General features: G+C 55.3%; 14 protein-coding genes, 1 long non-coding RNA gene and 1 pseudogene across 26 annotated transcripts in view; 9 read left to right on the top strand and 7 right to left on the bottom strand.

Annotated features, from left to right (window-relative positions):
* The window catches only part of Hsd11b1l (hydroxysteroid 11-beta dehydrogenase 1 like), a 3,050-nt gene extending 210 nt beyond the window's left edge, over nucleotides 1–2,840 (top strand). The window contains exons 1-8 of one of the 5 annotated variants that reach the window (XM_048341905.1): nucleotides 1–260; nucleotides 441–518; nucleotides 617–743; nucleotides 1,267–1,378; nucleotides 1,751–1,842; nucleotides 2,119–2,212; nucleotides 2,282–2,447; nucleotides 2,532–2,840. The exon at nucleotides 1–260 is cut by the window's left edge and continues 27 nt beyond it. In XM_048341905.1, coding sequence (XP_048197862.1) covers nucleotides 1,324–1,378; nucleotides 1,751–1,842; nucleotides 2,119–2,212; nucleotides 2,282–2,447; nucleotides 2,532–2,727 — 603 coding nt within the window. In that variant the 5' untranslated portion in view covers nucleotides 1–260; nucleotides 441–518; nucleotides 617–743; nucleotides 1,267–1,323 and the 3' untranslated portion in view covers nucleotides 2,728–2,840. Of the gene's footprint in view, nucleotides 261–440; nucleotides 519–612; nucleotides 744–1,108; nucleotides 1,379–1,750; nucleotides 1,843–2,118; nucleotides 2,213–2,281; nucleotides 2,448–2,531 lie in introns of all 5 variants that reach the window. The other 4 variants (XM_048341906.1, XM_048341903.1, XM_048341904.1 and 1 more) reach the window with 4 other exon arrangements.
* A 1,766-nt stretch (nucleotides 2,841–4,606) lies between these two features.
* Nucleotides 4,607–5,521, top strand: Rpl36 (ribosomal protein L36). Of its 3 annotated transcripts, none has more exons than XM_048341912.1 (4): nucleotides 4,607–4,685; nucleotides 4,855–4,949; nucleotides 5,176–5,310; nucleotides 5,391–5,521. In XM_048341912.1, exons 2-4 carry the CDS (start codon nucleotides 4,857–4,859, stop codon nucleotides 5,478–5,480), a joined length of 318 nt encoding a protein of 105 aa, XP_048197869.1. In that variant the 5' UTR covers nucleotides 4,607–4,685; nucleotides 4,855–4,856; the 3' UTR covers nucleotides 5,481–5,521. The 3 variants fall into 3 exon arrangements, with proteins under 3 accessions (XP_048197869.1, XP_048197871.1, XP_048197870.1); XM_048341914.1 differs by lacking the exon at nucleotides 4,607–4,685 and adding an exon at nucleotides 4,745–4,763; XM_048341913.1 differs by lacking the exon at nucleotides 4,607–4,685 and adding an exon at nucleotides 4,754–4,772.
* Nucleotides 5,522–5,581: 60 nt separating this feature from the next.
* Nucleotides 5,582–23,193, bottom strand: Lonp1 (lon peptidase 1, mitochondrial). Of its 2 annotated transcripts, XM_048341899.1 has the most exons (18): nucleotides 22,744–23,193; nucleotides 20,053–20,141; nucleotides 17,012–17,131; nucleotides 14,242–14,467; nucleotides 13,280–13,341; nucleotides 12,889–13,018; nucleotides 12,551–12,634; nucleotides 11,386–11,606; nucleotides 9,999–10,137; nucleotides 9,226–9,404; nucleotides 7,804–7,891; nucleotides 7,569–7,691; nucleotides 7,345–7,461; nucleotides 6,816–6,956; nucleotides 6,567–6,732; nucleotides 6,261–6,478; nucleotides 5,989–6,153; nucleotides 5,582–5,897 (listed from the first exon to the last, which is right to left on the bottom strand). In XM_048341899.1, the coding sequence occupies exons 1-18, from the start codon at nucleotides 23,170–23,172 to the stop codon at nucleotides 5,715–5,717; spliced, it is 2,880 nt and encodes a 959-aa protein (XP_048197856.1). In that variant the 5' UTR covers nucleotides 23,173–23,193; the 3' UTR covers nucleotides 5,582–5,714. The 2 variants fall into 2 exon arrangements, with proteins under 2 accessions (XP_048197856.1, XP_048197857.1); XM_048341900.1 differs by lacking the exon at nucleotides 22,744–23,193 and having other exon boundaries at nucleotides 17,012–17,195.
* A 1,698-nt stretch (nucleotides 23,194–24,891) lies between these two features.
* Catsperd (cation channel sperm associated auxiliary subunit delta) lies at nucleotides 24,892–59,858 on the top strand. Its single transcript, XM_048340630.1, has 23 exons — nucleotides 24,892–24,983; nucleotides 25,365–25,419; nucleotides 26,864–26,937; nucleotides 28,052–28,124; nucleotides 29,134–29,248; nucleotides 29,349–29,501; nucleotides 29,631–29,698; nucleotides 31,914–32,027; nucleotides 33,088–33,171; nucleotides 36,506–36,656; nucleotides 37,660–37,755; nucleotides 41,220–41,302; nucleotides 41,715–41,891; nucleotides 44,335–44,448; nucleotides 45,184–45,273; nucleotides 45,904–45,962; nucleotides 49,851–49,929; nucleotides 51,914–51,966; nucleotides 53,509–53,583; nucleotides 55,701–55,829; nucleotides 57,173–57,341; nucleotides 58,934–59,091; nucleotides 59,531–59,858. The coding sequence occupies exons 1-23, from the start codon at nucleotides 24,892–24,894 to the stop codon at nucleotides 59,856–59,858; spliced, it is 2,589 nt and encodes an 862-aa protein (XP_048196587.1).
* An 853-nt stretch (nucleotides 59,859–60,711) lies between these two features.
* Nucleotides 60,712–62,455, bottom strand: Prr22 (proline rich 22). Its single transcript, XM_048340629.1, has 3 exons — nucleotides 62,194–62,455; nucleotides 62,045–62,110; nucleotides 60,712–61,805 (listed from the first exon to the last, which is right to left on the bottom strand). The coding sequence occupies exons 1-3, from the start codon at nucleotides 62,306–62,308 to the stop codon at nucleotides 60,712–60,714; spliced, it is 1,275 nt and encodes a 424-aa protein (XP_048196586.1). The 5' UTR covers nucleotides 62,309–62,455.
* A 294-nt stretch (nucleotides 62,456–62,749) lies between these two features.
* On the bottom strand, nucleotides 62,750–68,093 carry Dus3l (dihydrouridine synthase 3 like). Its single transcript, XM_048341896.1, has 13 exons — nucleotides 67,929–68,093; nucleotides 67,047–67,305; nucleotides 65,250–65,759; nucleotides 65,003–65,044; nucleotides 64,773–64,925; nucleotides 64,540–64,656; nucleotides 64,351–64,416; nucleotides 64,148–64,258; nucleotides 63,823–63,919; nucleotides 63,640–63,715; nucleotides 63,171–63,359; nucleotides 62,971–63,099; nucleotides 62,750–62,879 (listed from the first exon to the last, which is right to left on the bottom strand). The coding sequence occupies exons 1-13, from the start codon at nucleotides 68,024–68,026 to the stop codon at nucleotides 62,807–62,809; spliced, it is 1,920 nt and encodes a 639-aa protein (XP_048197853.1). The 5' UTR covers nucleotides 68,027–68,093; the 3' UTR covers nucleotides 62,750–62,806.
* Nucleotides 68,094–79,714: 11,621 nt separating this feature from the next.
* Nrtn (neurturin) lies at nucleotides 79,715–89,037 on the top strand. Its single transcript, XM_048340866.1, has 3 exons — nucleotides 79,715–79,915; nucleotides 86,585–86,760; nucleotides 88,486–89,037. The coding sequence occupies exons 2-3, from the start codon at nucleotides 86,592–86,594 to the stop codon at nucleotides 88,908–88,910; spliced, it is 594 nt and encodes a 197-aa protein (XP_048196823.1). The 5' UTR covers nucleotides 79,715–79,915; nucleotides 86,585–86,591; the 3' UTR covers nucleotides 88,911–89,037.
* A 2,764-nt stretch (nucleotides 89,038–91,801) lies between these two features.
* Fut6 (fucosyltransferase 6) lies at nucleotides 91,802–92,970 on the bottom strand. Of its 2 annotated transcripts, none has more exons than XM_048340864.1 (2): nucleotides 92,840–92,970; nucleotides 91,802–92,800 (listed from the first exon to the last, which is right to left on the bottom strand). In XM_048340864.1, exons 1-2 carry the CDS (start codon nucleotides 92,968–92,970, stop codon nucleotides 91,813–91,815), a joined length of 1,119 nt encoding a protein of 372 aa, XP_048196821.1. In that variant the 3' UTR covers nucleotides 91,802–91,812. The 2 variants fall into 2 exon arrangements, with proteins under 2 accessions (XP_048196821.1, XP_048196822.1); XM_048340865.1 differs by having other exon boundaries at nucleotides 91,802–92,779; nucleotides 92,858–92,970.
* A 4,268-nt stretch (nucleotides 92,971–97,238) lies between these two features.
* LOC125347928 lies at nucleotides 97,239–97,596 on the top strand (annotated as a pseudogene).
* Nucleotides 97,597–115,795: 18,199 nt separating this feature from the next.
* Ndufa11 (NADH:ubiquinone oxidoreductase subunit A11) lies at nucleotides 115,796–119,637 on the bottom strand. The gene is made up of 4 exons (XM_048341895.1): nucleotides 119,458–119,637; nucleotides 116,909–117,001; nucleotides 116,657–116,779; nucleotides 115,796–115,973 (listed from the first exon to the last, which is right to left on the bottom strand). The coding sequence occupies exons 1-4, from the start codon at nucleotides 119,552–119,554 to the stop codon at nucleotides 115,861–115,863; spliced, it is 426 nt and encodes a 141-aa protein (XP_048197852.1). The 5' UTR covers nucleotides 119,555–119,637; the 3' UTR covers nucleotides 115,796–115,860.
* A 1,001-nt stretch (nucleotides 119,638–120,638) lies between these two features.
* On the top strand, nucleotides 120,639–145,069 carry Vmac (vimentin type intermediate filament associated coiled-coil protein). Of its 2 annotated transcripts, XR_007210386.1 has the most exons (5): nucleotides 120,639–120,856; nucleotides 122,011–122,518; nucleotides 134,287–134,292; nucleotides 134,629–134,642; nucleotides 145,060–145,069. XR_007210386.1 is itself a non-coding variant. In XM_048341894.1 (2 exons), the coding sequence occupies exons 1-2, from the start codon at nucleotides 120,666–120,668 to the stop codon at nucleotides 122,327–122,329; spliced, it is 510 nt and encodes a 169-aa protein (XP_048197851.1). In that variant the 5' UTR covers nucleotides 120,639–120,665; the 3' UTR covers nucleotides 122,330–122,907. The 2 variants fall into 2 exon arrangements, 1 of the variants encoding a protein (XP_048197851.1); XM_048341894.1 differs by lacking the exons at nucleotides 134,287–134,292; nucleotides 134,629–134,642; nucleotides 145,060–145,069 and having other exon boundaries at nucleotides 122,011–122,907.
* Nucleotides 125,575–126,541, top strand: Caps (calcyphosine). Its single transcript, XM_048341893.1, has 5 exons — nucleotides 125,575–125,622; nucleotides 125,653–125,791; nucleotides 125,884–126,061; nucleotides 126,153–126,359; nucleotides 126,430–126,541. The coding sequence occupies exons 2-5, from the start codon at nucleotides 125,709–125,711 to the stop codon at nucleotides 126,529–126,531; spliced, it is 570 nt and encodes a 189-aa protein (XP_048197850.1). The 5' UTR covers nucleotides 125,575–125,622; nucleotides 125,653–125,708; the 3' UTR covers nucleotides 126,532–126,541.
* Nucleotides 127,282–174,412, bottom strand: Ranbp3 (RAN binding protein 3). 3 transcript variants are annotated; one of them, XM_048341889.1, is made up of 17 exons: nucleotides 174,297–174,412; nucleotides 157,058–157,113; nucleotides 152,514–152,693; nucleotides 145,141–145,177; nucleotides 144,969–145,055; nucleotides 138,823–138,888; nucleotides 138,345–138,437; nucleotides 137,178–137,305; nucleotides 133,917–134,036; nucleotides 132,041–132,144; nucleotides 131,577–131,655; nucleotides 131,262–131,364; nucleotides 130,750–130,859; nucleotides 129,345–129,465; nucleotides 128,476–128,618; nucleotides 127,975–128,161; nucleotides 127,282–127,874 (listed from the first exon to the last, which is right to left on the bottom strand). In XM_048341889.1, the coding sequence occupies exons 1-17, from the start codon at nucleotides 174,316–174,318 to the stop codon at nucleotides 127,831–127,833; spliced, it is 1,680 nt and encodes a 559-aa protein (XP_048197846.1). In that variant the 5' UTR covers nucleotides 174,319–174,412; the 3' UTR covers nucleotides 127,282–127,830. The 3 variants fall into 3 exon arrangements, with proteins under 3 accessions (XP_048197846.1, XP_048197847.1, XP_048197848.1); XM_048341890.1 differs by lacking the exon at nucleotides 152,514–152,693; XM_048341891.1 differs by lacking the exons at nucleotides 145,141–145,177; nucleotides 152,514–152,693; nucleotides 157,058–157,113; nucleotides 174,297–174,412 and adding an exon at nucleotides 135,093–135,213 and having other exon boundaries at nucleotides 144,969–145,057.
* Nucleotides 174,413–177,165: 2,753 nt separating this feature from the next.
* Nucleotides 177,166–196,003, top strand: LOC125348568. The gene is made up of 3 exons (XR_007210385.1): nucleotides 177,166–177,178; nucleotides 181,148–181,151; nucleotides 195,874–196,003. It is a non-coding gene; the product is annotated as an uncharacterized LOC125348568 (long non-coding RNA).
* Nucleotides 183,823–244,763, bottom strand: Rfx2 (regulatory factor X2). Its single transcript, XM_048341888.1, has 18 exons — nucleotides 244,609–244,763; nucleotides 207,170–207,267; nucleotides 206,381–206,470; nucleotides 204,869–204,939; nucleotides 203,923–204,184; nucleotides 198,486–198,560; nucleotides 195,471–195,652; nucleotides 194,564–194,683; nucleotides 194,102–194,217; nucleotides 193,198–193,316; nucleotides 192,902–193,014; nucleotides 191,695–191,852; nucleotides 190,294–190,391; nucleotides 189,741–189,890; nucleotides 188,294–188,502; nucleotides 186,459–186,612; nucleotides 185,571–185,613; nucleotides 183,823–185,235 (listed from the first exon to the last, which is right to left on the bottom strand). The coding sequence occupies exons 2-18, from the start codon at nucleotides 207,257–207,259 to the stop codon at nucleotides 185,123–185,125; spliced, it is 2,163 nt and encodes a 720-aa protein (XP_048197845.1). The 5' UTR covers nucleotides 207,260–207,267; nucleotides 244,609–244,763; the 3' UTR covers nucleotides 183,823–185,122.
* On the top strand, nucleotides 244,595–267,285 carry LOC125347637 (long-chain-fatty-acid--CoA ligase ACSBG2-like). Its single transcript, XM_048340628.1, has 14 exons — nucleotides 244,595–244,674; nucleotides 249,966–250,066; nucleotides 251,015–251,244; nucleotides 252,180–252,268; nucleotides 256,527–256,647; nucleotides 256,898–256,978; nucleotides 260,079–260,228; nucleotides 261,329–261,505; nucleotides 262,360–262,541; nucleotides 262,662–262,895; nucleotides 264,711–264,928; nucleotides 266,152–266,291; nucleotides 266,421–266,667; nucleotides 267,212–267,285. The coding sequence occupies exons 1-14, from the start codon at nucleotides 244,595–244,597 to the stop codon at nucleotides 267,283–267,285; spliced, it is 2,124 nt and encodes a 707-aa protein (XP_048196585.1).
* The last annotated feature ends 5,909 nt before the right edge of the window (nucleotides 267,286–273,194 follow it).

Genomic DNA, 273,194 nt, shown 5'->3' with positions numbered 1-273,194 from the left:
GCGGGCGTGGTCTGGGCTGGTGGGTGGGAACCTGGCGGAAGCCGTTGCCTGGCAACACCCCAGCGCGTACCTCCGCGACTCTGCCCCTCCTCTGGGGAGGTGGGCTCGGAGTCACGTGACTCAGATCCGACGGTAGGGGGCGCGGCCGGTGGTCGGGCCCGGCGCTTTGGGAAAAGCAGGCCCACTGGGAAGCGTTCGTGTGAGTTCTATTCCGGGACTCCAGCCCCAGAGGACAGCGGGGGAAACCGAGGCACGAGTGGGTGAGTGCGCGGAACCGCGTGCGATAGGTTAAATACTCCTTTGTCCAGAGGGGGAGGACTACAAGGGTTTCCATCCCTCAGTTCCTCCTGCACACCAGCAAGGCTGCTTCAAACTATGCCCCCACCTGCGTGTCCGCCTGTCCGTCCCACCCATCTGTCCATCCATTCACACCCCCACAGGGGCAATGAAGGTACTGCTCTTCACGGGCCTGGGGGCCCTGTTCTTCGCCTACTATTGGGATGACAACTTCGACCCCTGTAAGTTAAGTGTCCACGGGGAGGGAGGAAGGAACCCGGGGATTTTCCAGAATCCCGCCCACCCCTCAGGCTGACTACGCCTGCTCCGGGCCAGCCAGCCTTCAGGGAGCGCGTGTGCTGCTGACTGGGGCCAGTGCCGGTGTTGGTGAGGAGCTGGCCTATCACTACGCCCGCCTGGGCTCACACCTGGTGCTCACCGCCACCACCGAGGCCCTCCTGCAGAAGGTGAGCCACTGCATGTCGCTTTGTGATGGGGCTTGGGAGGTAAATGAGAAGCATGGGCTCCAATCCCTGGGTGGATCCAGGCTTCCTGTGTGACTTCGGGTAGGTCACCTAACTTCTTTGAGTCTGTTTCCTCATTTGCTGGGCACTTGAAAGAACCTTCTTGTAGGCCGGGCAGATGCTCATAATGGTCTTTGGTTATTGGGAATACTGATAGTATTCAAGCCGCTGCTGTTAGGTTTCTCCAACTCAAAAGGTGGGGAGGGGATGGGCATCTTTTAGTCACCTCCTATGCTTGCTTCTCCACAACCAAGAAATCTTGACTGATGTGAACCTCCTGTGTTTTCAATGCTGGCATTTGCTTTAAGCCCTCGCATCCTGGCCCCTGGGCTACTTGAGACTGAAGTTGAATGGGACTCAAGCAGGGCTGGGGCTTGAGGCAGGATCCTTGACATGTCCATCTGGTGGAGGGGAGCCACCTGAGGAGGGAGTAGAGGCCCACGGGCAGCTCTGCCCCTCCCCTCAGGTGGTAGGGAACTGCCGGAACCTGGGCGCACCCAAGGTCTTCTACATCGCAGAAGACATGGCCTCCTCTGATGCTCCCCAGCGCGTGGTGCAGTTTGCCCTGGACAAGCTGGGTGAGGGGCGGGGCCTGGGGTGTGAACCAGCTGGGCAAGGGGCGGGGCCTGGACAAGTTGAGGTGTGGGAGGGAGGAGAGCGGAGCCTGGGATCTAGACTAGCCGGATGAAGGGCAGGGCCTGGAGCCCATGGCCCAGTCACGAGGAGCAGGGACAATCCTGGAGAGTTGTCAGGAGCCGAGCGTCGTTTCAGGGGGTAGAACTGTGGATGTCTACACTGCATAGGGTTGAAATTTTGGGGGACCCAGGGATCTCAAGTTTGGGTGCTGCTTGAGGCAAGACAATCTTCTCAGCTGACCCGCACCAGGGGGGATGGACCAGGGTCGGGGCCCCTCGGGGGTTACCCCGTGCTGACTGATCTTTCTGGGCCAGGTGGGCTGGACTACCTTGTGCTGAACCACGTCGGCAGTGCACCATCCGGCATGCGGGTCCGCAGCTCCCAGACCACGCGCTGGCTCATGCAGGTGCCCCGCCCCACTCGGCATTGGCCCCGCCTCCTGGCTGTTACTGGCCAGGAGCGAGTCTGGGCCTAAGCTTGGCCCCGCCCCCTCCATGCTGGCCCCCACCCCAGGCTGGCCTAGGCTCCGCCTACCCCTGACTTGACCCCTCCCTCCGGCCGAAGCTCACCCCGCAGGCCACACCCCTTGGCCCTGGGCTCCGCCCCGGTCCCGCCCTCTGGGCTTAGGCTCCGCCCCCTGGCTGGGGCCGCCTCCGCCCCTGACGCGCTGTGGTGCTCCCAGGTGAACTTCCTGAGTTACGTGCAGCTGACTGCGCAGGCGCTGCCCAGCCTGACGGACAGCAGGGGCTCCCTGGTGGTGGTGTCCTCCTTGCTTGGTGCGTGCTCGGGGCCCGGGCCGTGCGGGTGCCTGGACGGGGCGGGCGGTTAAACGTCCTTCCTTGCAGGCCGCGTGCCCGCGTCCTTCCCCGCCCCTTACTCGGCGGCCAAGTTCGCGCTCGACGGCTTCTTCGACTCCCTGCGGCGGGAGCTGGACGTGCAGGACGTGGACGTGGCGGTCACCTTGTGCGTCCTGGGCCTCCGCGACCGCGCCTCCGCCGCCGAGGGGGTCAGGTGGGGCCGAGAGGCGCGGGGTCGAGTCGGGGTGGGGCGACACCCAGCCCCACGCGGGCCCCGACGCGCCTCTTCCGTCCCCAGGGGCGTCTCGCGGGCCAGGACGGCCCCGGGGCCCAAGGCGGCCCTGGCTGTGATCCGGGGCGGCGCCACGCGGGCCTCGGGCGTCTTCTACCCGTGGCGGTTCCACCTGCTGTGCCTCCTGCGGGACTGGCTCCCGCGCCCGCCGGCCTGGTTCGTGCGCCCGGACCTCAACGTGTCCACAGCCGCCGCAGCCTGAGCCCCGAGGGCCGGGGCCGGGGCCGCCCAGCCCGCCGCCCTGGCAGTCGCAGACCCGGCGGTCATAGCCTGAGACAGAGACGCAGGCGAGAAGCAGACCCAAGGGAAACCCGGTGAGACACGGGTGCGGGTGTCCGCGCCCCGCGGGGACGTGCAAGCTTCCATCCTGCTTTCCTGGCTGTCGCTAGTGACCTCATCGCCTCCACTTTTAAGATGAGGACACTGAGGCCCAGGGCAGTGATGTGACTCACGCCCGGGTCACGTTACCCTGGAGCCTGCCCCATCTCCCACCCCGGCCTCTAGGCGCTTCTCCAGCCCCAGTTCTGGAACTCTTGCATAGAGTGAGGAGGAGGGTAAGGGAGCTCCCCATTTTACAATAAAAATTCCTGCCTCGCTTCCACCGGCTCCGATTTCTCAGGGAAAGGGCCCAGAGCTACCCAGGTGCAGAAGAATGGAGGGCCTCACCGGCAACCCCAGCGGTGGGTGGAAAGGGGACGCAGCCCCTTCCCAGCCCAAGGGTGCGTCCTATTTGCAATCAAAACCCGGAAGCTCAGAGCTCAAGGGCAGAAAAGGGTTCCTGCACCAGATTGTCCCTCTTGGAAACCCAGTTTGAACTCTTTATCTGAAAACCACCAATGGTTTACAGCTATGGACAGCTGGGCCCCAGTGGCCCAGGCCTGGCCTGTAATGTCAGCTACACCGGAGGCTGAAATCAGAGGATTAAGGTTTGAAGCCAGCTCTGGCAGGAAAGTCCAACTAGCAAAAACCTGGTTGGAGGTGTGGCTCAAGTGGTAGGACCCAGCTATGACTGGAATAGCTGAGCCACAACGCCATGAATTCAAGCCCTAAAATCAGCAAAAGAAGGATTTTTTTTTCAAAGGAGAAATACAACATATTAAACACTATCTTGCTCTGTCCATTGTTCTCAGACTGGAAATAATGGGCCCACTCTGGCACCTCCAAACCGACATTCTTGAAGATAAATGGGATTAAAAGGAAAAAATTTGCAGCCTTTCTCTTTTCACCAGTTCACGTTCCCAACAGCACCTCAAATTATGTCATTAGACACCAGTGGAACAGTGCCAGTTCTTTGCAGAACACTTACACCCCTGTTTGTATTTGCAGAGTTAGGTCATTATTAATTACATTGCACTGATAGGAAAATAAGGGTCCTGGGAAGTTGTTAGTTGCAGGCACAGGGCCAGCCTTTAAGTGTGTGAAGGGATTCGATTTACATTTCTATCCAGCACTACATATTTTTTTTGTGGGGGGGGGAGGGACATGAGGCCCAAACTCGGGGCCTGGGCGCTGCCCATGAGCAATTTTGTTCAAGGCTAGTGCTTCACCACTTGAGCCATGGCTCCACTTGCAGCTTTGGGGTGGTTCATTGGAGATAAGTCTCATGGGCATTGCAGCCCAGGCCTCCGGAGTAGCTAGGATTACAGGCTGAGCCACCGGCGCCCAGTCAGTACTGCATTTCAGGGCCTGGGGCTTCTTAGACGAGCACTTTACCACTTGAACACCTCCCCCAACCTTTCAAAAAATTTTGAACCGAAAGGGTTTTCTGTGCAACTTATTGGGCCAGAACTTGGTGTGCACCCCAGGCCGGCTTCCAATTTGTAATCCTCCTCGTCCGGAGCGCTAAGATTACAGGTCTGCACCACCCTTCTCAGCCCCCATATGGATTCGAATTTAAGAGAATTTAGAGAAGTGCTTAGCGGGGTTAAAACCGAATTCTCAACTCCCACCCCAGCAGCCACGCCCACGCCCACGGCCGAGAGGAGCCCAAGAAGTGGAGCGCCTGTGCGCATGCTCAGACACGTCGTCGAGGCCTCCGGCCACCAGGGGGCGCGCGCGCCGCTCCGGCCTCTCTAGCCCACGTGTCAAGCGCGGAGTAGATATCCCAGAGTTCCGTGCGGCGCCGGCCCTTCCGCCGCAGCAGCCATTGGAGAAGTCCAGGTCGGTTGTTTTATCCGTAGCCGGCATCCGCTGCCATCCGCGGTGCTCACCACTTCAGTCCGTTTGCAGCGCGGCTTGGTGCGGCGAGTACGCCGAAGGGAGCCTGGGAGCGGGGTTCCGGGAGGCGGGGGCCGCGCACGGACTCGATATCTTCTCCCTCTCCCCGCAGCCATGGCTGTGCGCTACCCCATGGCCGTGGGCCTCAACAAGGGGCACAAAGTGACCAAGAACGTGAGCAAGCCAAGGCACAGCCGCCGCCGCGGGGTGAGTGTGCGGGAGCGAGGGTCCGCGGTCCCCCACCCCCAGTGCTTGGGAGCCGCGGCGGGTGGGAACGCGGGCTTCGGGGCTTGAGGATTGGGTAGGAGTTTGCCACAGGTTGGAAGGTGGCGGGGGAGGCGAGGCGTGGCGACGGTACGGAGGCGGCTTCCTCGGGGTGTCCTGTGGGGAAGGGCCGGGCCCGGCCGCCCTGACGGCAGCCCTGGCCCCGCAGCGCCTCACCAAGCACACCAAGTTCGTGCGGGACATGATCCGCGAGGTGTGCGGCTTCGCCCCGTACGAGCGGCGCGCCATGGAGCTGCTCAAGGTGTCCAAGGACAAGCGGGCGCTCAAGTTCATCAAGAAAAGGGTAGGTGGGCGGCGGGCAGTGGGCGGCGGCCGGGGAAGGGCCGGAGCCCGAGCCCGAGCCCACACGCTCCCTCCCCGCAGGTCGGGACGCACATCCGCGCCAAGAGGAAGCGCGAGGAGCTGAGCAGCGTGCTGGCCGCCATGAGGAAGGCCGCCGCCAAGAAGGACTGAGACCCCGCTGGCCCCCAATAAATAAACCTTTGCTCCCCTCATTCGTTCCGCGTGGCGCCTGATTGTGTGCTCGGAGCGGGAGAGACACTCGGCAGACGGGCTGTGTAAAGGCGTCTTTACTCATGATTAAATACAGGGGCCCGGGCGCGCCGCGCCATGATTGGGCGCCGCTCTGTCCCTGGGCTGCAGCCCCGCGGGGGCCGAGGTCAGTGTCCCTCCGGCCGTGGCCGGACATCACCGCTCCACGGCCAGCGCCTCGGCCCGCCGTTCGGGACCGGGGAAGGCGATGCCGAAGACCTGACTGTAGTGCTCCACGAAGTGCACCTCCAGGCCCTCGGTGATGAAGGCTGCCAGATCGTAGAAGTCCTTCTTGTTCTCGGCCGGCAACACGATGCAAGTCACGCCTGCGCGCTTCGCCTGCGAGAAGGCAGGGGTGGGGGTCACTCAGCCTTGCGGGGGGGTGGGGGGGACTTCGCCTCCGCCTCTCGTGCTTCGTCCCACCACTCACCGCGATCGTTTTTTCCTTGATGCCGCCCACAGGCAGAATCTTGCCGGTCAGCGACACCTCACCAGTCATGGCCAGGTTCTGCCGCACTGGCTGCTCCAAGGCCAGGGACAGCAGGGCTGTGACGATGGTGCAGCCTGCGCTGGGGCCGTCCTTGGGGGTGGCGCCCTGGGGGAGAGCAGGGTAATGGGAGGGAAGGAAAGTCAACCTGGGGCGGGCAGGTGGCAGGCAGGGAGCCCCTGAGGGCCTGGGGAGGTGAGGGATGGGAGGGCTACCTCGGGCACGTGCAGGTGTAGGTGCGAGGTCACCAGGAAGTCATTGGCCGGGTGGTGCTGCATGAGGAAGGCGCGGGCGAAGGTGTAGGCGATGCGGGCGCTCTCCTTCATCACCTCTCCCAGCTGGCCCGTGACCTCCAGGCTGCCGTCTTTGTCCCCCTTGCCCTCCCTGTCCAGCGGCCGCCGCAGGGAGGTCTCGATGAACAAGGTGGAGCCGCCTGTGGATGGGTGGGGAGAGCTGGCCTCAGGTGGAGGCTGTGCCTGGGTTCCGGGCCCTGGCGGGGCGCAGGCCGCGCTGCTGCTCACCCATGGCGGTCCAGGCCAGACCCATGACCACGCCCGGTGGCGTCACGTCATACATGCGCTCCACCGTGAACACAGGCTTCCCCACGAAGTCCTGCAGGTTCTCCGGCGTCACCTCCACCGTCTCGGCCTCGCCGCTCACGATCTTGTAGGCCGACTTGCGCAGCACCTGGGCGGGCAGCGGGTGAGGGCCTGGCGGGCGGGCGGGCAGGTGAGGGTGCGGCAGCAGCGGGCAGGCGGGCACGGGCTCACCTTCTCCACCTGCTTCTGCAGGTTGCGCACGCCGCTCTCCCGGCAGTACTGCTTGATGAGCAGCGTCAGCACCTCCGACGACAGCTTGGCCTTGGCCTCATCCAGGCCGCACAGGGCGCGGGCCTGGGGCACCAGGTACCGCTGCAGGAATCGCGGTCTCAGGGCAGCCCGGGGCCCCTCTGGCCTGGCCACCCGCCCCCAGCCTGGCTGGGCAAGCGGGCCTCCCAGCACCCAGCTGCCATGGTGGACCGGCCCGGAGGGCGAGGGACATGGCAGGGAGCTGCCCCGGGCCTGGGGGAAGGTACTCGGCGCCCAGCCCTGGGAACGCTCCAAGCGTCCAGTAGGAAAGCAGGGCTGGGCCAGCTGGGTGAGCAGAGACCTCCACACAGCCAATGAGCATCCAGGGGCGTGGCCGTGTGCGGGGACGGCGGGGCAAGCCCCGCCCCTCTCGGCCTCTCCCGCCTGTTCCACCATGGGAACAGGCCAAGCGAGGCCCAGTGACTTCCACGCCAGCCAGCTCCAGCCTCACCTCCGCAATGGCCAGCTTCTCCTGGGCCACATAGCCCGACACGTTGATCATCTCCATGCGGTCCCTCAGGGGCTCGGGGATGGTCTCGGTGATGTTGGCCGTGCAGATGAACAGTACCTGCGGATCGCAGGCGGAGCTGGAAGCCGGCCAGGCTGCCCCTCCCCGCGGCCCGCCTCCCCCGGAGTGGGCACTGCACACGTGGACACGTGCACAGGGCACGGCACCTTGGACAAGTCCACGGGCACGTCCAGGTAGTGATCCAGGAAGTTGGAGTTCTGCTCGGGGTCCAGCAGCTCCAGCAGTGCCGATGAGGGGTCGCCCTGGTAACCGCGGCCGATCTTGTCCACCTGGGGCAGGTGGAAGGAGGTTGTGTAGCAGCACCCACTCCGACCCGCCCCAAGCAGCCTGACGGGCCAGAAAGTGCCGTTCTGAGCCAGGGAGGCCGGGCCGGGAACGCACCTCATCTATGAGGACCAGGGGGTTCTCCGTCTTGGTCTTTTTCAGACACTGTATGATCTTCCCAGGCATGGCCCCCACGTACGTCCGCCTGCAGGACAGGGTAAGGCTGGCTAGCTCATTCGGGAGCCCACAGACTGCACACCGAGCCTGGCCTGACACCCAGTGGTGCTCCAAGCAGCAGCAATGTCTGGCCCACACAGCACCCCGAAGCCCATCACCTCATGCCTGAGTGCTAGGTCACCCCAAACTCTGGGTCCTGGGAGACCAAGCCTGCCTCCGCAGAAAGAGAAGGGAGAAGTGGCATGAGGACCAGCCCCCCAAAACAAAAAGACACATGGCTCAGAAGTGAGCAGGGACCCACCATGCCTTCCCCCATCAGACAATAAGGAGCTGGGCCCAGCCAGGCGGGCTTCCCAGAGAAGCCTGTCCCTCAGGTGCTTCCTGCCTACAGTGGGTGGGCCCACAGGAGGCAAAGGATTCCACATGGAAGGAGCGCGGGGGTGCACAGGGAGGAGCCATGTGCAAGCTGCTGTGCACAATAGGTGGTCTGCATGCTACATGTGAAGGATGTTTTTTAAGAGCAAAGGTGAGGAGGGAACAAGGCAGGTGTATGGCCAAACAGCCTTTCAGACAGGGCACAGCTCATGCAAAGGCCCCAAGGCAGGTATATACAGGCATCAAGGAGACCCACGTGGTTGAGCAGAGGGAGCAGGGACGGCAGGGAGGAGGACGAGGCAGGAAGGCCAGGCAGGGCCCTGTGGGCTTGGGGAAGGATGCAGGGAGCCAGGAGATGGGGGAAGCTGTGGACAGGAGGGATTTTGGTGTTACGACGCTTTTCACCCAGTTGTCCCCTTCCTGCCCATGTCCCCATTTTGAAACCTAGGCTGACATAAGCATGTGCCCACCAGCTGCTGCCCTGTCCTAGGTCCTCTCCTCCAGCCCTGGACCCAAACCGTCAGAGCCTCAGACCCTGTCGAGTCTCCCTCCCCAGGGCTGCCGGGAAGCCTGCTGGCCTCTCCTGTGCCCTTTCCTGCTCAGGCCCCCTTTGCCTTGGTGATGCTGTGGGCCTGCAAGGCTGTCTGGGTGGGGTTGCATGTGCTTGCTCAAAGAAGGCAGAAATGCTGCCTTTTCAAACTTTTGTGTCCTTTGTCTTGGTTAGTTTGGAGCCAGGGTCTCGCTCTGTAGCATGGGCCAGCCAGGGGCTGCGCTTCTCTAGCCTCCTCTGGGAGCCAGGACGACAGGCGTGCCCAGGGAATGAGTGGGCTCCCAGATGCCAGGCCCGTGTGCACTGTGAGGAGGGGTGCCCAGCCCAGGCCCAGGCCCTGTGGGCCGCAAGCAGGAGGCCTGCAGCAGTGGCCAGGCAGAGCAGAGCTGTTCTAGCAAGCCCGGGGTGAAGATGGAGACCCGGGGGCCAATACCCACCTGTGCCCCTTGATCTCGGCCACGTCAGTCATGCCGCCCACACTGAAGCGGAAGTACTCGCGGTTGAGGGCACGGGCAATGGAGCGGGCGATGCTGGTCTTGCCCACACCTGGGGGGCCATAGAAGCAAAGGATCTTGCCCTGGGTGGAGCCTCGGAGCTGGCTGACAGCAATGAACTCCTGGGGGCAAAGGCAGGCTCAGTGTGCACATTGCTGGATACCCCAAAACCCTAGCTGCCCTTTCTAGAACAGAGCCTGCCTGCAGAGCAGGAGCTTCAGGAGGGATCTGGATGGTTCCCTCGGGCATGGCCTGGGTGGAGCTGTCACTGCCAGCTGTCCCCAATCCCAGGGTCTGCCACCTCCGCCCTCCCACCTAGCCCACTGGTTCCCACCACCTTTAGCCACCCCGCCAGCAGCCAGTGCCGGGGAGTGGGGCAGGCTCACAGCGCTCTCCCACAGCTGGCTCCACCCAGCTCCCACAAACCCACCCAAACCCACCCGTGAGCGCTTCCCCACGCAGGCTCAGCAGCGACATGTGAGCTCACACCACAAGTGGGGCCTCACCATTGCCCCTGGGAGGGGCAGGGCCCCAGAACCCACACCGCGAGCACAGGGTAGGGGTCAGGAAGGGATGACGAGGGTACCACCATGAATTGGGCATCAGTCTCTAGCATAGCACACGGCTCCTGAGCCTTGCAGCCCCCCGCATAGAAGCCACGCAAATTCCCAGGACCAGGAGGCCGAGGCGGAGGCGGGAGGCTGGGGCAGCCTCACCAGGATGCGCTTCTTGACGTCCTCCATGCCGTAGTGGTCCTCCTCCAGCACGGCCTGTGCACGCGCAAGGTCCAGGTTCTCATCACTGTGCTTGCCCCACGGGATGGACGTGAGCCAGTCCAGGTAGTTCCGCGTGACACTGCCAGAGAACGGGGGGGGGGGGGGGGGGCACTCGCTGGGCTACAGGCCACACAGGACACAGGATGCCCCACAGCAGCCTGGGGGCTGTGTCACACAGACATTGGCCCTGTATCCAGTACAAAGGGGGTGACACTGGGGGTGGGGGGGAGGAGAAGAGGGAAAAACTCTTCCAGAACACTGGGGAGCTAGAGGCCAAGCCTGCTGCTAGTTTGGGGCAACTAGTGCACCATTTTGAGCTGGGTACCAACCTGGGGAATCCGGGAAAGGCAGAATGGGAACTACTTCCCTCTAGTGACCCTGTCATTATGCCCTGGGGTCCCTTAGGGACTGCGGCCACCCTGTGCATATTGACACACCAGGAAAAGCCTGCTGAGCCACCAGCTGAGGGAGGGTAGCTGGGGCCTGCGCTCGCACCTCGGTGAGGCACGACTACTGGCAGGCAGAACTCCACAGCCCCCGGCAGGGACCCACTCAGCCCTGGGAGGCAGGGGGCAGTCACAGGCACCCCATGGCCCTGATGGAGGCTGTGTGGGAGAGGAGTGGCCCCCAAAACGTCCACATCCTGACCCCCAGGACCCATATGCCTGCCACCTCACATGGCACCAAGAGCAAATCGAGAGTCTCAGTAGAGATCATCCAGGCCCGGCATCCCCACAGTGCCCTTGTGAGCAGGTGGTAGGGGCGGGGAGACACTGCACTGCTGCTCTATAAAGGGGGGAGGGCCACAGTCAGGGGAGACCAGGCCTCTGGACAGGAACAGGCAGCGCATGGCCCTGGAGGAGCCAGTCCTGCCCCACAGGCACTGGGCTCAGTGATGCTCTGCTGGACTGCAGCACTGTGGGGCACCACCGGTGGGTTTCAGGCATGGGGTGTCTGGGCTGTTGGCAGAACAGTGGAATCTAGCCCACCACCCAATGGGGAGAGCGGAGAAAGAAGACTCCGGGGCCGCTGGACACTTAGCCTGATGGGGTCCTTACTGGGCACCCCTCTGCAGGGCCATCCGGTTCTGGGCCAGGGGCCAAGAGCTGTCTCAGGAGCAGCCAAGCAGTTCTGAGGCAACAGGTGCATGGGTGCAGGACACAGGTGTCTCACGACTCCCACAGGGACTCCACCCCGGGTCCCAGTGTCAGGCATGGAACAGGTGAGATAGGGAGGAAGGCAGGATGCACACACTGGCATGACGTGGCGCGGCACTGACGGGGGACCCTGCGCCTTCCCGTATGATGCAGGGGTGAGGCAGCCGTACTTGAACTCGGAGGAGTGGTTGTCCAGCAGACCCAGCTTGCTCAGCTCCTCGTCCACCACGTCCATCACGTGCTTGGGCACCACCAGCTCCTTGAGCCGCTCACGGAACTTCTCCTCGATAGCATCCTTGTCCTCCTTCTCCAGCCCCAGCTCCTTCTTGATGATCTTCAGCTGCTCCTGCAGCAAGTACTTGCGGTGCGTCTGCTTGATCTTCTCCTCCACCTGGGGCCGGGTGGGGCGGGGCACTCAGAGGGGGCGGGGGCAGGGGTGGGGCATCCAGAGGGGGCGGGGCCAAGAAGGTTGGCATGGACTGCTGAGTGGGGTCAGGAAGGGGCGGGGCAGTCAGGAGGCGGGGCTAGAAGGAGTCATTTGGGGACTGAGTACTCAGCATAGAGGGAGGGGGGAGGGCAGGGGCCAGGCTGTACAGACTCCTCCCTCACCCCTCTCAGGGCTCAGGAGATAAACCTGGGGCCCTAAGGCTCCAGTCCCTCCCTTCTTCCACTACGGCAGCCTGGGGCTTCTGGGGATGAAGGCCAGGGGTGGGGCAGGTAAGTGCTTATCGCTGAGCTGGCCCGTCCCCCTCTACTTAACCCAAAGGAGGAAGTTCCTGTTTTCCAACCTGACCAGGCCTGGCCCCACAGCCTCCCTCAATGCTCAAAATGGTGCTGGTCCAGGCTGCCACCAGCTTTCCTTGGGATGGTTTTGCAATCTACCCTCGATCCACAGTCAAATGTGCTAGGTTGCCCAATTAAAGATGGGATGGAGGGATGAATTTTATCTAAAATAAAGCTAGCCTGGTGTGGTTATTCATATCTGTAATCCCTGCTGCTCTCAGGAGGTCAGATTTGGGAAGGCTGTGGCTTGAGGCTAGCCTCAGCAAAAGCAGTGAGACCTCTTCTCAACCAAGAAGCTTAGCATGGCAGCCTGCGATGCTACCCAGGTACACAGGGGCTGTGGAAGGGTGGTAACCCAAGGCTGGCCCCGGGATGAAGGATCGGGAATCTAACATGGCGCCTGCCTGGCATGCACAAGACCTTCTATTCAAAGCACAGCACCTCGGGCTGAGACAGCGAGCTGGAGCCCAGGAGTTGCAGAGCAGTGGAGGTGAAAAGCAGACATGTCTCCCCACCCACCATCTGTTGAGGGGCCTAGCCGCTCCCGCTCACCTCACGGCCCAGGCGCTGCTGCAGCTTGCTCAGCTCGAACTCCTTCTTCAGGAGGGAGAGGGCCTTGTACAGCCGCTTGGGGATCTGCAGGGCAGGGCGTGGAGTTGTGTCAGGGCTCCCTGCTCCAGGGAGCAGACTGCCAGCTGCACCTCGCACTGGGGTGCCACACATCAGGTTCCACAAATGCACCACACAGAAGGAAGGGCCCAGGGGCCCAGCGGCCTCAGGAGCCTGGGGGCTGGCACTACCCCTTCCAACACCACAGACCCACTCAGACAGGGCACAGGCAGCTAGGCACCCACTACCCACTACCATGTCCAAGCATGGCGGCTACTCACATTAGTCTCCTCCAGCACATCCTGCAGCTCGTGGGACTCGGCTCCAGTGAGCGCAGCCCCCATGTCACTCAGGTAGATGGGGTTGTCCACCACCCTCTGGCCCGCCTGCATCATCTGCAGCACTGACTCTCTGAAACCACCAGCACAATGGGGTCTGGGGCAGGGCCCAGGGCGGGAGAGGCTCCACCCTCCACTGGCTTTGGGCCAGGCACTTGGTCATAGTGGCAGCCCCTCTGCAGTCCTGACACCTGCCCCTTGTTAGACACCTCCCCAGCCAAGGCCAACCCCCCCTTAAGAGCGCCTCTTGCCACCTAATGGCCAAGCCCAAGGGGCAGGAGGGAATAATTTGGCTTCGGGGCAGCTGCAGAAGGACCTGGCATGAGACACTGACCTGTAGAGAGGGTTCAAGGCGATGATGTCCCGGATGGTCTTCACGATCTCAGCGGTCAGGGCCTGGCAAAGACAAGACGGGTGTGGAGTGGGCCAAGTGGGGAGCACGGCGCGGGCCCCTTGACCTACCTGGTGCTCCGCCAGCCTTGGGGGCCAAGCGGGAACCCAGGCAAAGCCAAGCCTGCCTCTGAGGCTGCGGGGCAGTGCCAGCAGGAGCGGACAGGAGGGTGAGGGCGGACTGGTTTCTGCCCTGTATCAGGGTTCTTTTTGATGTGCAGCCTAGGTGGGCCCGTCCTGGCCCGGCCTCCCAGGCCTCTCCTGTGTTTAAATGCTGTCCTGCAGCCCCACTCCCTCCGCCCCAGCTCGGCCTTGTCCTGCCCACTGAGCCTCTACACCAAGGGCTCTCGGCCACCATCTCCAGGAACCTCGGCCTGGATCTGCAAGAGACAGAGGCTCCGCCACAGCCAAGCCAACACCACCCTTGCCTGGCTCTCTGTCACCAGCTTTGGCCAGACTGTGTCCCGGGGGTCTCTTCTCGTCTTAGTGGCTGCGGCTCAGGCGTGGGCCCTTACTTCCCTGCCACGAAGTTTTTGTGAGCACTGCTAACACTGCAGCCATGGGGAACATGAGGAAAATCAAATGAAGTCCACATCCTGGCCTCAGCACCACGGGTCAGCATGCACACGACCCGCCGCAGCAGGGACCTCTGGGGCTGAGGAACCCCATGGACAGGACGTTGACCAGGCCGGTGGCAAAAGCAACCTTGACCTTCCAGCACCCACAGCAGACATCACCAATGGACTCAGAGCAGCCCCAAAGGCCTTTTGGGCCTCTGGTCCCCTAAGAGGATGAGCTCAAAGCTGCCACTGGGCCTGGCCCATGTCTCCCAGCTACTCAGAAGGCTGTGGAGTGGAGCCCGGGAGGAGGGAGAGGATGGGGGAGGGGGCACGGTGCAGCACGCACCTTCACCTCCTCCGTGACCTGGAAGTCTTCATGGACCACGTTCTCAACTTCTACCATGAGCACCTCGTTGAGGGCGTCGGCGGGCTCAGCAGCCACCTCCAGCTGCAGCTTGGCGACAGGGTCCTCCTCTGCCTCCTTCTTGCCACGCTTGGCCTTCCTACGCTTCTGCTTGTTGCCCCCCTCGGGCTCCTCGGGCTCCACGTCCAGCTGTCTGTTGATACGAATCCTGGAGAGGAGTAGGGAGTCAGCAGGCCCCTCTTGTGGGCCCCTGCTGGTCCCCTTGCTGGAGCCAGCCAGAACCCTGCCTTCACTGTGTCCCAGGACACCCTCCTGGAACATTCTGGGAAGAGCTGGGGAGTGCCAAGGCTGCCCTGCCCTCGGCCTTCAGCTCATCACCCAGAGCCTCCTCCCTGCAGGCCCCTAACCACCATGCAGGAACCTCTGTACCTCGGCAGGGGATCTGGGCCTACACATCCCTACCCCTCCGTTTTTGGGTGACTCTGGGCTTTGAAAAGGCCTGAGCTTGCATCCTCAGCCTTTTTAGTTACTTTCTGCCCAGGCCTGGCCTTGGACCACAATTCTGCCGATTACCTCCCTGGCAGCTGCGATGACAGCTAGGCATCACCACGCCTGGCTGGCTGGTATAGACAAGAGTCTTGCTTTCTGTCTGGGGTAGCCTTGAATCACAGTCCTCCCAATCTCAAACTCCCCAGTAGCCTAGACTTATAAGCATAAGCCACTACACTTGGGTTTTGTTTCTGCGGTAGGATCTCACTTCTTACACAGCCCAGGCTGGCCTACCATGAGCAATTCTACCTCAGCTTCTAGAGTGCTAGGATGAGTGGCAGGCGCCACCGTGCCAGGTCACCCCTGTCCGTGTCCAGCTACCATGGGGACTCAGCACGAAGCCTCACTGCTTATACTTGAGCCTCCCTACTCATGACGCTGGCTGGACAAAGTGAGCCCTGTGCCAGACAATCCTGGCAGCCTGGACACAGTAGCCAAGCACACAAACACACACACGCAAACACACACACGCACACACATGCGCGCGCGCGCACACACACACACACACACACACACACACACACACACACACGGTGCCTTCCTCACAGGTGGCCTGGAAACTGCCCAGGACCCTACTCGGCCTGGCTCACTGCTTCCTGACAGTCAACAAGACCCCCAGGGAAAAGGAAGCAGGGAGTGGGCTGGAGAGGTGACCTGGAGGCCTGTCACTCCTGAGTGGGGGAGGGTGGGCCGGGCAGTGGCCCAGGGTCCAGGGAGCACTGGCCTCATGGCTGGCCGAGAATGCCACAATCTGTGGCAGCTCCACTCCATGCACATACACATACAATCAGAGGGTGTGAGGAGGCTGTGCTCCAGCTCAGATGACCCAGGAAGCCAGATACAATGTAAGCGCTGTCAGCAGCCATGACACTGTATCCTTTAGAAAACAGTAAGAAAAAAGTCTGGGGGCTGGGAATATGGCCTAATGGCAAGAGTGCTCGCCTCATATACATGAAGCCCTGGGTTCGATTCCTCAGCACCACATATATAGAAAATGGCCAGAAGTGGTGCTGTGGCTCAAGTGGCAGAGTGCTAGCCTTGAGCAAAAAGAAGCCAGGGACAGTGCTCAGGCCTGAGTCCAAGGCCTAGTTCTGGCCAAAAAGAAAGAAAAAAGTCTGCATTCTTCACAACCTTTCTTTCCTGGTATTCCCATGTGGCTGGGCAGTGAGGATGGAGCCAGTGGGCACTCCCAGGGCCACTGTCTTTTTCCAGACAGGATCTGGCTAGGAGCTCACAACTATGAACTCAGACTGGCCTTGGACCCCAGATTTTCTGCTTTAGTCTCCAGAATGCTAGGGTACAGGTGTGTCCCACAAGTGATCCCACTGGCTCTGAATCGGGCCTCTCTGGGCTGTGACTTCTCCAGGACAGGATAGGGAGGGGGGAGGGGGACCCTCACGTCTACCCTGGCCCACTGAAAGCAGATGGGGCAGGCCTGGCAGCAGGGGGCTAGGCACAGCCTCCAGGGGTCTCATAGCCAACGCACACCTGGACCACTTCCTGAGTGGGTTCTGGGTCCTTCTAGCTGACCCAAGACTGAGGACCTGTAAGCTGTTTTTTGTCATTTTTTGTTTTGTTTTATTTGCTTTTTGCCAGTCCTGGGCTTGGACTCACAGCCTGAGCACTGTCCCTGGCTTCTTTTTGCTCAAGGCTAGCACTCTACCACTTGAACCAGAGCACCACTTCTGGTTCTTTCTGTTTATGTGGTGCTGAGGAATTGAACCCAGGGCTTCATGCATGCTAGGCAAGCACTCTACCACTAAGCCACATTCCCAGCCCCCCTGTAAGCTGTTTGACAGAGGCCTCCAGATGCAACAGAACCCAACCAGGGGCTTGCCAGAACCTGACTGTCCTACTGAGCTGGGAGGCACCCCGTGCAACCATCCTGGACAGAGCTGGAGTCCAGAGCTGCCCCTTAAACCTCCTGTCAGCCATGGGCTGCTTGCAGTTACAAACTACATGGACAGTCCCCCAAAACCAAACATCGCACATTGCAACATTGTCATCAGGAACCAACTGAATGTTCAGTGTTGCTGGTACATGGCCACCCACTGCAGATGGCACCTGAGACCATCTGCCACTTTCTGAGGAAGATCCGCCAGTGTCAGCGAGGACCCCACGGAGCTGACCAACAAGGGGGCTTGCTGAGGGGACCCAGGGCTCTACAGGGCTGCTTCCTGTCATCCTGTGGGCTCTCACACACCTTCTGTGGCCCGTGACGATCATGCGCAGCTTGTCCCCGAGGTCCTGCATCTCGTGGATCTGGGCGAACGTGCCCGTGTGGTAGACCTCGTCCAGGCTTTCCACCACGTCAGACTCATTGCTGAGGGAGACCAACATAAGGGCGCGTTGGTGCGCCATGCTCATGCGCGGAGGAATGTCCCGGGCTGAGGGGGAGGAGGGAGAGAGAAGAAACGCCCCTACAGGCCACTACCAGAACCACAGAACAGCCTCTCCCAGGCTTCCACGAGTGTGCCGGGCACTCCGCACCTCAGGGACAGCACGCAGGTGGCTGCTGTCGCCACAGGAAGGGCTTCCACTCTGCTCGGGGTGCCCACTGGGAACAGCCACACTTGTGACTTGGCAGTTGGATGGTGTCTACCTGAAGTGAAGGGAATGTACTGGCCTGGCCCACTCTGCTATGACATGGTCTCTAAGGGGTCTCCCAACAATGTGTGGACCCTGTACACAGCACAGGGTGAAACCCAAGGCCATGTGCCAGCAAGCCCCACTGGGTCCAGTGCAGATGCTTAATGCCAAATCCTTCACCCAGCACTTGCCTCTGCCTTTATGTCAAGAGGAAAAAGGCACAACTCTCCCTGCTTCTATTCAATTTTGTGCTGGAATCCCTAGCCATAGCAATAAGACAAGAAGAGGGAATTAAAGGGATCCATATTGGAAAAGAAGAAATCAAACTATCCCTATTCGCAGATGACATGATCTTATACCTGAAAGACCCAAAAAATTCTGCCCCCAAACTTCTAGAACTAATAAACCATTTTGGAAAAGTAGCAGGTTACAAAACCAATCCACAAAAATCAGCAGCTTTTCTGTATACCAGCAATGTACAAGCAGAAAAGGAATTATGGAAACAATACCATTCACAATAGCTAAAAAAAAAAGGATAAAGTACCTAGGGATTAACCTAACCAAAGATGTAAATGACCTATTTAATGAGAACTATAAAAATCTAAAAAGAGAAATCAAAGAGGACACCAGGAGATGGGAAGACCTCCCATGCTCAAGGGTAGGCAGAATCAATATAGTGAAAATGGCCATATTGCCCAAAATGTTATATACAAATTCAACACAATCCCCATCAAAGTCCCAGCTACATTCTTCATTGAAATAGAGAAAACAATCCATAAATTCAAATGGAACAACCAAAGACCTAGAATAGCCAAAGCAATTCTAGGCAAAAGAAGCAGCGCAGGAGGTATCACAATACCAGACTTCAAGCTCTATTATAGAGCCATCATAACAAAAACAGCCTGGTACTGGCATAAAAACAGACCTGAAGATCAATGGAATAGGATACAAGACTCAGAAATAAATCCACATACTTACAGTCAGCTGATATTTGACAAAGGAGCTAAGGACATACAATGGAAAAAACATAGCCTCTTCAACTACTGGTGCTGGGAAAACTGGACAGCCACATGAAGAAAACTCAGAGTGGACCCTAGCCTATCACCATGCACCAAGATCAACTCAAAATGGATTAAAGACCTCAACATCAGACCTGAAACCCTGAAACTACTGAAGGACAGAATAGGAGAGACACTAGAACTTATAGGCACAGGCAGGAACTTCCTGAACAGAGTCCCAGGGGCACACAACAGATAGGAGAGAGACTCGACAAATGGGACTACTACAAAATAAAAAGTTTCTGCACAGCTAAAGACATAGCCACTAAACTAGAAAGACAGCCAACCATATGGGAAAAGATCTTCACTAGCACATCAACAAAGGCCTAATATCTGTCATCTACAGAGAACTCAAAAAACTAACCCACTCCAAACCCAGTAAACCAATTATTAAATGGGCAAAGGAGCTAAAGAGAGACTTCACAGGAGAAGAAATAAGAATGGCAAAGAAACATATGAGGAAATGTTCAACATCCCTGGCAGTAAAGGAAATGCAAATAAAAATAACCCTGAGATACCATTCCACTCGAGTTAGAACAGCCTATACTCTGAACTCAGGCAACAACAAATGCTGAAGAGGATGAGGAGAAAGAGGAACCCTTCTCCACTGATGGTGGGAGTGTTAACTAGTACTACCACTCTGGAGAAGAGAATGGAAGTTCCTCAAAAAACTCAGCCGAGACATATGTATGACCCAGCCATACCACTCCTAGGCATCTATCCTGACCAACAGGATCCAGGATACCACAAAGACATCTGCACATCCATGTTTACTGCTGCACAATTCACAACAGCCAAAATATGGAAACAACCCAGACTTCCCATTACAGATGAATGGATCCAAAAAAATGTGGTACCTGTGCACAATGGAATACTACATAGCAATTAGAAATGATAAAATAATGGCATCACAGGAAAATGGTCAGATGTTGGACAAATAATGTTGAACAAGACAAGGGTAGAACACAGAACAAAGGCGCATGGTGTCCCTGATATGTGGTTGTTGTTGGGGGAGGTGGGGATCATGTCTGTAAAATGACAAACTTCTTTTCAAATGGTATTTCCACATGTTATGGTCAGCGACTTTGAAGTATGTCTCTAAAACCAAACAATTACTAAATAAACATAAAAAGGTTTAGGATATCAGAGGATCCCAATAGCTCAACAGCTATGTACATATGATTATATAAGATGAGGCTAAGCAAAATGAACTCCAAAAGATGGAAACAGGAGGATTCTATTGTTGTTGTTATGTTTAATGTTCTAGGTGAATTTCCTGTGGCATACCCCCTGTGGTCACAATATATGATTTTGGTACACTGGATATTTTATATATGCTTATCTGAGCTAGGGAAGGGAAAGAAAAATGAGGGAGGGTTAACAAATAAGACAAAAAGTGTTCTCACTATCTTATTATGTAACTGTACCCCCTGTGTACATCACTTTGTCAATAAAATTTAATTTAAAAAAAAACAAAAAGAAGGAGTTCCTCCTAAAAAAAAAAAAAAGAGGAAAAGGGCATAAACAACTGGAGGGGCCATGGTGAGGAAGGATGGCTTCGAAAGAGGAGGGCCAGATGGAGGGCAATGACACTTACTTGTCATCTCTCTTTAGGAAAACGCCGACATAGGGCTGGGCTAGACGAACTTTCCTTCTCAGCAGCTCAACCAGCTTCTTATTTTTAACCTAGCATGACAATGATGCCAAAGTGAGACACAGTCCATATATGGCTTCTAGGTACACTGTACAATTACTCTCCGGCAATGTAGTGTGACCCAGGACACTAGGAAAGGGCAACAGGGACGAAGTGATAGGAATAATATAAACTAGATGGGTCCTTGAGTGTCTATTCCGCCTTCAATGCACAGAAATGGCCTGAGTTAAAAAAAAAAAAAGTAATGGAACCAGGTACAAAGTCAATTTCTGTGGCAAAACATCTTAGTTTGAAAATCAAAACTATGCTTTTTTTTTAATTACAGTCAGGACAAAGCTGTGTTTGGTGATGGTGCCTACATACATTCCTAGCACTTGGCAGGGTAGGGTAGAATCTTGAGTCCCAGGCCAGGCTGGGATACCCCAAACTAAACTTTCGTTTCAAAAACAAAGGTTACCCAACATGAGCTGTGTGAAACTCAAAAACACAGGTGCCCCACAAGTTTCTAAGTTCCTCAATCTTTGTGGGACTGTTTCATAATGACACCCATGAGCAACTCCCTGACCTTCAACCCCCACCGCCATGGTACATTCTCTGTCATTTCAAAAGCAGGTTCAAGGATACTGTCTTCAAGAAGGCCAAAGATTCCTTTCAAGCCTGAGTTGAGTTGCAGGCCAGGGCTGAAACTGTGGCTGGCAGAGATTTGTGAACCTTCAGTGCTGTGCCAATTCCTGAGGCATGGGGACTAGGCCTGGCCACCTGCCCTTCAATCAAGCTCCCAGGTGAAGGTGACACTGGCTCTGGGGACCACCTGAGAACCAATGTTTTACTCTACTTGGGGTCCAGGATTTCCTGACACAACATGAGACACAGCCACAGAGGCCACCAATTAGGACAGAAGCAAGTTAGCTAGATGGCACCAATTACAGACTAAGTGGAGTTAGTTAGGATAGAGCAAGTTAGCTACATGGCACCAATTACAAAGTGGAGCTTTGCTATGAGGACCAAAGCAGTGGTTCCTAATGCGTCCTCTGCCAACTGCTGACAAATGCATCCGGAAACTGTCTCTCCTCTTCCCCCCACCTTGGCAGGGCCTCTTTCTTATTTACTAACACCAAGAGCAAATCAGAAACGACCATGTGCCAGTCTATTATTATGCACAGCAACTTGGGTGACAACCCAGGCTAGCTGTGTGGCTAGTTGTGACCCATGTGGCAGATAGAGCGCTTAGAAGAATCATTTCTTTGCTCAGGTGCTGCAAGGGGCATCTGTCACTTAGCAAGGCTTAGGGGGCCAAACCAGGTGATCAGTACTGACCCCAGGAGCCTGCGAAGGTACAAGGGACACTGGGCATGGAGTCAATGATAGGGACAAAGGCAGCAGGGAAAAGTTCTGAAATATCACCAAGGACTTCCATTAACCCTGACCGCGAACTCTTTTATGAAGAACATCTTGGATAAGTAATAACTTCCTTCAGTAGTTAGCAGCTTATAGCTTAAACAAGTGAGTGCCAGGCACAATACTGCAAATGCTTTCCACATAGTACTGCCTACAACTCCCACAACACCTTTTTCAGATGAGCAAACTTGTTGAGAAAGTTGGAGCCCCAAGATGACCCATGGAGATCGACTCAACACCAAAGGTGAGCAGCTCAGACACACACAGAACTGAGGGGGCAGAGGAACCCCCTCTCTTCTGCTCTTTCCCTTCCTGGGGATCCCTGAGACTGATCTGGCAGACTGGAATGTGTGGTGAAAGGCTTGGGGGAAGGATGTGGAGGCTGATTCATCCTATGACCTTGCTTATATAGCTGATAACCTTTCTCCTTCATGAGCTTGAGTTTCCACAGGCATTTGAAAACAAACGGGAGAGGGATGTGAGGGGGGAGGGCATTCAGATGCAAGCCACTGGGAAAGCTCATCGCTTTCTTTCTGTTACATCACCCTACCATCTCTACCTCCTCACGGTTCTTACTGTGAAAGCCTCTTATTGGTTTATTGTCTCTTCTACCAGAATTTTGGTTCTACTGGGCCCGTGGCACTGTTTGACTTGTTGGTGTTGCCAGAGCCTGCCACGGGGCACAGGTCCACTACACCGTTGAATAAAACTTGTTCTCTCCCCCACCCCCCACCGGCCTCCAGTACATTTCCAGCCGTTAATCCCGGCTGCAATCTGTGATCCACTAGAATGTAAGCCAGCCATTTTTATATCCGCAGCGTCTACAACTGTGGCTGACACAGGGGACGCAGAAAAGACATTTGTTTAACGGGAGAACTAATCTACTTCCAACTAGGCTCTCCAGCTGCTGCCCAAGAGACTGCTGCCGCAAAACTTTTTCCAAGATTTGCAAAAGTAAATAAAAATAGGAGACAGAAACACTGCTGGTCCCTCCCAGATTTCAATCAACAGGATATCCCTAAGCTCTTTGGGTTCCACCGGGTTCTTCTCTCGTCTGCGGGAACTGTAAGGGGCGGAACCAGCGCGGAGAGGACTGCAAACCCCACACCAGGCTTTTGAGAATCACGTGTATGGAAACGATTAGAGGCACGAGGGCGCTCGGCGACCCCCTCGGCCCACCCCTGCTGCCTGCCCACACAGGTGGAAAGGCAAGGCCGAGGCGGGGGCTCTCGTTACCTCGACGATCTTGATAAAGCGCGGGAACACCGGGTTGCGGGTGATGGCGATGAGCGGCAGGTGCGGGAACACGTCCGGGATCGTCATGGGCGTGAGTGCCGTTATGACCGGCCCTTCCCCGCTGCCTGAGCCGCCCCCCGTGCCCCCAGACCCTTCCTCCGCGCCACCGTCGGAGGCGTCCTCGCCGCCCGAGAAAGACCCGAGGCCGCGGCTGCTCGCCTCCCAAAGCGCTCGCCACTGGCCCGCGGCCGCCGGGCTTCGGCTCCAAAGCGCCCAAGGAGGCGAGGCGTCGCAGGGCTGCCGGCCTCTGGGTAACCAAGCTCCGGCCGCGGACGGGACCCGCCTCCCGGTAGCGGCCAGCAGTGGCCGCCGCAGGGCCCAACAGCGGGCTGCGCCCCACAGCCGCACGTAACCTGTGCTCGCCGCCATGGCCCAGCCATACTGGCGGCGCACAGAGCTTGCGTCATTTCCGCTCCCCTGGGCTGTTGCGCACGTGACGCCAGGCGCGTGGTCCAAGGCCGAACTCTCCGGGGCGGGGCTCGGGGGGCGGGGCTATGGTGGGGCGTGGTTAGCGCGGGCGCGGCTGAGGGCGTGGCCACCGCGGAACCTATAGGGCGGAGTTTCCGTTTAAATATGTGGATCCTGGGATTTGAACCCAAGGCCTCCGTCTTACTAGGCTGGAACTTCACCCTCCTGAACCTTCTGCTTCCCACCAAGGGCGTTTCAGGCTTCTTCTGGCTACCTAGAAGATTGTGGGTATTCACCAGCGCCCCAAGATATTGAAACTCCTTGTTGTAACAGCTAACCGGCACTAAATAAATAAATGTTAAATAAGTGAATGAATGAAATGAATGATAGGAAAGTAAAAAGAAGAGTGCAAACAAAGATGAGTGATGGTCCGTGCTTATTTGTATGTCTGAAAATAGAACAATGAAATTCCTGAACTTTGTTTTAAGAAGCAAGAATAAGCCAGGCGACAGTGGTTGGCGCCTGTAATCCAAGGTAATCAGAAGGCTGAGAGTTGAGGAGCGGTTCCAAACCAGACCAAGAAGATAAATCCGATAGACTCTTTAACCACCAAAAAGCCAGAAGTGGAGATGTAGTTCAAATGGTAGCCAGCCTTGAGCACAAAAAGCAAAGAGAGAATGTCAAGTCCAGAAAGCAAAAGAAGGGGTGACACTGTCAAAGGAGAGAGAGAGAGAGAGAGAGAGGAAAAAGAAAGAGAGAGAAAGAAAGAAATGTACTCATTACCTGACTTATGAAGTAATAACCCCTCTGGACAACACCTTGATAATAGCAATACAATTTTTTAAATGTGAAGTCTTTTTTTTTTTTGCCAGTCCTGGGGCTTGAACTCAGGTCCTGAGCACTGTCCCTGGCTTCTTTTTGCTCAAGGCTAGCACTCTACCACTTGAGCCACAGCTCTACTTCTGGCCATTTTCTATATATGTGGTGCTGAGGAATTGAACCCAGGGCTTCAATGTATATGAGACGAGAACTCTTGCCACTAGGCCATATTCCCAGCCCAAATGTGAAGTCTTTTGTTTATTTGTTTTGTTTTTGTTGCCAGTCCTGGGGCGTGGACTCAGGTCCTGAGCACTGTCCCTGGCTTCTTTTTGCTCAAGGCTAGCACTCTGCCACTTGAGCCACAGCGCCACTTCTGGCTTTTATCTATATATGTGGTGCTGAGGAATCGAACCCAGGGCTTCATGTATACGAGGCGAGCACCCTACCACTAGGCCATATTCCCAGCCCCAAATGTGAAGTCTTTTGAGTTCAAGCCGCCCTCCCCACAAAAGCAGGATTAGGATGGAGATGATTGGTATGTAATGTGGAAATGTCACGGAGAAGCCCCTCTTGTACACCTAAGGAATCCTTCAAGCGCAACCTTTCAGAACTTGGTAGCAGCCTCATGCACACACCCAGGCACAGGGGTGACATGACATGCGCATGCCCAGTGGCTGGGGTGCGGGGATGGTGGAGTTGGGGTTTCCAAGGAGAAGGTGTGCACATGCCCAGAGTTCAAGCAGCGTGCCACGATCTGCCTAGTGCGCATGCCCAGGCTGAGGCTCGTTGGTGCGCATGCTCGGACTTGGCCCGCGCAGGCGCATCCTCTGTGCAGCGGTTGAAAAGTGCTGGTGGGCCGAGATGTCGGTGTGGTCGCTGACGGTGATGGTGACAGTGGCAGCGGCAGCAGTTCTGAGGCTGTGGCCGCTGGCCAGAGCTCAAGCTCTGTGCCGGTGGGGCCACCTTTCTGGAGCTGGTCTGCGGCTGGGATTTGACAGGGCCCTCCTCCCCTCCTGCTCGAGGCCTACCCCTCACCATCACCCCCTCCCCGCCCTGGTTCACCCCCAGGCCGCCTCCCTGCCCCTACCCTCCCACCCCCCCTGGCCTGGTCCCCCCAGGCCGCCTCCCTAACCCACCCCACCCTCCCACCCCTCACTGGGTCACCCCCTCCCCGCCCTGGCACCTCCCCCCCCCACAGGCCCACCCCCCTGTTCTTCACCCTAGGCTTTGCCCTGTTGTCCTATGACAGTGAGCCAGGATGAAAGCAGTACATACACACACTCACATACACACACACACACAGGCGCACAACAAATGTCTTCTTGTCCCTCCAGTGTTCGCACAGTGAGGACAGGAAAAGTGTTTAATGTTATCCAGCAAGTTGAAGGGGTATGTGGCTCCCTCTCCCACTCTTCCTGCACCCCATCTAATCTGCACTGGAAGTTTCCTTTTTTTTTTTTTTTTTTTTCTTGTGGTTCATAGGGCTTCAACTCAGGGCCTGAGCACTGTCCCTGGGCTCTTCAGCTAAGGCTAGCGCTCTACCACATGAGCCACAGCGGCCACTTCTGGTTTTCTAGTGGTTCAGTTGCAGATAAGAGTCTCATGGACTTTCCTGCCTGGGCTGGCTTTGAACTGCAATCCTCAGATCTCAGCCTCCTGAGTAGCTAGGATGACAGGCATGAGCCACCGGCACCTGAATATTTTTTTCTTTTTGTGTGTGTGTGTGTGTGTGTGTGTGTGTGTGTGTGTACTCATTCTGGGGCTTGAACTCAGGGCCTAGATGTTGTCCCTGAGCTTTGTCCTCAAGGTTAGCGCTCTACCACTTGAGACACAGCTCCACTTTTTGGTGGCTAATTGGAGATATGAGTCTCACAGACTTTCCTGTCTAGGCTGGCCTTGAGCCACAATCCTCAGATCTCAGCTTCCTGAGTAGTTTGAATGGCTTGAGACACCAACACCCAGTTTATTTTTTCTTTTCTGAATAATGTCCTACACTTTTATCTCCAGGGCCAGTCTTGGATTCTCTTACCTAAGCCATCCCCGCACCCTTCCCCCCCAGCTGTAATTACAGGAGAGACTCAGCACTCAAGCTCCTCCTGCCTCTGCCTCCTACAATTACAGGCGTGTGTCACCATGCCTGGCTACCTTGTGGGGTTTTTTGATGATGTGGGGGCTTAAACTCAGGGTCTAGGCACTGTCCCTTCGGGGTTTTTTTCCCCCTCAAGACTAGTGTTCTACCACTTGAGCCACAGTCTGCTTCTGGCCTTTTGCTGGTTCATTGGAGCTACGAGCTTCACAGACTTTCCTCTCCAGATTGGCTTTGAACTGGAAGCCTTAGATTTGAACCTCCTGACTAGGTAGGATTACAGACGTGAGCCACCAGTACTGGGGCGGGTGCTTTTGGTTTAAAAATAAAACCAAACAAAATAAAGCTTTTTGCTTGGCTGTAGATGCACAGCATACTGTAGACAATCTAAAGACCTTTCAGGAAGCCTTCCCAAGCTACCCTCTTCCCCCCCACCCCCGTGCTTGCATCTGATATCACACTGCATCAAAACTGGAAGAGGAGGCCAGGTAGGGGCACACACGCCTACAGCCACACAACAACTTGGAGGCTAAAGCAAAAGGAAGACTTGAAGCCACGAATCTGAGGTCAGCCTGGTAGCATAGTGAGACTTCTGGCCAAAAACACACAACAGGAAAAAGTTAAGAGTACAAGCTGCCCGTCCTTTGAGATGTTGCCCTTCATATTTCCCATGGCACACAGTAGGAAATGATTTTAGCTGTTACTTGTCACTGTGATTTTATTAAGACCTTGCGATTCTCTTTGTAGGAAGTTCTGCAATTCTCTTCTACAACAGTCTTGATTAGACATCCTTGTGAGAAAAATATAGCAGTGTATCTAGGGTAAGTGACCACTTTTCCTGTCCAGGAAGGCAGGAAAGTCCAGGAGACTCATATCTTCAATTAAGCACCAAAAAAGCTGGAAGTGGAGCTGTGGCTCAAGTGGAAGAACTCTAGCTTTGAGCAAAGATGCTCATCCCTCGAACAGGCACAGAAAAGAAAAAAAACCCACAACAAACAGAATAACCTGTTGATATTGTTTGGGGTTTGTTTGTTTTGCCAGTTCTGGGGCTAAAGTCAGGGCTTGGGCACTGTCCCTGAGCCTCTTTTACTCACAACTAGCACTCTACCATTTGAGCCACAGCGCCACTTCCGGCTTTTTCTGTTCATGTGGTGCTGAAGAATGGAACCCAGGGCTTCATGCATGCTAGGCAAGCACCCTACCACTAAGCCACATTCCCAGCCCCAATATTATTATTATTATTTTGGCAAGTCCTGGGCCTTGGACTCAGGGCCTGAGCACTGTCCCTGGCTTCTTCTTGCTCAAGGCTAGCACTCTGCCACTTGAGCCACAGCACCACTTCTGGCCGTTTTCTGTATATGTGGTGCTGGGGAATCGAACCCAGGGCCTCATGTATACAAGGCAAGCACTCTTGCCACTAGGCCATATCCCCAGCCCCCCAGCCCTAATATTATTTTAAGAAAGGGAAGCAGAATGAGCAAGACATGGAAGGGTGAAGTTGATGGGGACATTGTATGCATGTGTGGAAATGTTACAATGAAACTCTTCTTGTACAACAAATATATGCTAATAAAAAACAAGCCAAGGGCCTGGGAATGTGGCTTGGTGGTAGAGTGCTTGCCTAGCATGAACGAAGCCCTGGTTTCCATTCCTCAGCATCACATAAACAGAAAAGGCCGGAAGTGGTGCTGAGGCTCAAGAGGTAGAATGCTAGCCTTGAGCAAAAAGAAATTCAGGGACAGTACTTAGGCGCTGAGTCCAAGCCCCAGGACTGGCCAAAATAATAATAATAATAATAATAATAATAATAATAATAAACCAAACAGCAGGCTATAAAGATTAACTTAGTCAAAATAATAATATGGAAATGGTCTAAACAGGAACTTTGTTGGAATGGAACACTGGTCCTAATTGAACTAGTCTTGTTTATTTCAGGAAACAGATTTTTTTCACCAGAGATAACTTTGAGAGTAGCCTCCTCCCATTCACCATACCCGAGTGGACAATGGTAAGTTACCTTTGGAAGCTGGCCCAGGGCAGCTCGCAATTAGTAGCACTGGGGAAAAACTTCCTTCAGAAATTTCACACTAGTTTGCTTTTGTTAGCTTAAAGCATATTGGATAGTACACCCCTTGTAAGGCCAAAGGTAATTGGTTCATTCTGTCTCCACTGCCATCCTCCTCCTTTGAGAGAAAGGGAGAAGGATGGTCACTTAGTAGATGTTTTTCCTCACATGGAGGAGTTGCAGGAGACAAGCTGAGCTCTGTGCTGAAAGAAGTATGGCTTTACTCACAGATCAATGTGCCCATATTATTATTCCTTCTCCTCCTGTACTAAGATTTGAACTCAGGGTCCTGTGTTTGCTAGGCAGGTGCTCTACTATATGAGACACACCTCCAGCTCTTTTTACTTTTTTCTAATAAGGTCCGTTTTTGCCCAAGTTACCTGGATCATTTGCCCTTCCTGTATAGCTGGAATCACAGGAGCATGCCACTCTACTTGGCTTTTATTATTTTTTGCTAGTACTGGGGCTTGAACTCAGGGCTTCATGCTCTCCCTCAGCTTTCTTGATCACAGTTGGCGCTCTACCACTTCAACCACACCTCCAGTCTGGGATCATCTTCTCTAGACGGAGATGGATGGGATCAATTACTCTATTTATTTATTTATTTATTGCCCAGGCTTGCTTTGAACTTTATCCCTTGAGTAGCTAAGAATAGAAGCACGAGCTCTCTCCCAGCTTTCTCCTTATTTCTTGGGGCCTAGGTCAGGAGGCCAGACTGACAGGCTGGCCCCCTCCCTGGGCTGCTGTGCACCTGTCAGGGCACTCAACCCTCGGAGGTGCCCGAGGGCAGCCCTGAGGGCCTTCATCTTCCCAGTGTGCCCGTGCCTGGCCCCGGGTGCACGGGCTCCCAGAGCTGCCGTCCCCGCTGCAGTGGGCAGAGCTGTTCTGGGCACGCGCGGTGACAGGTGCCCGGGCACTGCCGTGACCCTGTGGTCTGTGTCCTGGGTTGCAGGGGGCTGCGCCCAGCGTCACCTCGGCACACTTCTCAGGAGGAGCTTTGCTGCTGGTGGCAAATGGAAAGGTCTTCGTGTATAACTACGAGGATTACAAGTGGTTTCAGTCCCAAGGTAGGCACGTCTTCTCCCCGGATTTGCCGTGCGTGTCCCCGGCCCGGGAGAAGAGGTTCCCTCACCTTTTCTTGCCCCTCCCGCCATCACCTCCTTTGAGGGCCACAGGAGAATTGTCCAGCCTCGGATGCACAGACAGACCTGGAGAGCACTCACTGGGGAGCGGCCCGAGCTGGGGCTTCTGTACGCGTGCTAGGAGCAGGGGAGCTCTGCCCCAATCTTGACAGGGCCCTGGAAGTGTTCTCCACGCTAAGTAGGTCTGAGATGGGGACCTGAGCCACAGAGGCTCCCGGGACACGCAGAGCTGCGGTGAGCTGCCCCGTGTTCTGGGGAACCGAGGAGCCCGGAGAATCCACAGGTCTCACTGGTCTTTCCCTTTCAGGAATAAGCCACCCCGTCTCACATCTCAGTGGCGATAACTGCTGCTTTGCTAAAAATGCCTTGTGTGCGGTAAGTCCAGCTAGAACTTTCCACCCCTCCTCCACTCTGAATGCTGACAAGCAGAAATGGACCCAGTATGGTATAAAGTGGCCTTGGGGGCTGGAAGTGTGGCTTAGCGGTAGAGTGCTTGCCTACCATGCATGAAGCCCTGGGTTCGATTCCTCAGAACCACATAAACAGAAAAAGTCAGAAGTGGTGCTGTGGCTCAAGTGGTAGAGTGCTAGCCTTGAGCACAAAGAGACTCAGGGACAGTGCCCAGGCCCTGAGTTCAAGCCCCAAGACTGGCAAAAAAAAAAAAAATCCTGGGCCACATTGGGCGGGGGAGTGTGTCAGAAAGGTGGAAAGGCTCTATGGATGTATAGGTGCTTGAGATGAACTCTGCTTGACAGTCTGTGAATTTCTTTTCTTCCTCTTTATTTTTCTTTGACGGGGTGGTTCTGGGTTTTTGGAGTGGTAGTAGTGGTTCTGGAATTTGAACCCAGGGTTTGGACTGTGCCCTATTTGCATGCTCAGCTGGCACTCCACCACTTGAACCATGCCTCCAGCCAGGTTTTTGGCCAATTATTTTGGAGACAGAGTGTCTCAGACTTTTTTGGCCCAGGCTGGTCTTGAGCCACAATACCCCAGAGCTCAGCTTCCTGGGTAGCTAGGATTGCAGGCAGGAGCCACCAGCTTGGAGCGCCATCTTGCTTTGTGAACATCTCACCTTGACAGCACGGTAGACTGCAGAAAGTTGCAGAAATAATGGAGCCCCTTGGTCCTCCCTTGGTGTCCCCCACGGCGGTACCTCACACACCCAAGCCAGCGGTGAGACCCGGGGGTAGCATGCCCGCGTGTCACAGATCACACTAGTCCTGTGTCACAGTGTCCCACTGCCTGTAGTCGTGACATGGGCCCGGCCCTACAGTCCTGGTTTATTCTGGGGGTGGACACGAAGGATGGAACCCAGAGCCCCGTGTACATTAGGCAATGTTTCTGCCACTGAGGTGCTTCTTCCGCCTTGGTGGTTTGGTTTTGTTTCTTGAGACAAGGTCTCACATGCAGCCCATGCTGGCCTTGACCCCTCCATCCTCCTACCTCAGTCTCCCTAGGGCGGGATCACAGGTGTGGGCCACCATGCCCAAATTGTGCGATGTTTTTTTAGGGTGTGTGTGTGTGTGTGTGTGTGTGTGTGTGTGTGTGTGTGTGTGTGATAAAGCTTAATTTGTAGATGGGGCACAAGAAGACTTCTCAACACCAAGTAATTGTAAAGCCAGAGCCCTTACTGTCTACCTGTCTGTCTCTCTCTGTGTCCTATCACCTGTCCCCTTCTCACAGAATGAAGCCCCTTCTCTGTGGCATGATCAGCTCACCAACATTGGCTCTGTTCATTGAGTAAAATGGGAGTGACTTGAACATGAGCACGGGGTTCACGGCGTGGGCCAGCACCCTGTGCAGCGTGGAGACACCGGGCATGCAGGGGCCTCACCCCAGGGGTGGAGTGGGGGGCTGGGAGGTTTCCGTACACTGCCCAGATGGCACGCAGCTTAAAACTTAGGAGCTGTTTGTTTCTAGACTTTTGCATCCTATAGCTTTGGATTTGGGTGGGTAGAGAAATCACTGAAGCCACCAGAGGTGACATCAGAGCCACTGGACCTAAGTGTCCATCCCGAGTCCCCTCCTAGCCCCACTCATCTCTGTGTAGGATGTAACCAAGGGATTTGCCAGCAAAAGTCCCTAAGGACAAATTCAATTTGTTGGGTGTCCCTTGTTAGTTCTTTTTGTCTGCCAAGTAATATTCCATGATATAGGTATACCACAGTTTGGCTGTTTCCACTATTTAAAAAAAAAAAAACTTAGCAAGAACTTATTGGTCTGGTGACCCCTAGAGGCAGAGAGGGGCACTGGGAACTCGATTGAGGGGTGAGATGACCAGGGAGAAACACAGCAGGTCCAACACTGATGTGGCTAGACACGCAGCCCATCAGTGTAAAGCATGTGCTTCGTGCGTGCCCAGTCCTGGGTTCATCCCAGCAGCAAGAAAGGGCAATGAGGACACAGCTGGTGTGCTGTGGGGTCCTGGGGTCCTGTGTGAGCATCCTTGAGGCCAGCCCAAGGCTCAGAGCCAGGCCCCACCTCTAACCCATGAGAGGGGAAAAGGGACCAGGCGAGAAAAGAGGCCGCTCCAAGCGGTCCCGTGCATGACTGGTGCCGGCCGGCCAGCGCGGATCTGCTGTCTCCCCAGGACATAGGCAACAACATCTTTGCCTACATGCGAGGAGAGAAGCTGGCCGAAACTCACATCTATTTCTCCAATAATGGCGGCTATAGCTTTGACTTGTTCACCATCAACAACAAGGTATGTGCCCTTGGGCGAGAGGGCAGAAGCGCAAGTCCTGCACTGCGGGTGATGCTGGAGACCCCCTGGTGTCCAGGAGTTCAAGGGCAGCCTCAGCAGCAAAGGAGAACCGCATCCGCCCATCCACGGGGAAGCGCGCCCGCTTAGTGCCTGGGGCGCCGAGCAGGGTTCTTGCTTAGCTAAGGATCCTGCAGGCTTGAAGGTTGGGGGCAAATGCCAAGGTGCAGCCTGGGGGAGCCATGCTCACCCCATCCCCTCCGCCACCGTCACCCCGCACACGAGACCACTGCAGTTGGTGAGCAAGGAAGGGTCTGTGACATCAGAACATAACTGTCTTAGGCCACGCGTCTGTGGGGACCAGGGTCTGGTCCTGCGTGGGTTACAGAGCAAGGAGAAACCACTCCCAACCCCAGAGGCTGGGAAGCGAAGGCCCCCACAGGGCAGAGCTGCCCCAAGGCATGCCGAGAGCCTGAGGGAAAGGGAAGGAGGCTCCACCTCACCAGCCTAAAGGCTCACGGGGGCGGGGGGGGGGGGGCGCGCTGGTGTGGTGGTCCCATGAGGAGTGGAGGGCCTGGGTAGAGGAGGGACAGGCCTGTTCCTGCCCTGCCCTCCCCTGCAGGCCTCCTAACGCCAGCAGCTGCCCTAATGGGTTCTGCCGCCCCCCAGAGGCCTTGCGGGTCCCTCCCCCGCCATGACTTGTCAGGCGTTAGGTCTCCCTAACAACAACTGAGCCCAATGGAAGGGGCAGCCCCTCACCTATTGCCCCCCCCCCATCATCTGGGGTTAGGTTCACAGCTCAGCCTGGCTGGGGCACAGGGTCTGGTCCCAAACGCCCTGAAGGACCAGTGTCCAGACACCGCAGAGCTGACCTGCCTCCATTCAACTGTCTGCCCTCGACGCCCTGTGTCCACACTCAGGAAACAAATGTAAAAGCCTCCTTCCTTCTAGCTTGTTGGAGTAGCTGCCCCAGCACTCCAACTAATTCTAATGTCAGTACAACATAGCCAATAAACCCTCATGGTGTTCATTCACATGCACTCTTTTCTTTCTTGTTTCCTAGGCTGCAAAACTTGGAACGTTAGGGGGAGTCTTTTACTTTCACCCCTTGTCACAGATCGGCATTCTTGTTGTTTACAGAAATGTGGTAAGTCAGTTCCTCCAGAGATAGATTGTCAAAAGGATCTTTGGGCACTGCCAGAGTTTTGTTAATACTCTCTTCTTAGCTTTTCATATCTGAAATTAGCTTTTTATTCACCTTTCTGTCCATGTTTCCATCCACCTAACTATGCAGACATCCATTCCACCACTTATTATCCACTGACCCATCCACCACCTATCCATCTACCCACCTATCCAACCATCCGTCCACCCATTCACCCACTTATCCACCCATCCACTCATCCATCATTCACCCACCCACCCACCCATCCATCCACTCATCCATCCATTCACCTGTCCATCTATCCATCCATCCATCCTTCAGTTCATTTATCCTTTTTTTTTTTGTGGCCAGTCCTGGGCCTTGAACTCAGGGCCTGAGTACTGTCCCTGGCTTCCTTTTGCTCAAGGCTAGCACTCTGCCACTTGAGCCACAGCGCCACTTCTGGCCGTTTTCTATATATGTGGTGCTGGGGAATCGAACCCAGGGCTTCATGTATACGAGGCAGGCGCTCTTGCCACTAGGCCATATCCCCAGCCCTCATTTATCCTTTGATCCACCCATCTATCCATATGCATACCCACCCACTCTGCACCCTTCTGCCTTCACTCCTCTGTCCACTAAACACACACACACACACACACACACACACACACACAGAGCAATGTTTACATGGTGTAAACATTTGCGAGACACTGTGATGAGCACCAAGGATAAAATACGAATGTAGTGCATGCATGACAGGACACAGATTCTTTTCAATTGCTCATGTCAAGTACCTCTTTGAATGGGCCTTCTTTCTGAAGGCACACAAAGCCTGTCATTTCAAGGCAGCATGTGGATTCAGTTGAGGAGATGAAGCCAGTGGGAGCCAAGTCAGAAAGAGACTAAGTCACCAGGAGCCAGGTCTTACAAAAATCACAAAAGGGATGAGTGACTGAAGCTTGGAAGCAAGCCACTCGGGACAGCCCCGTTCTGAGATGGGAGGTGGTGGCACAATAAATGGTTACTAGGTGGTAGCCTTGTGGTTGCTGCAGATAAAACCACTAGGGTTCCGATGGGTGACGGGAGCCAGCCTCGTGGTTTGGAGGGTGTCAGAGGGTGCCATGAAATTCTGTGAAGGGTATTGTAGCTTGAGTAGAAGTTCATGAGTGGGCTCGAGTGAAGTGGGAGGTTTGAGGAGCCAGCCAGACAAGTGTCTGCCGCCCGTTTGCTAGTCCCCCTACTGGACTCGGCTCTGTCCTGCCTCCGCCTCCCAGGTGCTCAGGGCCACGGGTGTCTGATGCCAGCTCTGTGCGTTCCAATTCCTAGCCGGACAGAGCCATCCCAGCCCTCCTCCCGGCCTGCCCTGGGTGCATCTGGCTGAGGGTCCTCTCACTGGACCTCTCCCTAGGGAGATGACCCTTAGTGCCACGTGTCTGTCCCCTGGGCCCTCGCCGAGTGCATTCTGGGAGGGGGTACAGGGAGCAGAAACAGAGCACACAGGGAGGCTGGTTGGGGAAGTGTTGGGGGACGAGGGGAGTGGCAGAGGGTGGGTCTGCTCCAGGCACATTGTCTGCATTTATGAAACCACATTAGACAGCCCATGATGCCAACAAAAACATGAAAGAATAATAAGCTTGGGAGCCACTGGGGGAGGGAGGAGAGAAGACGAGGCGCTCTCAGGCTGTCCCTGGCCTGGCCCCGCGGAGCCACAGCGGCTGTGCTCCTGACAGGCTGCCATGGGGGGGTGAGAGCTCGTCGGGGGGAGCTGGGGCTCGGGACTCCCACCCAGCCTCTCAGTGGGGTTCTCCCTCCTTCCCATCCTGGGAAGCGGGCAGTCATTTTGTATTTGGTTTGGTTTTTGGAGGTACTGGGATGTGCACTCGGGCCCTTGAGCTTGCTGGGGAGACACCCTACCACGGGAGCCATGCCTTCAGCCCCTTCTGTATTCATTATTTTCCAAAAAAGGCCTGGGGTTTACCCCTGAGCTGGCCGTTCTGGCTTGAGATGGGTTCTTGCCATCTCTGTGCCCAGGCCTCAGACACTGATCCTCCCAATCTCCTCACCCGAAGTAGCTGGTACTACAGGTGGGAGCCACCACACCCAGCCTCGGTATGAGTGCTTGCAATTCCATCTTTGGGGGTGCTGTCAGAAGGACGCAGGCTCTCCTGGGGTCCCCCGGGATGATCAGGTGATGGGGGACTGTGGGGGAATGTGTGCCTGAAACCAGAGCTAGAGGTTCTAGGCAAGGAATCCAGGTCATGAGCTGGGCATGGTGGTGTACACCCATGACCCCAGCCCACCGGAGGCTGAGGTGGGAGGATCACAAGTGTAAGGCCAGCCCCGGGAAAGGTTGCCAAACTTCATTCTGAAAGGCAGAATGAAAGCTAAGAGGACTGGGCGTGTAGCTCCAGTGGTACAGGTTTCGCCTGGGAAGTACAAGGCCCTGGCTTCCATCCTCAGTATGGAAGCAAAAAGAAAACAGCAACAGAAATGGGAACCCCTCAAATGGGGCCTCTTAGGACAGGAAAAGGTGGCGTCCTCACAGACACACACAGACAGCCTTGCTTTAGAACAACATGGCCTTTTGGGTTTGTTTTTTTCCTTCTTTTTTTGGTGCTGAAGATTGCACCGGTGCCTGGCGAATGCTAAGCAAGCCCCCTCCACCTCCACTCCTCCTTCTGCCTCATGCATGGCAGGCTGGCGCTTGATCACCTGAGCCAGGACTCCAGCCTGCCTTTTTGCTGGTTATTTTGGAGATAGAGTCTCACAGATTGTTTTTTTGTTTTGTTTTGCCCATGGGTTTTGAACCATGACTCTTGTAGATCTCATCCCTCCTGATTAGCTAGGATTACGAGCATGATTCTCTGGAGCCTGACCTTTTTTTTTTTTTTTGAGACAGGCTCTTGGTTCTGCTACATTTGCCTAGGGTGAGATACTCCTGTCTCTCCCTCCCAGATAGCTGGGACTACAGGCATGCACTACAGTCTGCTGTAGAAGTCTAATCTTGGGAAACCCATGCTCTGGAGATAAGCGTTAGTTCCTTCTGTGGGTGACCCAGTCCTCTTGGAATACTGCTACCTTCGGGTTCAAAGCTCAGCACAGGAACCTCAGGAAGTCAACCATATCCAACCCATGGTGGAGGCAATGGGCCTGTCAGAGCTGACTGCTAATGGCATGTCCCTGGCCTCCACTCCATGCCTGGGGCTCCCCCAGTCCTGAGGGCCACAGGCCCCCGGATGAGCCCCCTCTTCAGGGCTCCTGGGGCACAAGGGCCCCAGGGGACAGCTGCTGGCCTTCCGGGGAAGGGAGGATGAAGGCTGCCTCCTTCCCCCAGGCTGCGTTCCACTACCTGGACCACCCACTCAACCGCAGTGTGGGCATGACCTTCCGGTACAAGAGCCCCATGGATGTCCTCCTCACCCCGGGCCTGAGGGGCTTCCTGATCCTCTGGAGCAAGGACAACCTGCTGATGTCCCCCAACTCAGGTGAGGGGAACCAGGCGCTGCCCTCCCCCGCCCCCTTCCTTCCCAGTGGGTCTTCAGGGCTGGGGAGACACACAGGTCCAGGGAGCCCCCAGCAGGGGCCCCCACTCTGGAGCCAGGGCACCTCAGATATTATTTTGGTTGCATGAGGGTACCCGCTAAATGCTGAGCATCCCCCTTTAGACGGGCATTATTCCAGACAGAAAAATCTAGAAGGCTGTGGCCCCTGCCATGGGTCCAGGCCAGGATCCCCCCTTACCAGAGAGCGGGCAGGTGAGGAGCAGAGAGAGCCAGGCACCGGGGGCCCAGCTTGGAGACCCCCAGAGCTGCCCCACTCTCAGCCCGACCCCTAGTGTCAGGGCAGTCTCCAAACATGGGGTCCCCAGTCACAGCTAAAGGCGCGGGGTGCCCACCCCTCCGGGGACCCCTACAGAGAAAGTGCCATTTGTTTTGGCTTATCTTGTACTGTTTATATTGTCGGTGGCTAGGGATGGACCCAGGGCCTCACACACACTAGGCGCCCCACAGCCATTTTATTCCTTATACATGTCATTCCCATGAAAAGTCACAGCCGGGCACTGGTGGCTCACGCCTGTCATCCCAGCTACTCAGGAGGCTGAGACCTGAGGATCACGGTTCAAAGCCAGCCCAGACAGCAAAGTCTTTGAGACCCCTTAACTCCAATGAACTACTCAGCAAAAGCCCAAGTGGCGCTGTGGCTCAAGTGGTAGGGCGCTTACCTTGAGCTTCAAAAGAAGCTTAAGGATAGCATCGAGGAACAGAGTTCAAGCCCCAGGACTGGCCAAATATATATATCTCACTCTGCCTCAGGTATGGGGGTTCATGCTTGTAATCCCAGTGGCTCCAGAGGCGGAGGAGGACAGAGATTGAGGCCAGCCCCGGCTTCATCTCAGAAACAAAATACAAAAATCCCTGCTGGGTTCTGAGCCATGGGCCTGGGCCTCGGTGGGGGAGTCTCAAGGGTCACCGTCCACTGTCCCCCTAGGTCAGCTTGTAAACACCATCCAGCTGCAAGAAGGAGAGGAGGTCGTGTTTCCTTCCATCTTCAAGACCAACATCACCATCCACAACATGGCTGCCAGTGGGTGTTCCTCAGCGCCGCACCACTGGGGGCCACTGGCCGGGGTCCTGTGGCCTGTGACCCGCTGCCTCGTGAAAGGAGCCATCCCTGCATGGGTGGCCAGTTACTCCGGCCAGACACCGCCATCCCCGGGGCTCACCCCTGCAAGCCCTGCCACTCAGGAGCCCAAGGTCTGAGGATTGTGCTTTGAAGCCACCCTAGGCAGAGCAGTGTGTGAGACTCTTTCCTCCAATGAACCAACCCAAACCTGGGAGCGGAGCTGTCGTTCAGGTGGTAGAGCGCCAGCTGTGAGTGTAAAAGCCAAGTGAGCATAAGAGGCACTGAGTTCAAGTCCCAGCAAGGGCACACACAACAAAATTCAGCAGGCAGGAACTCATCATAAGTGGTGTATGTGTCTTTGCTGTCAACTTTAGTCTTCCAAATAAAGACACACACACACACACACACACACACACACACACACACACACAATACTATCCTGGGCAAGAGGATAATTAGAATCATCTCTACAGGGATTCCTCTCTCCCTCCCTTACCTCATTCCTTCCTTCTTTGGTTCCTTCCACATAAATGGCATCATGCTTGTGAGAGTAATCCTACAGTTGGCCTTTTTCAAGCAAATAACACTTCCTATAAACTGTGCCCTCTTAGCAACGTTTTCTTTTTCTTTTCCTTTTTTGTTTCTGTGTATGTATATGCCAGTCCTGGGGCTTGAACTCAGGGCCTGTACTGAGTTCAAGTTGGGCCTCCTTTGCTCAAGGCTAGCACTTGAGCTGTGGCACCACTACAGCTTTCTCTGAATAGTTTATTGGAGATAAGCGTGTCATAGACTTTCCTGTTGGGCCTGGCTTTAAACCTCAATCCTCAGATCTCAGCCTCCAGAGTAGCTAGGATGACAGGTGTGAGCCACCAGCATCCAGCTTATAACCGAAACCTCTTACCTACAGAGCAGCAAGTTTCCATGTCCTATAACCCCAGGCCCGCCAGGCTCTACCTTTATGAATATTGTAGATTCCACATATTAGTGACAAGCATTAGTCACAAGCATTTGTTCGTGACTAGCTGTGTTCACTTACTGTAACAACCTCAAGATTTGTCTCTTTTGTACGTGGCAGGATTTCCTTTCTGAAGGCTAAATAATACTCTGTTATGTGGGCAGACTACATTTTCTTGATCCTTTCATTCCCTCCTGGGCCACTAGTTCTCCACACTAGCTGTTGTGTGCAGTGCTGTGGTGAGCTTGGATGTTGGAAAATGCACATTGAGACCTGAACAAGCCACACAATGGTGGCTCACTCCTGGCCTGTAATCTGAGGAGATTGAGACCTGAGGATCCTGGTTCAAAGCGAGCCCAGACAGGAAAGCCTGTGCGATTCTTATCTCCAGTTAACCACCAAAAAGCTAGAAGTAAAGCTGTGCCTCAAATAGTAAAGTGCTAGTTTTTGAACAAAGAAGTTCAAGGACAGCACCCAGGTCCTGAGTTCAAGCCACAGGACTGGCATAGAAGAAAAGAAAAAAACCTACTGAGTAGCCACTACACATCATCAGGAATGCCAAGATTAACAAAAACAGAAACAATGGGCTGGGGATATGGCGTAGTGGCAAGAGTGCTTCCCTCGTGTACATGAGGGCCCTGGGTTCAATTCCCCAGCACCACATATACAGAAAACGGCCAGAAGTGGTGCTGTGGCTCAAGTGGCAGAGTGCTAGCCTTGAGCAAAAAAGAAGCCAGGGACAGTGCTCGGGCACTGAGTCCAAGGCCCAGGACTGGCCAAAAAAAAGAAACAAAAACAAAAGTCAAGTGATGACAAGATGTGGAGACAGTGGAAGCGATGTGCATTGCTGGTGGGAAATGCAATGGCAGAGCCCTGCACAGCCCTGGGGTCCATCCCGCACTGAACAAAAAACATCATTTAGGGCTGGGAATATGGCCTAGTGGTAAGAGTGCTTACCTCATATACATGAGGCCCTGGGTTCAATTCCCCAGCACCACATATATAGAAAATGGCCAGAAGTGGCACTGTGGCTCAAGTGGCAGAGTTCTAGCCTTGAGCAGAAGGAAGCCAGGGACAGTGCTCAGGCCCTGAGTCTGAGGCCCAGGACTGGCAAAACAAAACAAAAATCATTTAGAAAAGAAAGAAAAATTGGACTGGAAGTGTGTCTTAGCAGTACAGCCCCTGGCTACCAAGTGCTAAGCCTGGAGTTCAAACCCCAGTAGAGTCAGGCACTGGTGGCTCACATCTATAATCATAGCTACTCGGGAGACTGAGAGCTGAGGATCACAATTCAAAGCCAGCCCAGGCAGGAAAGTCTATGAGACTCATCTCCAATAAACTACTCAAAAAAAGCTGAAAGTGGGGCTGGGAATGTGGCCTAGTAGTAGAGTGCTTGCCTAGCATGCATGAAGCCCTGGGTTCGATTCCTCAGCACCACATATTATAGAAAAGCCAGAAGTGGCGCTGTGGCTCAAGTGGTAGAATGCTAGCCTTGAGCACAGAAAGCATAGTGCCCAAGCCCTAAGTTCAAGTCCCAGGAGTGGGGAAAAAAAAATGGGGCTGGGAATGTGGCCTAGTGGCAAAGTGCTCGCCTCCTATACATGAAGCCCTATGTTCGATTCCTCAGCACCACATATATATAGAAAAGGCCAGATGTGGTGCTGTGACTTAAGTTGGCAGAGTGCTAGCCTTGAGCAAAAAGAAGCCAGGGACAGTGCTCAGGCCCTGGGTTCAAGCCCCAGGACTAGCAAAATAAATAAATGAATGGATGAATATTGAATTCCTATACAATCCAGTAGTTCCACTGGGGAATATAGTTACCATGAGAATTGCCCCCATATGGAGCTAAATTTGTATGCCCATCGGAAACAGAAACCAGGCAGTTCCTCAGCCCAGCCACCTGCTCACATCCCAGGCTCAGGATAGGCTGAGGCCCACAGTGAAGTCCCAGAGCTGATGGGCTCCACCTTGGCAGGTTGCCTTATTTGGACACGGTCCAGTCAGTTGGCTGCCTGTGAATGGTTGAAGCTTGGCTGCTTCGGATTGGCTGACACTGTCACAAAAAGACACGTGGGGGGCTGGGGATATGGCCTAGTGGCAAGAGTGCGTGCCTCGTATACATGAGGCCCTGGGTTCGATTCCCCAGCACCACATATACAGAAAATGGCCAGAAGCGGCGCTGTGGCTCAAGTGGCAGAGTGCTAGCCTTGAGCAAGAAGAAGCCAGGGACAGTGCTCAGGCCCTGAGTCCAAGCCTCAGGACTGGCAAAAAAAAAAAAAAAAAGATGTGGACAAGTTTGAGCTTGTTCACATAAGCTAGGTTGTGGCATTCTGTCGCATCTCAGAGTTCCAGCTGTGGCCTCCAGCTCCCGAGGGAGGTTGCAGTGTCACACACTGGGAGGACGTGGGGTTTGGTTTTGCGTTTGGAATGACAGTCATTCCCACTTTTGTGTTTGCTTTGTCTTTCCCAGATGAAAACGAACTGGCAGTGTTAACCCAGGAGAGTAATTTGTTCTATGGGAATCTGGGGTTCCTGTCTACTTCTGTAATCAAAGTAGGTACAAAGCAAAAGCACATCAAGAACCCCTGGGGAAGGAACAAGAGTCTTGCTCTCCCATGCTCAACCCACTCTCTGATGCTGGGTGATGTCATCCAGTCATGAAAAAGGGCAGTAATCTGCCAGGCACTGGTGGCTCACCCCTGTCATCCTAGCTACTCAGGAGGCTGAGATCTGAGGATCGCAGTTCAAAGCCAGCTTGGGCAGGAAAGTCCGTGAGACTCTGATCTCCAATGAACCACCAGAAACTCAGTAGTGTCACTTGTCACTCAATGTGGTAGATCGCTAGCCTTGAGCAAAAGAGCTCAGGGATGGTGCACAGGCCCTGAGTTCAAGACTCACGACCAACAAAAAAAAAAAGTAAAACCTAGAGTGGGTTGATGTCAGAAGTCCTTCCATTCCTTCCTAGTTCGTAGACCAGCCTGTGTGGTCCCCAGAGGCAGCCTTGACCTTCCAGAGCTCAGGGATGCTGGAAATCCTGACCCCGATTCCAGACTCGGAGTCCCCAGCTTTCGATTTCCAGAAGTGCTCCTTGAACATTCAGGCCATTCTCATGGACCCCAACCTCCAAATTGGGAAGTGCAAGGTAGGCAGCCGTTTGTCCTTGTAGACACGTGAGACCCAGCCTGCCCCGGGAGGCACCGCCAGTCGCCCAGCGGCAGGAAGCTGCCCATGGGGACAGCCACAGCACCGGCCACAGCTCACCCGGTGCTCTTGGGAGCCCAGGTTCACAACTAGGTCTGGCAGCCCTGTACCCTGGGCCCTTCCCCATGCAGCCTCCATGACAGTAAGACCAGAAAGGAGACTGCCCTTCCCTCCCTCCCTTCCCCCCCCACCCCGCCCTGAACAAGGGCGTTGGGAGGGTTGGTATGTGCTTTACGCCCGTAGGTTCAGGCGGTGGATATCCAGGATGCTGGTGAGAGGAGGTGGCCCTTGCAAAGGTGGAAGGTGGTCAGATCCTGGGGTGTCAGTCTTGGAAAGGGTTATCATCTCTCTCTCTCTCTCTCTCTCTCTCTCTCTCTCTCTCTCTCTCTCTCTCTCTCTCTCTCTCTCTCTCTCTCTCTCTCTCGGGAGCCCTATGAGCTTGTCCCTTTTGTGCATGTGGTCAACTCCCCTTCCATTCTCCCATGTTGAGATGCTCGGAAGTCCTCATCCTCCCGCCACTGGAACCATAAGCCAAACAAACCCCTTGGTTTTATAAATGACTTAGCCCCCAGTATTTAGTTATAGCAGCAGAGAACAAAGTGAACTGTTAACCAGTACATCCAGGTACTGGAGGCTCACACTTCTAATCCTAGCTACTCAGGATGCTCAGATGTGAGAAGCATGGTTCAAAGCCAGCCTGGACAATAAAGCCATGTGACTCTTATCTCTGATTAACCACCAAAAAGCTACAAGTGGATCTGTGGCTCAAGTGGTAGAGAAACAGCCTTGAGCAAAAAAGCTCAGGGACAGTGCCCAGGCCAAAAAAAAAAAAAAAAAAAGTAAACCAACCCTTTTAGTGGTCAGTGGTAGCTCCATACTATCTTTCCTCCCTAAAGTTTTTTTTTTTCTTTTTTCTTTGTCATTCCTGGGCCTTGGACCCAGGGCCTGAGCACTGTCCCTGGCTTCTTCTTGCTCAAGGCTAGCACTCTGCCACTTGAGCCACAGCGCCACTTCTGGCCGTTTTCTATATATGTGGTGCTGGGGAATCGAACCCAGGTCTTCATGAATATAAGGCAAGCACTCTTGCCACTAGGCCACATTCCCAGCCCTCCCTAAAGTTTTAGAGAGGGTGATCTGATTAGCTCAAAGTACCCACCAAGCCACCAGGATCCCCCTGAGGCTAAACTAACTCAGTAAAGAGGGGAACAAAATTTAAAAGAAACACAGAAATGTGTATGTGTGAATTTGGATTCACTGTTTTGCAAGTAATGGAAAATCCAAACCAGATGGTGATTGTTGACCCACATAGCCAAAAAGTCCAAAGGAGATGAAGCTTCAGGTAGGGCTTGATCTAGCAAGCCCCGTCACCACGCCATGGAGGAGCCACTTCCCTTTTTCTCTCCACCCCATATCTCATGTGTTCTCGGTTTCACCTGAAGCTCCATCCAGATGCCTCTAGAAATCTCCAGACTCTCCTGCGGGACCCAGCAAGCCATGAAGCACCTTTCAAATCCTTTTTGCCACAAAGAAAAGAGCTCCTATGGCCCATGATGCCAAGAGACAACCCTGTAATTCATGCTTCTTTCACATGCCACTCAGTTTCCTTTATCTCTTCTGCTTTGTTTTTGTTTTCTGTTGTGTGTGTGTGTGTATTCACGTGTGTGCACACATATGCACACAAGCTCACCAGTCCTGAGGTTTGAACTCAAGGCCTGGGCACTTTTCCTTAACTTTTTGCTCAAGACTGGCATTCTACCACATGGGCCACAGCTCCACTTCCAGCATTTTGGTGCTTAATTGGGGATAAAAGTCTCATGGACTTTCCTAAGGAATAAGTCTGAAAGAAAGGAAAGGGTAAGGGACAGCACTGAGACCCTGAGTTCAAGTCTCAGTACCACACATGCACCCATGTGTGTGCACACACTCATAGAAGGAGAAGAAAATACACTCACAAGGTCAGGCTTAAAGAAACCCAGACATCGAAGTGGATCTGTGGCTCAAGTGGTAGAGCACTAGCTTTGAGCTGAAGAGCTCAGGGACAGTGCCCAGGCCCAGAGATCAAGCCCCACAACCGACAAGAAAGTGGGGGAAGGAGGAAGGAGGGAAGAGAGGGAGGGAGGGAGGGGGGACGGAGGAAGGAAGGAAGGAAGGAAGGAGGAAGGAAGGAAGGAAGGAAGAAGGAAGGAAGGAAGGAAGACACCCAGACAATAATGAATGCCTAGAGATCGAGGAGGACACTGTCTATGGGCAGGGTCCTTGCTGAGCAGACAGGCCCCACATTTGTAACCCCAGACGCCCGTGTCGCCTTCCAAACTTTCCCACTGTGCATGGGCGCAGGGCCTGGAGATTGCAGCCTTCCTGAGCTGGCCTTGCCTCCTGGGCAGGTAGAGCTGCTGGAGGGCAAATTTGACGAGGACCTGTACATCATCGACATGAAAAGCAGCCTGCTCCTGTCAGCCGACTTCATTCCCCGGCCTGGCTCATCCCCCATTCCACTAGTGAGTGAGTCCCCCAACTCGGCTACAGCCTCCACCACAGCCTAACCCAAGTCTGCATCTGGGCCCTGCCCTACCTCCCGATCACCACCAAGGCCTCCCAAAGGCGCCTCATCATCCCCTCCTCAGGCCTGGCCTGCCTCTGCCAGCCTGGCCACTTTCTCTACTTGCTGGGCGGCGTGTGTGCGTGTGCGTGTGTGTGTGTACACGTACACGCACACACGTGCGCATGCACCTGTGCTGGTACTAGGGCGTAGACTCAGGGTCTGGATACTGTTCATGAGCTTTTTCTTTCCAAGCTGGCACTCTACCACTTGAGCCACAGCACCACTTCTGGCTCTTCTGGTAATTATTTGGAGATAAGTCTCACAGGCTTCCTGCCCAGGCTGCCTTCAAACTTTCTTTCCTTCTTTCCTTTCCCCCTCCCCCTCCTCCCCCTTCCTCCTCCCACCTTGGGTTCTCACTTCTTCCTCCTGATGGAAGGCAGAGCCCCCCTCCTGCATACCCGGGAGCATTGCGCGCGGAGCCCCACCCAGCCCCGTGTGGATCTTCGCGGCTGAGGAGCAGGCCAAAAGGCCTGCGTCTCCCTCCTGGGGCCGTAGCTCTCCAGTCCTCCAGGCCCAGGCGTGGGGCTGCCTGCGGCTCTCCCCCGCCCCGGGGTCCTGGCTGGGGCAGGTGCACGGGGCCGGGGATCCTGGCGGTGCGGCAGCCTGCTTCTCTCCTGCCTCGCGCCTGCAGGTGATGGTGAGCAACCCCCACTCTCTGGGGCTGCACGCAACCATAACCGAGGTCGGGAACACTCTGGATGGGCACACCAAGTACAAGCTGGTGGGTGAGGGCAGCCCGCAGACCCCGCCCACACGGAGGCCCCGCCCCCGAGACCCCGCCCCACGGAGACACACCCCCCCCCCGCCTCCACGCAGATGCCGGCTCCCAGGAGTCCACATTCTCTGTGGCCGGCTGTGTCCCCAGCAGAGTCCACATCCTCCCCGGCCCCGCCCTCCCCTCCCCGGCCCCGCCCTCCCCTCCCCGGCCCCGCCCTCCCCTCCCAGGCCCCGCCCTCCCCTCCCAGGCCCCACCCTGCTGTCACTCCAGGAGCCAAAGGAACCCCCAACAGGGGTTGGGGTGGCAATTGGCCTCTGAGGAGGCGTGGAGGGCGTGAGCAGACACGTTGGAGGTGCAGGGTGGCCCTGTCCCCCTGTCCACTGGGGTCCCTGCACCTCGGCAGGGCTCTAGGAGCTAGGACGGGTCATAGTCTAGCCAGACACGGGGCCTGCAGGACAAACGCTTTTGGCCGCCCTTGTGGCAACACCGGGGAGTCAGGGGAGAGGCCAGAGGCCCTGGCTTCCTGGGAGGCACCATGAGGAAGGGGGCGTGGGGAGGGCTTCTGGGCGCTGTCCCAAGCTGAGCCCACCCCATCCTGCTTCAAGTGCCCCCCCCCCCCGCCCTGTTCCTTAGGACATTGAACTGGAGCAGCAGCAGCACTCGGGCAAGACGGACCCCAGGTTTACCTCCAGGTGAGCTGGTATGTGAAAAACGACACTTCCTCTAGCAAATTAAAGGTAGACGTATCAGAGGTGAGCCCCGCCCTAAGGGATTGCAGAAGGGGCTCCACACACTGTTCCCAGGACAGGACGGCACCGCACAGCCCGTCCCCATGCTGGAATATCACTCAGCCATGAAAAGGGATGTTTTGGTAGTGCAGCGTGGAGAGACACAGCAGACGCAGGTGGTGACACACCACGGGACCCACTGACTGCAGCTCCCCAGAGACCGGAAGTGGATGGGGACGCGGGCTGGGAGGAGAAAGGAGGTAGGGCTGAATGGAGACAGAGCTTCAGTGTGGAAAGTTCTGGAGATGGGGGAGGGGGAGGGCTACACAGCAGCATTAACACCTCCATGAGGCTGAACTGGGGCCTGGGGCTTGAACACAGAGCCTGGGCGCTGGCCCTGAGCTCTTCAGCCCAAGGCCAGTGCTCTACCACTTGAGCCGCAGCGCCACTTCCCGTTTTCTGAGTGGTTTATTGGAGAAAAGGGAATCTCGGACTTTCCTGCCGGGGCTTGAGTAGCTAGGATGACAGGCGTGAGCCGCTGGTGCTGGGCAGGAGTGTTGTTATAGCTACTGGCTGCCTTAAAAAAACAACAACAACAAAAAAACCCAACCTCTTTGGTTCTTTTAAAAGAACTTTTGTGGCACTAAGGTTTGAACTCAGGGCCTTGCTGTGGGTAGACTGGTGCTCTCTACCTCCTGAGCCGGAGCTACTGCAGAGCCACGCCCCTGGAGGAGCCACGCCCCCAGAGAGTGGAACCACGCCCCTGGATGCGCCACGCCCCCAGAGAGTGGAGCCACGCCCCAGGGCGGAGTCACGTTCCCAGTGTGGATCCACGCCCCCAGAGCAGAGCCATGCCCCCAGAGGAGCCACGCCCCAGGCGGAGCCGCGCCCATGGATGAGCCACATCCCCGAGTGTGGAGCCACGCCCCCAGAGCAAAGCCACGCCCCCGGAAGAGCCACGCCCCCAGAGTGGAGCCACACTCCTGGGCGGAGCCACGTTCCCAGTGCGGATTCACGCCCCCAGAGCGGAGCCACTGGAGGGCCACGCCCCCAGAGAGTGAAGCCACACCCCCAAAGAGTGGCGCCATGCCCCCAGAGAGTGGAGCCTTGGGGGCCCCCCTCGGAGCCACGCCCCAGGAGGGCCACGCCCCCTCGGAGCCACGCCCCTGCCCTGTTTTGCCTTGTTTCTGCAGGCAATCCTCTAAGGGACTGGTATGTGCCAGCGCGCAGATGGTCGAGCCGAGGACTCCCTCAGTAACTGTTCTTCCCCCCCTGCGGCCTCCCCCCCCCCCCGCAGCCCCTCAGCCCTTCCTGAAGGCCTGGGACCACAGGTGGGAGCCACCACGCCTGGCTTTGTCCAGGGACCGCCCTCTGGGGTGAGGGTTTGGGAACTCAGGCAGGCAAAGCTGGCCCGTGGGGCCGTGTGGAAGGCAGGAGTCATGCTGGCCACCAGCCCCCGAGGGTCATCTTGGCCAGTGCTCCATCGTCCCTGAGGAGGACCCCTGAGGGACAGAGGTCACCATGGAGCAGGGGTCAGCCCCGCTTCCCGGCTGGCAAACGGCGTTCGTTATTCCACCCTCCGTCAGGCCGCCGCTGCCTCCCCCAGTCCAACGTGGCCAAGGAAGGCCTGCAGCTCCCCGGCTCGCATCTCCGTTCGTGAAAATCCCACCCGCGTCCGTGCCCACCAGAGTCCTTGCCGAGGGCCCAGCCATGGCCATGGCATGGAGAGAGGGGGACTGGAAGGAAAAGTGTCTTTAGGAAAAAAAAGCAACAGCACTAGAGGGCGCTGGTGATCCGTGCCTATAATTCTAAAATGTCAGGCTCCCAAGATGCCAGGATCCCGGTTCAAAACCAGCCTGGGCAGGAAAAGCCCACGAGACTCCTATCAACTAGCAAAAAGCTAGAAATGGGGCTGTGGCTCAAGTGAGAGAGCACTAGCCTTGAGTGAAACAACTCAGGGACAGTGCCCAGGCCCTGAGTTCAAGCCCCAGGACCCTCACAAACACATGCAATGTGTGCATGCACGCACATGCATGCAGGTGCACACACACACAGAGACACACCCACACCATTATAACTCACTTATGAGCTAAGGTACAGGTCTGTCATGGAGCTGGGATTAGGAAGCCTTGGGCCCCCAGCACCATACACAGAGCAGAAGAGAGGGTGGGAATGAGAGGAAGAAGAGGAAAAAATACTCATAAATAGCCTCAAGTTTCCGTTTAATATGGTGACTAGAAAATTGTACGTGTGTGTGTGAAATTTACACACTAAGCAATTTTACTAGGAGAACCATGGATAGTGAGACATGAAGTACATATTTAAGGGGAACAGAAGACTATGGAGAAAAAATGCTGAGAAGGGCCTGGATCACACCAACCTGACGTTTGCTGACTACAAGGTGAAAAGACAAATGATAGGTTCGCATATTTCCCCAGAAGACACAACACATAAAGCCTACATCCAGGGCTGGGAATATGGCTTAGTGGTACAGTGCTGGCCTAGCATGCACAAAGCCCTGGGTTTGATTCCTCAGCACCACAGTAACAGAAAAAGCTGGAAGTGGTGCTGTGGCTCAAGAAGTAGAGTGAAGCCAGGGACAGTGCTCAGGCCCTGAATCCAAGCCCCAGGACTGGCAAAACAAGCAAAAAAAACCAAAATCCTGCAGCCTGACAATAAAACAGAGGCCAAGTTGGGGGGGGGGGGGGTTGCTCACACCTGTAATTCCAGGTACTCAGGAGGTTGAGATCTGAGGATCACAGTTCAAAGCCAGCCCAGGCAGGAGATTCCACAATAATCTTATCTCGGGCTGGGGATATGGCCTAGTGGCAAGAGTGCCTGCCTCATATACATGAGGCCCTGGGTTCGATTCCCCAGCACCACATATACAGAAAATGGCCAGAAGTGGCGCTGTGGCTCAAGTGGCAGAGTGCTAGCCTTGAGCAAAAAGGAAGCCAGGGACAGTGCTTAGGCCCTGAGTCCAAGGCCCAGGACTGGCCAAAAAAAAAAAAAAAAAAAGAATCTTATCTCCATATAACTACCAGGAAACTAGGAGTGGCACTATGGCTCAAAGTGGTAGAGTGCTAGCCTTGAGCAAAAGAACTCAGGGACAGCACCCAGGCCCTGAGCTCAAGCCCCATGACTAACAACAGAGAGAAGAAGAAGAAGAAGAAGAAGAAGAAGAAGAAGAAGAAGAAGAAGAAGAAGAAGAAGAAGAAGAAGAAGAGCTAGGCATCAGTGGCTCATGCCTGTAATCCCAGCTACTCAGGAGGCTGGGATCTGAGAATCACTGTCCAAAGCCAGCATAGGCAGAAAAGTCCCTGTGAGACTCTTACCTCCAATAAACTACTCGAAAAAGCTGCAAGTGGCACTGTATATCAAGTGGCAGAGCTAGCCTTGAGCACAAAGAGGTTCAGGGACAGTGCTCAGGTCCTAAGTTCAAGCCCCAGGACCAGAATTTAAAAAAAAGAGTAAAAAGAGAAGAAATATACTTGTCATGGATGGATGGATGATGAATAAATGGATGGGTGGATGGATAGATGGGTGGATGGATGGATGATGGACAAGTGGATGGATGGGTGGATGGATGATGGATGGATGGATGGTAGATGATGAATGGATGATGGGTGGAAGGATGGATGGATGGGTGGGTGGATGATGGATGGATGGTAGATGATGAATGAGTGATGGGTGGGTGGATAGTGGGTGGATGGATGGGTGGGTGGATGACGGATGGATGGTGGATGGATGTTGGATGGATGGTGGATGGAGGATAGATTGGGTGATGTATGGAGGTTACTAGGTCTCATTGCACAGTGCTCTCTCCTAATACAGACTCACGCTGTCTTGCAGCATCAAGCGGCCCACCCTATCTACCTTAACCGTGGACATGGCCAACAAGGACATTTCCTGTGTGGACATGAAGCCACTGGTAGGTCCCAGGCCTCCTCTCACCACGTTCTGCAGTGGAGCAATGGGTCCCAAGGGCTGGCTGGGCCTTGCTTCAAGATCTACATAGAAGTGATGGTGTCCTGGCCTGCCATCTTGATTCCCCAAGAGCTGGCTGGCTCTTGTGCCTGGCCATCCACCAGGAGGCACTGTTCCTTACTGGTCACCCCCAGAGCTCTGCAGGCAGGCTCAGTCAGCCGCACTGCCCAGTGCTCCAAAGAGAGGAAAGCAGGCACGGGAACACGCATACTCACGGCTCACCATGCACGGTGGCTGGAGGGTGGAAAGAAGGCCAGCGTGCACGGACGGGAGCATACGTACACACAGTGGAATAGTATTCAGCCATAAAAAAGTATCAAGGCACGCACACACACATACACACACACACACACACACACACACACACACACACACACCACGGACAGACAACAATATTGTGCTTGGTGACAGAGCAGACATGCAATGTGTGACATTACTCATAGCAAATGTCCAGATCCACAGACATCAGGAGAGGAGGAGGGGGGGAGGGGAGGGGGAGGGGGAGGGAGTTGTTTCATTCAGGGAAGATGGAAAGTTTTGGAAGTGGGTAGTAGGAATGACCACACGGACCCGGGGAGAGGGGGAGTGCTCATGCCACAAGACTACTCATTTGAAATCACTAAAGTGGACTTAGTGGTAGAGTGCTTGCCTACCATGCATGAGGCTCTGGGTTCGATTCCTTAGTACCACATAAACAGAAAAAGCCAGAAGTGGCGCTGTGGCTCAAGTGGTAGAGTGCTAGCCTTGAGCAAAAGAAGCTCAGGGATAGTGCTCAGGCCTTGAGTTCAAGCCCCAGGACTGAGAGACAGAAATAGCTTAAGTGCTAAACCTACCTTGCTTATGTTTTATCATACTTGAATTTTAGCAGGTCAATTTGATGTAGACTTCATCATGAATTTTCAAATTGAGTATGAATCTTGCATTCTGCTCAACAATAGATAGTTGTTTGTCTTATTATAAAATTGATCCAAAATAAATAAAATTGTTCCAGATGGGTGCTGACAGCTCACGCCTGTCATCCTAGCTGCTCAGGAGTGTGAGATTTGAGGATCACAGTTCAAAACCAGACTGGGCAGGAAAGTCTGTGAGACTCCAATTAACCGCCAGAAAACCTGAAGTGGCATTGGGTTCAAGTGGTAGAGTGCTAGCTTTGAGCAAAAAAGCTCAGGGACAGCACCCAGATCCTGAATTCAAGCTCCATGACTGCCAAAAAAAAAAAAAATTGTTTCAGATTCCCAGGGTCCTTTTTTTTTTTTTTTTCTTTTTCTTTTTTAGTGGTCTGAGGCTTGAACTCAGGATCTGGGCTCTGTTCCCTCAGCTATTTCACTCAGGGCTGGCACTCTACCCCTAAGACACAGCTCTACTTCTGTGTTTTTAGTGGTTCATTGGCGATAAGAGAATCAAGGACTTCCCGGCCCACAGTGGCTTCAAACCGCGATCCTCAGATCTCAGCCTCCTGAGTAGATGGGCTTGCAGGTGGGAGCCACCACTTGGCTCCCAGAGTCCCTTTGTGCTAAGGCCTTCCACGCCTGTAGACTGCTCTAATGGGGCCACACACCCTGGTTTGCCAAAGGCAGGGCCTGCGGCTGCCAGGCACATTTCCATATCCCCAAGAGTCTCCCTCTGCCCCCCCCCCCCCGACTCTGTTTGTGTCCCTCTCTTTTCCTCCCTCCACGCTGCCCACCTGCCCCCTCCTTCCTTGGTCCATGAGAGTTGGAACTAGGCTCTTGTGGGCTTCCCTCCTCCCCCGCCAGAAGGTGCTGGTTGCATGCATGCCGGGGCGGGGTTAAGGGCTCCTAGAACCCCACCTGTGCAGGCCCCACTGTGCAGCACTGTGGCCACGCCAGGCCTCGGGGAGCGCATCTTTTGTGGGTGCCCCTGTGGCTGTGTTGTGGGGCCACACTGATTGTCTGTCTGTCTGTCTGCAGTCGACGCTCATCTCCATAGGCTGTGATCTGAGGAAAAAGATCGTGGTGCAGAAGTGAGTGGTGGGAACAGCTTGCCGCTGGGGACGAGTGCCGGACGGGCGACGTTAAGATTCTTATTCCAGGGGTCCCACGTCTGCCCGGTAACCCCTTAAACAGTCAGTGCGCAGGGCTGGGTGGCGAGTGCTTGCCTGCCCAGTTTGCTGGAGGTCCTGGGCTCACCCGAGCACCTGGAAAATGTAGATAATGAGGGCGGCCAGGGCTGCCTCAGTTTCCCACCTGCTGCTTCCAGAAAGTGGAGCCTGAGAACCCAACAGAGAATTAAAACAATGCAACAAGGGTGGTGGGTGTGGGATGGACTCCTGAGTCTGAGGGAGGAGCAGGATGGGGGGAGAGGGTGAACTCAGTCACCCCAGCCCCATAGAGGACGGACCCCAGGACACACCACACCCACCCTGTCATTTACGAGTGGGAACGTTTTCCATATTGTGAACCTAGCCTCTGCAATCACAGGCCCCAGCATACGGTGTGTGTGGTGGGGGGGGGCACTTCCTCCTGATGGACATTGTGCACACCAGGAAACCCTGACTCAGTTTCCCCCGCCAAGCTGAGGATACTTTACTGGAGGATTCCAGCCTTCTCAAATCAGGGCTCCCCGACACCCCCAAAGCTTTGGCTGCTGTGATGCTTTACCGGGGCCTGCCAGGAGAGGGCACCTCCCACTGTCACCTGGGAAGCCCTCGGGGCAGGGAAGGGGGGGCTGGAGCAGTCAGCCTCGCAAAAATGATGCAAAGGAAGCACAATGTAGCAGCTGCCACCCGGGCGCTTGGCACGGGTCCCCCCGGCGCGGAGGGGGAGGCTGAGGATGAGGAAAGCCAGCTTGGGCCACGCACCAAAACCCTGTATCAGAAACAGAAAAAAAGCAATTATCAACATGGGTTCTTCACTGGTAACAAAAGTGTCCAATTAATGGATTAATGGAGGTGTTATCAGTGCAGGAAGCCAGGCCTGCTGCAAGTACAGAACTAATCTACAATGAAAACTGTATTCAAGCCAGGCGCCCCGTGGCTCACGCGTGTAATGCTAGGATTACTCAAGAGGCTCAGATCTGAGGACCACAGTTCAAAGCCAGCCCAGCAGGAAAGTCTGTGAAATGACTCTCATCTCCAATGAACCGGCAGAGAACCGGAAGTGGCGCTGTGGCTCAAGTGGTAGAGCTCTAGCCTTGAGCTGAGGAGCTCAGGGACAGTGCCTAGGTCCCAAATTCAAACCCTACAACCAACCCCATCCCCCCCCCAAACCAAAACAAAACCCAGAAGTGGAGGTATAGCTCCAGTGGTTGAGCACCAGCCTTAAGCAACAAAGCTACATGAGAGTGTGAGGGCCTGTGTTCAAGCCCAGTACTGGCACAAGAAAATAGGAAGACTGGGAATCCTGTACTGGCCATGTGTGGAGCCTCAACTCCCTTCCCCTCCCCCATCCCCTCCCCCTTCCCCTTTCCTTCTCAACCCCCTCCCCTCTCAGAGCAGCCGGGAGGGCTGGGGTCCCCATCACCCTCCACTCCATTCGTGTGGCCAGGCTGCTCTTCTTTCTTTCAGCAAAGTCTCTGCCTGCTCCAAGGGCATCCTAGACGCAGTAGAACTGCAGAGGAACTACACCTACGTGATCGAAAAGTGAGCCAGCGACCGACCGCCAGGGCCCTCTCCAGACCCCTCCCCCAGGGCTCCCTCCCCCAAGACCCCTTCCCCCAGGCCTCCGCCCCAGCCCAGGACAGCACTTTCCCCGAAGGAGGATGTGAGGGGTAGGAAGGCACCCAGAGCATCTGCCTTGAGGGAGGAGAGGCAGGGATGGGCTCTGAGGCGCCTGCCTGCCGTCCCAGCCCCTGGGAGGTGGAGGCAGGAAGACCTGAAGTTCCAGGCCAGCCTGGGATGAGCAGCACTGGGGAGCCCGCACCAGCCCGGCCACCCACTGGATGCCTTACCTGGGGGAGGGACTGCACTGGCCTTGCAGCCTGCTGCTACTGCAGCTGCTGACGCCGGCCGTGCGTGCTCAGCGCGTGCGGGGTGTGCAAGGTGTGCGCTGGGTGTGCGCAGTGTGTGCAGCACGGCGGGCTCCCAGCTCCCACGTCTCCTGGCTGAGGCCTGAATGGAGGCAGAGACCTGATGTCCAGACTCCAGTCCTGCCCACAGTCCTGCCTGAGAGGGGCCCTTGGCTCCTTTTTGGTTTTGCATATTGAGATGGGGGTCCACTGGGTAGTGAGGGCCGGCCTGGCACGGGCCAACCTCCAGCCTCGCCTTCCAAGTGCTGAGATGGCAGGTGTGAGCACAGTGCCCAGCTGCCTTCCCTTCAGTGAGTGTGTGTGTGTGTGTGTGTGTGTGTGTGTGTGTGTGTCCTGGCCTTGAACGCATGGCCTGGGCGCTATCCCTGGCCTTTTTCACTCAAAGCTACTGCTTTACCACTGAGGCCATAGCTGCTCTTCTGCCTTTTTTTTGGTGATTAGTTTGAGATAGTCTCACAGACTTTCCTGCCCAGGCTGGCTTCAAGCTGAAATCCTCAGATCTCAGCCTCCAGAGTAGTTGGGATGACAGGCGTGAGCCACCAGTGCCTGGCTATATGTGTGTGTAGGTGTGTGGTGCTGGGGTTTGAACTCAGGACCTCACCTCTGCTAGGCACAGACTCTACCACTTGGGCCGCACCCTCAGCCTTGTAAGTGTTTTGTGATTGTTTGTTTGAATGAGAGTAACTATGAAGTCCATGGACTCTGAGTTAAGCCAGTTTCCAGCCATTTTGTGGGTGGGCTTTGTCCCATCAGTTGCTGGCCTGAATAGAGCAAACACCAGTCTGCCCCCTCCCTCCCCAGGCACCCTGGGCTCTGCCAGGCCTGTGGGGTGGATTGAAGCCATTCCCACGCCTGTCTGTCCACCCTTCTGTCTGTCCTTACACTTGTAGTCATCCCTTAGTGCCCCAGGGAAATGGATTCTAGAGTTCATGGTTCCCGGATCTCCCATCACACACACAGCAAAACTCCGGGTGGCTCGGGTCCCTCGGACATGGTGGCATGCAGGTGTCCAGCCACAGGCCCGGCACATCGGTGCGTGTCCCTGGGTGTGTGTGGACCGTCACAAGACACGCACCACACGCCGCCTCCCTGCAGAACCCTGTCATGCCACGGCTGCGTGCCACGGCTGGTCTTGAGGAAGGCGCCTCAGGAGGGTGGTTGTGAAAATAAAAGAGCCCGGCGCTGGTGGCCCACGCCTGCAGACTCAGGAGTCTGAGATCTGAAGATCCCAGTTCAAAGCCAGCCCAGGCAAGAAAGTCTGTGGGACTTTCAACTCCAATTAACCATCAAATAAAACAGCACCACTTCTGGCTTTTTCTGTGTATGTGGTGCTGAGGAATCGATCCCAGGGCTTCATTCGTGCTAGGCATGCACTCTACCACTAAGCCACATTCCCAGCCCTCCATAAGACTCCTATAGCCAATAAACATCTCAGAAAAAGCTGATTGGCACTGTGGCTCAAGTGGTAGAGTGCTAGCCTTGAACACAAAGAGGCTCAGAGACAGTGCCCAGGCACTGAGTTCAAGCCTCAGGACTGACAAAAAGAAATCATAATAATTATAAAATAAAACACTTCACAGAAACAGCCAAATCACACTGGAGCAAATGCCCAGACACCATTGCCCAGCCAGCTGGTCTCACAAGTCACCCAGCAGACCCGGCTCCCCCCACCAAGGGGGCACTGGAGCCGGGGCACCCCTCCCACCTCCATCCCTGCTCTGTCTTCCCAAGGGAGTCCTATGACCCCAACTTCCTGGGTCACAAGGCCACCAACGACCTGTTCGTGACCTACCCGTACAAGGAGCTAGGCTGCCCCCGTCTCGTCTACTTCAATGCCCCGTGGAAGCCCGTGGTGGAACTGTGAGCCCCCCTCAGGATGTGGCCCTGCCCCCCCACCCCCTCCCACTCCCCCATTTCCCCCCATGGCTTCCCCCAAGGCCTCCATGTGGGCAGGGCTGGTTTTGCCCAGTTTCCTATGCCCGGCCCCCTGGGCATCTCTCTCAGCTCAGATGGACACCGGGGGCCAGTCCTGCGAGGTTGGGGTGCCTTTCTGATCCTGTTTCTCCTTTAGGACATTTCAGTGCCCGGTCCCCAAATACAGTCACATAGATGCTTAGAGCTATGACATCGGGATTTAGGGGACTGATTCTCCCCAGCCCCACACCACCAGGTGTGTGGTACCTGTGTGTAGGGAGGAGGCCGGCAAACAGGAGTGTGTCAGGTGGGCTTGGCTGTGAGAGGAAGTGCAGACACGAGACACCCCAGCCTCAGGAAGCTGGCTTGTCCTCCAGCAGCACAGCACCCTTCCCCCCACCGCCCGACACATGTACTACACGCACACCTGCACATGCACACACAGCACCCATGCGTGCGCCCCCCTGCAATCCCCATGCAGCAGGACGAGGGGGAGACCATGGAATCCCAGGCACACAGGGGTGGTGTGAGCCGTGGCTAGCGCTCCAACACTTTGAGCCACAGCTCCACTTCCGGTAGAGCTCAGGGACAGCACCCGGCCCCCCGAGTTCAAACCCCATGACCAGCCACACCAAACCAAGATATACACTGCAGTCCAGCCTGTCTGTTTTCTCTCTCCTCTGTCTCCTCTCTCCCCCTCCTTGGCAGCGTCAGGGCTTTGAAGTCAGAGCCCTCTACCACTTGAACAGCACCTCTAGGGTTTTTGTTTTGCTTTGGTGTTAGTTATTTTTCAGGTAGGCCTGAATGCTGTCCCTGAGCTTCTTTTTGCTCAAGGCTAGCACTCTACCTCATGAGCCACAGCGCCAATTCCCGCTTTTTTTCTGTGTATGTGGCGCTGAGGAATGGAACCCAGGGCTTCATGCATGCTAGGCAAGCACTCTACCACTGAACCACATTCCCAGCCTGAGTCTCAGGTTTGTTGCTTGAGGCCGGCCTCCTTCCACCATTCTCCTACCTATGCCTCCTGAGTAGCCGAGATACAGGCACAGGCCACCATCCCCAGCTTATTGGTTGAGATTGAGTCTTTGTAACTGTTTGCCCAGGCTGGCTTCTAAGGGCAGTTTCCTCCACCACACCCATGGGCCGCCGCTGAGTGTTTTATTGTCCTCACACATTGGGGGGGGGGTGTCCCATCACACCGGGTGGTCCCTGGGTGGCTCCCCCTCTTGGGAAGCGGGGTGGTACCTGCTGGCGCAGCCCCCACGGCCGGCCGCCTCACTGCTCGGCAGGTGGCAGGGGGAGCAGCTACAGGAGGAGGTGAAGGCGGAGTATGTGCTGCTGGAGGTGAACGGGCTCTTCACCTATTCCTACTCACTGACGGCGGGCACCGCGCTCTGCCGCGCGCAGCCACAGAACTGGACCACCGTCAAGCAGGGCTCCACCAGCTGGAACCGAGAGGTGAGGGGCCGGGGGGCAGTGTCCAGCGCCACAAGAGGCTGCAGGGCTCAGGGGATAACACCTGGGGGGCCCCCATTGCAGGGGGGAGATCTTGGGTCCTGTCCCTGAGCTTTTTTTTTTTTTGTCTCTTTCAAAGCTGGCACCACTTGTGCCACAGCTCCACTTCCAGCTTTTTGCTGATTAGTTAATTGGAGATAAGAGTCTCGTGGACTTTCCTGCCCCTGCTGACTTTGAACTATAATCCCCAGATCTCAGCCTCCTGAATAGCTAGGATGACAGGTGTGAGCCACTGGGGTTTTGAACTCACGGCTTCGTGCTGACGAGGCAGGAAGATAGATCTACCACTTCAGCCATTCCCCTGAGCTGGGATGACAGGCAGCAACTGAGAGAGTCTCTAGAATATTTCTGCCCAGGCTGGTCTTGAACTTTTATCCCCTTCCCCCCTACTCCCCCTGCCACAACTCCACCTCCCAAGTAGCCAGAGTGGCAGCCTCAAGCCCCACAAGGGGCTGGCATCTTGGCTCTTTTGTGTGTGTGTGTGTGTGTGTGTCAGTTGTGGGGCTTGAACTCTGTCTGGGCCTGAACACTTGTCACTGAGCTTCTTTTATTCTGCCAGTACTGGGGCTTGGACTCAAGGCCTGAGCACTGTCCCTGGCTTCTTTTTGCTCGAGGCTAGCACTCTACCACTTGAGCCACAGCGCCACTTTTGGCCATTTTCTATATATGTGGTGCTGCGGAATTGAACCCAGGGCCTCATGTATACAAGTCAAGCACTCTTGCCACTACACCATGTTCCCAGACCCCCTGAGCTTCTCTTGCTCAAGGCTAGCGCTCTACCACTTGAGCCACAACACCACTTCTGCTTCTTTTTGGGTAGTTTATTGGAGAAAAGAGTCTCATGGACTTTCCTGCCTAGGTGGGCTTGAACCGTGATCCTCAGGTAACAGTCTCCTGAGTAGCTGGGATGTCAGGCGTGAGCACTGGCCCTGGGCTCATCTTGGCGTTTTACACAAACACCAACCACACTGGATGGGCTCCCTCTGTGAGGGCCTCATTTCCACCTCAGCTCCTACACAGAAGTGAGCGCAGAGCCCCTCGGGCCTGCTCTGGGGACCTTGGGGGAGAGCAGGGTTCAATGCCAAGCATGGGAGGTGGGCGGATCTGACAATCCGGAGCAAACCTGCCAAGGGGCCTGCTGATGGGGGCTGGGCAGCCACCATGGTCCCCCTGGGGGGTGGGGGGGTGGGAGACCAGGGGCCGGCCCAAACCCACCAGCCCAGGGCCCATCACCGGGCTGTGGAGTGAGTGGGGCCGGGGCTGTGGTGTAGGTTGGGCTAGGGCTGTGGCGTGGGCAGGGCCAGGGCTGTGGTATGGGAGGGGCCGTGGAGTGGGCGGGGCCTGGGGCTGTTGAGTGGGCAGGGCCAGGGCTGTGGTGTGGGTGGGGCCGGGGCTGTGGTATGGGTGGGGCTGGGGCTGTGGAGTGGGCGGGCCTGGGACTGTGGTGTAGGGGGTCTGTGGAGTAGGCGGGCCCGGGGCTGTGGAGTGGGCGGGGACTGGGGCAGGGCCAGGCCCAGCTTCATTCCACCCCCTAGAACTATGTCAGCTGCTGGGAGCCCAATGAGGACGCCCCTCTGCTGTGGCCTGACGTGCCCTATCAGATCCTGGGCGGCCCCACCGAGAACGAGATCATTTTCGACCAACGCAATGGCATCTACATCTTCTACCTGTCCATCGTGGACCCCTACTACAGGTGAGCCCTGTGTCCCTACCTGGACACCCCACCCCAGCACCGCCTCCTCCTGCACGCACGCACGCACGCACACGCACAGGCCTCCTCCTGAACCCTCGGGCCCAACCTGAGTGAAGATCCCCAGCCCTGGCTACCTTGAAGGGATGTGGAAGTTCTTGGTGACTTTTATTTTTTGTGACTTGAACTCGTGTGGGCCTGGGTGTTGTCCCTGAGCTTTTTCACCCAAGGCTAGGTAGCACTCTACTAGTTGAGCCACAGCTCCATTTCTGGCTTTCTGGTGGTTCATTGGCGATAAGTGTCCCACAGACTTTACTTCCTGGGCTGGCTTCGAACCGGGATCTTCAGATCTCAGCCTTTGAAGTAGCTGGGATGACGGGCATGGGGCATGAGCCACTGGCTCCTGACCTGGTTTCTGCCTCCCCCCTCCTGCCTCTGGCAGCTACTGCCATCTGGACACCACGTTCAGCATCTATGTGTATGGTGCCTACCCGCTGCCAACGGTGCTGCCCGAGCTCACCATCTTCCTGCTGGTGAGCAGCACGCTGCTTGTGCTCTGGCTGGCCTATGCCATCCCCAAGTTGCTGCACACAGAGACCGGCCTCCAGTTCCTAAGCTTCTGGAGGTGGCTGGGCGCCCTGTGTGTGTCACTCTGCACCTGCTCCTGGTTGGGGCACTTGCTGCGCAGGGTGTGGGGCAAGCAGACCTCTGGGCAAGCAAGCAGCCAGCCTGAACCCCCAGAACTTGGCCAGGACCCTGACTCAAAATAAATGCTGAAGGAACAAAGTGGGGACGCTGTGTGTGATCTTTAGGAAGCACCTGTTTTCTGTTTTGTTGTTCTGCTGGTCCTGGGGCTTGAACTCAGGGCCTGGGTGCTGCCCTTGAGCTTTTGGCTCGAGGCTGGTACTCTCTACTTAAGCCACTTCCGGTTTTCTGGAGGTGATAAGAGCCTTACACACCTTCTTTTTTTTTTTTTTTTTTGCCAGTCCTGGGCCTTGGACTCAGGGCCTGAGCACTGTCCCTGGCTTCTTCTTGCTCAAGGCTAGCACTCTACCACTTGAGCCACAGCGCTACTTCTGGCCATTTTCTGTATATGTGGTACTGGGGAATCGAACCCAGGGCCTCATGTATACGAGGCAAGCTCTCTCGCCACTAGGCCAAATCCTCAGCCCCCTTACACACCTTCTTGCCGGGCTGACTTTGACCTGCAATCCTTAGAACTCAGCCTCATGAGTAGGTAGGATGACAGGCGTGAGCCACAGGCGCCCAGCAAGTGTGGGGTTATCTGTGATGCTCTCGAAGCAGGGCCCCCAGACACCCCAAATTCCTACAGAGGCAGAAGTGACAGGTGTGGCTTCCTGGAGAGGCAGGTTGGGAGGAGGGGAGAGGCAGAGCTCCTGGGCCTGCCTGTGTGCTGTGTGTCCTCAGGCGTTTCCATCTCTCTCTGTGCCCCTTCGATTCACACCATCAGGGGAGGGGTACTCGTCCTCTCCCTGCAGGAGTCCAGGCGGGCGCGGTGGACTGTGACTGGGGTCCGGGAGCACAGGGACGGGCACCCCCCCGCCCCCACGGCACCATCCCTACATGGCAGCGAAAGGGATACGGGTGGAACGCAAATGCGGTTTAATGCGGGGACAGCTCGCGGGGTCTGCCCGGGCCTCGAGGGGCGGCGCTGGCCGCGGCCCCGGCCTGCTTGCTCTTGCCGCCCACCTTGCCCTTCTTGGAGGTGGAGGCGGCCTTCTTCTTGGCCGGCGCCCGTGGGGCTGGGGCCGGGGCCGGGGCGGGGGGCGCAGGCTCCTCGTCCAGCGCCTTGAAGTTGAAGAAGTAGTCGACGTGGGACACGGCGTCCAGGATCTCGGGCACGCTGTAGTCGAAGGACAGCAGCTCGTCGGGCAGGTGCAGCGAGCGGATGTCGCTGCTCGAATCGTCGCCGCCGCCGCCGCCGCCGGGCGCCGCGGGCCCCGGTGCGGAGGGCGGGGGTGCGGCGGGCGCAGGTGCTGCGGGTCCCGCGCGCACCCCGGCGCCGGGCTCCGCGCGCCCCGGCAGGCAGTCGAACAGCCTCATGGCGTCCTCGAGCAGCACCTTGTCGGGCAGCGCCGCGCCCTGGGCCGCCTCGGGGGCCGCGGCCTCGCCGGCTCCCAGCGCCGCCGCCTCCTCGTGCGTGCCCCGGGGCTCGCTGGGCGCCGGGCACCGCGCTCCCGGCCCGGCCAGGCTCTCGCCCGCGGGATCTTTGGCGGGCGCGGCCGCGGAGGCCTCGGGCTCCGGGGGCCACGGGGCTGCCGGGGACCCTGACGTGTGGCCGGCGGCCTTGGGGGCCCTATAGGGTGTGGGCGCCCCGTCGGCGGGCAGGGCGTGGGGTGGAGGTCCTGGCTTCCCCTCCTTGGGGGGTGGCAGCGGTGCCAGGCCCTCCTTGAGGAGCTCCACAAAGCCAGGGGTCCCTCCATCCCCCACGAAGCCCAGGGCCCCGGGCCCCTCGTGGGGGAAGTAGGGCAGGATGTACTGCAGCCCCCCGGGCCCCGGCTGGTAGTGGGGGTCCGGTGGGGGTGGGCCTGGCGTCTTGAGGTAAGATTGGGGCTCCAGCAGGTAGCCATTGGGCATGGCGGGGCCCCCAGCCACTGCCAGCCGGTACAGGGGTGCTTGGCCAAAGTCGGGGGTGGCCCACTCTATTCGGTAGATGCGGGGGTCGAAGAAACAGCCGCAGGGCGCCATCTGGAAGCCTGGGGGTGCGGCGGGAGGCCAGCTGAGTCCCCCACATCCCCAGCAACCCATGGCTTGGCAGCCGGGCCCCCACACCTGGGTTCTGATGGCCCCTCTGGAGCCAGTCCATGTCTTTGGGGTGCATTTGGGCTGTGACAGGCTGAGTCTCTACAGGGCACTTGGGGGAGGGCAGCGCTGGGCTTTGCTCATGGGGACCAGCCCTGGGACCCCCAGACAGGACAGGATGGGGGTGCCATACCTGCTGGGGGGCCTGGGAACACGTCCTTCTCTGGGTTCGGGGGCTGACACGGCAGGTTGGAAGCAGCTGCGGACAAAGGAGCCAGAAGGTGGGGTGCCGAGCCTCTGAGGCCATGCCACAGGGGGCCCCCATTTGTCACCCCTTCCTACCCACAGCCGGCAGCGGCTCAGGCTGGACCCCCAGCGCCTCCGAGCTGCTCAGGGCCCGGGGGCTGACACCTTCCTGGGGGGTGGAGGGAGGGTAGAAGGGTTTGGGGTGCTGCATGGGGGGCAGCACTGGCCCCACAGACCAGGGGGGGCAGCAGGGGTGAGCAGAGACAGCCTGTCTAGAGAACAGGCAGAGTCCTGCTGGGTTCTGTTTGCCCCGTTGCTCTGGGCGGCGGGTTCCAGAGCTGGGCCAGCCACTCGTGGGGTTCCGGGGTGGGGGTGGGCAGAAGGCCAAGGGGGCCTCTCCTCCGTGATGCCCGGGCAGACAATCTGCCCAGGCCGGGAATGGGGTCCCAACAGCGCCCTGGCCACCACCTCCAGGGAGGTGGCTGAGTGCCACAGTCCTCCCATCCCAGTCCCTGCTGCCTGGGGGTTTTCCTGGTGACAGGGAGGGGGTGACTGGCAGGCCACAGGCACTCCTGAAGGACTGGGGGGGGGGCAGGAGTTCAAGGCCACACTGCAAGACCCTGGCTCCAGAAAACCACAAGAAAGGGAGGAATTAAAAGAATAAATTTTATTGTCTTCTGCGTCCATCCTGTCCTGGAGGTGTGGGCAGCTATTTGTAGGCATTGGCCTTGTGCTTCGGCAGGAAGACGAAGTTGGGCGGCACGGGGCCCAGCAGCATCTCGCTGTGGGAGAGAGCACCAGGGGGCCAGGCTAGGACTCTATGTCCCATCCTGGCCCGCCCTGTCACGACCCATCCCCTGCCGCCGGCCATACCTGATGCGAATCCAGTCGGCCGCCTGCTGGCTAGCCATGAGGGTCTCCAGGTAGTCACGGCCCATGTAGTAGGGTGGGCGCTCATTGATCTTCTGGGGGAGCCGCTCCAACAGGCCCACAGGCACGTACCTGCGTGGGACTGTGTGAGGCTGCCGTGACCCAGGTCCACCCCGCCGCCCACAGCCGGGCCCGCACCCCACCTGCACAGAAAGGACAGCCACTCCAGCAGGAAGCGGCGCGTCTTCTCCACGCCCTGCGTGTCAGAGCCCCAGTGCTCCAGGCCGTAGTGGGTGAAGTCCCGCAGGATGTCCAGGCGCTCGGACGACGAGATGTCCCAGTGCCGCTGCTCCTTGATCTCCGTGAACAGCCAGGGCTTCAGCAGGGCACCGCTGCGGGACAGGGGTCAGCTGGGACGGTGCCCCGCCGACAGGCCCAGGTGGGGACAAAGGTTCCCTTCCCCTCAAGGCACAGATCTCTTGGTTTGCGGTTTGTTGAGACCACATTGTGGCATGCAGCTAGCCGGTGTGCCAACCACCCACCCACTGTGGGGCCCTGAGCTCAGGGGGCCCACAATCCTTGGCCTTGGTCCCATTTGGGGCGATGCCACAAAGCCAGGGTGCCAACCACCCACCCACTGTGGGGCCCTGAGCTTAGGGGGCCCCAGCTCACCGGGCGATCATGACCCCCGCGACACCAGTCTGCATGGCACGGTTGGCATCCTCGTAGGACAAGATGTCACCATTTCCTAAGGGACAGAGATGGGGTCATAGGAATGGCAGGCGGAAGTGGGCGTGTGCCAAGCTGTGAGAGCGCCCCTGGAGGGACAAGGTTGAGGCTTCGGGGGACACGTACCGAACAGGGGCATGGGGCTGGCCACCTTGGCGCACTGCTCGATGTACTGCCAGTCGGCCAGCTTGGTGTAGCGCTGCTCCCGCGAGCGGCCGTGGAGCTGGGGGTGAGGCGGTGCAGCGGGGACGGAAGCAAAGACAGAGGCACAGAAAGAAGGGGGCCGGGAGGGACAAGCTGAGAGGGGACAGGCAGGGGGGACAGGCAGGAGGGAGGGTGGGGAGGGCGGTGGGGACAGGCGGGGAGCAGTGGAGGAGAGATGCTGTTAGGAAGGGCGGCCAGGGATCCCCTCCCACACCCGTGGGCCCCTAGGCCGCACCCCAAGCCCCACCGTGACCAATGAGACGCCCCAGTCTCGCATCTCGGGCAGCAGCGAGTGTGCCAGGCTCACGCGCTCCTGGATGCCAGTGCGGATCTTCACAGTGAGTGGCACGTCCAGCACCTGCAGGACACAGGGGCACGTGGGTGTGGGGCCGGCGTGGCGTGGGGCCGGGAGGAGGACGAGGGATGAGGGCACGAGGATGGCGCGGCTACCTGGTTCATGCCGCGGACAATCTGCTGGAACTTGGCCGAGCGGTTCATGAGTGCGCAGCCTCCACCCTGGGGAGACAGAACACGGTGTGCCCCGGGCTGCCTCCTGCCCTCTCCCCCAGCCGGCCCCCAACAACCTCATGCATCAGCGGGAGAGGCGCGCCCCGAGTGGAGAAGTGGAGTCCTCACTACCTTCTTGTATACGAGGTCGATGGGGCAGCCCACGTTGATATCCACGAAGTCCACATCCACAGTGCGGCTGAGGAGCTCTGCGCATTTGGTCATGGTGTCGGGGAAGGCGCCCTCCACCTGTAGGGGGCACCAGGGGGGCCCGGTGACTGCAGGCACACCCTCACAGCCCACAGGGCACAGAGCATGAGGTGCGGGGTGCCCAGGCTCCATCCGGCACTCAGACGATCACCGACCTGCACCCCGAAGATGTCCTCGCATGCATGGCGCTTGAGCAGGGCCCACTCGGACATCTGGCCCTGCAGCAGGTTGGTGCACACAGCCATCTCCCCGCACGTCACATCGGCTCCGAAGCGCTTGCACACACGTCGGAAGGGCAGGTTCCCACACTGGGCGGGACAGGACATGTGGGCCACAGGCTGGCAGGTAGCGCCCAGCCCCCACCCGCCCTTCACCCGTGTCCTACCGTGGTGAGTGGGGCCAGGTACAGCTTGCCGCTGATGTCCAGCTGCCAGGGAAAAGGAGAGTGTGAGGCCCAGCATGGCACAGACTTCCCCGCCCTGTCCATGCCTCCTCACCTCTGCGCCAACCTGACCCCTCGTCACATTCCCCTACATGGACAGCTTCCGTCTAAGTGTCAAAACCCCAGTCCCAGTGCCCCTCGCTTGTGGATCAGGGGAGCTAAGGAGGCAAACCCCACGGGGAGCTCATACCTGCTTCTTCTCACAGGGCCGCAGCCGGACGATATCCTCATCAGTCAAGGGCCCGCAGGTCCGCTCCGGGCTGCTGGGTGGGGTGCCGGCCCCCAGGCCAGCAGGGTCTGGCTGAGCGTTGCAGCTGTTGTTCTCTGGGGCGCTGGGGGCCGAGGTGATGGGGGGTGCGGGGGCAGGCGCGGGCTCCTGGCTGAGCTGCAGCAAGGCCTGCTCGGCGCGCTCAAAGCTGACCTTGCGCTTGCGCAGCTGCTGCTGCAGGGCCTTGTCCAGGCCATTGCGCACGCGCTGGGCATACACCGTGCATGCCACGCCTTCCTCCCGCACCAGGTTCTGGCCCTCGGGCCCCAGGTGCGCACCAGCGAAGCGGCAGGTCACGCCATAGGGACAGCGGCCAAAGGTCTCAAAGAGCACGCAGCGGGGACCCAGGTCAGCCGGCTTGGTCTCCAGGTAGCGGGCCACGTCATGCAGGAAGCGACAGCGGTCACCATAGGAGCAGTGAGCAGCTGGGTCCTGGGGGGGAGGGGTGGGCATGAGAGGCCACGTGGAAACTCTACACCCCTCTCCCAACTGTGACTTTGAGCTACTCAATGACCTCACTATTCCCTGGTCTCCTAATCTGAAAGAGGGAGATAAATCTGTCAAAAGTACATTTAAGGGTTGGGAGGGGATGGCTCAGTGCCAGAGCACCAGCCTAGCAAGCTTGAAACATTTAGGCAGGCTGGGAAGGTGGCCTAGCATACATGAAGCCCTGGGTTCCATTCCTCAGTACCACATAAAGAGAAAAAGCTGGAAGTGGCGCTGTGGCTCAAGTGGTAGATTGCTAGCCTTTAGCAAAAAGCAGCTTAGGGATAGCAGCCAGGCCCAGAGTTCAGGTCCCAGGACTGGGAAAAAGAAATTTAGATTCTTAGCCAGGAGCTGATGGCTCATGCCTACAATCCTAGCTACTCAGAAGCTGAGATCTGAGGATCATAGTACAAAGGCAACCCAAGCAAGAAAGTTCATGATACTATTATTTCCAATAAACTACTCAGAAAAAGCTGAAAGTGGTAATGTGGCTCAAGTGGTAGAGTGCTGGCCTTGAGCAAAAAGCAGCTCATGGACAGTGCCCAGGCCCTGAGTTCAAGTATTAGGACCAACAAAAACAAAACATTTAGGCCCAAAGTGGAGGCTCATTCTTGTAACCTCAGCTACTCACACATGGAAACTGGGAGGACTATGGCTGGAGGGCAGCCAAGGTAACAAATGTACAAAAGTCCATCTCAAACAATAAGCTTGGCATGGCGGTAAATGCCTGACATCCCAGCTATATGTGAATGTAAATAGGAAGACTAGGGTCCAGGCTGGCTTGGTAAAAAAAAATATGAGATTAAAAAAAAAAACAAAAAGGGCTGAAGCATTGTTCAAGTCTTACTGTGCTTGCCTCGAAGCTGGGTATGGTGGTGCATGCCTGCAATCCCAGCTCTGGCGAAGCTAAGGCAGGAGGACCACAAGTTCCAGGCCAGCCTGGGTTACCCAGGGAAACTCTGTCTCAAAAACAAAACAGAACAAAGCAAAACCCACACTACCCTACTGCATTTTACCATTTGTTTCTGTACCATCGAGTCCAGCTATTACAGGTTGAACTCCCACAAACCACAGGCCATCTGCACTTATGGTACAACAGGGTGATCACACAGACTGAGTGCAGACAGAGACCAAGGCTGCAGGTGCCTGTTGTATTCTGAGAGCGAGAATAATCCATGGAGGCACTCTCGGAATACAACAGTGCCCAGCACTGTCCCACATGTCCACGCTCACCTGGATGAGGGCTGGGCAGAATCTGTCTTTGTCGTACTGAGTGGGCTTCACGTGGGGCCGGGCCTTGTTCTGGCCGCGGGCTCTCTTCTGGGACTCGGCTGTGGACTCGGCCTGCCCATCCTCCAGTCGGATCTTCTTGGCCTCAGGCTCAGCCAGGTCACTGCCATCCTCGTGGCCTCCTGCCTCCTTTTCTTGGTGGACCTTCTCCTGCCCTTTGGCTTCCAGAAATCCGTGGAACTCTTCCTTGGTGGTTCGGTATCTGTCAGCAGAGTGATTAGGTTGGAGGGGCTTGCTCAGGGAGACACTTTTCAGAGCACCAGAGAAAGGAGACTGAGAATGGTTGGCTCTGCTTAGAATCGGCCAGCGCTCAGCCTGGGAACACCAGAAAGCCAGGGGGAAGTTCTATTTTGTCCCTGGATCCCTCCTTCTCCCTCACTGCAAGCCTACAAGATTAACACATTAACAAGCCCCGCCCACAACAGGGCAGGAGAAACTACAAAGCCCAGCACACCCTGCGGCAAACGCTTAAAAACGCAGAGCCCTGACAGTCCCTACAACTGAAGGTGCGCATGCGCGCGTCCTGTCCCGCGCGGGGACTACGGTACCCAGCATACACCACGCGCCTCGCCTCACACACCGCTCCCTCCCCCCAGCGTGCGCGCGACCATCCCTCGTGCGTGTGACAGCCGCCAACGTGCACAGCCTCCGCTGCAGCCCGCGGGTCATCCCGCGCACGGGGGAACGGCGAGGACTGAGGGGGCGGACGGCGAGCTTCGCAGTGCGGGCCGCTGCCACACTTCCCGGCATGCACTACCCGAGCCGCGCTACGGGTGCCGGGGAGACCACATAAGCCCCCCCCACCTCCTTGCTCGGGCGACTCACTGAGCTTTAATGGGCGCCACTCCCCGTTCCGACGCGCTGACTCCCGAGTCGCCGTCGCCACCGCTGTCTGTTAGGGCCTCCGCCGCTCCCTCCGCCATCGAAGCGCCTCACGCCGGCTCTGGAGCGTGGCTGGAAGGCCTTCCGGGTCGCGTGTGGAGTCCCAGGCTGTTCGGAAGGAGTGCGCATGCCCAAATTGCTCCAATGAACGGCAGGGCTGGAGTGACGTCACTGGGCGGGGACTTCGTGGGGCGGGGCCTCGCGTTGTATTTAAGCTAGAGGGGGGGGGGACCGGAAGCGCCTAGCATCCTCTGGGGGCTGGCAAAGCGGTTGCGTGTGAGCTGTAATTGCCCTGTAAAAATGTTCTGTTTTTCCTGCAGGGGGGTCTTTAAAAGCGTCAATCCCGCGGGGAGGACTGTGGCTCGCTTAACCTGTTCTGCATTTGATAGTAGCTGCAAGGTTCCAGATGCGGTCGTGGGATCCGCTCACATTGTGTACACATGTTGAAACTCTATGCAGCACCCCATAAACATCCACAGTCAGAACAGGTTAACAAAAAAATTTTTTTAACGTTTAAGGAGCGGGTAACGCTGCCCTGGTTTGATCTCTACAAGCTATGTGAACGCATGAAATTATCACACTGTACTCCATAAATCCATGCAATTGAAACAATTCCTGCCAGGCACGCCTGTAATCCCGGCCAGCAGAATGTGAGTTCCAGGCTCCCATGGACTACAGAGCGTTACCTTGTCCTACCTTCTCCCCACCCCATTAAAATATGTCTTATTTTTGCCAGTCCTGGGACTTGAACTCGGGGCCTGAGCACTGCCTTTGGTTTCCCTTTGCTCAAGGCTAGCACTCTGAGCCACAGCACCACTTCCAGCTTTTTCTGTGCATGTGGTGCTGAGAATGAAACCCAGGGCTTCATGCATGCTAGACAAGCACTTGACCACTAAAATATGTCTTAAAAATGTAAATTCCAAGGTGTGCAACAGTGGCTCATGCCTGTAATCCTAGCTCAGGTGTTAGTGAGCTAGCCTTGAGCAAAAGAAGGTTAGGGAGTTCAAGCTCCGGGACTAGCAAAAAAGGAAATTTCTGCTAGACACGGGTGGGTCATGCCTGTAATCCTAGCTATTCAAGAAGCTGAGATCTAAAAGCTCAATATAGACCTACCCTATGACCCAGCCATACCACTCCTAGGCATCTATCCTAAACAGCAAACCCCAAGATATCAAAAAGACATTTGTACTTCCATGTTTATCGCGGCACAATTCACAATAGCCAAAATATGGAAACAACCCAGATGCCCCTCCACAGACGAATGGATCCAAAAAATATGGTACCTATACACAATGGAATACTACATAGTGATTAGGAATGGTGAAATATTGTTATTCGCAGGGAAATGGTCAGAACTTGAACAAATAATGTTGAGCGAGGCAAGCCTAGAACACAGAAAACAAAGGGGCATGATCTCCCTGATATATGACTGTTACGAAAGGGAGACGGAGGTCTGGGGATATGGCCTAGTGGCAAGAGTGCTTGCCTCGTATACATGAAGCCCTGGGTTCAATTCCCCAGCACCACATATACAGAAAATGGCCAGAAGTGGCGCTGTGGCTCAAGTGGCAGAGTGCTAGCCTTGAGCAAGAAGAGGCCAGGGACAGTGCTCAGACCCTGAGTCCAAGCCCCAGGACTGGCCAAAAAAAAAAAAAAAAAAAAAAGAAAAAAGAAAAGAAGAAAGGGAGATGGAGAGACAGTAGAGACCAAGTCTGTGAAACCAAAAACTGCTTGTCAAATAGTATTTCCCACAGGATTGGGGCAGCGACCCAACAGTATGTAACTAAAACCAAACAATTACTCAACACATAAAGGTCAAAAATTGACCTCTCAGTGGAATACAATAGCTCAAAATCTATGTATGTACGTTCATATAAGACTACTGTCGACATATTGTCTAATATTGACATTGCATTTAAAGCCCTAGGCGAATTTTCTTGGGCGCGGCCACGTGGCTACTGTATATGTTCTTAATACATTGTATATTGTATATATGTCTACCTGACCTAAAGAAGGGAAAGAAAAACAGGGCATAAGATATCACAAGAAATGTTCACACACCCCTACTATGTAACTGTACCCTTTTTGCACAACACCCTGTCCAAAAAATTTGTGTTCAATTAATAAATAAATTAAATTTTTAAAAAATGAAGCTGAGATCTGAGGATCATAGTTCAAAGCCAGCCTAGGCAAGATAGTTTGAGAGTTATCTCCAAAGAACCACCAAAAAGCTGGGAGAGGAGTTGTGGCTCTAGTCACAGAGCACTAGCCTTGTGCACAGAACCTAAGGAGCATCTCCAAGGCCTGAGTTCAAACCTCCAGACCAGCACACACAGGCGAGTACACACACACACACACACACACACACACATACACACACACACACTGATTCCACCTCTTCGGGGCCCACAGGGTAACTGAAGCAAGAGAAAGACTGGGCCTCTCAGCCTCCATTTTCATCTGTCTCTTTTTCTTAGCATCTCTGTCCTAAAATGACCTTGGGTTCTAGGAAGGATAGAACCTATGCATAACATTTATGATAAGGGAGCAAAACTGACCCCCACCCAGCAGAGCCCGACAGGACAGGCCATCCCTAAATGACAACAATCATCTACAAAGGTCAGCCGCACCCTGGAATCTGTTTTTGTTTTTGTTTTTGTTTTTTGCTAGTCCTGGGCCTTGGACTCAGGGCCTGAGCACTGTCCCTGGCTTCTCTTTGCTCAAGGCTAGCACTCTGCCACTTGAGCCACAGCGCCACTTCTGGCCATTTAAAAAAAATATATATGTGGTGCTGGGGAATCAAACCCAGGGCTTCATATATATGAGGCAAGCACTCTTGCCACTAGGCCATATTCCCAGCCCCTGCACTCTGGAATCTGGAAGGAAGCCCCTTTTGGGAAACTTCCTGCTCCCCTAGATTGACAACAGTGATAAGTGGGTCTCCAGAAACCCTCCCAGAACCAAAACTGAGATAACGATCAACTATGCCGCGTGGGCCTGCGCTGTTCCATCACTATGCATGCCTCTCCTCCCTGCCTAGGTCTCTCTTAAACCTAAAGCTCATGTCTGCACCTGAAATATGGAGCAAGTGCTTCCTTTGACTCTTCCTGTTGTGTGTCCAGGTCGTGCAATGAATCTCCTTTCTCTGCCCTTCACCGTCTCCAAACCCCCTGCACTCTGGCTTTACTAGAGTTTGTATTCAGGGCTTCACACTGGCTGGCTAGGGGGCACTCTGCCATGTGAGCCCTGCCCACCTCCTTACCCTGTCCACCTCATAGTTCTGCCCACCATTGTGTGTGTGGGGGGGTGGGTTCTGAGGCTTGGGTGCTACCCCTCATTTTTTTTGCTCAAGGGTAGTGCTCTACCACTTTAGCCATAGCACCACTTCCAGCTTTTGTCTGGTTAACTGGAGATAAGAGTTTCACAGACTTTCTTGAGGCTTCAAACCTCAATCTTCAAATCTTAGCCTCTGAGTAGCTAGGTTTACAGTCATGAGCAATCAATGCTTGGCTTCCATTTTTTCCCCCAAATAGGGTCTAGCATTTATACTTGGGCCCAGGACATTCTATTGGTCCTTTCCATGAAGTTGGGTTGGCAAGCACACACCACCATGCGTAGGTTTTTTATTGACTGAGATGGGGGAATGTCTCACTTTTGCCTAGGCTGGTCTCAAGCTTCAAGCCTCCTGATCTCTACCTCCTGTGTAGCTGATATTATAGGTGTGAATCACCACTGTGGGCTCACTGTTGTGTCTTTATTTATTTTTTTGTAGGTCATGGGGCTTGAACTCAGAGTTTGGGTGTGCTGTGTCTGAGCTCTTTTGATCAATGCTAGTGCTCTACCACTTGATCCACAGCACCACTTCTGGTTTTCTGGTGGCTCATTGCAGATAACAGTCTCACAGACTTTCCTGCCCAGGCTGACTTTGAACTGCGATCCTCAGATCTCAGCCAGCTGAGTAGCTGGGGTGACAGTTGTGAGCCACCAGCACCTGGCTGTGTCTTTAATTTTCATATTGGGATGGGGAAGAGGACACATGAAGCTTCTAGAGTTGGGCCTCTAGCCTAGGACATGGGTTACAAGGAGGCAGGAGGGAACAGTGAATGCCATTTCTGGTGAGTTCATGTTTTAATAGCAGGGTTAAAAAGTCTTGGCCAACAAAGTAATATGTGAGTATACTTGGAAGAAGTAGTAATCATAAGAGAGAAAACACTGCAAGTACAGCCTGTGCAAAGGCCCTGGGGCAGGATGGAGCCTGATGTGTGAGAAAAGCAGAGAAAGCCCAAGGCCCAAGGAGGAGAAGCAGAGAGAGAATGGGTCCTGTAGGGCAGTGATTTGTGGGCCAGAGAGAGAGGACTTGGGCTTCGATCCTGGAGGACATGAGAGCTATAAAGAGCTCTGGGCAAAGGCAGCAGAAACTGGTCCCCCGTGTGCCACAGTCCCTGCAATGCCCCATTGTGCTTTCCAGAGCTCCCTGTTCTTGAGGTCAGCTTAATGCACACAGGGAGCTGAGGAGCCTGGACCAGCTGGATTGACATTGCAGCATCTCCACCTGCCAACCAGGACAATCAGACACCCATGTATCTTGTCCACCTCCTTCTATGGATCTGACTGAAGCCCCTCCATTAGCAGGTCTCGTTCACAGAGAAGCTGTGAACAAACTTCAAGGCCGGGCACCAGTGGCTCATGCCTGTAAGCCTAGCTCCACAGAAGGCTGAGATTTATGGATTGAAGGTCAGAGCCAGCCCAAGCAGTAAAGTTCATGAGACTCTTAGCTCCAATTAAACTATCAAAGAGCCAGAAGTGGAGCTATGGCTCAAGTGGTAGAGCACCCATCTTGAGGAAAAAGAAAACAAAGCAACAAAACCCAAAAGCAAGCCAGGTGCCGGTGCCTCAGGCCTGAAATCCTAGTTACTCAGGAGGCTGAGATCTGAGGATCTCTGTTCAAAGACAGTGGGGCCAGAAAAGTCTCGGGGAGACTCTTACCTCCAATGAACCATTCAAAAAACTGCAGGTGGGGCTGGGAATATGGCCTAGTGGTAGAGTGCTTGCCTCGCATACATGAAGCCCTGGGTTTGATTCCCCAGCACCACATATATAGAAAAGGCCAGAAGTGGCGCTGTGGCTCAAGTGGCAGAATGCTAGCCTTGAGCAAAAAGAAGCCAGGGACAGTGCTCAGGCTCTGCGTCCAAGCCCCAAGACTGGCAAAAAAAAAACAAAAAACAAAAAAACAAAAAAACAAACAAAACAAAACAAAAAACTGCAGGTGGAGCTGTGGCTCAAAGCAGTAAAGTGCTGGCCTTGAGCAAAAAGAGCTCAGGGACAGGGCTGGGGATATGGCCTAGTGGCAAGAGCGCTTGCCTCTTATACATGAGGCCCTGGGTTCAATTCCCCAGCACCACATATACAGAAAATGGCCAGAAGTGGCGCTGTGGCTCAAGTGGCAGAGTGCTAGCCTTGAGCAAAAAGAAGCCAGGGACAGTGCTCAGGCCCTGAGTCCAAGCCCCAGGACTGGTAAAAAAAAAAAAAAAAAAGAGCTCAGGGACAGTGTCCAGGCCCCGAGGTCGAACCCCAGGAGGAGCACAAAATTGAAAAAGAACAAAAAGTAGACCAAGTGTTTCTGCTTGAGGAAAGGGGAGGGAGAAAGATGGGGAAACTGAGTTTGGGAGAGGGAAGACCTTTTCAGGGGAGGGGCAATTCCTTCTCTACCCCAGCTCGCCATCGCCCCCTGCAGGAAAAACTCAGAACGGAGCATCTGAACCCGGCCTCCAGTGGCTTCCCCCTCCTCCTTCGCCCCCTCTCCCGGCCTCTAGGGCTGGGCAGGGGGGCAGCCTCCACGCTGGCCCTTCTCCATTCCTTCCCATAGCCAGTCAGTCCCTGTGGGCCCTCTCTGTTTACCTCCAGGGCCTCCAGTTCACCCCCTTCCCTTTTTTTCTTCCCTCCATGGCTCCCTGTCACTCCTTCCAGAACCAACTCCCCCATCTACCCCAAACAGCACATGGTTCCCTGCTGCCCCAACCCAGCCCCGCTCAGCCTGGCAGCTTCAAACTCACTTCAGACTCCCGGTTGACGCCCCCCTACCTCCTGTCCTTGGCATGCATTCTGTTCCCTCTCCCGAGAACACTGTTCCCTGCTCCCAGCCTCCTTGCTCATTCCACTGCCCACCCCAGTCACCCTGGTCCTCACTCAGAGTGGGCCTGTCGCCCTCCTTTGGGTTCTGTGGCTGAGAGGGTGCAAGTCCAGTTTACTGGGGGCCTCTGTGTCCCCAGCACCCAGCCTCGGGCCTGACACATGCTTCAGTGACTGCCTCTTATCCTGCTTGGGGAAACTGAGGTATGGGGGGGGGCAAGAACGTGCCAAAGGGTCCCTCCTTTGCTAAGGCTGTGGCAATAGGAATCCCAGGAACCCCGGGTGGGCAAGTTATTTCCCTGGGCCTGGACTGGAGACCCCCGCTCACCCCGGGACCAGGTAGCTGCCCCTGCCTGGCACCTGGCCCTCCTTATTTTCTATCTCAGAAATTCTCTCTCTCTCTGTCTCTCTGTCTCTCTCTGTATCTCTCTTTCTCTCTCTCTCCCTCTCTGTCCTGGCACTTGAACTCAGGGCCTGGGTGCTGTCCCTGAGCCTCTTTGTGCTCAAGGCTAGCACTCTACCACTGGAGCCACAGCTTTTCCTGAGAGGCTCATGGGCTTTCCTGCCCAGGTTAGCTTTGAACTGAGATCCTCAGAGTTCAGCCCTCTGCATAGCGAGGATGCTAGGCGCCGGCTTCACCGTGTGTTCTACAGCTGCCGTCCTTTTCCTTGGCATCTCTCTCCTCCTTCACTTGTCCCCCCTCCTTCGTGGCCCCCTCCCCGTGGCCCCCTCCCCATCCCCCCACCCCCTGCCCCCCTCCTCCTGCCCCCTGCCCATAGCCCCTCTCCTTGCCCCCTCCCCGTGCCCCCTCCCCGTGGCTTCTCTCCTCGCGCCCCCCTCCTCGTGCCCTCTCCCCGTGCCCCCTCCGCGTGGCCCCTCTCCTTGCCCTCTCAGCCTGGCAGCAGCCAGGCAGGTGCAGCCTGGGCTCGGTGCCCGCGGCCGCCACTGCCACCCCGGATTTGTGGCTGCGGCTTCTTTATCTGCGGCTGCAGCTGCGCCTTATCAGACTCCGGGGACGGGAGGCCGGGGCCAAGGACGCGACGACAGGGCCGGCGGCGGCGGCGGCGGCGGCGGCGACCACGGGGCCGGGCCGGGCGCGCGCGCACCAGAGGGGCGGGGCCGGGCGCGCGCGCTCGAGGTGGCGCGCGCGCTTGGGGGAAACTCGTGCGACCCGATCCGGCGAGCGCGCGCGGGGCGGGGGGGGGGTGTATGACAGCGCGCGGGCCTGGGGCTCGCCGCCCTCCCGCCCTCCCGGTGCAACCGTGCGGGGCGCCCGTGTGTGCGCGAGCCCTCCCGTGCGCGCGCCTCTGTGTGCGCGCGTCCCTCCCCGTGCGCGCGCCTCTGCGCGCATGCCCCGTCGGGCCCTGCATAAATAAGCACCGCCTCGCCCCGCAGCACAGGTGCGAGCGCCCCTTCCCGCTAGCCACGCCCCCTCGTCGCTGGCCACGCCCCCGCGCGGACCACGCCCACTCTGCCGTCCCGGGTCGCCCTGCCCCCTGCTCAGGTGGCGGTCCTTGATGGGTTTCCCACCTTGCTGACCCGAGAACACCGGGGACGGGGCCTCGACCTGCGACCCCAGGCTGTGAATGGCCCTGCGGGGACCGCCACCGGCCCTGGTTTTACCATCTGCGCCTAGACCGGCAGCTCCTTCCGGCCGCCCCCGGGCCCCCAGGGCCCCATCCCAGCCCGGCGGCCTCCTCCTCGGGCTCCCGGGCCCTGCTCAGGCCCAGCCTGACCCCGCGCCGGCCCCACGCGGGCTGAGGCCTCTGCCTGGAGTGATGGTGACTCTCCGGGCTCCGCAGTGAAGATGCCTGCTGCGGGGGAAGGGGGCTGGTAAGGTGGTCAGCGCCCCTGAGCTGTCCTGGGGCCTCTCCCCGCCTCCCACCCAGGCTCCCACCACCTGGCTGGGCGCGGAACAGGCGTGGCGGCCATTGCACGGGGGAAACTGAGGCTGGGCAGTTAGTTGTGTGGCCGCACCCTGCGCCGTGGGTGGAGGTGGCTAACGCTCAGGCTGACTCAGTTGTGGGGACTAAGTGCATGCCCATCCACCTCCATCCCCACTAGCTGGTCCCTGGGGGTCCTGGGGTGCAGCTCCAGGCCCCCAGACCTGGACCAACTCCGAATACTAAGATGGAAACTTCTCCAGCAGCCAAGTCCAGCCCTGGCCAGCGGCCACCGGCCTCCCAGAGCCTGGGACTGGGTCTCCACCCTAGAACAGAACGCTCCCCTTGGGAGTGGTGGCCTCCTGGAGAGTGCTTGCGCCAGACCCTGGTGGGACAGCAGAGGCAGACTGTTCTAAACCCATCTAGTCCCACATGGCATCCTTTTCCTTGCTGTGTAACCTCAGGCCCATGGTTTGACCTCTCTGATCTGGTTTCACAGTCACCAAGTGGGTGCAGAGTAGGCTGGGGGTGGGGGTGCCCGTTTCCAGGAGCAACCTGAGGAGACATCTCAGTGGAACTAATTCGGACGCAAACACCAGGGAGGGCAGACAGGCAGGCTTGGGGGGGGGTGCCGGGGTTCCAGCCACCTCTGCCAAGACCCAACCCTTCCTCCAACTTCATCCTGGCACCAGCAAGTTCTAACAGACCAAAGGGGTCACTCTGGAGGAGTGGCTTTGTGTTCTGGTGCCTCAGTTTCCTCACATCTACACTTGGGGGCTGCTGTGTGGAGGTAAAAGGTTCAAAGGTCCCAACATACACAAATACCTCTGCCCTGTGTGGCCCAGGGGCGAAAGTCTGGGGCAGAGAGGTTTAAAAATAAAGCACTGAAAATAGCTGTTTCCTGTATGTTGTACCCCTGGTCCCTGCCTCCCAAGCAGTGGGGCTCAGATACAGTCTTGGAAGGGGGTGCATTCTCAGGGCTGGCTGGCCTTCCTGGAGGGTCCCCTGAGTTCCTGGTAGCGCTGGGCCCCAGGTCTAGCTGGGGGGGGGGGTGGAAGGCTCTGGAAGGGGAGGTGTGCCTGTATGCGCCCCAGTTCCCAGCTGTGGTGTGAGTCAGCTGGTGTGACAGGGTATCTGTCTGTCACCATGTGTCTAGGGGGTGACACGGTGTGTGGGTGACTAGGGGTAGAGCGAACTTGTGTTTCTGGTGTGACCACATGGCAGAAGTTCCCAGCATGGGCAGCCAAACTGTGTCCCCAAGTGAGCCCAGGACTCCTCTGCAATCCCAAAATGGGGTCAAAGGGGGGGGGCATGGGTCTTGTGTCCCCCACCTCTGTCTTGGCCCCACCCTCCACCTTGGCTCCACCTCCAGTCCCCTCCAGAGAAAGAGCCCAGAGCCTTTTAAGCAGCCGTTGCTAGGGCAACCATTTTACGAGCGTCCACATGGTGGGCACATGTGTGTGTCCTGCACCCCATGTGTCTGCCTGCCCCACCCCCACGGCCCCAGTCATGGCGGGCGCGGCGCAGGCGTGTGGGGTGAGCAGAGTCGGCCCAGGGGCAGCCAGTGACAGGTTAATGGCCGCCAGCTGCCTGTGTGTGTGCTTGACGCAGAGTGGCTGGGGCCACACATGCCTGCACAGGGTGCTCTGTGACATTCGTGCATTGTGTATTTGTGTGCAAGCTCTGTGTGCTGTGGCCTGGCACTGGCCACAGAAGGTCTAAAGCTGTGGCTGGGAACGCTGTGGAGTGGCTGTATGTGTGTGTGTGTGTGTGTGTGTGTGCCTATAAGGAACCCAGAAACTGGTTGACAAGTGTGTGATCACGTGCCCCTGTCAATCTAAGCAAGCTGCTGTGTGTGTGTGTGGGGGGAGGCTTGTGTAGTGTGCAGGCCAGGCACATTGTGTCAGATTGTGTGCAGGTGTGAGCATGTGGCTGGCATTGATGTCACTTTGGCCTGTGTGACACACTCAGTGTCTGAGTGTGTGTGGGTAGAGGGATAGGGCAGGGGACCTCACTGGGACAAAGGTTTGGGGTCCCCTGACCCACAATCTTCTGCTACTCCCTCTGTCCAGGTCAGGTCTGCCTGTCACTGGGTGTGGGGGCCTGGAAGGAGGCATATGGGGACATTAGCAATGGCAGGCACGTGGACAGGGCTCTGCCCCTTGAGTAAACATACAGTCCCTGTTGATCAGACTCTGTGGGGAAATTGAGGCATGTTTTTTTTTCCCCAACCAGGACCAGAAGCAGCCCACTTAGGAGCTGCTACATCTCTGACCCACGCTCATTTTCATGTCCTCCCACCCCAAAACCCCAAACACACATTTCTTCCCACACCCTGGGAAGTTAACACAAGGTGTGTAAGGTGCTGGGGGGGGGGCCCCAAAGGTGGGTGGCCTAGGGAAATACTTAACCACTTCAAATTTCCAAGACCAGAGAGATGTTAAGTGGTCTGGGATGAGCTGAGAAACAATCAAAGGCCCCAAGAAATCAGGTATCACAGGGCTGGAAAGTTGATTTAATGGTAGAGTGCTTGCCTAGCAGGCATGAAGCCCAGGGTTCAATTCCTCATAAACAGAAAAGGCTGGAAGTGGCACTGTGGCTCAGTGGCAGAGTGCTAGCCTTGATCAGAAAGAAGCCAGGACAGTGCTTAGGCCCTGAGTCCAAGGCCCAGGACTGGCAAAAGAAAAGAAAAAAGAAAAAAAGAATAAACGAAAAGAAAAAGAAATCAAGTATCAGGAGAAACCAGAACACCAGGCTCCAAGAATGCAGGTAGAGACAGGGCAGGGGGCGGGGCGGGGCCTGAACTATCCGACCACGCCCACCAGCAGGCCCCGCCCTAGCTCTCTTCGGACAGGGGCCGCCAGGAGGCGCTGCGGGGCCGCCGCCCCTTGGGCAGGGGGCGCGGCGGGTCCGGCCGCGGGTGGGGATGGCGCTGTCCCCGGTGCCCGGGAGGGGGCGCCTGCGGGACCCCCGGGGGACCGGGGAACCCCTTCCCTTCGGGGCTCGCGGCTGCTGGATAGGGGGCGCTGTGGACAGCGGCGAGGCCGTCAGTTTTAGGGTTCCGCGTGCTCTTAGGGGACACTCAGTTCCCAGGATGTTTTCTCGGGAAAAGGACCTGGGGCTGGAGGCACCTCGGTCCTTTTGGGGGTGAGGACGCGGTGCTGTGGGTTTAGGGGCGTCTCAGGGCTCTGGATTTGCAGAAGAGAGGCAATAAGATTCTCAGAAGGGCGTGGAAGCAGTTTTTGTTTTGGGGGGCTGCTGATTTGGGGGTTTTCCCTGTCGGTCTGTCTTGGGGACCTAGGCTGGCACGGGGTGTGCAGCATTCGGATTCTTGGGGGGCTGTGCGGGAGCGTGGGCAGCGTCGTCGGGGGCAGCACGCGGAGAGGGGGCGCCGTCGGGGTCCCGGGCCCGGGGCGGCGGTGGCCGTCTGGGGGGGGCTCGGCGGCGGCCACCTGCGCTCAGCGCGGCCCCGCGGCGGGGAGGGGCGGGGCGGCTCCCGGCCCGGGAAGCGCGCGCCCCGCCCCGGCCCCGCCCCAGGCCCGCCCCCGGCCCCGCCGACCGAGCCGTCCGCGGCGGGAGCGGCGGGAGAGCGCGCCGTGGAGCCGCTCTGAGCGCCCGGGCCCCGAGCGCCGCCGCCGCCGCCGCCGCCCCGAGACCCCGGCGCCGTCCGTGCGCCCCGCGCGTCCCGCGCCCTCCGAGCACCCCGCCGTCCAGGGCGCCCTCGGCCCCCCGCCGGCCCGGGATGGCCGCTGCCCGCCGCTAGCGAGCCCGGGGGGGCCCCATGGGCCGGGCCGCGCCGCGCACCCCCCGCGGCCGCCTCCTCCGGCCCGGGCCCCCCCGGGCTCCGCGGGCCCAGGCGGCCCAGATGGCGGGCGCGGCGGCAGGGCCAGGGGACGGGTAGCCGCGCGCCCCGAGCAGGTAAGCCGGGCCCGGCGGGGAGACCTGCGCTGTGGGGGGGCAGCGCCCCGCGTCCTGCCCGGGACCCCGTGGGCACCCGCAGCTCTTCAGAGGCGGGGCTCCGGGGCGAGAGGTCCGCGCGAGGGGCGCGGGGGACGCAGGGGAGGCCGGCGAGCCGCGCGCCCCCACCAGCCCCGGGTGGCCCGGCCCGACGGGGCGGTCGCGCTCCACCCCCGAGCCCCCCGCAGGCAGCCGCCCCCAGCGGCGCCGCCGAGCCTCTTTCCCGGTCTCTAAGACGCCCCCCGTGCCCGGTGGTCCGCAGCGGGCCGTGGGACCCCCGCAGCCCCCGGCGGGGGTGCCGTCGCGGCCCAGCTGCGCGCACTGGTAAACATCTGTCAGCCGCGCGCTCCGCTCCGCTCCGCTCCGGCCGGGCGCTGCGCGGCGCCGCGGGGACACCGTGTCCTCGGCGGGGCCCGGCCGAGGCTGCTCCGCTCCGCGCGCCGCCGCCAGAGGGCGCCGGGGGCCCCGCGGGCCCCTCGCAGACTGCGCCGTCCCCCCCCACCCCCACGCCGGCGCCCAGGTGCGGGTCGGGGCTCCGATCCGAGCCCGGGGGGACCGCGCCCGGAACGGGGGGCGCGCGCCCGTTACCCCGGTGGGGGGCGCGGTGGCCTCCCCTCCCCGCCGCCCGCCCTCCCCGCCACCCTCCCCTCCCCGCCGTCTGGGTTCCACCACGTCCTTTGTCTCCCAGTGCCCCTGGCTGGGGACGCGCCGCCGGGGCGGGATCGGCCTGGTGGGGACGGCGGGGGCTCTGCCCCGGGCCCCTGCGGACCCCCTAGCTTCTCATCCCACGGCGACCGAGGGCCCCTGGCGCAGAGCTGGGGTGCCCTCCGAAGCCACCGGCCACGGTCCTCCCTCGGGGCCTGGCGCCCAAGGGATCCAAAGCTTTTCAGGCCGGCTCGGAACAAGAGGGATATTGTTTGGACCTCTATTTGTTTTTAAAATCCATACTTTGGATCATCCCGATGGAGCTGGCTGGTGTCGCGTTCAACCCGGGGACACGGAGCTGGGGGGCCTGGAGTGAGGACCAGGCCCCCAGGAGGCTTGGCGGAGGAAGGGGCGCTGGTGACTCCGGGGCCGTGGAGGCTGGGTAGGAGTGCGCTAAGTGGTAAAGGAGAGGGCAAGGGCGGGTGGCTGCAGTGTGAGCGTAGTTTGGGAATATTGAAGAACACCCTGGTGAGTGGGGTGGGGAGAAGATGCTCTAGGAAGTTGGCAGAGGAGGGAGAGAAAGTTGGGGTGCTGGAGGAGGGACCCCCTGGAGACAGGAAAGGGGTGCACAGAGGATGAGGTGGTTAATGTCTCCATCACCCCAGCCCACCTCGCTTGTCCCCATTTTGTCACTGAACTGGGCTTGGGCCGGGGCTGGACCTCCCTGCCACTAAGCGACAGCTCTGGGCCAGGATGGGGCTGGTGGCTCAGGGGACCCCCTGCTCCCACACCAGCGTGTGAGGGGGCCCTGAGTCCAGAGCGAGCAGGCCTGGGTGCTTTTCTATAAGCAATGTTCCAGAAGGGTGGTGAAGAGAGGGTAACGGATTGCAGACGCCTTCATGTCTAAACCAAGTGAAATCAGACTTTGAAGGAGGCCAGAGGATATCTGACAGGAGCTCCAGCTCGTAACATGGAGACCCCCTCCTCCCTTCCTACAGGGGAGACTGAGGCCCACGGAGAGGGTGGCATTCAGGCTTAACCAAACTCCGTGCAGGGATCCCAAACCACATTTTGAATTTGGGGTACATGGGGGAGGTAACTCAGTCCCCTCTTCCAGGAGGTTAGGCGGGGGTGGGGGGGTGGGGGGAGGCTGTTAGGAGTCTTTCCTGGTACCTGCCTCAGTTTCCCTTTTCATCAGACCGCCAGCTGCCTGGGGCATCCTCTTGAGCTACCCACCAGGCGCAGAGCCAGCGGCTCAGCGCCAGGCCTCATTAGCCTGACCCTGTCAGCCCGCCCGCCCACTGGCCAGGCCTGGAGCCAAACCGGCCTCCCCGTGTGGTCAACGTGGGAATTTTACAGGCCAACCGCAGAGGCGGGCAGCCCAGCCACGCCAGAGCCGCCCAGCCCGGGTGGCAGCTGCAGGAAGGGGAGGCTCCAGGTGCAGCCCCAGCTTCAGGTCCAGGCGCCTGCGTTCCCTCCCCGGGGGACACCTTCCCAGCCCTCTTCCCCTCCCGCCCTCGGGGCCACTCGCGGACCGGTGTGGCTCTCGTTGTTCTGCTGTCACACTTTGTCTCCCTTGGCTGGCTGGCCCTGGGCACTGCCCTGGCTTTCCCCAGGTGCTTTCTGTAGCAGTCGGGGGCAGAACCTGGGCTGACACCGCAGGCTCTCCGCCGACCGTCCCGTCCCTTTCTGCACTGCTTCTGCTGTGCTGTGCGTTTTGGGGAAGCTGCGTGCCTCTCTGGGCCTCTGTTTCTCTTCCGCGGGAACTGCCTGGGAGCCATTGAGAAGCCAACCCTGGTGCTGCCGCTGCCTCAGGGCTTTGCGCCCTCGCTTTGCTTCTCAGGTCCCCGTTTCCCCAGGTGGAGATCAGTGTGGGTGGGCACCACCCACGCTCACACCCCGATGGGCTGTCCTGTGATCAGTTCACTTCCCTTCACACCCTCTGTTTCCCCATCTCGCTACAGCCAGTGCCTAGAAAGGTCTGGGGTGTCCCGGATGCCCCCCTCCCGGGACACCCACCCCTCGGCCTCACGTTGGCAAAGACAAGTGGCATGGATGCGCAGAGAGCAGGGTGGGGGGAGGCGAGGCTGGGCACCCCGCCTGGCCGAGCCCCCCAGACGCGAGGCGCCCCCGCCCCGCCCACACACAGCATCAGAACCAGCTGTGCCAGCCACATGTTCCTGGTTTGCCCCCAGATGTGTGTCGCTACCCCAGCCCCGTCTGTCCCCACGGCAGGGGGGGGTGGGGGGGTGGGCTGGTTTTCCCCGGGAGGGGCGCATTTTTATAGGCTGGAGAACTCCAGTTTTCCTCTGCCACAGTTGTGGAGTGTTTCCAATGGGCCTCTGACACTCCCCCCCCACACACACTCTGCTCCTCAAGCCTCAGTTTCCCCATTAGCAGAACCACTGGGAACCCCTCACAAGCTACATGAGACAGAGCTGAACAGGCTGCCCTAGGATCGGCACCAGCCCCCTGGGCTGTCAGCACCTGTGGGGAAACCGAGGCACGTGTGCTTGAACCCCTCCCAGTTGCCCCTCACTCCCCACCCCCCACAGGATGTCACTGAACTAAACCACCCCTCTTCACATGCGGGAAGGGGGTCCTGGGCTGGCCATGGCACATGTGGGGAAACTGAGGCTGTCCCCCGGCCTCAGCCATCCAGAGGACTGGGTGGTGGGTGTGCGTGAGCTCGCCCATCCGAGGCTCCTTCTCCCTGGGGCAACTGCAGCCCCCCAACCACTCAGATCAGCTCCTCTAGATCCTTCCTGTGGCTCCCTCGGGGCTGGGCTGCTCTCTTCGTGCTCTTGTTGAACATGGGGAAACTGAGTCATGGAAGGGGGAGCACATGCAGGGTACCTCACTGGTACAACACAGGCCAGGTGGCAGCTGCCAGCACCTGCCTCTGTAAACAGAAATCCCCAGAGGACCTCAGCATCTTCTTCCCAGAGAACACAGGCGTGCACGTGGACGCGGGGCTGGCAGGGCTGAGGGCCGCTCTCTGGGACACTCGGGTCTCCTTGGCAGTGGCACTGTGGGGGCTTGGGCTTTGAGGGGTGAATAGGAGTTTGCTCAGCGGGAGCTCGGCTCCAAAATTCTGGCTTTCCTCTAGATTAGAAGAGGTGAATGGGGCCCATGGGGCTGCTTTCGGGCCTCTTCTTCCTCTCTTGTCTGGGAGTGCGTGTGAATGGAGCACAGGCCTCCCCAAGGCCAGGAGTTCTGTCAGAGGGAGAGAGAGAGGTTACTGACGCCCCCTCCCCCAGCCAGGCAGGCCTGGTGGGCAGAGGCCGGGCAGGGTGTGCTGTTTTCCGACTCTCACACTCTTGCCCTGGCTGCCTCTCCGTGGACGGAGAGGGAATGCTGGCCCAGCTGTGGGCCTCAGCCCGCGGGGTCTTCAGCGGGAGGTGGGGGCCTCCTCGCTCTGCTCCCCCGGCTGCTGCCAGGGGTCCCGGGCGCAGAGCCTGTAGGACACAGCCACTCACCACACACCGGCCCCCTCTGGGACTGGCCACACCTGCGCCACTCCCCACGTCACCGCCACAGGTGGGGTCGGTGCCAGGGACAAACCAGTCAGGTGACCCCCAGACAGAAAGGCCATTGTTAGCCAGGCCCATCAGCCACCGCGGGCCCCTCGGCCCCTGCTGGCCGTCCCTCCAGACTCTGGGGTGAGGGGGCGGTCCGCTACCAAGGCTGCCCGGCCATCCTGGGGGCCGCCCCGGCTCCCTCTCCCAGGCCCCCGGGAGGCCCCGGGCAGACCCATGTGATCAGAGATGGAGGCTTGCTGCAGCAGGGTGGGGAAACTGAGGCACGCTGCTCCGAGCAGGGAGCCAGGGGGAGGGCTAGAGAGGTCTGGGGTTCCTCTGCTGGGCTAACGAGGTGACACTGAAAAGACTTCCTTTGTGTGGAGTCTGGGCAGAACATGGGTGCTCACTGTGGGCAAAACAGCTGGCTGTGGACACTAGCAAGTGTCGGGGCTGCCGAGGGCTGCTACCCGCCCGCCACGGCCACAGGGTTCTCCTCGCTGCCCCTCCAATGGGCCAGGCTCCGTCCTGCCGCAGGGCCTTCGCCTAGACCCCCACCCCGCGGACTGCCCTGCCCCTGTCCTCCCGATTGTCCTGACCATGCAGGGGATGCCCTCCGTCACGTTTCTTGTGCTTGAGTCCGGCGCTCTACCACTTGAGCCCTAATTCCACTTCCAGCTTTATTTTTTTTTAATGATTAATCAGAGACCAGAGTCTCACAGACTTTCCTGTGCGGGCTGGCTTCCATGTCAGCCTCCTGAGTAGGCACGGTTACAGGCGTGAGCCACCATGCTTGGCAGGTGTGTCCTCGGGGCCCCCGGCTTGTCCTGGAGGCTCGGTAAATGCCGGATGGGCAAATGCTTCCAGGCGCTGGAGCCGGGCCGGCGCTCCAAACAGGGATCTGAGCCACCCTGCACCCGCTTCTCCGTCTATGCATTCAGCAGGTGTCTAAGCAGTGCGTGCCGTGTGCTGATGGTATCTAATAAATGCTTGTTATGGACCCAGGAAGCCATCCAGCCTGCAGCAAGGTAGGCCACCTCCCTCCAGGTCAGGGAGCTCAGTCCCAGACCTGGGATGGGGCTCAGTGGGAGGCACGGCCTCCACCTCCAGCATGGATTACAGGCCCAGCCCTGGTGGCTCACACCTGTAATCCTAGCTACTCAGGAGGCTAAGGATTGCGGTTCAAAGCCAGCCCAGGCGGGAAAGTCCGTGAGACTCTTCAGTTAACCACTCAAAAACCCAGAAGTGGCGCTGTGGCACAAAGTGGTAGGGCGCTAGCCTTGAGCAAAAGAGCTCAGGGACAGTGCCCAGGCCCCGAGTTCAAGCCGCACGACTGGCAAAACATAAAAACAAAAAACCCATAAGTAAAATAAAATACCATCGATGACAATAATAAAGTGATAATAAACACTAACAATACACAATAACACTGCTGACAGCAGCAAGCCGCCACCCCTGCAGTGCCTCAGGTTCCCCAGCTGTCATCTAGAGGTTCAGCAAGTGCCTCTCTGGGTGCAGCAGCAGGCCCTGCACACAGCGGGCGCTGGGAGCAGGCATCCAGTTACCGATTGGAGGCTGATGGTGCCAGGTGTGTGCACAGGGGGCTGATAGGCCTGCCTCTGCTAATCGCATGCAAATGGATGCAGATCACGCGGGACTGAGGGCCGGGCACGCACCACTCCTCACGCTCCATGCAGCACCTCCCTCGGGGAGCAGTGGGGTTGGGTGAGGTTGCACATCCATTATGAAGCACCAACTGTGTGCAGAACGCAGGACGCCGGCATGCAGCAGCGGCAAGAGTAACCTGAGCCCTCACGGGGGATGTCCAGTGTACTGGCGGGGGGGTGGGGGGAACGCAGAGGGCTTCTTGGAGGAGGCATCCTCCCGCATGAGGTTGGAGGAGAATGGGAGTGGGTAGACTGGGGAGCAGGAGAGGCCCCCGCGGGTGGCCCTGCTCTACTCGCTTCTGGGCATCAGCTCGCTCATCCAGGACAGGCGGGCGGGGGGGGGGGGGGTTCAAGACATAAACCCGAAGGGAACAACAGCCTCCAGTCGCAGTTCCCGCCTCCAGTGCCAGCCCCCTCATCCCTAGGCGCCACCTGCCCGGAGGCCCCCCCCCACCGTGAGGCCCCAGGGCCCTTGCACTATCTGTTCCCTCTGCCTGAAATGCCATTTCTCAGACGCCCATCCAACCCCTCCTGCTTTTCAAGTCCAGACTGTGCCATCGGCTCCCCAGGAAAACACTGGGGGACCCCCCAGATGGGGCGGCTCCCCGCTGGTTGCCCCTGGCACACGGCCCATCGGGCCCTTGGCAGCACGCTCCACACCCGTGTTGAGCGGTTCCCTGATGAATCACTTCTGTGTTGTTATTGATCGCCAAGCATGCCGCGTGGTGTTCAAAGTCGGGGCCCCGCGCCCCACTTGCTGCCGGGGCAGTTGACCGTCCCATCCCGTCCCCTCCGTGCAGGCCGAGGATGCAGCGCTGGAAGGCGGCGGCCCTGGTCTCCATGATCTGCAGCTCCGTGCTGTCCGTGTGGCTGTGTCGAGAGGGTCACCTGCTCGGCCACCGCCTGGGGCCCGCGCTGGCCCCTCTGCGCCGGCCACCCCGCACCCTGGATGCCCGCATCGCCCGCCTGGCCCAGTGTAAGCCGCGCCCGTGTCAGACGCCCTGACATGGGGGCTGTGGGGGCGGGAGCGGACCTGGCAGGGGTGGCTCTGCGCACCGGGTCCCCTGGCTAAGCTGTCTGGGGGAATTAGCCTCCCGGCTGGAGGTGGGGGACAGATGGAGATTAGAAGCAGGCTTGGGACCCAGCAGGGGATGGGGAGAGGGTCGTGGATCTGGCTGCAGCCTGCTGGGGGACATGGACAAGGGGGGAACACGCAGGCCAGGAGAGACAGGGCTGGGAAGTCAGACGTGGGGGGCACACGAGCGACCACCCCGGGGCACGGCGTGCAGGGGCTGGGCACGTTGGCGCCTGCCTTCCCCGCCGGCCCACACAATCCTCCTTTTCTTGTCCTCACAATGGACAAGGGCGGTGGGGGGGGCACCCCCGTTCTCCTCCTGCAAGGCCCAAGGCCTTCCTAGGATACCAGGTCCCCTGCCATCTGGGCTGGGCGGAGCCCCCAAAACCATCATCCCAGGCCTGGGGGCAGAGTGCACAGGGTGGGATGGCAGGCTCTGGGCAGGGCCCTGCATCCGGTCCCCGGAAGGGAGGGGCGGGCCTGGATACCCAGCCTCGAGGGCACATGAGGGGCTCTCTTTTCCGGACCCCTCCCTGCCATCCGGCCTAAAGGACGGGCAGTGCACGCTTCCCACCCCCAGCCACATCCAAGGGGGAGCTGAGCAAGCTGTGCAAGCACGCGGGCTCCCGGCCTGGGGCTGGAACTCAGGGCCTGGGTGCTGTCCTTGAGCTCTTTTTTGCTCAAAGCTGGTGCTCTACTGCTTGAGCCACAGCGCCACTTCCAGCTTTTTGGTGGTTCACTGGATATCAGAGGAGTCTCACAGACTTTCCTGCCCTAAGCTGGCTTGGAACCCCGAGCCTCAGATCTCAGCCTCCTGAGTAGCTGGGATTACAAACCCCAGCACCCAGCTCTGCAAGCTTTTCTGAGAAGATGGAGAAACTGAGGCACAAGGCTAGCACCGCCCTGCCTGAAGTTGCAGGGACAAAAGTGGTAGAGAAAGGGAAACTCAGCACCGGCATCTGTCTGGCTTCTGACACTCTGCGGGGAGCAGACTCCCCCCCAATCCTGGGCCTCCCCCAGTCCTGGGCCTCCCACAAGGCTGCTTTTGTCGGCCCAGGTGCACCAGCCTTGGGGCAGGTGGGGACTCAGCTCGGGGCCCGCTCTCGGCCCTGGCCCTTCTCTACCTGCACAAGCAGCAGGGAGGGGAGGGAGTGGGGGCTTTGGGTGGGGAGGTGGGGGGCCACCTCCAGTGAGGGTGTGCCCCTGCCCTGGTGGCCTTCCTCACTGAGGGGAACAGAGGGCAGGCACTCTCTCCTCGGGACACCCCCCTGCTCCTGACCCTTCCTCCTCCTGACAACCCCTCCTGGCACCCCCTCCTGACCCTCCCTCCTCCTGACACCCCCTCCTGACCCTCCCTCCTCCTGACACCCCCTCCTGATCCTCCCTCCTTCTGACACCCCCTCCTGACCCTCCCTCCTCCTCACATCCCCTCCTGACCCTCCCTCCTGACACCCCCTCCTGGCAACCCCTCCTGACCTTCCCTCCTCCTGACACCCCCTCCTGACCCTCCCTCCTCCTCACATCCCCTCCTGACCCTCCCTCCTGACACCCCCTCCTGGCAACCCCTCCTGGCCCTCCCTCCTCCTGACACCCCCTCCTGACCCCTGCCCCATTCTCTCCCGACAGACCGGGCGCTGCTGCAGGGCGCCCCGGACGCCGTGGAGTTGGGCGAGCTGAGCCCCTGGGCGGGCCGAGTCCCGGGGCCGCGCCGTCGGGCGGGGCCGCGGCGGCGACGTGCGCGCGCCCGCGCGGGGACGCGGCCGTGCGGGCTGCGCCAGCTGGAGGTGCGCGTGAGCGAGCTGGGCCTGGGCTACACCTCGGACGAGACGGTGCTGTTCCACTACTGCGCAGGCGCTTGCGAGGCGGCCGTGCGCGTCTACGACCTGGGGCTGCGGCGCCTGCGCCAGCGGCGGCGCGTGCGGCGGGAGCGCGTGCGCGCGCAGCCCTGCTGCCGCCCGACGGCCTACGAGGACGAGGTCTCCTTCCTGGACGTGCACAGCCGCTACCACACCGTGCACGAGCTGTCGGCACGCGAGTGCGCCTGCGTGTGACTCTACCTCAGACGGTTCGGCCCTGCCCGCCCCGCCCCGACGGCCACGGACTGCGCCTGCGCCCAGGGTGCCGTCCACACCGCGGAACCCGGCGAGGACTGTGCTGCCATAAAGTGTGCGAACTCGAGCCTGTGTGGTGCCTCAGTCCCGGGCAGGGCTGCGGGCGCGGGGTGCGGCCTGCCCGGCGCGGGAGGGAGGGGAAGCGGGTGCAAAGGGGGCTCCACCTAGGGGCGCGGGGTTAAAAAAGGAAAGCGCGGCCCGGCTCCGGGGCTCATCCTCCTCCGTGGACCTGAGGATCGCGGTTCCAAGCCAGCCCGGGCAGCGAGGTCCGTGAGACTCCTATCTCCAAAGAACCAGCAAAACGCTGCAAGTGGTGGAGGGGCGGCCTGGAGCACCGGAGCCCAGGGCCGGCGCCCGGGCCCCGAGTTCGAGTCCCAGGACTGGCACCCACAGGCGCGAGGACGCACGCACGGGAAGCGCCGGATGGCGTCGAGGCCCGCGGGGACCCAGTGTCCCTGCCCCAGCCACCCCTCCCTGCCGGGTGTGTTTCTGGGGGGCCCGGAGGGGGGTGGGGATGGAGACTCTGTGGGGCCCTAGTGGGCCCCGTCCGCTCCCTCCAGGGTGAGGACCCCCCAGCCGCGATCTCCTTTCCCCAGCTAAAAATACACGCGCGCTGCCCGCCGCCCGCGGGGTTGGCCTGGGCGGGCGCCAGCCCCACCGCAGCCCCACCGGGTCCCTTAGGCCCGTAAATGTCCGTGCCGAGCCTCGGGGTGGGGGGGATTTATGACGGGGTCCGGTGGGAGCCTGGGAGAGCGCTGCCTGCGCATGTCACCTTGAAGCTTGGCAGGCCCGGCCGGCTGGAGGGGGGGGGGGGCAGCGCCGGTCCCCGGGGGTGGACACAGCCCGTCCGTCCCCTGCGCCGCACAGCGGAGCTCCCTCTCTCTACCCCCACCCCATCCCACCAGCTGGGGCTCCTAAGCTAGCGCGGGGCTTCCAGGCCCCAGCCTGGGTGGTCTGCTTGGAGAGGCAGGCTGGCTGGGGTCCCCACTGCTCCCCCCCCCCCCCAGCCTCCTGGCTCTGAGGTTTGGGGAGGTGGATCTCCAGCTCAGCCTGGTGTGGGCTGGCTCAGTCTAGGGGTGGCAGGGAGGCCAGCAGCCCCAGACGCTGTAGAAGCCCCAGGGTGTCTTCTCAGAGTCTCAGTTTCCCCACCCGGCCCACCTGAGAGAACCCAGTCCTCAGAGATGGAGCAGGGCACAATGGACCCCAGACTCCCCTGCATCCTCAGGCGGTGGTGGGGTGACAGAGGGACACCAGGCTCCTGGGGCCTTGGCTTCCCAGCTCCTACCCAGCTCCAACATCCCAACCGCAGGGTGCTGGTGCCACCCACCAGAGAGCTGGAAACATAAACAGAGCTGCCCCCGCAGGCCCTCAGGCTGGCTCTCATTTTGCCAGCTTGTGTATGCACATGCACATGTATGCACTCACACACACACACACACCCCACACTGCCCAAGGACTCAGCAGACACAGTCACATGCACCTCTCAGCTCATGGGTTTTTTATGTTTTTAATGTAGGGTTTGAATTCAGGACCTTACCCTTGGGTAGGCAGGTGCTCTACCACGTGAGTGCCATGCTCCCAGACCTGCTTGGCTTGAATTATTTTTCAGCTAGAGGCATTTTCCCCCTGGGACTAACCTGGACAGTGATCCTCCTGCCTAGGCCTCCTGAATAGCCAGGACTGTAGTTGGCAGTCACCATATCTAGCTTATTTGAAGAGATGCAGCCTCCATAACTTTTTGCTCAAGCTGGACTAGAACGTCTATGCTCCTGATCTCTGCCTCCCACATGGGTAAGATTGCTAGTATGAACCAACACAGTCAGCATTTATCTGTTTTGAGTGCTGGGGAGGCTGAGGCAGGAGGATCCTGAGCCCTGAGCAGGCCTGGGGACCCTAGCTCCCACTCCTGGGCTGGTCTCCAACACACGCTCCGGACAGCTCCACACTCTGAGCCCCAGGCCAGGCAAACCAACTGAGTCCCCCACTGACGGCTCACCCGGCACCATGCCCACACCCACCCTCCTTCCCAGGTTCCCCTGCCTCTACCAGGCCCCAAACACCCAGTGACCCCTGCACCTCATGCCCAGCAAGAAGGGGCACAGGACCCAGCTCTGCCTTGTGGTGACCACCTAGGGGACCCCCAGGGGGAGGTGAAAGCCAGAAAACAGCCACAAAACACAACCCACCAACATGAGCCCCAGGCTGGTGAGGGACCATGGCCAGTGAGAAACCCCAGTGGTGAGGCCCTACTAGGTGAGACCCAGGTGGAGACCTGGTATGTGAACCTACAAAACCCCAAAAGATTTTCTCCCTGAGACAGAGGCTAGTGGCTCACGCCTATCATCCTAGCTACTCAAAAGGCTGAGATCTGAGGATCGTGCGTGTTCAAAGCCAGCCAGGGCAGGAAAGTCTGTGAGACTCAACTCTTCAATGAACCACCAGAAAGCCGGGAGTGGTGCTGTGGCTCATCGTGGTAGAGCACTAGCCTTGAGCAAAAGAGTTCAGGGACAGCACCCAGGCCCTCAGTTCAAGCCCCATGATCGACAAAAAAGAAAAGAAAAGAAAAGAATAGGTGGCTGGGCACTAGAGGCTCACACCTGTAACCTAGCTGCTCAGGAAGCTGAGATCTGAAGATGGCAGTTCAAAGCCAGCCTGGACAGGAAGGTTCTTGTGAGACTCTTACCTCCAATGCACCATCAAAAACCGGAAGTGGTGCTGTAGGTAAATGAGGTAGAACACCGGCCTTGAGCAAAAGAACTCAGGGACAGCGCCCAGCCCCAGGACTGGAACAATAAGCATAAAAGATGTGCTCTCCCCCAGGGAGGGAGCCCCCCCCCCAGGGTCACGTGAACCAGGAGGCGATGCTAGGCACCGTCTGGTAGCGGTGGTCCTGTTGCAGCCGCCGGCAGGCCTTGCAGAAGGCCAGGCCCCAGCTGCCCAGGCGCGGCCGCAGCGCCTCGCGCCAGCGGAAGTGACGCAGGTAGCGGGCGGGGTCAGCGTCGAGCATGTGCAGGTGCTGCGCCAGGGCCTCGGGGCTGGCGAAGTCGTCCACGTGGATGAAGGCGTCGGGCGGCAGGAAGCGCTCGTAGTTGTGGCGGGCGGGCCCCAGCACCACGGGCACTGCGGCGGCCAGCAGCGCGTTCTTCCACAGCTTCTCGGTGATGTAGTCCGGGTGCAGCGAGTTCTCGAAGGCCAGGTAGAACTTGTACTGCGCCAGGCGTGCCATCATGGCGCCGCGCGGCAGCGGCCGGTGGCCGGCGCCGAACACGTCCACGCGCAGGTGCGGCTGCAGCCGCCGGAAGTAGCGCACGCGCGCCGAGCCGGGCCGCCAGTTGGACACGGCCCAGGCCGCCAGCCCGCTCTTGGCCGAGACGTTGACCTGGGCCTCGGCCGGCGGGCCCCGCCAGGGCTCCAGCCAGCCGTAGGGCGTGAAGATGTCCGAGTCGAGGCGGTAGGACATGGTGAGGTTGAAGTAGCCGTCCAGCGCCCGCAGCCGCGCGCAGTGGCTCGGCGACTCCATGCTGAACCACACCCAGCGCTGCCCGGCCGGCCGCCGCGGGCTCGGCGGCAGCAGCGCCGCGGGGCTGGCGCTCACCTCGCGGTGGTGGACGATCACGCCGTCCGCGCGTGGGTACGCCGTGCGGTCCGCGGTGATGTGGCAGTCGGCGGTGCCGGGCAGCAGCTCCGAGCAGCGGGGCAGAGCCACGGGGTTGTGGAAGGGCCACGTCCACAGCAAGATCAGCAGGGGCTGGTCGGCTGGGGGGGCCGCGGCGGATCCTGGCCGGGCTGAGCTGCTGGGGGTCGTTGGGACAGGGCCCAGGGGCACGGGCCTGGAGTCATTGGAAGCCCTGGGCAATGCGGGGGCAGGCCTTGACCTAGGGAAGCCGGCAGGGCTGTCCTGTGATATTGAAAAGTAGAAGCAGAACAGAGCCAGGGACATCAGCCCAGGGAGGCACCATCGCCAGGGACATTGCAGCTTGGCCCAGGGCAGCAGCTCCATGGGTTCCAGGAGCTGAGGGAAGAGAGGAAAGGTAGCGACAAACAGTGAAGCCCATCTTTCCAGGCCCCCTTAAAGCACTGTCACCACCCAACCTTACAGGTGACACATTGAGACCAAGTGACAGAGCAGACACAACCATAGCCGGCACCAGTGGCTCATGTCTGTAATCCTAGCTACTCAGGAGGCTGAGATCTGAGGATCACAGGTCAAAGCCAGCCTGGGCAGGAAACTCCAGGCGACTCTTTTTCACCAGTAAACTACTCAGAAAAAGGCAAAAGTGCCACTGCGGCTCAAGTGGCAGAGTGCTATCCTTGAGCACAAAGAGGCCCAGGGACAGTGTCCAGGCCCTGAGTTCAAGCCCCATGACTGACAAAAAAGAAAGACAAAACACAATGGCCTGCAGACTAAGTTCCATGGTAGCATGCGTCTTTTCATAGGGGTCAACAAAACTTAATTCCAATCCCCTGTGTGGTGTGCAGGCACATTCTGTGCCTCCTAGGAGCTCAGGGGTCCTGCTTCTAGAACTTTATTTCTCTGAGTTGCCATTGCTCTGGGTTTGGAGAGCATTAACAGCTGGGGTAGAAGACTGGCTGGTAGTCTTTCCATTCATGCAGCATCCATCCATGCATGAGAGCACACATGCATCCACCCACCCATGCATGCATCCATCCATCAAACCCATTCATGTGTACATCCTCCCGCCCTGCTGTAGACCCACTCTGTGCATTTTCGGACTGCTTTCTCCTCTCTGCCTGCCTGGTGGGGCTGCATTCCATCTGTGCCATTCCATGTGTGGGTAGCACCTGTGGCCATGTTGTCTATGGGGCAAGGTGGGTGAGAACCTGACGGGGCGTGAGTGACAGGAGGGGTGCAGGGCTGGTGGTGACATTTTGGGAGATTTTCAGGAGACAGGCCCTGGGGCAGCAGCCCCAGTCAGAGTGGGGGACAGTCTTCCCCAGCTTGTCACCTGGGCTCTTGGACCAATGACTAAGGTTAACTCAGTGGCCATCAAAATGGTCCTATAGGCTGGGTGCTGGTGGCTCACGCCTGTAATCCTAGCTACTCTAGAGGCTAAAATCTGAGGATCACTGATCAAAGCCAGCCCAGGCAGGAGAGTCTGCGAGACTCTTACCTCCAATGAACCTCTCAGAAAAAGATGGATCAAGTGGTAGAGCACTAGCCATGAGCAAATGAAGCTAGGGGACAGCACCCAGGCTCAGTTCAAGCCCCAGGTCTGACAAAAAAAAAAGAAAAAGAAATTGGTGTGGGCCCTCAACCCTCCCAGGACACAAGCAAGTTGTTCATAGCGCCTCAGAGGACTGAGGGCTGGCCTCACATCCCACTCGGGCTGGGCCCAAACATTTGTTTCCTAGAAAGGGACCAAAAGTTCCAAACCAACCTAGGAAAAATATGGACAGGGGTCAGTCCAGGCCACTCAGTGAGCTCAATGTCAGCCCAGGCCACGCAGTAAGTTCAACGTCAGCCCAGGCCACGCAGTGAGCTCAACGTCAGCCCAGGCCACGCAGTGAGCTCAACGTCAGCCCAGGCCACGCAGTGAGTTCAGTGTCAACCCAGGCCACGCAGTGAGTTCAACGTCAGCCCAGGCCATGCAGTGAGTTCAGTGTCAGCCCAGGCCATGCAGTGAGTTCAAGATCAGCCAAGCCACGCAGTGAGCTCAACGTCAGCCCAGGCCACGCATTGAGTTCAGGGTCAGCCTCAGTTATCAGACTATGTTGGAGGTAGGAGAACCAAACCCGCTGAGGCCTCATCATCTCTTCCTCCCAGGCCAGGTCAGAGAGAATGTGAGGTCAGGAAGGAGCCTGGAGGTCAGAGGGGTGCGAGTGCATCCATACCACGAGCTGGACGAGGTGGGACAGGGGCCCTCTGCTTGGCAAATCCCATAGAAACAGAGGACCTCGCTCCCCGCCCCCCCAGACCCCAGTGGACCCCAGGGCTGTGACAGCCAGTTGTGAGCCGGCCGGAGGCCATTCCCCAAGCCCGGCCTCCCTTCAGCCACCCCAGAGGGCCAGGCCAGGTCCTTGGCACCCGGGGGTGAGGGTCCCATCTGCCCAGGAGGACTTACCCAGGGGCAGCCAGCTGTGCAGGAGGCCAAACCCGGAGGCACTGCTCTCCCTGTGCTGGACTGAAGCAGAGTGGTAGAGGAGGAGGAAGAAGGAAGTGAGTTTCAAGAGCCAACCCCAGGCTTTCTTGTCCCTGATACCTGCCATCAGGTCACTGTGATGCCACCCACTTCGTTAAACTGCCAGATTAGGGAGGAGAGTGTAAAAATGCTCAAGTGCTCTTTGGGTTCTCAGAAGAGGCTGGGTGTCTTTGGTCACACATCCACAAAGGAAGACATTGGGCAGAGCCACTTCTCACAGTGGGCTCCACGGGGTGCCACAGGGACTCCTTGAGCCATCTTCTCGTTTTTCTAAGTTGCAAGGAGGAAAGCCTCCTCAGCAGCGAGAATGACCTGTGCAAAGGCCCTGAGGCAGCCAGTGTCCAGAATTGTTAGAATTAGGGGCAATTCAGCGAGTGGGATCTTCATGAGGTGGAGATGGGCGGGGCTTCCCTCAGCACCAGGAAGGGTTGACTTGGTGCATGTGGACGGGGCCGCCCAAGGCTTGGAGCAGGACTGTCCAAAGCTTGGACAGTCGGCACGCATGTGCACAGGTGCACGAATGAACACTTGGAGATACACCCTGGCACCCTACATCAGGGCACTGGCCCAGAAGCAAGGTTGGGTGTTTTTTTTTTTTTTTTTTAATGCTAGTATGGGAGTTTTGAACTTGGCCTGAGTTCTGTCCTTGAGCATTTTTTTTTCCCACTCAAAATGGTGCTCTACAACTTGAATCACAGCTCCACTTGCTACTTTTTCTTTTAATTTACTTTATTATTTTAGAGGTCATGCACAGCAGGGTTACATTTACTTGCGTTAAGCAATAGAACATTTCCTTTCCTTCAGTGTCATCTCTTCCTTGGTTCTCTCCCCTCCCTCCTTCCCATGTTACTTCCCACTTTTTGCTGGTTAATTGGCGTGGAGAGTTTCATGAACTTCCCGACCTGGGCTGGCTTTGAACTGAGGTGCTCAGCCAGTGGCCCCTGGCTCAGGGCTCAGTTCTGGTGGTACAGGTGGCTGTAAAAGGCCCCAGGGGAACACCTTATTTCCTGAAGTGTGGGGCAGAACATCCTGGAAGATTGGTTTTGTTTATTTTGTCCTTGGGAAAGGACCAGCAGTCTAAGGTCCAGTGGCATCATTGCTTCCTGTTGTACACATGATTTCTGCTGCAGGGGAATGTTGCTTGGCGAATGACAGTGCAGGCGGCGCCTGCCAGGGTCGCTCCCCAAGCCCAGCGTCGTTCCAACAGAGGCCCAGGCGTGAGGCCACACCAGCCCTTCCCCCAGCTCACAGAAGGCAGTCCTAGAACTGCATCCAAACATCCCCCTGGCCAGAAACCCAAAGGATGCTTCCACAAGCACCACTCTAGCCCCAAATATTAAACAGTTTGCCACAAGGGAAATGGAAGCAGGGCCAGACCAATAATCCTAATGATCTGTAATCCTTCTTCAGGGGCAGCTGGGAATGTATAAGACTCACTCCTGCAAGCCTGTCACCCCTATCTTTTAAAAAATTAATTTATTGTTACAGGGGGATTATTATGTTAATGTGATATATAGAGGGATTACAGTTACATGAATCAGGTAATACATTTCCTTTCATTCATTGTTTTCTGTGTCCTCCTCCTGTCCCCGTCCCTCCCTCCCATCTCCACCCACGAGTTGCATAAGTTCACTTTCCTCAATGTCCAGTGCGCTCCACTGCTACACTTTGTCACCCTTTCTCCCTCCAGTTCTGTACTCTCCTCCTTCCCCAAGGTACCATACATAAAAAGAATCATCAAAATACCAAGACTATACACTAAGTAATTAAAAAGACGGGTCTTTTGTTTCTATATCTTGGGGTTTGTTTCAATGCGTATATTGTTTTTAAAAATGCAAAGAGGAGGGCTGGGAATGTGTCCTAGTGGTAAAGTGCTTGCCTCGTATACATGAAGCCCTGGGTTCAATTCCTCAGCACCATATATATAGAAAAAGCCAGAAGTGGCTCTATGGCTCAAGTCACCGAGTGCTAGCCTTGAGCAAAAAAGAAGCCAGGGACAGTGCTCAGGCCCTGAGTTCAAGCCCCAGGACTGGCAACAAAAACAAAACAAAAATACAAAGAAGCCCTTTCTCTCTTCCAGGGCACGTCTCTAAAGGACATCAACAAAATGGTCCAGTGATTGACATACCACCGTAGGCTTTCCTACAACACAGCCTCTAACAAAACCAGGCTGTCCCAAGCCCCTGGCAACATAATTGTTTACCTTTACACCAAAAAAGTCGGGAAAGCACCCAAATCTGCATGTGGTGTGTGCCCAGGCAGACTGGGGGGGGGGGAGGGTTTGTGCTCGGAGACCTAAAGTCCTCATGCAGTTGTCTAAAACAAAAAAATATGTCAGCAGGGCCTGTGGTGGTTCCATGTGTGCCAAATGTGTCCGCGACAGGATCAAGCGCGCTTTCCTTATTGAGGAGCAGAAAATTGTGAAAGTGCTGAAGGCACAAGCACAGAGTCAGATAGCTAAATAAGAAGAGGAAGCTGCTTGTGTGTGCTTAGGATGCAGGATGTCTATAAATTGCTAGTAAAGAAAGAACCTTTTTGATAAATAAAAAGGCTTGCATAATAAAATGACAGAAGGCTTGTTTTCTAAAAAAAAAAATATATATATATATATAAAGAGGCAATTAGACATTGCACTTATGTGATTCTTTCCTAAGAGTAGCCTCCTTTGCTCTCACTGTATGTGCGTATCCAGAATCCTGTGTAATTTGTCATATCCCAGTGTGTTTTAGATCTGATTTCTGTGTATCAGAGAGAACATGTGCTGTTTATCTCTCTCTCTCTGAGCTTGGCTTGCCCCACTTAACATGATTTTAGTTCCATCCATTTCCCTGCGAATGACATTATTGTATTCTTTCTAGTGGCTGTGTAGGAAGTGGCGCTGTGGCTCAAGTGGTAGAGCACTAGCCTGAGCTGAAGAGCTCAGGGACAGTGCCTAGGCCCAGAGTTCAAGCCCCATGACAAAAAACAAAAAACAAACAAAAAAAAAACACCAAAAATCTAATGGCTGTGTACAATTCCATTGTGTATAGATACCACATTTTTGGGATCCACTCATATTGTGAACAGTGTAGCAATGAACATGGATGTGCAGGTGTCCCTGTCATATCCTGGTTCATAATGCTCAGGGTAGATGCCCAGCAGCCGTATGGCTGGGTCATAGGGAAGATCCATGTTTAGCTGTTGTTGTTTTGCCAGTCCTGGGGCTGGAACTCTGGGCCTGGGTGCTGTTGTCCCTGAGCTCTTCAGCTCAAGGCTAGTGCTCTAGTGCTTGAGCCACAGTGCCACTTCTGGTTTTCTGGCGGTTCAGTGGAGATAAGAGTCTTACAGACTTTCCTGCCCAGGCTGGCTTTGAACCTTGATCCTCAGATCTCAGCCTCCTGAGTAGCTAGGATGACAGGCGTGAGCCACCAGCGCCAGGTTTTTTTTTTTACTACTTTCCAGGGTGGTTGTACTAGTCCATATCCCCACCAGTGGTGTGGTAGGGTTCCCTTTCCCTATATCCCTGCCAGCGTTTTTTTTTTTTTTTTTTTTTTTAAATTTGAAGTGTTGGCCAATCTTACTGGAGTAAGATGGAATCTCAGGGTTGTTTTGATTTGCATTTTCTTCTGTGGCCAGGGACGATGAGCATTTCCTCATGTTTTTCTTTGACATTTTTACCTCTTTTTCTGGGAAGTCTCTTCTTGGCTCCCTTGCCCATTTAGTGACTGGTTTATTAGATTTGGCCAGGGTTAGTTCCTTGAGCTCCCCGTATGTATTGGGTATTAGGCCTTTGTCTCATGTATTGTTGGTAAGGATCTTTTCCCAATTGAATGGTTGGCTTTCTAGTTTAGTTACTATGTCCTTAGCTGTGCAGAAACTTATTATTTTGATGTAGTCCCACTTGTGGAGTCTCTCTCCTATCTTTTGGGCCCCTGGGACTCTTTGCAAGATGTTCCTGCCTGTACCTAGAAGTTCTAATGTTTCTCCTACTCTCTTGGAGTAGTTTCACAGTTTTGGTTTTGACTTTACTGCCTTTAGACTGCGATCCTCAGATCCCAACCTCCTGAGTAGCTAGGATTACAGGTGTGAGATACCAGCATCCAGATATTTATAGTTTTTGCTATAAAGAGTTATTACGGGGGCTGGGGATATGGCCTAGTGGCAAGAGCGCTTGCCTCGTATACATGAAGCCCTCGGTTCGATTCCCCAGCACCACATATACGGAAAATGGCCAGAAGTGGTGCTGCGGCTCAAGTGGCAGAGTGCTAGCCTTGAGCAAAAAGAAGCCAGGGACAGTGCTCAGGCCCTGAGTCCAAGGCCCAGGACTGGCAAAAAAAAAAAAAAAAAGTTTTATAGAATTCAGCAATGGATCCATCTGGACCTGGGCTTTTCCTTGTTGGAAGACTTCTAATGACTTCCTCAGTCTTGTTGCATGTGACTGGCTTGTTTAACTGTTTTATATCTTCTTGGTTCCGCTTAGGCAGTTTGCATGTCTCTAGAAATTTGTCCATTTCTGCTAGGTTTTCCTTCTTTTTTGAGTATAGATTTTGAAAGTAGTGCTTTAAAATTGTTTGGATTTCTTGGATGTTTGTTGTAATGTTTCCTGTAGTGTTTCTTATTTTATTGACTTGAATCTCATCTATCTCTTCTTTTCCTCAATCTTGCTAGCGGTCTGTCAATTTAATTACTTTTTCAAAGAACCAACCTTTTGTTTCATTGACTTTATGGATACTCTTTTTGTCTCTTTCATTAATTTTTTCTGTAATCTTTGTTATCTCTCTCCATCTAGTAGTTTGGGGTTTGGCTTGTTCTTGTGTTTCTAGCAGGTTTTTTATTTATTTATTTTTTTTTTGCCAGTCCTGGGCCTTGGACTCAGGGCCTGAGCACTGTCCCTGGCTTCTTTTTTGCTCAAGGCTAACACTCTGCCACTTGAGCCACAGCACCACTTCTGGCTTTTTCTATATATGTGGTGCTAAGGAATCGAACCCAGGGCTTCATGTATACGAGGCAAGCACTCTTGCCACTAGGACATATTCCCAGCCCCTAGAAGTTTTAATTGTATTGTTAGGCTGTGTCTTAAGATGGTTAGTTGCTTTTTTTTTTTTTTGCCAGTCCTGGGGCTTGAATTCAGGGCCTGGGGACTGTCTTTGAGCTACTTTTTTGCTTAAGGCTAACACTCTGCCACTTGAGCCACAGCACCGCTTCCAGCTTTTTCTGTGTATGTGGTACTGAGGAATTGAACCCAGGGCTTCATGCATGCTAGGCAAGCACTCTACCACTAAGCCACATACCTAGCCTGCTAGTTGCTTTTAACAGGCAGACAAATACCTGATGTTTCAATAGAGGGGAGATTCTTGTTTTTGTGCCAGGACCTGGCACTATCACTAAGCTTTTGTGCTTCAGGATAGTATTGTTACCATTTAAACCACACTCCACTTCCAGATTTTTGCTGGTTAATTGTGGACATTAAGAGTCTCACAGAGGGGCTGGGGATATGGCCTAGTGGCAAGAGTGCCTGCCTTGGATACACGAGGCCCTAGGTTCGATTCCCCAGCACCACATATACAGAAAACGGCCAGAAGGGGCGCTGTGGCTCAAGCGGCAGAGTGCTAGCCTTGAGCGGGAAGAAGCCAGGGACAGTGCTCAGGCCCTGAGTCCAAGGCCCAGGACTGGCAAAAAAAAAAAAAAAAAAAAAAGAGTCTCACAGAGCCAGGCACTGGTGTTGCACATCTGTACTCCTAGGTAATCAGGGGGCTGAGATCTGAAGATCTCAGTTCAAAGCCAGCCTGTGCAGGAAAAGTTGATAAGACTTTTATCTCCAATTAACCAGCAGAAAACTGGAAGTGGCTCAGTAGCTCAAAGTGGCAAAGCGCTAGCCTTGGGTGAAAGAGCTCAGGGACACTACCTGGGACCTGAGTTCAAGTCCCACAACCAACCAAAAAAATGTCTCACAGACTCTTGTGTCGCGGCTGGCTTTGAACAGTGATCCTCAGATTTTAGCCTCGAGTAGTTCAGATCACAGGCAAGAACCTCCAGCCCAGTGGTTTGAAGGGTTTTAAACAGAGTTAAAACTTAAAAGCTCCAGGAGCTGGGAATATGGCCTAGTGGTAAAGTGCTCGCCTCGTATAGATGAAGCCGTGGGTTCGATTCCTCAGCACCACATATAGAAAAAAAAAAAAAGCCAGAAGTGGCACTGTGGCTCAAGTGGCAGAGTGCTAGCCTTGAGCAAAAAGAAGCCAGGGACAGTGCTCAGGCCCTGAGTCCATGCCCCAGGACTGGCAACACAAAACAAAACAAAAACTTAAAAGCTTCATGGTCTGGGAATGTTGCTTAGTGACACAGTGCTTGCCTAAGCATGCATGAAACCCTGGGTTCGATTCCTTAGCACCACATACACAGAAAAAACTGGGAGTGGTGCCGTGGCTCAAGTGGTAGAGCACTAAAAGCATTTGAGGAAAAAGAAGACCAGGGACAGAGCCCAGGCCCTGAGTTCAAGCCCCAGGACTGGCAAAAACAAACAAAACACATACACACAGTTAAAAGCTCCAAAGAAGGAAGCAGAGTTAAAGATCACAGTGGATCAAGGTTCGCTGGGCTCTCCTGCCAACTTCAGATAAGCCCCCAAAGGCTCAAGTGGAGTTTCCCTCCGCTCTTGCTCTAGTCGGCCAGAGCCCCTCACACAGCGCCTTTGGCTCTTAGCAACACCCAAGGTCGCAGCTCAGGGAAGTCAGAACCTGCCCACTTCCACCGTGGGTTCCTGTCTCAGGACATGGGACTGAAGAGCACAGAGAACTTGATGCAGCCATGCTCTCCACTGCTGCTCTAGGCATCCATGCACCCACGTTCCAGTCCACCCTCACTTGCCTCTGAGTCTAAGGGGATTTTATAGCCTAAGCCACACTCTGATTAGTTGATCCTATGCAAATGAGGTGTAAGACAACTGCCCAATCAGAGAAGACCTGCTGCAACTGTTGTCTTCAATTAGGTCCATCTCCTGCACCCCACTCCATCCCCAGCTAAGACTGAGGAACTAGCAAGGTGGACAGTCTCCTCTTTTCAGATGGGATTTCTGAAACAGTCTAGCATTTTCTACAGTCTGGTGTCAGCTTGACAAGACAGCAATGCTTTCCACTGCAAGATGTCCTCTGGGATATGGCAGCTTGGGCCCTGACTGATCTACAGAACCTTCTAGCTTTTTCGTTTTCTTTGCTGGTCCTGGGGCTAGAACTCTAGGCCAGGGTGCTGTCCCTGGGCTCCTTTTGTTCAAGGTTAGTGCTCTACCACATGAGCCACATCTCTTCCAGCCTTTTTTGAGTAGTTTTTTGGAGATAAGAGTCTCATAGACTTTCCTGCCCAGGCTGGCGTTGAACTGTGTTCCTCAAATCTCACCTTCTAGCTTTCAAATGGTATTTGCCCCCCTTTCGCAGCCCAGGGCAGCAGACAGCCAGGCACTGGTGGCTCCTGCTTGTAATCTTAGCTACTCAGGAGGCTGAGATCTGAGGATCACTCAGGGACAGTGAGTTTATGCAGCACTGGCACGTGAAATAAATGACTAAACGGAACAGACTCAGTCTGTTAAGCTCTTTCTTGGCTAGTCTGATTTGATAGTGACTTTCTTGTGTGTGTGATGGTACTGGGGTTTTAACTCAGGGCTTATTGTTCTATCTTGGCTTTTTCACTCAAACTTGGTGCTCTAGCACTTGAGCCACAGCTCTGCTTCTGGCGTTTTTTTTTTTTTTTTTTTTTTTTTTTGGCCAGTCCTGGGCCTTGGACTCAGGGCCTGAGCACTGTCCCTGGCTTCTTCCCGCTCAAGGCTAGCACTCTGCCACTTGAGCCACAGCGCCGCTTCTGGCCGTTTTCTGTATATGTATATGTACATGTATATGTACATGTTATGTATATGGTGCTGGGGAATCGAACCTAGGGCCTCTTGTATCCGAGGCAGGCACTCTTGCCACTAGGCTATATCTCCAGCCCTGCTTCTGGCGTTTTGATGGTTCATTGGAGATAAGTGATGAGCCAGGTGCTGGTGGCTCACACCTGTATCCTAGCTCCTCAGGAGGCTGAGATCAGAGGATGGCATTTCAAAGCCAGCCTGGGCAGGAAAGTTCATGAGACTCTTATTTCCAATAAACGACACAGAAAAAGCTGGAAGTGGCACTGTGGCTCATGTGGAGGAGCACTACCCTGGAGCACAAGCTCAAGGACAGTGCCCAGGCCCGGAGTTCAAGCCCCAGGACTGGCAAAAGGTCTTATGGACTTTCCTGTCCAGGCTAGCTTTGAACCATGATGCTCAGATCTCAGCCTCCAGTGTAGCCGGGCAGGCATCGCTGGAGCCAGGGCCAGTCAGCAGTGTTTCAGAAGCTCAGTCACGAGCGGGGCTCTCAGTGGCAAGGGGCCCTGGCCGCGGGCTCCCAGTGGAATCTCTAACTCACATCTGCCCTGCTTCACCAGCCACAGCCCCAGGTGCCCGCAGTGCCACATGCACCACGCTGTGTGCACCCCACATGCACCACGCTGCCTCTCTCTGTGCGCACCCCACATGCACCACGCTGCCTCCCTCTGTGCGCACCCCACATGCACCACGCTGCCTCTCTCTGTGCGCACCCCACATGCACCACGCTGCCTCTCTCTGCGTGCACCCTACATGCACCATGCTGCCTCTCTGTGTGTGTACCGCCACATTATTGCCCCCATCATCTTTTAGGACTCCATGAGCCACCCTGTGTTCCAGGGAGCACCCCAGCCACCGCTATGAGGGTTCCCCTGTCCAGTGAGCCACATCAAAGCCTTTCTTGCCTGGGTGTCTCCTGTGGGGTGGGACAAGGGAGAGAGAGACTGGGCACTCTCCCTTAGCACAAGTGTTACTCCACCACTTGAGCCACCCTTGCATTTCTACCTTTTTCCTGGTTAATTGGGGAGTCTCACAGACTTTCCTGCCCTGCTTGGGGTGGAACCCTGATCTTCCTATCTCGGCGTCCCAATAGTTAGGATTACAGGTGTGAGCCAACAGTGCCTGGCGTGGCTGTTTTAAGGTTTGTGATCCCAGTGTTTCAGGCCTGGGTTGGGACTCGGGTCCTGCTGGTCGCTCAGTGACTCCTAGGGCCAGGGCCTGCACCTCTGGAACCTCGGTCCCACCTCCATGATATGGGCTGCCCCATCAAAGGGAGTGTGCATGGAGAAAGGCTCTGCCATGCAGCCCCACTTCTAGGTACCCAGAGGGGCTGAGTTTTACCTGTCATCCTTGGTTGGGCCCGAAGACCATTCACTGGCATTTCCCAACAGGCTGAGACGGGAGCCAGGAGGTCTCAAACCCGCTGTCTCTCCCGCCTGCCTCCCAGCCCTCTGGCCAGCTGGATTGGGGGGGGTGCTGTCCTTGGGGGGTCCCCACACACCTGCACATGGGCCCCGAGACCTCTGGAGTTCTGGAGCAATAGCTGTCTGTCAGCAGGTTGGAGTGGGGTGTGGGCTGGGGCAGGAGCAGCCAGGCCCAGGGGCTGACAAGATTTTTCCATGGCAACTCCCAACCCTGTTGAGGCCTCCCGCAGCCCACAGAGGCCCACCCCAGCTTCCAGGGCCATGGGGGGCTCTGGGGCTGGGCCACAGGGCAGCACCCCTGCAATGCCTTGCCACAGTGGGCTGAGGCCAGATCCTGGGCTGATCCCTGATCCCGGCCTGATCCCTGATCCTGAGCTGAGTTCCAGTTCTCGACTGAATCCCAATCCTGATTCTTGGTTGGATTCTAACCGGGATGGAACCCGATCCCTGATGGCCCTGATTCCTGGCTGAGCGCCCACCCTTGGCTCTGACCTGACCTGACCTGAGCCCCGATCCTGGACCAAGCCCCGATCTTTGGCCGAGGTCTGATTCTCAACTGAATCACGATCTTGAGTCTTGGTTGAGTTCTAACCTGGGCAGAATCCGAACCCTGACTGGGCCCTGACCCCGGGTTGAGCCCAACCCCAGGCTGGCCTCTGATCATGACTGAGCCTGGGTGCCGGGCTGACCTCTGGTCCTGACCTCTTCCCGAGTCTCTGACCTGGTGGAGCCCAGTCCTTGGCTGAGTGCTGACCCCAGGCTAACATTCTACCCTGAAGTCAAGCCTCAGTCTCATGTGAGCTTGGTCCTGGACTGAGACCCCATCTTTGGCAAGTCCCTGAACCCAAGCTAAACCTTGATCTCAGATTGATCTCTGGCTCTGGTTAGCAGAGTCACCTAACCCTGAACTGAGCCTCTGTCCTAAGCTAAGATCCAATTCCAGCTGAACTCCAATTCTAAATTTGATGTGTGTTTGCCAGTCCTGGGGTTTGAACTCAGGGCTTGGGTGCTGTCTCTTAGCTTCTTCATTCCAGGCCGGCACTTTACCACTTGAGCCACACCTCCACTTTTGGCTTTTTGGTGGTTAGTTGGAGGTGAGAGTCTCACGGGCTTTGCTGCCCAGGCTGGCTTTGAACCACGATCCTCAGATCTCAGCCCCCTGAGTAGTTGAGATAACAGGTGGGAGCCACCAGCACCCAGCTTCAATTCTTGCTTAATGCCAACTGCAGAGAAGAGGGGGAGGCAGCTGGTGGCTAGGCCCCACGGGCAGACGGGGCGCAGTGCAGTTCCACCCACATCACGCGCACACGAGTCCCGGTGGGTGATTGCCGTGACTCCAGGGTGACCGGGCAGGAGTTGCCTGCCCCTCTGACAGGGCAGAAAACAGAGACTGAGGTCAGCCATCCCCACCCGAGCACCAGCACCCAGGGCTCCTGTGGGTCTTGATGTTGATGCCACCCACACCCGCCTGGCCACTTGGGACCACCTGGGCCTGGGCCACACTGCCCTCCTGCTCCTCTTCCTCCTTCCGGGAGTCCCTTCCTTGGGGAGCGGCCATGCCGTCCACCACCTGCTCTGCGGCCAGGCACCCTGCCAGCCTTCCTCATAGTCTACTGTTTGTGGAAGCCTAGCTGGGAAGTGGGGTGCTGTGTCCAGTGCCGGGAGGTGAACAGGTGCTTAGAAGGGGGCAGCACGGTGTGAGAAAGAAAGACGTGAAGATTTCGAGGAACGGAAGGGGAGGCTGGGTGGCCGCTCCCTCCCAGAGGACGAAGCCCCCAGGGCATCTCAGGGCTCTGGGGCTCCTGGACAGCAGGACAGGCAGGACAGCAGCCCTGTAGGTGACTGGCCATGAGGAAATAAGCTTTTCTTCTAACAAAGCCGACATCATCCTGGTAGAAAAGTCACCTCGAGTGAGCGGAACACACTCTTGAGCTAACATCCCTGAGTAAACGGGCCACCCTCTTATCTTGGTTGGGGAGAAGGGTCAGGGATGGGCCAGGGCCGCCTCCCATGCCTGCCTCTGCCCACAGCCCCTGCCCCTCAGACAACCCTGGCATGATGGCGCCTTTGCACGCAGCCAAGGGTGCCTTCAGCGAGATCAGACATCCTGGGCAGGAGGGCAGGGGGTGGGTGCTGGGACTGGATCCTGGGTCACCTGTGGCCAGCCAACGCCCCTGGGAGACAGCCTATGTCACCAGAGGAACCCCACCCCATGTGGAAAGACATCTCCAGCATGCTGTGGGACCCCTGCCCTCTCTGAGCAACACTTGCCAGGCAAGGATACCGGGGCTGGGCCCAGAGTCTAGAATGGGGGACCCCAGGGACATCCCCTCCACCTCTGTATGAGGTAAGGCCACCTTTAGGAAAGAGGCAAGAGCAACTGTGCCACCTGTTTGCCTGTGTTCCTCCCTCCCTCCTTCCCTCCCTCCCTCCCACTTAAGGTTAGTGCCCTGCCCCTTGAGCCACAGCTCCACTTCCAGCTTTTTGGTGGTTGATTGGAGTCGAGACTGTTACGGAGGGCTGGGAATGTGGCCTAGTGGTACAGTGCTTGCCTTGCATGCATGAAGCCCTGGGGAACATTCCTCAACACGACATACACAGAAGAAGTCAGAAGTGGCGCTGTGGCTCAATTGGTAGAGTGCTAGCCTTGAGCAAAAGACGCTCAGGGATAGTGTCCAGGTCCTGAGTTCAAAAAGCCCAGGACTGGCAAAGAAGGAAAATAGAGATTCTTATATAGACTTTCCTGCCGGAGTTGGCTTTAAACTGACTTTGAACCATGATCCCCAGATCTTAGCCTCCTGAGTGGTTAGGGTGACAGGCGTGAGCCACCAGCGCCTGGCTGGTGCCCCTGTTCTTGGGGGACCCTCAGCCCCATCCCTGTGCCTCCCCCTGACCTGGGCTGGCTGGGTGACGGAATTCTAAACTGCTGGAAATTTCATCCCCGAGGCCCCTGGCTGGCGGCCAAGGGGGCGGGGCGGCGGGGTCGGGGACGCCGTGGGCCCTGAGGCCGTGAGAGGCAGCGGGGTTCCGGAGCCCCAGGCAGGGACCCTTGACGGTGAGCAGCACCCCCGAGAGGAGAAGGAGGGCAGCGCCGACGCCACCTCAGAGCAGCCCGCACGGGTCCCCACACCCCGTGCCGCCGGGCCTCCAGCTCCCTGGCCCCTCTGTGCGCAGCCAGGTGCGGGGCAAGGGGGCACCCAGGCCGGGTGCGGGGCGAGGGGCGCGGGTGTCAGGGCGAGAGGACACCCAGGCCGTGTGTAGGGGCGAGGGGCCCGGGTCAGCAGCGGCGGGGCGGAGGGGCTGCGGCCCCGTTCCCTCACCCCCGGCGCCCTCCAACCCACCGCTGCTCCCGCCACCCCCCCCCCCCCCATCCCCAATGTCTTCCTTCCAGAGAACAGCCAGCGTCCCTGGCCTAGAGTGTTCTGGAATGTTCCCAGAAGTCCTCCATGGCAGCCCGCGTCCACCTGCAGAGGTTCTCGGGGAATCGGCCCCGGGGGCTGCGGGTCCCCACGCTCCGCGCCCGGCCCTGGGGGGCCTCCGCCGCGGTGTCGTTGGCGTGAAATGGGGCCACGGAACCCCACTCAGGAGACCTCTGCATGACCCTCTCTGTCAAGTGGCACGGCGAGCGGGGGCCCGTGCTTCTGGGCCTCCTGGGCCTCAGTTTCCCCTCCTGCAGTGTACCCAGGTTCCTTCTCTTTGCAGCTCATCAAACAGGCGCAAGGAGTGTGGGTGTGGGGGGACGCCGAAGGCGGCACGCCGGCCCTCCCCCTACCCGGCCTGGCCCCCCGGCCCCGTATCCCGGCCGTGCTCCCCTGCCCCCCCACCCCAGGTCCCCACCCCGGCCGTCCTCCCCCGGGCCTGGCACCCCGGCCCCCCACCCCGGCCGTCCTCCCCCGGGCCTGGCACCCCGCTTGCAGGGCTTAGGTTTCAGCCGGGGGTGGGCGAAGGGCGGGGGCGGACACGCTTCATTTTCCAGTTTTTAGAAATAAAGGTCGTGGGACCATCTTTGTGGGGTTGGGGGGAGCGGGGCCATTGCAAAACAGGGAGTGGGGAACAATGGCCCGTGGGTGCGGGCGGGCTTGGGCGGGGACCGGGAACAAAGCGGCCTTTCTCCCGCCAGGAGGGGGGCTGGGGGCGCCTGGCGGGGACACCTGGCTGGTTGGGGGGGGGGGAGAGGTGGCGATGCACAGGCTTGGGGGCCTGTTTGGGGGGACTGGTTTTGTCTTTTGAGCTTTCTGAGACACCTGTGCATCCTTCCACAAGCGAATAACGAGAGAAGAAAGAAGAGAGAAAGGAAAAATGGAGAGGGAAGAAAAGGGGGGTAGAGAGAGAAGGGGGGCCCGGGCAACCGGCCCGGCCCGGCCCAGCAGGGAGCACGCCTCATGCAGAAGATGTGCTGGAATTTGTCCCCAGCCGACCATCAGCGTTCTCTAGAGAGCCACAATTTCCCCTCCTGAGACAGCACAGAATATTCCGGAAGCCCTCATTGACAAGTGGGAGCCACCTGCAGCCACTCAGCCTCACAGCCCAGCAGCAGTCTTAGGGTGAACAGCGACACTGAGACAAATAACACTTTGATTAGGAGATGGGCAGACGGAGGATTTCTGGCTTCACACCTTCTCCAAAGCCTCCATGGGTCCCAGCCTCATTGTTGATGCCCCAGGACCTTTGCACACGCTGCCCGCCCCCCTCTTCCCTCTATACCTGCATAGTCCTCAACTGTCAGCCTCTGAAGTGTGGTTTTACCTTAAAGCCTACCCTCCCCCAGTACAACCCCCCCCCCCAGCACCATCCCCCCACAGGGGCCACCGGCATTCAGCAAGGCCACACGTATGTGCTGTGGTCACTCTGCACAGCAGCTCTGCCTGGCCAGGATCTCGGTGTCTCTTTTGTCCTGTGTTCAGCATCAACCGTCTTAAATATTTCCTGAGTGGGGGGGGGCTCAGTGCCTAGACCCCGGATGAGGGATAAATAAACAGTAAAAGGCCACTTGAAAACACTCAGTCTGGTACAGTGGCTCACGCCTGTAATCCCAGCTGCTCAGGAGGCTGAGTTCTGAGGATCACTGTTCAAATCCAGCCTGGGCAGGAAGGTCCACAAGACTCTTTAATTCCAAGTCACATACCTCCCCCCCCCCCCCCACCAAAGCCAGAAGTGGCGCTGTGGCACCAGCCCTAGAGCGCTAGCCTTGAGTGAAAAAGCTCAAGGACAGTGCCCAGGCTCTGAGTTCAAGCCCCAGGATGGGCACAGAAAAGAAAAACAAAAAAACCCTGTCTTGTTGGTTCCCTGCCCCCAAGTTCCGGGTCCCTGCGTGAAGTAGGTGCTCAGGAAACGGGGGTTTGAGGGTTCACAAGGAGGCAACTGTGATGACGGCAGGCCGAGCCAACACCGGGTCCCTGCCCTGGGGGGGGGGGGGGTGGTCCTCCATCGGTGACAGAGCTTGCTTCAGTCCCTGCCCTGGGGCGCCGTGGCAGGCCCTGGGGGGCCAGTGGGTCCTCTGCGGGTGACTGGGCCAGCGGGCTGCGGGCCCTGGGGCGGCAGGCACAGGCAGGCCAGGAATGCTTGGCTTTGGGAATGGATAAACACCCGCGCGGGCTGGGGGCGGGGTGCGCTGAGCCTCCAGCCTGGCGTGGGGATGTGTGCGTGGGGCAGGCGGCCAGCGGTGTCATCAGGACTAAAATTAACCTTGCTTTCCCGCTCAGCCCCTCCCTGCCGCTGTCCCAGCGGCAAACGCTGCTCCTGTGCCTGGCCAGCCCCCCCTCCACACCAGGGGCACCGTACCCCCAGCCCCCATGCCATGCCGGGGAAACAGAGGCCGGGGGAAGGCCCTTGGCCCAGTCTCGCAGCCCCTGGCAGAGCTGGGGGTTTGGCCCTGGAACTCAGGGGCTGTGACATGGCCGAGGGTCAGGATGCCCCCAAAGTGCTGGGACTTACTGGGAAAATTCCCGAGACCCCCCCCCTCACCCCCTCCTCCTGTGACCTGCGAGGGGCCCGATGGCTGGGCCTAGGCAGGGGCAGGTCGAGGGGGTCCTGGGGTAGGAGCACCTGACAGTCGTGCAGGTCGCTGAGTACCCACAGGAGTCCCCTCATCACTTGCCTGAGAGGCGTGGCCTCAACTTCCCCATCATACCTGGACCCCGGTGATGGGGGGCAGGGTGACAGTATGGGGGTGCTCAGCACCTGAGGGAACTGAGGCAGGCAGGGCTGACCTTGAGCTTGAGCTGGGCAATGAGCAGAGTGGCCGTGGAAATCTTGAAATCCAGACTTGGCACCTGGATTTGTGCCTGGGAAATCGGAGGGGCTCTGCGGGGAGCGGCACGGGGAGGGGTCCAGGGGACCTGTGAGGGCAAATGAGGCCCCTGGCTCCTGCGAATTATGGTGGCTGCCAGACAGGGCTGGGCCAGGCTCCCGGGCAGGTGGCCTCCCTGATGGGGGTCAGAGGGGAAAAGCAGCGGGAAGCAGGCCGCCCTGCTTGCTAGCGCCCCCCCCCTCTCTCTCATTTTGGTCAGTCCTGGGGCTTGAACTCTGGGCCTGGGCGCTGTCCCCGAGCTCTTTTGTTCAAGGCTAGTGCTCTACCACTTTGATTCCCAACACCATTTCTGGTTTCCTGGTGGTTCATTGGAGATAAGTCTCATGGACTTTGCTGCCCAGGCTGGCTTTGAACCGGGATCCTCAGATCTCAGCCTCCTGGGTAGCTAGATTACAGGCGAGAGCCCCCAGTGCCAGGCAGCCCAAGCTTTTCTGCTCAAGGCTGGCACTGTCCTGCTTGAGCCACAGCTCCACTTCTGGCTTCTTGCTAGTTAAATGGAGAGGAGTCTCATGACTTTCCTGCCCAGGCCGTCTCCCCGCAGTGGTTCTACCTCTCCCTCCCCTGTCGCCTGCTCATCTGCAGCGGTACGGGCCTCCCAGGCCTCCCTTGGTCACCGCTGTGTCACCAGCGGGCAGCACAGGCCCGGCCCACAGTGGAGTGTGCAGTGAGGCACACGCCTGCCCTCCCTCTCTCCCTCTGCTGCGTGGCCTCAGGGAAGCGCCAGGCCCTTGATGAGCTTTACTTTTCCTCTGTAAAGTCATTTATCTACAGCTCTTGCCTAGCCCAAACTGCTCAGCACTCCGGAGCTGGCTCAGGCAGATCAAAAGGGGATGACAGTGCACACAAATCCCAACCCCCAGCCATGCTGAAGCCCAGAGAGGGCACAGCACGGACTCCTGGCCACTGCCGGGGGAGGTGGCCCGGCCGGCTCTTCCCAAGCTGCTTGGGCGCAGGAGGGGATCCAGCCACCGGGCTCCATGTGCCCAAAGGAGCCGCTGACCTCCGGCCATGCAGAAGCCCATGTGCAACCTTCCTGGCGGCCTGAGACACCCTCTCTCCACGAGTCACCCCAGCTTGCAGAAGTCGAGGCAGGAGAATCAGAGAAGCCTGGGCCAGGCCTGGCCATGAGCCAAACACAAAGCAAGCCAGGGTGCAACAAGGATGCTCTAACAAGGGCAGGCCAGTCATGGGGCAGAATATCATGCTGCCCTTAAAAAAGAGTACTCATAGCCAGGGGCCAGGGGCTCTCGCCTGTCATTCCAGCTACTCCGGAGGCCGAGATTTGAGGATCACAGTTTGAGACCATCCTGGCAGCAAAATCCATGAGATTCTTATTTCCAATTAACCACCAGAAGCTGGAAGTAGAACTCAAATGGTTGAATGAGAAAGCTCAGGGACAGGGCCCAGGCCCTGAGTTTGAGTCCCAGGATCAGTGCATGCACACACATACACACACACTCTCTCACAAGAGCAAAACAGCCCTAGAACCCTGTAAAATACATTTCTGGAATAAAGCTAAAATAAAAGGTCCTGCAAGGCTTCAGGAGTGGGAGGAAGGTTGATTCCCCCAAGCCTCTCCCCCGCCTGACTCGCCTTCAAGGCCCTGGGAGGGGTGGACAGCAGGCTGGCCACCGGCGTTCTAAAAGGGCCCTGGGGTCCCCCTGCCCCTGCAGCTGAGGAGCCGTGTGCAGATGGTGCCCAAACGCCAAGAAGCGGGGTAGGGGTGGTGGTTGGTGGTGGCTGAGGTCCTGGCTCCGGTTCTGGGGCAAGCGGGGTGCTGCCCAGGCTGGCCTGGGACCCAGGGTTCTGGGCCTTGGACAGCCGGGTACCGGTGGCTCACACCTGGCATCGTCGCTACCCAGGAAATTCAGATCCGAGGACTGTAGTCTAGCCTGGGCAGGAAGTCCGGGGACTCATCACCAATTAACCACAGAAGCTAGAGGTGGGGCTGAGGCTCAACTTGTGGAGTGCTAGCCTTATGCTAAAAAGCTCAGGGACAGCGCCTGGGGCCCTGAGTTCAAGTCCCACAACTGACAACAAAAAAGCAGGTGGACTAGGGGGCCTTCAGGCCCTGCAGGAAGCCAGAACTTTGGGTCTTCTCTGAGGGTCTCTGACTGCACACCTGCTTCCCATACTCCTCCTGGGGACAGGGGGCCTTATAGGGCCTGGCTCTGTGCTTAAGTAGCCCGTTGGGGTACCAGCTGGTGCTCATGGCTGGAGACTTCCAGCAGCTTAGGGGAAGATTTCTCCCCTAAAGTCCCAGCTGTGGTGAGCACATGGATTCCCTGCTGTTGCCTGCGCTGCCTCACTGTGCCACCCGGGGGACAGCCCTGGAGTTAACCTTTCCCTATTCCAAGGTCACCCAGTCGTTCTGCCTGCCTCCTTGGCTTCCTGGCTCAGGGGTAGAGCCCACTCTGGCCTGCTTCAGGGCCTTGGCCCTTGCCCTCGTCACCACCCCCCCCCCCCCGCCGGCTGGCATCTTCCAGCTGTGCCCTCTGCAGTGAAGTGTGCAGGGAAACCCCGTCCTCTTGTTTGTCCTCGCGGAGTTCCCGCGATTGCTCCAGCGCAGACCCAGAGCTCCCAAGGAAGTGGGGCACTCACTGGTCTGGTTCTCTGGGGGTGACACCTGGAGCAGCCAAGCGGCTGCTCTGTCAGGACTTGCTAAAATCTAGTATGGTGGGTCAGGTCTGTAATTCCAGCTATTTGGAAGGCAGAAATTAAGTCCATGCTGGCTGGGGCGGGGAGGGGAAGAGGCCCTAAGTAAAAAAGCAAAAAGGGGTCAGGGTGTGGCTCAAGTGTTAAGAGCATCTCCTAGCAAGCCCAAGGGAGTTCAAGCCCTAGGACCACCCAAAAAACTAAAAAAGTTAAATGTGCCAAGGCCTGAGCGCAGGCGCCGGCTCCCGTCACCCGTCCAGTCCCAGGGGAAGGAGGCGGTGGCCCGGGCCGCGGAAGACACTCTGCCCACACAGTGGTGCTGTGGAGAGGAGGGCGACCGGCAGACCCCGAGGTGTTGCGCGCGGAGTGTGGAGCAGGCCGTTGGGGTCGCCTTGGCTGAGCTGGCTTTTCAGAGGTTCACTGGAGGTGTCTTGTGGAATTTTCTGCCTGGGCTGGCTTCAAACTGCGATCCTCAGGTCTCAGCCTCGAGCAGCTGGGATTGCAGGTGTGAGCCGCAGGTCCCACCAGGACTCGGGTTGTGACTGATGAGGTGCAGGCATGGAGGCCTGCGGGGGCCGGGCTGGCCAGGGGCAGGTGAGGGGCGGCAGCTGGACACCACGCAAGGGGTGGTGCAGGGCAGGTGAGGGGCGGCAGGTCAGCCTCCTCAGTGCCCTGCCTGTGAACCCCTGGCCCCGGGGCCTTTCCCCAGGTCACCCCTCCTTTGGGCACTGGGGATGAGGGTTGGGGCCTGGCCGGGTCACACCAAGTCCTGCAGCCTGGTTCGCGAGGCGAGTGTCACTGTGCAGGCCTGGCATCCCACCTCGCAGCACCGAGGACTGAAGGCAGGACGGCACGCGCCAGCCTGGCCCTGCACCTCCCCAGCTCACTACTGTTTTCTGGGGTCACAGAGTGTGGCAGGGCCCGGGGGAGGTGGGGCAGCGTCCTGGACCCAGATCACCAGCTCCTCCTTGGCTGTGAGCCAGGGGCGCTGGTGGTGGTCCTGGGGGCCCCCCCTCCTGGAGTCTGGGAAGGCCCGGGGCATTGGGAGCCGAGGGGCTATGTGTTCTGGACAGGACCCTCCCCAGGGCCACAGCGGGGAGCAGGCTGACGTCACCCCAGAACCTAGTAAATGTTTATGGGCGAGGGGGCCTGAGTGTGGGGCTCTCTGGCGTCCCGGCTCCTCCCACGCGGGGGCCTGGCAGGCCACTTCGGCACTGGCAGCAGGCCCAGGAAGGGCTGGGGAGGGGGGACATTGGGGCCTGCATGGAGGGTCACCCCCGCAGCTTGCAGTGAGGGGGCTGGAGGGAGGCAGTGGGCACTCACGGAGGGTCCCCCCCATAGCACGCAGTGGGGGGCTGGGGAGACAGTGGGCCCGCATGGTCACCCCTGCAGCGTGCAGTGGGGAGGGCTGGGGAGGGGGGACATTGGGGCCTGCATGGAAGGTCACCCCTGCAGCACGCAGTGAGGGGGCTGGAGGGGGGCAGTGGGCACTCACGGAGGGTCCCCCCACAGCACGCAGTGGGGGGCGCTGGGGAGGGGGGATATTAGGGCCTGCATGGAGGGTCCTCCCACAGCACACAGTGAGGGGACAGTGGGCCCGCATGGTTCCCAGCCCCCCCTGCTGTGTGCTGCGGGGGGGGGGGGCAGTGGGCCCACATGGAGGGTCACCCCACAGCGCGCAGTGGGGGGGGGCTGGGGAGGTCACTGCCTGCCTGGGCAGTGCGGGCACACGCGCTTTTCCCTGCTGGCCTGCCGGCCGTGGTGAGGCGCATGCGGGGGAGGCTGCGGCGGGCAGCCAGGCAGGAGCGGCCTCTGCACGGGCTCGGCCCCCCGCTCCTCAGTCCCCGGCCACACGGCGGGGTGGGGAGCCCTAATTTATGACCCTGTGCGGCCTGTTGTGGCTTGCCCAGCTTCCGCCTCGGCTGCCAGGAAGCTCGCTCTGCCCAAGGAGCTGGGGCTGGGCGGCCGCCTCCGCATTCCCGGGCCCCCTAAATCACGGGCCTGACAGCCGGCGGGCCAGGCTCGGTCACGAGGCTCTGCCAGTGTCACCGTGGCGCTCACCTGGCGGGGCTGGGGGTTGGCCAGGAGGGCCTGGCACGCAGGGTGCTCCGCTCCATCGCGCAGGAATTTGGAGGTGCTCTGGGCGTGGGGCCCGGGTGTGTTCCGCACAGCTGTTGGCTTTGGGGGCAGGCCCGGGGCGGAGGGCCATGACCAGGCCTGGGGGTGACTTTCCACTCACGGGTGGGCACTGGCAGGCTCCGTGATGGCTGTGCGCCACAGCCGGCTGTCTCCCGTGGCTGCGTCTGGGCGCCACCAGCCCGCCCGCCGCCCTTGGCCGGCATGGACAGGATGGCAGCGGGCCGCGGGCCTCATTGCCCCCCCCCCAGGGACAGACACGCACTCGTCCACATAGAGTTTATTCGCGGGCAGGCGCCCCTCGCCAGGCCCCCGAGGGCGGCGGCCCGGCTCACACCTTCCTGTCGGCCACCAGCTCCCAGCCCTCCAGCCGGCCCATCTTGAGCAGCGCGGCGGCGACGCCCATACACAAGCAGCCGGTTGCTGCTGTCCCGTAGCTGTGGGCTGAGGAGAGGGAGAGGCAGCGTCAGGCGTGGGCCTGCACAGAGCGCCTCCCACCCCACAATGGCACGGGCTTGGGGGCATGGGGAAACTGAGGTCCTTCCCAGAATTAGTCCAGACTGCTAGGTCCTCCCATGTCCCAGGGTAAGAGGGATCTGTGCAGCCCCAGGCCAAGCTCCAACACCCCAAGGCCCAGGTGCCCCCCCCCCCCCCCGGGCCCTGGGTCTCTGCAAGTGAACGGGTGGGGGTGGGGCGGGGGTAGGGAGGAGCTCTCCTGCACTTGCAGGCCCGGGGGCTGATGGTTTTGGTGAGCAGCAGGGGAACCATGCAGTGGTTGCTGGGAACTGGACCACACTGCTGGGGTGGGGGGGGGGGAGAAGGGGGGACTGTGCTATTGTCTGGGGCTGAGCAAAGCCTGTGCAAAGGCCCTGGGGCAGGACAAGGTCCTACATGGTGTGCTGGAAGAGCAGCCACAGGGGGAGAGTGCAGGGAGGTAGGAAGGGCCAGGGCAGGCATGAGCTATGGCCATGCAGAGTGCACCAGAGTTAGCGTATGGGGCTGCCCCGTGTGGGGACTCTGGGGACCCTCCCCCACATTGCCTGCTCTGCAGTGGGGCGCCTGCCCGGTGCCAGGCCCCCTGTGGCTGGGACAGAGGGGAAACCAGGGGTCCCAAGGAGGCCACTCACTTCGAGCTCCCAGGGTCAGGCCACCGGCGCAGCCTCCGATGAAGTAGTTCAGGGGGTCGTCAGGCTTCTCTCGGACCTGGCTGCTGATGCAGGAGGCGAGCCCGAACATGGCTCCCACGGCGGCTGTGAGAGGATGGGGCGGGCGGGGGCCGAGCCCAGGGTCTCGTGAGGGGCAGGTGGGAACCCCTGGGATGGGGTGTGCACAGCCCTCCCGGGCCCCCCTTGGCGCCGCGCCCGCCTGCCCACACACACCTGCAGTGAAGGTGTAGCGGCCGATCCGGGCCACGTTCTCCATGGAGGTGCTCGCTGACCAGAATATGACACTGTAGCTGCCGGCAGCCAGGCCTAGGAACACAGGGGCTGGTCAGGGCCGTGGCGGGCGCCGCGGGGCAGCGGAGCTGGCCTCGAACCTCGGCCCGCGCAGCAGAGCCAGAGCCTGGCACCCCGCTGGCCCTGGCACGGCGCCACTCCTGTCAAAGCCTCCATTCTCCTGGGGGGCCTCGACCCAATCCTCCCTGGCAGCGGCCAGGCTTTGGGGTGCCAGCGGCTCGTGCTGCCACTCTCGAGCCCTCCTCCTCCTGGAGGCCAGGCCTGGGCGCGTCCCAGCCTCCCCCGCCTGCCGGCCGCCACGCGCTCAGCTTTTCCACCCGCGCCCCCTTGGCCCTGACACTGGCTTTTCCGTCAGTACAAGGGTTGGGTCTGTGCTGGCGCTGAGCCCCGGGCCAGGTGGGTGGTGAGGAGGCTCCTTCCCCTCAGATCCCAGGGACCAGAGGGGCCCAGCGGAGCATCCGGGCAGCCTGTGGGCTGGCCCAGTGCCCCCCTCCAGCCTCTCCAGTCACCCCCTTCTGGCTCCAGGACCCAGGTGCAGCTCAGGCCTGTGAGAGCTGCTGGCCCCCTTCACATCTGGAAGTGGATGACTGTACAGAGGGGAAACTGAGGCTCAGGACAGCAAGAGCGAGCATGAGTGTTCCCTACCTCAAGTTGCTGCTGACCCCGTGGTGGGGTGGGCAGGTTGGAAGGGGATGGGGGCCATCTGCTCAAGTCAACCTGGATCCTCCGTTGTACCCTCCTTCCTATCTTCCTATGCAGTTCCTCTGTGCTCGCTGCCCCGTTCACCCACCCCTGTGGCACAGGCTCATTATGGGATCCAGAGCCTGGCATAGAGCCATCCCCAGGGGACCCTCACGGACATCACCCCGAGCCAGCGAGGCCACTGCTGGCTCAACAGTGAGTGCCCTCACATCCGAGGCACCCCAAGTACTTGGGCATAGTGAGGATCACCCCCACATCCTCATCATCCCAGAGGTCAAGGGAGCGCCCACCCCATCACCTCCCCTGACACCCCCACCACGGTGGCCCGCAGTGTCTCCACTCACACAGACCCCTACCGCCTTGCCCATGCCCAGCCACGCAACTTCCCAGCACCCACCTGCCAGCTGTGCTGCTGCATTAGTTCATTCCTCACTCAGCCCACGGTGTCCGCAGCACTCATTCCAACTCCACTCACTCCATCACTGTGCCATACAACCACTGTGTAGTCCGTGCTCAATCAACCATCCTCCATCCATCCATTCATTCATTCACTCAGCTCTGCACCCACTGTGCATTCACTCATCAGACTCCACCCACTCAGCTGCTGTGCACTCAGTGCTCATTCATTCATTCACTCCACTGGCACCGGCAATGCTCATCCCTCCACTCTCCTACTCAGTCACTGCCCACCCAGGTGCTGGGCTCTCCAGGAAGTGCAGGCTGGCTGCCATGGAGGCTCAGACCCCTCAGGGGAGCCAACTCTGGGCAGCTGCTTCCCTCGAAGGAGCAGCAGGGAATGAGGTGGTGGGGCAGGAAGGGAGCCGGCCCAGGGAAGCCCATGCCTGCCCCAAGTCAAGAACTCTCAGGGCCTCCTCTGCACAGCACCTCTGGCAAGATTCCCACCCCAATCACTGAAAGAGGGCCTCACTGGGCAGTGCCCCGCACAGCCTGCAGACCTTTCCACGTGACTCCACAATGTGCAGAGTCCCCCACACCAACATGGTCTTTGGCCTTGAACCCCTCTCCTCACCGCCCCCCCGAAACCAACCTGAAGGGGCCAGAGGTGTAACTCCATGGCAGAGCACTCCCTAGCGTCTGCCAGGTCCTGGGTTCCAACCCCAGCAACCACACAAAACGTAACAACAAAAAGCAAGCCAGGCGCTTGTGGCTCACACCTGTAATCCTCCCTACTCAGGAGGCTGCGATCTGAGGATCACGGTTGGAAGCCAGCCCAGGCAATAAAGTCTGTGAACCTCTTATCTGCAATTAACCAGCAAAAAGAAGGAAGTGGAGCTGTTAACGCAAGTGGTAGAGCACCAGCCTCGAGCAAGTGCCGGGGCCCTGAGTTCAAGCCTCAGGACCCACCGGTGTAAACAGACTTCATAGGACCGCCCCGCCCAACTTTCAAATGTCGGCAACCCAGATACCCCAAGCGCCCTCAAAGGTGCCCCGCTGCTAGCCTGTCTCACCCCGAGACGTCCCCGCACACTGCAAACGGCATCCCCGACAACCCCGCACCCAGGGGCCACCTCCGCGTCCCCGGGCACCGGCGGCCCCGCGCCCCGACTTCCTGGGCCTGACCAGCCGCACCGCGACCGCCCCACCCCCACCCCCGACTCCGACGCGAGCAGGTGCCGCCCGCGGGGTTCCCGGCGTGAGGGCCCGCGCAGCCCCCTGACACCCCCCCCCCCCGCGACCCCCGTGACCTCCCGGCGCCCGACGGGGCGCCGTTGCCCTCCGGCCGCCCCCGGGGCCCGGCCGGCGCTCACCCGCGCCGGCGCCGAGAGTGGTGGTGATGTAGGCCTTGCGGTGGCACTCGGTGCCGTCGGGGGCGGCCCAGTACTGTCTGAGGAGAGAGCTCGCCATGGCGCGGCCGCCGCCGACCCGCACCGCCGCACGCCCGGCCCGCTGCGCGATCTCAAGGGCGGCCGCCGCGGAGTCTCGCGACACTTCCCGGGCGGCGCGCGCAGCCTCCCGGGAGGGCCGGCTAGCAACAAGCGCGCAACTTTATTGAGCGCCGCGGACACGGACAGGCGTCGCGCGCGGCGCGAGCGCCGGGAACGCGTGCGCCCGGCGTGAGGCGGCAGCACGGGCACCTAGGGACGAAGTGACTCGAGGGGAAAGTGAGGTCTGCCGTGGGCAGCGGCGGCGGGCTTTGCGAGTCCAAGTTGGCGGTCTGCCCATAGGGCTAAGGTCGGCTCGAACGAAGAGCCTGCGACAGGTGCCCCGCCGGACCCCCAACACCGGCTGCGGCTCGAGGCGGGGCTCCACTTGATAGGCCGGAGAGGTGATGATGGGGCGGGGCTTGCCGGCGACGTGGCCACTCGCAGAGCCAGACTCCTCCTGGGGCTCGCCGCATGTCACTATTTGGGGGCGCGGTGAGGATCAGGGGCGGGGTTTGCCGGACGTATATAACCAATCCGAGCGCTGGGATTTTAGCGGGCTTTGGCCTAGGCCGTGTCAAAATTGGCTCCTGACTGAGGGGGCGTGGCCACAGCCAGAGGCATTTCCAAAAGCGAACTTTCAATGGCTAGAGGAGGACCTTCGGGGCGTGGCCTTTTTTAGGACTTCCCTTGTCCGAGCCGTGGCCAATCACGCGATTCCGAGAGGAAAGCCTTCGTTTCTTCTGGGCGTGGTCAGAAGCACTCCTACGCTTTCACCCAATCAGTGAGCAGGGCTAGAGTGTGTTGGCCCACCCGGTTGGTAGAGCAGCATCTGGACCGCCGAACAGGAGCCCAAAGCCAACCTGGGGGGCGTGGCCTGTCTGTCAAGATTGGGACCAATCCTGGAGTGAGGCCGAGCTTCTGGGCGGAGCTCCGCCGTCCCGTACCGGCTGGAGGAAGGCACAACCCAGCCCTGGGGGCGGGGCCAGAGAGGATTGCAGCCAATCGAGCTTGTTCGTTGAGGGGGCGTGGTCCTGGTCCTTACAGGCCGCCCCGGGTGGGGCGTGGCCGGGCCTGGGGCCTGAGCGGGGGCCATGTCTGCACCGCCCGCCCTGCAGATCCGGGAGGCCAACGCACATCTGGCGGCCGTGCACCGGCGCGCGGCGGAACTCGAGGCGCGCCTGGAGGCGGCGGAGCGCACCGTGCGCGCCCAAGCCGAGCGCCTGTCCCGCCACGACCAGCAGCTGCGCACCGCGCTGGAGGAGCTGGGCCGCGCCAAGGACCGGTGAGGCCCGGGGGCGGCCCAGGCGGACTTCCCGGAGGAGGTGGGCGGAGGCGGAGCGGAGACGGGGCCGGGCGGGACCGGGAATTCGCGAGCATTCACGCGAAGGATTGGGAGAAAAGAAAACCCCAAACTCCAAAAAAGTTAAACCGGTTAAGGGGTAAGGGCCAAGTGTGGATGCGGAACTTCAAACATGGCCCATTTTCCCACAAGGGCAAATCTGGTAATGACCGGTGCCAGGGCCGGGGATCAGCCTGAGGCAGGGCAGCCGGTGCCACGGCAGGGTGTTTGTGAAGATCGCCTGTATTCCTGGGTGCGGTGGCTCACACCTGTAATCCCAGACACGTGGGAAGGGGTGAGTGGGAGGATCGGGGTTCCAGGCCAGCCCAAGGTGGGAAGGGGTGAGTGGGAGGATCTGGGTTCCAGGCCAGCCCAGGCAAAGAAGTGAAAGAGATCTCATCTCAACCAATAAGCAAGGCTTAGTGAGAGTCACATCGTTCCTTCCCTTCAAGCAGGATAGGGGTCTCAGGTCCACTCCAGGCAAACAGAGAAGACCCTGAAGATGTGGAACAAAAACAAAAACACCCAGTGGGTAAAGGGCACCCAGCTGGATTTGCATATCCTTATAAAAAGAGATGCTAGCCTGGTGCCCATGGCTCACTCCTGTAGTCCTAGCCACCCAGGAGGCTGAGCTCTGAGAATCGCAGTTCAAACCCAGCCTGGGCAGAAAAGACTCTTATCTCCAATAAACTATTCCAAAAAAAAAAAAGCTGGAAGGGGTGCTGTGGCCCAAGTTGTAGAGTACCAGGCTTGAGCAAAAAGAGGCTCAGGGATAGAGTCCAGGCCCCAAGACCTTCCAAAAAAAAGATGTTAGAAGCTGTGTGGTGGCATGCAAGCAAGCCAAGTGAGAGTTGTGAGGCTGAGAGTTCAAACTCCAGTGCTGACAATAAAACAAAAAGGCACCAATACCAGGGGCCCCACTTACCCCAGTCCCCAGAGGGTCAGTGTCCAAATGCCATCCTGCGGGAAACGGGGAGACACCATTTTTACCAGTGGTGAGGGGGTCATGGAAGCAATGGAGGGGAAGGGGAATTTGCTTGTGACAGGCCTGAGTAGTTGCCCCAGTATCGTGACAGCCCGTCTTGTCTCTCATCCAGGGAGATCTCAGCTCTGCAGGAAAGGCTGCTGGCATGTGAGGCCTCGGTCCACAGCCTCCAGGCCGCCGTGCACCGGCGGGACGAGCTCATCGGGCAGCTGAGGCCTCGGGCTGACCTGCTGCAGGACATCTGTCGCCAGCGGCCACCCTTGACCACACTGCTGGCTGCGCTGGCCCAGGCTGAGCAGCTGGGGCCTGTGCCGGCCGGTGACCCCAGCCACCCGCTTCCCGGAGGACCCGGCCCACCCGTAGTCAACAGTACTGGGGAGGAGGGGGGTGAGGGTTACCTCGAGCCCGCCGTGTTTGGGACCACTGTGTGAGCTGGAGCGCGGGTTGCAGAATGGACAGAGAGAAAGTGCCTTTGGGACTCGCCACTGCCCGGGGTGTCCTGGAAATCACCGCATCCTGCAGGCCATGCTGGGGACACAGCCGTCGTCCTGCCCAAACATGGAAAGAAGCAAAAAGCCAAGTTTTCATTTTTAAAATTGTTTTCTGCAGTGCTGGGGATTGTAAAGACTTAAAAAAAAAAAACACACAAAACAACCGGGAGCCCACGGGCTGAACACAGTTTAGCCCAGACAAGTTAAAACAAACAGTGAAACTTTTCATCCCTCATTGTTGAAAAACTGGCAATGTTTATGTGAACACTGTGGATTTTTTTTTTAGCTTGAGCCTGGGCAGTGTCTTCCTGAATCTGAACCCTGGGTAGTCAGGCTGTGAGACTTGTTGTCCTTCATGTCTTAGGGCTTGGAAGACTGTGAGGGGAGCCCTCTCCACCTCTGTGGACCCAGATGGTACTAAGACCCACGTGGGTTGTGGGTTGAGTTTTTCTTCTATCCCGCTCCTCACTAGCCCTTTGCCTTCTTGTTCCTCCAGAATCATCTTCAATCCTTGGGTTAAAACTCCTTCCTTCCTTCCTTCCTTCCTTCCTTCCTTCCTTCCTTCCTTCCTTCCTTCCTTCCTTCCTTCCTTCCATCATGGGTCTTGAACTCTAGGCCTGGGCACTGTCCCTGAGCTCAGCTCTTCAGCGCAAAGCTAGCGCTCCACCAGTTGAGCCACAGTGCCACTCTGGCTTTCTGAGTAGTTTATTGGAAATAAGAGTCTCACGGATTTTTCTCCCCATGTTGGCTTTGAATTGATGCTCAGACCTCAGACCTCAGCCTCCTGAGTAGCTGGGATTACAGGCGTGAGCCACAAGTGCCAGCTTAACTTTTTCTTTTATTTCAGTCAAAAATGGGTAGCCTACCACTGGTAGCCTCACACCTGTAATCAGAGCTACCCAGGAGGCCCAGATCTGAGGATTGCAGTTCAAAGTCAGTCGTGCCAGGGAAGTCTGTGAGACTCCAATCTCCACTAACCTACCAAAAGAAAACTGAAATGGAGCTGTGGCTCAAGTGGTAGAGTGCTAGCCTTGAGCAAAAAGAAGCTTGGGGACAGCCTATGAGTTCAAGCCCGAGGATGGGCAGGTTAGGGGGAAAGAAGCCTGGGCACTGATGGCTCACGCCTGTCATCCCAGCTCCTCAGGAGGCTGAGATCTGAAGATCACAGTTTGAAGCCAGCCTGGGCAGAAAAATCTGTCCAACTCTTTATTTCCAATAAATACTAAGGGAAAGGGGGAAGTGGTGCTGTGCCTCAAGGGGTAGAGCTCTAGTATTGAGCACAAAGAGGCTCAGGGACAGCACCCAGGTCCTGAGTTCAAGCCCCAGGACTGGATGAAAAGAAAAGGTAGCCTCTTGCCTTATGCTATTTTCCATTGCTTGGGGATAATTTTTAATTTTGGATCTACTTTCCAGAACTCCTTCCCTCAGTTTTCTAGTGGTTCATTGGAGATAGAGTCTCATGGATTTTCCTGCCTGGGCTGGCTTTGAACTGTGATCCTCAGATCTCAGCCTCTTGAGTAGCTGACCACAGGCGTGAGCCACTGCCACCTGGCTAGAGTATCTAATTTTTAATTCTGCATTTCCACACTGTCCTTCCCAGGCCAAGAAATGGAAATAGTTGCAGCTTTGTATCAAGATTTCTGTGCCTTCTTACCCCCCGGCCTGGGTGCAGCTGCACCGGCCCTCACACTCAGGGAACTGTCAGCGGGAACCCTGCAAGGACGGGAAGGAGCCACAGCCATCCTCCTCTTGAGTCAGTGTGTCCGCACAGGGGGCGCGCGGGGACCTGGGTGTCCTCAGGAATAAAATCGGTTGATTCTTAGCCTGGGTTCTTGCTTGTCCTTTCTTCCTGACTTGTGGGCTGGGGAGGTGGCCCGGGGATGGCTTGCTGGTCCTGGCTGCATGGTTAGGCCTGGGGCTCGTGGCCAGTCTGCCCCACCCAGGATTGTCGTAAGCATGGAGTCACCTGAGCACACACACTTGCCCCCCGTTTCGGCACCTGTGCAAACCAAAACAAGCGACGGAAACAGCTTGTATGACTAGAGGGTCACGGTTACTTTGTTTGGTTACTGTTGAGATTATTTTTCCTTGCAGTACCAGAGGTTGAGCTCTGGGCTTCACATTCACGAGGGAGATGTTCTGCCACTTGAGTCACGCCCTTGGTGCTTGGGCCATGCCCCCTACTGCTTGAGCCACACCGCCATCTTCTTTTACTTCCTCGCGGCCCCCCCCCCTGCAGTGCTAGGGTTGAACCCAGGGCCTTGCACAGGCCAGGCAAGCATTCAGCATTGAGCTGCACTCCAGCCTGGCATCTCCTTTTCTATTGTCTTGTGCTGGGGCAGGGGCTTGAACTCAGGGCCTGGGCACTGTCTCTGAGCTTGTTTTGATCAAGGCTGGTGCTCTACCACTTGAGTCACAGCTCTACTTCTGGCTTTTGGTGGTTAATTGGAGAGAAAAGTCTCAGGGACTTTCCTACCCCAGCTGGCTGGCCTTGAAGGGAGATTTCCAGATCTCATCCTCCTGAGTAGCTAGGGTAAAAGGCATGAGCCTGTAATTTGGGGCTTAGCTCTGGCATCTCATTTTTTTGTTTTGTTGGTCATTGGGCTTGAACTCAGGGCCTGGGCACTGTCCCTGGCTTCTTTTTTGCTCAAGGCCAGCACTCTGCCACTTGAGCCACAGTGCCACTTCTGGCTTTTTCTGTGTATGTGGTGCTGAGGAATCGAACCTAGGGCTTCATGTATACAAGGCAAGCGCTCTTGCCACTAGGCCATATCCCCAGCCTCCATAAGACTCATCTCCAATTAGCCAGCAAAAAGCTGGAAGCGGAGCTGTGGCTCAAGTGGCAGAATGCTAGCTTTGAGCATAAAAGCTGTGTGTGCAAGCCCCATGACTGGCTCAAAACGAAAACAAGGCTGTCTGGTTCTGTCACTTAATGGTGACCCCTGTGAGATGTGGTGGCGTCTCAGGGCCCAGGCAGGCCCTGGGCTGCGCCCTGCTGCAGACTGCTCCCCTGGATGGAGTTGAGCTGCAGCTCAGGGCCCAGTGGGAGGGCGAGCCTTGGCCTCCAGCAGTCAGTTTCCAAGCACAGGATGATGATCCAGCCAGGCCCCTCCCCGTCCCTAGGGCCACATCCCGTCCCTTAGCAACGGCCTCTCCAGGCAGAACCAAAACCAACACTAGGCAGAGCCAGCAAGACTCCAGGACAGGCACAGACCAGGTGAGCAGCAAGGGGTGTGTGTGCTGTAGGGTGACCCCACTCTGAGCCTGGCTGCCCGAGTGTGGAGTCCCAGCGAGCCCTCTTCCCTCCAGCCGCCCCAGCATGGACACGGTGGATGGCATCATGGAGAAGCTACGGGCGCAGTGCCTGTCACGAGGGGCCTCAGGCATCCAGGGCCTGGCCAGGTGAGGGGGGACCCCCGTGTTGTCTCCGTTTCTCCTGCCCCCCACCCCCCCGCAGTGGGGATTGCGGCCTCAACAGCCTCCTGTGCCCCTAGGTTTTTCCGCCGCCTGGACAAGGACGGGAGCCGGTCCCTGGATGCCGGGGAGCTCCGGCGGGGCCTGGCTGAGCGGGGCCTGGCGCTGGATGCAGCCGAGGCGGACGCTGTGTGCCAGCGCTGGGACCGAGATGGCAGCGGGACCCTAGACCTGGAGGAGTTTCTGCGTGCGCTGCGGGTGAGGCCACCTAGGGATGTTGGGTGCTGGCTGGGGAGGTGGGACCCCATCTCTGGCTTAGGGTGGGGTGGCCCCCATGCTCTGTCCCCAGCCCCCCATGTCCCAGGCCCGTAAAGCAGTCATCGCTGCTGCCTTCGCCAAGCTGGACCGCAGCGGGGATGGCGTGGTCACAGTGGAGGACCTCCGCGGGGTGTACAGTGGCCGGGCTCACCCCAAGGTGCGGAGTGGGGAATGGACAGAGGACGAGGCCCTCCGCCACTTCCTGGACACCTTTGAGGCCTCTGACAAGGATGGACAGGTGGGTACCCAGGCCCCCCGACACCCCCCCCCACCCCTTCTGGCTGCCCCTTACAGCTGCATCCCCACAGGTCACACTGGAAGAGTTCCAGGACCACTACAGCGGCCTCAGCGCCGCCATGGACACCGACGAGGAGTTTGTGGCCATGATGACGAACGCCTGGAGGCTGTGAGCAGCCCAGTGGGGCGGAGGGCCCAGCATGGCCCAAGTCTGCTGGAGAGGGAGGGGGAGCCGACCCGAGATCCAGATTGGCAAGGTCTGCTAGCTCACTGGCGCAGGACTCCAGGGAGCCGGGCCTTGGGGCGCCTGTTGCTCTCCATGGGTCCCCGGGTGGAAGGGAGAGCTGCTGGGGTGGGTGTAGACGGGGGTGGGCACGCTGGACCTCCGGCCCCTGGCGTGCACAGGAAGTCAGGCTTTAGTTAAAAGTTTTAATGTAGTTCCCAAATACATTTCATATGACAATCTTACATAAATGTTCCAGAACACACGGGCACGGTCTGCTTTTACTTGTCCCTAGCTGGCTAAGGCTTGAAGCAGTGGGACTCTCGGATTGGCCCCCGGTGTCTTCACTGGCCGCTTCTGCCCCCGGGGTGGGACGGAGATTTCCTCTGTGTGTGCTGCACGTGTGGGCACAGCCTGCTGCCCCTCAGCGGGGGGCTGGTTGACACCCCTGGTCTCATGAGGTCCCAGATGGTCACCATGTCTGAGGCTGGGCAAGGAACGGCCGAGGGCAGGGCAGGGTCCTCGCCGGGCGCCTGACGGTGAGCCACATGACACAGATGGGGAGTGGGTGAGGATGCCCCTTGGGACCCTCCTAGGTCTGTGACCTTTCAGACAGGCATTGCAGGTGTAGCCAGTCAGGAGCCCAATGCTGGCCCAGAGGGGCGGGACGCGCAGCCCGGCCGGTGGGGGAAAGGCCAGGCTGCGCAGCACTCAGGAGCATCTTAATCCAAGACACCCAACCAACGCCTTTGAAATGAAAAAAAAAAAAAAAGGTGTAAAATAGAAACCCCAAATCAGAGCATGGGGACTGGGAAATAGAAAGTCGTAAACAGGATGTCCGTGGGCCTGGCGTTTGCCCTCCTGTGAACCAACGGTCCCCAACCCGGCCCCGAGCCACTCCCACGCAGCGGGCCCATGGAGGAGGGGCAGCGCCCGGACGCCCGGGCTGCAACACGCGGTGAAGAACACAGGTGTCAGTCCCAGGGAGAGGCCGTGACAAGTCTTAATGTGCCATTTCAATCAAGGAGGGGCAGGGAACGCTCTTTTTGGCTCATCAATATGATGAGACTCGTGTCCCAAAACCACATCCAGGCAGCTCCTGGGTCTGCTTTTGAACTGACGAGCTGATCCACACAGTGGCCAACCCGGCGGGTGTGGTTCCGGTTCCGGCCTGTGGACGCAGCCTGCAGGGAGGGGCGGGCGGCGGACAGACGGACAAAGCAGCAGGCTCATGGGCTGGCTCCGGCCGCTATGTGCTCCCGGGTGTCTGCCCGTCCCCTTCGTCACCTGCACCTGTAGAGACAGCGGGGTCCCATGAGTCCGAGGGACCTGATGGCCAAGCACCAGAGGGCAGAGGTCAGCCCCCCCCACCCCAAGGCTTGGCCCAGCTCACCAGCTCCGGCGGCCCCCGAGGGAGCCAGCACGTCATCGTCACTGTCGTCCTCTTCCTCGTTGGATGGGGCGGCTCTGGGCTCAGGGGCCGGCACCTTGGCCTCCTGCTCCTGCTCCACACGGCTGCGCAGGGCCAGGATACGATGGTGCAGGGCCGCGTACAACTGACCCGTGTCCTTGGAGCTGGCCTGGGGAGGCAGGCGGTGAGGGCAGGGCCTCCTGCCCAGAGCACCCCACCCACCAGGGTCCCCCTGCCCTCCAGGCCACCCAGGCATCTGGGAGGGGACTTGGGATCGGTGAGGTGGCACAGGTGGAGGTGCCACCCCTGGCTGGGAGAAGGGGGCGGCAGGAGGACCAACGGCTGACTGCGGGAAGACTCAGGGCAGTGGGGCTGAGCCCAGGTGCCAGCAGGACAGCAGGGAGGCCGTGGGAGCTCCCCGAGGGGTGTCTGAGCCTCAGCGGCGGCCATGACCCCAGCTGAGCACACGGAGGGCCAGCTCACCGAGATCAGGAAGACCTTGACGCCCTGGTCCTCGGCGTCCATGGCTGTGATGCGGATGCTCTTCTCGCTGGCCTTGTCCATCTGCATCTGCGCCCACAGCTTGGTGTTGAGGATCAGCCGCAGGCTGCCCTGGGTCCGCATCACTGCAACCAACAGGGTGCTCAGCCGGGCCCCGCAGCCACACCCCTGCACCCCACACCGAGCCTCTGCGGGGCTCCCAGAAGGCCCCGGGTGGGCCAGCTGTGGCCAGTCCCTGGGGCTGGGAGGGCAGATGCGAGGTAGGGCTCACCTTTATCAGCTGGCCAGCAGGTAGAGCACAGTGAAGGAGAAGGGGGCCCAGTGCTCCCCACCGGGGAACCCACCCGGGGGGCCCAAGGACTAGATCTTGCGTTGACAAAATGGCCCTTGCTGGGGGTGCAAGCCCCTACTGCTACCGGCCCTGCTCAGTATGGGAAGTTTCCCCTAAGAAAAGCAGCAGGACATATGTGCTGCCCACAGGGGCAGGGCCAGCGTGGCTCAGGCACAGGCAGCGTGGCGTGGTGGTGGGAGTGTCAGTGTGGGTGGCCAGGTGAGCTATCAGCAGCGGCTAGCCAGTCAGCCGCCAAGGGCAGCAGGTAAGGCACTATGGCCTGTCAACATGCTTTCCAAGGAGAAGGTAAGGACGAGAAGTGGGAGAGGGGACGAGTGGCCAAGGGCAGACCGGCAGCTGGGAAACTGCCCCTCCTTTGCAACGCCATCCCAACAGCAGCAGAAGCAGATGTCAAAGCCTGGCGAGGAGCTGAGCCCCCCAGTACCAGGCAAACACAGAGGCGACATGGCACCCCGCTCTAGCTGGCGGGCGGGCCTCCCTCCCTCCCTCCGCCGCTTACCTAGGCGGGACTGCAGCGTCCCGTCGTCTGCTGACGCCATGTCATTAAGTCTGAGCAGTCCCCGGCCTCGCTCCACCCATGACTGTGACGTCTTATCGAAGACGAACAGCTTACACTGGATCTGCAACACATGGCAGCCTGTGGGTGGCAGTGATCTTGGGGCTCTCGCCATGTAGCACGGCACTCAGGTAGGCCCTCAACTAGTTCCCTATTCCGTCCTTTTGTGTGCAGTAAGCTAGCAGATATAAACCTAGAGCCGAGTGCCTGTGGCTCACGCCAGCCATCCTAGGGACTGAGGAGGCTGAGATAGGAGGATCATGGTCTAAAGCCAGCCCTGGCAGGAGAGTCCACGAGACTCTTATCTCTAGTGAACCACCAGAAAACTGGAAGTGGCTCAAAGTGGTGCTAGCCATGAGTGAAAAAACTCAGGGTCCAGTGCCAGGGCTCAGAGTTCAAGCGCCATGACCAACCAAAAAAAAAAAAAATCACCTTGTATCCTAGGGCCAGACAGAAGCAAAGACTTGGGGAACATTGAATGGGGGCAGAACAAGGGAGCTGCTATAGAATTGGGGAGGCCTCCTAATTGCCCAGCAACGGCTGCCAGACATCAGCCCATGGGAAATGAGATTTCTGTTTTTTTTTTTGGTTTTTTTTTTTTTTGCCAGTCCTGGGGCTTGGACTCAGGGCCTGAGCACTGTCCCTGGCTTCTTTTTGCTCAAGGCTAGCACTCTGCCACTTGAGCCACAGCGCCACTTCTGGCCGTTATCTGTATATGTGGTGCTGGGGAATCGAACTCAGGGCCTCATGTATACGAGGCAAGCTCTCTCGCCACTAGGCCATATCCCCAGCCCTGGGAAATGAGATTTCTAAGCCCGTCAAAATCCTGCACCCGCGTGTTCACGGCTGCATATCAAGGCTGTCAAAAAGGAGACACAATTGGGCACCTGTGGCTCACACCATAATCCCAGCTATGCTTGAGGCTGAGACCTGGAGATATCTGGGCAATAGTCTTTGGAGACCCTAACTCCAGAATAACCAGCAAAAAGCTGGGCTGGAGGCATAGTTCAAGTGGTAGAGCACCAGCTGTGAGCTTGGCAGGAAAGCTGAGCAGAATAGGGCGGCCCTATGTCCAAGCCTTGGTATTGGCACAAAAACAAATGAACAAACTAAGGATTTCAGAAAGTAGGCATACAGCCTGGTCCATCCCACACAGGAGCACGAGGCCAGGGCACTGGAGTGCAGGGCTGCATGGACTCTGCCCAGGGAGAGAAGCAGATGATGAGCAGCTCTGGGGTGGGGCTAGGCCAGTGCTGGGAGGAGACGGGGCGATGCTCGTGGAGGCAGAGCTTGCAGAGTAGCCCATGGTGATGGGTGTGCAAGGCATGGCTCTGTGGCTAGCACTTACCTGTAACACGTTGCTCTCCGCCTCCTCCCCGGTGATGACCTCCACCTTCTCCAGCAAACACTTCCGTGCTGTGGCCTTCGTGTAGGCGGCCGCCGACTCGGCCAGCGACTCTGCAATGTTATTAGTTAAACAAGACTGCCTCCTGCATTTGGCGGAGGTGTGGATGATGTGCTCCCCTGGTGCCCCAGCCCCTGGCAGGCAGGACCCAGGGAAAGAAACCCCAGACACCTGGCCTAGGCTCTGGGAGACCTCTGGGACCCCTGCCCCCCAGCTTTCCTGTCTAGCAGAGGAGAAACAGAGAGGCAGAGGGCGGTTGAAGAGAACTTTCCAGGCCTACTGCTGGAGGAATGTGCCAGCCAAAGGCCCTCACACCAGAGGAGGCCAAACCTCCCACCCCCTGTGGAAACACGGGGCCCCAGGTCTCCCACGAGGCCAGTGCTGCAGGGATCTGATGCCTCTTTGCCCCCATGGGCTCGATGGGGTGCCCACTTCACCCCGAGACTCTGCCATACCTTTCTCAGGGGTGGCCTCCTGGGAGGAGGACTCAGACCCAGACTCGGCGGCCACGTTCTCCCTGCTGGCATCTGAGCTGACTTCATTTAACTTGGGGGGGCTCTACGGGAAACAAGGCAGCCGGGGAGAGGTTGATGTGGGGCCGGGGAAGTTCCCCACAGACCTGGGAGCCTCCCCAGGCTTAAAGCCAAAGGGCTCTGCCTTGTCTACACTGGTCCTGATATACAGGTGACAACACAGTGCTCATGTGCCATGTGTCCCCAGGGGCTGCTGCTACACCCCCAGTGCCTACAACAGCTAGCGGGGCCACTCACCAAAACGCGCTCGCTCATGTTTTGGCCAAACACAAACTTGTTGCTGGAGGCATCGGCACTGTTGGTTGAGTTCTCTAAGCTGAAGAGGAGACACAGTGAGCATGACTCTGGACAAACGCAGAGCCCTGGGATGGCCTTGCACACTCCCTGCCTGGATAGGCCATGTGTGCACACTGCATAGGCATGCGTGACACTCCATGCCTTTTTGAGGAGGGTCACAAGGGCATCCGAGAGGCCCCAACTCCGGGGGAGTCAGAGCCCCACATGCCCAACCCAGGCCCAAGGGCCCCAGGGTTGGTCTTCACAGCTCCACAAAGTGGTGGAGTCCCCACAGGCTCTCCTCGGTGTGACAGGTGTCCCCAAGGGCCAGCGGTGTCTTCCACATACATGTCATGGACAGTCCACTGTAATCCCATCCTCTCAGGTCTGAGGCCTGGGTGAGCCCATGGTAGCTCAGCACGCACCTGGAGCTGATGTACTGGAGGAAGTAGTTGGTGGCGGCTGGCGTTTCTGAGCTGGGCTGCGCGGCGTTGTCCAGGCCACCTGTGTCCGTGTTCTCATTCATCAGCTGGGGACAGAGGAGGCATGGCTGCTCACAACAGGGGTCTGGGCCGCACAGCCCGGTGGGCTGCATGAGCAGCTCTGCGTGCTCAGGGGCGGGGGTCTGCAATCGCTTCCACACTCCACGCTGGGCTTTGAATGGGCAAGACACAGACACAGGCCGTAAAGTACCACGAGCCTCTGCTCCCGGGGACTCCATGACACCCAGGGTGGCACCTCATCCACGCCTCAAACCTGGGATGTGGAGCTGCCACGTCTGGCCTTGTGAGGGGTTACACACGTGGAGGATGCAGCACTTCTGACACCAACCTTGAGACTGTGAAAGCTATCAGTGACTGGTCCCCAGGAGTCCTGTGAGGTGGGTGTCACCTCTACTAACCCCGAGAAAAGAGACCCCAGGTGCAACTCCCAAGCTCCACAAGCCTTGGCAGTCCCTGATGTAGGGGGAGCTCCAACTCTCTTCCCCACAGGGGCTCCCCATGGGTCTCGCTGTTCTGCCTGTAGTCACAGCAGTATCAACACCCTGTCTCTTGGGCCCAATGCTTCTGTTGGATGTCGAGGAAGCAGGAGACTGTGACTAACCCACACAGGACTGTCCAACTGGCAGACTGCTGGTTTTCTGGGACAAGGTCTCAACATGTGGCACAGCTGGCACAGAGCTTACTATCCTCCTGCCCCAGGCTGCAGAGAACTGGGATTACAGGTGGGTACCACCATGCCCTGCCGGCAGACCTGTGTTGGATTTCCTATTTTAGGGTCTCCTGGGCACCGTGGACGCAGGCATCCTAGGCACTTAGGGTGCCCCCACAGACTACATGCCAGGGGACCTGCAGTGACGCTGCAGCCAGGCTCAGGCTGCAGGAGCCATGGGAGAAGCCCGGGTGGGGCAGGCCATCTGGGTAGCTCCGATCCAGAACCCAGGACAGAGGTGCCGCCCCAACTGCCACTGCTTGCCAAGACTCAGTCCAGGATAGGAGGCAGTGTCTCTGCCTTTAGACAAGTAAGGTGGCGGGGCTGGGGATATGGCCTAGTGGCAAGAGCACTTGCCTCGTATACATGAAGCCCTTGGTTCGATTCCCCAGCACCACATATACAGAAAATGGCCAGAAGTGGCGCTGCGGCTCAAGTGGCAGAGTGCTAGCCTTGAGCAAAAAGGAAGCCAGGGACAGTGCTCAGGCCCTGAGTCCAAGGCCCAGGACTGGCAAAAAAAAAAGAAAAGTAAGGTGGCCAAGGCACAAGGCACAGGCTGGTGGTCCAGCCTGGGTGACACCATAAGACCTCAGCCCAAAATACACAGACACGCATAAAGGTGATGGCACTTCTTACGGGGGTGCAATTTTGCCCCAGGAGACCCTGAGTGATGTCTGGGGACATGTGTGGCCGTCAGGATGACAGGGCTTTGTGGGGAGCAGGGCAGCGAAGGATGCCCGCAGGAAATAAGAACGGCCGGGTCCAAATGCTACAGGCATGGGAGCCGGGCATAAGCCAACAGTGACAGGTCAAGGCACCCCGCCCCTCCCTCCCCCCGTTGACTAGGAAAGAAGAGTTCTCTGGGGCTTCTGTGCTCAGTGCCCCTAGGCCCTCCCCATAGAGCCAGACGCCTGGGTGGTGCACTCAGAGGTGGGGGCCCTAAACCATGCCAGTGAGGGATGTGTGGTGAGCTAAGCCAGGAGCAGGGCCGGGTTGGGGCAGGCTGGGCTGCGTGCAGACTGCAGGTGACGCTGTAGCTGCTGGGCATGGAGGGGGTCGAGCAGCACCGCTCCTGGGCCCGGCACATACCTTCACCCTGTCCCTCAGGTTCTGCCCGAACACAAAGGCTTGCTGCGAGGCCCGCTCTCTCCCCTCGCAGCTCTCCTCCCCACAAGCGCCGCCACACTCATTTTCTTGGGGATCTTGCTCCTGTTAACAAAGCAGAGTGCGGTAAGCAAGCACAGGCTGTGTGAGCTGACTGCACACTCCTCAGGTGGCTCCTGGCTTCCAGGGCACAGGCAGGGCTGGGCACGGGACAGATGGCCGCAAGTGTGAGCAACGGTGCTGGCTCCCCACACAGAGAGCACTAGAAGCTTCTGCCCACCCCAGGGAGCTTCGCCTCAATGCCCTTAACCAGGGTGACAGCCTTGGGGACCGCCTAGGGCCATGACCCTCAGAGGCAGGCGTCTTCTCAGCCACTGATGATTCCCGGCTCCCAGTAGGGAGGTCCTTTCTGTCCAGGTGGATGTGATGGAGATGCAACTCGCCCACATACTGCATGAGGACACCAGTCCCAGGCAGGCAGAGGACGGAGTGCCCAGGCTCGTGGGCAGCCAAGGGCCCACCTACCCTGGGCTCTGCCCCTAGCACTGCAAAATGTAGGAAAAAAGAAAAAGAAAAAAGGCAAGGATGGCCAGAGGTCACGGGGGCCTTCCTTTCAGTGGAGATCAGTGTCCACATTTTACTTCATGGACTTCCAACTCTTAACTGTGAACTTTAGGACAGGGCTTTTGTTTCTAAGGTTTTTTTTTTTTTGTCTTTTTTCTTTTCTGGTACTGGGGATCAAACCCAGGACGTTGCACTTGCTAATAAGCAAGCACTTTGTACATCCCAGCCCTTGTTTATAAGGTTTTAAGTAGCTCTTTCATTTGAGATAGTGGAATGTGAACTTGCTAGATGAAAGGCGTAAAGACTGAAAAGGAATGAAGTTGGGGTGAAGAAAGGGTGGGAGGGGCAGGGCATGGGAGCCCCTCGGGCAGCTGGCGTTTCTAGCTGGCAGGGACCGGGACCAGGACCAGCACCAGGGCAGAGCCCAGGGCTGCCCCCACTTGCTGGTCTGCCGTAGTCTGTGTACCACGGCACTCCCTTCAGCCCTGCCAGAGCTCACGTCCTGGCCTAGCCTGTGCCTGCGCAGGAGCGAATATGGCCTTTTAAAATGGCAAACACACCGTGTCCGGCGGGTGCTAGGCAGGAGGGTGCACCGACCTGCCTGCCATGGCGGGCCTGCACCTCCGCCAGCCACGCCCCTGGCCCTCGGCCTTCGAGCTGCTGGCTTCCTGTACACCCTGGCTGGTGCTGTCCCCGGCTGGGCAGAGCTGCAGATAACCTGAGGTGGGGACACAGGCAGTGCGGTGCTGTGAAGAGCAGAAGGCAGCAGAATGTTTCTGCCTGTAAAGCAAGTCTGGTCTACGACCCAGCGGGCTGCTTCCAGAGGCTTTGTTCAGTTACCCTCATCTGTATTCCCTCACCCTCGTGATGGGCAGCAGAGGGGGACAGGGAGTCCCTGTCTCACTTCTGCTAGGGAAAATCCGAGAGCTGCCTTGGTGTGGATGCAGGGCAGCTTGGCCCTGGGCCTCACCTGGCCCCATGGGTAGTGTGGCAACGTGTCACATGCCTGCGACACACACAGGCAAAGGTCTTGCCTGTCTCTTGCCCTGTGACTGGAGCGGGGAAGTGTGGTGAGTACACAGGGTCTGCCTGTGACAGTGTGGGTGTGCGGCACATGGAGTCAGAAGGCCAAGATGTGGCAGAAGGACCCTCACTCATGAGGTGGTCCCGCCTGCTGGCCAAAGCTGGGGGGGGCGGGCGGGGGACACAGCTCTGAGCTGAGGTAGTACGCATGCTGACCCACACCGCTAGGCGGAAGGGGAACTTTAGAGGAGGGGGACCTTAGAAGAAAGTGAACCCAGGCTCCTGGAGGCTGATGGAAGAGACATCAGTGGGTGTGGGGTCCAAATCTAAACTGTCATCTGGCTGGACTCACCACCCCCTCTGGATCTTGGCTCTGGCTCCCTAGAAGCAAGGGCTGTGGCAGTGCTTATCTTTCCACATTTCCTATCGAGCACACTGTGGAAGGGAGGGGGGCTGGGGTGCCTCACAGAGTAACCAGACAGCTGGCTCCCCGCAGGGCACAGCACACGTCTGCAGCAGTGGAGGTGGAGGGGGAAAATAAACATTCCAATCTGGCAGTGTGCATGAGGACACTGCGTGGCTACCACAACTCTGCTATCAGCGCCATCTGTGCCTGCCCTGCAAGCAGGCTTTTGCCAAATGTCCCTTCTAGGACTGCTGGGAAACGCAGGCCCAAGGACTGTATGACCTGGGCTGCCCAGGGCCTGTGCCATGTGGAAGGAGATTCCACTGGCCACCTCTTCACGGGGGTGGGGATGGGGTGGGAGGTGGGGGTGGTGGAGAAAGGGTACCACAGGGCCCCGAAGGCCTAAGGAGGCACTTCTCCATGTAAAACGCACCACTCCCTTCCATGACTGAGGGCTCTTGTGGGGGCACAGGTCAGGCACTGGTGTGGGGTCTTGTTCTCTGATGATGGATGAAGCCCACAGCAGCCTAGCAATCTGGCTATAGGGTAGATGCACTGGCTGCTGGGGCTTGTGCAGTGCGGGAGGGGTCGAACCTTCTACAGCCCCAGTTCACAGAGCAGACCCTTAGTTATTGTGAGCAGCTTCACCTTGTTTGCTCAGCACTATACCCATTATCTGTTGCTGATTATCTGTAGGCTGAGGAGCTGACAGGGGTTCCTTCCTCACACAGTGCTAGGCTGTAAGTCCAGGTGGCAGAGCACCAGCTAGGCTAACCTGGCTGTTTCACGGGGGTAGAAGTGAGTGTCTAGGGTGCCAGTGACCCCACGCCAAGCCAGGAGGCTGGAGGGCATGAAGGGGATGATCCTGCTCTTAAGGAAAACTTACCTCCAAAGAGCTCCCCAGGCAGCCCGGTGCAAGTAACTCACGCCTGCAATCCCAGTTACTCAGGAGGCTGAGAGCTGAGGATTGCAGCTCAAAGCCAGCCTGGGCAGAAAAGTCCATGAGATTCTTAGCTCCAATTAACCAGCAACATGTTAGGCTGGCGGTGTGGCCCAAGTGATAGAGTAACAGCCATGAGCAAGAAAGCCAAGACAAGTGCAAGGACTCGAGTTCATCAAGTCGTGGTTATCAGCAAAAAAGAGTCCTCCCCCTCCCCCCCATATCCTAGCGGGGCCTAACCACAAGATCCTACCAAGAGGAACTCCAGCCCACATGGGGCACCCCCCTGCCCCCAAGCCCAAGACCCACCGACCTCAAGTGCATGCACCTCGTCTGTGGGCTCGGATGGGCTTCTCTGTGCAGGGTTTTCCGGTGGCGATGATGTCGCTGCCCCCATGCAGTCTGCTGGGATGCTGACCCCATTGGTGCCGCTGCTTGGGACTGCAGGAAGGACAGGGGAAGCACCTGGGCAAAAGGCAGGGCCCACTGCTCCCCTCTCCTGCAGTTTGCCTGACACTGGGCCCTGGGCTGGGACCCCCTCCTATGGTATGGCCTAAGATGTAGTCACCTTTATAAGAAAGGGACTTGCAAAGCCACACATTCCTCAATTAAGAATAAAAACAATCCCAACCCAGTTAACTTACAGAAGCAAGGCTTTTATTCCTATCTTTACCAAATGGAACTGTATAGACCAGGGAGGCAGCTCAAGAGAAAAACATGTTTTGTGTGTGTGAGCCCTCATCCCAAAAGAACAAAAAGCCAAAGCAAAAGATTAAAAATAACTGAATTCTCATTGTGTTCAGAAGCATTATTTGCTAGTTAAAAAAATACATCAAGGAACAAATTCTTTGATTTTTTTGTGCAACTAGCATTAATAATGCTTTCCGAATTTCCCTTAAAATCATGGGAGTACATGATGCGCACATGTGCAAATCTGGCCTAGGTTGTTTAGCATGAGAATACAGGTCCTCGTGTAATTAAAACCACTTCAGAGATACCAGGCATTTCCCATGTTGACTTACAAACCTGGAAGCCTCAGAGATAAAAGGTAGGGGGTGGGGAAAGCCTCCACTGTGCGCCTACGGGAATAGCTGCAGGAGTTCTGTGTACAGGTGGAAAGGCCAGTCTCCTTAACATGACCCTCAGGGCAGTGACAGAGGGGTGAACTGGAATATGTAGTAAATGCCTGTGCATGGTAGTGTATATACCTACATCTAATATGCTACAATAGTATACTTGGTGACTAGTGTCACCAGTATGTAGGACAGTATATATCAGCACAACTAGTATAAGGTAATGGAAAAATGAATGGCTCTCAAGACCCCTGGGCGGCCTGCAGTACAAGGTTGAGATCTGTGTGCCTCTGGGCAGGACAGAACTATGGGGTGGCAGGAAAGGCAGCTTCTGTGAAGTGACTGGACAGTCACCCAGGGTTCAGAGGGACTGCAAGGCTCCACTGCTGGGCCGGTTCCTGTCTCACCTGCCTGTGGCAGCACCTTCGGCTGTGGGGCCTGCAGCACGGCCGGGCGGAGCACGCTGCGCTGCTGCTCCTTGGGCTTCTGGCTTGGCAGACCTGGAATGGAGTTGTTTTCCTAAAGTGCTGAGCGCCAGCTAGAACACAGCACCCCTACCCCCAGGACCTGTGCCTGTGCCCACAGGCTATATCCTTCTCTGCAGCTAGACACCGAGGTTGGAGCTGTGTGTGAGGCCCAGGTGGCCTGTGGAACATTGGACCAGAGCCCTGTTATGCTGTCACTCGTCAAGGGACAGGGCTCCAGAGTAAGGGCAGCTGGGCAGTGGGAGGTTCTGCTCTCTGCTTTGGGTCCTCTTTCCAAAGCTGCATGGGGCAGTGGTCCCAGTTCTCCCCACCCCATGGCTGGGCCTAGTGTGCTGTCATCAGGCAGAGCTCAAGAAAGGTGCTGGAAAGCCATGTCCCCCTGCTTGCAGGTGCCACCTACCTGCACTGGGTGCCTGGCCATGGATCAGCGTCGGTGGCTTCAACCGGAACCCACTGCTTTTTTCCTCTATAAGTGGAAGACAAAATAAGAAAAGCAAGCTTGTCTGGGCTGGGTGGTCAACCTGAGGGGGCTGGGGTGGGAGGGCTGTGGGCTGGGAGAAGCAGGGAAGATGGCTGCAAGTGATGGCTCTGTGGCAAAGTGCTGACAACAGGGAATGGGAGAGTGAAGAGATGGTCAGAGCCCTTCTTCCTAGAGGAGGGCTTGTGCCAGGCTGCTGGCCTGGAGAGCCCCAGAGCAAGGTCTTAGGGTCTGCTCACATTCCTAGAAGGCAAGAGTGTGCCCATGAAAAGACCTTGTGGCAGGCCATGGGCTTGCTTGGGCCTGCTGCTCAGGGAGCGCCCTGGCCACAGACACTCAGCTAGAGGGCAGCAGTGCCCAGGACCTCGGGCTCCAGAGTGGTGGTGGGTACAGCTGCTGGAGGCCGCCTTGTTTTTATGCTGTTACTCTAGGGAGGGTACAGAGGGCAAGGCCAGCATGCAAAACCCAACTGTGTTTCTATACATGCCACACAACACTCCAAAAATGAAATGAAGGAAAGAATTCCATCAGGCTGGGGGCAGAGGGGCCCACCTGTCACCCCAACACTCAGGAAGCCAAGGCAGGAGGGTCTCAAATTCCAGGCCAGCCAGGGCTACATTTATATAACTTACAACATAAATAAATGTAAAGGTATCCCAACAGGTCCCACACTGTGTAGCTCATTGGCACAATGCGGATCTGGGGCCTCTTTGGGGTAACAGCCGCACAACTACATTAAGATGTCAACAACAGAGGCTCTCAGTTCTGAGAAAGGTCAAGTCCCACTGCTGATAGGCTGCTGTTCTGGCCACATCTATGCAAGCGCAGCACTCGTGGTGGGGGACCTGCCATCCCTGATGGAGGTGCTGGGTGGCACCCGTGAGGTAGTGGAAGCCACACAGGCCATGAAGGGAGGCAGATGCCCACGTGCAGGAGCAGGACACCATGGGGCAGCCTTTTCAGGAAGTGAATGCTCAGTTCCTTCCAAAATACATATGATGACTGGCAACCTGGAAACAGTTTTTAAGGTTGAAGTCAAACTTCTAATGGATTTAGTTCTGAAGTCTGGGGAAGCTGGCTTCAAGACGCCTTGCTAAAGAGTCTCTCTGGCACCTCCTTTCTGCCTTCAGTGGAGCCTTTCCCTCCGAGGCCCAGAGCAGCATGGCACGGACCAGTCCTGGCACTGGGCCCACACCTTGGCACACTCACAGATGCCAAGGAAATACATGCTGAGAGCATGGCAAGCCGGGGTTCTGATGGCAAACGCACTCCTGAGGGACATAAATGGTGGTGGGAGAGTAGGTGGCCAGTTAAATCTGAGCCCCTGTCCAAGCCCCGGAAAACTAATGAAGTCTCCTGTCGCTCCTCCCAGAAACACACTTTCCTGCAACTCAGGCCAACATAATGTGGCCGGTCTCATGGCAAATGAGCACAGTCCAGGGCCTGGGGCAGAGGCTGCCATGCCTTAGTATGGACTGGAGGAGAAAGAGCCCCAGGGCAGCTTCTGCCTGTCTGGGAAGCATATCTGAGTAGCAGCTGGCTGCCCACTTAAGAGAGCGAGCGCTGCCTGGTGGGAGGCACTTCATTGAGAACATGCCTGGAACTGAACCCAGTCTGCAAAGGGTGGGAAAGCAGGCAGCCTGGGGTGGGGGGCGCTCTCTGTAGGGCTGTGGTGGGCATGGGTGGTCTGCTCAGGGAGGAGTGATGGAACAGTGGAGACAGTGCTTACAGAAAGTACAGCATGAGGCTTCCCGTGGGAGCCAGGCAGTCAGTGGGGGCAGAACTTGGTTCTGGATAGTGGTCTCTACAAAGAACCAGGCTCCACGAGAAATGGAGATTCCAGGAAGATGAGCCTGAAGACTCTGTGGGGTAGGAAGGGAGTGACCTCATGGAAAGAGCTTTTGTGGGCTCAACCATGGCCCATGTGAGCACTACACCAGTAATGGACCATCACCCTCAATAGAAGTCGAAATGCACACTTCTGTAATCAGCGTGCTCCAAGTGGGGAGGAGGGGCCATCAATACACAAAGGGGGCGAGGGGAGAGGAGGACCCAAAGGGGCGAGAATAAAATTTCCTGATACCTCCAAATCTCTCTCCAAAATATTCAAAGGCAGAGTAGTAGTACCACCTTCCCCGTGCGACTGAAGGTTCTTGGCTCTCGCAGGCCAGGCCTGGCCAGCAGGGTACACACAGTGTTCCCATGTGAGCGCTCGCCAACGCACACACCTGGGTCCAATCCAAATGCAAGGACTTATGCAAGACAACGGATGCAGAGGGAATAGGGTGGTGGCTAAGAAGGGGGAGCTCTCTGGCAGTGACCAGGGCAAATCCTCTGCTAGACTCACTAGAGCCACATGCAAGTGGCTCATGCCTGTCATCCTTGCTACTCAGGAGGCTGAGATCTGAAGATCGTGGTTCAAACCCAGCCTGAGCAAGTCCGTGAGCTGCTTATCTCCAATTAACAACCAGGAAACCAGCAGTGGTGCTGTGGATCTAAGTGGTAGAGTGCTAGCCTGAAGTGGAAGAACCGAGGGTCCAGTGCCCAGGCTCTAAGTTCAAGCCCCATATCTGACAGAAAAAGAAAGAACTTTGCGGACTGGGTTCCTCTGAGTTTTCTAAAGAGTGGCAAGGCAGGCAGGTCACGGTGGGACCTTCACTCTGCAAGGTGGCCATGAGCCAGGGCCCTGGGGCCTTCAAGCCAAGGCTGAGTCCAGCCACAGAAAGGTCCTGAGCTTCCCTGCTCCTAATGCTAAAGGAGGAAGGCTGGGAGCAGGGCTACCGTGCAGGCCGCAGCTGACCCTAACAGCCCAGCCAGCCATGCCCTGGGCCCACGCCTCAAAACACCCAGGGTCAAGCCACAGCCAGGCCCCCAGCTGACCTGGCACTCCTGAGGCCCAGCATAAGGGGCTCCCCAGGATGAGGTCAGGGAATGCCACAGAGCAGAATGCTTTAGGGGTGGAAGGAATTGGACTGTTTGAAATGGTGCCACTACATCAATCCTCCAGTTGTAAAAACCCACTAGGCCACTCCTCCCCTTGCTGCGGACACCAGGCCGGGCTATGACTTATCTCGAAATTCTTTTGAAGTTGGCAGTGAATTTATATAAGGCAGGTTGGGTTACAGAATTCAGGCTGTTAAACTGGCTCATTAAATCTTTTATGGGGAATTTCAGCCACGTGGGAGACACTTCAGGAAGCCTTAAAGTTCTCCAGTGAGAGACCAAAAAAGGCAGGCTCCATACTCTCCAGTCTCACAAGCTGTTCCCCCAGTGTTGTAAAACTGGGATTATTACATTTATCTGTATGGATCTGGGCAATATTAACTGGTATGAGATTTAATACAGAGAGAAAGGGTTTGGAGAAACTGTTCCGGGCTGCATAGAGTTACCTTGGAGACTGGAGGGTGCATGGGTGGGAGATCCTTTCTCTTTTTTAAAATTTAAATTAATTTATTTGGTGGTACTAGGGTTGTGTACTTGCTAGGCAGGTACTCAACACTTGAGCCACATCTGTAGCCAGGTTTTGCTCTAGTTATTTTTCAGATAGGTCTTATATTTTTGCCTAGGCTGGCTTCATATAGAGGTACTCCCACCTACAGCTCCTGCATCGCTATGACTATAAATGTACACCATCATATCTAGTTTATTGGATGAGGTCTCACTAACTTTTTGCCTATAAGACTGGTCTTGGACTATAATCCTGTTGGGTCTCTGCTAGTAGATGGAATTATAGGTATGAGTCAGTGCCTGGCTTTTCTGGTTCCTTCCTTCCTTCCTTCCTTCCTTCCTTCCTTCCTTCCTTCCTTCCTTCCTTCCTTCCTTCCTTCCTCCCTCCCTCCCTCCCTCCCTCCCTCCCTCCTTCGCTCCCCTCCCTTTGTATTTGTGCTGGTTATTGAGGCTTAAACTCAGGGCCTCATACTCTCACTTGGCTTTTTTGCTCAAAGCCAGAACTCTACCACTTAAGCCATACCTCCACTTCCAGCTTTCTACTGGTTAACTTAAAAAGTTTTCTGTCCAGGTGGAAAACATCCTCAGACTTCAGTAAAAAAAAAAAAGAGTAAGATTTTTTTTTTTTAATTAGAAATTCCAGCTAAGTGCAGTGACTCATGCCTGCAATACTAGCTACTTGGCACACTGTGGTTCAAGTCATGCAGGGAAACCCACAAGTGGCACGTGCCTATTATCCCAGCTATGGGGGAAGCACAATGGCTGGCACAGTGGCTTGCACCTGTCATCCCCAGTGACATAGTGAGGAGCATAGAGAGATCCTATTTGAAAGCAATCAATGAAAAAAGGGTAAGAGACCTGCCTAGCAAGTGTGAGGGCTTGAATTCAATCCCTAGTATCACCACTGCCACCATTAAAAAAGATGATAAACTTGGTCCTAGCCCTGCTGGAATAACAGACACTCTGGGGTGTTAGGGGATCTCATCGAACATGAGTCCAGTCCTCAGAGCTGCAGACAGAAAAGCCCAGCACTCAGGACCTGAGAATGGGTCCTAACCACGAGTGCCCACCCTGCTGGAGACCCTATCTGCAAGCGGCTCTGCCGTGTGCCAGTAAAGGCTGAGGGCTGCTCAGTGCTGATAGCAGGGGTCTGAGCAGACACCCCCAAGGCACCGAGTGCACCATGGTCAATACTGTGGGCAAGGAGGCACCGGCACTGTGGGTAGGCGGCCGGGCAGGGGGCGCTTCTCCCAGTGGAGGGTGATAGTTTAAGCCCTGGAGTGCCTAGGTGAGATGTGTGAACTCTCCAGATGGAACCAGATGAGACCCTGGTCTCCAGCCCAGCAGCCACAATGAATGACTGGCTGTCCATCCTTCCTAACACACTGGACACCCATGGGGGAGGGTGGGGTACATCAGGGAGGCAGGGCGCCCTATAGCCCCAAGCTTCCTTGTAGGCTACCTCAGCCACTGCTCTTTCACCAGCCAGGTGACCCCCACTTGAGTGTTGAGTTGTCTTTTTAACAAGTGGGTCTTAGGAAGGATGGGAGCTCCCACAGGCTCCCACTGAGCACTCACCAAGCACATGAGTCAGAACCCACCTAAGTGCAGTGGCAGAGCAAGAGCAACATTTCCAAATACTGGGGTCACTTCTGTCCCCCACTGCTGGTGCCTGAGAACTGAGGCTCTCCAAGGAACCTCCAAGGGGAGGTGATTCTCAGGGAACCAAGGAAGGGGCCACCTGCCCTTTGCCATGCCCCTCCCCCTCCTCTTTGCAGTGCCTTCTGGCACTTAGCCAGTGGTGAGGAGCAGAAGGGAAAAGGCCACAAAAAGCAGGAGGCACAAGTCCTGTCATTCCACACACCTGTCCGCATGTGCAGAGCCTTCCAATAAAGGAAGTCAGCACAACCTGGACTATGAACACCCAGGCGGGGCCTCAGCATCTGGTGAGCTGGCAGCAGTTCTGGAACTGTGTGCAGCTATGAGAACGCCAGGGTGCCAGGGGGATGGGTGCCCTGCACACTCCTATCACATGTACATTGCTTTGTGTGCACACACGACTTCACAAACCACGTTCCCCTTTACGCAACATCCTTCACATTCACAAGTTTAAGATGTTTACCTGGCAGGAATGAGTTCCCCAGGGCTACCGGCAGAGATGCATGTAAGTACACATGAGCCTGCCTCCCCACAGCTCCCCATGCAGGGGAGCAAGGAGAGCCTTCTCTACAGTGCTTCTCTGCTGAAGGAGACAGCCTCTCACCCCCAGGGACCCTCCATGTCCTGGCTGGCCTTTCCCCCTGTTCTGAAGCTCCCATGTGCGCACACATGCACACACACAAACACACACGCACACGCCTGTGCACTTGCCTGCACAGTGGCCAGCTGTGATGCGGGGCAACACTGAACAGCTGCACTCCCCCATGGGCCCTCCCAACAGCCAGGCTAGCCCTCTACACATCCCAGAGAGAGGGCGCCTTCTCCAATGGCTTTGGAAGCCACAAGTGCCACTGACTGGATGCAAACACCTGGTGCCATGCCTCTGCCTGGTCCCAGGTGCCCTGGGTGGGTAATAGAGGCCGCCATGAAGCAGTGGAGTGTGGCTAGCCATGCATATTTACCTGACTGCGAAGCAGGGAACTGGGTTAAAGAGGACGTTCTCTCCCGCTTGACAGGAGGGCAGTAATTCCCATCTTCTCGGTCAGAATCTAGAAACAGGAGAAGCAGCATCAGGCTGTTTTTGTTCTTATCACCAAAGGGGGCTCAGGCTCCACCTTCTGGAGATTTCCTTACCTTCTCCCGCTTCAGGACTGGAACCTCCAGCTGACCTCTGCAACAAGAGCACACAGGAGGAGCGGTGAGAGTCCAGACTCTGAGCCCAGGCCTTGTGGAGCCCCCAGCCTATGCTCTGCCCTCTAGGACCTTACCTCATGATCCAAAAATCTCTGTGGAGCCCCTCCATCTGCCCCCCCAGAACCACACATGGGGCGGGGGGGGGATCATGCGCTGGCTGAGGAAGCACTCTCCAAATGGGACTAGTAGGCCACCAGTGTCAGTGCTACTGACCCAGGCCAGTGCAGCCTGCCAAGGGCTGAGGGACTCACACAGTGCTCTCACTACCCAAACCAGCCTCCTGCCCTCATCCTGACACGTTTTTATGGAGCCTTCAGTTACAAGGTGGTCTGTTCTTTCCAAGTGAGAACTCAGAAGCTTAGGGCCAACCTCACCATCAATCTATACAAAGGCAGTTGCCAGTTGGGGGAGGGGTGAGATGTCCCTCCTACCACCACCCTATGCAAGTCCCTGCTCAGGGCCGGGCCTCCCTTCAGACCAGATGTGGGCAGATGCAGGCCACTCCTCCTTGGGGGACTCTTTCAAGAGGAAGACATTTATTTTTTCTGGCAGCACTGGAATTTGAACTCAGGGCTTTGGTTGTCAGATAGGTGCTCTATGCTGACCCCTTTGCACAGTGGTATTTTGAGATAGGGACTCATTTTCTAAACAATTCTGTTACAGTGTCTCCGAGATGCCAGGAGTGTGCCAGGAGTCTACGTGTCAGGGCTCTTGACCTCTGCCTCCTAAGTAGTTAGGATTACAGGCATGGGTCCTTGATACTGGCTGCCAACAAGCTCTCAGGGGTCAAGTTTAGCCAAATGTAGACCACGTGCTTCTATGAGCTACTGGGGATTGAATGAGATGCTGCACATGTGTTTTGCAAACTGCAAGAAGCGAATAAATAAAGCCAAGGCTGATGGGAGCCAGGAGGCCTCCAGAGCAGCCTGCTGGCACGTTTTTCCCATAAAGGGCCAGAGCTATGCTTTTGGGTTGGCAGACCACATTTGGTCTGTGCCATATATTCTTTGCTTTTGTTTTTATAATCCTTTAAAAATGTAAACAGTCTTAGCTCACAGGCCGCACAAAAATAGGCAGTGGGCTGGAGTACACCGTGATGAGAGCCCAGAGAAGGCAGGAGGTCTACTCGGTTACACAGCTTGCGCTGGGAATGTGGCTTAGTGGTAGAGTGCTTGCCTAGCATGCACAAAGCCCTGGGTTCGATTCCTTAGCACCACATAAACAGAAAAAAGCCAGAAGTGGTGCTGTGGCTCGAAGAGGTGGAGTGCTAGCCTTGAGCAAAAAAAAGCCAGGGACAGTGCTCAGGCCCTGAGTCCAAGCCCCAGGATGGGCCAAAGAAAAAAAAAGTCACAGCCAATCTATGACAGGAAAGGAGCCCAACTTGGGACTTTCTTCTGCCTAGTTGGGTCTGTGAGGGGAGCAAGCCTGGGCTTGTGCCTGAGGCCAGTGTTCCCAGTGCCATCTGGAAAGTTTTCAGAACCTGTTGCTGTGAGGAGAGGGTGTTAATGTTATCCACGTGTGTGGATACCAGTGAACAGGAGGCCAGCTAGGACCGTTGGCCAAAACAAAACAAAACAAAATAAAGTCCTGTGCCCAGAAGCCAGTGTTGAGGCTGGGGATGCAAGCATGGGTGCAGTCCACCCTCACTTGCACCTCCCTGAAGTATGTAGAACATAGTCCGTGGATCCTGCTGTGCCACTTCCCGAGTGGGACTCTGGCCAGTTTCTGGGTCCTTCCTTGGATAATGGGATGGGTGGGTGGTATAGGTGTTCAGGGAGACCCTGTGGGTGAGGACAGCACTCCTGACTCAAGGCCAGCTAGTTCCTGCCCCTGGGATCAGACCCCAGGCTGTGAACCTGGTCCAGAGGATGGGATGGGGGGGGGGGGGGGCGGGCGCACACATGGATGGACAGAGACACTCTTACAGCACTTTGAGGCCAGGAACCTGGGGTCATGTCTGATTACTTAGAACAGCTTGGCATCCTCAAGTTCATCCCTTTCTCAGGATATCCACAGGGTATAGTCCCGAGGTACCACACCCCTAACACTGGCAAAGGTGGGGGAGGAATGAACAGAGGCACTGACTGCCCACTCTGGCTATAGAAACCTCAGCTCATTTAGCAGGGGCTTGAGGCCAGGACCCCTGGAAAGCCCAGTCCCCCCTCCCCCGCCCCGCCCATCCCCTGAACTCCCTCCATGCCAGCTCCAAGGGCAGGTCTCCAGTGCCCTCTGGGGCCTGCAGGCTGTCCCAGCACAGTCCAGCCCAGGCCCCACCCCCTAGCTCTAGGCTCTTCCTTTCCTATCTCAACAAGCACTTGGACTGTACCCAAAGCCTTCCATGCTGGACTCCTGGTGCTGGACCTGTTCTTCCTGAATGACTTCTGAAACGTGGAGATGACTGTCCTCTCTTAGATATGACTGATGCTCCTCATACTCCATGTGCCCCAAGGCACAGAAGTAAACAGGTCCTCAGCACACTGCCCCAGGCACAGCTGTCAGAGAGAAGGCTTGTGCCTCAATGTCACAGTAGGTGTGTCACCCACATGAGCTTCCTGAGGCCTGTAATGTCGCCCCCATTGTCTTGACCTTGACAGGTGTCCACATACACTCCACTGTGATGGGAAAACAAGCCTGCATAGCCCCGGTCCTTCAGCTCCTTCAGCACCGAACAGAGCATGCACCTGCTGCTGGCTGTGGCTCGTTCCACTGTCACTCAGGTCCTCCGTTTCCTTCCCTACTTTATTGCTTCCTGAGATTGAGGTAGTGGCCTCAACTGTTCCCCGAATCCACTGGTTCTTCCTTCAGTCTGTTGCTTCCTGCTCTGCATATGAGGGCTCTTTCCACAGCTCCCTATGTCTCCTAAGGCCCCAAGTCTCTGGAAGAGCCTGATGGGTACGACAGTTCCTCCCTGCAGAGCTGAAGACCCCCACCATGCGGGGCTCCTTTCCACACCACCTCCAAACCCAGGTCAGTGCGCTCCAGCCCTGAGGCAGACAGAATGCCCAGTTCCCATGCCCACTGCTGAGCACCCTGCAGCTCAGGCCCCTCATCTGCACCGTGCTGCTGTGCTGGCTTCCTTGCTGCTTTCTGAACACTTCCTTCTCTGTGCTACTCTCAAGGCTGAGCACTGTCCTTCCCCCACGCCCTCACTCCTCAGCCCCTCTACCTCACAGCCCAGAGCCCCATGATCTAGGTGGGAGCACACTTAGTGGGGGGATGGAGAAAGGGGGCCTAGCAGGAAAGACTCAGATGCTCCTCAAATCTGAGCCCCAGGTCTTCTAAGAACCCGTCAGGAATGTGTGGCCTCTCAGTCCTCAGAAAGAGGACACAGAAGGCTCTCCTGGGGAATCTTCTAAATGCTGCTTGAAGCTCTTCTTAAGAAGACTGCTGTTTGCAGTGACTCCTCTCTAGGACTTCAGGGGAAGTGGGAGGGGACAAAAAGCCAGGTCTCATCTGCTGCCTCTAGCCCTGGGCTCCCCAGGTCCTCACTCTGAAGTTAAGGGTCTCTTGGAAAGCCAAGCTTGCTGTCCACCAGCTTGTACTGTCTTCCCCAAGGCAAAAAAGAGTTGGAGGTGCAGCTTCTATCAATCACTTGGGCTGGCCAAGCTGACATCAGCCCCAAAGGCATCTCCATTTCCCCTGGGCCTCTTTGGGTCAAGGTAGTCTCGGGCCAACACTCACCCCAACCCAGAGAGTAGCTTCTTGGGGCCCTGTCTGGAACAAAACCAGGATGCACAGGGGGCTGGCCCCTGAGCGTGCAGCACACCGTGGCAGGGGGCTGTGTATGTGTGGGTGCCTCACTTCTTCCTGCACCTCTCCCCGAGCTTGATGCCCCAGTGCAAGGACAAGGGCTCTGGGACGACACAGCAGGAGCGCTGGGCCAGCAGCATGTGGGAGGCTGTGAGGAAAGCACCTACATTAACAAACCAGGAGCAGGCCAGGGATGCTGACCAAAGCAATACTTCAACCTATTTTTCTGGAAGCAGGATATCAAAGATGAAGAAGGCCAGGCACCACTGGCTCATGCCTGTAATCTTAGCTGTGTGGGAGGCTGAGGTCCAAAGGACTGCAGTTTGAAGACCCTTTCTCAACAAATAGCAGGCCCCAGTGGAGCACACCAATCAACCCAGCTAAGGAAGCCTAGGATGTGCAGGGCTCAGTCTAGGCACATGTCTGGGTAGGAAGTGAGACCCTATCTCAGTAACTGGTGCAAAACCAGCTGGAGGTACTGCTCAGCAGTGGAGCACCTGCTAGCAAGAGTGAGGCCCTGAGATTAAACCCTAATAGTGTAAATGATTTTATAAAAGATGTCCCTAGTGGTCAGCTAGCCAGTGGAGCAGATGCAGAAACCATCCACAGTCCTCTGCTTGATGACCTCCGTGACCCTGGGGAAGGAGCTCAAGTCTGTAAGGTGTGCAGGTCCCTATTGCCAGAAACAAGATGGCAGGAGGATCACTTCAACCAGGATGAGACTATGGATGTGGGCATCTGTTTGCATACTCCATGGTGAGCAAGCTTATTTAGAAGATAGTTTGCCAGGCAAGAGAAGGGATGGAACAGGAAGCTGCTTTCAGAAGCTGACTCTACAGATGGATGACTGACTGGGAGATGTAAAAAGCACATCTTCCTGACCAGGGGAAGGGCTCCTGAGAGCAAGGCCAGAACTGAGAGTCCTTTCTAAAAAATAGTGGCTCCCATTTGGCTTGCTGGGGGCTGGGTGGTCTGTGTGGACTGGTTGGTTGCTGTGGCAAAGCAAGGATGACAACAGGCCTATGTGGGCTACATCAGCATTGTGTTTTGAATCTCAAACAGTGGCTGGGAGGCCTTTCAGAGGCCAATGCTGAAAACACATGGATGGGTTGTCCTCAAAAGTCAAGGGTGGTAAGGGTCAGGCCCATGCAGGAAGCAGTCCAGTCAGAGGGTTCATTCTTGGCCCTTCCAAAGCTCCCTGGTGGGTCTAATAAACACACCCGGCACTCAGCAGTGCTCTGGCCTGGAGCTCCACTCCAGCATGATTCCAGCAGGCTCGAGTTTGCACAGATGGCCCCTTGCTTTTTCCAGATCAGAGAACTTAATCTGTATGTGGTCTGGTCTTCTTCAAGCTGTCTTCTGAGAGCCAGAGGTCTGATATATAGAGACCTTTTCCTGGTACCGAGTCCTCAGGGGCCAGGGCTCTGATGAGGGTGAAAGATGATAAGGGCCCTTACTAAGCAAGCCACTAATGATTAGAGTGAACTCTCAGGGTTAAATGCCTCAGGGACCATGGAACACAGAGTGGCCCAGACATGATGAATAAGACCTGCTAGGTAATGTGTGCTGTTTCCTGAGTGCCAACATGGGGCAGAATAAGATCCAAATTTGTTCTGATTCTGATGAACAGTTTACCAGTGAAAAACCCCAGCCTAGGAAAAAGCAGGATTGGGTTCCATTTGACTTGATTTATGGCTCAATTGACCTAAATAAAGTTTAGTTTGCCTTGAACATGTCCAATCAGTGGAGAGAGGCAATTAATGGGAACTATTTAGCAACCAGCCTGACGTGTCTGCAGAAAGCCCATGGCAGCAGGCCCTGCCTGGCTCAAAGCTGTCACCAAGTAGTGTGACAGTGCTGTTCCCAGGTCTCTGAAGTTATGGTAAAACCAGAGTGTGCATGTGTGCTGGCTGCCTGAACCTTGGCACTGTGCCAGTGATTATTTACAGGTTGCACCCTCTGCCCACAGGCCTGGCTAGTCCCATGGTGATTGAGCTCAGCTGGAGGCTCCCTGCCAGGCTGGAGACTGCTTGCATTTCTCAGGATTAGAGCCTCTGACCAGCTGTCTACAAGGATTGAGAAGCTCAGTTCCATGGACACAGGCTAACCCCAGAGGCCAGGAGTGCACACAGGAACACATCCTGCAGGTGTATCTGAGGTACATAGCCCTGTGTGTTTATGACTGGGTCTACTGACCTAGACTGACCTTGGCTGCTTGCTCTGAAAGCCACCATCTCTGTGGCCCGCAAGGAAGCTCGTCTGTTCTCTGAGGCTGCGCTAACTCAAGTACCTGACTAGGAAGCTATGGAGCTGCTCTGTCAGAACCACAACAGCACCTCCTGATTATTTTTCTGTGTGGGAGCTGCACTCCTGGGCACCTTGTGGCAATCTTTCTCATGGCTTCTACGCCAAACTTTCCTCTGCACTATAATGGTTGGTCTTGTCCCACCAGCATCCACTAGGTCTGTTTCTTCTTTTTCCTTCACACACTGAATTCTCTGAGGAGTTAAAATAGGACTCTGAGCCCACCAGGGCTGGCTGATCAGTGCTCTCTATGAGTTCTGGGTCTGGTGGCTGAGACTGAACCTTGCTCGGTGTGTGCTGGGAGAATGGCTCAGATCTGGGCTCCCCAGTGCAGTACAAAGCCTTGTCGGGGGCTCTCTCCCTGTCACTTGACATCCACAGATGGAGTTTTCAATCCTGAACATAGCACGGTGTTTACCTTCTCCACTTCATCCAATGTGTTAAGCCCAAGAAGCTTTTTCCACTCAGTTTACAGTCTCCACCTCCCAAGTTTGTTTTTATTTTTATTTGGGGGGGGGGGTGGTTACCGGGTTTGAACTCAGAGCCTGGGCTCTGTCCCTGAGCTTTTTCACTCAAAGCTAGCGCTCTATCACTTTGAGCCACAGCACCACTTCCAGTTTTCTGGTGGTTAATTGGAGATAAGAAGCTCAAAGAGTTTTCTGCCTATGCAATCCTCAGATCTCAGCCTCCTGAGTAGCTAGGATAACCAGCACTGGCTCCATCTGTTACCTCTGAGAAGTTCTGTGCCGTAACAGAAGACACAGGGGGCTTTTCTTCTTCCTGCTCCAACTGAACACAGGCCATAGCCTACCCACAGTCCAAACACCCCTAACTTCACCAAACACTCTGGACCAGAAGATCCTGCTCCTGCATATTTGATGAAGCCAGAACTCCCAGGGTCCTAAGATGCTGAACCTGAATGCTTAAATCAGGGGAGAGGAAAGAAATTCAGAAGTTGGGAGACGGGGGTGGAAGCAGTTTGGAAGGTTCCATCCCCTACTTAAGTCTTTGGGCCCCTCATTTCTCTGAGAAAGCAGAGCAGAACTGGTCTCTTGCTATGGGTACAGGTGCCCCCATTTACAATGCCCTGCTGTCGAAGGTGACACCTTCTAACTTTTTGGCAGCACAAATTAAAGGGAGTTGAGGGAAACCCTTGTCTCTCACCACCAGCTGCTTATTATGCTGCCCTAAGGTCTGGACAGAGGGCCCCAGGGGAGGGGAGGGGCAGGTCTGGAAGCCCTCTGGTGCTGTGGACTTACCCCTGCCAGGTCTCGTGGAGCGGGAGGCGGAGGAGTGCTGGCGGAAGTGCTAGCGGGGGCAGGAGGTTCTAGGGCATGCTCGCCAGCTGACTCGGGGTGACCTGTGCCATGGTGGGGGGCCTCAGCCTCCCCCCGAGGCTCCTCTCCTGAATCCGACAAGTCTTTTTGCTCTGCAGAGGACTGGGAGCAAAAAAGACAATTTCCTTCAATGTACATGGAGGCCATGTGGCAAGGCAGGGCGATGGGGGGGGGGGGGAGGCAGGGACGGATCAGAGATGCCAGGAGCATGTGGGAGCATGTGTCCCCCCCCAGTGCCACAGGGGAGAGGGAAGTGGGCTGCTACTATCTGATTGGATTAGGGGGTGGTATCTCAGCTGTGACAGGAAGTTTGGACCCTTGTTTTCAAAACTGCGGGGGTGGCCCGGCATGGAGCTACTCTGCTTCTCTCTGCCTTAAGGGGCAGGAAGTCCTCTTAGGAACCAAGAAAAGAACTTAATTGTGCTACAAACCCTCAGTGCCTCTCCTCAACCATGCTAACTAGGGGAGCTCAAGGACATGGGGATGTGGCCTGGAGCACCTGAAGTGGGGAGCCCCAATCCCAAATTTTGCATCCGTTGTTCTCGCAGTACCTGTCTTCTTGTCCTGCTCATACATGGTATGACAAAGGGCCTCTGGCCTTGATGGGTGCAGGTGTGGGACAAACAGTTGGGCTTCACTGGGCACCAGGGCCTGGCACAGCTACAGGGCTCAGGGTAAGAATAGCACCCAGCATCCTTCTATGTGGGGCTTGGGACTCAGGGGGCTTCCTAGGGCTGAGCGCTCTGGTCACAACTCCAACCGACACTCTGCCCTGACCAAGGGCTCCAATCCCCAAGCCCCCTGTATACCACTGTCCAATCACACAGAGCCGCTGCTCCCACCTGATGACCTTAAACTCTGCAGTCACCCTGTCACCCCACAGATGGGGGTGTGTGTCTAGGGCGTGAAGTATTTGGCATTAAGATAGGGCAATCTTCGAAGTTATCCTAAAACATGCCTCGATGACACAAGACACAGGCACAGGGGTGAGCTGACACCCAGTGTCAAAATCAAGTCTTAAACACATGGAAACAGCATTTCCAGTGACACTGTACTTTCCAATAAGCAATTCCACGACACTTCTGCTGCTGGGGTGCTGTGGAAGGGGCTCCTTGCACTTACTAGTGCTCAAAAGGTGAGGGCAAAGAGCACCTTCCCATACACAAAGCCACCCCTGGGAGGACTTGAACACTCTTCCCATCCCATCTCCATTCAGGGAAGTGCCGTCTGCCCCTGAAATGCACGGAGAGCTTCACAGAGTGCCAAGTGGGCTGTGAGCCCAGCACTCAGGAGGCCACAGAAGGAGGGTAGCAAGTTCCAGGCTTAGCTCAGATCACCAAGGGGGCCTCATCTCAAGAAACATACAACAAAAGGCATGGGCCAATTCTTCTAACAGGAAACAACAGAAGGACCTGGCAACTTGTCCTCAGCCGAGGTTTTGTCACTGGCACCCACAGCAAATGTGATATGCCCGTGGTGTGGTTTCTGCCACTGAGCAAAACCAGAAGCTCCTAGACTGGCAGCTTTACTTTCTGTTGCATGTCTAGTCTTTCATCTTAGTAGTGATTCAGCAGTGCTACAAGGGCACCTTTCTTGGGGACACAGGCTCTTTGTTTTCAGTGCTGGGAATAGAACCCAGGGCCTCATACATGCTCAGAAACAGCTTACCACTGAGCTACAGCCCTGCCCTTTTTGTTTTTGAGCAAAGGTTTCACTGAGCTTGCCTGTGCTGGCCTAGAACTCTTGTCCCCCACCCCCCACCCTCCGCCGCCTCAGGGTGTTACAGGGAACAGGTTCTTTTTGCTTTGAGAATAGGGTCTCTTCTCTCTGCCAGTCCTAGGGCTTGCACTCGGGGCCTGAGCACTGTCCCTGCCTTCCTTTTTGCACTATACCACTTGAGCCACAGCACCATTTTAGATGGGATGACAAGTATGAGCCACTGCACTAGGTTTCAAATCTTCATTTGTGACAGAATATTCTAGCTTCTCCTTCCAGGCCTGCCTTCCCATGTCCCTCTGCAGTAGGAAGCAGAGAGAAAACAAGATAGACACCTGCCACACGGTGTTCACCTGCTGCCTTACTCCAGATACTGCTCAATAGGTGAGAGAGGAAGAAACAATTTGGCCTTGTAGACCCACTGAGGGCTCCCCAACTCTGCCCTTCAGCACCTTTCAGTGACCCTGCCACAGAGGAGTCATGGCCAAGGGGCACTTAACTACCAAGAGCTGAAGGGCAGTTATTTTTAGAAGCCCATTTGGAATTGGCTCTGAGCCAATATTTTAACAAGAACACCTGTCCAGCTCTAAATGACTCAGTGGCCTTTGTAGCAGGTCTTCTGGTTCAGGTTTAAGGACAACCCTTTACATAATATATGTAGACCCCTTTCAAGGACCTCCATGTAAGTCAGACTTGGAAAAAAGCCAAAATCCCTTAGTTATGAAAACTAAACAGACAGAACTAGTGATTTCTTAATTTATTTCTTAGGTGCTGGGGATAGAACCTAGCACCTCACAAAGGCTGGGCAAAAGTGCTCACCACTGTATTACATCCCAACCCTGGATCAAGAGACTTTCACCTGTACATTTTGTTTTGTTTTGCTTTTTTCTCCTTCAATCATGGGACTTGTACTCAGGGCTTAGGTGCTATGACTGAAACTTTTCCGCTCAAAGCTAGTGCTCTAACACTTTGAGCTACAAGCTCCATTTCCTGTTTTCTGGTGGTTAACTGGAGATAAGAGTCTCAAAGACTTTCCTGCCCGGGCTGGCTTCGAACTGAATTCCTCAAAGCTCAGCCTTCTGAGTAGCTAGGATTATAATCGTGAGCCACTAGCACCCAGTGTGTTTTGCTTTTTGTGTGTGTGTGGGGAATAGAACCCCAACACTCTCTCATGCTAAGTGCCTCCCACCATCTGATCTCTGTCACACTGAAATCCTGGGGCCACACAGAGCTGAGATGAAAATAGGCGATGGTGGTAGGCCTTAGTTTGCTGACTGCTGACTTGTTTTAAACTAAAAGTGGTCCAAATGATGGCACCAAAGATTCCAAATTCTAGAAAAGTCCTGAACATCTAAAATAGGTGTTTGTATTTCTACCGCATCCCACTCCTAAGACTTTAATATTATTTCCAAAACTTAGAGCCCCTTCCTATGACTGACCACCCAAAGGACAAACATATAAGAACAAATTAATTAGGTTATGTTGCTTGGGAAGCAGAGAAGGACAGTGCAGTGACATGGGAAACACCACATGGTGGGCCAAAATAGACTGGACCAAGTTTTGCAGGCGCCCTGGTCTTTCTTCAGTGAGAATCAGCAAAAGGCAGTTGAACTGAAGTGACTACATGAAGTTACAAGCTTAGCAGATGTAAGCCCAGGCAGACAGGTACCTGGGGGTGGGGTGGGCAGGGAAGCCACTTCTAACCTTACATGGGCTCTCTCTTTGTCTTTCTTTTTCCAAGCCTCTCCCTTCTTCCTGGCAGACAACTGAGGATTGGCCAGAAAAACTGGGTCATGCAACGAGAAGTTCTGGCTTCTCTTCTCACAACAACGAAGGGAGAGGACACAGGAGCAACAGTGGGACTTCTACGAGCACCTATCACAAGACCAGCAGTAGCTCCACACCTAGAACTCACAGAGCACCAAGTGCAGGAGGCTGCCAAATGCTACCTAGTACCCCTCAACAAGACACAAACACACTTAAAACACATCAACCCATTGCTATGGAGCACGACAATCACCATGGTGACCACTGAAACGTGAGGCCCGCGGCACTGTCCTCACACAAGTTGGCACAAAGCACCCACTGGAGGGCCTGGCTTTTCACTCTCAATGTCCAGGAAGGTAGAAACCACAGGGCTGTATGGGAGCACCACAAGCTGCCAGCTCTGCCCTCAGCACCAAACAAGACACTTCCACCACCAGCAGCTCATGCTAGGACCAGAATGGGGCGGGGGACGATGACCACAAAGACAGATGTTACAGAGGCAATATAAGCAAATGAGTAAAGATGGTAAGCGTGTCCATGTCAAGATCCTTGGTGCATAATCAATCCACCTACAATCTTCATATTCCTTATGGTGCTAGGGTTGGAGCTCACATGTTAAATGTGTACTCTACTACTGAGCTGCACCCAGTCATCTCCTCAGATCCTAATAGGCACTGTATTCCTCTTTAAACATCTCCTAGTTCTTCTCTGCACTGTTTTCCTCCTATCCAGTTCTCGGCCACTGGTTTGACGAATATACACAGCATTTCAGGTATTAGTAAGGGGCTGATCCCTGATAGACACATCCTGTTCTTTAAGTCCTTTCCCCAGAACCCAAAGCCACTGGGCCTTTCCCTCCCAGCTCAAGGCGAAGGCCCAAAGACCCTACTGAGAGCCCAGTGTAGGTCAGCAACCTGTACAATAGGTTCTCTGGGAGACAGCAAGAGACTTAAAACGGTGGGAGAGACATACCGGCCCCTTACCTTTTGTCCTTTATCCTTCTGAAACACAAAGACAGGTGGAGCAATGGCAGGCTTTTCTGCAAAAAGAAAAATTGTTTTTTTTCCCCCAACACTATATTCATGCAGTAAACAAAGCTATATCCATTTGCAATAACTTACAAAAATATGTGCATATATAAATATAACTGCATAGAACTAATGTGCATATAAAATAAGCTGCACAGAACACGAAATGATTTAGAACAACTTCTTCCTAAGGCTGCTGAATGTGACTGTGCCCGGCTGCTGGTAAACACTCAACCCTCGATGTGAGTGCTCAGTCCATCCCCTTTCTCCCTCAAGTCACACCATCAGAAAATACTTTTGGGATTCTCTGGGGACAAGTGTGCAGAGAGGAGAGCAGGAGTTGTGGGCAGCTGCTCAGTGCTGGCTAGACACCAAATCTCTAAGTGCCAGCTCCTGAACTCCAAGGGTGGTGCATTCATTTAGTTCTTATTTTATTGCTTTAATCTGCAGCCTTTGGGCACATGGCTCATGTTCTCTGGAGGTCACTGGGAGGAGCAATGCCAACACTGCCTGGCTTCCCTGTGAGTACAGAGAAAAGAGGATGAGCTGGTAGAGTTGCTAAAAGCCCAGCACCCCTGAACAGCTAGCTGCTGATGCAGAGAGACACACTCTGCACGCTCAGCCACCTAACAGACAAGGCCAGCGCAGCCTATGGGATCCACAAAACCATTCATCCCCTACCCAGGTCCCCAGTCCTTTTCCTAGAGGGGATGGCATAGGTGGGGGACATGCTACCATGCCTCGCCCCCCAGCTTCAGGCCTAAGTCTTCTCCACCATGCAAGATACCAAAGGCACTGCGGCCTGATGGGCACGTGCCACATGCTGTGCCCTGGTGTCTGAGGCTGCAGCCACAGGGTAGGTGGGGCCGGGGCAGGGCCATGCTCAAGATCTGGGGGGCTAGAGAGGAAGGATGGCAATCACTGTTCAGGTGGAAAGAGAAGCCAGGGAAGGGAAAATGAGGGTAGCTGCAGGGAGACTGGGTGAGGGTGAGATTGTCATCCCTGAGAAGAAAGATGGCTGGCTCCATGAGCAGTTTTGAAGGGGCAGCACCAAGACGACCAAAGGGATGGTATCCTGCTCCCCCAAATCCACCGCTAGAGAAGCAGGAGACACTGGCCTTGACAGGTAAGAACCTGCTGGTGGTGACATTACTGCCACTACGGTTGGGAATCGGAGTGTGGTCCACCGTGCACAGCCCCCACTCAGTGAACAACGTGCACAAGACCCTGGTGGCACTCAAGGAGGAGGGGCTCCAAGCAGCTCCCATGCTTCCCTAATTACTGCCTTCCTAGACAAATATGAGTGGAAGAGAGAAGGAACAAGTCTCTGCTAGTCAGGAAAGGACACCAGGCAAATGCCAAGACTGTGCCTTTGGGCACATGGCTCATGTTGTCTGGACGCACCGAGCAGCAGCTTACCTGGTGCCCTGGACACCTTCTGCCACTGCCTCTGTACTCCATAGTCCCCAGTCCCACTCTTGCATTTGGCTCTTCAACTCTGTGATGCCCAGAACAGAGCCAGGGTTCTGGCCAGCTCAATGTCCCCTCAACCGCATCTTCTTTATGGAGCCACTCCACCCTTGGCTCCAGACTGGGCAAGGATGGTACTTGGAGCAGACCTGTCCCAGGCACTGGCACAAGAACATAGCCAGGCCTAGCAGTGGAGCTATGGGAAAGAGGTGCTCTCCCTGTGCTGGGCTGCTGCAGCCAGCCATGAACCGCGGAGGGGGGCCCAGACCAGGGCCTCTCCAGAGGGAAGCAGAGCTGAGCTGGCCCAGCAACAGCTACCCAGACCTTGGTCAAATCTGGAGATGCCGGCTGTTGCCAAAGTCAGTTTGCAATAGAGGCCTGTCCCTGGTCACCAACAGTGTGAAGCCTAAGGGATGTGGTCTAGAACTTGCAGACTCCATTAAGTACATGGTCTATGTGCCTTGCCTTGTGGAAGAAACCTCAGGCTAGCCATGAAGTGAAGCAAAATGACTTTCCTGTTCTTCATAGCATTGACCCAACTTCTGACATAGGTTTACGGCTTGCCTTCCCTCTGAGATGAACTTCACAATTCTGCTTGGATCTCTAGCTGCCTGTGGCATGCTGTGGGGACAAAGGATGATTGGGGGGGGGGGGGGTGTGGCACAAGGAAACCAAATTCGAGGTGTGGACCCAGTGCCAGGCAAGCCAGGAAGAGGCATTACTTGGAATGAGAAAACACCAGCTGACCTGGCGGGCACATGATGTGTGGGTGTGCCATACAGCTGCAGCTATGAGACCTGGCTGTCATGACGCGAAGTGCTGCCGAGGCGATGGAAAGGGGACAGGATGGACATGAGGGAGGGGAGGGCCCATCTGACAGAAGGGCAGGAGCACCGTACATGGCATGCAGCTCAGTGGCAGACTAAGGGAGGCCCTGAAAGCAGCCAGGCAAGTGACAACCAATTTTGTCCTCCATAATTCCCCAGCCAGGGCTGGTCCTGGTCTCTACCCCAGACACTGCTCAGTTTTCCTGGCCTGCTGTGTTCTACCTGGGCATGCCCCACCAGGAAGGCTGAGAGACCAGGCAGCCTCCAAAGAGCTCTGTGTTCCAGCATAATCGATCACCCTCCTCCCCTGCTCTACACAGCAGCTATACAGCCAAATAACTATATACCAATCCCTGTGGTGCAGGGCACCACAGGAGAAATGGAGAACAAAGAAGCTGAGGGGGGTGGGGAGCTGAGGGAAATTACAAGGGATGGGGTATCCCCGCTTGGTCAAGCTGGGAGATGCTGGGCCCAGAATGGTCAATCTGCTAGCAGACAGCACCCACCCTGGGAAAGAACACTACAGCAAGTGGAGTAGCCAGCCTCGCCTGGCTTGCTTCCTTCCTTTGTACCCTCAGAACCAAACAGTTCCACATGTAGCTGTGCTGGACCAATAGTTGTGAGCGAATGGATGGAGGAAATGGCACTGGGCTCTGGCAGGGGCCAATCACCGCCAGAGCACCAGCGACTATGAGAGCCCCAGGTCCCTAGAGAGATACCGCACAGGGAAATACTAATCAGCACAGACCAAACCATCAGGATGTCCACTGAGTGCTTTTCTTGTTATTTGTTTCTTTTGGTCTTGGGCAACACTCTCTGATCAAATCACCTTGTGAAAAAGTAGCCAGCCTGGAGAATGGTTCACCACAGCATATCCAATGTTAAAAGACTGACAAATGGGGCACAGGTGGCCTATACCTGTAATCCTGGCTACTCAGGAGGCTAGATTCGGAGGATGATGGTTTGAAGCCAGCCCAGGCAGAAGAGTCTGCCGGGCTCCATCTAAAAGAAAAAAGCCAGTGAAGTCTTTAGCTCCTATATTTTCTATGGGGAGCACGATATGTTTCTCTCTTTTTAAAAATTTCTTCCTACTTTTAACCCTTATACCAAAATAAATCCTTGTTAAAACTTTAAAGAAACATACACAGCAAAAAGCCCAGATGGAGATGTAGCTCAAATGGCAGAGTGCCATCCAAGCCAGTCAAGTAAGTAAGCCATGTAGGTGAATAGGAGGCCAAGTTCAAGCCATGGTCCTGGCAAAGAAAAAAAGGGGAAAAAAGTGACTGAACAGCAACCATGTGACTGCTTGGGGAGCTTCAGCTCCTGGCACACCGGGCAGCAGGCCACCAGGAGGCTGGCACTGGTCTGTAATGTGGGCTGGGCCTCAGTCTCTCCTTAGATCTCACCTGAGCTCTGGCCACCCAGGTTCTACAGTTTGGGACCTGGAAGGAGCTGGCGCTTCTGTCCATCCTGCACATCCTCTCTAACCTCATCAATGTACTGTCACATGCCAATGGACTCAACTCCTCACCCCATCCTCTGTGGAAGGGATAGTATGGAAATGGCCTGTGTCTCAAGGGGCCCTGGTGTAGAAGTCTGTTCCCAACTCTCCAGGATCCTGCCATATTAGGGTCCTGCCTTCAGACTCCAACTTGTTTCCCCAAGCTCCATGTCTCTCATACTAGTTGTCAGCACTCCCCAAGTGCTTCCAGTGACAGATTTTACTTCTATCACCTCAGTGAGTCCTCTCTCTCTCTCTCTCTCTCTCTCTCTCTCTCTCACACACACACACACACACACTGCCCTAGGTGGCAGAGGGCCTTCCCGACAGGAAGGGAACATCCTCAGAGAGGGTGAATGACCTACCTGCTCTAGTTGGGGTTGGGCCTCAAAGCTGAGGGGGGAGGGCAGCTCTGAAGACCCAGCTCCTAAGCACCAGACACAAAAAGGCCGCACCCACCCCACCCATCTGCTTCCTCCCACCTCTCCTGCTGGCAGGGCTCAGCTGTGGAGTTGACAGCGTCTCTGGAGAAGTGACACTAGGAACGAAGCAGCTGTCAGTTAACACTACAGAAACACCTGTGGAACAGCAGCGTAAGCTGAGGCTAGTGATGAGCTGTGGGGTTGGAGAAAGACTGCTTCTACCTGTTCATGACTAGCAGCCTCCCACAGCAGATTCGCACACAGGGAAATCCTTGACAGCCATGAAAAGAATGAGACATATGCTGCAAGGTGTACACTCCCCAAGCCAGTGGTGATGAGCTATGTGCATTCTGGCCTGGCATTCAGAATGGGTGCTGACAACTCTCTCTCTCCTCTGCCTCCTCCATGACCCACTTCCTCTCTGCTCTGATTTGCAGGGGCCCAGGCATGCCTGTTCTGCCCACAGCCTGTCCTGGAGAGCTTCCGGTGAAAACCACACGGCAGAGAACCTGGGCCACCTATGCATTCATTTCAGGTTGTCACCTCCTAACTGGTGGATGACTCCTATGTCTTCTAGGAAGCTTCCCTGGCTGGAAAGCTACTTAGAATTCTGGACCAAAATGTCAGCATGGTATTTGTGTAAAATTAGGTTTAATCCTAGGCTGAGGTGGCTTAATCTTCTTATCTATGAAAGAAATATGGGCAGCATCTCACCAATGCAAACAACAGTCTATCAATCTGTGGTGACTACTTTACTCTGATGATATTTATCAACCCATCAAGTTGGCTGATTTTCTCAAATTCTCATCAACAGCTGTGGGCTGTAAAGTGAAGGCAGCTGGTGCTGGCATGTCAGCACTATTTGATGAAGATTAGCTCTGACCCCAGACACAGGGTTGCCAGGCGATGCCGCTCTGCTCTCTGTGGGCTGCACACTCAGAGCTCACTGGCCTTGTGTGTGGAAGGTGGGATCTCACACATCACACTGTTTTAGAATGTTCTTCACTCTGCCATTGCGCTTACCTACTGAAACACAAGCCAAGCTCCCGTGCTCTACTCCTGCCAGTGCTTGACTTCCAACTATGAGACGGCAACAAGGGACTCGTCTGTTCAGTGGCCTTTGCTGGGCATGGCCCATTGTATGTCACTGCACCACTGGCCAGGACAAATCAGGAACCAGCCTGAGAGGCCGTGGACACCTGGGTGCTGTGCTCAAGTCACAGAGCTGGCTTACTCACAAGCTGGGTGTCTCACATCCTGAGACTCCAGGAGTGTAGAAACACATTCTGCTTTCATTGTTTCTGTCCTTACTGGCTGGCTTCAGGGGAACCCTCCCACAGCTCCCTTAACCCACAGACGGGAAGACTGTGGACACCTTCCTGTCCACAGAAGCCCTGTAGTGTAGGAAGTGGAGATGACCAAGTCAGCACCTATCCAGAGCTATGGGGAGAAATCCAGGGATACAACTGGTGGCATTTTCCCAGTCCTCCCGCTAGGTGGCGTGGTAGGACACAGCTGAGGTGAAAAAAAAAAAGTTCCAGCAAAAAGTGATGCCCCTCTAAAACCAGTTTGGAAGGAGGTGGTTGCCTTGGTTGGGATCCTGGGGAATTAGATGGCCTTTCTGAGTCATATGAACATCTGTGTAGCCATCAGGAGGGACTTCACCCTGGGAGAAGACCAAAAGGTGGACTTAAACTTTAGGGAGGCTGACACAGTAGGAGCTTGTGTGGCATCAGTGCCCTTCTAATTACACCCAGAAGACTGCAAATCTATGTCTGTCTGTGTCTGTCTCTCTCTCTCTCAAGAGCCGGGTGCCAGTGGCTCATTCCTGTAATCCTAGCAACTCAGAAGGCTGACAATCTGAAGCCAGCCTGGGCAAGAGTTATGGTGGAGGTCACAATGAGGGAGGTGGTAAAAGGCAGTGTAGTGTCTCTAGGAGTCCAAGTAAGGGAGTGGGCTGTGCTGATTTCTAGACTTAAATGGTCCTGGTACAACTGTCCCCGTTTTTACATTAGATTGAACACCCTTGTCCACAGCACTTGGAACCAGGGGTGTTGGGGATTTGGGAATGTTATTTTGGGAGAAGGGCCCAAATCTGTGTTGTTGTTTGTAGTGTGTCAGGTAAACCCAATGCCTAGTGCCCACCAGACATGTGCTCTACCACTGAACCCCATCCTCATGTCCCCAAATCTAAGCAAGGAAGTCCTCCATGTCTCACCAACACAATACAGGGCCTGAAAGAGCCTCTGGCTGTTTTACAATGACTATAGCAAACAGCATTCCAGAGCGCGCTCTGGATTTCAGGCTGTCGGGTGAGGGCTGCTTAGGCCATCCGATGCTATGCACAGCAGGGAGACAGAAGTGACTGGAGGGAACAAGAGGGATTGAGCCTTTGGGAGGTCACTCAGGTGGGTGGGTGGGGAAATAGTGGCTCTTGGAGTCTTGGAGATGAAGCATAGAAGGTGGAACTTGGGTACCTTGGAGACAGACAGGGAAGACAGAGATGGCCACAATGAGGCTGTGAGGATATCTGGTTCCTTTGGTAGTACAGGCCACCAGCTACTGACAAGACCCACAAGTATGGCTGGCCCCTGATGACTCAGACCCTGACCCCTCAGGTCCCTGCAGCCACCACCACCCATGCTGCAAAAGGTGGCCAGTCTCACTGTCATCTTCTGAGAAAGCAGCTTTGCTTATGCTTAACTTCTACAGCGACAGTTGCAACCATAAGTCACAATGAATTCTGGACAAATGACCCCTGCCCAAAGCCCGGGTCTGCATTGTGCCTGGAGAGACTCCAATGATATACTGCCCCATAGTGGCAGGAAAGGCTCTGCCCACATGGATTAGTTTTTGGGAGAACATGGGAGAACTGGCAACAGCAAGCATGGGCTCCTGGTGCGCCTAGCCCTCTTGAATTCAGAACTCCTGTCATTGGATCAAGCCCTCACTGCGGTGAAGGAGATACTGTCCCTCCTTCACAAGAACAGGCCACCTGAGGCCTACTTAGCAACTAAAAAGCCTTGATGGAAAAAGAAGTCAGGAGGATAAGCCCTCCCCTCTAGGTGACAAACACCTATTCCAAGGCAGTTCTATCTACTCCTCACCAGGAGTCACTGCCCCCCCTCCCAAATGGTGCCCATGTTTAGACATCCTTGGTATTGCAATGGGGGAAGGGACCCTGGTAATGGTGTTTATTGGACACATCAAGTAGAGAACAAGGATGCTGGTCGACACTGAGAAAACTGTCTTTTTGATCAAAGTGTGTTGCTTAAAAGTTCCTGCTTTGGCCTGGTGGCTTGACTCTTGTTAAGGAAAAGAGGAACTGCTTTGGGACAAGGAAAGGTTTTTGAAAAATAAGGTCTTAAACTGGTCCCTCCCCCCCTTTTTTTTTAACAAGATGGAATAAAGACACACCTCAGATTGTTCAAGACATAGCTAAGAGTAAGGATATATTTTGAGATTATCTGAGAACCCTTAACCTTACTTCATAGTCATTTATGTAAATACATTTACTCTACTCAAAGTAGCCAACCACAAGCAGACTGTGAACCTGAGCTTAGCCATTTGTTTATTTGTTTTTTGTTGTCAGTCCTGGGGCATGACTCAGCGCCTGAGCACTGTCCCTGGCTTCTTTTTGCTCAAGGCCTAGCTAGCACTCTGCCACTTGAACCACAATGCCACTTCTGGCTTTTTCTATATATGTGGTGCTGAGGAATTGAACCCAGGGCTTCATGTATACGAGGAGAGCACTTTACCACTAGGCCATATTCCCAGCCCGAGCTTAGCCATTTGGAGCCAAGGGGCAGGCTGTCTGCCCTGTGTACTTGCTTCCTAGATTTTTTGGTAGAGTCATGGGGCTTAAACTCAGGGCCTGGGCCCTGTCCCTGAGCTCTTTTGATCAAGATTAGCACTCTACCACTTAGAGCCACAATACCACTTCCACTTCAGTTTTCTGGTGGTTAACTGGAGATAAGAGTCTCACAAAAAAAAAAAAAAAAAAAAAAGAGTCTCACAGATTTTCCTGCCCAGGTTGGCTTTGAACCACGATCCTCAGATCTCAGCCTCCTAACTAGCTAGGATTACAAGGTATGTGAGTGTGAGCCACCAGTGCCTGGTGCTTGCCAGAGTTTTGGCTGATGGAACACCCTTCTGTAGAAGAAGTATATTTGCCTTGCTGAGACAATTCTTTATTTTCCTGTCTACTGCAACGACAATGGTTTTCGGATAGCATATTTATAACAACATCTTGCATGCATGAAATTGTCCCCTGGCTCCAAAGAATGACCCTACCCAAATGCCAACTGTGCCAAAGGCAAAACCTTGCACCAAAAATTTGACAGGTTGGGTGCTGGTGGCTCACCCCGGTAATCCTAGGTACTCAGAAGGCTGAGATCTGAGGATTGCAGTTCAAAGCCATCCTGGGCAGAAGCAGAAAAGTCCGTGAAATTTTTTTTTTTTTTTTTGCCAGTCCTGGGACTTGGACTCAGGGCCTGAGCACTGTCCCTGGCTTCTTTTTGCTCAAGGCTAGCACTCTCTTGAGCCACAGCACCACTTCAGGCATTTTTTCCTGCTTATGTGGTGCTGAGGAATCAAACCCAGGGCTTCATGGAAGCTAGGCAGGCACTATCATTAAGCCATGTTCCCAGCTCCCCCAATTTTTTGGAGGGGCAAAATCTTGAGTTAGATCTCTGCCATGGCGGATACCAGATTACTCCCCAGTGGAGCAGATGGTATAAATATGGTAACCCCCAGCTTCAGCAATAGACTTTCTCTCCCTCCCCACTTGGCACGTGGATTTCACTGTAAGCAGCATCCTAGAAGCGTAGCAGGGCAGGGAACATCTCTTGGGTGTCAATGACTCCTCTAACAAAACTGTTCTCAACCAGAGATGATTCTGTCCCTAAGAGGACATCTAGTTATGTCTGGAGATCTTTTCTCCTTGTCATAACCAAGGGTGGGGGCTGGGGATATGGCCTAGTGGCAAGAGTGCTTGCCTCCTATACATAAAGCCCTGGGTTCAATTCCCCAGCACCATATACAGAAAATGGCCAGAAGTGGCGCTGTGGCTCAAGTGGCAGAGTGCTAGCCCTGAGCAAAAAGAAGCCAGGGACAGTGCTCAGGCCCCGAGTCCAAGCCCAGGTCTGGCCAAAAAAAAAGAATAACCAAGGGTGTAGGGGTGCTGGCATCATCTGGGTAGTAGTCCTAGATGATGCTAAACATGCTACAATGTGCGGGGTGGTTCCCACTAGCCCCAGCGCTTTAACTCAAGAATGACAGCTCCTGATGGCATATATCCGTAATCCCAGAGACTCTGGAGCCTGAGGCAGGAAGAGCTTGTGTTCAAGGTCAAAAAGTCAAAGGAAGAAAGACAACGTCTTAAGAACAAAATAAACAAAAGCGGGGCGGTACGGTTCAAATGGCAACGTACTTTCCTAGTATGCACAGGCCTATAGTTCCATTCCTGGTACCACTAAAAAAATAGACAGCTAATAATAACAGACACATCAGTGAGTCAATTACCTCATGTGTTCTCTCTTCCAGAAGCCTCAGCTTTGCTCTTCCTCCTTCCATTTCACCAAACAGGAGCGTGACTCTTTCTGGGACAAGTAAGTGCACAGCAAGACCCAAACCATGGGCAATAAGGCTTCCAATGGCACCACAAGATGCCAAATGGTGCTTCCTGGCCAGGACCAGATCAAAACTCGCAAGGCTGGAGACAGGGAAACCCATCCCATCTCCTTAGGGGCCTCAAAGAGGCCTCGAGACTCTGCTACCACCAGCCTCAGTGTCCTTCAGGTCCTTTCCTTGCTTGTAAATGAATGAGGGCCCCTCAAGGGTTTTTGGAAATGTAACATAGAGCTACAAAGATGCCCAATATAAGGTGATGCTTAGATTGTAGGACTCAAGCCTAAGGAAAATTCAAAACATGAATTTAGGATAATAATAGTCAGATAGTTAACTTAGACAACCTATTTTTAAGAAAACCAACTGTTTAAAAACCAACAGGGGCCCAGAGTTTGGCCTAGTGGTAGAATGCTTGCACAAATCTGTGGGTTCAATTCCATGGTGCCACATACACAGATAAAGCTGGAAGTGGCGCTGTGACTCAGGTGGTAGAGTGCTAGCCTTGAGGGGGAAAAAAAAAAAGAGCTCAAGGACAGTGCCCTAGGACTGGCAACAACAACAACAACAACAACAACAACAACAACAAACAACTACTGGGAAGAGCAGCAAGCACTTACTCTACACATGGCCGGCCTGCACTGTACAGTACCACTGGAAAGACCACCAGGGGGCAGTCCATCCATGTAAAAAGAGTAAAGAAAAGGAAATAAGGACTTTGTATTAATAAGAAAGAAAGAAAGAAAGAAAGAAAGAAAGAAAGAAAGAAAGAAAGAAAGAAAGAAAGTCACATGCCAGTGACTCAACCAGTAAGCCTAGCTACTCAGGAGGCTGAGCTCTGAGAATCAGGGTTCAAAGCCAGTCCAGGCAGAAAAGTCCATGAGAATCTTATCTCTAATTAATCACCAGAAAACTGGAAGTGGTGCTGTGGCTCAAAGTCAGAGTACTAGCCTTGAGTGAAGAGAGCTCAGGGCCAGTGCCCAGGCCCTGAGTTCAAGCCCCACGACCGCCCCAACCTCCCCCAAAAATCGTTTGAATTTGCAGATCCTGAAAGGTCTTGAGGCTCTCAGAGGCTCCTGGACTGCCTTTCAAAATGGTTGTACCCTGAGGCAAGGACATGGAACCTAGGACACTAGGCTTTTGCATATGTTCTATTTTCTATGTGGGTCTGTTCTCCAGCACAGAGCTGTTGAGAATGGCAGGCCAGAGAGGCTATGAGCCAGTGTGGAAACCCAATGATAACCTAGGCAGAGCTGGCAATGGAAAGTGGGTATGGGATAGGTCCATGAGGCAGTCTCTCTCAGGGCAGCAGCTACTCACTGGCCCTAGCAAATCATGACTGTGCAACAGACTAGCCAAGAGCAGTACCTGTTTTTTAAGAGAAATTAGAAATCTGGATACTCAAAATCTTACCATTTTGAAGTGTTGGTTCCCAGTGAAGAACAAGCCAACAGAAACCTCAATGGGTCAGGTTAAACCCCTCTGCTTGTCCCTCAGGCAAGAATTCCACTCATGCCTTTCTGTGGCTTCCCACACTGGCTATGCATTGTAAAACATCTGTGGAGATGTTGTAAAACATCTACAGCCACCCCAAGATCTCCAGCAACTATCAGAGACAAGACACAGCCAACCTCGGAGCACAGTGGGGACTCAGCCAGTGCTGAGCATCCAGACTGGGAATGGTGGGGTGGAGACTGACCTGACACCTACAGTATAGAGGGGCCAAGATAAGCCCTCCCAGGAGAAGCAAGCAAGGAGTCCTGCTGTGACCATCAGCGCTGTCAGATCCACCAAGACAGCAATGCAAACCCACCACCTCATGCTGGCTTAAGTACCATGGAGAGCTGCCGAGGTTCTGCTCAACCATCACCTGGCACTGCAGTCTCCCTGGCTGTATTCTCCCCTTATACTCTTGCAACCTGCCTGACCTCCCAGCAGCTTCTGCTGGACTATCTAAACATTCTAGGCTGGAATTAAATCTGTGTCCTCTGCATCCCAGTCCTCTTCCTCACCCTGCGGTCCTTCCTCAAGTGCATGCTAAGCTTACCGGGCGGAAGCTCACCCAGTTCCCTCTGCCTGCACTTACCCAAGTCCTCAGAGCACCATCAGCCCCCAGGGAAGGTGCCTGGAGAGTCACCTGGCAGCAACTCATTTCCAGTTCCTTGAGAGGCAGCTTTATACACAGGATCTGTCTACACACAAGCTTTCCAAAGGGTATAAAGGCCTTGCAGCCTCTGAACTGCAGTGAGGCCTCTCAGCCAGCAGGAGCACACCTGTGCTGGAGGAGGCCCAGTACACATACTCCTGACCTCAGGGCACATCTCAGGGTTCTTTTTTGTGTGAGTGTGCCGGCTATGGGGCTTGAACTCAGGGCCTGGACTCTGTTCCTGAGCCTCTCCGTGCCCAAAGCTAGCGCTCTACAACTTGAGCCACAGCACCACGTCCAGCCTTTTCTGAGTATTTTATTGGAGATAAGAATCTCATGGATTTTTCCTGCCTGGGTTGGCTTTGAACAGTGATCCTTAGATCTCAGCCTCCTGAGTAGCTAGGATTACAGGTGTGAGCCACCGGTGCCTGGCTCCAAGATTTGTCTTAAATTCAGGAAAGCCATGCAAACATTCAATTCCCCTCATTTGGGGGAAGGGGGGCAAGGAGAGCTGAGAAATCACTGAGATACAGCTGTATTGTTCACAAAAGCCAAACTACCCCTGGAAATCTTAGTCTGACTACGTCAGCAATCCTCAGCCTGGAGAAATTCTGTCGCCCATAGGCACCAGGCCATGTCTGCCAACATTCTGGCTGTCACAACTGGGGATTGGACAGGGATGTGCTATTTGGATTTAGAATGAAGCTGCTGCAGAGCCTGTAGTGCACAGGGTGACCCCCTGTGTTGCGGAGGTGAGAAAGGAGGCTAGGAAAGGCCACAAACCCCAGCAATGAAAAGACTCAGGAGGACTCAGTGAGCTACATCCCAGCCCTTTTGAAAATTTTCCCACTAAGTAGTCCTGGCTAACCTCAGACTTATAATCTCCCAGACTCAGGCACCGGGGTGGCAGGGAATCCCCACTTTGTACCAGTCTTCATATTGTACCTACCAGGCTTGAGTTGAGGGCCTGGGAGCTGTCTTTGCGTCTCTTTTGCTGTGGGAGTGTCATTTCACTTGAGACATGGTTCCACTCCCAGCTTTTCTTTTTTTAAGTAGTTTCTATTGGAGATAAAAGTCTCATGGACTTTCTTGCCCAGACTGGCTTTGAACCACAATCCTCAGATCTCAGCCTCCTGAGTAGCTGGAGTGAGACATGAACTGACAGTGACCAGCTTCTCTCTCTCTCTGCTAAGCTAAAAATGTCTATACCAGAGCCCTGTAGGGTAAAAAAACCACCATTTAATGAGCGTGTATTACCGAGGCTGAGATGAATATATTCATTCCCCTATTGCTCATAGTAATAGTAATAACCGCAATGCTGGGGTAATAATTCCTATTTCCATTTTATCGCTCAGGAAACAGAGGCCACAAATCACTTGCCAAATCCACAGCAGTCAAAACACACCCCAGTTCTCTATAGGAAAAAGCTGGGCCACCACCACTTTATGCCAGCAAGTCTCACCTAGGGAGCAATCCTGCTCCCTCCAACTCCAATAGCTGGCTATGTGAGAGGCACTTTTGTTGATCAGGGTTTCTGGGGCTAGGGTATTTAGTAAGTTCTAGCATGCCTCTGTAAGAATACCATAATGCAGAGAACAATCCTCCCCAGCTGTCAACAGTGCTATAGTTGAGAACTCTGCTTTAGACTCTTCTGGCCTCTCACCAGCCATGCTGTCTTCAGGCCAGCAAATAATCTGTTATCTTTCCATGTGGAAATCTGGAACACACGATTTCAAATAGTTCTAAAATGCTTGGCTTACTGTATTCCCAACCTCCTCTCCCTTTACCAGAGACAAATTCTGCTTTCAATCCTGAGTCTGTCTACAGCATGGAATAATTCCACAAACAGAGTAAAGAATGAGTTTGGGAGCATCAACAGTGAAATACTATGCAGGGGAGAATATGCCTCTACTCAAGCTAGTCTATCTCTCCTAAGAGACCCATTTCCATTGGAGTTTGAAAGTCATGGTCTACCAAAGGGCAGTAAGGTAAGTGCCGGTAGCTCACACCTGTAATCCTATACTGAAACCCGAGGATCCCGGTTTGAAGCCAGCCCAGGCAGGATAGCCTGTGAGACTCATCTCCAATTAACCACCAAAAGGCCAGAAGTGGAGCTGATGTTCAAGCAGTAGAGTGTTAGCCATAAGCAAAAAAGCTAAAGGACAGTTCCCAGGCCCTGAGTTCAAGCCCCAAGATCAGCACCCCTCTCCCCCTGCACACAGACAGACAGTAAATACATACTAAAAGGGGGGAACAGTAAGAGCTGTTGTCCCCATCTAAGAGATCCCTGTGGCAACAAAAGCAAACAGGATGCAGTCCCAGATGTGTAACTGAAGATGGCTCTTTGCACATTAGCATAGCACACCTCACCAGTCCTACTCAGAACAGTGCTTCTCAAGCCTGACGGAAGAGCAACAGCATTTGTGCTGCCCTCTATATGTCCAGATGCCCAGGGCCAATAAATATCTCACGGGACCACAATTTGTCGGGAGAGGGGCTGGAGCATCTGTGGATTTTACAAAGGCTCCCCAGGTGATTCTGAGGTCAAGCCAGGGCTGACATCCATGCTGAGATGGCTGCAGAGACAGATGAGCCAGAGCAGAGTCAGAGAAGGCATGGCAAAGGAGCTTGGAGGATTCTAGGAGGGTGTTTGTGGCTTGAACAGCAGGAAGGCAAGCACAGCCATGGGGCATGCCGCAAAGCTTAAGAACACACAGGTGAGGAAGCCCATACATCCTAGCAGGTTGTAGCTGCATAAAACAGATATGGAATGATTAAAGGATGGCAGGGGCTGGGTACCAGTGGCTCACATCTGTAATCCTGGCTACTCAGGAGGCAGAAAAGTCTTGGAAACATCTCCAATTAACCAGAAAGATGCTGGACTGGAAGAGTCCAGAAGAGTAAGAAAGCTGACTGAGAGTGTAAGGCCTGACTCAAGCCCTACAACAAGGACACATATTTTAAAAAAGGACAGGGGTACGAGGCATGAAGTCCACTAGGTTTGATCTCCCAGTGTCAGAGACAACTGGGTGAGGGTGGAATTTATTAGTTAAAAACCTTTAAATACTCAACAGTCCACTCCTCTACTAACCCACCCTGCTACACAATTTACCTCTGATATCATGAACACTATGCAAAGAACAGCACTGCAAAACAACAAAGCATAATTGTGTGTTTAAATGCATCCCTCAAAAGGATGCTTACTGACATTCATTCATTCATCCAACTCCTCTGTACCAGACACTCTTCTAGAAGCAGATCTTAGCAATACTGACAAAGCATTCCTGTCCTTACAGAGCTTATGTTTTGGAGGAACAAAATCTAACCTGCTGGGTGGTAAAGTACTGTGGGGGAAAGAGAACAGAGCAAGGGGGTGAACAGGATTTCAAAGCCCTCAATATCAGGTAGCATGAGTAAAGGCCTGGCAGTGAAGGACATGCCAGGGGTGTTGGGCTGTCTGTGCAGAGGCCCAGCAGGAAAAGGCTGTGAGAGGAGGGAGTGCCATTCAAGGAACTCCTGAAAGCCAGGGTGGTGTTAATACCAGAGACTGGTGGGAGAGAAAGGTGGGGAGCCCTGTAGCATGATGCTCCTCTGCCTAAGGATTCTGAAGATGTCAGATGGGTAGGGATGGACAGAAGGGAGGCCAAGCAGAGGCAAGAAATACAAGTTACAGCTATGTACCAGTACTATGTGCCAGTACTTGCTGTGGGGATGAAGGAGAGGAGCCAGAGGTGATTGCAAAGGTTTAAGTTGAGCCATGCAGAGTGGACTTGCTATTTACCCAATGGAGAAAGTCTGTGGGTGTGGAGAGAGAAGCACAAAGCTAGAAGAGCCAAGCAGAAAACCCAAAGGAGATGTCAGGAAAGTCCTGGGTTCAGATATAAACATAGATGTCTGTATAGATTCCTCAAGATCCAGTCTCTCTTCTGTATTCAACTGATCTCCAAGTAGGAAGACGTCGGCCCTCCACAGTCTACTTTATCCTCTAAAAGGCACACAGACCGCCAAAGTTAGGAGGCTCTCAAGACAGCACTCCGGTTTACATTCCTGCTTATTAGTCATGAGCTGCCTTGAGAAAGTAACTTAAAGCGCTCTGACTCAGTTTCCTCATCAAGAGGATGGGGCTTAAGGGAGCTTTTGCTGACTCGTAGGTGGTACCTGGGACCACCCCAAATGCTCCCTGAGGAGTCCTTCCTAGGAGCAAGCGCACATCAGCGTGGTCTGTACGGAGCCCTCGGGTCCCCACTCCAACAGGAGGGTGCATCGCATGCGGGGGGCGGGGGGCCCAGAGCCCGCAGGTACAGCGCTCCCTTGCAGTTATGCTCTGAGAAAAGGGAGGCGGCTAAAAATAGATCTCGGAAGTCCCGAAGTCCCCGAGACCCGACCGAGGCTGGAGACGGGCATCGGCCGGCCTGGGGAGGGGGGGGGGGGGGCTAGCAAGTGCAACCTTGTCAGATACACTCCGGTGGGATGTCAGCGCTCGCCAGGCGGGGATGGCACCGTCTCCCTCGGCCAAGGCAGCCAAAATAAAGGGGGGAGGGGCGGGCGGGCTAAAGCAGTCAGGGCTCCAGGACTGCTAGAATCGGTGGCCAAGTCTTAAATGGGGGAGGGGGAACGGCGACATGTGGCGCCCCGCAGGGCCTGGAAGAGGGGGAACTGGCGGGAACGGGGGGGGGGGCCGGGGGTCGGGTGTTGAGTTTGGGGCGGGGGTGGGAGCGAGCAGATCTCGGGCTTCCTGGGTCTTCGGAGAGGAAGCCACGGGCCCAGGGAGGATGAGGACCTCGCGGGATGAGGGGGGTCCCCGAAGCGAGAGGGCGGGGAGGGCAGCGTGGCGCGCTCGGGCCCAAGAGCAGGCCCGGAGGTCTATTTACATCCGAGGCCGAGGCCGCGCCGCCCACCCCCGTGCAGTCCCAGGACCGGCTTGCGAGGCGGGAGAGCCTCCGGGCTCCGGTCCCTACAGCCTCCCGGCTCCCGAGGTCCCGCCGTGGCAGGAGCGGCGGCTGCGGCGAGCGAGGGGCCAAGACGCCGAGTCCCGCCTGAAGGGACGCGGTGGGGGGTGGCCGCGGGGTCCGCGGGGCCTCTGGAGCGGAGCGGGCGGGGCTCCCGCACGCCGGGACGCCCACCCCCCCGGGCCTGGAGCCCCTAAGCTGCCCACCGCCCGTTCACCAGCCGCCAGCTGGCCCCCCGTCGGCGCCTCCCCTACCTTCGTTCGCCAGGTCCGCCATTTTACTTCCTTAAGCCCTCCCACAAGGCCCCGCGCCGGCCCGGGCTCCCCAGCTTTCTGCCAGAGACTCCCGCGCGTGCGCATTTAAACCAGCCCGACTCTCGGTGAGGCGGACAGCTTGCGCCTGCGCAATGAGCTGCGCGCCGCGAGGAGCTCCGACTCGCGCTCTCAGCGCGCGCTTGCGTACTAACCGTCCTCGACCGCCCCTCCCCCGCCCGCCCCCCAAGCTCTGCCTTCTTTTCCCGCCGGCGGAGGAGGGCGTGGTCCTCTCCGCCTCGCGCGTGCGCGGGAGCCGGTCACTTGTCCCGGCTGTCCGCGAGCGCGGACGGGGTTCCCAGCGGCGGCGGGAGAGGGAGCGGTACGGGACGCTGCACCCCAAGGCCTTCCTCCAGGTAAGCCCCTGGGCTTGCGGGGGCTTCCTACACCTGCCGAGGGGGAGGCCTGGACCTCAGGCCTCGGTGTCCTCGGAATTCAGCACCCGCTTTCTCGAGTCCGCGTGGGGAGTTTGGGGGCGCGAAGCCGTGAGTGTGTGTGTGTGTGTGTGTGTGTGTGTGTGTGTGGCGACCGGGTGTGAGGACGGGGTGCGGCTCTGGGCCTTCACTTCTCCTAGCCGGCAGCACGGGGAAGGAGCCGTACTCCCAGTGTCCCAGGCTCCGAGCTAGGCCTCCAGGTTCCCATCTGCGAAATGGCTGTTTTGCGAGGAAGGCAATTCTAGGATTCGAACCCGGGGCTTCGTGCTTCCTAGGCTCTCCCGCTGGAGCCACGCCCCCAGCTCATTTTGCTTGCTTGCCTGCCTGCCTGCCTTTCTCCTCCCACCCCTTTCTCTCTCCCTCTCCCTCCCGCGAGTCTTCGGGCTTCTTGAAGTCAGGGTCTGGGTGCTGTCCCCCAGTTTTCCTCCGCGCCACAGTTCCACCTCTGACTTTTCTTCGGTGGTTCATTCGAGATAAGAGTGTCGTGGACTTTCCTGCCCCACCTCAGATCTCAGCCTCCTGGGTAGGTAGGATTACAGGCGTGAGCCACCTGTGCCTGGCTTACTTTAGCTATTAAAAAAAAAAAAAAAGTCATGCATTTACAGCTCTCCCCGCCTCCCCCTCCAACCTCCACTGTAGCCCTCTGGATCTCAGCCTCCTGTGTAGCCAGGAAGACAAATACACCATCATGCCCAGCTATTGGTTGTGCAACATTTTACCTGGGATGGTCTCTGTCATCTTCTCAATTTCACCTCCCAGCTAGCTGGGAGTTAATTGTGAGAGCTACTGCACCTTTATGAAGTAATCTTTTTATTGTTGTTTTGTGCTGGTCCTAGGACTTGAACTCAGGACCTGGGCACAGTCCCTGAGATTCAACCTCCCACTGTCCCCCAGGGTAGCTCTCTAGCATATGAAACACAGTTCTATTTCCAACTTTTTTCGTGGTTAATTGGAGGTAAAGAACCTTACTGGCTTTACTGCCTGTGCTGGCTTCAAACCTCCATTCTCAGATCTCAGCCTCTTGAGTAGCTAGGATTATAGGTGTAAGGCACTGGCCTTGGCTTGAAGACATCTTTTTAAAAGTTGAGGGGCCGGGAATGTGGCTTAGCAGCTTATCGGTAGAGTGCTTGCCTTGCATGCATGAAGTCTTGGATTCGATTCCTCAGCACCACATGAACAGAAAAAGCCGGAAGTGGCTCTGTGGCTCATGTGGCAGAGTGCTAGCCTTGAGCAAAAGGAAGCCAAGGACAGTGCTCAGGTCCAGTCCAAGCCCCAGGACTGGCCAAAAGAAAAAAAAAAAGGTAAGTTGGAAATGTTAAATACAAATACTCCCAGGCTCCTCAGGAGTATTGTCTAAATTTAGAATCAATTTTGCATTAAGTCTCTCATTGAGACTCACTGCTCCAGCTGCTTGTGTGTGTCTGTACGGAGAGCTCACCATGCTCACCAGCTTCAGGATCTTTGCACCTTCTTATCCCTCTGCTTGGTGTCTGCTCTGTGTTGCAGGTTCTTGCTGCACTTCTAGCACTGCCCATTTTTCCAGTGTGGTCTACAATTGAGCTTCCAACCTTACAATAGTTATTTTAAATATGCTTACTTGGCTAAGAAGGGAAACAATGATACAAATAATACAATCTCCTGGTGTGTGCCAACTATTAAATTTAAATTTCAGTGTCTATAAATAAAAGTTTTATTTTAAAATAGTGGCTCATTTACATGCATATTATTGAGGACGGGTTTTGAGCTTCAGTAGAGGAGCTGAAGCCTTTAAAAAATGTTGTTTGATTTGGGTCTTGACAAAACATTTACTAATACCTGACCTAGAATAAGTGTGTTATTATTATATATGTGTGTGTGTGTATATATTATATACTGGGGATGGAACCCAAGGCCTTACACATGCTAGGCTATACCCTCAGCCCTTTTGCTTGTACCTTTTTTTTTTTTTTGTTTTGCCAGTCCTGGAGCTTGAACTCAGGGCCTGAGCACTGTCCCTGGCTTCCTTTTGCTCAAGGCTAGCACTTGAGCCCCAGTGCCACTTCTGGCTTTTTCTATATATGTGGTGCTGAGGAATTGAACCCAAGGCTTCATGTATGCGAGGCAAGCTCTCTAACACTAGGCCATATTCCCAGCCCCTTGTGCCTTGTTTTTTAAGACAGTGTGCCAACAACCTTCTCTGAGTTACTCTGGAATCTGAAGTCCTACTGCCTCCATGTTCCTCCAGGTAGCCAGGATTATAGGTATGTGCATCTACGCCCAGGTAGAACATGTGTTGTCTATGTTTATCTGTAAATCCTGCACACTCCTTCCAGGTCCTCATCTTTGTTAGGTAGGCAGGAGAGAGAACTTTATTCTGAACTGCTGCCCAGCCGTGCAAAGCAGAGATTGCATGTGAAAAGAGGCCTGGAGCTGCTCATCCCTCCCCCTTATCTAGGGAAGGGGCATGTGTGTGTGTCTACGCCAGATTGGGGGTGTGACCTCTGACCCTGGGACCCTCCTATGTTCCAATGGGAGTCATTGGGGGGGGGGCAGGATGTGCCCTCAGACAAGGGGGAGGTGACTGCCCCAGGTGTGCCAGTTACCTAGGTAATGCAGGTACTGGGTGGAGACTTAGACAAGAGGGGGTAGTTGCCTGCCTGGATCTTCTAGGCAGACCTTACAGTCTTTACCTCTCCTGTGCTCACTTCTCAACCAACAGGGTGGGGCCAATGTTTATCAACTATTTCTGGGATGGTAGAGAGAGTGTATGTGTGTCCACCTGTATGTCTTGTCAGTTTTACTGATATTTCTATCACTTTCTTAAGTGATGAGCCCTAGTTTGTAGCATCTGCTGATTTCCTTGATGTAAATATTTCATCTTGCTGGGGCCTAGGTTAGATTTTAATACCATTAGAATTGTCACTAGGCCATCTTCATTCTGCCAGCAGGGTAAAGACCCAAGCCACAGGCCTTGTGTGGGAAATCTCCCTTCCCTCCCCCTATTCCCCCCCCCCCCCCAGCTAGAAAGTCAGTGTTCTGACAGCTCTGGCTTGGGCTCTGTGTCCCACATGGTATCTAGCGTGAGCCCCAGTTTTGCCCCCATCATCATCATGATCCAGAAGGGTCTGTCTGGTCACCCGCCATGTGTGGAGCCTTCTCATTCCTAGTGTGTTGGGGTTTTTTTTTGGCAATAGTGGAGTTTGAACTCAGGGCCTGACATTTGCTAGGCAGGCACTCTACTACTTGACTCATGCCCCCTACTGCTGAACCATGCCCTCAGCCTCACAGTGGTATCCTCTTACTTATGCCAGCCTGTGTAGCTGGGATTACAGGCTTGTACCACTGTACCCACCCTTATTGGTTTCATTATACCCAGGCTTTCAAATCTCAGTTTCTATGTATCTTAAAACTGCCTGGCCTTTAATGAACTTAATGCTTTTGTTTTAGATTTAGACTACATAGATACGTTGTATCACCATATAGTCCAGAAAACCATCAAACCCCTGCTTAGGAGTTCAGGGTAAAACAAACACTGGAGCAATGTCATGCTGACATTGTTCCTGATGGCTGCCAGGCCTGGGCTCAGGCTTAGGGCCACCTTTCCTTCCAGATAAGGGAGAGGAGCCGGATCTGAGAGGCATGTTGTCCTTCAGCACAGATTTTCTCTGTGACCCCCAAGAAGGGGAGGGGAGTAAGAGTTAAAAACATGACTCAGCCAGGCACTGGTGGCTCAGGTCTGTAATCCTAGCTACTCAGGAGGCTGAGATCTGAGAATTGCAGTTCAAGGCCAGCCTGGGCAGGAAAGTCTGTGACTCTTAGCTCCCAACTACCCAGAAACGGCTGGATATAGTGCTGTGGCTCAAGTGGTAGAATGCTAGCCTTGAGCACACAGAGGCTCAGGGACAGTGCCCAGACCCTGAGTTCAAGACCCAGGACTGGCAAAAACAAAAAAGCAGGATGACTCAACTGGGGATTGGGGACTCATACCTGTAATCTTAGGTACTCAGGAGGCTGAGATCTAAGGATTATGGTTTGAGGACAACCAGGACAGGAAATCCATGAGATTCTTATCTCCAATTAAGCCCCAAAAAGCCAGAAATGGCACTGAGGCTCAAAGTGGTAGAGCACTAGCCTTGAGCAATTAAAAACTCAGGGACAGTGCCCAGGTCCAGAGTTGAAGCCCCAGGACCAGTGCATACATGTGCACATGCACGCATGCACATGTGCGCACACACACACACACAAGAATGGGTGACAGGAGCCAGGTATCCTTGACATTCTGTGTCCCTGAACTTCATGTGCACCTGTGGCCTGAAGTCATGTTATATGCCAGCATCCTGCACAAGGAAGTACCAGCAGCTTGTCATCACCTGCTAAATATAACCCAAGGGTGGCTTTTCTAGGGCCACTGGAGGGAGCACACCCCTCAGCCCCAAGCAGATCCAATTTCCACTGTTTTTGCAATTCGTGTGTTTGCACACGTGCATGTGCATGTGTACACATGTACATGTGCATTCATGTGTGTGCCGTTCCTGGGGCTTGAATTTAGCTGTCCCTGGGCTCTTTTGCTCAAGGCTAATGCTCTGCCACTTTGAGCCACAGTGCCACTTCCAGTTTTCTGGTAGTTCATTGGAGATTAGATTTTCCTGCCTGGACTGGCTTAGGTTCATGATTCTCAAATCTCAGCCTCCTGAGTAGCTAGGATGACATTTTCTCTGAACTATAATGTTGTTATATTAAGGTGTTGTACAGAGGGTGGCTTGGCAGTTTTTGCTGCAGCAGGGTGGCTGTGACCTCCTCTGTCCCTTACACCTTGACTTTCTAGTCTGTTTGTCTCAGTACATGATTGCTGGCCACCTTCTGTTCTGGCTTCAAAGCATGTCCCCAGGTCTTTGGTGATGATCCATCCGGAAGTGTATGCCTGGCCCACAGTCAGCTGGTCATTGAGTGTGTGGGACAACACTGAAGCTGTGGCTGTCAGGGGCACAACAGGGTGCAGTCTCTAGGGGCTGGACTATGCTGGAAGGGTGTCTTGTTGGTTTGTTAGTACTGGGCTTTGAATGAGGTCCTTGTATGTGTTAGGCAAGTGCTCTTAATGCTGAACCATGCCTCCAGCCCTGTTTTTTGCTGAGGGGTTCTCGTTTCCTTACCTGGACCTGGACATGTCTGATAGACTTCCCCTTGTAGCTAGGATAACAGATGTGCTCCAGGTGCCAATAGCTTGATTGTGTTATCCTAACTACTCAGAAGCTGTGATTTGGAGGGGATCAAAATTCAAAGCGGGGCTGGGGATATAGCCTAGTGGCAAGAGTGCCTGCCTCGGATACACGAGGCCCTAGGTTCGATTCCCCAGCACCACATATACAGAAAACAGCCAGAAGCGGCGCTGTGGCTCAAGTGGCAGAGTGCTAGCCTTGAGTGGGAAGAAGCCAGGGACAGTGCTCAGGCCCTGAGTCCAAGGCCCAGGACTGGCCAAAAAAAAAAAAAAAAAAAAATTCAAAGCAGCCCAGGGCAGTAAAATTTAGTAAACTTCATCTCCACAATAACCAGGACAAAGTACTTGCTTTTCAGTACCCTGTAGCCTTTCTGGGATGCACTGGCACTCTCTGGATCAGCTCCCCATTCTTTTTCCTTGACCGGGCCGTGTGTAGCAGGCACTACATTGTGTGAGGAGCCTACCAGCTGCATTTCCTTGTAAATACATTTGGGTTCTACAGTGGCAGGGTTTCATGGAGGTGGTGTGTGCTCTGGCAGGGTTTCACAGAGGTAGTGTGTGTGTGCTGGAGTGCATGCAGCCTGAAGGGAGGCCACATGGGTTGGCCTGAACATGTGGGATCAGTTAAGACTCCTGGTGTGGGTGCTGTCAGCTGGGTTAGAAGAGGGGAAGGAAGGAAGCAGGTTCCTCTCCTGTGGTGCTGCCTCTTCTCTGTCAAAAGCTTTCTCTTCATTACTTTGTTGCAGTTAAGGAAACAAAAATTCAAGCTTGCAGCTCCTTGGCCGTTGTGTCACGGGAATCCACTAGGGGGCAGTGGAGCACTAGATTAATTCAAAACCTGCCCCAGGCCCCTGGGCCTGGAAACCTGTTTGTTTCTGCCTGAGAAACTCAAGGTTTCTGGCTACACCTGCCTTCCCCGCTCTGAGGATGCAGCTACCCAATGTCCCAGGCCCCACATGCACCCCTTTGCAGGGGCTCTCAGTCCCCAGCAAGCCTGGGGGGGAGGGAGGCTGGAGACAGCCGTGACCTGGCTGCAGAATTGATGGGTACTGAGGGGATGCCATGTGGAGGTCAGTTGCCACCCTTCAAAAACACCAGTGAAGGAGAATTTGCTGGAAAGATATGAAGGTGCTCAGGGGATCAAAAGGAAGAAAGATGGAGATGAGGGGGGTGAGGCTGAGCTTCCTCTTTCTGTGCTTCTGTTCAGTTTACAGCTGGGGTTCTGGGAGCAAGTATGGGGTGGGGCCAGGTAGGTGCTGACCACGTCTCCCTCCATCACGCACTTACCAAGCAAGCAACTTGTTACAGGGCCTCTGGGCATCAGGGTGCTCCTGGGGTGTCCACGAAGAGGCCACCAGTGTGGCCCAGTCCCCACCCCGCAGCCCAGTCCATTCTGCCCCACCCTGTATCTGGCACATAGGCCTCCCCCTTCCTGCTCCAGGTCCCTCCTTCTAGCTGAGCTGTGACTTGAGTTCAAGGCCAACCTGTGGGAAATGCAATAGGACCCTCTCACAAAACAAAACCAAAATACCTGCAAGAATCCACTGATAAAAGAAAAATGCCGGGGGTTGGGAGCATGGCTTAGTGGTAGAGTGCTTGCCTAGCATGCATGAAGCCCTGGGTTTGATTCCTCAGTACCCCATACACAGAAAAAGCCAAAAGTGGCGCGGTGGCTTGCTAGCTAGCCTTGAGCTAAAAGAAGCCAGGGACAGGGCTCAGGCCCTGAGTCCAAGCCCCAGGACTGGCAAAAGAAAGAAAAGAGAAAAGTGGTGGTTAGGCACTGGTGGCTGACAGCTGTAATCCTAGCTATTTGGGATGCAGAGCTCAGAGGATAGCAATTCAAGGCTGGCCAGAGTGAAAAAGTTCAGGACATGCCATCTCAACCAATTTTAAGAAACTGGGCATGGTGGCCTGTCATCCCAGCTACTCTGGAGGCTGAGATCTGGAGGATAGTGGTTCCAGGACAGCCCAGGAGAAAAGTTTCTGAGAACCCATCTCAAAGCTGGATGTGGCGGGGTATGTTTCTCATCGTAGCTAAGGGGAGGTGGGAGTGTGAGACCACAGTCCAAGCCAACCTGGGCAAAACATGAGGCCCTATCTCAAAAATAACTTTGCAATATGGGCTGGGGGTGTGGCTCAAGTAGTGGAGCACCTGCATAGCAAGTGCAAAGCTCTCTCTTCCCATCTTCCTTTCATCTCTCACCCTCACAGCTGAGGGAAATGGACTTGCAAACAGTTGCCATGAGTGGTGGTTTTGGGGGGGTTGAGGGGGACGTAAAAGCTTCTGACAGGGTTGGGAGCCTCTAGGAAGATTCCAGGACAAAATGCCAATTAAGGATTGTGTTTAACTCTATTACAGGGGAATGGCTAAAGAAGATGTGGTATGTTGTATGCCATGGAATATTACACAAACTAAAGAAAAATTAGGTCATGTCATTTGCAGGAAAATGGATGGAACTGGAGAATGTCATGTTGAGTGAGATAGGGCATGGTCAGAAAGCTATCACATTTTTGCTTGTATGTGGAAGCTAGACTTCCAAGACATCCATATATATGGGCATGTGTACACACACACACACACACACGCATGCACTGGAGAGACAGAACACGATTTTACCTGGGGTAGAGGAAGGGGGGAGGGGAAGGGGAGAGGGAAGAAGGGTGGAGGCTGGATAGTTTCCAGATGCAGTGCCATTCTGTGCGAATGGAAGCTGATGATTAATAAGGGGATGGTATATCAAGAAAGAAAAAGCAGTAGAGATAATGTTCTGATAAAAACATATTTTCACATCTGAAATGCCCTGGTGAAAACCAGTGTAATTAGTAAACACACCAAAAAATGCCAGGGAAGTAAAACAGGCTTGGCTGGGGGCTGGGCACTGGCAGCGTGGGGAAGGCTGGGGGCGCATTAGTTGCTTGTTTGCATATATGCCAATAGTCATGAAACTTCTCAGAATTGTTTTGAGGAGGAGGGGTGAGGTTGACGTGGATCCATTGTGTGCATGTGTGGAAATGTTACAGGGAACCCCTCACACCCCGAGCGTGTCTGGGGACGGCAGGGAGGTAGTGCTCAGGACAACCTGGAGCACTGCCCAGTCCCCACACCAGTAGGGACACTGAGGGGAGAAGCCTCGGGGTTGTGTGTAAACTTGGTGCTCACAAAGTCGGCTGTGTGGGTATTCTTATCATCATTCAGATGGTGAAACTGACACCATGCCCATGAGGAGTGGGGTGGGTGGGGGATGGGGCATGGACCTACAGCAGGACCGGGTAGACGGGGAGGATGGGGGTGGTGCCCACCAGTGTCCCCCCACACTGACAGCAGCTTCCTGAGGCAGTGACCGTGACTTCCAGGCACCCAGGCAGTTTTGTCTGGCCATCCTGTCTTCCATGAGGGCTGAGATGGCTATTGGGGCTCTGCCATCATGTCTGCAGCCCTGTGCTCTCCCTGCACACCTGCCTTGGAGTAGGAGGACCAGATAGGGGCCTACCAGGGCTCTCCCAGGGACAAGTAACCTGCGGGCTTCCTCTCCCTTCCAGCCCTCAGAATCCCAGGCTGGGCTGCTGGCCTTGGCTCTGGGCTCTCAGTTAGAGGGCTATCTGAGCCTGTGCCCCAGGAAGGGTGCGGTGTGGCTCCTGAGCCTGGCAAAGGATCGCCTAGGGCAGGCGGGCACTGGCCTGTGGAAGTGGCTCTGGGCATGCATCCTCTGCTTCATATGACTGTGGGCCTGCTCACAGGCCCTCCAAGAAGATGGGCCTCCCAGTAGGGTTCCTGGTCCCACCCACCCCCACAGGCTCCCTGTGGGCTGAACCATTTCTGTGAAGGGAGTCCGGGGAGTTTTGTGGGGGAAGGTCATGGGGGTGTCTGCTTGCTCTGCTTTTGGGGAGGTGTCCATCTGCAGATGGAGACACAGACCCCGGTCTCCTTTTCCTGCCTCCGCTGGCTGGGGACTCCTGGATTGCGGGTGTTCCCTGCTCCCCTGGGGGAGGCTGCTGAGTGGGGTGGGGAGCACCCAGAGGAGCAGCAGAGCCTGTCTGTGGGTCCCCATGGGGAGTAAGTGCTGAGGCTGTGTTGCCATTGCATCCACTGGGCTGGCGGGGGGTGGGGAGGCACACTGGAGCCCCTCCTCTTGCCTCGCACTATTAGACCAGACAAACAGCACAATCATTATGGACTTTTTGTTGGAAAACAAGTGTGCATCCTTCCCTCCCCATTGCACCCTGAGTGAGGGCAGAGGTTTCAAAGGCCACGTGAGTTCCATTTGTACCTTGTGTGTGAATGAGAACAAAACCTTGGGGACTTGATATGCTGCAGTGAACACGTTCCTAAGAAACCTTCTAAGAACAATTACAGCACAAAACTATCAGCAAAACATTTTTCCAAAAAGGGAAACTATTGCATTTCATTAGGCGGCGCCTCTTAGGCTAGAGGCCTGCTCTGTGTGTGGGGACAGAGGTCCTGCGTGGCATAGCTGCCACAGCTGCAGTCCCGGAGTGTCCGTGGCTCAGGGCTGAGCGGGTCCTTGGCATCTGTGTCTCCCTAGAGAAGAGCTGGGACTTGGAAGAGGGCAGGCTGGGACTTGCTGGGCTCAGCACTTCCAAATGGCTTATTAGAGGGGGGTGTTCTGGAAGACTCCATGGGCCCAGCACTGCTGTGGCAGAAGATGGCCGATGACCCTGACCCCCGCCGGCTCCTGGAACAAGGCCGTTCCAGACCCAGCAGTTTGGCAATGAACTTGGACAGAAGCCTGGACACTTGCTGCTGCCGATCACCTCTGGTTTTGATAGTTTAGTCACACGTGGGCCGGGTTTTGTGGCTTCTTGGTTCTCAGGCTGTGGATCTGTCCCATGTCCCAGCCTTGGCATGTGGAGAGGGGGCTCCTGCCTCAGCATACCTGGGCTCATGGGGCCAGGACTCCGCATCCCATCCCGAGGGGACCCCCGGGCCAGTGCGCTCTGCAGCTGCCCACAGGGCAGGGCTTGGCGGGGAGAGGCCGTCCTTCCTCCTGCCTCCCAGCGGCTGAGGGTACCACATATCTCAGCGTAAACATCACATCACTTAGAGGCACAGTGCAGGAGAGGCAGCCAGGGAGTCCTGCTTCCCAGAGGCCGGCCACACCTTCTGGAAGCTCTAGAAGGTGCTAGATGCCCTGCAGCTGGTGGCTGGGGTCGCTGCGCTCTCGCTTCACCATGGGCTCGCCCAGGCTGTGGGCATCCGTGTCAGCCTCGCTGCTGTGCCTGTCACTCATGTCCTCTGTGGGGACCACATGGAGGGACAGAGAAGCCCATGTTCAGATGGGCTGGGACCTGTGGTGGTCTGAACGCCACCTGACCTCAGCTCCTACCGCTCACCCCAGGTCACACACAGACGCCCCAAGGCTGGGCCCGCCTCTGAAGGCTTCTGGACCGCTGGCCTGGGCCTCGCTGCCGAGCCTCCCTCAAGCATCACAAGGATTTGGGCCAATTCCCCAGGCCACCTGCCATCTGCCTGCCTGCTCCTGTGGTCCTAAACCCACCAGGGGCCACCCCAACTTCCACCTGCTGCTCACAGGATGGCGGCCAGGGCAGGGAAGGCTAGGACACACGCACCTTTGTCCAGCAGCGTCAGCGACAGGGAGGCGAAGTCGCTGAACTGTAAGAGAAGCCAGGGTCAGGTGCTGGGGAGGGTGGCCATGGTCTCCGGGGTCTGGGATGTTAGCCCACAGTGCCTTTAGCAGAGGCTCTGGGCCAGCCTGGGGGTGCTGGCTTGCCCGGGGCTCCTGGAGGCGGTGGGTAGCCTGGCCTTGCCATGATGGCGTGGGACAAGCCACATGCTGTCCTGGCCATGTGAGGTCACAAGGCCACCCAGAGCTTCTGGACCGGGTGTGGTCCAGGCTATGCCCTGCCCACAAGCACCAGCCGTGGCGGGTCTGTGGCGGGCACAGTGTACCCAAAGCTGAACAAGAATTGCCTCATTTCTTTCTGGAAGCAACCCCATGCAGCCCAGCAGTTATATCCCCTACGGAGACACCCCCACCCCAAAAAAACGTGCTGAAAAGGGCCACAGAGGCACGCGGCACGCATGCGCACCACAGCCACAGGTGCCCATCTACATGCTGGAGCACTACACAGCCAGGACCAGGAGGAGGCTGTGATCAGGCTGCTGCACGGAGGGTCCCTGAGGCCACAGCGCTTGCTGGGAGCAGCAGACACACAAGGCCCTGTAGTGAGCAGCTCCAGGGATGGGATGGGAAACTTCCGGAAGAGGTGGTTCCAGACACAGGCTGTGGGCTGGCAGGTGGCAGGGAGGAGTGGCTCCTTCCAGATGTGTTAACAGGTGGTGGTGGCTGGATGCTGAGCGCACTAAACACTGTCCCCCACCTCTCAGGGGCGCTAGGAAAAGCCGGCCTGGGATTGCACCTGGGGCCTTGCTTTGGGAGCAGCACCCTGGCTCAGAGGAGGGGAGTGGGAAGCTGAGCCCCTGTGGGGCGCCCTCACCTCTCCCATGACTGCAATGGGCGTCTCCCCCGTGGCCTCGGCGACCCGGTTCTCCACCAGGTAGAACATGTACTCGTCGTAGAGCAGCCGGATGAGGTGGAACGAGCCGAAGCTGGCGGCGCTGCGCAGCGTCAGGTCTCGGATCACCATGGAGCTGGGGGGTGGGTGGGGCACAGAAGCCAGGAGACTCAGGGGACACCCCCAGATACCCAAGCTGCCCTTAGACCTGCCGGCTGTGATGTAGGAGCTGGGGGAGGGGGAGTGCAAAGGTCCAGAGGCATGAGAGCCAGGGGATTGTGAGGAGACGCAGCAGGGACCACCTGGGCCTCTGCTGGAGGGGTTGGCACACTATATAGATGGCTTTTTCAGTGTTGGGGATGGAAGGCAGGACTTGATGCTTGTGCCGCTTGAGCCATGCTCCAGTCCCTCAACTGCACTCTCGGTGGGGTTTGCTTTTGTCGCATTTCAGGTAGAGCCTTGTGCTTTTGCCCAGGGCTGGCCTTGGGCCTTGCCCCCATCCTCCTTCCCACAGCCTCCTAGAGTGGCTGGGACCACAGGCCTGCGACTCCATGCCTGGCCTTTGTTTACAATTCTTGTGAGGTGGATTTCAAGTCCATGCACTGAGCTGGGCGTGGCAGTGGCATATCCTGTGGTGGACTCAACAGTGGTGGACCTTTTTTTGGTGCCTGTACCAGGGCTTGAACTTGGAACCTTGTGTTCTCACAGCTGGCACTCTACCACTTGAGCCACTTCCATCCTGGGCTTTTGGTAGTTAATTGGAGATGGAACCCCAGGCTGGCTTTGAACAGCGATCCTCCAGGTCTCAGCCTCCCAAGTAGCTGGGAGGCTATTGTTGGTAGTGTGGTGGGCGCTCTGCCTATCAGCTGAGGCCGTAGAGAAGTAGGGGTGTGTCTCTCTGCGACACAGGGTCAGCTCCTGCCCGATTCCTGCCTGCCCACTGACCAAGCAGCTTTCACACTCGCAGCCCCACAGCCATGTGAGCATGCTTCTTGAAACAAAACCTCTTTATATTTATACTGTGTTTGCATAGAACTTTACAGATGTATACTGGCTCCATCGGGCCAGCAGGACATGGAACTGTGGCCTCTGCTCTGCTTCCGTCCCCACACCTGCCAGCCCTGAGTAGCCTCCAAGTGCCGTTAGACGGAGGCCATTTCCCATACTCATTGTTGTCTGTCACCGATCATCTGCTGCTCCTGGTTCATGCCTTTGAATTTTTATTTTATTTTATTTTTTTTGGCCAGTCCTGGGCCTTGGACTCAGGGCCTCAGCACTGTGCCTGGCTTCTTTTTGCTCAAGGCTAGCACTCTGCCACTTGAGCCACAGCGCCACTTCTGGCCATTTTCTGTATATGTGGTGCTGGGGAATTGAACCCAGGGCCTCATGTATATGAGGCAAGCACTCTTGCCACTAGGCCATATCCCCAGCCCCCCTTTGAATTTTTTCTGTGTATATTTTGGCACCAAGACTTCAACTCAGAATCTTGAGGACTTTTCTATCCAGGCTGTCATTCAGATCTCAGCCTCCTGAATAGCTAGGATTACAGACATGGGCCATCAGTGCCTGGCAAATGGTGTCTTGTTTTTGTTTTTTTTTGGTAGTACTGGGGATTTGAACTCAAGGCCTCACCCTTGCTAGGCTGATGTTCTACCATTAAGCCACACCTCTCAATGTTTAAAATTTGAAATGTTATCGTTTCCTTGGTGCCTGGGATGGAACTCTGGGCAAGCACTGGCTACTGAGTCACCCAGTCCCTGAGGGCTTTGAGAAACTTCTTTACTATCACCCTGGGAGGGCCACTCCCAGGGACTTACCTGTAGAAGGACCACTTCAGCAGGAACTGGCGGGCAGCCTTGGGGAAGCTGGGGCTACCCACATGTTGCTTGAGCACCTGCGTGACCACGTTGTCCAGCCAGCTGGCCCACTGTTCCAGCGAGCTTTGCTGCTGCAGGGTCAGCTTGAAGTCCTGCTCTAGCCGCTGCACCACGCTCTCCTCGCACTGGCACACCCACGAGGCCTGTTCCTGTGGGAGGGAGGATGGCCTATGAGGCCTGGGCTAGCCCAGGACAGAGCCACAGGGACCCAGTGTTCCCACCTTCTGTGTCCTCCCCCACCTGCCCCAAGCCACATCTCCATGCTGAGGGTGGAACTCAGGGCCTCAGTAATGGCAGGCAAGTGCTCACCAAAAGCCCAAACCCAGCCTTTGTGTATTTGGGGTGTCTGTGTGTGTATCTCTCTCTCTCTCTCTCGTGTGTGTGTGTGTGTGTGTGCACGTGTGCGTGCCTGCCTGTCCTGGGGCTTGATCTCAGGGTCTGGGTGCTGTCCCTGAGCTTTTGTGCTCAAGGCTAGTGCTCTATTAAGCTGAGCCACAGCACCACTTCTGGTTTTATGGTGGTTAATTGGAGATAAGAGTCCCAGGGATTTTCCTGCCCCAGCTGCCTTTGAACCACAATCCTCAGATATCAGCCTATTGAGTATCTTGGATTACAGCATAAGCCCCTAGCATCTGACCCATGTTTCTTTGTTGAGACAAGAATCTTTTTTTTTTTTTTGTCCAGGCTGGCTTAGAGAGCTACCTCTGCTTCCAAGTAGCTGGGATTATAAGTGTGCCTAGCTTGTACTTAGTGGATGAGCAGTGAGCAACTCACAGCTGGAAGGAGGCCTAGACCGGGCCACCCACCTGCTGTGTGCCTGAGCCTCTTCTTTTTTCCTTCCTTTTTTGTGTGTGTGTGTGTGGTACTGGGGTTTGAACTCAGGGTTTTGTGCTTTCCAGGCAGATGTTCTACTTAATGAGCCACACTTCCAGCCCTTTTTGTTTCAGTATAATTCTTTAGGTAGGATTAGGGTCTCATATTATTGCCCAGAGCATTCTGGACTGAGATCCTCACCCCTGAGCCTCCCATGTAGCTGAGATGTCAGGTACAGCCCTCCAGGGTTAGTGGTTTTATTGGCTGGATGGCATTTCATTAGCTTTCTGCACAGGGCTGGCCTCAAACCACTACCCTCCCAATATATATGCCTCCCCCAGTTCTGGGTTTACTGATGTGAGCCACCTCACCATACTTGTCCCTGCTACTTTCTAAGCCCAGAGAAGAGCCATGAAGACGGCCAGGAATGGGGTGTGAGGTCCAAGCTGCTGGGCGCCCCGGGGAAGGGGCAGCGTGGGCTCAGACTTCCTGCCTCCCACAAGGGCGCAGGGCGCAGGCTGGGCGCAAGGGAGCAGGTGCCAGCCTGGCGCGCCCACTCGCCCGCCGAGGTCACCTGCACGTTGGCGAAGTCCACGCGGTTGAGGTCGCTGAGCATCTGGTTGATCTGGGAAGTGTTCTGCAGCACGGCCCGCGCCGCCTGCGCCAGGTGGTTGAGTGACGTGTATCGCCGCAGCGTCTGCGCAAAGGCGCTGACCACGCCCACCTGCGGGCCAGGGAGCGGGGTCAGCCCGGGGTTGCCTAGTGCTCACTGCGGGGGGCCAGGGGCACGGCCTGAGGATGGCTAGCCCTGCCCTTGGAGCCGGAAAACACAAACACCCTGCCTGCCGCCAGAATGCCAGGCATCTTTGTTCCTATACACCCCACATTTTCACGCTTAGAATTCTCATGTGTCTCCAGGGCTCCAAGAACAAGGTGAAGGCAGGGGCTCAAATTGTCTGACAACCACAGCCACATCTGTTGTGTCCTGGCCCCGCCCCGACTCCTGGGGGTGGGGCGGCTGGGGGGAGCAGCCGGCCTCCACACACAGGAAAGGCTGCTGGAATCCATTGGCATCAAGTTCCCCACCTCCCAGCCGTGCTGTCCTCCCCGCCCCCCCCCCCCAATACCTTGGTCTGGATGACCTGCTGCGGGAAGTCGCTCATGGCATTTGTCAACCAGCCTTCCAAACTCTTGGCAAAGTTGCGGATGGCTTGGGTCAGGGTACCTGCAGGCAAGAGCCAGGCCCTGCTGTGCCAAGCATGGCCAGGCAGGCAAAGCCCACCACCCAGGACAAGCCACAGAGGAAGGGCCTGGGAGGGGCAGCAGGAGTAGGGGACGCAGTGAGGAGGCTGAGGAGAAGCAGAGAGCAGTTGCTGTCTGCTGTTAGCACCTGCCCCTCAGCCTCCTGCAGGGCCCTGAAATGAGCTGCAGAGTACTGCCCACCCAGCGTCCACGTGGGAAAGGTGACCCTTCTACACCGTGCCCATGCATGGAAGTAGATTCTGCCAGCCAATTTGTTTTGTGATTGCTGGGGTGTGGCTCAGTGGCCAGCACTTGCCTGAGCATATCCACAGCCCTGAGCTCCCGACCCAACTGCACACACATATACTGACAAAAGTAAATAATGCTGCTGAAAAATAAACGAGACAGTCCGAGGATGCATGTGCAGTCCCGGCCCTCAGGAGGCCAAGGCAGGAGGATGGCAAGATCCAGCAGCCCCGCTCTTTCCTGGTCAGCTGCCGGCATTTCTCACAGGCCAGGCAGCAGTGGGTGAGCCTTGGTGTGGTTTCCTTACCCTCCCTGGGAAAATGAGGACCGCCTGGTGCCAGGTCCAGGCATCTGTGGTCACTGCTGCCAGGGAAGAGGCCCCAGGACACCTTGGGGTACTGGTCAGCCCAGGAGACAATAGTTCCTGTACTCTGCCCTCTGGCACCCATGGGATCTCACAGGGCTGAGAGGCACAGGTGCAGACACTAGGGTCTCCTGAAACTCCACTTGGGAGCAACAGCAGTTGCTGCCCTTGGGGCAGGAGTGGGGTTTGTCTGAAGTTTCTGGGTGGCCTCTCCTCTACCAGCTGCAGCAGCCAGGGCTGTGACCCTGGCCAGTCCTCTTTGGCACAGGAAGTGCCCCTCAGTGCTTACCACGGGACGGGGCAGCAGGTGCTGGCACATCCTTGTGATGGGGGGTTGACAACTCTACATGTCCCTGACAGTGGCTTCCCATGGCAGTGGCTGGGGCCAAGCCAGGCTACTCCAGATGGCTGCTCTTCAGGAGCCTTCCAGAAAGCACCATCCCAGGCCCTGACCCTATATCAATCTTGGCAGAACTCACTAGGGCTCACTAACTTGGACTGTCACCTGGGACCAGAATCAAGGGCACATTCCTAGGCATGGGGCTGCCAGGGGCTCCTAAATGGAGCTTGCACATGGACTTGGGGCACGTGGGGGCCCGCTGGAGGGTGTGCGGCCAGTTGGCGATACGGGAGGGGAAGGCAAAGGGTGAGGGGCAGGCTGTCCGAGGGCCCTTACTGGGGACGGGCCGCAGCACGTCCGGGATAAGGACCTCCACCAGCGCCTGGTAGAGGATGTGGTCGCAGCCCCGCATCCACTTGAGGATGGGGTCACACTTGCACAGTGAGATGAGCTTGTCCTTCGGGAGCATGGCGGCGCTGTCACCCTCATCATCGCTGTGGGCAGAGGGGAGACAGTGGCAGCCGTGAGCTGTGGGCTCCTGGCACTCAGCCCTGCCTGCCCCTTCTCTATGCCGCACTGCTCAGCCCATCCACATCGCCGCTGAGCCCATGGTGACTACATCAGGAGCACTCCACTTGGGATGACATCACAGACACCTCCAAGATCCTCCATTAAAGTCGGATCTGAGCTGGGGGCCAGTGAAGGCTCAGGCCTGTAATCCTAGCTACTCAGGAGGCCGAGGTCCATGGTTTGACGCCAGCTGGGGCAGGAAAGTCCATGAGGCTCTTATCTCCAGCTAACCACCAAAAAGCAGGTAGTGGAGCTGAGGCTCAAGTGGTACAGCACTAGCCTTGAGGAGGAAAAGCTAAGGGACCACACCCAGGCCCTGAGTTCAAGCACCAGGACACATACACACAATTGATGCTGGAAGCTCACACCTGTAATCCCAGTTACTTGGTTGGGTAGGAAGATCAGGAGGATGGAAGTTTGAGACCAGCCTAGGCAAAAAGCAAGAATCATCTCAACCAATAAGCTGAGTGTGATGAAGCATATCTGCCATCCAGGTTTTGCAGGAAGTATAGGTAGAATTGAAGTCCAAGACAGCTCTGGGCAAAAATGTAAGATCTTGTCTGAAAAAAATAACCACAAAGGGCTGGAAGCATGGCTCCAGTGATAGAGCACCAGCTTATTAAGTACCAGGCTCTGAGCTCAACCTCCTGTTTCTTTCTTCACTTCCAAAGAAAGTCTGGTTTGAGCCAGGTAGTCACCTCACCCGTCACCCCCAGTGCTCAGGAGGTTGAGGAATCTGAGTTCTAAGCCAGCCTGAGCCACACATTGAGACATCATCAAATCCCACTCAAAAACTAAATCCAGTGAAACAGACGGGGTGATCAGAAGAAAGGCAAACAGCATGGCGCCTCACAAGTCGCCTGCAGGAATCTAGGAGCTACAGGGAGCTACTCTGGGTCAGGACCTGCGGGCCCAGGGGCAGGCAAGTGGGGCGGTGGCCCCCGCGGGCCTGTGTGGCACAGATAACCATCACCTGGCAGGGAGGGCGGTGGGGCCATCGCTGGGGGATGCCTTGGAGTTCCAGAAGGACAGCCACAGCTTCTCAATGTAGTGGAACTGGAGGTTCATGACGACATCCAGGGTGGCCTGGGAGGAAAAGCCGGGTCACAGACAAAGCCCATCTTCTCAAGTCCTCAGAAGGACGGGGTGGACACACGCCTATCTCCATGCCCTTGGGAACAGCTAGTGACAGCAGGAAGGCAGTGGGTGCAAAGGGGCCCCTGCCATGGCCTGGGGACAGCAGAGCCACACACGAGCGCTCACGGTCACCTCACAATGCCGCCTGTACACCAGCTGTAGGGCCTTGATGTCGCGTGGTGTGACACTCCCCTGGAGGTGCTCGCCATCCAGGTCAGGCACTGGGAACTCCGGGAACACGTGGGAGACATCTGCGGAGGGACATGGGGTCCTGGGGACACAGGGAGCGCTGGCGCAGCCTGGCCCCACAGGGATCATGCACCACCTTTCAGGGATGGTAACGTGGACACAGACACAGCCATGGGCCAGTGTAGGCCCTCCTGCCTCCTCGCCAGTGCCAGTGTGGCAGAGACGGCCCAGGACCGTGTGCCAGGGAGGCCTGCCTCTATGTCCTCAGCTCTCCAGACTGCCAGATCCTGGAGGATCCTGTCCAGGCTCAAGAGCCAGAGCATAGTCGGGCACTGATGGCTCACACCTGTAATCCTGGCTACTCAGGAAGATCACAGTTCAATGTTAGCCAGGGCATAAAACATCCATGAAACTCTTCTCTCCAACTAACTACCAAAAAGCTGGAAATTGTGAAGCTGTGCTTCAAGAGTGCTAGCCTTGAGCAGAAAGCTCAGCACCCAGGCCCTGTGTTTAAACCCCAGGACCAGCACAAAAAAATACTGAAAACAGAACACATGCAGTGCCCAAGCATCTGAGGGCCACCTGCCACCAGCTCCTTCCTGTGCAGTCCCTGGGGGAAGGCTCTGACCTTGGACCCCGTCCTGAGTGCACTCAGGAAACAAGCCAGGCCTCCAGATGCTGAGGGAGATCTAGGAGGAAAACCCCAGGTGGAGCGCAACCCTCGCTCCCTGCTAACGCCTCAGAAGATGTTCCTTCTCGCTGCCTGTATTCACTATTCAAGTGTCCAGTTGGGCAGCCATATTTTTTGGCGCAGCTGCTATGTGTCTGGCCTGAAGCCTGGGCTCACCTATGTACTGCTGGTGGTGCTGGCTCTGGGTGGCCATGGCCTGCTCAGGCGTGCTGTGCAGGCTGCTGTGGGAGCTGCTGTCCCCGAGGCTGTCTGTCTTCTGGGCAGGCCGGTACCTGGGCACGGAATGCATGCACCTCGCTGAGACCCAGCAGGATGCAGTGTGCAGAATTAATTATTTTTGTGCCAGTCCTGGGGCTCGAACTCAAGGCCTGGGCACTGTCCCTGAGCTTTTTTGCTCAAGGCTGGTGCTCTACCACTTGAGCCACAGCTCCACTTCTGGCTTTTTGGTGGTTTGTTGGGGATAAATATGGACTTTCCTGCCCAGGATGGCTTTGAGCCATAATCCTCAGCTCTCAGCCTCCTGAGTGGCTGGGATTCCAGGCATGAGCCACTAGCCCATGTAAGTTTTTAAGGTGGGACCAGGGCCTGTTGAAGGCCCGCTCTGGGGGAGTCACCCACCTGGGCTTCTGGTGTGCCGGCTGCTGCCGCATGGCCATGTACTGCGTGTCCTCCTGCAGCCGGTTGAGCGGGGAGTCGGGCTTCAGCCGGATCCCGCAGTAGTGGTACTTGGAGTTGCCCCTGCAAGGCAGATGCCTTAGGTGGGCTCCCTGTGGGCATCCCGAGCAAGACAGGCCAGCTCGCATGCCCTGGGTGCCGGCCTGGTGCTTGGCACTTCCCAAGTACGTGAGAAGCGTGTCTGGGGAATTTTGCCCACAAAGCCCTGTGTCACCTTTAGTATGATGAAAAGGGCAGCAGAGGAAGTGGCACTATAGCTAAAGTGGCCAGCACCAGCCTTGAGCCAAAAAAAAAGCCAGGCAGGAGTGCGAGGCCTCGAGTTCAAGCCCCAGTACTGGTGTGTTTGCGTGTGTGCATGCACACTGGAGCCCCAAACAAAACCCTGAAAAGTCCCACAGAGAAAAAAAATCGGGGGCATTGTCTATGCCAGCTTTGTTTCCAATTACAATGAAGCAAAGTACCATCTTAGTGTACTGTGGGGACTTGGGATGAAGAGAGCTGAGAATCCCGGTTCAAAGCCAGCCTGGGTGAAACTCATATCCTATTAACCAGGAAAAAAAGGCTAGAAGTGGCTCCAGTGGTAGAGCACAGCCTTAAGGAACCCTCCCCCACAAAAGAAAGGCCAAAAAGGAGTGTGAGGCCCGAGTTCACACCCTAGTACCAGCACAGATGACATTTTTAAAGTGAGTTCTGGCTCTGCCACAGGTAGAGAGGTATTGCAAGAGTGACAGGAAGTTCCGAATGAGAAGAAAAGCTGGTGATGGCTAATTCTGAAGGAGAGAGCATGGCGTGGCCATCCCTACCATCCAGGGACGGCTCTGGGCTCACAGGGCAGGGGGCCATCACCCACCTGGTGCCCAGGCGGCGCGTGCGCAGCCCCATGAATACGGAGCGGATGAGCTTCCCAAAGGAGGCGGCGTTGACCGGGTCCAGCTTGTGCTCCTGGCAGTGGCGCAGGTAGTGGTTGTAGAGGGAGCTCCGCGGCAGGCTCACACCCTCTGCCGTTTCATAGTTGTCCAGCAGCCACTGGAGCTGAGCAGAGACGCCAGCCACAGGTCAGCAGTCAGCCACAGGAGCTCCCCACCAACGCCCTGCCTGCTCTCATTTGCCTCATTTGTGCAGACTGCTTGCACGCGCTCCTGGACTCTGCTGGCCCTTGACATGCCCAGCAGCCCAGAGCCCCTCCATTCTGGACCCCAACCTCCAGTGGTGTCTCTTGTGGACATGCATCCACATGAGCCCATTGCATCAAGAATGTAGGAACGTTCCCGATGTCTGCTTGGATCTGTCCCTCCCGCCTTCCTTCCATACTGGGCTTAAGCTGAAGGCCTCCTCCTTTTGCTTGGCTTTTTCACTCAAGGCTGTGACTCTATCACTTTAGCCACACCTTCACTTTCAGCTTTCTGGAAGTTAGAGATAGAGTCTCAAGGACTTTCCTGAATGGGCTGGCTTTGAACTGTGATCCTCAGAGCTCAGCCTCCTGAACAGCTAGGATGACAGGCATGAGCCACCAGTGCTGGACTGATCTGCACTGTTTGTAAGTCACCATCAGACACGAGCAGAGAATGCTGTTTCCAAGAATCTACGGTCTTGCTCAACATGGTGTACTTCATGGAATGGCTCAGGTTCTTCCTTTTTAAAGGAGCAACCTCTTCCCCAGCCCTCCCCCGCCCAGGGGATCTTGGCTGGTAGGCACAACCCCTGTGGGCACATCTGACGTCTGTCCACATGCCCAGCCCCCTTCCTTCTAGGCTGGCATTGCTTAGCAATGGATGGGATGTGGGAGAGGAATCTCGACATCATTGTACAAGCACTGCAGCAAGTGTGGCACAGGCAGAACGCCTGTACCCTGCCACACACCCCGGTGACATGGCCAATGTCGCCCACCGTTTCATCGCGGGTTGTGTGCTGCGTCTGGAGCCTCATCTGCCGGGCAGTGGCTCTCTCCTGATTGGCTGGGGGGTGGGCTGTAGCCTGTCTGGGATACACACCAGCAGCCTCAGTAGCTCTTCTGAACCCTGGTGCTTGCTCTGGATTGACAACTGTGCTTTCGACACCTCACTTTCCATCCATCCACCCACCCATCACCATCCATCAGCCATTCATCCATCATCCATCCACCCATCCCTCAATAAGAGCCGGCTCATGCCAGCCTTTGATGCAGGTGATGGGCCGGTAACTGTAAGTAATACAAAGAAAGTCTCCTGCTCTCCAGATTGACCCCTGTCTTGGCAGAGACCCCAGGGTCAACATAAAATGTATAGAATGGGTGGTGGAGCTAAGTGCTCGGAGCAGAGCAGGAGGGTTGCTCCTCCCTGAGGGGCTGATGGGAGATCGGCCCACCCTAACAGTACCCAGAGAGGAGGGGGGAAGAGGGGCCTCAGTTCGCAGGGCTCAGCATGGACAACTACAAGCAGAGACTCTCAGGCACTGCCCGGCCTTCCACGGTTGGCCACCAGCTGGAGGCTAGGTGACAGCTGGCCATTTCTGTCTCAGTTTGAAAGACAAATGTGATCTAATCCAAATACCATGCATCCCATTTCCTCCTCGAGTGCAGAGCAACAGCTTGGCTTTCCCTGGCCTCCGTGGGCCACTGAGCAGGGCCAACCAGCCTTGTCAAGCGGCAAGGACACAGCAAGGTCACAGGGCCACAAAGCAGGGTGGGAAGGGCCTGCCGGCCTGCCCCCAGCAAGCTACACTCTTCCTCTTCTGACATTTGCCAACACCAAATCCACTTTGGATTTTGCCCAGTGTGTGTGAGGCTTTCTAGAAAGATCTATGCTTCCCATGCTTCTGAGTTGCCAAGCCTTGGAGCCATGATCAACAACCGTGAGAAGAAGGTGAGGACCCCTCTCCTTTCTAGAACACTCAGCATGGGGAGTGGGGGTGTGGGGGAGGCAGGCCAGGGATGGTGACATGTTAAAAGACCATAAGTGTGTTGGCGGCCGGCGGCAGTGCAGCTCAGTGGCCTGCTGGGCAGTTGACTAGTAGAAGGCAAAGGTCATAAGGTTTCCTACATGGTGGGCAGGAGTGGGGGACCTTCTCCCCCAAGCACACACTGACCCCCATCCCTCCAGGATGTCGCTAGGATGGACAGAGCCCACTTTCCCAGAGGCCAGGCACCAGGGGAGGGGGACTTGGTTTTATTTTGCTTTGAGACCCCAGGGGAAGGAATATTTCTCCTTTGCTTCTGGGGAGCAGCGCTCTGGGGCGCTGGCCACATCGGTGCCCAACCCAATTTCTAGACCTCTCCCATCAGCTTCTGCTCTTAGGATCACAGACTTCCAAATAATGTCCTATTTTGAGCCTTGACCAGCAAGGTCTTGGGGTCAGTTAGGTATGGAGTGCAGGCAGATGGGTGCTTTCTCTCTGATGGAATTCTCGGGAGGGTGCCAAACCCTGGGACCCACTCAGCGGCTACAGCACATTCTGGCTTCCGTAGTTCAAATGTCCAACTCCAGCGCAGCACGGTTGCAACTACCTGTAATCCCAGCATCTAGGAGGACTGAGATCCAGGCCAGCCTGGCTCACATGGTCGTCCAGAAGAACAAGAGAGAAATGCTCGCCACATTGCAGGCATGTGTGGGGCTGGATGGGCAGTGTCTGGAGAAGGGATGTGGGGGTCGGGGCTAAAGAGCCACATGGCTGTCCCAGGCCTGGGCCGTCACCACCTCCTGTAGTCCCTGCTTCCCACTAGAGGCGGGCCAGGCAGGGGAATGAAATCTCCTACCACAGGGCTTTTCCCCGTGGGTGCTGACTGGAGTATGTCCTTCCTGTCCTCTACTTGCGGGCCTCGCCCTTGGCCCTCACCAGCTCTCACTCACTAGGGCAGGGCGAGGTGGGCGCAGGTTGGACGGGCACTTACATGGCTGTTGAGTAAGCCGCTTTTGTGTGGTGTGATTCCTTCGCTTTTTTGGAGGTTTTCAATCGCCATTTCAAGCTAAAGAACATGTGTGCAGCAACAAAACAGAAAGTGGAAAAGGAAAAAAGGAAATCAGATGGTTAGCGTCAGCCAAGATTGTTGTTAATATCCACATAACGATTTGAGCGCCGAAGATAAGTAAGCACGAGGCTGGACACGGTGGGGCCGTGTGTCACATGCAGGAGAGCCAGCAGCTCCTGGGGACACAGTGGCAGAAGGGAGTCCCACCAACAGACTTGGTGTGGCATCTGAAAGGGTTAGTGGGCATGCGCATGGATGTGGGAGGCCCAGACCAACCTGTGGTTGCTATGGAAGCCTGCTCCCAGCATGCAGGAGGCAGAGGCAGGAGGACCACTGAGCTCAGGCTAGCCTGGGCTGCAGAGCGAGCCATCAATGACAACACATGGGCGTGGGATGCTCCTGGGGCTGGGGCAGGACCAGGAGTGGGGTGTGGGCAGGCCAGGTGGAGCAGCTGGCGTGGACGAGGGGGGGGGGCACCGAGGTGGGGCCGAGAGCAGGCAGGTTGTAAGCAGCTCACAGGCTGCCAGCTTCTGGTACCCTTGGGGCAAAGTGGGGCCAGGTGGGCGCCTGCAAGAGGCAGAGACCGAGAGCGGCTGGCTGGAAGTCCCCGCAGGAGCCCTGCCTCTCCCTCACAACCTTCCCCATGGCTCCTCTAATGACTCCTTCATACTATTGCAAGTTTTTAAAGCCTTTCCAAAAAAACACAAAGGAGTTTTTCTGGTTCATTTTCTTTTTTTCTTTTGTAAATTGGCTTATAACAGGCTTCTATGGGGCCTGTGTTTTTAAGAGTTACAGTTGCTGGATGTTGGTGGCTCACACCTGCATCCTAGCACTCAGGAAGCTGGGATCTGAGCATCATGGTTCAAAGCCAGCCCAAGCAGGAAAGTTTGTGAAACCCTAAGATCTCCAATTAACCACCAAAAAGCCGCTCAAGTGGCTAGCCTTGAGCAAAAAACAAAACAAAACAAAACAAAAGCTCAGGAACAGAGAGAGAGAGCTATCAGTATTTCCCATCCCACATTGGAAAAATGATCATCACCCTCCAGTGAACACCAGGACCTCTGCGGGTGAAGGCGAGCAGTGAGCAGGAGGAAGCAGCCCCCGGCTCCGGGGCTGCTTAGAGATGGTCAGCCAGGGCTGCTGGTGTGTTTTGATCTGTTACGTGGAAACCTGGGCAGCCGTGGACGCAGCTGGGAAAGGCCACGGTCTGGCTCAGAGCCCTGTGGATGTCTTTGCTTGCTGCATCACTTGATGACTGCTACTGCCTTAAGGCTTAGCTGAGCCAGGTGAGAGGCTCACGTGGGTACTCCTAACTTGGGAGGTGGGGGTGGGGGCAGAAAGCAGGAGATCCTGGCTCAAGGCCAGCCCAAGCATAGGGGCTCCTGAGACTCCATCCTGACTGGTGTCTGGGTGCAGGGAGGCACATGAGGGACCACCACAGCCCAGCTAGCTTAGGCATTAAGTGAGACCGTACACAAAAACAACCAAGCAAAAAGGGCTGGAGGAGTGGTTGAGGTGGTAGAGCTCCTGCTATCAATCGAGTGGTCCAGTCCAAACCCCAGCAACTGCCCCCCCTCCCCCAGGAAGATGCCACGAGGCAGAAGGTGCCAGCCTGAACGATGCCTCGGTGGCCTGGACCGGTGGAGAGGCCGCGCGGCACTGGGCCCCACACAGGTGAGCTCTGCTGACCAGAGACACCCACTGACAACCGGCAGCAGCCCAGCCTGAGGGGCCGCACCAAGAAAGAGCCCCCCAAAGCCAGCGACCATGTGGCCAGAGGGAAGTTGAGGCATGGTGGGAGGGTGGGGACGCATTCCAGTTCTGAGGACAAGTGGTCTCCCACAGAGAAATGACCAGGGACCAAGCAGATACACAGACATGGCCATGCAGACACAAAGGAGATGAGCGAGCTGGGGCAGAGGAAGGCTGATGTTGAACTTGTGATGCTGAGATGAAGCCAATCGGTTGAATATGCCCACATAGGGAAGCTGCCATGGAGAGCTGAGGGCATGAGAATCGCATCTCATCAGACACAGAGCCTTCCAGTAAGGGGGCAGGGCCCAGATCCAACTACAACGCAACCTCCACCTGATGCAGAAAGCATGGAAACTGCCCAGATGGGATGAAGACAGGAACCCACATATCCCAGAATCTCAACAGAGTTCAAATAAGTATGAGCACAAAGAAACCCATATATATATATATAGAGAGAGAGAGAGAGAGAGAGAGAGAGAGAGTTGTGAAGGCCTCAGGGGAGAGGATTTATGGTGGATGTGGGATCCTAGTATGATTAACAGCTAATTTCTCATTGGAACCCCTGAAGGTCTGAGGACCAGGGAACCCCACCTGTCGGTCTGCACATCAACACGGCTCCCCAAGATGGGCAATAATTTAACCGCCAAGACAATGTCATTATGCCAGAAGCCTTCATTTGGGTGTTCTCTGAAAACACTGTGCTCATGAAAGAGGCCAGACACAGGGGACCCCACAATGTGTGGGCCCTTTCCTGGGCACAGGTGAATCCACAGAGTCAGAGGGCAGACTGCTGCCTGCCGGGAGGGGAGAGCGGCCACGGGGAGCAGCGCAGGGTGGTGAGCGCACGCTGCAGCTGCTCAGAGGCGGAGGCGATGTTGCGTGCATCAATGCACTTAACGTGGTTTAAACAGTAACTCGTTTCCTTCCTCCCTTCCCACCCCCCTCGGTGGTACTGGTGTTGAACTCATACTTGCTAGGCAGGATTCAAACACCACCAGCCCCTTTTGCTCTAGTTATTTGAGATATGATGTTGCCTTCTGCCTGTCTGCCTGCTTCCTTCCCTTCCTCTCTCCCCACCATTTTATTAGTGTAGGTCCTGAGGCTTGAACACAGGGCCTGGACGCCGTCCCAGAGCATTTTCACTCAAAGTTGTGCTCTACCACTTGAGCCACATCTCCACTTCTGGCTTTTTGGTGGTTAACTGGCGTTAAGAGTCTCACAGACTTTCCTGCCCTGGCTGCATTTGAACCATGTTCCTTAGATCTCAGCCTCCTAAGTGGCAGGTGTAAGCCATGGCACCTGGGAAACAGTGGATTCTCTTAACGGGCTATTTACTGCCAGTTGTTTCTGCTACATCTTTTTCCCTTCCTTACAATGCAGGGGATAGAACTCAAGGCCTTGTGGTGGCTACAGGAGAACATGCACTAAATTCCCTGAAAACAGAGTTCCACCCCATACATACATCAGCACAACTGCACACGCACACACGCATACACACACACAACTATGGCCGCTGTACAGCTTCCAGGCATGGTGACATAGACCGAGGTGCTCTGTCCTAGTGAACACGCATGTATGAGGGCACAGCACTCAGCTGACCCATTCAAACGTGGGCCACGACATCACAGGGTGCATCTCAGTGTGTCAGGAGAGCTTGAACCCCACAGTCCTGGGCCAGGCCTGCCATGGAATGGCGAGCTCTCTTCACCATCCCTCGCCCTAGGGGACTTCCACAGTGAGGAGGAGGTACTGGATTTCCTAACACAGTGTTCCCAGTGGGCTGCCAAGGTGTGGCTGTGGCAGTGCCTACCTAACAAGCGGGAGTTCAAACCTAAGTACTGCCAAAAAAGGCCTGCTTAACAGTTGTGATGAGATGGGCGCCAGTGGCTCACTCCTGTCATCCTAGCTATCCAGGAGGTTGAGATCTGAGGACCATGGTTCAAAGCCAGCCTGGGCAGGAAAGTCTGTAAAGCTTTTATCCCCAATGAACCACAAGCTATAAACTTTTCAGAGACAACAGCAGAAAATCATCACAACATGCAGAGGGTTCGAGATGTCACATCAAAAGACTTCAGAAGACACAAAGACACTAATGTTTGCAGATCTCATGTCTGTCCGGGTGTGGTTACAGGATAAAGACTCGTCAAGCTGGGGTACCAGTGGCTCATACCTGCAAACCCAGCTACTCAGGAGGCTGAGATCAGAGGATAGCAGTTCAAAGTCAGCCAGGGAAGGAAAATTTATGAGACTCTTATTGCCAATAAACTACTCAAAAACAAAAACACAGAAATTGAGCCATGGCTCAAATGGTAGGTAGAGTTCTAGCCTTGACCAAAAAAAAAAAAAAAAAAAAAAAACAAGGATTCAAGGACAGCACCCAGGCCCTGAATTTAAATCCCAGGAAAGACACCTCCCCCCCCCGACAAAAAATCCAGCAGTAATAAAATGACCAACCTGGTTAAAGATAAGCACATAACCTATTCTGCCTATCACCGCAGAGCACCCACAAAGTGCAAATACAATACAGAGCCTTGGCCCCACGTGAGGGCTGGAGAGGCGCACATCTCAGCCATACCTGTCAGCGGGGACAAAATAAAAGGCCGACAACACCGAGTGCTGGCGAAGAAGGCAGTGCGGAGACTGTGGCACTGCTGGTGGGAGCCCCACTCAGGAGAGCAGTCTGAGGGGCTCTGATGGTGGCAGCAGGAGGGGGGGCCCCCAGAGGAGGGCCAGTGTCCCTGGGCGGGGCTGAGCTGGGCAGGGCTGTGTGGGCGGGGCTTCACTGGGCTGGGCTGTGTGGGCAGAGCTGGGGTGGGTGGGCGGAGCTGGGGTGGGTGGGCGGAGCTGGGATGGGTGGGGCGGGGGCCACGCTGGGCTGTGTGGGAGGAGCCGGGGTGGGTGGGTGGGAGGAGCCGGGGTGGGTGGGAGGAGCCGGGGTGGGTGGGTGGGTGGGGCTGGTAGGGCACACAGGTTGCTGGGTATGGAATGGTATTCAGGAGCAAGCAGAACCGATTCCAGGTTCCTTCCAGGGGCGATGGAGTCCCTCGGGTACCACTGGCCGAAGGAGCCAGCTCCCAGAGCTTTCGCGTTGTGACAGGCGCAAGTTAAGACCACTGTAGTGACCCACAACAAACTGTCAGCAGCCTGGGCCTGGGGGAGGGGAGCCCCCAGCTGCCAAGAAATACTGTGGGGAGCCTGCAGGGTGTTGTCTCATGTGCAGATCGCAAGGGGGGGTTATAGGAGGCCGCACCCCCAGAGGTCAAGTTCACCCTGTGTTCATTCCTCAAACACAGGTCCATGCAAGCAGAGCAGGTCAGTAACTGTGCAGCTTGTCTGGAGGGCCCTGCCCTATGGTCTGGCTCAGGCCAGTCTTCCCACAGATGGATGGCCGCCATCCCCAGGGCAACAATGGTAATGATGATGACACCACAGTGTTTAGAAGCCACTAAGGACAAACTGAGGTTAGTCCTGTGCCTGTACCTGGTCCCATAGCCTGCTGCGGCTGGCAGGACTTCAAACCAAGGCAGCCACCTACTAAGCAGCCTGCTGCTGCTCTAAGTCTAGCATGGCTCTACCCTGCTGGCCCGAGGGACTTTGTACATACCGTGGCTGGCGAGGACCGGGCAGTGTGGGCCAGGGAGTGTCTTGTGCCGTCCATCCCCCCGTGGATGAGGTAGGCTCCCGTGCTGGACACAATGGGGCTCCCTCCAACATCCATGGTGATGCCCACCATGCTGTGGGAGGGGACAGCTGGCGGGGACGAGGCTGCCACCGTCACCTGGCCACCACCTGGAGCCTCAAAATAAGAGGCTGCGCTGCTGGGGGCATACATCTGAGGCTCGGGGTTGTAGGCATAGGCTGTTCGTCTGTAGGAGAGAGAGACATCACGGTGGATCTTTGCCCAGGACATATGTCAAGCTCAGAGCCGGCACCTGCAGACACGTGGGGTCACAGGCTGACCAGCAGACAGCAAAGGGAGGAGCTCTGCATGGCTGCGTGCTTGCAGTGAGGGGGTGCTTGGAGATGACAGGGCTGTGACACGGGTCTGTTGCAGTGAGGGAAGAGCTGCGCGGAACTGGACACATCCCACATATGCACACACATGTGCACATGCCCTAATTCCTACACTGATGACTGAGTCATCAAAATCAAATGCAAGCCAAGGGCTTCAAGCCTCAAAAGTCACATGGATATACATCATTTTCTCCACAGAGTAGAATATTCTAGAAGTCCTTAGGCTGGGAATGGTGGTATAATTCTAGCCGTTGGAGGCTGAAGCAGGATTGCAAGTTCCAGGCCAGCCTGGGCTATGTAGTGAGACTCTGTCTAAAGCAAAACAAAATAAAGACCCGGAAAGTTCTAGAACTCCTGTAGAAGATGGGTTCTAGCAGCTACGGCAGAGGCTATGAGGAGGCAGGGTGAGGGAAGGGACTTGGTCGATGGTTGTGGGATACTGAGTCTTTAGAAGCGGGAAGCGGGAAGGCCAGAGATCGCAGCCCCCTGGGCAGGCAGAGAAGGCTTTGTGGGAGGGAGGCCTGGGGGACACGTACATGGCTCCATTGGTGTAGACAGCGTCCCCCCCTTCCACATACTGCACCTGCGCCGGGTACACATGCTGCACCTGCAAGGACATAGCGGGCACAGAGGGGCTGCTCTCAGTCCTGCAGCATCAGGCTGGCGCCTCCTGCTGACCTTGTGAACACCAGCCGTCCAGCTCAGCCCCCCACCCCACCCCACCCCAGCCCGTAGAGGAAGGCCTGGTAAAGGCAGCCATGGAAAGATGCTATTTTCCCCCAGGCGTGGTGGCTCACACCTGTCATCCCGGGGGAAAACAGAGAGCGAAAGGACCAAGGTTCTAAGCCGGCTAGGGAAAAAAGTTATCGAGACCCCTTTCCAGTCAGTAACTTGAGCACTGCAGCCCACCTGCCATCCCAGCTCCACAAGAGGGATCGTGCCCCTGGCAAAAAAAATGCAAGAATCTGTCTGGAAAGTAACTATAAAAAAATAGGGGCAGGGCGTGGTGTCAGGAAGAGAGTACCAGCCTGGCAAATGCACAGCCCTGAGTTCACAATCAAACTAAAAGATGCCATATTCCAGCGGCCAGCGATCTGAACCCACAGTTCTGCTGGGATGAGCCCTGGCTGGCAGGGATGTGATGTTGGTGCCCTTAACCTGTGTTTGTGGGTGCAGGATGGCGGATGCTGGGATGAGAGGGTAGAGGGAAACTCCTAGTATCACATACTGATCCTTGGGGTCGCTGGGGAGGGGCCTTGACAGAGACGAGGCCACTCCTGGGAACCTCCATGGGCCTGCCTTGATGGCCCTGCCTCGATGGGCCTGACTAGACTGAAAGCCTCTAGTTCTTGTGCCAGCCCCAAGGTTTTAGGCCTCCAGGAACACCAGTGACCCACTGATGGGCCAGAACAGAAACCTGACAAATCACTGGAGGGCTGAATCTAGCTCAGCCTGTGTTTTGTAAATAAAGTGTGGGGTTCCCCCACCCCCCAGTCCAGGGGCTTGAACTCAGGGCCTGAGCACTGCCCCTGGTTTCTTTTTGCTCAAGGCCAGCACTCTACCACTTGAGCCACAGGGCCATTTCGGGCTTTTTCTGTTTATGTGGTGCTGAGGAATGGCTTTATGCATGCTAGGCAAGCACTCTACCACTAAGCCACATTCCCAGCCCCTAAATAAAGTTTTATTGTCACAACCATGCCTGTTCCTTGAGTGTCCTTCATTATAGCTGCTTTGGCTCAACAACACAGTATTTGTGTCCCATCATTGAGGCCCACGGATCCAATCTGGCCATTCCTAGAGAGAACCCGCTGTAGGCTGGGGAGCCCTGGCTGACCCCGCTGCCCATCTGTGGTGTGTGGGGATCTGGCAGGAGGACCCACACCATGCAATTTGGCGTTCCGTCTCCCCCGGCTGCCCCCATGGAGTGAGCAACCCCGCTGTCTCCACTTTTGCAGCAGAACTCTCTGCAGTCAGTGATGAAACATTCTGTACCTTCCAGAACGCTGTGGGGTAGCAAGGGCAGAGCGCTAGGGAGAGGGTGTTGTTACCTGCTGCGGCACGAGCTGGACTCTGGGCAGGGCAAGGGGCTGCATCGGGGCCCCCTTGGGTGCCGCACCCACGGCCTGGACCAGCACCCTCTGCAAGGAAAGATGGGCAGTTAGGCTTGCAGAGGTTGGCATGGCGCCGGGCATACTCCACCTGCACGATTGCCTCAGCAAGCCCAAAGCAGGGACAGAGGAGGGTCGCAGACAGATGGATGGACAGGTATGCGAATGTGTGCGGCACACTTGGCAGGCCTGGGCAGGACACCTGTCGCCCCACATGCACTGCGCATGCGCTCTGGTGATGGCTCATGTGTCCAGGAGGGGGGAGGGAGGGCAGGGACGCGGAGGAGGACAGCTCTGGGTGAGGGTGGGGGCCCCTGGGCATCCACACCCCGGCTCTTGGTGGTGGTGGAGGTAGTGGCAGCATGGCTTAGCTCTTTTTCTCCCAGGCAGGATGGGTTCGGGACCGAACAGAGCTGGCTTCCTTTCCACCCAAGACCAAGGATTGTGGCCCACGCTCTGCTTTCCGCACAAGGCCGTCTATATAAAGAGGCCTGTCCAAGGAACTAGAGGGCTTCCACTGGAAGGCAGGAAGGGAGCCGTGGCAGTTAGGGTGGTCTTTCCTGGCAGAGCCTCTTTAACAAGGAAATAATGCCGCGTGGGGCGTCATGGAGTCATGGGCTGGGCTGAGACGTGAGCTCAAGCTCTCAAATGGATGCATTTCCTTCCCTGTGAATAGAAGTTTCCAGACCCCTCCCCCAAGCACGCACACAGCGAGGTGAGGCAGGTTACCTGTGGGGACGCTGGCACAGGCTGGGCAGCTGCTGCTGGGCGCAGGCCTACGGATGCCGGGGAATCGGATCCACCCTCCGAGCTCTGCATGCTCAGGTCTGGAGGAGAGAGAGAGGGAGAGGCCGGGGCTGAAGCCAGAAGCACAGAGACACAGCCAAGGTCTCAAAATGGGCTGGCCACAAGGATCTTCCCTCTTCAAAGTCCAAGGGCAAAGACCCTGCAGCTCCACACAGGGGAGGGGAGGAGTAGGTTGCAAACTGTCCCCCAGAAGGAAAGATGGGAGGAACAGAGTGTGCATTTCCAGCAAACCCTACACAGCTGCACTTTGAGGGGCTCCAGCAAATTGTTCATTCATTTACCAGGCAAATAAAAAACTCAAGACATGCTAGCAAGAATTGGTACCCAAATCTCCCCACCTTTGGCACTTTGGCCCTACTGGCATCGGGGGCAGGATGCTTCCTTGATACCAGGTGTGGAGCAGCAGTCCCCTGGCTTCTGCCCCTGGCCCCAACCCACAACAACCACCATCACCCTCAGCTGAGAGCTGCGGGCTTCGGTGCCAAGCAGTGGCCTGGAGAGTGTGCCAGGAAATGGGACGCTTAGCCTTGGCGAGGTAGAAGGGCACAGAAACATTGGCAGTAAGTAAAAAGCACCTTCCATTTGTAGAAATCTGTGGCCAATGACAGGACACGTGGATTTCTCTGCTGTAGGGACAGATACCTTTCAAACAAAGTTAACTGTTCTAGACCAAGCTGGGCTTACCCTTCTAACCCGAGCTACCCAGGAGGCTGAGATCATAGGGGTGTAGTTCAAAGCCTCTCTAAATAGCAAAAGTCCACGGCACCCCTCCATCTTCAATTAACTAGCAAAAAGCTAGGGTGGAGGTATAGCTCAAGTGGTAGAGGGTCAGTGGAACAAGCAAGCTGAGGTCCTGAGTTCAAAGCTCAGAACTTAGAGGAAAAACAATCCTATACTAAAAAGCCACTACAGGTGTGAAGCCTGTCATTTGTCGCAGATACAGGAGGGTGAGGAGTTTGCCAGCCTACACAAATGAGCAAGACTGTCTCAAAATCAAAACACAACAGAAGGCTTGGGTGTAGTATAAGAGAGGAAGGGAGCTGGAGATAAAAGGCCAGTGCTCCACTGCTGAGTTTCAATGGGACCTAACAGTGAAGCTTGATAAGCAAGGGAGAAGTAAACATGCAGACCTAAGGGGAGGCAGCTTTGTGGCTAGGCCTGTGGTCTTCCTGATCGCCTGTCCTGGTCCTAGCTGAGATGTCACCCCCTCCCTGGGGTGGGATCCTCCCAGTCGCAGCTTCTCCCATAGCTGGGGTGCCAGGAACGCGCCACTGGACACAGCTATAGGTCGAGAAGCTTTGTGAGCTTTTCTACCCTGGCTGGCCTCAAACTGAAACCCTCCCATTCTCAGCCTCCCGAAGTATCTGGGATGACAGGCGTGAACCTTTATTATTCTTTTTAGCGTGAAGTGAAGCTGCCAGGAGGGTAAATACAAATTTTTCCATATGGGGGACGTGTCCCCAGACCCATTCTGCCCGAGCTGCACCTTCCGCTCCCGGCGCTCCACGCTAGAGGGCGCCAGAGCCCCGCGGCGGCGGCGGCGGCGGCAGGGCGACGGCGCCCGCGCTCTCTGGCTGCAGGCCAGGCCGGGGTCTCCTTTCCTAGCCTCTCCCCCCCACCCCCGGGGCTGGGGCCGGTGTCTCCCCTCCTACCCCTCCCCCCCGCTGGGGCCGGGCCGTGTCGGTCACTTCGCAGCCAGGAGCGGGGCGGTGGAAGGGGGGAGGCTTCACTGGACAGGACCTCAGAGGCAGCTGGCGGTGTGGCTCTCAGGTGGTGGAGCGCCAGAAAGCCAGGGGAATCCCGGACACCGACGAAAACAAAGTCCCCAGAGGGCAGGGGGAACCGGCTGGACGTTTGCCAGGTCTTGTGCACATGGGAACGATGGCCTTCGACCAAATGTTAGAGGAGTAAAGGAGTGTGGGATGGGGGCAGGGCCCAGGGGACCATGGGGGGGGGATCACTGTGGAGGGGGGGGAATTACTGCGGATCAGGGGGGATCAGTCTGGGGAGCCCCGCCTCAGGGGTGACCACTGCAGGGCGGGCCACAGGGGATCACTGTGGGGGAACATGGGGGGAATCACTGCAGATCATGGGGGATCATTATGGGGGGAATCACTACATATCGTGGGGGTCATGGGGGATCACTGCAGATCATGGGGTGATGGATCAGTGTGAATCACAGTCCAGTGACAAGTGCCGTCCCTGAAACCTCTACAGGGAGGTGATTTTGAGGCCTTTGTCTGGACAGGACCCTAGGCACACAGGGCAGCCTTGGGGCCCTGAGCGGTGAGGGGACAGAGTTCAGGGTGCTGGGGATCCCTGGAAGATAAAGAGAGCCACAAGGGGCCAGCCCCGAACAGAAGTTCCTACATGGAAGTGTTTAGAACAATGTCTCTGGTGAGGGCGCGTTCAAAATCACCAGTGGAATATAGTCAGTCAAGTCAGCGTGGGCAGCCAGTAGAACCTGGACTGAATCTGCCAGGTCACTTATTTTCTTCTAATGAGCGTTTTCTCCCTCAATGGATTTTGACAAAGCCATCAAGGCAACCAGAGAAGGGAAGTCTTCCACATAAAAATGCTGGTGATAAACCTTACCCTACCTCATGCAGCACATCACACTTAAACAGAAAAACTTCTGAGGGGGAAAAAGGGTAGGGGGTGAGCAAAGGGTTTTCTAGACAGGACCCAAAGCAATATGCATAACGAAAAAAACTTGGGGTTGGAGGCATGGCTCCAACCACTGGCACTAGCCAATGAGTAAAAGCATTGGGTACAGAGTTCAGTTCCCAATCTTGAACCTAAAACAGAGGAAAAACAAAACTTGAAAAGTAACATTTGAACCTATGATCACAGAAACCTCTGCTCGTGTAAAGACACATGGAGATGATGGCTGGTGAGCCACAGTCTGGGAGAACATGCAGCTGATAAAGGGCTCTTTACAAGGTGTGTATTGTGCCTACAATTACTAAGATAAACAACCCAATAAGAAAAGGGGGCTGGGAATAAGGCCTAGTGGTAAAGGCTTGCCTCCTATACATGAAGCCTTGGGTTTGATTCCTCAGCACCGCATACATGGAAAAAGCTGGAAGTGGCACAGTGGCTCAAGTGGCAGAGTGCTAACCTTGAGCAAAAAGAAGCCAGGGACAGTGCTCAGGCCTGGAGTTCAGTCCCCAGGACTGGCAAAATAAAAAGAAAAGAAAGAGAATAAAATAGGAGGAAGGTGCCAACAGGCATTTCACAAAGAAAGATACCTGGACGCAACAGAGTACATGAGGCAGCTCTGCCCCTGCTCACGCAAGCCACGCCCCTCACAAGGATGTGCCCCACCCCTGCCAGGAGCCCCTCCCCTCACAGGGACAAGCCTTGCCCCTGTTCACGCAAGCCCGCCCCTCGCATGGACTAGCCCCGCCCCTGCTCACAGGAGTCTCTCCCATGGACTAGCCCCGCCCCTGCTCACAGGAACCTCCTCGCATGGACCAGACCCTCCCCCGTTGCTCACTAGGGAAATAGGAATTATGACTAGAGACGCCCTGTGCACCCCTGGACCAGGTAAGACTGCCAACACCTAGTTGTTGGGATGATGTCCCATTGCCCTACCCGCTGGCTCTGGCTGTGAATCAATTGGCTATACTGGAAACCAGCCAGTTTTCTTAACAGCCTCTCCTACCCTAGCCCCCAATCCCCCTCCATGAGACTGGACAGCACAGGCATGTGTGTCATGGTTTTATTCACAAGAACCCAACGTAGAAACAGCACAGGCTCCTCCTCAGGACTAGACTGCGTAACCCCAAGACACACTAACCGAGGCTGTCCGGAACCAGAACTGGCTCATTAATGTAGTGGGATGGCAGCACCAAAGGACGCTTGGTGACGTTTTCCATCCGTCCAAAGGGCAGGATGTGGGGTTGGCACAGCTTTCACCATGGGGGCTGGTTTTCTGGGGATCTGAGCACGTTCTCTATATTGGGGTGTGGGTCACACAAACCATTTGTCAAAGCCAGCCAGCTGTGATTTGTACATTTGCTGTGTCCAGTAGCAGAGTGGAGGATGGGGATGGTGGGGAAAAGTGCCCAAGGGGAGGGTGATGCCACACGGGGTTCACTTTGTGCGTGTATGGAAGGAACTGTGTATGAGGAAAAGCTAAGCCAACTCACATCACTGCTTCTCACGGCTGGCCCCTCTCCCTACTCTCTGCTAGCGTGTCCAGTCGTGGCTGTCAGAAATGACAAGGAGCAGTGAGTAGTCGGGCCTCAGTCCTGAACTTGAACTTGCGCAGTGACTAGGCTTGTGCACAGAACCTGTGCCCATTTTGTCACATTCCCATGTTTTTCCTTCTCCCCTGATGAGGATGCAGGCAGTCTCCCTCTTCTCTCACCTGCATCCCCTTGGATGGGATTCGAGGATACCTAGGACTGCCAATGAAAAAGAGAAGGGCTGTGGACACAACTTGTCTCCTGCCTGGCAGGCCTGCTCACAGGCCAGAGATATTGTCTGTAAACCAAGCATGTTGGAATTGTCATCTGGCTTGAGATGAGGGTGGGCAGAAATAAAGCAGGAAATGCAGAATCAGCATGCAACTCCCTCAGCTGGCTACACCAGTCTTTGTAATCTTTGAAACTGCATTTGACCTTGAACCTGACCTTTTGGAGTCACTAGTGTGTACTTTAATGAGAGGCAAAGGGCAGGCCTGGGCTAGGGCCTCTGGAATGACTGACTGCCCTGGGCTTTACAAAGAGAAGAGCTCCTTGTTTTCAGGAAAACACTCCCGTTGCTTGGCAACCCACAAGGTCTGAACAGGAAGTGCAGCCATAGGGAGCCCTTCTGGGCCCGGTTCCTGGCCTGTGGGATTCACTGCCACCACCAGCAGTTGCTTTTCTGTTCCTGACCCACACACGCCAGGCGGCGCTGCCTGCTGCCCCTGGTAGCAGGATGGCACGGGTGTTGAGAGCACTTTTTCAGGCTGGGTGATGAGGTTGGAGCTCACCTGCCAATGGCAGGCCAGCTTCTGGTCTGGGGCCTCCCTTGTCCTAACCACTGGCTGCCATGCGCCTCAGAACAGGGTTAGTTTCTCCCCTGTGAATAGAGGGAACATGGAGCCAGTCATGGTGTCATTGTAGTGACCAGGAGAGTCCTGTGGGGCCCTTATCTCAGCACCCTGCAATCTGAGGGCCAGCTTAGGAACCGGGATGCACATCTGAGACCGTCAGGGCTGTGTTTGGGGGTGGCCATCTCCTCTGGCTGGAGGTGGACTCCCACCTCCCCAACGCTGGGTCATTCCCCGGCCTTGGCCAGGTTCCTGGGGTACAAATACAAGGTGCAGACTCCACACCATGTGCCCAGTTATTCTTCTGAGAGGCATCCTGGGCACTGCGGGGGACTGAGCTGTGTCCTTGAGCTCCACCACTCCATGCCAAGAATGACTTGGCACAGCTGTGCCGGGCATGGCCTGGTATTGTGAGTGGACACGTGTTATCTGAGAAGGGTGGACAATGCCCAGTGAAGTGCCAAGGGCAGGAAGAAGGGCGACACAATGGTTTCCAGCCCTCAGACCTTTGCTGGCCCTGTCTTAGAGCCATGGGCTTAAGCTCCAAGCCTGGGTGCTGTCCCTGAGCTCTTTTGCTCAAGGCTGGTGCTCTTCTACTTGAGCCACAGAGCCACTTGTGGCTTTTTGGTGATTCATTTCCTGCCTCTTGAGTAGCTAGAATTATAGGCATGAGCCACCAGTGCCCAGCTCACGTGATTTTTTCTGCCCTCTGTTCCTCTTCTTAGCAGCCAAGCAGCCTAGTTTCTCCCTGGACTGGGGGTGTCCTCCAGTTCCCCACAATGGCTGATCTCCAACACATTCTGTCCCAAAGAGGCAGAGGGAGAAGTGTCAGAGACACAAAGACACAGTCCACATGTGTACCCACACACAAACAAACACACACGGTACGCATGTGTGTCCACACACATACAAACATCTAATGCATACACAGTGCACATGCATACTCACACACAAAACACATGTGCATGCACATGCAGGCACACACTCCGATGTGCACACAGGTGTGTACACACCAGCAAACACACTGACATGGTGAACAGGAGTGGAGCGGTGCCAAGCCCCCCATGCTGGTCTGGTTCTCTCCGCAGACCCCGGCCTCCCCCCACAAGGGGAGCCCCATGCCTTCATCCTCACACATGTGGGAGGGACCCAGACTCAGCGCCTTTCTCTTCCACAGCACCCCTCCTGTCCTTTCTCTTCCACAGCACCCCTCCTGTTCCCACACCTTGCTTCCCGGCCCCCCTTTTGGCATCCACTCTGCCTGCCAGCCCAGCCTCCTTGCCCCCTTCCTCCTCTGCCCCAGGTCCCGATGTCTCCCCCTTTTCCTAGCACCCCGAGGGCCCTTTGCAGCAACAGAGAACAACCAAAACCCCAAACATTTAAATAAAAGGCTGCTGTTCCCCCTTCTAGAAAATTCTAGAGCCATCTGTGTCCTTAAAAGGCCCCATCACTCCAGCCTGCCATCTGCCTCCAGGGTCTGTTCTTCCAGCACCCAGGCAGGTCCACACAGCACCTCTCGCTTTCACCAGACAGGGTCCACGTCCATGGCAACCCCTCCCCCATCAAGATGCCCAGTCTCCATTTGTGCTCATGAGCTCCAGTGGGGGTTGGGCTCCTCCAGCTTCTTCACACCCCTCTCTGGGGACTTCTCGGTCTGTCCTTGGGTCACTGCTCAACCTGGTCCCCACAGGCCACTTCTGGATCATCTGAACTTGACATCTGATGTGGTTACAAACCTGTGTGCCGCGGCCCCTCAGGTGGCGCCTTCCTGCTCCCTGCACCAGCCTTTTCCAGTCCCTGGTCCCTCTTGGTGTGGTGACCAATCACTGGACCCTCAAATGGCCCAGCCATTTGCCACTCCCAGATCTGGGTGCCCCTGGGGTGCCACACAAATCCCAAGGGAACCCCCTGCCCATTAACTTGGCACCCCCTCCCCCTTCCGCAAGCCCCTGGGCTGCTGGGAGTCTGGGCCACAGGCAGTGAGTCAGCCTGCTGTTTCCACCTGACAGAACCTTGTGTCCCCTGATTCTATCCACATGAAACTATTTGGGGAGCCCCTGCCTACACCTGGGGCGGCAATCTGCTCCCAGCCCCAGCCTCTGCCAGCCAACTTCCCTTCACTTCCCCATGATTTGAAGATAGCAATGCTCAGCATTCCCCCAGCTTAAAACAAAACAAAACACACCCAAGCACAGCTACACACACACACAGCGTCGTGCACGCACAGTGCCAATACAGCACTGGGGGCTGGTTCAGGTGGGGCCCTGTGACATCTGGGGTGAGGGTTTCTGGTCCTTTGCAGGTATAGGTCAAAGCCACTCATCCTACTCCAGAAGCCAATAGCAGCCCCCATAGCTATAACCAGGACAAATACCCTCAACACCAGCTAGGCTGCTGTTATTTTTTTAATTTCTGAGTTCACATACATTTGCAGTATGGGGGATTCACAGTGCTGCTTCCACACGTGCCAACTGCACTCTGTACAAACTCACCTCTCCATACACCCCATGCCTCCCCTCCCTCCTCCCCCATTGCTTTAGGCTGTACTCCCATGTAGTCATATAGATACATGGAATGACCCTCCATCCTCAACACCCTCAGTGTCCTCCCCTGATTGCCACCCCCCGTGACCTCCTCCTACCCAGTCCCCCTTTTACATCCATATCCCATTACCCTTATTGTCAGCAGCAGTCTAGAAAGAAGAGCAAAGGGACTGCATGTAATTCAAAACCTGCTGTACAGTGAAAGAAACAATCGCCAGAACAGGGAATGAAAAATCTCCACCAGCTATTCAACACATAGAAGATTCATACCCAGGATATACAAAGAGCACAAACAACTAAACACCTAGAGAACAAATAAGCCAGTTAGGGGCTGGGGATATGGCCTAGTGGCGAGAGAGCTTGCCTTGTATACATGAGGCCCTGGGTTCGATTCCCCAGCACCACATATACAGAAAACGGCCAGAAGTGGCGCTGTGGCTCAAGTGGCAGAGTGCTAGCCTTGAGCAAAAAGGAAGCCAGGGACAGTGCTCAGGCCCTGAGTCCAAGGCCCAGGACTGGCCAAAAAAAAAAAAAGCCAGTTAATAGGTGAGCCAATGGAACAGACAGCTCAGAAGAAATGCAAATGGCAATTAAATACATGAAGATGTCTTCATGTTTAGCTTCTTTAGCCATAAAGGAAACAAAAATCAAAACCACAGTAAGATTCCATCTTACTCCAATCAGAGTGGCAGCCATCAGGACAACCAACAACATATGCTGGTGGTGATCTGCAAAAAAGGAAATGCTCACACACTGTTGATGGGAATGTAAACTAGTGCAACCACTGTGGAAATCAGTGTGGCAGGTTCTCAAAAGGCAAAAAGAGCTGGGTACTGGTGCCTCGTGCCTGTATTGTAAGGGTTGGGGATTCAGTTTCGGCCATGAAGGGGGAAGGGCACAGAGCCCCCAAGACGCTGCCCTTCCCCGCCAGCTCTGGGGTAGTGTGGGAGGAAGTTCCTCCCACCTTCCGGCCTCAACCGGAAGAGAAGCCCCCTGCCCCTGGGAGGCTAACACGTGCGTGCCACCATGATGGGGTTGTCCCACCCACAAAGGAAGTTTCGTGATGTCACTTGATGGACATGGTCCTTAGCCTATGACTGGCCCTTTGGCCAGCCCCCTTTCTTTCCCGCCATTGCCTCTATATAAATGCCTTTCCCTATTAAAGTTTTTGAGATGCATCCCACCACCGCAGCGTGTCCCTGAGGCCTTCTTTCCGCCCCGGTAACATGTGAGGGGACTAGGGGGAGGGGAGGCTTCAGCAACCTTTCCTCAACTTAGCACAAGTCAATGAGAGCACGCCTTTGGCCTTCTGTCGGCAGAAGGCAAGGCCGAGTGCTCTTTCATAGATTTTGGGGTTCACCATTCTCCCCGGAAGATCGGGGAGAAGGGGATCGTTCAGATCCCGACAGTAAGAGTTTATTGGAAAAATAACTAAAGTAGCGGCTATGAAGGTATTTCAGTGGCAAAGTGCTTGCCTAGCATGCATGAAGCCCTGGGTTAGATTCTTGGGTTCGATTCCTTGGCACCACATAAAAAAAGCCAGAAGTGAAGCTGTGGCTCAAGTGGTAGAGGGCTAGCCTTGAGCAAAAGCAGCTCAGGGACAGTACCCAGGCCCTGAGTTCAAGCCCCAGGACTGCCCCACCCAGAAAAAAACTAAAGCAAAAAATGGCTGGAGGTGTGGCTCAAATGGTAGAACACCTGCCTAGTAAAGCTCAAAGCCCTGAGTTCAAACTTCAGCACTGCCAAAAAACCTACAACAAAGAAATCAAGCCTAGATCAGTCACGTGACAGGTGAGGCTGTAACCTCCTCCACTGCCAAACATGATGTGGGCGGAGTACGCGCAAGGGAAAAGTGTCAGCGATCAACTGAGAAGGAAAGTGGCCAGGGAAGCAGGGGAAGGGTGAGCTTACACCCACAGCTGGCCATAACAATTTTGGGGAGCACAGGAGCATTTCTCTGGGAAGGATTATCTTTAAGTACTATCTATGTAGCTACAGGTTCTGTCGCAGGCTGCAGCTTGAGTCCTGGGGTTTTAACCAATGTAGGGTGTCTTTGGGTGGGCGGGGTGACTCCCTTCTGCCCCTAAGCCCTGGTTGCTATTGGGTTGTTTTGGGGTTTTTTTGGGGTTTTTTGCCAGTCCTGGGCCTTGGACTCAGGGCCTGAGCACTGTCCCTGGCCTCTTTTTGCTCAAAGCTAGCACTCTGCCACTTGAGCCACAGCGCCACTTCTGGCCATTTTCTATATATGTGGTGCTGGGGAATTGAACCCAGGGCTTCATGTATACAAGGCAAGCACTCTTGCCACTAGGCCATATCCCCAGCCCCCTGGTTGCTATTGGATGTTACTTGTGTTGTGCACTAGGGCTCCTCACTTTCATCTGTTAGACAACACAGAGGGGATACATAATAAGCTGCAAAAGAAAAGTGGGACACATGTCCACAACTTTCCAAGATGTCACTGAAACACCTGCTTTGCCACAAGCAAGCCCCACGCTTGGGCCTCGAGCTCTGAGAGGAAATGCGCTGCCAGGCCAAGGCACAGTTTAAGGCGCAGGCGGCCCCGGGAGGGCTAAGCTGTTGAGGGACAAGGCGACCTTGTGGTTGCCTGGACAACGATTGGGACTGCACCAGGATGAGAGGGGAGGGTGAAGTCCCCACCCAGGCTGCACTGTGGACAGTTGTCAATTTATAGCCCTGGTGTGGGGGAAGAGGGAAAGCGGGATGTCAGTTCTCCCAAATGGAGCTCTGGGATGTGTTTACCTAAGCAACCAGCCCAGGTAAACAACTAGTGCCCGAGGGTGGGAAGAGGCGACCTGGAGCTGCCAAGTGGCCACTTCAGGGTACTGCCCCGTTAGTGGGCACACATGCCTTCTCTTGATATGCAGAATCCACGAATCCAGCTGTCACTGCAGGTCCTAGCTGCTAAACAGGAATAGCCAGGGATCAGAACCAGGAGGTTCTAGGTTCAGGTGCATCGTGTGTGTGTGTGTGTGCGCGCGCGCGCCGTGTGCCTGTGTGTGCGTGTGCACGAGTGTGCCTTGTATGTCTGTGTGTTTGTGTGCATGTGCGTGTGCCTCTGTGTATGTGTGTGTGTGTGCTATCCAATCTTCAGGTCTGCCCTTCTCATATTTTTGAGCTGAAAGAATGAAGCATGGTGCTGAGAAACAGTGGAGAAGCTGCAGATTTATTAGTGATGGACGGCAGGGGGCTGGCCAAGTAATGACTTTATAAACACGAGGAATTAGATCAGGAAAGAAATTCCACTTAAGACGAAAATAAGTCCCCTGCTGGGCGTGGTGTGGAGCGGAGTCAGCGGGCACAGGTTTGCTTGGCCGGCGCCTCCCGGGTGTGCGTGAGCGTGCTGACAGCACAGCCCAGGCTGTCTTCTGTGGGGACCCCAGGGGACTCCTCCACCTGCCCAGGCCATTCAAACCCACTCATAATCTGATCACAGAAGATGTATGCAGATGTGCAATTAAAACCTGGAGTCCGCAATCCTGGCGCTGTTTGCCCGGCCCTCATTGTTTGCTGAGTAACAACGGTTGCCAGGGACAACGCAGTCCACTCCCGTTTCCAAGTGCCTGTTGCTGGGCAACGGGGAGAATACCTCCCAAACCAAACAATGTCATCCCAAAGCAACCCCCTCTATCTCATATTAACCAGATCTAAAAAGAAAACCTCCCAAATATGTAATCTATTATTTTCAGGAGCCTGAAGAGAAAGGCAAATAATCTCTTCTCTATAGTAACCGAGGGAAAACAGTTTACCATATTTGTCCTGAAATAACAAGACCCAAGAAGGAGCGGCTCCCGCTCAGGGCAGAGCAGCGAGAGGGCACCCCAGGAAGGATTTCAAGCCCTCCTGGGTCCAGGAGGAGAAAGTGCCTTTTTCCCCCATGAGGAAAGAAAGTATTTATCACCACACAGAGTAGGATAGGTCATAATGACAAATGTTTTCTAGGCAAACTAGAAGGAATCATGGTTAACTATTGGAAAAAAAGTGTAACATCAGAGCAGAGAATGCTCAGTTCACAAGACTTTCACAAAACAGGCTCACCCGGGAGCAGTGCAGGGACCACCGTGCCAGGCATGGGGCCCTGGCTCTACACCAAGGATGCTGGCCGTCTCCCATCACCATGCCTCCTTCCCTAACCGGGGATGGGGAGGAAACTGCCAGGCCACGGCAACAGCCTCTGATGGTGGGGCACACGGGCCATCTTGACCCATGGAGGAAAACAAATATGCTTATCTCACAGCCAAAACTGCTAGGTGCTGGTGACTCAGGCCTGTAATGCTAGTTACTCAGGAGGCTGAGGTCTGAAAATTGTGGTTTGAAACCAGCCAGAGCAGAAAAGTCCTTGAGACTCTTTTCTCCAACTAACCACCAAAAAGCCAGAAGTAGAACTGAGGCTCAAGTGGAACAGCACCAACCTTGAGCAAAAAAGGTCAAGAGCAGCACTCATGCTCTGAGTTCAAGCCCTAGGAGTGGCCAGTGTTCTGAGTGCATGCACACGCATGCATGTGCATACACACACACACACACACACACACACACACACACTGATTTGGCTGTATCCAGAGTATGGGGTCCCCTGTTGTGGTCCTGGGGGGCATCTGTCTTGCAAAGGGAAGTGGAGCTCTGCCCAGTGGTCTTAAACATTGCAAGCCTTGCTCTGGGGTCCCTACTGGACTCATCTGAAGGGGGGCTTTCGATGTTGGGCTGTGAGCCCCTCAGCTTCCTATGTATGAGGAAGCTCAGCTTAGGAACCTGAGCTGGGGGCTTCATTGTGCCAAACAAGACATATTTCTGCATCTGATCATATAAAATAATATTTACCAAAATGAACTCCAGGAAATGGAAACATGAGGGGAGTTGTTGCTGCTTTTGTTTTCTCTTCTTTTTGTCTTGTTTGTTCATTCTGTCTCTGGGAGAGTAAGGGGAGCACAGAGACAATGTGACAAAGGGGGAACAAATGCAGCAGTGGTACTCATTGGACACTATGTAGAAAATGAACTCTACAACTTGTGTGTGGGAAAGGGAGGGAAAACTGGGAGAGAGCAAGGGAAGGGGTGACACTGTCCACAAATGAAATCTTTACCTGATTTACGTAATTGTAACCCCTCTGTATATCACCTTTATTATAACAATAAAAAATAAAAAGACAAAACAAACGAAATACATATTTCCTGATACCTGATGCCTATCATAGATGAGGCACTGTCCAGCAGTCAAAGCCGACCAACTCCAGCCTTTGGAGCAGACAATCCAGGATTCTCACACACAGGGAACAAAGTAAGTAATAAAGGATAACAGTGCGACTGTCCAGTGTGACTCATGCCACCAGTTAACCGCCACAGATGCAGTGACGAACAGCTCCCTGGGCTGGGGCACAGACTTGGGACACATACTTGCATAGAAGACACAGATAACATAACTTCCAGGAGAGAGGAGGAAGAGGGGCTGGCCAGCTCTAGCGACACAAACATTTGTCCCCAGGTGCAGGACAGAGAAGGGAGGTGGGTGGCACAGAGGGGTGAGGGTGTGTGCTTGGAGCACCAGACCACGCCTGCTAACTCAGATCTACCACCACCCATCAGAGCGGCCAGTACCCCCTCGGCTCATCCTCAACCTCCATGGGCCCCAGGTCGGGGCCAGAACCCCTCAGCCTTGAGACCACCTCCACATTCTGCCAGACCACTATCCTTCCATTCATGTACCACTCACCTAACTTCCTTTTTTGTTTCTTTTTCCCTTTCTGTTTTGGCAGTACTGGGGGGTTTGAACTCAAGGCCTCACACATGCTAAATAGGTGCTCCACCATTGAGCTACAGTCCAGCCCTTGTGTGGTCATCAGTCTCCAAGGCACAGATGTACTGAGACTGGCAAGGAACTGAAAATGGGGTCAAAGATCCCTTCCTTAGGACCCAGAGGTTTCAAAGGCCACAAAGACAAAATGGGAAATGTGGATCCCACCTGTCACCATCCCCACACCTCAGACCCCACTGTCCAACTCACTGGGGACAACAAAAGGACATTAAACCCCCAGAGCCAAGCTCAATGAATGACAATGAAATGGAAGAAACAAAAACAAGTCTCTTTGGGGCTGGGAACGTGGCTTAGCGGTAGAGTGCTTGCCTTGCATGCAGGAAGCCCTGGGTTTGATTCCTCAGCACCACATAAACCGAAAAGCCAGAAGTGGTGCTATGGCTCAAGAGGTAGAGTGCTGTCCCTGAGCTCTTTTGCTCAAGGTTAGTGCTCTACCACTTGAGCCGCAGCTCCTCTTCCAGTTTTCTGGTGGTTAATTGGAGGTAAGAGTCTCATGAACTGTTCTACCCAGGCTAGATTTGAACCTCGATCCTCAGCTCTTATCCTGAGAGTGGCAGTGAGTGCCTGTCGTCCCTGCTACAGGGGACACACATGGCTGGTGCAGTGGTGCACACCCACCATCCCCAGGGATCCAGGGGAGAACAAGAATGAGACTAAAGTGAGACTCTACCTCAAACATAACCAACGGAGGTCACGTAACCTTGCTCCTCTGGAGGCTGAGATCTGAAGGTCAAGGTGAGCTGCCCAGGAAGAAAAGCCCTCAAGACACTCCACCTCCAACCATCCAGCAAACACACTGGACTGGAGCTCAAGTGGCAGAGCATCTTCTGAGCAAGTGGGAGCAAGTGGACCAGTGGACCCTGATGACAATCCCCATGCCCCAGGGGTGGGGAAGCTTTAAACTAATTTTTTTTGGGGGGGTTGCCAGTCCTGGGCCTTGGACTCAGGGCCTGAGCACTGTCCCGGGCTTCTTCCTGCTCAAGGCTAGCACTCTGCCACTTGAGCCACAGCGCCACTTCTGGCCATTTTCTGTATATGTGGTGCTGGGGAATCGAACCCAGGGCTTCAAGTATACGAGGCAAGCGCTCTTGCCACTAGGCCATATCCCCAGCCCAGCTTTAAACTAATTTAAGTGACTTTGCAGTCACGTCAAATTTGGGGTGAGCTGTCATGTTCCCCAGCCAGCACTTTGCTCCTGTGCAGGGTGGGGAGGGCGTCAGGTCCCCCCGCCCCAGTTTTGTCTTCTCCTGTTTTCAGTCTCCACCTCAGCCAAGTACTCACTCAACTCCAAAACAAAGAGCACCATTAATTTTAGAAAAAGTGAGTAAAATATTCTGAAAAGGTGGTGAGATAAGCAGGTTTTTGTTGTTGGTTGGTTGGTTTTTTTTTTTTTTTTTTTTTTTGCAATGCAATTAGAAGCATCATCAACTGTGGTTTTGTCATTCAAAGCCTTCAGGATCCACTTTCTCTTCTGGCTTCTAGAAGTTTCTAGCTAGCCTAGTCAGTGCTCCAGGTGCCATAACTCTAGAAAGCACTTATTGACATTTCACAAGATAAACCAGAGATTCCCATCAAACAGACTTTGAAAGGATTCAAAGAGGGTCTGGGTAGATAAATTCCTCTAGGGCTTACTACACTAGTATTCTATCCCTTATTAGGGCCCCATTTCTTTGTCATCAAATTCAATGTTTTTACCATGGAAATATCATGATTAAGATTAGCTCAGCAGGTGAAGCGGGGAGTGGGGGGAGGGAAAGCGAGCGAAAAACAAGGGAGCAGGTAACAATGTTTGACAAGAAATGTACTCATTATCTTGCTTATGTAACGATAATCCCTCTGTACATCACTTGTACAGTAATTAAAAAAAAAAAAAAAAAGAAACTAGCTCAGCCATGGACCAGTGGCTCACACCTGTAATCCTAGCAAACTCAGGAGGCTGAGATTTGAGCCTCACGTGGTAGAATGCTAGCCTTGAACAAAAAATCTCAGGGACAGTGCCCAGGCCCTGAAATCAAGCCCCAGGACTGGTACACACACACAAAAAAAAATTAGGTCAAAACTGGGTTCAATGGTGAATGACTAGTTCTGGCTCTAGGGAGGCAGAGGCACGAGGATTTGATACAGGAGGCCTTTCCTGGGCCACAGCTGATGGCAATAACTTGGGTTGGATGCTTCCTCGGGGGCATTGCCGGGGTGGGGGGGGGGAGGGAGGGTCCTGGGAAGGCGCATGCCCAGGAGGGCCGGCCTCCCCCTCCTCCACTAAAGAACTCCAGTGTGGCTTTCACCCATCCTTCTCTATGAGTATCTGTGGCCAACCACAGAGCAACTTCTGCTGCTCAGGGCAGGAACTGGCTTCTTCCACAGCCTGGGCTCCAGGCAGCCTCCCCTCCCTCTGTAGCTAGGCCTTGGTCTGGGTCAGGTGTGGGGCAGCCTGTTACAGCCATGAGTCACTTGCTGAGGGATGACATGGGGCACAGGGGGACAGCTTGGGGCTGGAGGTGGGGGCTCAGGAGCTCCAGGCACCTGGTGCTGGGGAAGTGGGGGCACAGGAGTGTCCCTTCTTCTGCCTGTCCTCTCACCTTCTCACACCAGCACCCCCTTTCTTCCTCCCAACACACACGTATCTTGCCAAGTCAGCTTCCAGGCACAGTGTGGGGCCGTCCTGGAGGGATCACAGCCCACTCTCAAGAGCCTGGGCACTTGTCACTGTCCACTCAACACAGGCCTGACATCTGCCCCAAGTGCCCACGGCAAGGTGGAGAACCAAACCAGGTTCCTGCCTACCTGGGCCAACACATGGGGGACAGACACCAAGGACAGAGACTGTCCACAGAGGCCCCACCGACGACAAGTGTTGTGTGGGGCAGGGGAAGGGCAGGGGTGACAAAGTGACATGGGCAGATGGGATGGGGAGGGCACATGGGGCCACACAGGGTCATCTAGCACAGGAGGCTGGCTAGAAGCGGGGGACACTGGAGGCCCGACGCTGTGTCCCGCAGAATCCTCATGTTGCGGTCTCAGGAAGTGGGGACCCCTGGAAGGAGGCTGTATCCTTAAGAATCCAGAAGCCCTCTGCCTCCTTCCTCGGCAGAAGGACATAGTGAGATGGTCGCCACGTGCAATTCAGAGAGACCTCCTAGAGCCCGTCCTGTGGGTACCTGGGCAGTGAGGGAAGGAGAAAGAAGGCGGCACACAGTGGGCTCTGGCTTCCACTGGAAGGCTGGGCTCAGGGCTGAACAGAGAGCAACTGAACAGAGAGCACTGGGAATGGGTGCAAAAGGCAGGGGGACCCAGAGGAGAAAGGGACCTGGGGGACTGTGCAGGAATGGAGAGCATTGAAGTCACAACCAATGAGATTTTCTGTGGGATTCAAGGGTGAGAGTGGAGGAAGGGAGCCTGGGTGGACCTGAGCCTGCGGTGCAGGAGCTGGCAGGGGGGCCCAGGAGGGTTGGGGTGGACCAGGCACCATGCATGTGGTGCTAAAGGTGCCCATCAGACAACACTCCAGGGCTGCTGGCTGCCTGAAGGACAGACAGATTACTGGCTGCAGACTCTTAACTGGAAGGAATGCGTTATCAAGACCCCATCTCAGTTCCTGTGAGTGGATGGGATCACCTGGAAAATGGTGCTAATAGAGCGAAAAGGAAGGCCCTCCTCACCCTGCACAACAGCTCCTGCCTGTAATCCCAGCTACTCACGTGGAGGTAGGAGGATCTAGATCAGGGGCTGCCCCAGACAAGGCCTTATCTGAAAAATAAACTAAACCAAAAGGACTGAAGACATGGTTCAAGTGGTAGAATACAGAACCCAGTACTAACTATGGAAACAAACAGGAACCTCCTCAGGTTCAGGGTCCTGAGCAGCTGGAGGATCTGATGTCAGAGCCTGTGAAGAGGCTACAGGATAAAGGAGGGCGACAGAGCTGCCGCTGGAGATGCCCATGGATACAGCAGAGGGGCTAAGAGGGGGCGCCTGCACCCCACTTGTGTATCCACTAGCTGAGGGCTGAGTGGCCTCAAGCAGTGACTTCTGCTCCTCATGTCATTTCCTCACCATGGGTGGGGAAGGTGTGGGATTCACAGAGCCCACACAAGGACTGGCACACATGCCCAGCAGTGTCGCTGCTGCGAATCACTGTCAGTGTGCCTAAGTTCCGTCTGCTTTTACCTAAATATCGGAAACGCTCCAACTCCAGTGGCTCAAGCCTGCAATCCCAGTTGTTCGCAGGGCAGAGATCAGGATAGTGAGGTTCGACACCATACTGAGCAAAAAGTTAGAGAGACCCCATCACAACCAACAAGCCTTGAGGTGGTACTTCATGTCCGTCACTACTGGGAGTGGACAGGTAAGGTTCTTGTTGAGGCTGGCCCTAGGCAAAAAGTTGAGATGCTATCTGGAAAAATAACCAGAGGGAGGGGGAGGGGAAGATGGGCCATGTCTGAGTCCAAACCCCAGCAACGGCCCAACATTTAATTAATTAAATGAGTCTCTGGAAAGTACTGTGATTCAAAGCCCCGTAATCTCAATGTGGGCCTCAAGGAGCACCTCCCGTCAGGCTGAGCTCATCCCTGGGCATATATGGAGTTCATCATCTTATCAAATACTTCATCCTTGAGCCCCCCAGCAGCAGAACTAGTCCAATGGGACTAACACAGGCATGATGCGCCAGCCCTCCTGCCCCGCCCCCTCTACCCACAGGGCCCGGATGCACACTGCTTAGTGACAGGCAGAGAGAGAGAGAGAGAGAGAGAGAGAGAAAGAAAGAAAGAAAGAGACACAGAAAGCCAGCAAGTCCCTCAAAGTGGTTTTGGAGCACAGTGTCATTGACACACCTGTAATCCCTCCCCTCAGCACTGGGGAGGCAGAGCCTGGGGGATTGCCAGTTCTAGGTCAGCCTCGGCTACATAGTGAGGCCCTATCTCATAAGTCAAGTCACTCAGCTCCCCCAGGAAAGCTTCTACCCACCTCTGTCGCAGTGTCTGGGGTCTACAGCATGGCCAAGTGGCTTCTAAGGCCCCTTCTCCAAGCCCCCACAGAAAGACGAGCAAGAGTCTCCATGGTGATTAATGAAGGGACTTCAGGCCTCTCAACAAGCCATCTGGGGGTGAAGCTGACCAGGGCAGTGGGTGGAGACCCAGGCAAGGAGGACTGGCCATGGAAGATGAGGAAGAGAACAGGAGATGGCAGGTGCAAAGTCCCTGGGGCAGCGCAGGGGAGGAGCTGGAGAGGTCAGCAGAGCCCTGCCTGGGGCCTGGTCAGACCTCTGGGTTTTATTCCAGCAGCCAAGAGAAGCTTAGGAAGGCTGAACCCCACACACAATGTGGTGTGGCTTTGGCTCTTCACCTCACAGGGAGAAAGCAAAACTCAAACCTAGGAGCTCCCAAGGCATCTATTATTTTCCATTTTTTAATAATTATTATGCTTCCAAAACCTTGCTATGGGCATTGTATGTTTGTATAAATAAGCCAAGTAAGACTGGGCACACCAAACTAACTACTAATCTAACAGTCAAGGTGAAGGCCAGTGATGGCTTCTACACATGATCCATGCAAGTGATTATAAAACCTCAGCACGCAGACACACTTGGGGGGGGTCTATGGCCTCTACAGAACTTCTACCTTGGCAGTCCTGGGGTTTGAACTCAGGGCCTTGTGCCTGCTGGACGGATGAATTACCACTGAGCCACACCCTCACAGGCTTTGCATCCTCACTGCAATGACAGGTACGTACCACCACACGCTGTGCCAAGTTGTTCTGCCTGGGCTGGCTTCACACCATAATCGTTCATTCTCAGTCTCTGAAGTGACCAGGATCCCAAGGCAGAGCCACTGGCTTCTCCTGCTCATTGGTGCCCACACAGAGATGGGCAGGCTTGGGGTGCTGGGGATGCATTTCCCCAAGGGTCTGTGGAGCACGGCAGCTTCCATGCACCACTTCTGTATCTTCTAGAAGTCTTGTCCATTCTTTCATGGAGTTCTCTCTTTTTCAAATATATGAGTTCCTTTTGTTGTTGTTAGCAGTGCTGCGAGTTTGAACTCAGGGCCTTATATTTGCTAGACAGGCACTCTGCCACTTGAGCCACACCTCCAGCCAGTGTTTTGCTTTATTTTTTAAGTAGGGTCTTGCATCTTGGTCTAGGGTGGCTTAGACCATCATCCTCATACCTATGGCCTCTCACATTGCTGGGATCCGAGATAGGTAATCACTACACACAGCTTTCTTGCTGAGAAGAGGTTTTGTTAACATTTTTCTTTTCTTTTTTTCTTGCCAGTCTCAGGCTTGAACTCTGGGCCTAGGCATGGTCCCTGAGCCTCTTTGTGCTCAAGACTAGCATTCTACAGCACTACTTCTGGCTTTTTCTGGTTTATTGGAGATAAGAGTATCATGTACTTTCCTGGCTGGCTGGGTCCAAACTGCAATCCTCAGATTTCCGCCTCCTGAGTAGCTAGGATTGCAGGTGTGAACCATCACAAGCAGCTCTTGTTAATGTTTTTCTTAGACTGGCCTTGAATTGTAATCCTCCTGGCCCCTCCCAGCAGTTGCTAGATTAAAGCTATAGGCACTGGGCATGTCTTCTATCATGTCTTTCTGTATGTGGTAGAAAAGAAGGGCCCAGCTTAGCTGCGATAGGTATGGGGCCCTCAGCCATAGAACGACCAGGCCACTGCGATGGGAACAGGGCCCTCACCCATCAACGGGCTTGCCATGCTGCTAAAGGAAGGAGCAACGCCACACACAGTGAGCTGGTGGGTGATCCACTCTCCCTGTCTACAGAGCGCATGCGTCTTCCAGGTCTGTGTGTAAAGGTGGGCTTCTTTGCAGGCCTCACCCACTATTATGAACACTGAACCTCAGCTCTGGGGCTGTGCCATCCTGGACTGGCCAAACTCACAGGTGTCACACAGCCCTTGTCATTTCAGAGATCATCCTAGACATCTCCAGGAAGTATAGCTGGGAGGGTGGGCATATGACAACTGAGAGCAGCGATGTCACGGGGCTACTGCTCCCCATCCTGGCAGTGGACAGAGAACCCCACCCTACAATGGGCCTGTTAGGAAGTGGGTTCTTCAGAAGGTGATTGAGCCAGAGGGTACAGTCTTGTCCCCTCTGCCACACACTGGCCACTCCTGGGAGTGGCATTGAGCACCTTCCAAGCTCTAGGGTGGTAGGCGTCCTGCACGTCGGAACCCCGAGTGATGTCCTTCCGGTGTCACAGGTAACCCATCCCAAGGCATTTCTGTGATAGCAGCCAGCATGGACTGACATGCCCATCTTCCTGACCCAAGGACTTTGGGCGTTCAGGAGAAGGGAGGTCACAGGAGGTTAGCCCCGTGCTGCCATGCTGCAGGACAGTGACTGGACGGGCTGGCTTGGGACAAAAGGGCGGGAAATGCGGTTGCTAGGTGAGGCTCCACACAGCAAGCATGAACTTGGGGCTGCTGGCACAAACCCGCCCAGAGACTGAGCCTCCCCAGGGGCCCAGGGCATGGCGGCGACAGCAGAGGCTGAGTCAGGCACATAGGCAGAGCAAAGCAAAACAGACCTGGCAGGGAGGAGCTCTGCATGGTGGCCCACCCAGCATGGAGCTGCAGAATGGCTGAGTGCAGGGCACCGTTCTCACCAGTTGTCAGGGGTCACGGGCAGGTAATCTGTCCTGCTTGGAGGCTAGGGCTGAGCTGGACTGGAGGCCATGACTGGGAGAGGATGTCGGTAGTTAGGAAGATGCCAGGCCAGTCTCAGGCAAGGACAGAGTGGGAAGGGATTTCCTGTGGGAACGGAACTCGAATGGCGAGTAGAGCCGGCGAGTGCCCAGGAGAGGCTGGGTGTAGTACCAGTAGTATAGGAGAGCCACACAGCCCACCTGCAAACACCATACCCTTTCCCCTTGCTCTGGCCTGCCTCTGCCACCCTTCAAAATGGAGCAACTACAGCCGAGTGCACACCCGTAATCCAAGCTACTCAGGAGGCTGAGCTCTGAGGATCTTAGCTCAAAAGCCAGCCTGGGCAGGAAGGCCCATGAGACTCTTATCTCCAAATAACCACCAAAAAGTCAGAAGTGGAGCTGTGTGGCTCAAGTAGTAGAACACTAGCCTCAAGCAAAGCAGCTCAGGGACAGCGCCCAGGCCCTAAGTTCCTGAGTTCAAGCCCTAGGACTAGCACCAAAAAGAAACACACACACACACACACACAAAAAACAAAAAAAAAACAAAGGAGGGGGCGTGGAGAGATCAACTACAAAGTTTAAAACTACATATGTGGACTGGAGCACACTTCTAGTGGCAGAGCAAGTGTGAGGTCCTGAGTTCAAATCCCTCCCCAACATAAAAATAGAATTGCACTTGCATCCTTCCCTCCACTGTCCCCTTGCGGGCCTGCACTGACCTAGAAGAGCACTCAGTATGGAGCAACAAGCACCACAGTGCGCCCTGCTTCACTAGAAAGCAGGCACAGTGACTGATGGATGGATTTCTGCATGATGCCCCCTTTCTAAGAACTAAGTCCAGTCAACAAATAGTGACTTTGTGGTGTCCCACAAAGATAGTAACTTTCCTCCAGGGTTTTACAAGGGCAAGGCAGGAAAGGAGATGCTGACCAATCATTTCTTGCATGGCAAAGGGAACCAAGTGTGTCCTCAGATTCTGGGAGCACGCTGTCCTGGTCCCCAAGCAATGCAGGGTGGGACAGGCAGGGGTCACCCGGCACAAAACTGGGTGCAGTAGTTACATAGGGGAGGAGAGAACAGGCAGACAGGCCAGGACCCAGCCCAGTCACATGCCTGATTTACTATTGCTCACAAGTTAAGAATGGTGTTGCCATTTTTATGTGGTTGGAGGAAATCCAAGTCCAAATATTTTGTGACCCAGGCAAATGATAGGAATTTGCATTTCAGCATCCATGAATAAAGTTTTATTGGCACACAGCCCTGGGCCATGCATTCACATATCGCTGTGGCATTCAGCTACAACTGAGAGACTCCCATCACGATGGTGCCCAGCTGGCCCACAGATTCTATAACACTTCTGCTCTGACCCTGAGTTTAGGATGCTGTCCTCCCTTCTCCCTCGGAACCCTGCCATTCTGTGCGCGGCTTTCTTTGCTCAAATTAAGGCAATTTGCAAGAAGGTCCAGGCAGATGATCAGGCTGTCCTCAATCTGCAGGAAGGTCACTCAGTGACCAAACACCTCTCCACACACCTGGACACACTGGCCCAACCTGTCCCCGGCCATTAGGAATGAGCACTTAGTTACTATCGCACACTATCATCGTATGTTATGGCCTGATCGATTTCATTAATAAATACTACAGGCTCTCATGGCTTAGTTGAAGGTCTTCATGGAGGACCATGGGGTTCTGGAACACTATCCCAGCTCCCCACCCCATTCTCACCCTGGTCAGATTAAAGTCTATCTTTGGAGGACAAATGGGACCTTCAATGATGGGGGGGGCGCACAACAGGCCCCAGGACCAAGCCCCAGGGAGTAGCCAGGCCACCCTAACAGTCCTGAGCAGGGGTAGCATGTGACAGATCACTCAGATACGGAGTGATCCATGGGAGGGGATGAGGATGAGGGGAGGGAGAGAGCTTGGGAGGAGGGAAGAGTTGAGTGTGGGCTGCTCAGGCTTCCAGGGAAGGGATGGTGTCCACACATGGCCCATCACCTCCAGTCTCTCCCTCATGGGGAGGCCTGGCTCTCCCCTCTGCACCCAGCCTGTCCTCTCTTGCTCAGGGCTGGGTTGAGGCAGCTGGGCTCAGCAGTAGGACAGACTCCTTGGCACCAGCCCAAAGGACCAAGACACACACTAAGCTTTTTCACCTCTCTTTTCTTTGGTGGTGCTGGGATTTGAACTCAGGACCTTGTGCTTGCTAGATAGGGACTCTTACCACTTGAGCCATGCCTCCAGCCTTTTCTTGCTTTAGTTATACTTTGGTCATCTTCAGACTGTGATTCCCTTCCCTATGCCTCCTGCATAGCTGGGATCACAGGAGGGCACCATCATGCCTAACTTATTAGTTGAGATGGAGTCTTAGTAACTTTTGGCCCAGCCTGGCCTTGGACCTACCTTAAGGTAGAAGACTCACTGAGGAGCTGGGATTACAAGTGCAAGCCACTGTGTCTGACCCAATACTTTCATGTGATTAAGGGCATGCTGGGCATGCCCTTATAAACACTGCTGGCTAATTTTTCACAAGGCTCAGCAGTAATGTGGTTGTTGGGGACACATTCCAAGACCCCCAGGATTCCTTAAACCACAGGTAGTACCCATCCTGGTATGTTCTATGGGTTTCTCTCTCCATGAACACCTGGGTAAAGTTTCATTTATAAATCAGAAACAACTACCATCATAAATAGAACAATGAGTACAATCAATACTAATAAAAATTATAAAGTCCTACAAAATGTTCATTTCTGGAATGTTCCATTGACTACAGCTAGACCACAGGCTCTAGAAGCATGGAAAAGCCAACCTTGGGAATGAGTGTATGGGTGAGTGTGTGGCGTCGTCGTCATGACAACCCTTTATTTCCAAAACCTGACCTTGGGGATCTGACAGCCACTATTTTTAAAGTCTGGCTGAGCTGCTCAGCCCACCTGCTGTACTTGATGGCTGACAAATTGCTCCCTGCCCTTCTGGAAAAATCCTCCTATCCGGTGTGAAGTCCCAGGGGAGGAGGGTGGGAGGAAGCCGGGCTGAGGCATGCTGGGTGGCTGCAATGCTTGGTACAAGAACTGGTGGTGTCGGCCACAGCACTGGGCCAGAGGGACTAGCAAATGGCCCAGTCACGGACAGCGTAGGTCGTTTTGTTAGGAGCTGTGTAATCAGATAACCCACGACACATGGTTTCCAAACTTCCACTGAGAAACCACCAGGTTTCTCATTCTGCTGTGCCAGAATTTGTGTGCATGTATGTGTGCCTGCGCGGATATGTGTGTGTGCCTGCACGTGTGTATGCACGTGTTATGAACAAACCCCAGGGCAAAGGCTCAGGGCTGAGCCCCGCCCCCAGCCTCCACCTCTCTCACTGGTTAACTTTGACTGCAGTAAAGGTGCCGGTGGTGTGGCTCTAGATAAGCCATGCTTGGTGCCCGGGCAGCCCTGGCTTCCATGGCCAGCACTGAGAAGAGCCAAGTGACTCAAGTGGTGGAGTGTCTGCCTGGCAGGCTGCAAGGTCCTGAGTTCAAACCTCAGCACCTTTCCCAGTATGAATCATTTTTTCCTTGTCTAACCAGACACTGGGGTATCTGTTTCAGATACTTTAGAAATGGGGGTGCTCCTGGCCATGGCCCTGCAAAGCGTGCTTGCCTGCTAATGGCACCTCCATGGATTGCAGCCCCTGGCCTCTTCCACCAGGGAGCCACCTGGAGTGCCCCTGCCTCGGGTGCCAGAGCCCACGCTGCTCTTCCTCGTGCAGGGAGACACCACACTGTGGCCGAAGGCCCTGCCCACTGGGGGGCTTACCCCAGCAGCCTACAGGAGGTGGGAGAGGGGGACCCGTAGGCGGCCCTGTCCTCGTCAAGGAGGGTGAGGCAGAGAGCTAGCTTTGGAAATACCTGCACAAGCACAGAACAGGCATATCTGATTCAACTCTGTCCATTCGGTTGGCTGTTCCCATCAAGGGCCGGCTATGTCTGCTGGGCTGACTTGTCCAGGTGGCCCAGCAGCCTCTGGAGCTCTCAGATCTCTCACCCTGTCACCTCCCTTTTCCCAGGAGAATTCCTTCAGTGAGCGGATGACGAACTATTTGCTATTTGTGGACATATGAACTCAGGGCTTCACACTAGCTAAGTAGGTGCTCTGCTGCTTGCACCATGCCTCCAGTCCCCTCTCATCTTGCTGGCCTTATCTTACCTGGCCTGCTATCCTTTTATTTGCTTCCCACTGCTGCTGAGGATGACAGGCTTGAGCCACGGCTCCCAGCCACTGGTTGAGATGGGAGTCTTGTGAGTGTGAGTGTTTGTGCTGCAACTGACCTCAAGCCTCCATCTCCAGACCTTACCTTCCAAGTAGCTAGGACTACAGAACTCTGAGCCACTGTGCCCAGCTCAAAGCCATGTTTTAACAGAACATAATCTTGCAAAGTCCCTAAGTAAAACAAGTGGCCAGTGACACCACGGCAACTGAGTGGAAGAATGAAGCATCTAATATGTTCCACGGTGCACGATGCTCCTGGCAAGGGGACGGGTAGCATGTCCTTTACAAGGGTCCACTCACTGGAACTTTCATGAAAAGACCTTGACTTGCAATTTTGGCTGAGTAAAGGGATGTCAAAACTCACTGTGGGAGTGTTGGTGACAATTTCTGTGGGGATCTGGTAAAGGAAAACACACTGGAGGGCTGGAATAATCTCTGGAACACTGCATGAAAAGCAGGCAGATGTGAGGCAGGTTTCAGGAATGTGCGGTGTTAGAACTGGGCTGCCCAAGTAGGTTGTCTCAAGCCCTGTGGGAAGGGGTGGGAACAGCTCTGGAAGGGGGCGGGGACAGCATTTATCATGCTCCCAGGACTGGTGACAACCCAGGAGAGGAAGTAAGAGGCTATGTCACCAGTACCTGCCTGGGCAGCCTTGCAGGACCAAGTCCTAGTGCTAGGGACACTTCCTGCAACCTTGTCACTCTTGCTGACCCATCATCCTCTACCTCACCTTCTCCCAGGAACATCTGGGGTGGCAGCTAGCTATGAGCAATGGGACAATGGAAAAAAACTTACATGGAAGGTTCTCCAAGGCCTCCAGTCTATACAGGGCCAAATGTTAGTGACCTCAAAGGAAGAAATTGCTAGGTTCTGAGAGAAAACACTGTTCTGTAATGAAAAATTCCCCTGCCAGGTGCCAATGACTCGTGCCTACTCAGCTACTCAGGAGGATAAGATCTGAGGATCGAGGTTCAAAGCCAGCCCAGAAAGAAAGTCTGTGAGACTCTTTTTTTCCAATTAACCACCAAAAAGCCAGAAATGGAGCTATGGCTCGAATATTAGTGGGCTAGCTTTAGCAAAAAACTAAGGCAGTTGGGTACTGGTGGCTCACACCTGCAATCCTAGCTACTCAGGAGGCTGAGATCTGAGGATAGCGATTCAAAGCCAACCCCAGGCAGGAATGTCCGTGAGACTCTTATCTCCAGTTAGCCCACAGAAAACTGGAAATGGTGCTGTGGCTCGAGTGGTAGAATGCTAGCCTTGAGCAAAAAGAACTCAGGGATAGCACACAGGTCCTGAATTCGAGCCCCAGGACTGGTGTGCATGTGCATGCATGCACATACACAGACACACACTGACACACAGAAAAAAAAAATCTTCTCTACCCAGGTGACCGCAGCCAACCTCCTCAGGCTGGACTGAGGGACAGGGGTTTCCCAAAACCTCAAGGGCTAATGCTGTCCTGCTCACCTGATATGGCCCACTTTCCATCTATTGAAAGTATATTTGTAATGTGTGCTTTAACTGTTTGTACTGAAAAGCACCAACTCCTGACTTGGACCCACAGATTAATGAGAAGCAGAAGAGCCTGGCACCCTTACCCCGCTTTGCACATGTCTCTCCCTGAGTCGTCCTCCCTTCAGTCCCTTTGTCATTACCCTGGGCTCCAGGAAACCACCATTGTCATGACAAGGGACCAAAGGGACAGCAGAGCCTTGAGAACCAGGACTGAGTTACTGACCAGCCAGGCTATGCCCATAACTGAAACTTGAACTATGCCCCACTCCTGAGTCTTCCTCTACCTACGCAGAAGGCTCCTGTCTGCCATCTCCCCATGGCATTGGGCCATGTGATAAGGCTCCTCCTCTTCTATCACTGTATCTCTGTTTGGCACAGTCTGCACACCTGACCTTCCTTTCCTAACAAACTTTGTGCTCACTATGTTTCCTGTCTTCACAAATCCATCTCCGGATGCAGGACTCAAAAGTAGAGTCTCATGCTGGGGGTGCCGGTGGCTCACGCCTGTAATCCTAGCTACTCAGGATGCTGAGATCGGAGGATTGAGGTTCAAAGCCAGCCTGGGCAGGAAAGTCTGTAAGGCTTTTATCCCCAATGAACCACCAGAAAACCAGAAGTGGCGCTGTGGCTCAAGTGGTAGAGTGTTAGCCTTAGCTGAAGAGCTCAGGGACAACACCCAGCCCCTGAGTTCAAGCCATACAACAGACAAAAAGAAAAAAAAAAGTGGAGTCTCAGGTCAGGGCTGAGCCCAGAAGGTAGCCACGGTCTGGGGCCTGGGCAGGACACACAGCCAGATGGAAGAAGGTCCCCCTCCAGTGTGGAGGGCTTGGCCACCACTGCTGACCCCAGCCTCCGGCAATCCCTGATGTTCAATCGCTGCCTGCTGATGAACCTTTGGTTCTGCACGTTGAGACTCCCCATTGGCCACAGCCACCATTGGGTACACCCCAGCCCTGCTCTGAGCCCCAATTCCTAGGACACTGCCTAGCAGACTTTCTCCTCCTGGGTGTCACTTCACATGGAAATACATGCACCTGGTGCGGCCGCTGTGGGTCTGAGTACTCTTGCTAGCCATTTTCGATGTTTCTAGAACCCTCACTCTGCTTAATTTTCCATGTGGCAAATACACTTAGTTTAAGCTCCTCAGAGGCAGGATATTTTGAGCCCACAAAAATTCAGAAGCCCCGCAAAAAGCACCCCACAAAAAGAACAAAGTTCTGACTCAGGTAACTTCTTTTGGGAAACCAAGAATTGTTTTTAAAATCGGAAGTTCATTATGTGTTCTGTGGGTCTGGGATTCCATTCTATTTTCCTCCAGGCTGGCTTCGTGTGCGGGAGAGGAACAAAGGAGGCAGGGGCCATGCACCCTGCTTTCCTGGGGTCCCCACTGAGTGGGGAGGAGGGGATGCCTTTCCACGGCTCATGGCTGTCCTGTAAGCTGCTCTGGGCCTTTACATCTCCTCTAGGACAGAAATGGATTAGGGGAAACATGGCAATGTTTCTAAAACATAAAAGGGTTCACTTAAAAATCTATATAATTAGGTGCCAGTGTGACTGTACAAATGCTCCATGGTGTCATGGCAGGCCTGTGACAGTTTTCTGGAAAAACGAGCCCTTAATGAGCCACACTGCTTTTGGCGGGAGGGGCAGGACCTTTTCCCTGCCACTTTTCCAAGTCGCATCCTTGTGGTCTGTACCAGACCTTGTCTTCCTGGTTTCCTCCTCTACCCTCTCAGCCTCTTTCCAGGGGCTCCTCTACCTCAAGCTCCCCCCTCCCCCCTTCCACCCAGCCTCCTCCACTCAGCACAAGTCACAACAGCAAAGCTGTGCAACAGCCTAGTCTCTATGCACGGTGGATGGGCGGACCATGTGACACCAGTCCATCCACAGAATGGAATACGATTGAGTCATGAAAAGGAGGGAGGTCCTGATGCCTGCTACATCACAGAGGGACCCTGAGGACAGGGCCCTCAGCCAGGAAGCATGGTGCGGGGTCAGGGGAGGGGAGCTGGCATTGATGAGGACAGAGTTTCAGTTTGAAAGATGATAGGCTCCAGAGGTGGAGGGTGGGGGGGGCCACAGGGTTATGGGACCTGCTCAACAAGGCTGAGCTGTGCACCCAGAAGTGAAGAAGGTGGGATGTGCATGCTAAGTGGGGTTTGCCACAATTCAATGCACAACAGCCTTCCTCTCCACTTGTTCTCACTTCACTGCTCCTTGATTTTCCTCTCACTTTTGGGGGGCAGTGTTGGGGATGAGCCCTTGGGCAGAGCTCCCTCCAGTCCTTTGCTCCCAGAATTCCTATAGCTCTGCCTTTGGCCTCCTCTTCCACTCTCCGCCACCTTCCTTCTGTGGACTATCCTACACAACACCCTGAGCTTCTGCTGCAGCCTGGACTCCGCACTCCTCCTGTCTCACCCACATCTCCAGCCAGCCTCCCTAGTGTCCCGCTCCACCTGGTACCAGGGATGGGGCAGGCAAGCCACAGGGGCCCAGGTTTTCTGCTGTCCCACCAAAGAACACTATAGGGACTTTTCTCATGAAAAGAAGGCTCCTGTTACAGGTGTCAGCTGGTCCCTGGAGGGGGGTGAGCTGGGGCTCAGTGTGAGAGTTACTTCCCAGAAAGGAGGGTAGCTGACCCTTCCCCCGTGACCCTGGCATGTTGGGGCATGCCCTCCTGTAGCACCACCCAGAGGCCGTGTGAGTCTTTACACCTCCAAAGCTCCTAGTGGAGGCCAACTGAGGATCAGAGTAGAAGCTGGTGGGGCCAGGCACTTCCTGTCTGTCTGCTCCCCCCATAGTGGACGTCCACTCCATGGAACCCTGCACTGAGCAGCCCACATGTCACTTTGCAAGAACCAGGGCACCATGGAAACACCGCAGGGGCACCACCAGCACATCCACTAAAGGCCTGTGTGGCCCCACGCTGCCTGGCCAGCACGGAGAGAGGAGAGCCCTCCTCTAGCCAGGGCTACCCGGAGCTGAGCTGCCGGAGGGTCTGAGAGCACGGCTGCCCCTCCCCACCCAGCTCTGGCAGACAGTGCTCAAAGGGGGCCCTAGGTGACACTCTGCTCTTCTTGTCTGTGGCTCATGCAATAGTTCTTGGCTCAAAGAGGCATCAGAGACTGAGAGATGATGCAGGTCAGAGGCTTGGAAAGCAACTCCTTCAGTAAATAACTGGACAGCTCCACTTGACACCTATGCCTTCTGCTCAACAACCATCAGCCACACAGCCCACTTTCTCTTGCTGGGCCAGGCACAGGGGATCTCCACTCTGTCCTACCTACCCCAGGGCCTTTGTGCATGCTGGCCCCTGCCTGAAAGCTCTTCCCTCTGAACTCTACTGGGCTGGCTCCTTGAGAGTTTTGGTAAATGACAGCAGCCTCTTTAGCACCATACTGTTTTGTTGCCTCTACACCTCAAGTTTGGGTTCTGTTCACATTTTCAGTCTCCTAGTATGAAATTATTCTCTGTTCTGTGTCTCTGTCTCTGTCTCTCTGTATATATGATCTATTTATGATATGATCTATGATATTATCTATCACATCTGGCTTCCTTCATAACAAACAGCACCTAATCACTCCACTGAGCCTTAACACATCAGTTCTCCCTTACTTTTTTGTGGGTTTTAATTCTTTTGTATCTTAACCTGCAAGCTCTGGCAGGTGTAAAGTGATTACCAGTATCCAAAACACAAGTCAATCATCTTCACTGGGAAATCATAGAATTCACAACCATGAAAAATAAGAGTAAGTTGGTGATGGTGGCTCATGTCTGTACTCCTAGCAACTCAGGAGGCTGAGCTCTAAGGACTGCAGTTCAAAACCAGCCTGGGTAAGAAAGTTCATGAGACTCATCTCTCCAATTAACTACCCAAAAAGCTGGTGCTGTAGCTTAAGTGGTAGAGCACTAGCCTTGAGCACAGAAGCTTAGGGATAGAGCCCAGGCCCTACGTTCAAGCCTAGACTTGGTATAAAGAAAAAGAAAAACAGAGTAAGAACCGGGCACCCGTGACTCGTGCCTATGATCCTCGCTGCTCAAGAGGCTGAGATCTGGAGGCCTTTGGTCCCAGACCAGCATGTGCTGGGAAAAGATTCCATCTCCAAAATAACCAACAAAAAGCGGGGCCAGAATCATGGCTTAAATGGTACAGTACCAGTTAAGAACATGCCAGGCCCTGAGTTCAAACCCCAGCACCAAGCAGAAGAAAGAGGACTGGACCAAGCCATCCTGGCCCCAGCAAGTGCATGCATCACGAGGCAGGAATGCACTTTCTAAAGGCAAGTGCGGAGGTGCACCAGGCCTGCATGCATTCCCAGGCAGCAGGGCCGGCTCAGGTCCTGGCACGCCTTGAAGACGAGGCCAGGCTCTGCCTCCAAATGGCAGGCTTCCAGATGTCAACTGTGCTGGCATGCAAGGGCCAGGGCTCACAGAAAAGCGAAACCAGTTTGGGGCATTCATGGGCAAAACGGCGGCTGGATGCAGGGTGCAGGGCTGCACTTGCAGGCCGCTCCCAGCTGCACAGTGACCTGCCTGCACCATCGTCGCGGGTGCCACCCTCTGCCATGGAGTCAGGAGGCCCCCCTCGCCAGACACCTCTATTCTGGACCAGTCAGGAAATCAAAATCAACCCTGCTAATGTCAGGCCACTCACCGCACTTTTGCTCGGGTCCAAGAAGAGTAGCAATGAGTGTTGATGAGCACCTAGTCAGTGCAGAGAGGTTATACAATGGTCTCTTTCACTTTTAGTGGTACTGCAGTTTGAACTCAGGGTTGTGTGCTTGGTAGGCAGGTGCTCACTACTTGACTTACACTCCTGAACTTTATATTATTACTACTATCATTATTAATTTTTCTTTTTCTTGCTTTTTCAGCTATAGTGTCACATTTTTGACCAGTGCCAGCTTCATTTTGGTTTATAGGAGTATACCACCATGCCCAGCTTTTGTGTTGATATGAGGAGGCCTTGCTCAAGTCTTTGCTTTGAGGATTCTGGCCCATCTCCACCCCCCCCCCCAAACCTGAGATGACAGGCATGAGGCACCATGCCTGACCTACAAATTACTCTTAATTTCTACCTATGCTTGCCCAGGGTATGGAGGACTCCATTCATCTGTTTACTTAGCAGATGTTTATGAAGGGCCCACTCAGTGCCAGAACTATCCTGAGCTCTGAAGATGCACAAGCTAAAGAAAACAAAGAACTCTTCCTCCTCCCCAGGCTGACAATCAAATGGAAGGCATGGAGGTGATGAGATAAACACATAAACATACAGTGTGCCTAGGCGATCCTCTGGGCAGGCAGGGCTGCAGAGGCTGGGTGAGGTGGTGGGGAAGCACAGAGGGAAGACTTGCTGAGGGCTTGGGGAAGAGTTATGAATTAGGATTCACTCCAAGGCTCTGGCCTTGCAGTGGGGAGCAGAAACTTGAGATTGGCCCAGGGGAGGGGCAGGCTGCGGAAACAGCAGGCTTAGGGAATCATGGCTTGCCCACAGACCACCTCCCATGTCAGGTGCCAAGCAGAATGCACCTGAAGTAACCAGCAGGCTGTGGAACTGACGCATCTCCAAGCCCAAGGCCAGGCAAGCTTCTCCTCTGCCCTCTCCCCAGTTCCTTAGTGCCTGCGCACACCTTCTCATTCTACTCTTCCTCTCAGGTTTCCTGTCAGTTTTTTCTTGTAACAACACTTCAATGGGCTGGAGGCATGGCTCAAGTGTAGAGGCATGCGCTACATGAGGACAAACTCCAGCCGGGGCACTGTCCCTGAGCCTCTTTTGCTCAAGGAAGGCACTCTACCACCTGAGCAATAGCGCCACTTCCAGCTTTTTTGAGTAGTTTATTGGATATAAGAGTCTCATGGACTTTCTTGCCTGAGCTAGCTTCGAGCAGTGACCCTCAGATCTCAGACTCCTGAGTAGCTACGATTACAGGTGTGAGCCACCAGTGCCTGGCTGTGTTCTTAATGTTCTAATTCCCAACATACATGCCATCATCCACCAACCTGTCTGTCCATCCATCCATCCACTCAGTCATTCATCCACACATCTGTCTAATCACCTGTCCATCCATCCATCCACTGTTTATCCATCCATCTATCCATCAATCCATCACCCACCTGCCCATCCACCCATCTATTCACCCATCCATCTGTCCAGCTACCCATCCATCCATCCATCCACCCACTTATCCACCCACACATCCATCCATCCATCAACCCAAACATTTACTTATCCATACATCCACCTTTCCAACTGCCCATCTATCCATCCACCCATCCACTTGTCTACCTACTTATCCATCCATCCATCCACCATCCATCCATCTGTCCACTCATTCATCCAACCACCCACCCATCCATCTATCCACTCACCCAATTATCCATTCATCTGCCTATTCACCCATCTATCCATCCATCATCTACCAGTTCATCTATCAATCCACCCATCCATCCACCCATCCATCCATCCAACAAGTACATACACTAATGCCAAATATGGCCTGTGGAGGGGGCATGTCATCATTTAAATTCCAGTGATCGAGTCAAGGCCTTTTTAAGCAATATGCAAAACCTCACTCTGAACAGTACTAAAATCCAGAAAACTCTGAACACTGGGGGATTTTTTTTTTGGGGGGACAGACTCTATAGGCAACACAGTGTGACCTGCCTGCCTGTGGTCCCAGGTACAAAGAAGGTAACGGGTAGGAGGTTGAAGTCTGAAACAAGCCCTTGGTAAAAATTCAAGACCCTATGGGCTGGGAATATGGCCTAGTGGCAAGGGTGCTTGCCTTGCATACATGAAGCCCTGAGTTCGATTCCCCAGCACCACATATATAGAAAACGGCCAGAAGTGGTGCTGTGGCTCAAGTGGCAGAGTGCTAGCCTTAGGCAAAAAGAAGCCAGGGACAGTGCTCAGGCCCTGAGTCCAAGCCCAGGACTGGCAAAAAAAAAAAAAAATTAAGACCCTATGGCAAAAATAACAACAGCAAACAGGGTTGGGAGTCCTGCCTAGTAAGTGGGAGGTCATGAGTTCAAACCCAGTGTGAGTATGTGTACAATATAGTTTACAAGTTCAACTATTAGTACTTACTAAATGCCTCACAAGAATCAAACTTTTACTGTGTAGTTAATTAAAGTTAAATTCTTATAGCTATTAACTAACTCATAAGAAACTTGAGATGAGATCTAGGTAAGGACAGGCACCCCAGCTACAACCAGCACATGCATATGGGACACACAGCTTCCTCCTTCCAGAGCGCTAAGATGATAAACACAGCAAGAAGATGGGAAACTCCTCTACAGACACATCTTCAGGTTCCCTGTGCCTCTCTCCAGAAAGCAAAGACCACAGTTTCCAAGTACCTGCCTGTCACTTGAGGTCATTAATAACACTGCCTCTGTCCCATCCTCTGCGAGTCAGCCATTCAAAGAAAGGAACACCATAATCCAGCATTGGTTTGTTGTGGGGTAAATGATTTCAGAATTCCTTCCCCATCCAAATCTGGAAATAAAAAAGCTCCAGCTGGGCACCAGTGGCTCACTCCTGTAATCCTAGTTACTCTGGAGGCTGAGATCTGAGGGTCAGTGCTTGAAGCCAGCCCAGGCTGGCTTATCTCCAATTATCTCCAGTTAATCACCAAAAAGCTGGAAGTTGAAGCTATGGCTCAAGTGGTAGAGTGCTAGCCTTGAGTGAAAAAGCTCAAGGACAGTACTCAGGCCTTGAGTTCAATCCCCAGGACTGGCGCATGCACACACATAGATCGGGTACTAGGCAGCACTGCCCTTCTGTAAAGCCCCTTCCTTCAAGCCTGCCTGAGAAGCCTGTGGATGAAGGAGTGCTGCTGCCTTAGGTGAAGAAATCTCAATCCTTTCCCAGGGGTCTTACTTGTGGGGGTGAGTAGCCACAGAGATTTTGTTTTAGGGTCAAGTTACATCTTCAAACTTGTGTGGAGGAGTCCCACTCATCACTGAGGACCAAGGAGGACCCAGGCAACCCAGCACTTGCTGTCACAGAGCCAGGAACAAAAGATGGTTTCCTTAAGTTTATGATGGTGAGGTGTTGGGTCATTACTATTATCACTGGTCTGTGAATACCTTTACTTCACCTTCCTTTTTAAAAATGGGTTAGGTGTCTGGTGCCTATAGCTCATGCCTGAAATTGTAGCTCCTCAGGAAGCTGAGAGCTGAGGTTCATGGTTCAAAGCCAGTTTGAGTGGGTGGGGGGGAATCTGTGAGACTCACCTCCAATTAAACACCAAAAGCCAGAAGTGGCGCTGTGGCTCAAATGGTAGTGTGCCATTCTTTTTTTTTTTTTTTGCCAGTCCTGGGGCTTGGACTCAGGGCCTGAGCCCTGTCCCTGGCTTCTTCTTGCTCAAGGCTAGCACTCTGCCACTTGAGCCACAGCGCCACTTCTGGCCATTTTCTGTATATGTGGTGCTGGAGAATCGAACCCAGGGCCTCGTGTATATGAGGCAAGCACTCTTGCCACTAGGCCATATCCCCAGCCCCTAGTGTGCCATTCTTGAGCAAAAAAAGCTCAGGGACAGCACCCAGGCCCTGAGTTCAAGCCCCAATACTGGTGTGCACACATGCACACACATACATGTATTTGACACATAGTCTACAAGTTTAAAGGGTATATGTGTGCCATTATTATATTTATGTACAATTATATATTGCATATAGTTACATCTTATATAATCACATATAAACCATCACAACATATTGTACTACATAATTATGTAATAACATCTGTATGTATGATCATTACAGTCACATCATATAAGTGTATTATTACTGCTGGTACTATAATATTTTGCGGGGTGTCAGTTGACCCAGAACACGGCAGGGTCACTGGACGTGCGGGGGAGGGGGGAGCCGGCAGCAGAGAAACTGCCATCAAGTCCTGTCTCACTGTTTGGTGGCCAAAGGACAAAAATAAAGGAGTGTGGGGGATAGGGGGGAGACCAAACTAAAAACACCCTAAGTAGGAATGCGATGTGTAGGGCAGTGCCCCGCACCCGCCCGTCCCCTCCTGTCCCACCGGGCATCTGGGAGGTTAAAATAAGAAGGTGAGCCGCCCCTCACCGCAGTGGCTGCCCCGGCCGAAGGGGGGGGGGGGCGCGGCGGGGACTGGAAATAGCCGCTGGGGTGGGAAAAGCCAGCTTGGCGAATGGAGCGGGAGGCTGCGCCCCGCCCGGCGGCTCGCGGGGTAAACAGGACTCGGGGTGCAGCGAGGGTGCGCGGGTGGGGCGCGGGTCCGCGTGCGCGCGTGGAACCCGGGGGGAGGGGGAGGGAGGGAGAATGGAGGGAGGGAGAATGGAGGGAGGGACTTCCCCGCCCCCAGGCGCGCTCCTGCACACAACACTTCATTATAAGACGGGACACCACACTTCATTAATAGTTCGCCTTCGGTTTTGTTTTTGAGCCCCTTGGAGAGAAACTTTTCTGGCTTCCAGATCAGGCAAAGCCGGGGAACCGCGGGGGCGCCAGAGCGCTTCCAGGAGGGGCGTGGGAGGCACCGGCGGGCGGGGGGGGGGCGGAGGCAGGCTCGGGGGGGGGGGCTGAGAGCGAGAGGAGGGCGCCGAGGAACCCGCGACCCCCCAACGCCGAGGGTTTGGGGCTCCAGGAACTTGGGGATGAGAAGGGGAGGGGACTCTCTTCTCTCCAGGACAACCGCACCGACTTCAGAGAGGGAGAAAGGGGGCTCCAGGGAGGTCCCCCCAGAAAAACTGAGTAAGCCCCGTGGCCAAGAGGACAAAACAGCTTCTGGGACACCCCAAATCTCTTTTTTTTTAACAAAGAGTGAGAAAGGGGGTCCCAGGGTCCCCCTAAAACAGTATGCCCCCCGGTCCATAGAAAAAAGTAGCTCCTAGGACGCCCCAAATCTAGGAATGAGCGGTAAGAACACCAAGAGCGATTCGGAATCCCTCACCGCCCCCGCTCCGGGAGCCTGGGGCTGTCAGCAGAAGGGGCCTCAGGGCAGAAATTGGGGGTGGTGGTGTTCTGGTAGAGGAGATTCCAGGCGCCCCTCCATTCAAGATTTGGGAGCCAAAAGTCGATTCTGAGGCGCCTCCTCCCCCCAAGACGGGGCGTCTAAGGGGACCCCCATTTGGGAAGATAAAAGTAAAGAACACCCACTTCTGGAGACTTCGGAGAGTACGAGGGAGGCTCCTGAGCGCCCCCAATTCGGCGAGAGTGAGCGTAAGCGCCAAGAGGGGTCCCCCGACTCACCCCCAGCCCAGGAAGTTTTCTAACAAGTGAGGCGACGCGTCGGTCCGCAAGCGGGGTTCACCAGGGGAAAGGGGCATCGCCAGAGGGGGTCCCCCAAACTCAACCGAACCGAGAGGCGGGGCGCCCCCTCCGCGGGATGCGGTACCCCGGAGGTTTGGGGTGCTCGGCCGGGTGTGCTCCCCGACCCGCGACGCCCCCCCCCCCCGCCCTCTCCGAGCGGGGTCCCTCACGCCCCGCCCCAGCCGCACCTCGCACTGCCCCGGCCGGGCCGGATGGCGTCGGTCACCTGGAGTTCGGGCCGGGAGTTCGGGCAGAGGCTCCCGCGGCGGCGGCTGCGTGTTGGTCCCCGTTGGTAAGTAACAGTCTCCACGGCTACAGTCTCTATGGCGGCGCTGGCGGCGGCGGCTCCTCCTCCGGCTCCCGCCGCCCGCCCGGCCGCCGGCCTCTAGTCGCCCGCCAGTCCACCCGCCGCGACCAGGGGCGGGGCGCGCACCCTAACGGCCCGCCCACGCCCCGCCTCCAACGGGCGCGGGGAGGGCGGGGCGCGCGGCTGCGCGGCGTCCCAGTGGCTGCGCGAGCTGCCTATCAAGAGGGGGCGTGCCCCATCCGGGAAGAGGGCGAGGCCCGGCCAATCGCCGCACAGCAGGGCGGGGCCTGGCGCGAGGCGCGCGCGGCTCGGAGGAGGTTGGCGGCGGCGGCGGCGGCGCGCGCGGGCAGCGAGACGCGGCGGGGTCTCGAGGAAGTCGGTTTCCCCTAGTCCCCCTGCGGCCTTGGTTACCTTACCAGCACACCCAAGATGGGAATTTGGGGTTTTTGTTTTTGTGGGTTTTTTTTTTTTGTAAAAAAGACATGCTCAGTCATCATCATCACCATCACCTCTAGCACCACTTGATAACTACAGGCAACTTTTTTCTGTTTTATTGAACTTTCCTTTCAACAAGTTTTTTTTTTTTTTGGCCAGTCCTGGGCCTTGGACTCAGGGCCTGAGCACTGTCCCTGGCTTCTTCCCGCCTTGGACTCAGGGCCTGAGCACTGTCCCTGGCTTCTTCCCGCCACAGCGCGGCTTCTGGCCGTTTTCTGTATATGTGGTGCTTGGGAATCGAACCTAGGGCCTCGTGTATCCGAGGCAGGCACTCTTGCCACTAGGCTATATCCCCAGCCCCAACTTTCAACAAGTTTTAAAGGTTGGCAAGTTTGCAGCCTGTGCTCCCATTCTGCCTTCTTATGTTTGTAAATAAAGTTTTATTGGAACCAGGCCCGTGTCCACTTTTGAACAGGCAGCTAGAGGACGGTGGAAAAGCCGGAAGTAGCGCTGTGGTTCAAGTGGTAGAGCGCTAGCCTTGAGCACAGAGAGGCTCAGGGACAGCGCTCAGGCCCTGAGTTCAAGGCCCAGGACCGGCCAAAAAAAAACACAAAAAAACACTTCAACCCAGTAGTGTGGAACCAAATATATTAGAACAAGCCTGACTACTTAATCTCTGTTTTTTGGGGTTTTTTGTAGTGTGGGGGGGGGAGGGAGGGAGGAAAAGAGGGAGAGAAGACAGACAGACAGACCGATCTTCACTTTGGGCTTTTTGGTGACTAATGAAGATAAGAATCTGACGGATTTTCCTGCCCAGGCTAGCTTTGAATGCTAATTCTCAGATCTCAGCCTCCTGAGTAGCCAGGGTTACAGGTGTGAGCCACTGATGTGGGGCACTGACTCCTTCATCTCTGACTGTGCCTTCCCACCAAGCAGTATGACCTCTCCCTGACATGGGAGTCCTGCCGCAATGCAATGTGACATCCCAGGGATGAGGACAAGCACCAACTACATCTTGGCATTTCAGCCTCAGCTGTGAACTGTTTGCTGCTGGTGACAACAATGTCAAACACGAATCCGGCCATATGCTCTGCTATTTTCTCTATTCTGTTCCATTTTCTTTAAAATATAGATCATGGTGTGCTAAATTGATTTCATCCCCTTTCTAGTGGGTGACATTGCATGTCTTCATTGAGAGTATTAAACTGTCTCTTTGTGTGTGTGCGTGCACGCACTGTCCCTTAGATTTTTGTGCTCAGGGCTAGCACTCTACCACTTGAGCCACAGCTACACTCCTGGCCTTTCAGTGGTTACATGGAGATAAGAGTCTCACAAATTTTCCCGCCCCAGCTGGCTTCAAACCCCAATACTCAGATCTCAGCCTCGAGCCACGATCCTCAGATCTTAGCCTTCTGAGTAGCTAGGATGACAGGCATAAGCCACAGGAGCTCCGCTTGGACAGTTATCTCTAAGGCAGTTGTGGAAGGGAACCCAGGACTCGAGCTGTGGAAGGTGAGAGCTTCTTTTACCAGCGTCCTGAGCCAAATGCAGCCTAGCCCAGGTCTCAGCCTCCAGCAAGGACAGCCATCTTCTCCCCTGCCATAAGAAAGGAAGGAAGGAACATTGGATGACACCTGCCCAGAAAGGTCCAGCCTCACCACTGAATGGCCCATGTTGCAGATAATGTCTGAGCCTCAGGCCAAAGGCCATGCTTGGAAGACTGCTGCTGCCAGCCTAAGCACCCCCACCCCTGCCCCGCCCCGCTGTCACCATGCAGCTGTGAATTAAAAAAAAAAAAAAAAAAAAAAAACCATGTTACTGTCTGGCATCAGTGGTTCATGCCTGTCATCCTAAGTACTCAGGAGGCTGAGATCTATGGACTGTAGTTCGAAGCCAGCCCATGTAGGAAAGAAAGTCTGTGAGACTCTGATCTCCAATGAACCACCAAAAGTCCAAAAGTGAAGCTCAAGTGGGAGAGCACCAGCCTTGAACAGCAAAGCTAAGCAAGAGCACAAAGCCCTGAGTTCAAGTCCCAGAGCCAGCACACATATATTAAAGAGTGAGTCCTGGCTGGGCACTGGTGGCTCACGCCTGTAATCCTAGCACTTTAAGAGGCTGAGATCTGAGGATCAAGATTTGAAGCCAGCCTGGGCAGGGAAGTGCATGAGACTTATCTCCAATTAACCAGCAAAAAAAGGCCTGAAGTGGGGCTGTGGCTCAAAGTAGTAGAGCACTAGCCTTGAGCAAAAAGCTCAAGGACAGCACCCAGGCCCTGAGTTCAAGCCCCGGGAATGGCAGAGTGAGAGGGAGAGAAACCAGCCAAACCAAACCACAGGATTTAGCAGGACTTAAGAAAATGAGATGAGGCCAGCAGTGTAAGAAAGCTGCCCCGCCCCCCCCCCGAACTTTCTAGATCCTAAAGAGACTCTTTCTCAGTGACTAGAACTTTTTCCCCATCCCACAGCTGTTTTTCTCTGTTGACAATTAGCAGGCATTGTGAGGTTGCTGGGAGGACATTTCACTTGGCTCTGAGCTGCCTGAGCCCTGTCCTCTTGGGAGAAAAAGAGAAAAGAGAAGCCCCATGGTTCGTGCCCAGGAAGAGTGGATTTGTGTGCAAAGCACCTGAGTGCTCTGGAAATCTTTTATTCTATTTATTTCTTTGTTTGTTTATTTGTGTGTTTGTTTTGTGACTGCCTTCTCTCTTTCTGTCATCACAGTTCTCTGGGACATACAGCCCTTCCCTTGACAAACTGTGGTGACCATGATTAGTCTTCGGTGAGGAAGAATGAAGCCACATAAAGCCCCTTAAAGGGGGGAGGGGCGCTGGAAATGTAGCTCAGTGATGGAGTGCTTGCCTGGCATTCATGAAGTCCTGGATTCGATTCCTCAGTACCATATAAACAACAACAGCAAAAATCAAAAGTAGACCTGTGGCTCAAGCGGTAGAGAGCTAGCTAGCCTTGAGCAAGAAAACTCAGGAACAGTGCCCAGGCCCTGAGTTCAAGCCCCAGGACCAGCGCGCACACACACACACACACACACACACACACAGTGTTGAGATGAATAAATGAATGAGTGAACGAGTGAGCAGTGAATGGAAAGGGACCTGCAATGCCGCATCCCTGAAGTCCTTTTCTCTAGCAGTGGGGGATGGGGAGAAGATGGACAGTACACCCAATGATGTCACAAGGGAAAGGTTCCAGAAGGTTCCAGAAGGTTGCTTGGGGAAGGTTTGTGGAGGGAACAGGCCCGTTTCTTGCCTCCCTTGTCACCAAGAGGGTGATGAGGGCTTCCAGCCAGTTCCCTGTATGTCATCTTTGCAGGAGAAACACCTGAGTGTCCCCATGTCTCAGCCCCTGAAGCCACACCAGGATGACCAAGCACCCTGCCTGTGAAGGCTGGCATGCTGTAGTGTCCCTGTGCCCATCGCAAAAGCAGGTCCGTGTGACTCTCTCTCAGACCCCGGCTTGGCACCAGCCAGGGGGCAGGGGAGGAGGAGGGGAGAGAGCCTCTGTGCCTTTCTGTTTGTGATGGTGGGACTTGAACTCAGGACCTGGGCACCATTCTTGAGCTCTTTCTATCACAGCTAGCACTCTACCACTTTGAGCCACAGCACTACTTTCTGGTTTTCATCACAGATATTCTCATGGACTTTCCTGCCCAAGTTGGCCTTGAACAATGATCCTCAGATCTCAGCCTCCTGTGTAGCTAGATTACAGGTGTGAGCCACCGGTGCCCGGCCCACTGTGCCCTTTGTATTGCAGTTGTATCTATTGGTATTGTTCACTGGGTTGGTGTTGCTTAATTGGAGATAAGGGTCTCTCATACTTGTCTTCCCAGCTTGGCCTCAAACCATAATTCTCTTGATCTCAGCTTCCCAGGTAGCTAAGATTACAGAGATGAACCGGGCACAGTGGCTCATTTCTGTAATCCCAGATAATCAGGAGGTGGAGATAAGAAGCTTTATATTCCAAGACCAACTCTGGGCAAAAGCAGAAGATCTCACTTGAGAACAAATGAAGAAAAAAAAAAAGAACTGGAAATACAGTTTAAGTGGTAGAGTGCTTGCCTCACAAGTCCAAGTCCCTGAGTTCAAAACCCCAGCAAAGCTAAAAATGAATAAAGAAAACAAAAATATGGCAGGATGTGCACAGGTTATGTCTAAATACTAAATCATCTTGTGCAAGGAAGGGGTGTGGCCACCTGAAGACCTTCCTGTTCAGAGGATGCCAAGAGCTTCCTATTTCCAGGATAAATTGACAGGGTAGATAAATGTTGTCTTCTGAGGTGTCTAAATGTTTTTCTTAGAGGAAAAACCTACAGACCTAGTCTTTGTAGTCTAGCCATTCCAGAGTTGTTGTTTCTTCTCCTTCTCCTTCTCTTCTTCATCCTCTCCTCCTCCTAGTCCTCCTCCTCCTCATCTTCTCTTTTTACTGGAAACACAGATTAAATGCCCCCTAAGCTTCCATATCTCTCTCATCTGACATTCAGATTTCCTAGGTCCAGGACAGACATGACTAATGGATTGCAGGATTCCTGGCAGACATGACCAATTGATGGGAGTTGAACCCTTTTTTTTTTTTTTTTTTTTTTTTGGCCAGTCCTGGGCCTTGGACTCAGGGCCCGAGCACCATCCCTGGCTTCTTCCCGCTCAAGGCTAGCACTCTGCCACTTGAGCCACAGCGCCGCTTCTGGCCGTTTTCTGTATATGTGGTGCTGGGAAATCGAACCTAGGGCCTCGTGTATCCGAGACAGGCACTCTTGCCACTAGGCTATATCCCCAGCCCCCCCCCTTTTTTTTTTTTTTGCCTTGCTAAGTTCTCTGCTCTTCTGCCTTGCAGTACAATGAAGAGTGATCCTTACAAATCTGGAAGGGCAGAGGCCCCAGTAACTCAAGAACAGGAGCCCCAGCCCCATAAAACAGATACGAATTTAAATCAAGGTATGTGTGGCCCACAGCATGGAGGAGAGAGAACACTGATTCCTCAAAGGGATCCAAGGTTTCCTTGCCCAGACCCTGTGGGACCTCTTTGAAAACCTCATTTGCATATGGCATCGATTTGCTTATGTCCCCTCATTTGCATAAATGGTATTTGCATATGAACTCTTCTTTTACATGCATAAGCAACAGTGCCCTAATGTACCAATATGAAAATGTGGTTATCAGCGATTACCTGAGGCTGACTGATTTATAACAGCCAAAAAAAAAAAAAAAAAAAAAAGAGGTTCTAGAAGCTCAGAAGTTGAAGGTGGGATTGACCACATCATAACCTGGTGATGTCTCCCACCACAGGAATGCAAGGGAGAGGGACAAGAGGGCACTTGCAAACCAAGTGGGCAGGGCCTCGTTTTGTAACAACCCACCTCACAGTAACTCAAGCCATGAGCCTCCCGATCTCCATCCACCCTGTATCTTGGAGTGGAGGTGGCTCACCACCATGATGCTCAGCTCAGTGTTGGAGAAGGGGGAGGGTGATGATTCTTGTCTGGGCTGACCTGGAACTGTTGATTCTCCCGATCTCTCCCATCCCAGTAACTGGGATTACAGGCATGAGCCATCCCACCCAATCTTCAACTTTCTTATATGCTTGGAAAGTCTTAGAATAAGTTGTTGGAAGGGCTCATGAAAAACTGAAAAGTAGAAGAAGTTTGAGTGGACCAGTGTTGACGGTGCATCAAAACATATCCCTACATTTGCCTCTTATGGTTGTCTTTACATAAGTATCGCTATATAATAGCCAGGCACTGCTGGGTAACAAAGACCCCTTTGCTCGAGTGTTGTGGGAATAACTTAACACTCAGCACCTTAGGTCCAAAAAGACCTCCACTCCACCCCAAAGTTCCAAAATAACTAACACCCCATGTTCCTGTTCTTGGGAACTACTAGCAGGTGCCTCTAGACTGTGGACCACCCACCGTGATGGAGCTGTCCTTCTCAGGCTGTCAAAACACGGGCCGGGCCACGAGATCCCTGTGACCATCCCCACACTGTTTCAAGAGTCAGTCGACCGCTTTGGTGCTTATCCAGCCCTGGCAACAAAGAACAGCAAAAACTGGGACACTCTGAATTTCAGTCAGTATTATGAAGCCTGCCGGAAGGCTGCCAAAGCCTTGATCAAGGTAGGTGGGGGTTTGTCACATTCCAGGATAAATCTCACACATACACACACACATACACACACATGCACACACACAACACATATATGTCCAGTACAAAATCCACAGGCACCAAAACATAGATGTTATTTGGTGAATATTTTTCCTGTGTGGCTGGGAATATGGCCTAGTGGCAAGAGCGCTTGCCTCATATACATGAAAGACCTGGGTTCTATTCCTCAGCACCACATATATAGGAAAGGCCAGAAGCGGCACTGTGGCTCAAGTTGCAGAGTGCTATTCTTGAGCAAAAATAAGCCAGGAACAGTGCTCAGGCCCTGAGTCCAAGCACCAGGACTGGCAAAAAAAAAATTTTTTTTTCTCCCTGTAATCTTTGATCATCAGTTATCCAATTACTCTCTAGGGAGGGAGCAACCTTTGTCGTGTGTGTGTGTGTGTGTGTGTGTGTGTGTGTGTGTGTGTGTGTGCACCCTAGGGTTTAAACTCACATCCTGGGCGCACTGTCCCTGAGCTCTTCTGCTCAAGGCTAGAGCTCCACCACTTTGAGCCACAATGCCACTTCTGGTATTTCACTGGCGATCAGAGTCTCGAGGACTTTTCTTCTGGGCCTGCCTTCAAACTGTGATCCTCACATCTCAGCCTCCTGAGTCACTAGGGTTACAGCTATGAGCCACTGACACCTAGCCCTGAGCTTTTTCACTCAAGGCTTTACCACTTGAGCCACAGCTCTACTTTTGGCTTTTGGGTGGTCATTTGGAGATAAGAGTCTCATGTAGCAGAAACAGATGAGCACCCACAGTCACAGCAACCCACTAGGTTTTAGGTTCAAAGCTGGCTGGCCCCAATGAGCCTGGTCTGTCTCAAACTATGGATGAGATCAAAACTACAGGTGACACAGCCGGGAGCTCCTTCATGACTGTCCTCTTCTGTCCCTCCAGCTGGGCTTGGAGCGATTCCATGGTGTCGGCATCCTGGGCTTCAACTCAGTGGAGTGGTTCACCGCGGCCCTCGGAGCCATCATGGCAGGGTGAGTTGGACAACGTGGTGCATTGTGTGTGATGAGCTGCTGCCTCCTGGGCTGGACGGCGCTGGACTGCCTCAGACACAAGCAGGAATGTCAGGTGGAGCCCTGGGGTCAACAAGCAGGTGTCTGTGGTGCTTGCTTCTGACTGTAGGTCCAGGTATAACAGTTTTTACAGTGGGGATCCAGGATGTGTCTTTCATTCAGCTGCAGAGCTCTGAAATAAGGACGACAGAGACTATCTATGGATGTCTGCTTGTGTGCTGCATCGTGTGCACATGCGCAGTCCTATAAAAGCTCAGACAGGGAACTGCCATGCTGTTCACAGATGAGGAAACTAAGGTGTGGGTGGCCAATGGGCAGCAGAGCCTGCACCCCAAACCAGATTCTTGACAGAGGGGGAGGAAGGCGAAAGAGGGAGAAACAGAGAGACAGAGAAAGACAGACATTGTGGGTAGACTTTCTTATCCTCACTGCTTTGACGTCACATGCTCTGTGTCAAGTCACCATGGGGAGGGGTCAGTCCTGAAACAACCCCTCAAAGAAAAAAAGAGCAGCCGGACACCAGTGGCCCACACTCTTCATCCTGGCTACTCAGGAGGCTGAGATCTAGAGGATAGAGGTTTGAAGCCAGGGCAGGCAGGAACGTTTGAAAGATTCTCATTCTCTCTCTTTTCTTTTCTTGCCAGTCCTGGGGCTCGAACTCATGGACTGGGCACTGTCTCTGAGCTTCTTTTTTTGTTGTTGTTATTGTTGTTGGTAGTGGGGCTTTAGCTCTGGGCTTGGGCACTGTCCCTGAGCCTTCACCTCAAGGCTAGTACTCTAGTGCTTTGAGCCACAGCACCACTTCCAGCTTTTTCTGTTTATGTGGTACTGAGGAATCAAACCCAGGGCTTCATGAATACTAGACAAGCACTCTACCACTTGAGAGATTCTTATCTCCAATTAACCAGCAAAAATCTGGACTGGGGGGTATAGCACTGGTGACAGAGCACCAACTGTGAACAAGAAAGCCCAGTCTGAACTAGGTCCTGAGTTCAAGCCACAATATAGGCAAAAAAGAAGGAAGGAAGGAAGGAAGGAAGGAAGGAAGGAAGGAAGGGAGAGAAGAAGGAAGGAAATAAGAAGGATGGAAGGAAGAAAGGAGGAAAAGGAAAAAGAATCAATAGTCATTTTTGTTTACCTTAGAGTCTCTTCCTCTTGGTAATAAAACAAAATGTGGTCTACCCACACACTTGAATATCACTCAGCCATGAAAAGGGAAGAAGTCTACGGACATTGAGAGGACTGGTCTCTGTGGGTGTCCTGGGCCCTCAAGGGACTGAGCAGCCTCCCTGAACCCCTGCCCATTCCATGCCCGGTCCCCAGACCCAGCCCAGGGTCACCTAAAGGCAGAGCCAGCTCTGATGAGAAACACAAAAATAACACAATCACAATGGTGAATCAAAATGGAAGTTTATTTTTCCCTTGTGTACCTAATCCATGTTCTTTCTTTAAAATAGTTTTGTTTTTAATATTTTAAATGTTTATCTTTAAGTACTTGTACAAAGGGGTTTCAATTGAACATACCAATTTTTTTTTTTGCCAGTCCTGGGCCTTGGACTCAGGGCCTGAGCACTGTCCCTGGCTTCTTGAACTTGCTCAAGGCTAGCACTCTGCCACTTGAGCCACAGGCACCACTTCTGGCCATTTTCTGTATATGTGGTGCTGGGGAATCAAACCCAGAGCCTCATGTATACGAGGCAAGCACTCTTGCCACTAGGCCATATCCCCAGCCCCTGAACATACCAATTTATAAGTACAATGTATCTTGGTCAGTATCTCTCCTTCTATCATTCTCCCTCATCTCTCCAACCTTCCACCCCTCTGCTCTCGTAATCCATTTTCTAGGAAATAACTACAGACATGCATGCATGTACACCCATAGAGGTAGAAATGTATATACATGTGTGTCATAGCATGATCTTTTAAAATTCCACTTATATGATAATTTTGTTATCTAAGGTGCTTCGAATATTCAGTCAGCCTGGGAACTGGTGGCTCACACCTGTTATCCTAGCTACCCAGGAAGCTGATCTGTGGATCCACGCTTGGAAGCCAGCCCAGGCAGGAAAATTTGTGGGACTCTTATTACCAATTAAAACACACAAAAAAGCCCAAAGTGGAGCTGTGAATCAAGTGGTGGGGTGCCAGCTTTGAGCACGAAAGCTCAGAGACAATGCTCAATCCCTGAATTCAAGCCCCAAGACTGGAACACACACACACACACATCCATTGCAACGGAAACGATATTGTGTTGCTTTAACAAGCTGTGGTTTATAACAAGCTGTGGTTTATGTGGCTAGACATTTGAAATATAGTACCCAGGCATGACCAGCAGGGGGCATGATTGTCCCTCATGTCGACCTCGTCACTCGGTTATTTCCACTAGATAACTTTTGTGTATATGTGTGTGTAACCATCCTGGACACTGTCCTGGAGCGCTTCAGCTCAAGGCTAGCACTCTACCACTTTAGCCACAGCTCCATCTCCGGCTTTTTGGTGGTTAACTGGAGATAAGAGTCATGGGCTTTCCTGCCTAGGCTGGCTTTGAACCTCGATCCTCAGATCTCAGCCTCCTGAGTAACTAGGAAGACAGGTTTAAACCACCAGTACCTGGCAGTTGGTTATGTTTTGAATGTGACTATGTTTACGGGAGGTCTGGCCTGAACCTCCATCTTCCTCCAGTCATTGGTGCCTGGCCTCTAGTAGACAATTTGAGAATATCTGACGTGTGTGTGCATGCGTGCGTGTGTGTGTGTATACACTTAGGTTAAGTGGCGTTCTCAGACTCCCACAGTGATTCAGTGAAGACCATGTGGCCCAAACTAAGGTTTATCTGACCCCAGATCATAAATAGTAACAACAGCAACAATAGTAGCAGTAACTGCCTGGAGAGATGGAGAGAAATGACCAAATAACATTAGCCAGGCCCTGATGGCTCACGCCTGTCATCCCAGCTACTCAGGAGGCTGATATCTGAGGAGCACAGTTCAAAGCCAGCCCAGGCAGGAAAGTCGGTGAGACTTTTATCTCCAATGAACCACCAGAAAACTAGAACTGGAATGGGGCTGTGGTTCAAAGTGGTAGAGCACTAGCCTTGAGCAAAAGAGCTCTGGGACAGCACCCAGGCCCTGAGTTCAAGCCCCACATTGACCAAAAAAAAAAAAAGTTAAAAATTGGGAGTTCATGAATGTTGTGAACTTCTGCTGAGCAAAAGAAAGACACCAACAAGCGCATGAATGCCAAAACTTATGTGGGAGAAAATGATCAAACTTGAAGCTGCCAGAGATCTGGTATCTAGACTATACAAACAAATCCTGTAACTGGGAACTAAAAAGACCAAATATTTAAATGGGCGGAAGTGGAAGACTGGGAGAGAAACATCACAGAGAAAAGTAGCCCGTGAGCCCTGGCAAAGATGCTTCCCGTCGTTAGCCATTGGGGAAATAAATGCACCTGTAGACCCTCAGGTTTGGGGGCGGGGCTAAGGAGGTGGGGCGGGGCTTGAGTGGCAGGGGTGTGGCTAGAGGGCTTGGTGTGGCTCAAGCAGTGGAGCCTGGCTCGAATATAGGGGAGCAGGGCTCAAGTGGGGTGGGGCTGGGCTGGAGTGGAGGAGCCGGGCATGTGTTAGGGGTGTCATTGGAATGATCAAGTGGATGGGATCAGGCAGCAGGGGCGTGGCTAGAGTGGTGGGCGTGGTTAGGGAGTTGAGGGTGGGGCTAGACTGGTGGGGCAGAGCTGAAGAACCAGATATGCCTATAAGCGTGGGGGCATGGTTGTAGCAATGGGCGGGGCTTAAGTGCTGGAGGCGTGGTTACAGACGCCAGGGGTGGGGCTGGTGGGGTCGGCGTACCTAGGGAGATGGGCGTGTCTTATAGAAGCTTATAGAAGCACCAGGGGTGTGGCTAGCATGGTGGGCGTGTCCATGCAGCCGTTGTGGCTATGGTGATGAGGCGTGGTTATAAACACCAGGGGTGGGGCTAGCGTGGTGGGCGTCTATGGTGGTGGGCGTGGTGGTGGTGGTGGTGGCCATGGAGCCGGGCTGGAGTGTGAGAGCGCCTGCCTTGCAAGCGAGGAGGGCCTGAGTTCAAACTACAGTACCACGAAAAACATATTTAAACCACCCCAGGCGGCCTTGAGCCCAAACATATCCTCCCTTTCGCTGTTCATGCCGGTGGCACTAAGTCACTGACACGCCGGCGCCTGTGTGCTGCTTCCCCAGGGGCCTCTGCGTCGGCATTTACTCCACCAACTCTTCGGAAGCGTGTCAGTACGTCATCACGCACGCCAAGGTGGACGTCCTGCTCGTGGAGAACGATCTGCAGTTGCGCAAGATCCTCTCGGTGAGGCCTGGGGCGAAGTGAGGGGATGGGGTGTGCCCCGGGAGCAGGTACAGCCCCACTGGTCACAGCGCAGCCTGGCCTAGAGGCTGCCTTCCCCTCCCTGCGGCCGACGTGAGCCACGGGGAGAATCCCGGGGGTCCCCAGACCAAGCTGGCTGTGCTCAGTGGCACAGAGCCATGCTGAGATGATGGAAGAAAAGCTGGCGCTGCGTTAGGGGGACCCCCGAAGCCCAGAGAGAACTCTCTTTTAGATCCCGCAGAACTCGCTGGAGACCCTGAAAGCAATCATCCAGTACAAGGAGCCCATGACCAGCCGCGACAACCTGTACTGTGTAAGCGTGAGGGGCGGCACCCCCTTCTCGGCCTTGTCTTTGTTTGCTTTGTGAACTTTGGAAGGCTGAGAAGTGTTTTCATTTTGGTCCAGTTCATCAGTTGTTTTGACTGTGCCAATACCATGGTTTGAAGTTAGGGCCTTGCTCAGCTTGATTGCTGGCGCTCTTCCACTTGAGCCATGCCTCCAGCCGTGCTTTTTGCTAGTTAGTTAGAGGTGGCATCATGTTGTAAACTTTTCTGCTGTGGATGACTCCCAACTTGTGATCCTCTGGATCTCAGCCTCCTGAGTGGGTAGGGTTAGCATTGATTCCCCTCCCCCTTCCGCCCACCCCTCTGTCTGTGCTTTTGGCATTATATCTTAGAAATCTGTGCCTACTGGACTATGACTAGACAGTTGCGGATGAATATTGGCAGGTACTGGACATGTCCCAGGAGAGACTCCATCTGCACTCTCCTAAGAGTAGGTCATTTAGAAGCTTCCTTTGTTAGAAGGGACCCTGACTATGAGGTTTCTGGGTTTTGCATTTGGGGCGGATGATTCTTTACTTATAATATACCACTTATAATCTACTGTGGGGGCACTGAGCTGCTTCTTTGTCCTCCACCTTCTACAAGACCACAGAGTTCTTCCTGTTGACACAGCAAAAAAGTCTCCAAGCTGGGCATTGTGGTGTCTGCCTGTAATCCCACTACTTGGGAGTTTGAGGCAGGAAGATTGGAAGATTCAGGCCAGACTGGGCTACCCTTACTAAGTGAGACCCTTATTAAGACCACACACATATTAAAAACAACAACAACAACAACAACAACAAACACAAGTTGTTGGGTGCCAGTGGCTCACACCTATAATCCTAGTTACTTAGGAAGATGAGATCTGAGAATCATGGCTCAAAGCCAGCTTGGACAGCAAAGTCCTGGAGGCTCTTCAAAGCCAAACTCAAGTGGTAGAGCACTAGCCTTGAGCACATAAGCTCAGGGACAGCACCCAGGTCCTGCGTTCAAGCCCCAGGACCACCATTTTAATAATTTTTAAAAATCTCCAGTGATTGTTCAGTGTTGCTGGGAGGCTGGAATGGCCTGTTTGAAGACATTAATTTGTAGGGGACACTTCAATGACATAGGAAGGTATTTATTTACAATATATGATAAACCCTGTAGTTTTAAGGTTTGAGAGTTAGATGCCAGTAGCTCATGTCCATAATCCCAGCTCTTCAGGAGGCAGAGATCAGGAGGATCATAGTCGGAGGCAAGCCTGGGCAAAAAATTCAAAAGACCCCCCCCATGTCAACTAACAACTTAGAAATAGTGGTCCACGCCTGTCATCCCAGGTACACAGGAGGAATGGGTAGAAAATCATGTTCCAGGCCAGTCTGATGCACAAGATGATACCCGGAAAAGAACCCAAAAAGGGCTGGATATGAGCCCCCCCCAAATTGTTTAGATAATACATTCATTAGAAGCAAAAGCCAAAGAAGCAGCTCAGCATGGAAACTGGGAATAACTACAGCAAAATAAGACAATCCCTGGGCGTGTGCAAGGTATTTGTAGGCCCAGTGGTGGGGAGGGGGTAGTTCCATGTCTCCAAGAGAGAGGACTGGATCAGGGCAACACGATGTGCAGCCAGCTCCAGTCTAATCACGGATGCTATGGATAGGGGTTCAGCAAAGTGCTAGGAGAGACTCCAGTGCGGGAAGGCTTAGCATATCTCTCAGAGAATGTGCAGGGATGTCCAGAGGAGGCTTTCCATGTCCCCATTCATTGGGGATTCCTGAGCATGAAGATTGAGTGCCAGATTGGAGGTACAGGATGTTGGCCATTTCTGGGGGTTGTGCAGGTGACATCACTGTGTGCCCCTAGAGCTGTTGAGATTCAGTGGTCAAATTCCTCTTTGTCGTCATCGTCGTCCTCCTCTTCCTCCTCTTCCTTTTTATTCTTCTATTCTACTCTTCTATTCTTATTCTTCTATACTAGAAAGTGAACTCAAGGCTTCATTCTTGCCAGGCAGATGCCCTACCATTTGAACCACACCTCTAGCCTCCTTTGGTTATTTTTGGAGGCAGGGTCATCCTGGACTGCAGTCGTTCTACTTATGTTTCCCTGTGTTGTCAGGGATGACAGGCAGGTGCCACCACATCCAGCCATTGTGCTTCTCCTGAGTAACAGGTCTGTGTCACCACACCCAGCCATGGGTTAAGACAGAGACTCTCAAGCTTTTCTGCTTGATCTGAGTTCAGGCTGCAATCTGCCCCTGATCTCTGCCTCCCAAGCAGTTAGAATCACAGGCATGAGCCTGGGATTTCTGCATGTGGCAGTATTCACTGGTGGTAAGAGCACGAGGCTCTGTCTCCCTGCCATATTGAGCTGCATGCTAGCTCCTGGGTTGTTTGCTGTGTGAACTTGGATCGCTATATTTCCACTTCTGAGCCTCAGCTTCCCTGTCTACCAAAGAGATGACACCTACTCTCAGGAAGGTTACTATTGGTTGCACCCTGGCCCCAATTGGCTTAAGCAAAAGAACATAACTTGATGGCTCATGTAACTACAGCTCAGTGCATAGATTTCAGCCATGGTGCAACCAGGAGGTCAAAGACTCTGAGCTTATTTTACTCTCACTTTTTTTTCTTCATGTCTATGTGTGTGCTGCTACTGGAGCCTGAACTCAGTCCCTTAGCTTTTTCACTCAAGGTTGGTGTTCTACCATTTGGGACACAGCTCCACTTTTGGCTTTTTGCTGGTTCATTGGAGATGAGAGTCTCATGGACTTTCCTGCCCAAGCTGACCTCGAACCATGATCCCAGCACTGATTGGACTACTTGAAGTCACGTGTACAGGCCTTATCCAATCACTGTGTTCCCAGGCTGTTGGACCCCCCCCTTGGCTTCAAGCCAATGTGGGAGGGGGGAAGAGAGAGAGAGAGAAAGAGTGAGTGAGTGAGTGTGTGTGTGTGTGTGTGTGTGTGTGTGTGTGTGTGTGAGAGAGAGAGAGAGAGAGAGTCAGCCCATCCAGTTGGCCTGTGAGGAAGAGATGGCGGGCGGGGGGGGGGGGGGGCGGGAGGGGGGCGGGGTTTCCATGTGCTGCGCCTCTGCCCCCACCCCACAGTGGGATGACTTCATGGAGCTCGGCAGCCACGTTTCTGACATGCAGCTGGACCGCATCATCTTGAGCCAGAGGGCCAATCAGTGCGCCGTGCTCATCTACACCTCGGGGACCGTGGGCAAGCCCAAGGGCGTGATGCTCAGCCACGACAACGTGAGCCGCACGGGGGGCACAGGCCACCGGCACTGGGGGTCACAGAGCTGTGGGCCAGCGCTAAATGCAGGGAGCAGCAGGGGTCAGGATTGAGTTTGGGACTTGGGGGGGGGGGGGTTACCTCAGCTCCAAACCTGGCTCTGTGAGGCGGGTGACGGATCATCCCCCAGCGTCATGCTTCCTTGCCGGTGGTGGCTCTGAAAATGAAAGGGACTCATATTTGTGGAGAGCATAGGGCTGTGTTGGACGACATACTGTCATGGAGGGCGGGGAGCACGTTCCCAATCCAGAGGGGCAAAGTGGGTTTGCGAGGTAGGCTCTCTACCACGGAGCCACGCCCTCAGCGCGTGAGCCACGCCCCACGCACAAGCCACGCCCCATACACGGAGCCACGCCCTTACTGCTTGAGCCATGCCCTCCCCCCTCCCAGGCCACACCCCTGCCGCTGGAGCTTTGCCCTTACTGCATTAGCCACGCCCACGGCCGCGTGAGTCACGCCCCTCACACCCAAGCCACGCCCCTTCCGCTGGAGCTTTGGCTCCACTGCTTGAGCCACGCCCACGACCGCTTGAGCCACGCCTCTATCCCCTTTTGCTTTAGCTATAGTTCCAACTGGGTCTTGTGGGGTTTTCTGCCCAGAAAGCAATACTATTATCTATGTCTCCCACAAAGCTGAGGCCACGGAACGTACACCGCCACACTCAATGCTCCAAGAAGGATGCGTGTGTGGGAGAAACTCAGTCCTGCAGTGGCCTCCACACAGCCCTGCCCCCTTCAGACACCCAACCCCACGCAGGTGCCAAGTCCCTTGTAGAGAATGGCCTGGCATTTGCCCGCAACCCTCCGGTAGATCTGACTGAGGAATGAGGTTCAAAGCCAGCCAGGGGCAGGGAAGTCCGTGAGATTTTTCTCTCCCATTAACCACAAAACAAGCAAACTAATAAACCAGAACCAGCGCCGTGGATCAAGTAGTAGAGAGCTAGTCTTGAGGGGGGAAAAGCTAAGGGACAACATCCAAGCCCTGAGTTCAAGGCCCAGAACAGGCTTTTTAAAAGGCCATTGAAGGAGGTTGAGGCTGTTTGGGTTACCTTGTGCTCCAGATCACATGGATGGCTGGAGCAATGGTGAGAGACCTGGGGCTCAACGAGATGTCGGGGAAGCAGGAGATGGTGGTCAGCTACTTGCCCCTCAGCCACATCGCTGCCCAGATGATGGACATCTGGATACCCATCAAGATCGGGGCGCTCACGTTCTTTGCTCAACCAGATGCGCTCAGGGTGAGGCTGAGGGGGGCCCCAGGTCCTCTGTGTCCTCCAAGGTAGCCCTTCCCTCCCTTGAGGGTGGAGCCTTTTCATCCACTAGACAGGTGTTTGGTAGAGCCAAAGAGCTAATGATTTCCCCCCTCTGTTCTTGTCAACTCACTGAATAGCATTGTGAACAGCTGAACACATTTCTTTAGTTTTTAGCATTATCCCAAGGTACAGTTACAGCCATTGTACAATGAATAATCCAAGACTAAATAGAAATGGTATTAAAAGGAAGACGTGCCTGGCACTTGTGTTTCATACTTGTCATCGTAGTTACTGAAGAAGCTGAGATCTGAAAATCATGGTTCAAAGTGAGCCTGGGCAGGAAAGTCTGTGAGACTCTTATCTCCAGTAAGTCACCAAAAAGTCAGAAGTGGAACTGTGGCTCAAGTGGTAGAGTGCTAGCTTTGAGCAAAAAAGCTCAAGGACAGCTAGCTCCTAGGCTCTGAGTTCAAGTCCCAGGACTAGCACACACACACACACACAAAACAAAGAAAGCTCTAAAATTGAGCTTTTAGTAGTAAAGTCTGATATGAACAGACATGATTCCATTTATGGTGCCCATGTTATCCTGCTTGCTAGGAAAACGTGTCTATTTTAATGAAGAAATAATAATGTGATAGAGTTCAAACCCCTAAAATTCTGAGGATTGTTTCCACTTTACCTTCCAAAAAAATATTAATAGTTAAACACTGCCCCATCAAATCCCTACTGAGAACAAAACTTGGACTGCTGGTCCAGTCAGCAAAGAGGAGGCCTCCGCGTGGTCTTTGGGGAGGGAGGCAGGGATGAGAGTGGCCCATCTCCAGCTCTATCCCTTGCAGGGCACCTTGGTGAGCACCTTGCAGGAGGTCAAGCCTACCGCCTTCCTGGGGGTACCCCGAATTTGGGAGAAGATACACGATACAATCAAAGAGAACATTGCAAAGTCCTCGGGCTTGAAGAAAAAGGCGTTTGCTTGGGCGAAACTGATTGGTTTGAAGGTCAACACACAAAGGATGCTGGGGTAGGTGGAGGGGGTGTGGGATGGAGGGGAAGGCTGACCTCTCCTTTTTAGGGGAGTCCCTGGTCTCCTCTCTGCCTCCGGGGGCCGTGGGATCTCCCCTGGCTTTGTTACGACTCACAGGAAGCGGGACATCCCTGTGAACTACCGCATGGCCAAGGCGTTGGTGTTCAGCAAGGTCAAGCACTCCCTGGGCCTGGACCGCTGCCACTCCTTCGTCAGCGGGGCGGCGCCCCTCACCCAGGAGACCTGCGAGTTCTTCCTCAGTCTGGACATCCCCATCTGCGAGTTCTACGGCATGAGCGAGACCTCGGGTCCCCACACCTTCTCCAACAGCAGCAACTACAAGGTTCTCAGGTAGCAGCCTGGGCAGACACTCGCCCAGACCCCGACACCAGGGGATAGGTAGAGATGGGGTGTGTGGGGGCTGCCAGCCTGGCCAAGAGAAATCCCGACTGGGTGTGTGCAGAGGGTTCTGTTATGGTAGGATGAGATCTCACTACTTTTTTTTTCTTCTTTTTTTTGCCCTGGCTGGCCTTGAACCACGATCTTACAGATCTCTGCTACTGAGATTATAGTGAGATGATAGTAAGAGCCGTTGTGATGGAAGTGGTGCTGTGGCTCAAGTGGTAGAGTGCTATCCTTGAGCTGAAGAGCTCAGGGACAGCACCCAGGCAGAGTTCAAGCCCCAGGACTGGCCAAAAAGAAAAAAAAAAAGTGTCAAGCCCCTTGAGCATTGTCTTAATAATCTGTTGTCTCTTCTCTCATCTTGAGTATACATGTGACCTTAGGGCACTTCCTCTCCATGGTCATGTACCTCATACCTGAGCTTTGTGTGTGTATGTGTGGCATTTTTGTTGGCTAATTGGAGGTAAGAGTCTCACAGACTTTCCCATCCGGGCTGACTGAACTGCGATCCTCAGATCTCAGCCTCCCGAGCAGCTTAGGATGACAGGTGTGAGTCACCGGCCCCCAGCCACACCTGGTCTCTTGCTGCCTTTCTCTGAGCTCAGCTCTCCCCAGAGCGCTACACAAATCCTTAGCATACCACTCTGGTTGGCAACTGGGTTTGTTGCAGGGGTGGGAACGTCAGGCCACCAGGGCCCACAAAATCATTTAGTACAAAAGAATCATTGCCCATGGCAGTCTGCCTGTATGGCTAATTTTGCATGGCCCTCAACCGATGTCATACATATGCAGATAGCTCTTGGTATAGAAAAAGGGCTCCCCACCTGGCTTCGCAGACCTCCTGGCCAGGCCATTCCCTGCCATTCCTGCCACCCTGTCTGGCAGCCTGGCTATGTCTCTTCTTTGGGAGACTCTCGGGAAGAAGAACAACCAAAACTTTTTCTTTGCCTATACCACTGCTTGCTTTCCCAAGTCACAGTGTGCTGCTGATACAACTTACTGGACTAGGCCAGGTGCTGGTGGCTCACGCCTGTACTCCTAGCTGCTCAAGAGGCTGAGGTCTGAGGACTGCAGTTCAGAGCCAGCCTGGGCAGGGAAGTCCATGAGACTCCTTTCTCCAATGAAGCACCAGAAAGGTGGGAAGTGGAGATGTGGATCAAGTCGTAGAGCTCTAGCCTTGAACCAAAAGCTGGGCTAGCAGCATTCACTCAAATAAGAGTGTCGGCCATGAGCAAGCATGCCAAGCAAAAGCCAGAAGTGAGGTGGGCACTGGTGGCTCACACCTGTCATGCTGGTTACTCAGGAGGCTGAGATCTGAGGATCATGGCTTGAAGCCAGTCCAAGTCTGTGAGACTCTTATCTCCAATGAATCACAGAAAAAGCCAAAAGTGGCGCTTATGGCTCAAAATGATAAGAGTGCCAACCTTGAGCAAAAGGAGCTCTGGGACAGTGCACAGGCCCAGAATTCAAGCCCCAGGACCTGCAAAAATAAAAATAAATAAAGCCAAAAGTAGAGATGTAACTGAAGTGTTAGAACACCAACCTTGAGTGAAGAAGTTCAGGGACAGCATCCAGGCTCCAAGTTCAAGCCTCAGGTCCAGTACAAAGCAATGACAACAAACATCATAATAATAATAATAAATACTGGACTAGCATTGGGCACAGGTGCCTGCTGGCTCCTGCAGAGGGCCCCCTGAATGGGTGCGGTTGGGCCTGAGCGGATGGTGTCCCCCCAGGCCTCAGCCTCCCTTGCTTCCCCCGCAGCTGCGGCAAGATCCTGAGCGGGTGCAGGAACATGCTGTTCCAGCCCAACAAGGATGGCGTCGGGGAGGTGTGTATGTGGGGCCGGCACGTGTTCATGGGCTACCTGGAGCGGGAGGAGGCCACGGAGGAGGTCATCGATGAGGAGGGCTGGCTGCACTCAGGGGACCTGGGCCGTGTCGACGGCCAGGGTTTCCTGTACATCACTGGCCGCATCAAAGGTACCAGGAGGCCCCGGGGGTCCCCGGAGCCAGGCTCTGCATGGGCTCCCCAGCCACCCACCTTCCATTCCTTGAGAGGCCACTGCGCAGGGCACCCCTCCCCCCGTCAGTGCAATCCAGCCTGAGGCTTCAGGCACAGCCAGCAGTCACCTCTGGATTCCTCAGCACACCAATGTCTATCTCAGGAAAGGGGCTTGGAAAAGACAAGCCAGAGACCTCCATTTCTCCCTGTCACATGATGATAGAGCACTGAGGAGGCTTTTGTTTTGTTTTTTTTTCTTGCCAGTCCTGGGCCTTGAACTCAGGGCCTGAGCACTGTCCTTGGCTTCTTTTTGCTCAAGGCTGGCGCTCTACTACTTGAGCCACAGCACCACTTCTGGCTTTTTCTGTGTATGTGGTGCTGAGGAATGGAACCCAGGGCTTCATGCATGCTAGGTGAGCACTCTACCACTAAGCCATGTTCCCAGCCCGTGGCTGAATGTTTTTGAGATAGGGTCTAATAGGTTGACTTCTAATGGTGACCCGCCTGCCTTCAGCCTCTGCAGTAGCTGGGACTGCAGGCGTGAGGCACTGGTATTGGGCAACTTCACTGAATTTTTTTAAGTCAATTTTAACTGTTTTTGATAAAGGCTTTGTAGATTTTTCTGGATAGATCAAAAACATCTGCAAACAGGGATCATTTAACTTCTTCCTCTTAAATTTGGTTATCTCGTTTCTTTTTGTGGCATAAGTGGCTTCAAGATGTCTAGCCAGCCATATGTCAAGTAATCATTAAAACAAAAAAGAGCCAAGAGCCAGTGGCTCACACCTGTAACACACAGGAGGTGGAGATCAGAGGATGGCTGTTCAAAGCCAGGCCAGGCAGGAAAGTCCACAAGGGTCTTATCTCCAGTGAACAAATAAAAAGCCAGACGTGGAGCTGTGCCTCAAGTGGTAGAGCACCAGCCTTGAGCACAAAAGCTCAGGGATAGCACCTGGGCCTTGAGTGCAAATCCCAGGACTGGCACATGCGCACACACACACACACACACGCACACGTGCACACATGCACGCACGCACACACACGCATGCACGCACACGCAGCACCATTCCAGGGCAGTGCACAGGGCTGAGAGTCTCGGTGGAGTGCCGCCATTGGCTGGGAGATGTAGGGCTGGGATGGGGTGGGGGTGGGGGCTGTACCTCCGCAGCGGGGGCCCAGGATGAGCCAGGTGTGCTTGCAGAAATCCTAATCACGGCCGGTGGCGAAAATGTGCCCCCCATCCCCATCGAGACCCTGGTGAAGGAGAAAATCCCCATCATTAGCAATGCCATGCTGGTGGGCGACGGAGCCAAGTTCCTGAGCTTGCTACTGACGCTCAAGGTGATCCCTGGGACTGGGCCCCACCCAGGCCAAGGTCAACCTCCCCCCCACACACACATGGTGGATTTCCGGGTCCGGGGTGGAGCTGGCCGTGGAGCCTGCGAGGTGACACGGGTGTCCCCCGGGCAGTGTCAGATGGATCAGAAAAGTGGGGAGCCCCTGGACAACCTGAGCTGGGATGCCATCAACTTCTGTCGGAAACTGGGCAGCCAGGCGTCCACAGTGCACGAGATCGTGACCCTGAAAGACCCGCTGGTCTACGAGGCCATCCAGCAGGGCATCGATGCCGTCAACCAGGAGGCCACCTCCAACGCCCAGAGAATCCAGAAGTGGCTCATCCTGGACAAGGACTTCACCATCCAGGGCGGGGAGCTGGGTGAGCGCCACACAGCCCGGCACGGTCCTCCCACTGGGGATCCAGTCCCCACAGGGCCGGCCATGTGCCCTGTCCCAATGGGCTTCAGCTGCTCCCCCCACTCCCACCCCCCCAGCCCTTCTAGGCTCCAGATGCCTCACACAGTGTGAGTACGACCCAGGCTCCCCACAGTCCTGCACAGTGAGGATGCTTCCCAATCCTGCACCCTGGGGGAGGCAGAGCCCCCCCCAACCCCAGCCTGGGGACCACCATGCACAGGGGGAAAGGCTGGGCGCTGGGGGCTCACACCTCTAGCCACTCAGGAGGCTGAGATCTGAGGATCTGGGTTCAAAGCCAGCCCCAGCAGGAAATGTCCATGAGACTCTTATCGACAATGAACCATCAGAAAACAGAAAGTAGTGCTGTGGCTCACGTGCTAGTCTTAAGCTGAGGACAGTTCCCAGACCCTGAGTTCAAGCCCCAGGACCACACACATGCGAAGTGGGAGCAGTCTTGTGTCTCCTCATAACCTGACCACTCTCTCCCTTTCTCCCTTTCTCCGCAGGTCCCACAACCAAAATGAGGAGACATTTCATAATCCAGAAATACAAACTGCAGATTGACACTCTGTACTGTTGATACTGCTGGCTGCACACGCACGTGGCCATCCTGGAGGTGAGACTCGGCCACCGGCCTTGCCAGGCTGGGAGGTGGGGGGTGGGGAAGGGGACAGGTGGCCACAGTGCATGGCAGCAGAGTTGGCACAAGACATGCTCCCTCTCTCTCTCTCTCTCACACACACATACACACACACACATACACACACACAGGGGTGTGGTGGGCTTGGGTGGCCTGTGCCCCGCACACCTGCTGTCCCCACCAGGGCCCAGGTCAAGGGTGATACTTTCTATGGTTGATCCCTCCCCTCCTGCCCCCCAGGAGCAGTGATTACAACTGCAATTTCATTATGGCACAAGGGCCAGAGGCCTTTGGCAAGGAGCCAAGTGTGCTGGCTGCCAACTCTCCCTCCTTTGTCCTTCCCCAGGCATCATGGGTTTGTGGAGTGTGTGTGTGTGTGTGTGTCTGTGTGTGTGTGTCTGTGTGTGTGTGTCTGTGTGTGTGTGTGTGTGTACTGGGATTTGAACTCAGGGCCTGGGTGCTGTTTTTAAGCTTTGTGCTCAAAACTCACTTTCTTTTTTTTTTTTGGCCATTCCTGGGGCTTGGACTCAGGGCACTGAGCACTGTCCCTGGCTTCTTTTTGCTCAAGGCTAGCACTCTGCCACTTGAGCCACAGCGCCACTTCTGGCCATTTTCTGTATATGTGGTGCTGGGGAATGGAACCCAGGGCCTCATGTATAGGAGGTAGGCACTCTTGCCACTAGGCCATATCCCCAGCCCCTCAAAACTCACTTTCTACCACTTGAGCCACAGTTCCACTTCCGCTATTTCTGGTGGTTCATTGGAAGAATCTCATAGACTTTCCTGCCCAGGCTGGCTTCAAACCATAATCCTCACATCTTAGCCTCTTGAACAGCTGGGATTATAGATGTGAGCACCAGTGTCCAGTTAGGGTGGGTTTTTGGAGATTTCAAGACTGGCCGAGTCCACACAGAGTTCATTTGTCTCACGGATGAGCTGGGCCTCTGCCTGTGCTTCGCTGTGGCAGCTGGCTGCTCGGCAGTCTGCTGCTCGGCGTGGTGGGGCTGCCAGAAGGACCACAGCAGGCTCACGGACAGAGGGTGGGAGGGAGGAGAGACCCCATCCTCACCTCCCTCCTGGGCTGGCAGGTGGCTGTCCTTCCAGGCCCCTTCGCCTTCATGGCTCTGTCCCCTTGGCATAAGGACGCCGGTTATACCTTGTCTCCAAATCAGGTCACATGCTGGGGTAGCCAAGCATGGAGGTCTGGGGGGAAATTCACATCAGCCACATTTCCCCATATTCATTTGTGGGTACCTGTTCCGGGGAGGCCTGGTGGCTCTTGCACGCCATTCACCATCCCTCCTCTCCTCTGGCTTGACTCTGATTTCACTCTGTGGCAGAGTGGCAGACCACGTGGACGTGGCCGGTGACGCCGTGGTCTGCAGAAAGACACGCCCATCACAACCCCTGGGCACGGAAAGAAATTAATGTTTAAGCTGCGTGCCAGGGGCTCACACACCTATAATCCCAGCTACTCAGGAGGCTGAGCTCCAGAGGACTGTGGTTCAAAGCCCAGCCCAGTCAGAGAACACCGAGAGACTCTCTCTCTCCTCTCCAATGGATTGGCAAAAAGCCAAACATGGAGGTATGGCTCAAGGGATAGAGTCCCTGCCTTGAGCAAAAAAGTCCAGGGACAGTGCCCAGCCCGTGAGCTCAAGCCTGCAAGATTGGCACAAGAAAAACAAGTTAATTGAGAGGGAAGGATGAGTCAGAGACAGGATTCTGCTGAGGTGCAAGCTGAATACCTACAATGTTATTAAAACAGATTTTCTCAGTTCCCTTTATTTTTATTTATTTATTTTTATTTTCAATCTGATGTACAGAGAGGTTACAGTTTCATACGTTAGGCATTGGATAAATTTCTTTTACTGTTTGTTACCTCCTCCCTCATTCCCCCTCTCCTCCTCCCCCTTTCCCTTCCCCCCCAAGAGTTGTTCAGTTCATTTACACCAAACAGTTTTGCAAGTATTGCTTTTGTAGTCGTTTGTCTTTTTTTACCCTGTGTCTCTCGATTTTGGTATTCCCTTTCAGTTTCCTAGTTCTAATACCAGTATACACAGTTTCCAATGTACTCAGATAAGATACAGAGATAGTGCAGGTACAACCACAGGAAGGTGATACAAGAAGATCATCAATAATAGAAGCTACGGTTTCACATAGCACGTTGATTATTTTTATTTTTTATTGTTATTGTAAAGGTGACGCACAGAGGGGTTACAGTGACATAATCAGGTAAAGAGTACATTTTTTGTTGTTGTTCTTGGTTCTTGGGCTTGTATTCAGGGTCCAGGTGCTGTCTCTGAGCTTTTTTGCTCAAGGTTAGTTCTCCAGCACTTGAGCCATAGTGCCACTTTAGTTTTCTGATAGTCTATTGGAGATAAGAGTCTCACAAGGACTTTTCTGTTCGGGCTGGCTTTGAACCAAAGTCCTCGCATCTCAGCCTCCTGGGTAGTGAGGATTACAGGTGTCAGCCACTGTTTCCTTTTGGTAAACCCTTACTCCACTCGCCAGTTCCCTTTTTATTTTTCTGTCTTGAAATTCTTTTTTAATTTTTATTTTTATTGTCAGGATGATGTACAGAGGGGTTACAGGTACTTGCATGCTTAAGGTGAATACACATACATTTTTCCTCAGACCTGTTATCCCCTTCCTCGTTTTTCTCCCTCCTTCCCTCCCCCCGGCCCCTCACCCCACCCCCTTGCTTTCTTGATTATTTTTTCTTTTCTATTTTTTCAAAAACAACAAACAAAGAATCAGTCAGTTCCTTTTTAAGGACGCTGTATGTTGGGTTGGTGGCTCCCAAGCTCTCTCTGCTCTTCCTGCGTGGGAATATGGGACAAGGCCAGTGCACAATGGTGGACGTGTTCTTTTCTTCACAGAAGACCCCAGGAGACATTAAAAAGAAAAGGCCTTCACAACCTTGAAGCACCAGACCCCCAAACTCACTCGTCTGCCTGGAAGCAACGTGGAAACCTTTCCAATAAATCTTGATAAGGCACCTCTCTCTGGTCCTCTGTTTTTCAGCCGGATTTGAACACTGTGCCACGTCTGGTGTCATGAGGACAGGCTGGGGCTCTAAGGGCAGCAGTGGGTTCAAATTCTGCCCAGCGGTGTGGCAGGATTTTCAGTCTGTATACTTGGCCCCCATCTCACAGGCTGGCCGTGAGAAATCCATTGATATAATGTGTGGAGATCATCACCACTGAGACCCAAAAGCCCTGGGAGGGGCCCAGGGCTGTCATGCCCTCCTTCACTGGGAACAGGTGGGAGTCTTGCTTAATTCCATCTTCAGGACTGAGCTTTACTGTCATGACAGAGTCTAAAATGGCAAAATAGCTGGGCACTGGTGGCTCACACTGGTAATCCTAGCTACTTAGAGGGCTGAGATCTGAGGATCGCAGTTCAAAGCCAACCCAGGCAATGAAGTCTGTGAACCTCTTATCTCCAATTCACCACCAGAAAACTAGAAGTGGCACTGTGGTTCAAAGTGGTAGAGTGCTAGCCTTGAGCTCAGGGACAGTGCCCAGGCCTTGAATTCAAGCCCCATGACTGACATAAAATAAAGATGACAAAATAACTTGGACAAGAGAGATGTTTAGGGCTGGGAGAGTGGCTTAGTGGTAGAGTACTTGCCTAGCATGCATGAAGCCCTGGGTTTGATTCCTCAGTACTACATAAACCAAAAAAGCCGTAAGTGGTACTGTGGCTCAAGTGGTAGAGTGTTAGGTTTGAACAAAAAGAAGCCAGGGACAGTGCCCAGACCCTGAGTTCAAGCTTCAGGACTGGCAGAAAACAAAAAGATGTTTATACAGGAGGTTCATGATGAGCATCTGGCTAAAGTAGATATGGTGCAAGTCATTCTCCACTGCTATGACAAAAGCCCTGGGACAACAAACTTTATTTATTTATTTATTTTCCCAGTCCTGGGCCTTGGACTCAGGGCCTGAGCACTGTCCCTGGCTTCTTTTTGCTCAAGGCTAGCACTCTACCACTTGAGTCACAGTGCCACTTCTGGCCATTTTCTGTATATGTGGTGCTGGGGAATCGAACCCAGGGCTTCAAGTATATGAGGCAAGCGCTCTTGCCACTAGGCCATATCCCCAGCCCGACAACAAACTTTAAAAAGAAAAAAGGTTTGCTTTGGCACACAGCTTCCGAGGTTTCAGTCAGTGGTGGCTGGCCCTCTGGCTTTGCAGCTGTGTGAGGTTCAGCATTGTGGCAGGAGCTTGAAGTAGACGAGGCAGCTTATCCCAGAGACACCAGGGAATAAAATTCAAGAGGAGAAGCCAGGTCTCACCATTCTCCGGGAGGACACGCCCCCAGTAACCTCACCACCTCCCACAAGGCCCTGCCTCCCCAGAGCACCAAGCTGGGACCAAGCCTTGAAACATTAAATTTTGAGGACACTCAGGATCCAACCTAGCCAGGCACTGGCGGCTCATGCCCATAATTCTACACACTCAGAAAGCTGAGATCTGAAGATCACAGTTCAAAGCCAGCCGAGGCAGAAAAGTCCCTGGGAGACTCTTACATTTCCAACAAACTAATTTTAAAAGCCAGACATGGAACTGTGCCTCAAGATGGTAGAGCACTAGCCTTGAGCACAAAGAGGCTCAGGGATAGTGCCCAGGCTCTGAGTTCAAGCCCCAAGATCAGCAAAACAAACAAAAACAACCAATAGCTACCCACTGTGTGGGTCTCTGATAATTATTTTTTTCTTGTCATTCATGGGGCTTGAACTCAGGGCCTGAGCAATGTCCCTGAGCTGCTTTTGCTCAAGGCTAGTGCTCTACCACTTGAGCCACAGCGCCACTTCCAGCTTCTTCTGTGTATGTGGTGCTGAGGAATCGAACCCAGGGCTTCATGCATGCTAGGCGAGCATTCTACCGCTAAGTCACACTCCCAGCCCCCGTAGTGCGTATTTTTTTGAGCTATGATGTGTCTTTCCGTCAGAGCATAACTCTCCCATCCTATGCTTCCTACTGCAGCTGGGGCAGCAGGAAATACCACTACACTCAGTTTTTCCTACTGAGCTGGAGTCTTGTTCTTATCCGCCTGGTCTGGCCTAGAACTGTGGTCTACCTGACCTCAGCCTCCCAGGCAACTGGAACAACAGGTGTGCACCATCAAACCCAGTTACTGGTTAAGATGGGGGGGAGGGGGAGTCTCATGAACTTTCACTCCCCTCACCTCATTGGCTTCAAACTATAATCATCCCAATTTCCATCTTGAGAATTAGCTAGGATGACAGGATTGAGCCAGAGTGCCTTGCTCATACTATATTCTTAAAATCAGCAAGCTATATTTAAATATATTAAAATATTAATGCATTTAAATACATACACAAAAGTATTTTCATCTTTTTTATTATATGGTACTGAGGAATGGAACCCAGGGCCTCATATATGCTAGGCAAGGAGCCTGCCACTAAGCCACATTCCCAGCCCCTCATCTGTTTTACTATAAACAAAATACCCAAGATGGCATGCTTACTAATAAAAGGGTTTATTTTCTTAAATTTTTTTCTCTTTTCTTTTTTGGTACTGGGGATCGAACCCAGGATGTTGCACTTGCTAGGCAAGCGCTTTGCCACTGAGCTACATCCCAGCCCTCTTAATTTTTTTGTAGGGCATGAACTCTAGGCCTGGGTGCTGTCCCCGAACCTCTTTGTGCTCAAGGCTAGCGCTCTACTACCTTGAGCCACAACTCCACTTCTGGTTTTCTGGTGATTAATTGGAGAAGAGTCTCTGGGACTTTTCTGTCTGGACTGGCTTTGAACTTCGACCCTCAGATCTCAGCCTTCTGAGTAGCTGGGATGACAGGCATGGGCCACCAGCAATAAAAGGGTT

This window comes from Perognathus longimembris, chromosome 3, assembly GCF_023159225.1.
Source record: "Perognathus longimembris pacificus isolate PPM17 chromosome 3, ASM2315922v1, whole genome shotgun sequence".
Taxonomy (NCBI): Eukaryota; Metazoa; Chordata; class Mammalia; order Rodentia; family Heteromyidae; genus Perognathus; species Perognathus longimembris.
The sequence above is the reverse complement of the archived record's forward strand: the minus strand, read 5'-3'. Positions and strand labels throughout refer to the sequence as shown.

Excerpts from the sequence above, each read along its gene's own strand:
- Rpl36 (XM_048341912.1), top strand. The coding sequence starts at position 4,857 with ATGGCTGTGCGCTACCCCATGGCCGTGGGCCTCAACAAGGGGCACAAA. Across the intron at positions 4,950-5,175 it reads GGCACAGCCGCCGCCGCGGG|CGCCTCACCAAGCACACCAA; the intron begins GTGAGTGTGCGG and ends CTGGCCCCGCAG. Across the intron at positions 5,311-5,390 it reads TCAAGTTCATCAAGAAAAGG|GTCGGGACGCACATCCGCGC; the intron begins GTAGGTGGGCGG and ends CCCTCCCCGCAG.
- Lonp1 (XM_048341899.1), bottom strand. The coding sequence starts at position 23,172 with ATGGCGGCGAGCACAGGTTACGTGCGGCTGTGGGGCGCAGCCCGCTGT. Across the intron at positions 20,142-22,743 it reads GCTTTATCAAGATCGTCGAG|GTTAAAAATAAGAAGCTGGT; the intron begins GTAACGAGAGCC and ends TTGTCATGCTAG. Across the intron at positions 6,957-7,344 it reads AGAAGCTGGCCATTGCGGAG|CGGTACCTGGTGCCCCAGGC; the intron begins GTGAGGCTGGAG and ends CGATTCCTGCAG.
- Catsperd (XM_048340630.1), top strand. The coding sequence starts at position 24,892 with ATGTCGGTGTGGTCGCTGACGGTGATGGTGACAGTGGCAGCGGCAGCA. Across the intron at positions 29,249-29,348 it reads CAAGTGGTTTCAGTCCCAAG|GGCCACAGGAGAATTGTCCA; the intron begins GTAGGCACGTCT and ends ACCTCCTTTGAG. Across the intron at positions 37,756-41,219 it reads CATCCACAACATGGCTGCCA|ATGAAAACGAACTGGCAGTG; the intron begins GTGGGTGTTCCT and ends TGTCTTTCCCAG.
- Prr22 (XM_048340629.1), bottom strand. The coding sequence starts at position 62,308 with ATGCAGCACCCCAAACCCTTCTACCCTCCCTCCACCCCCCAGGAAGGT. Across the intron at positions 62,111-62,193 it reads TGAGCCGCTGCCGGCTGTGG|CTGCTTCCAACCTGCCGTGT; the intron begins GTAGGAAGGGGT and ends CTTTGTCCGCAG. Across the intron at positions 61,806-62,044 it reads GTTCCCAGGCCCCCCAGCAG|GCTTCCAGATGGCGCCCTGC; the intron begins GTATGGCACCCC and ends CCGCACCCCCAG.
- Dus3l (XM_048341896.1), bottom strand. The coding sequence starts at position 68,026 with ATGGCGGAGGGAGCGGCGGAGGCCCTAACAGACAGCGGTGGCGACGGC. Across the intron at positions 65,760-67,046 it reads TCTGCCCAGCCCTCATCCAG|GACCCAGCTGCTCACTGCTC; the intron begins GTGAGCGTGGAC and ends CCTCCCCCCCAG. Across the intron at positions 64,657-64,772 it reads AGGACATCTTCGGGGTGCAG|GTGGAGGGCGCCTTCCCCGA; the intron begins GTCGGTGATCGT and ends TGCCCCCTACAG.
- Nrtn (XM_048340866.1), top strand. The coding sequence starts at position 86,592 with ATGCAGCGCTGGAAGGCGGCGGCCCTGGTCTCCATGATCTGCAGCTCC. Across the intron at positions 86,761-88,485 it reads CATCGCCCGCCTGGCCCAGT|ACCGGGCGCTGCTGCAGGGC; the intron begins GTAAGCCGCGCC and ends CTCTCCCGACAG.
- Fut6 (XM_048340864.1), bottom strand. The coding sequence starts at position 92,970 with ATGGAGCTGCTGCCCTGGGCCAAGCTGCAATGTCCCTGGCGATGGTGC. Across the intron at positions 92,801-92,839 it reads GCCGGCTTCCCTAGGTCAAG|GCCCGTGCCCCTGGGCCCTG; the intron begins GCCTGCCCCCGC and ends CAATGACTCCAG.
- Ndufa11 (XM_048341895.1), bottom strand. The coding sequence starts at position 119,554 with ATGGCGAGCTCTCTCCTCAGACAGTACTGGGCCGCCCCCGACGGCACC. Across the intron at positions 117,002-119,457 it reads CACTCTCGGCGCCGGCGCGG|GCCTGGCTGCCGGCAGCTAC; the intron begins GTGAGCGCCGGC and ends CTGTGTTCCTAG. Across the intron at positions 115,974-116,656 it reads CCTGACCCTGGGAGCTCGAA|CCCACAGCTACGGGACAGCA; the intron begins GTGAGTGGCCTC and ends CCCTCTCCTCAG.
- Vmac (XM_048341894.1), top strand. The coding sequence starts at position 120,666 with ATGTCTGCACCGCCCGCCCTGCAGATCCGGGAGGCCAACGCACATCTG. Across the intron at positions 120,857-122,010 it reads CTGGGCCGCGCCAAGGACCG|GGAGATCTCAGCTCTGCAGG; the intron begins GTGAGGCCCGGG and ends TCTCTCATCCAG.
- Caps (XM_048341893.1), top strand. The coding sequence starts at position 125,709 with ATGGACACGGTGGATGGCATCATGGAGAAGCTACGGGCGCAGTGCCTG. Across the intron at positions 125,792-125,883 it reads GGCATCCAGGGCCTGGCCAG|GTTTTTCCGCCGCCTGGACA; the intron begins GTGAGGGGGGAC and ends CTGTGCCCCTAG. Across the intron at positions 126,360-126,429 it reads CCTCTGACAAGGATGGACAG|GTCACACTGGAAGAGTTCCA; the intron begins GTGGGTACCCAG and ends GCATCCCCACAG.
- Ranbp3 (XM_048341889.1), bottom strand. The coding sequence starts at position 174,318 with ATGGCGGACCTGGCGAACGAAG. Across the intron at positions 138,438-138,822 it reads TGGCCAGGCACCCAGTGCAG|GTCTGCCAAGCCAGAAGCCC; the intron begins GTAGGTGGCACC and ends ACTCCATTCCAG. Across the intron at positions 132,145-133,916 it reads ACCTGAGGGACAGGGTGAAG|CTGATGAATGAGAACACGGA; the intron begins GTATGTGCCGGG and ends CTCTGTCCCCAG.
- Rfx2 (XM_048341888.1), bottom strand. The coding sequence starts at position 207,259 with ATGCAGAGCTCGGAGGGTGGATCCGATTCCCCGGCATCCGTAGGCCTG. Across the intron at positions 190,392-191,694 it reads CGTGCTGCGGCCCGTCCCCA|GTACCCTGACCCAAGCCATC; the intron begins GTAAGGGCCCTC and ends TCTTGCCTGCAG. Across the intron at positions 186,613-188,293 it reads CTGAAGTGGTCCTTCTACAG|CTCCATGGTGATCCGAGACC; the intron begins GTAAGTCCCTGG and ends CCCACCCCCCAG.
- LOC125347637 (XM_048340628.1), top strand. The coding sequence starts at position 244,595 with ATGGCGTCGGTCACCTGGAGTTCGGGCCGGGAGTTCGGGCAGAGGCTC. Across the intron at positions 264,929-266,151 it reads CATCACTGGCCGCATCAAAG|AAATCCTAATCACGGCCGGT; the intron begins GTACCAGGAGGC and ends GTGTGCTTGCAG. Across the intron at positions 266,292-266,420 it reads GCTTGCTACTGACGCTCAAG|TGTCAGATGGATCAGAAAAG; the intron begins GTGATCCCTGGG and ends TCCCCCGGGCAG.